The 288,358-nt window shown below is 42.6% G+C and overlaps 9 protein-coding genes across 13 annotated transcripts; 6 read left to right on the top strand and 3 right to left on the bottom strand.

Annotated features, from left to right (window-relative positions):
* Nucleotides 1–2,720: 2,720 nt before the first annotated feature.
* Nucleotides 2,721–5,480, bottom strand: LOC306713649 (fish-egg lectin-like). Its single transcript, XM_079183420.1, has 4 exons — nt 5,331–5,480; nt 4,967–5,200; nt 4,393–4,741; nt 2,721–3,395 (listed from the first exon to the last, which is right to left on the bottom strand). The coding sequence occupies exons 1-4, from the start codon at nt 5,383–5,385 to the stop codon at nt 3,254–3,256; spliced, it is 780 nt and encodes a 259-aa protein (XP_079039546.1). The 5' UTR covers nt 5,386–5,480; the 3' UTR covers nt 2,721–3,253.
* A 20,487-nt stretch (nt 5,481–25,967) lies between these two features.
* On the bottom strand, nt 25,968–28,707 carry LOC306714160 (fish-egg lectin-like). Its single transcript, XM_079184115.1, has 4 exons — nt 28,556–28,707; nt 28,192–28,425; nt 27,621–27,966; nt 25,968–26,640 (listed from the first exon to the last, which is right to left on the bottom strand). The coding sequence occupies exons 1-4, from the start codon at nt 28,608–28,610 to the stop codon at nt 26,499–26,501; spliced, it is 777 nt and encodes a 258-aa protein (XP_079040241.1). The 5' UTR covers nt 28,611–28,707; the 3' UTR covers nt 25,968–26,498.
* A 33,616-nt stretch (nt 28,708–62,323) lies between these two features.
* On the top strand, nt 62,324–63,944 carry LOC306713828 (serine/threonine-protein kinase pim-1-like; the record flags this gene model as incomplete). Its single annotated transcript, XM_079183669.1, has 6 exons — nt 62,324–62,356; nt 62,460–62,504; nt 62,626–62,835; nt 63,263–63,443; nt 63,553–63,726; nt 63,844–63,944. Coding segments are annotated over 6 exons (744 nt in total), but the record flags the coding sequence as incomplete, so codon positions are not given.
* A 9,535-nt stretch (nt 63,945–73,479) lies between these two features.
* Nucleotides 73,480–83,040, top strand: e2f7 (E2F transcription factor 7). Of its 2 annotated transcripts, none has more exons than XM_079183388.1 (13): nt 73,480–73,586; nt 74,160–74,255; nt 74,735–75,043; nt 75,439–75,598; nt 75,787–76,026; nt 76,677–76,832; nt 76,928–77,071; nt 77,393–77,575; nt 77,686–77,770; nt 78,432–78,747; nt 79,356–79,476; nt 80,058–80,440; nt 81,407–83,040. In XM_079183388.1, the coding sequence occupies exons 2-13, from the start codon at nt 74,169–74,171 to the stop codon at nt 81,563–81,565; spliced, it is 2,343 nt and encodes a 780-aa protein (XP_079039514.1). In that variant the 5' UTR covers nt 73,480–73,586; nt 74,160–74,168; the 3' UTR covers nt 81,566–83,040. The 2 variants fall into 2 exon arrangements, with proteins under 2 accessions (XP_079039514.1, XP_079039513.1); XM_079183387.1 differs by having other exon boundaries at nt 79,356–79,524.
* A 4,128-nt stretch (nt 83,041–87,168) lies between these two features.
* csrp2 (cysteine and glycine-rich protein 2) lies at nt 87,169–98,735 on the top strand. Its single transcript, XM_079184092.1, has 6 exons — nt 87,169–87,297; nt 89,156–89,278; nt 90,874–91,042; nt 92,198–92,327; nt 93,835–93,928; nt 95,853–98,735. Exons 2-6 carry the CDS (start codon nt 89,167–89,169, stop codon nt 95,927–95,929), a joined length of 582 nt encoding a protein of 193 aa, XP_079040218.1. The 5' UTR covers nt 87,169–87,297; nt 89,156–89,166; the 3' UTR covers nt 95,930–98,735.
* A 79-nt stretch (nt 98,736–98,814) lies between these two features.
* zdhhc17 (zDHHC palmitoyltransferase 17) lies at nt 98,815–122,937 on the bottom strand (the record flags this gene model as incomplete). Its single annotated transcript, XM_079184032.1, has 17 exons — nt 122,863–122,937; nt 114,734–114,837; nt 113,424–113,546; nt 112,522–112,599; nt 111,245–111,389; nt 110,911–110,975; nt 109,885–110,047; nt 109,643–109,768; nt 108,125–108,267; nt 106,963–107,063; nt 102,309–102,433; nt 101,358–101,420; nt 101,163–101,256; nt 99,762–99,845; nt 99,519–99,676; nt 99,314–99,408; nt 98,815–98,953 (listed from the first exon to the last, which is right to left on the bottom strand). The coding sequence occupies exons 1-17, from the start codon at nt 122,923–122,925 to the stop codon at nt 98,815–98,817; spliced, it is 1,869 nt and encodes a 622-aa protein (XP_079040158.1). The 5' UTR covers nt 122,926–122,937.
* Nucleotides 122,938–124,954: 2,017 nt separating this feature from the next.
* On the top strand, nt 124,955–202,181 carry osbpl8 (oxysterol binding protein-like 8). 2 transcript variants are annotated; one of them, XM_079183898.1, is made up of 24 exons: nt 124,955–125,251; nt 141,585–141,682; nt 163,381–163,417; nt 164,578–164,748; nt 182,981–183,054; nt 184,018–184,098; nt 184,478–184,579; nt 184,760–184,963; nt 187,262–187,346; nt 188,623–188,788; nt 188,927–189,152; nt 189,329–189,513; nt 190,001–190,082; nt 190,930–191,028; nt 191,270–191,366; nt 191,491–191,589; nt 191,748–191,845; nt 193,083–193,172; nt 193,387–193,523; nt 193,715–193,900; nt 194,715–194,802; nt 196,862–196,964; nt 198,126–198,231; nt 198,319–202,181. In XM_079183898.1, exons 2-24 carry the CDS (start codon nt 141,638–141,640, stop codon nt 198,446–198,448), a joined length of 2,691 nt encoding a protein of 896 aa, XP_079040024.1. In that variant the 5' UTR covers nt 124,955–125,251; nt 141,585–141,637; the 3' UTR covers nt 198,449–202,181. The 2 variants fall into 2 exon arrangements, with proteins under 2 accessions (XP_079040024.1, XP_079040023.1); XM_079183897.1 differs by having other exon boundaries at nt 194,715–194,868.
* Nucleotides 202,182–231,390: 29,209 nt separating this feature from the next.
* nap1l1 (nucleosome assembly protein 1-like 1) lies at nt 231,391–251,039 on the top strand. 3 transcript variants are annotated; one of them, XM_079183449.1, is made up of 16 exons: nt 231,391–231,500; nt 235,162–235,200; nt 236,883–236,971; nt 238,904–239,006; nt 240,702–240,843; nt 242,032–242,124; nt 242,556–242,684; nt 243,560–243,631; nt 243,721–243,860; nt 244,500–244,645; nt 244,749–244,768; nt 245,064–245,186; nt 245,582–245,614; nt 245,732–245,782; nt 247,677–247,713; nt 249,206–251,039. In XM_079183449.1, exons 2-15 carry the CDS (start codon nt 235,184–235,186, stop codon nt 247,680–247,682), a joined length of 1,164 nt encoding a protein of 387 aa, XP_079039575.1. In that variant the 5' UTR covers nt 231,391–231,500; nt 235,162–235,183; the 3' UTR covers nt 247,683–247,713; nt 249,206–251,039. The 3 variants fall into 3 exon arrangements, with proteins under 3 accessions (XP_079039575.1, XP_079039574.1, XP_079039573.1); XM_079183448.1 differs by lacking the exon at nt 247,677–247,713 and having other exon boundaries at nt 242,032–242,112; XM_079183447.1 differs by lacking the exon at nt 247,677–247,713.
* A 1,271-nt stretch (nt 251,040–252,310) lies between these two features.
* Nucleotides 252,311–253,045, top strand: phlda1 (pleckstrin homology-like domain, family A, member 1). The gene has a single exon (XM_079184043.1). It carries the CDS (start codon nt 252,359–252,361, stop codon nt 252,818–252,820), a length of 462 nt encoding a protein of 153 aa, XP_079040169.1. The 5' UTR covers nt 252,311–252,358; the 3' UTR covers nt 252,821–253,045.
* Nucleotides 253,046–288,358: the final 35,313 nt, after the last annotated feature.

Genomic DNA, 288,358 nt, shown 5'->3' with positions numbered 1-288,358 from the left:
GAAAACAATGAGACTGGTTGGACAGCACTGGCAAGATGTTTACTAAGTGACTCACGTCACTTGTTTATTTATCTCGCTCTCACAATTGTTTCTTGATCAACCATGAAATATTACCCGCATGGGCTTTGATTCCAATGATACACAGTGGAACAAAGACAATTCCGTGTTACATTTCACCAGCACTGTCGCATCCAATCATGGGATTTGAGCTGAAAAAGAGTAGAACAGGAGTCCCGTTGAAGGGATATTGAATATGTCCTGCATGGCTACGTACACGCTAACATGCTAGAAGACTGAGGCTAAAGCTGCATACCTGGCAAAATGGTCAGTGCTCTTGTGGTGAAGCCTGACCGGAGTAGCTTCTGAAGTGGTAGGAGGCAGACACGAGAGACTTTGTTCCGATAACAAAAGGTGTTTTATTTACAAAAAGTGCCCTGCTACACGTGTAACCAAACATATAGCAAACAAAAGGTTAACTTAGCATAATTGAATAAATTCAACTCATCATAAAGTAACATGCACACAGCTACACACTGATATTCTCTTCTCCCCCTGTTCAGTCAAAGTCATCTCCTTTTATATAGAGCCTCATATCAGCAGGATCTAATTCCTACCATGAGTGCAGGTGACACCGATTACTGACTCGAATGGTTAACAGACAAAAGCTATACCTTACAGCACCCCTTTAGGTAGCCAACAACTTTATATCGTTTACAATTTGCTATACCCTCACAACAATGTAAAACAGATTACAACTAACCTACACAGCTACCTATACATACTCTACTCCCCCCCCATACTTGGTCTGACCCAATAACTTCACAGAAGACATCATCCAGTGTATAAATAGAGGTAATGGTTGGGTGCCTCCCCCTTTTGCCTCTGGAACACATGGTGAGTATGATAAACAAACAATTGACAAGCATGGTTAGAGTTCTAGATGAATGTAATATGGGGAGAAATGGTGCGTTCTCACCCACTTTGTCACAGCTCTCAACATGTGATGATCCATGTAGAGGACATTTAGTGCTTTACAAACAGCACTGCTCACCCTCGCATCTGGCTTAAAAGTAAAGTATGTTTTTCACTGTTGAATAGATGCCTGTAATTAGGTCTGTGGTTAACACAAGCTTAAGAGATTTTAACGTTGTTTTCTACGACATAAAATATGTCAAGAAATACCCCTCTTGTGAATTTTGAAGCTTTTAAGTGTCTTAAAAAAGGTAGTTGCTAACAAGTGGCTAAATTGGACTACAAAATGCCATCACGCCAACTAGTTTGCCTTTAAAGCCTCATTGTATTTACTGACGTTTTGTGAGTAGGGCAGTGATTCTCAACTGGTGGGTCGTGGACCCGTTTTCAGTGGGTCGCGGGCCTTGGCCTGAAAAAATAAATTCAAAAAATTATTTTTATTTTGAAGGAGACTTTTTATGCAGCGGAGTGCCGTCTATTCACACTCCTTAACAATGTTTGTCGTTAATGCCTTGTAATGCTAATATCAGCAGAGGATAAACTGAAAACTGAAGACATGTGTGTCACATATGACCATGTGATATTTCAGTTTTTCTATTTTAATACATTTGCAAAAATGTCTACATTTCTGTTTTTTTCTGTCAAGATTGGGTGCTGAGTGTACATTAATGAGAAATAAAATGAACTTTTTTGATTTTAGCAAATGGCTGCAATGAAACAAAGCGTGAAAAATGTAAAGGGGTCTGAATACTTTCCGTACCCACTGTATCTCCATTTGACCATCTTGTACTTAAGGTTACAGTTACATTAGCTCTCATCCATTATAAAGCCTTCACTAATAATACAACCAGTAGATCCTCCTCATGTGTTAATGTTGCTGTCACAGAGAAGACAGTTGTGACGTCACCTTTTTCTTTTATTAATTTAAATTGAAATAAGACATCCATGTAAATGATTTCTGTGAATTTGTGTATATTCTGCTGTGTAAATTGTGTTACTGCAAGTTAACAAACACGTTTGCTGACATTTGTTTTGCTGCTGTTAATGTTAACTGTCTTGATTGATTTCCTCTGCCTTAGGATTTATATATATATATATATATATATATATATATATATATATATATATATATATATATATATATATATGTATATATATATATATATCTCTATATATGTATATATATATATATATATATATATATATATATCTCTATATGTATATATATATATATATATATGTATATATCTCTATATCCTTTCCAGTATATATACTGGAAAGGTTTTAGTTTAATGTATTTATATATATTATAAATATATATATATACACACACAAATGTGTATATATATATACTACAAATATATATATAATCCTGTTGAAAAAAAGCAGGGATTTTAGGCGAAGGGAGCAGCAAGAGGGGCGGGGGCGGGAACAGCTGTTGATGCAAACAGGAAGTCCTGTGTGGCTTAGGCCGTCTCATTTCGTAGACCGCACGGTCTAGCCTACGCGGTCCTCAAAGGACGCGGCCCACGTAGACCGCGAAGGCTGGGTCCTCCGAAGGATGCAGCCCCTGAATTGAGACACAGCTAATGGTTCAACTATCAAACATAAAAAAAACTCAAACATGCAAGGTTTTCAGCAGTCTAACAGTTCTTTACAGTTGCATGTTTAGGATTACTTTACTTTGTCGTTTGATCACACATTCACACCAGCATCAACATTTTGTATGCAGAATGAAAAGAGTCAGATGAAATTGCTTCACTTATCATTTATTAAAAAGAAAACAGTAGAAAATATGGCAACTTGCAAGTGGAGGTTATACATGCCTGACATTCTTAAAAGGTGCATTAGGTTACTCTTACACTGTTCGTTTGTTATTCTCATTTGCTATTTATATTTCACATTCCAATAAGTTTGAATCAAAAGAATGAATTTTCCCTAATGTAATTGTTATCTTTATTTTTTTCATAAAACACAATGTTACAGTCTGATTAATGAGTTTTGTGCATTAATACTGAATCATGGAAGAAAGGGTCACATTGCTTCTAAGAATCAATTATTTCTTGAAGCCTTAATTTTAACTGTTGCCAAAATAAGTAGTAGCCTAATAACACGGAGATGCCTTGAGAAAAAAATAAAATGCTGCTCATTCATTTGTGTGTACTATACTGAGTAATCTGAAGAAAGGATAGAACGTTATAGGGATGAAATTCAATTTAAGGAGATTCCTGTCCCTAGATTGGAGATTGGTGCACACGGGGAGTCTGCCTTACACGTAGCACTAGTGTGTGCATTGCATGGCAAAACCAGACTGGCTAACAACCCAAAGTTTGCCGAGGTCGTAGCTCAGGTGGCGCATTCGCAGGCACACTGGGATGTTGACCCAGGATCTGCCTTGTGGGTAACGGCTGGAAATGAGAGATCTGTTGAGAAAAAAAAAAAAAGATTCTTCATTTCGTTTCCATCAGCAGACACGAGACAATTCACGTTTGGCTCAGATTTCATGTCTATGCTCATAAATAAACACTGACTAAGTGCTGTAATTAGAAGCCATACTTTTACAATCACGCCTTTTCATAATGTCAAACTTACAGACAGCAATTACACCACAATCATTTTAACATCATGTTAGTGCGCATGCATGTGTAGTGGGGCACGCTCCTCAGAAAGTGGAGGGTTGTGATCGCAGCCCTCAGGATAGGCTCCTCCCCCAATTAGTGCCAGCATTTAAAAGGCACCTGTGGTCCTGGCCTCACTCCCCTTTTGTCCCCTCTTGTTGCTGTGGTTCACCTGCTGCTGTTTTGCTGCGCCTCCATTTTGCTTGTTTTGCTGCCTAAATTTTTTTTTCTTCTGTTTTGCATGTTTTGGCTGTTTTTCCTTTGTTCTGCATGTTTTAATAGTTTTTCATTCATTCCTATAATAAATATGTTCATTTTCTACGATACACGTGTCTGTCCATATATCAGTTATGAATCTGTGTGCCCTTAATACGGTTTTCACCATATATTAGGGTCCTTAAGTTTATATTTCCTGGGGTGTAAGTCCCCAGGTGGCGTTGTTGGTTCTCTTTAATCCCCCCCCCCCCCCCCCCCCCCCCAAGGCCTCGTTATACTCTGGCGTTGTCAGCAGGGTTACTGTGAAGGCAGAGACGTGTAGTTATATTTTTCTTTACATATCCCAGGTGGCGTTGTTGGTTCCCCCCCCCCAAGGCCTCGCTACATTCGCAAAATGTAAAGACATTTTTTTGGAGTATCAAAATTAATAATGATAATTATATTTTTTAAGTGTACTGCTGTTACTGTTCTTGCTATATATACCATAATGTTGTGTATAGCTTTAGGTTGTAACCCTGCTGTATCTACAAACATAGTCAAAATCATTCTCTCCATTGTTAATGCCAGACTGTGAGTACTTGCTTACCTTTCCACGACTTTGCCTGCTGTGGTCACTCCAAAAACCTTTCCGTCAGTCCCCGCTTCAATCATTAGCAGACTGATGCCCGACACTAATCTCCAGCCAGAGCATCCGCAGGTGGTTGGGGTCACTGCTGCGTAGTAGACCCGGTAGGACCTGTCGACTCCCCAGCATCCGTTGTGTGGGCTGCAGCTGATGTACCTCATCGACCTCGACAGGGAAGTCCAGCTCAGGGAGCTCGCCGGTCGACTGAAGGCCAAAGCTGACGCACTTCTCAGGCAGTAGGCGCTCCAGCCGGTATTAACTCCCACGACCTGATCGTCACCTCCTGCGTCCACCTGCTGCATAGACTGACCTGAAGACGAGTACATTTAGTCAGTTTGATGTGAGTACTGTAAATGTGGAAAGTGTCACTTGGGGACCGTTCTACATAGTAGGAGTGCTGTACTGCACGAGCGCTATATTATACAGTAAACTAAACAAAAGCAATGATGATGCCCAGATAAACCCATCCAGCCTGTTGTGTATTGGATGTAATAATAACAATGCTAATAATACTACTACTAATAATAGTACTTACCACGGGAATATTGAAAGTTGCCAGCTATGTATTTGTAGACCAAGCTATTGGAGGCAACTGCCCAGATTCCTGCAGGTCCCACTGAGACATGCTTGAGTCTGAGTGTGCTCAGTCTGTACCAAGACGATCCAGCCAGGAAATACGCATAATTCTGGTCTCTTGCAACCACTTTCCCATGCCCGGCGTCAATCTGTTGAACATTATACAGCCGCGGAGCCTCTGTGCAGCTCCAGGCTGTGGAGGCAAAATGATCATTGTAGTGAGTGGAAAATACATATCAGTTAAAATAAAAACAAATCTAATTTCACCTTTAACCGCTTCAAAGATTCATTTTGTTATGAAATGTAATCTGGCATTGACTTACCATCACTGATGGCCAGGTAACACAGCACCAGCAAGAAGGCTACGACACCTTTCATGTTGTCTCAGTGTTTGTGAGTCTCTAGTCAGTGTACCTCGGTGTGGAGCTGCCGTCCTACATCCCATCTGGTTTCTCTGGCTTTTATACGATCCTTGGGTCCAAACTATGTGGCTAATGACAGGCAAAGCTGGTTCTGCAAGCTGTTCGGGGAAGCTAGGAGGACATTTCTATTTCCTTCTATTATTGTCGCCTTTCATTTCAAATATGCACCAGGTTTGCCAGCTAGATGGTACAGCCTCCCACGTTGGACTGGCCAACATTAAAAAAACAAAAGGAAGGGTGGTGATCTCTGAGATGGAAAGCATAATTAATATGGGAGGATACGTTTGTTTTTTGTGTTGGTTAGAACATTAACTGGTGAGTGTGTTCCAAATCGTACAAAGTGAATAAACAAAATGAACTTAATGTATCAAAAGGTTCTGCAGAACAACGGCCCCTTTGACTGATATATTTGACTCAGATGTAGTCTTTTGAGCAGGAGCTAGTTTAACTACTTGATACAAGGTTAGGTAGTTTAGCATGAAAGTGGTCAAAGCTAATAACTCTATGAATATATTTGCATTTCAAATTTGAGTCTTTTCGGAACTCACCTGCAACTCGCATGGCTTCCATGTAGAGCTTTGACGAGGGACTGATAGCGTTACCTGACTGGTGTGCATGCGTTGGAGGCCAAAGGGATTAGTGTTGGTGCACAAGAAAAAAATAGTTCCTGAATGGAACTTGAGGAAAAGCTGGAATAAGACCTACAGTTAAGGCCCTATACTGGCCGTATACATGATAGCACATTGTGTTTAGAATAATAACTTTCAAAACACAATTCACGTGTTAACAACACCGTTACCTCATATTGTAGTTATATCAACATTGTTTATTCAGTTTCACCTATTGTCAAAGACTTTTTCCATGAAATTATGATTCCCCTAAGAAAATGTTTTCATATTGGTGAAGGGTTCAAATAAAGTCATGATGTGACTCAACGTCTAGTTTGACTATTTAAGAAAATGTTTGCCGGGTTGTTATTGCTTTTCACATTTGAAACAACAACAAAACAACCAAATATGTAGTGACCCATGCTCTCCTGGGTCCTGGGCCCCGATCTTTGCACGAGGATAACAGATTAATCCAGATGAGAACGTCGAGGATTTTGAGTTCATCTGAAACTGTTGTCAAGGAAACAAGTCCTGAAGCTTAAATTTGCGAGATTGCAGCCAGTTACCTGGATCATGACCAAGATGTTATACCCCATTCTAATTCTGCTGTCGTTTTGATCTCAACTACACACCTGTGAAGTTTCGTGCCTACATGTTGGACAGATGCCAAGCTATCACAGGGTCAGAATCTGTCAACAGACAGACAGATAGATAAACACATAGATACTTCTCGATCCTTGGGTCCAAACTATGTGGCTAATGACAGGCAAAGCTGGTTCTGCAAGCTGTTCGGGGAAGCTAGGAGGACATTTCTATTTCCTTCTATTATTGTTGCCTTTCATTTCAAATATGCACCAGGTTTGCCAGCTAGGTGGTACAGCCTCCCACGTTGGACTGGCCAACATTAAAAAAACAAAAGGAAGGGTGGTGATCTCTGAGATGGAAAGCATAGTTAAGATGGGAGGATACGTTTGTTTTTTGTGCTGGTTAGAACATTAACTGGTGAGTGTGTTCCAAATCGTACAAAGTGAATAAACAAAATGAACTTAATGTATCAAAAGGTTCTGCAGAACCTTTGACTGATATATTTGCCTCAGATGTAGTCTTTTGAGCAGGAGCTAGTTTGACTACTTGATACAAGGTTAGGTAGTTTAGTCCAGATGTTCCCAACCTACTATAGGAGTATGTTCCACTCCAAAGGGTCAGAATGAAAATATGGGGGTTTGTGAGATGATTGAGAGACAATTTATTTTCTACCAAAGAAATCTGAATTCACGCATATATTTATCTTTGGTCTATTTGGTTCTCAACTTGATTAAAAACACAAGAAATGAATAAGTCTACAGCCAGCAGCTGGTTAACTTAGTTTAGCATAAAGACTGGAAGCAGCTAGCCTGGCTCTGTCCAAAGGTTATTAAATCCACTGTCCAGTCTTGCTGTTTGTGTAAGGATTACAGATACTTGAACCCAAAAGCACAACTCGGAGACAAAAAATACAAGTTAGTTTTTTACTTGTGTTCAGGCAGGGTCAAAACCAGGAGGTCAGTCCAACAGGCAAACAAATCCAATAAGGGGCAGGCAAAAATCCAAGGTCGAAAACAGGCAGACAAGGTCGGAACAGGCAGAACAAGAACAATATAAAGATACGCTGGAGAACTTGGCACTAACACACAAGACAATCTGGCAGGGAACAAGTGCAAGTGAGGGGACCTAAATAGAGAGGGCTAATGAGGGAATGGGCTGCAGGTGAGATGGGTGTGGAGGACCAGGTGAGGGGAATCAGAGGTGAATGGTAGGATCTGAAATGACAGGAGAGTTAATTAAACAAGCAGACAGGATGAAAACAAACTAATATGAAGGGGAATTCGTGACAGTTTGCCCTTGTTTCCAGTCTTTGGGCTAAACTGAGCTAACCGTAGCTCTATCTACATACAGGATTTACCCTGCACACTTGTGAGTTGTGTCAGTCTTCTCATCTAATAATCAGCAAGAAACTGAATAAGTGTATTTTACAGAATTTCAAACTGCAGCTGTAGGAACATTCTCTTCAGGTACACGCGACACAAATTTCCTGCAAAACATCTTATTCCGTTTGTGTGGTGACAAACGCATGCAGACATACACAGAGCTGTAGGAAGAGGAAGTGTCACATTCGTTTGGAACATTGCCCGTCAAGTTTACTTGACATTTGGGTATTGAATACTGCGTTGATGTGGGGCTCCATTTTGCGCGCATGTTGCTGAGCTTGATTGCTAATATCACTAAACTGTGTGATAATGCAATTTTAATGAGGGAATTATGTTGTGTGCTTTCACTTGTCAGCAGAAAGCTATGTGCATCATAACGCACAACGGAAAGGAAACCAGACAAATACAGACGTTTACGTTGAGTAGACGATATTAACAATTGAGTTTCAGATAAGACTTTTCTATCTCCCCTCTTCCCTCTTGTTTCATTGGCTTGTTAAGCTTGGCAGGGATGTGTTGGACTGGGGTTGGCTGTTTAATCATGTGGGCTCCCACTGGCACACAGGAGAGACTAGGCACATTCTGAGTTCTTCTCTTCCTCCTCCTCCTCCTCCTCCTCCTCCACCACCCCTTTTGGCCCTTCCACAGCATGGAGCATCAAGATGTAAACACTGACACATACATCACACCATAGTGATGGCCTGACTGGACCCTGATAGCAGGCCTAACCTTTATCATTTAATAGTTTCACAACTTGAGTTGTGCTTTGTGGCACCTATGGAATATGGTCACCTGGAAACACAGTGCCAGTGCAAATGGTTTCGTATGAATGCTAAGGTGCTATCTGTAGTTGGGAAATCAGAGAGGGATACAGCAATGGAAGATATACTGTGTGTGTGTGTGTGTGTGTGTGTGTGTGTGTGTGTGTGTTTGTCTGGACAGGGAAAACAAAACAACCTGTTGACGCTACTGTAAAGCTAGTGTACTTGAATGTAATGACTTCATGTGAAGCACACGCAATTATAAAATTAGACATGTAAGGGAAAACATTTTGTTCAGCAAAGATACAGTAAACTCGTTAGCAAAAGAGTTGCAGGTTGTTATTACTTAAACAATGCAGTATCCGAGTCACGAAATAGGCAACCACAGTGGCCTCATTTTGTTGGATCATGAAGTTCCCATATGCCAGACACTGAGCTCTGGTTCAACAAGATATCTGTGAAGGGCGGTGCCCACGAACAATGATACACCCACACTGACATTTACAGACAATAAAGTAATAGTGTTTTAACTGACTCGTTATCTCCGTTTACACTAGCAGCTAAACTCCTTAACTGGCCAGCAAATTCACCAACGTGTAATGCTAATAAGTTCCAACCAGAAAAGTAGCGCTAATAGAGTGCTGCAATGTCTGATTGAACGAATACAACCTACAATTGCACCCCCGTCTAGACCAGTGATTCTCAACTGGTGGACCCATTTTCAGTGGGTCGCGGGCCTTTGCCTGAAAAGAAAATTCACACTCCTTAACAATGTTTGGCGTTAATGCCTTGTAATGCTAATATCAGGAGAGGATAAATTGAAAACTATACCTCTGTCAAATGACACTATAAGTAGACGAATTGAAGACATGTCTGATGATATCAAACAACAGACCACAGCTCGAATTAAGGCAAGTGGTCATTTTCCATTACAAACAAATCTTTTTACTCGTTTACGTAAAACATGTGTGGGACGGGGACTTACAGGAACAATTTCTCTGAAAAAGAGAGCTCCCTATACTACGACTGCAGAGGACATTTTCAGCTCTGGTTCAAACTGCACCGTGTTTTCATTAAATACATTTGAGAAGTTGAACATTTTCCTCAATTTGGGTCATTAAGGGGTGATGGTGGGTCCCACAGCCAGACCAGTTGAGAACCACTGATGTAGAGGACATTTAGTGCTTTACAAACAGCACTGCTCGCCCTCGCATCGGGCTTAAAAGTAAAGTACGTTTTTTACTGTTAGGTCTGTGGTTAAAACAAGCTTAAGAGATTTTAATGTTTTTTTCTACGACAAAATATGTCAAGAAATACCCCTTGAAACTGTCAAAGAGTCATGTGTAATTGAAATGTATTGAGTTTATATGGTACCGCATGTGGTTTCTCAAGGTATCTTAGTGCGTCATGTAATGTCGTAAAGTAACGGGCCACACCCAGAGTTGGCGTGGGACCGTGGCATTGTGGGTCGTTTGCTGGCACAGAAGCAGAGAGGAGTGAACGACCCCAGATTAAATTGATTCTGCACGTGGTCCAGGACGTGCACACGGTAAAGTGTTAATTTGAACATATATTGTGTGTATTGTTGTTGACCTGCCTTTACATTTACATGTGTTGCATTTTTTGAGATTGTAGTTTGTAGTTTATGTCATTATTAATGTGCTAATATGTGCTAGCAACGTGTGCTAGGAAGGAGAGAGAGAGAGAGAGAGGGAGAGAGAGAGAGAGAGAGAGAGAGAGAGAGAGAGAGAGAGAGAGAGAGAGAGAGAGAACGCGGCAAATAAAGTTCATCAAAGACATCAGTATAAAGCGTCGCCATTTTTGCTGGACCCGTGTAGCTACAGTGAAAACGTACCGTCAACGTGGCCGACGGTTAAGAGTGAGGATCAGCGCGTGTCCAGAGAGGTGGAAGCACGACCACTGGGGCAGCGTGTAACTGACAAGAGTGGAGAGGATGCTTGCCAACTAACGGGAGAAGACGGGAGTGTTGGCTCCTGATATCGGCGGGTTGAGAGTACCGCGACTTCATCAGCAGAGGGCAGCATTCGCCAGCGCAACCTACAGCTCTGCAAATATCCTGTCTACAGGCTTCAGCATGCAGTGGCTGTTTCATCTCATCGCGGTCTTCAGGATTCACTGCATCAGGTTTGACTGTGTTACACCACAACTTTATGGACATTTGTTAAGTTGAAAGAGAGAAGAAATTGTGGTTAAGTTATTGGTCTACTTATGACAGTGAGTTATCTATTATAGCCCAATTGTTGTTCTTGCTTTACTAGTGGCATTGTTATGAATGGTTTAATGTTCTGATCTGAAAGTTCAAATGCGCTTTGTAATGAGTATATTGAGTGGTTAATTGGAGAAAATTACTCAGACTTACAAAACATAAGCACTGAGGTTGCTCAAAATGACATGGCGGTAAAGGTTATGCATGTTAGCAGTTACTTAGTGTTACAGTGTTATATCTGAAATGTACGATGTCCGTGCACAGTGAAGAATCACAGGCTGGTCAACTCACTGAACAAATTGAGTCTTTGCAATTAGAACTGAATAACTTGAACGAACAATTAAAATCACAAACTGATGATGTTGAAAGGGGGAGGTTAGAGTTACTCATAGGTGATATTTATGCAAAAATAGAAATACACCGAGTAGCAATAATAGAGCCTACCTCTACCTCTGAGATTTGAACCCAGGAAATCCTCACGAGAGAGAAAGTTAACCTCCAAAATGTTGGAGCTGAAGCAACTAGAGGCTTCTCACAGAGAGAAATTCTTCAGGCAATACAAAGCTGGAAAGAAAATGTGAGAGCAACACATGCTCAACTTAAGGATGAGTGCTCCGACCAAGACTTGGCGTACATGATGGATGCTGCTGAAGGTCTGGAGACGCAAGTGAAAGACGCATACGAATTTATAAGATCTCAGTCTGTGCCTTCTACAGAAATTAGAAGAAAGATGGATTCTTGCACTGCAGTAACAAGAGATGTAATGGGGCTCATGAATGTACGCATGACCGAAGGGCTAGAGGAGTTTGATGCTAAAGCAGAAAATGCAAGACTTTATGTGCATGGTTCTTGACAATCAATATTGGAACAATAATCTCCAAATCCACTTTTCGTAGTTGCCCCTCCAACTCTTCATCGGAACGGCAAAGCATCACAGCGAAAATAGCAGAATGTGCTGCACAGTTGGCTGCAAAGAAAGCTGAAATACAGATGGAAGAGACAATTGCTACACAAAGGCAAGAACTTAAAAGACTGGAAAATCAGAGAGATCTTGAAGTAATAGCTACTAAGTTTAGGGTATATTAAGAAGCTGACTCGGGTGAAGCCTTGGATGAGAGAAGCGTAGCGTGTAGTGAGCTGGCCAATTGTCCTCCAGTTGCTTTTACAGAGATTAAAGGGGAACAAACATGTAAGAGCAATAACAATGAACATACAAACAGGACTAAAAACTAACTATCATTAGTACAAGCCCTATGTAAATAACCAAATTCATGTGTGGCAAGCAATCTGTTGTTTTTCGTTGCATGTTTTGCCTGTTTTTCTGAGTTTATGTCTTTATTGTTTTTAAAACGAAATGCTTTTATTTTGAAAGCAGCTCTGAGAGTAATAGACGGAAGTGGTTTTGTGTGCGCAAGGAGAGAGAGTAACGGACAGAGAGTAACGGACGGAGAGAAAGACGGTGGGACAGAGAGTAACGGACGGAGAGAAAGACGGTTGGAAATGGATACTAACAGTACGGGATGAGTACCCCCCCGAAGAGGCACAAGCTCTTACGTTGTTTGTTGTTTGTTGTTTGTTGTTTGTTTGATTAATCAATAAATTACACAATCATCAGTTAAGTGTCGAACCATCATTCGGAGGGATACGCTAAAGTAAGAGCTTACCCTTCATCTGCTACACCTCGCTACTTGTGGAAAAGTAAGAGCTTCACCTTCATCTGCTACACCTCGCTACTTGTGGAAAAGTAAGAGCTTCACCTTCATCTGCTACACCTCGCTACTTGTGGAAAAGTAAGAGCTTCAGTAAGAGCTTCACCTTCATCTGCTACACCTCGCTACTTGTGGAACAAAGACGGAACGGCCACAGAGCAGCGAGTTGCAGCACCTAGCTTGATGGTCAACAGTAGCGGTAAAGTAAGAGCTTCACCTTCATCTGCTATGCTAAAGTAAGAGCTTCACCTTCATCTGCTACGCTAAAGTAAGAGCTTAACCTTCATCTGCTACGCTATAGTAAGAGCTTCACCTTCATCTGCTACACCTCGCTACTTGTGGAAAAAAGACGGAACGGCCACAGAGCAGCGAGTTGCAGTACCTAGCTTGATGGTCAACAGTAGCGGTAAGGAAAAATACATTCAAAATGGATTCCATAAAGGATCAGATATATAAGCTACAAACGGAAATCCAAGAAATTAGAGGCTTACTACATCTGGAGGATTATGAAGTAATTTCGAAGCAGGAATTAAAGGAGGAAATTGAATGTAAGGAAAAACAGCTAGCTGAGCTTCAACTTGAAATGGATGATGCTACATTACCACGTCGATCAGAACGTCATATTGTACAAACGGAGAAAATGCTTGCCTACCAACAGGATGAACTGAGTAAAAAAGAAAAAAGACTCCTAAACTTGTATGATCAATGGAAAATTAAAATCAGAACATCCAAAGAAAATTTAAAGAAAGACATATCAGACACCGAATTGTCTACAATAGCAGACAACATTGAAGAAGGAATGGATGATGTCATGAGAGCGTACAGTGAAATAAGAGAGCGTGCCACACCATCCACTGACTTGAGACGCAAGATTGATGCATGTGAGGCTGTGACTAAAGACGTCATGAAGATAGTCAATGAACGCTTATCAGCAGTCGATGGCGATTATGATGCAGTATGTGAAAGGCATCGTCTCCGTCAGTTATATGCCCATGACTATGCGTACTCAGTATATGGCACAGCTTCTCAGTCAAGTGGCAGTCACCACTCTGAGTCAACGATCATAACTGCAAAAAGGGCTGAGGCAGCCGCAGAGCTCGCTGCAAAGGAGGCTCAGTATAAAATACTGCAAGAAGAAAGAAAGCAAAAGGAAAAAATAAGGATAATGGAGGAAAACCATAGGAAGGAATTAGAAAAACAGACATCTGAATTAGAGCGTCTACAAGTAGAAAGAGATATGGAAGTTGCTCGTGCTAGACTGGAGATCTACGACAGAGAAATCAGACAAGAAACTGATAGACAGTCCATTCAGCAGAACAACAGACCCCCCATCATTCCTTTCAACCCTGCTATATACCATCAAAATCCTCACGTTGTGACACCAGCGCCCACTAATGACATGTCCTGTCTAGCCCAAGCAATCCAAGACAGCATAGCCATAAACAGACTCCCAGTGCCAACGCCCACAGTGTTTAGTGGAGACCCAATCCAGTACATTGAATGGCGAGCGTCGTTCATGTCACTTGTTGACCGAAAGGGTATTTCTTCAGCTGATAAACTGTATTACCTAAAGAAATACGTCAGTGGCCCTGCTCATAAATGTCTCGAAGGCACATTTTATCGCAATGATGATGAGGCATATAGGGATGCATGGAATAAGCTCAACCATCGCTACGGACAGCCTTTTGTCGTCCAAAGAGCTTTCAGGGACAAGCTATCAAAATGGCCAAAAATTCAGCCCAAGGATGCTGAAGGGTTAAGAACATTCTCGGACTTCCTAAGTGCTTGTCTGCAAGCCATGGCCCACGTGAAGGGTTTAGAAATATTAAGTGACTGCGAAGAAAACGTAAAGCTAATACAAAAGGTTCCTGACTGGTTAGCATCAAGTTGGAATCGTCGGGTTACAATAGCCCTAATGGAAGGAAAAGAGTTTCCCACCTTTGAGGATTTCACTAACTTTGTGTCTTTAGAAGCAGAGATAGCATGCAACCCAGTCACTTCCATATATGCTCTTCACTCAGCCAACTCATCTCATGACAAAGGATACATAAAGGAAACAAAGGGAAACAAACCCAATGTTTTCAGCACTCAAACTGCCATGAACAGTGACAAGTCAACATTAAACAATGTAAAACCAAGGTCCCCCTGTTTGTGGTGCAACGATGACAAGCATCAACTTCCCAAGTGCCCTGACTTCAAAGAAAAGTCCCTTGAGGATCGACGAGCATACGTGAAGGATAACAAGCTGTGTTATGGATGTGTAAAACCAGGTCACGGTGCCAAGGAATGTCGTCACCGCCATTCTTGTGATATATGTAAGGGAAGGCACCCTACTTGTCTCCACGATGAGAACTACAGAAGATGTGATGGTAGAGAAAGGTCTGTACCCCTTGCCAACACAGCTCCAAACACTGTAAACGAAACCATTGCAGCCACAGCACTCAGTGTCACTGGAGGTAGTCAGTCAGGCAGCACTTCCATGATCGTTCCTGTATGGGTGTCCTCTGCTGAAAACCCAGCCAAAGAACAGCTTGTCTACGCATTACTAGACACTCAAAGTGACAGCACCTTCATCAACAAGGAGATAAGCAAGGAACTACAAGCAGACGCATACCCTGTGAAACTGAAACTTACCACTATGCTTGGAGAAAACATGATTGTGAAAAGTGAAAGGGTATCGGGACTACGTGTGAGAGGTTACAATTCAGGTGTTCACATCAACCTTCCTCCTTCTTACACCAAGGACTGCATTCCTGTGAATCGTGATCATATTCCCACTCACGAAACTGCAAAACAATGGCCTCACTTAACAGCGATCGCAGATAAGATGCCACCTCTTCTCAGCTGTGATGTAGGACTCTTGATTGGGTATAACTGTCCCAGAACACTAACACCCAGACAAGTAGTAGCAGGAAAAGACAACGAGCCCTATGCCATCCTTACGGACTTAGGATGGAGCATTGTAGGCTGCTCAACACAGTGCCTCGATGAAACAGAATCAAGGCTGTGTCACAGAGTCACTGTAAAGGAACTCCCAATAGTCACGCCAATGGATGTGATAAGCGCCCTGGAATCAGATTTTAAGGACACCAAAGGAGATGACAAGACTGTCTCACAAGAGGATATCATTTTCCTAAACAAACTCAAAGAAGGCATAAGGAAAAATGATCGGGGACATTACGAGATGCCTCTGCCCTTTAAGCAGCGGCCACACTTACCTGATAACAAAAAACTCGCTGAAATCAGACTTAGTCATTTACGACGGAGGTTCCACAGGGACGAGAAATATAAGAAGGACTACACAGACGGTATCCTCAAGGTGGGAGGAAGACTCCGCCACTCATCACTCGCCGACTCATTCAAGCATCCAATTGTCATCCCCAAGGAGCACCATGTGACAAAGCTGATAATAGCTCACAACCATAAAAGGACAAAGCATCAGGGAAAAGGTTTCACCATTAACGAAATCAGATCCAATGGCTTTTGGATTCCTGGAATGAGCCGAGCAGTTCTGGAGTCGGTGGAAACGTGAATATCTTCACAACATCATCGCAAGGCAGCGCTGGCATACACCGAGGAGAAATCTATGTGTCGGTGATATAGTGATGGACATTGATGAACTGTTGCCCAGAGGTGAATGGAGACTTGCAAGGGTCTTAGAGACTGTTAGTGGTAAGGATGGACTTGTAAGGAGAGTGAAAATCTCAGTGGGAGATAAGAGACTGAACAAGAAGGGTGAGCACCTTAGAAATCTCTCCATAATGGAGCGCTCAGTGCAGAAGTTAGTTCTGATGTTAGAGGCTTCTTAAGCTCAAGACTACAAAGGGACATTGTCGCTCCTAATGTGAAATTATTCATAGTTCATATGATGTAATATGAAACATTCATAATTTGGTGGGAGTGTAAATAACCAAATTCATGTGTGGCAAGCAATCTGTTGTTTTTCGTTGCATGTTTTGCCTGTTTTTCTGAGTTTATGTCTTTATTGTTTTTAAAACGAAATGCTTTTATTTTGAAAGCAGCTCTGAGAGTAATAGACGGAAGTGGTTTTGTGTGCGCAAGGAGAGAGAGTAACGGACAGAGAGTAACGGACGGAGAGAAAGACGGTTGGAGAGAGAGTAACGGACAGAGAGTAACGGACGGAGAGAAAGACGGTGGGACAGAGAGTAACGGACGGAGAGAAAGACGGTGGGACAGAGAGTAACGGACGGAGAGAAAGACGGTTGGAAATGGATACTAACGGTACGGGATGAGTACCCCCCCGAAGAGGCACAAGCTCTTACGTTGTTTGTTGTTTGTTGTTTGTTTGATTAATCAATAAATTACACAATCATCAGTTAAGTGTCGAACCATCATTCGGAGGGATACGCTACACCCTACATGACACAATGGTTCTTAACAGACTTCCTGCACCTGAGCCTTCAGTCTTTTCAGGGGACCCACTTAAGTTCTTAGAGTGGAGCATGAGTTTTAAGACATTAATAGAACAGCGATGCAAAAATCCAGCAGACAGGTTTTTCTATCTGCAGAAGTACATCAGTGGTAAGGCACGATCTGTATTGGATGGAAGCTTTTATCGAAAGGACGATGAGGCCTACGACCAGGCATGGGATACACTAAATGCCCGTTATGGCTACCCTTTTGTCATCCAGCATGCATTTAGACAGAAACTGAACAACTGGCCAAAGATTGGCTCAAGAGAGTCAGTTAAACTGAGACAATTCAGTGATTTTTTGACAGCCTGCAGCAATGCCATGCCACACATCAAAGGGCTCCAGGTGTTAAATGATTCTGAAATCTGAAAATGCTGCAAAAACTCCCTGACTGGGTGACCTCTCGCTGGAAGTCACGTCACAAAGCAGTTGAAGCAAACAGAGGAATATCCTCATTTCAATGAGTTTGCTAAGTTTGTTGCCAAAGATGCAGAAATTGCATGCAATCCTGTAACTTCCTTTCAAGCCTTGAAGACTACTGAAGAAAAACGCCCAAAGGCTAATGTGTTCATCACAAGTGTAAAAGCACCTGATAAGACTGTGATGAGAACCTACAATGCTGTGGAGAACAGCTCAAATGAGTCAAGCAGATTTAAGAGAGTAAACTCCTCATCTTCAAATCCTGTCACATGCCTGTGCTGTGGAGAGAGCCATTCCATCCACAAAAAAACGACCTCTGCTTTGGCTGTCTTAGGAGATGGCACAATTCAAGAGATTGCAAAAACGAAGCAATTTGTGATACATGTAAGAAGTATCATCCGACACCACTTCATGAGAACGTCCATCTGCGGCTGCAGTCCCATCTCCTTCTCATGCCACGCAAGCAGATGAAAACATGTCTTCTCTGTCTTGCTGTGTAGACAAAGGCGATGGTGGGAGGACATCCATGATACTGCCTGTATGGATTTCTTCAACAACCACACCTGAAACAGAGACCTTAGTGTATGCCTTGCTGGATACACAGAGTAGCAACACCTTTGTAGACCAAGAGATAGGTAGAGGGATGGGGGCAAGTTTAGAGCCAGTCAAGTTAAAGCTCACCACTATGATGGGAAGAGATTCCATTGTACAGAGTGATAGAGTTAGCGGTCTTAGAATTAGGGGGTTTTCCTCACAAAGCTTGATCAACTTGCCACCTATCTACACCAGACTTCATTCCACTTGAACGTTCTCACATTCCTACTCCTGAAACTGCAAAAGGGTGGAAACATCTGAACAGATTAGCACAGGAAATACCAGAGCTAATGGACTGTGAGGTTTGTCTCCTAATCGGCTATGACTGCCCTAGAGCGTTGGTGCCTCAACAAGTCATCACAGGAGGTGATGAAGAGCCATATGCTGTCAGAACTGACCTGGGCTGGAGCATTGTTGGCAGCTCCTCACTGGTGGCAACGTCAACAGAAGTGACAGGTTTGTGTCATCGTGTATCAGTTCAGGAACTTCCACTATTGACACCAGCCAGTGTCATCAGAGCCCTAGAAACAGACTTCGATGAAACTACTCCTGGGGAAGAGAGCATATCACAGGATGATATACAGTTTCTACAACTACTGAATGAACGAACGCATCAGAACACCGATGGACATCTGGAAATGCCACTCCCCTTTAAGACACGCCCACAACTGCCAGAAAATAAGCGACTGGCTCTGGTGCAGTTGAAGCACCTCAAAAGGAAATTTGACAAAAACCCCAAGTTCAAGGGTGACTACGTAAGTTCATGGAGGGCGTCTTCAAGGATGGCGATGCAGAGAGAGCTGAATGCCAACCAAAAGCAGGAAATGTTTGGTACATTCCTCACCAAGGGGTTTATCACCCAAGAAAGCCAGAAGATTAGGGTTGTGTTTGACTGCTCTGCCAAATATGATGGTACATCTCTGAATGATCACTTACTGACTGGACCTGACCTCACAAATGGGCTGACAGGAGTGCTGTGCAGATTTCGCAAACACCCAGTGGTGGGCCGTCAGGGTCTTCAAGGTCTTCTCTGCTGGCCTAAACAGAATCACAAAGGTTTTTTTACAATTTAAGAATTTTACTTATAATTTATAAAAATATTTTTCCCATTATCTTATTTTCTCATTGCACAGCTACTGTCTTCCTCAGTTGCTCTGCTTCCAGTGCAGCTTGTTTTAAGTAGAGCTTTTATCCAATCAGATTTCACCTCTGTGTCTCTATAAGAAGAGAGGCCCGAGGCCTGCAGACTCACAAGTGAATCCCTTTGCAGTTTAAGTAAATGGGGACGATATTGTTGATTGTCATAGTGTTCAACCAATCAGATCTTTAGTTTGACATGTTGGGCGTATTCGTTGACGTGCCAGAGCCTGCTAGCTGGCCTAGCCATACGTGATTGATCAGTGGGCTAGCATGACAAGTTGGGCGGTGACAATCCCAATATCTGGTGCCTCTGTCGAGCGGACATTTTCAGCCCTCAAACGCATTAAAACGTATTCAGGAAATACAACTGGGGAGGCTCGACTGTCTTCACTGGCGTCCATGAATCGAGAAGGACTTCTTACTGGAACTAAAACGCACGGATCTACTGAACAACCGTGAGATTAAACTCTTTGTTAACAAAGAAAGGAGGATGGACTTTGTCTTTAAGTGAACAACAGCTTTGGTAAGTTAACTGCAGTGGCTTTAACTGCCATAAATATTATTTATGTCATTATTTAATATGCTTGTTTATATTATTATTTGTACAACTTGTTTTTATGAATATGGATTTTCGTTTGGTTTTATATGTGATAGGAACTATTGTTACGTCCTATGTTGCGCTGGGGACACATTTAGCCGGTGCACAGCAACAAGAAGACGCGCGAAGCTGCAGCGGTCTATATACTCCGCGCAAAGTGTTAAAGTTAAAGTGTTAAAGTCACGTTTACGTTTTTAAGTGAACTACTTTGAAGATTCATGTGTTTTCAAGTGGACTCATGTTGCCTCTCGGTGTTGACAGACGAATAAATCCGTCAGTAACAAGAACTATGGAGGACTATTTCCTGGAGGGAGTGATAGGAAAGTTACTACTCTGTTAATTTGTCTATTGTGTCGTTTTCATGATATGGGTAATATTGTTCCCTCTGATATGAATAATATTTGAATGGCCCGTGCTCTTGAGTGTGTGGCGGAATGCGTGTTTTAGCTGACTTGATTTTGACTATATGCATTGTTCGTTAATGCCGCCGCATCCCGTCATGCGGGTATTCATGTATCATAGTGTATTTGTAGGTGTTGAGCTTCATTTGTACGAGTGCCCAGGTATAATGCACGGCCCGCCGCTGCAAACACCCAATTGCTGTCATCTGTGACGTTGAGAAAATGTTTCATAGGTTTCATGTGAACCAAGAGGACAGAGATTACTTACGCTTTCTGTGGTGGGAAGATGGTGACTCAAATTTAGAGCCAAAAGAATACCGCATGAAAGTCCATCTCTTTGGAGCAGCATCCTCCCCTGGCTGTGCAAGTTATGGGATGAAGTATCTTGCAAGCAAAAATGAAAAGGAGTGTCCTGCACTCAGCCAACTTCATCAGGAAGAATTTCTTCATTGATGATGGCCTCATCAGCATCCAATCTGTGGACACAGCCATCAATCTAGTCAAAGAAGCACAAAAGGTGTGTGCAAAAGGGAGATTACACCTCCACAAGGTAATCTCGAACAGCAGAGAAGTCTTGGAGTCAATTCCTGACTGCGAGCAAGCTAGCAAAATTCAGGATGTAGATCTCAGTCATGATGAACTCCCAGTTCAGACTGTGTTAGGAGTAAGGTGGCGTGTCAACACTGACACACTCTCCTGTAAAGTTTCCCTGGAGGAGAAACCAGCAACACGGCAGGGACTTCTCTCAACTGTGGCCTATGTGTTTGATCCACTGGGCTTATTGGCTCCCTTCCTCTTACAGGGAAAGAGAGTATTGCAGGAAACGTGCCAAAAGGGGATTGGGTCAGACAAATCACTGCCCAAAGAGCAGAAGCCACAATGGGAGAACTGGCTGAACGATCTAGAGAATCTGCAAAAACTCCAGATTCCAAGGTGCTTTGTTCCTCAAGACTTAGGAGAGGTTCAGAGAATTGAACTGCATCACTTTTCGGACGCAAGTAGCTCTTGGTACGGCCAATGCTCATATATCAGAGTTGTGGGTGAAGACAAAGTGCATTGCACCTTAGTCATGGGTAAAGCTAGGGTTGCACCCACAAAGGTCGTAACCATACCACGACTGGAGTTAACAGCTGCAGTGGTTTCTTCAGCAGTCAGCTGCATGCTAAAGGAGGAGCTGGAGCTCAAAATTGACCAAGAATACTTTCAGACAGATTCCCAGGTAGTCTTAGGCTACATCAACAACGAAGCCCGAAGGTTTCATGTTTTCGTTGCAAACAAAGTTCAAAGAATCAGGGAAATAACTGATCGTGCACAGTGGCACTATATCAACACTGATCAAAATCCAGCAGATCACGCTTCCAGAGGCCTCAAAGTCGAAGAGTTGATGAGTTCAAATTGGCTTACTGGACCGGAATTCCTGTGGAAAAGGGACCTTGTCATACCAAAGTCAACTCCAGAGCTTCTGGTAGGTGATCCTGAAGTCAAGACAACACAAGTACTACAGACACAGGTAGTAAAAGAGGACAGGTTTTTTTGAGAGATTTAAGAGGATCTCCAAATGGCATACAGCACTGAGTGTTGTTGCTCAGATCCAGCAACTCACAAAGAGAGTCAAACCAACGGAATCCATAAACGTTTAAAGAATGCTTCTTTATCCTTTGACGTGAAACATCCAGCAATCTTACCCAGAGATAGTGTCATCACACAGCTGATCCTAGATCACTGCCACAGGAAAACTCAACATCAAGGCACAGGACAAACACTCAATGAATTGAGAGCAAATGGTTATTGTGTTGTTGATGGCAGCAAAGTCGTAGCGAACTACATCAAGCAATGTGTGATATGCAGGAGAGCTCGCAGGCTAACAGAGGATGGCAGATCTACCTGCGGACCGTGTTGATCCCTCGCCACCATTCTCCTACTGTGGGATGGATTGCTTTGGACCATTCTACACTAAGCAAGGTCGTAAAGAGTGCAAGAGATATGGTCTCATATTTACCTGCCTGTCCTCGAGGGCAATCCACATCAAAATGTTGGAAGATCTAACAACTGACGCTTTCATAAATGCATTGAGATGTTTTATAGCAATCCGGGGAACTGCAAGACAAATAAGATTAGATCAAGGGACACATTTTTTTGGGGCGAAAAGTGAGCTGACAAAGGCCTTGAAGGACATGAATAAGGAAAAAGTGACTGCTTACCTGGCCGCAAAACAATGTGACTTCACTATGAACGTGCCCGATGCCAGTCACATGGGAGGTGTTTGGGAACGACAGATCAGGACAGTTCGGAGTGTCCTAAACTGGGTTCTGTCACAAAGCGCTGGACGATTAGATGATGCTTCTTTGAGAACATTCCTTTATGAGGCAATGTCAATCATAAACAGCCGCCCACTCACTACTAATAACCTAAATGATCCCAAAACTCTGGAGCCACTTGCCCAAAATCATATACTTACCATGAAAGCTTCTGTTCCGCTGCCTCCACCAGGACAGTTTGTGGCTGAAGATTTGTATGCCAAGAAAAGATAGCACAGAGTACAATATCTGACAAAGCAATTCTGGAGTAGGTGGAGGAAGGAATACCTGACAAACATCAGTTTCAGACAACGCTGGCACTCTTCAAAAAGAAATTTGAAGATTGGAGATATCGTCATTGTCAAACAGGAAGGGATTTCGCGCAATGAGTGGAGACTTACCACTTGAGACTTGAAGAGTACTGGATACTTGCAAGGATGAAGATGGTCTCGTGAGAAAAGTCACTCTACAGATAGGAAATAGAAAGCTAGGGAAAGAAGGTTCACGACTCATTCTTGAACGTCCTATTCAACATAAATTAGTCGTGCTTGTGGAAAACAACTCAAATGTATCTCAGTGGGACTAATATTTATTTGCCTACCTGTGTGGAAAGGTCAAAGTATCAGGTTGACATGAAAGTGTTTTACAGTTATCAAACATTTGGTTCTGAAAATTACTGGTTTTATTTGAATATTTGCATATAAGGGTCATCATAAATCACAGTAAATTGGTCATTTTCAAAGAGTCATGTGTAATTTAAATGTATTGAGTTTATATGGTACCGTATGTGGTGCCTCAAGGTATCGTAGTTCGTTATGTAATGTCGTAAAGTAACGGGCCACACCCATTACATTACAGTCTTTTAGCAGACTCTTTTATCCAAAAAACACATCGACATGCGACCAGTGGAGGCGGGGATTGAACCACCAACCCTCTGATTGAAGGACGGCCCTGCTATCCACTTAGCCACAATCACCGTGGTCTCAAAAAAGGTAGTTGCTTATTAGACTACAAAATGCCATCACGCAAACTAGTTCGCCTTTAAAGCCTCATTGTGTTTACTCACGCTTATGTGACCAGGGTGCTTGTTTGTAGCCTAAACAGTGACTTGCGGTGAGGTTCGTGGCTGGTGAGGCACTGACTCTTTCAGTCAGATTTACAAATACATGAACCCAATAGAGTAGCTTAATTAAATCCCCATTCAATTGGCATTCAATTTCATATTTTATATCAGCATTCTTTACACACACAGAGGTAAGGTACATATTTGATTCCACCGGGACCGTCAGTGTGTGCGCCGCGATCCGGCTGCACGTAGTATTTTATTTTGAAGAATTACCGGATGCTCTATCCCTTTTCGGTGTATGACTTCCTGTCTGGGTCGATCTGCTCTGTGCAGCTTGACACGACTTCAGCGCGGGTCCGTCAAAAATTGACTCTCGGCACTTTTCTTTAGCGGAGCAAAATATAAGAAGAATAAGAGAAGTGTAGAAGAATAGCAACGGCAGAACTCTGAAGCCAAATCCAGGCCAATAGTTTTGGGCGCACCACCGGCCCGTCTCGCCCGCACCTGGTGGGGCGTGAGTTTGTGCGATAGGACCGAAAGATGGTGAACAATGCCAGGGCAGGGCGAAGCCAGAGGAAACTCTGGTGGAAGCTCATAGCGGTCCTGATGTGCAAATCGGTCGTCCGACCTGTATATAGGGGAATAATCTAACCAATCAAAATTATATTGAACCGCAAAAAAACGTTTCATTCACTTATTTTTATTTTGAATACGTTGCTGTATTTTTTAATGTTCAAGACCACAACTTGAACATTCAGGTTAAACATTTTTTTTTAAATGATCAAAACTATTGGCCTGGATTTGGCTCTATACAGAACAAGCATAAACCCGACCCGTGGGCTCTCTCTTCATTGAGGCAGAGGTACTGTTTGTCTCCCCTCTGTGCTTTTTCACTGCGGTTTTATGTCAGATCAGCAAGACTAAATAGATTCTACACATACCTGAAATACATTACCTATTCTACAGAAAGAAACGACATACAATAAAAGTGTCTACAAATATTACAGTGGTGACAAACAATGAGAAAGCAAAAGGCACGCGATCAACCCAGTTAGTGAGGGATTGTGCAATCTGAGATGAGTCACAGCTCGTCACTGCCTCACCTCTCGTGTCTCCTGTTTGAACAGGACATGCGCAAATTCAGCGATTTTGATTATAGAAATCTTGAAATGATTGGAATCGTACAGAAATTACATTCATAGCACCAATCAGTAGAGAAATATAAATAATTAATTTTATTATTTGTTTTTTACTTTACTGCCTCCCCTGACCGCACATCCCTGAGCCTATAGTTAGCTTTTTACTTCTGACGACTTCTGTCACAGAGAAGACAGTTGTGATGTCACCTTTTTCTTTTATTAATTTAAATTGAAATAAGACATCCATGTAAATGATTTCTGTATGAATTTGTGTATATTCTGCTGTGTAAATTGTGTTACTGCAAGTTAATAAACACGTTTGCTGACATTTGTTTTGTTGCTGTTAATGTTAACTGTCTTGATTGATTTCCTCTGCCTTAGGATTGCTATATATATATATATATATGTGTGAATGAAAAAAAGTTATTGATAAATACATTTAATTACAAGAACTATAACTGGTTGAAAATGAATTATTTAACATAGTAACTGATTTAATTAACTGATTAATTTAGAAAAACAATATTATGAAAAAGATCTATGAATTAATTATTGAATATATGATAAAAAACTGATTAAACACACTAAACTAAAACCTTTCCAGTATATATACTGGAAAGGTTTTAGTTTAATGTATTTATATATATATATATATATATATATATACACTATAAATGTATGTATATATATATATATATATATATATATATATATATATATATATATATATATATATATATACTATAAATATATATACACACACTATAAATGTATATATATACTATAAATATATATATAATCCTGTTGAGTAGGGATTTTAGGTGATGGGAGCAGCAAGAAGGGGAGGGGGGCGGGAACAGCTGTTGATGCAAACAGGAAGTCCTGTGTGGCTTAGGCCGTCTCATTTCGTAGACCGCACGGTCTAGCCTACGTGGTCCTCAAAGGACGCGGCCCACGTAGACCGCGAAGGCTGGGTCCTCCGAAGGATGCAGCCCCTGAATTGAGACACAGCTAATGGTTCAACTATCAAACATAAAAAAAACTCAAACATGCAAGGTTTTCAGCAGTCTAACAGTTCTTTACAGTTGCATGTTTAGGATTACTTTACTTTGTCGTTTGATCACACATTCACACCAGCATCAACATTTTGTATGCAGAATGAAAAGAATCAGATGAAATTGCTTCACTTATCATTTATTAAAAAGAAAACAGTAGAAAATATGGCAACTTGCAAGTGGAGGTTATACATGCCTGACATTCTTAAAAGGTGCATTAGGTTACTCTTACACTGTTCGTTTGTTATTCTCATTTGCTATTTATATTTCACATTCCAATAAGTTTGAATCAAAAGAATGAATTTTCCCTAATGTAATTATTGTTATCTTTATTTTTTTCATAAAACACAATGTTACAGTCTGATTAATGAGTTTTGTGCATTAATACTGAATCATGGAAGAAAGGGTCACATTGCTTCTAAGAATCAATTATTTCTTGAAGCCTTAATTTTAACTGTTGCTAAAATAAGTAGTAGCCTAATAACACGGAGATGCCTTGAGAAAAAAATAAAATGCTGCTCATTCATTTGTGTGTACTGTACTGAGTAATCTGAAGAAAGGATAGAACGTTATAGGGATGAAATTCAATTTAAGGAGATTCCTGTCCCTAGATTGGAGATTGGTGCACACGGGGAGTCTGCCTTACACGTAGCACTAGTGTGTGCATTGCATGGCAAAACCAGACTGGCTAACAACCCAAAGTTTGCCGAGGTCGTAGCTCACGTGGCGCATTCGCAGGCACACTGGGATGTTGACCCAGGATCTGCCATATGGGTAACGGCTGGAAATGTAAGATCTGTTGAGAAAAAAAAAAAAAGATTCTTCATTTCGTTTCGATCAGCAGACACGTGACAATTCACGTTTGGCTCAGATTTCGTGTCTATACTCATAAATAAACACTGACTAAGTGCTGTAATTAGAAGCCATATTTTTACAATCATGCCTTTTCATAATGTCAAACTTACATACAGCAATTACACCACAATTATTTTAACATCATGTTAGTGCGCATGCATGTGTAGTGGGGCACGCTCCTCAGAAAGTGGAGGGTTGTGATGCAGCCCTCAGGATAGGCTCCTCCCCCAATTAGTGCCAGCATTTAAAAGGCACCTGTGGTCCTGGCCTCACTCCCCTTTTGTCCCCTCTTGTTGCTGTGGTTCACCTGCTGCTGTTTTGCTGCGCCTCCATTTTGCTTGTTTTGCTGCCTACATTTTTTTTTCTTCTGTTTTGCATGTTTTGGCTGTTTTTCCTTTGTTCTGCATGTTTTAATAGTTTTTCATTCATTCCTATAATAAATATGTTCATTTTCTACTATAACACGTCTCTGTCCAAATATCAGTTATGAATCTGTGTGCCCTTAATACGGTTTTCACCATATATTAGGGTCCTTAAGTTTATATTTCCTGGGGTGTAAGTCCCCAGGTGGCGTTGTTGGTTCTCTTTAACCCCCCCCTAAGGCCTCGTTATACTCTGGCGTTGTCAGCAGGGTTACTGTGAAGGCAGAGACGTGTAGTTATATTTTCCTTTACATATCCCAGGTGGCGTTGTTGGTTCCCCCCCCCAAGGCCTCGCTACATTCGCAAAATGTAAAGACATTTTTTTGGAGTATCAAAATTAATAATGATAATTATATTTTTTAAGTGTACTGCTGTTACTGTTCTTGCTATATATACCATAATGTTGTGTATAGCTTTAGGTTGTAACCCTGCTGTATCTACAAACATAGTCAAAATCATTCTCTCCATTGTTAATGCCAGACTGTGAGTACTTGCTTACCTTTCCACGACCTTGCCTGCTGTGGTCACTCCAAAAACCTTTCCGTCAGTCCCCGCTTCAATCATTCGCAGACTGATGCCTGACACATATCTCCAGCCAGAGCTTCTGCAGGTGGTTGGGGTCACTGCTGCGTAGTAGACCCGGTAGGACCTGTCGACTCCCCAGCATCCGTTGTGTGGGCTGCAGCTGATGTACCTCATCGACCTCGACAGGGAATTCCAGCTCAGGGAGCTCGGTCGACTGAAGGCCAAAGCTGACGCACTTCTCAGGCAGTAGGCGTTCAAGCCGGTATTAACTCCCACGACCTGATCGTCACCTCCTGCGTCCACCTGCTGCATAGACAGACCTGAAGAAGAGTACATTTAGTCAGTTTGATGTGAGTACTGTAAATGTGGAAAATGTCACTTGGGGACCGTTCTACATAGTAGAAGTGCTGTACTGCACTAGCGCTATATTATACAGTAAACTAAACAAAAGTAATAATGATGCCCAGCTAAACCCATCCAGCCTGTTGTGTAGTGGATGTAATAATAACAATGCTAATAATACTACTACTGATAATACTAGTTACCACGGGAATGTTGAAAGATGCCAGCTATGTATTTGTAGACCAAGCTATTGGAGGCAACTGCCCAGATTCCTGCAGGTCCCGCTGAGACATGCTTGAGTCTGAGTGTGCTCAGTCTGTACCAAGACGATCCAGCCAGGAAATACGCATAATAGTGGTCTCTTGCAACCACTTTCCCATGCCCGGCGTCAATCTGTTGAACATTATTCAGCCGCGGAGCCTCTGTGCAGGTCCAGGCTGTGGAGGCAAAATGATCATTGTAGTGAGTGGAAAATACATATCAGTTAAAATAAAAACAAATCTAATTTCACCTTTAATCGCTTCAAAGATTCATTTTGTTATGAAATGTAATCTGACGGTGACTTACCATCACTGATGGCCAGGTAACACAGCACCAGCAAGAAGGCTACGACACCTTTCATGTTGTCTCAGTGTTTGTGAGTCTCTAGTCAGTGTACCTCGGTGTGGAGCTGCCGTCCTACATCCCATCTGGTTTCTCTGGCTTTTATACTTCTCGATCCTTGGGTCCAAACTATGTGGCTAATTACAGGAAAGTGAAAAGCTGGTTCTGCAAGCTGTTCGGGGAAGCTAGGAGGACATTTCTATTTCCTTCTATTATTGTCTTTCATTGCCTTTCATTTCAAATATGCACCAGGTTTGCCAGCTAGGTGGTACAGCCTCCCACGTTGGACTGGCCAACATTAAAAAAACAAAAAGAAGGGTGGTGATCTCTGAGATGGAAAGCATAATTAATATGGGAGGATACGTTTGTTTTTTGTGTTGGTTAGAACATTAACTGGTGAGTGTGTTCCAAATCGTACAAAGTGGAAAAACAAAATGAACTTAATGTATCAAAAGGTTCTGCAGAACAACGGCCCCTTTGACTGATATATCTGACTCAGATGTAGTCTTTTGAGCAGGAGCTAGTTTGATTACTTGATACAAGGTTAGGTAGTTTATTATGAAAGTGGTCAAAGCTAATAACTCTATGAATATATTTGCATTTCAAATTTGAGAGTATTTTCGGAACTCACCTGCAACTCGCATGGCTTCCATGTAGAGCTTTGACGAGGGACTGATAGCGTTACCTGACTGGTGTGCATGCGTTGGAGGCCAAAGGGATTAGTGTTGGTGCACAAGAAAAAAATAGTTCCTGAATGGAACTTGAGGAAAAGCTGGAATAAGACCTACAGTTAAGGCCCTATACTGGCCGTATACATGATAGCACATTGTGTTTAGAATAATAACACTTTCAAAACACAATTCACGTGTTAACAACACCGTTACAACCTCATATTGTAGTTATACCAACATTGTTTATTCAGTTTCACCTATTGTCAAAGACTTTTTCCATGAAATCACGATTCCCCTAAGAAAATGTTTTCATATTGGTGAAGGGTTCAAATAAAGTCATGATGTGACTCAACGTCTAGTTTGACTATTTAAGAAAATGTTTGCCGGGTTGTTATTGCTTTTCACATTTGAAACAACAACAAAACAACCAAATATGTAGTGACCCAAGCTCTCCTGGGTCCTGGGCCCCGATCTTTGCACGAGGATAACAGATTAATCCAGATGAGAACGTCGAGGATTTTGAGTTCATCTGAAACTGTTGTCAAGGAAACAAGTCCTGAAGCTTAAATTTGCGAGATTGCAGCCAGTTACCTGGATCATGACCAAGATGTTATACCCCATTCTAATTCTGCTGTCATTTTGATCTCAACTACACACTTGTGAAGTTTCGTGCCTACATGTTGGACAGATGCCAAGCTATCACGGGGTCAGAATCTGTCAACAGACAGACAGATAGATAAACACATAGATACTTCTCGATCCTTGGGTCCAAACTATGTGGCTAATGACAGGCAAAGCTGGTTCTGCAAGCTGTTCGGGGAAGCTAGGAGGACATTTCTATTTCCTTCTATTATTGTTGCCTTTCATTTCAAATATGCACCAGGTTTGCCAGCCTAGATGGTACAGCCTCCCACGTTGGACTGGCCAACATTAAAAAAACAAAAGGAAGGGTGGTGATCTCTGAGATGGAAAGCATAGTTAAGATGGGAGGATACGTTTGTTTTTTGTGCTGGTTAGAACATTAACTGGTGAGTGTGTTCCAAATCGTACAAAGTGAATAAACAAAATGTACTTAATGTATCAAAAGGTTCTGCAGAACAACGGCCCCTTTGACTGATATATTTGACTCAGATTTAGTCTTTTGAGCAGGAGCTAGTTTGACTACTTGTACAAGGTTAGGTAGTCCAGATGTTCCCAACCTACTATAGGAGTATGTTCCACTCCAAAGGGTCAGCATGAAAATATGGGGGTTTGTGAGATGATTGAGAGACAATTTATTTTCTACAAAAGAAATCCGAATTCGCACATATATTTATCTTTTATTTTTAGCCTATTTGGGCCTCAACCTGATTAAAAACAGTAAAAACACACAAGAAATGAATAAGTCTACAGCCAGCAGCTGGTTAACTTAGTTTAGCATAAAGACTGGAAGCAGCTAGCCTGGCTCTGTCCAAAGGTTATTAAATCCACTGTCCAGTCTTGCTGTTTGCCCTTGTTTCCAGTCTTTGGGCTAAACTGAGCTAACCGTAGCTCTATCTACTTACAGGATTTACCCTGCACACTTGTGAGTTGTGTCAGTCTTCTCATCTAATTATCAGCAAGAAACTGAATTCGTTTTGAACATTGCCCGTCAAGTTTACTTGACATTTGGGTATTGAATACTGCGTTGATGTGGGGCTCCATTTTGCGCGCATGTTGCTGAGCTTGATTGCTAATATCACTAAACTGTGTGATAATGCAATTTTAATGAGGGAATTATGTTGTGTGCTTTCACTTGTCAGCAGAAAGCTATGTGCATCATAACGCACAACGGAAAGGAAACCAGACAAATGCAGACGTTTACGTTGAGTAGACGATATTAACAATTGAGTTTCAGATAAGACTTTTCTATCTCCCCTCTTCCCTCTTGTTTCATTGGCTTGTTAAGCTTGGCAGGGATGTGTTGGACTGGGGTTGGCTGTTTAATCATGTGGGCTCCCACTGGCACACAGGAGAGACTAGGCATTCTGAGTTCTTCTCTTCCTCCTCCTCCTCCTCCTCCACCACCCCTTTTGGCCCTTCCACAGCATGGAGCATCAAGATGTAAACACTGACACATACATCACACCATAGTGTCTTGGGAAAACAAGATGTGGTAGTAGATTCACAGCAGATCCAGATCACTTTTAAAACAGTTTAATGGTGAATTTTGTATGTATGTGCACGTGCGTATAACTTCTCTTTTTTCTGTTTGGCTGTAGGCTACTATAATTTAGAGAATGTCAAGTTTTCTTAGAGCACTTAAATGCAAGAAGCAAACTGGAATAATCGTTAAATCTTGCTTTCCCTGATAGCAGGCCTAACCTTTATCATTTAATAGTTTCCAAACTGCTTCTGTGAGCCTTCAGCTTATCCCTTCTTCCTCTCTGAGATAAATCACATCATCACCTTGAGTTGTGCTTTGTGGCACCTATGGAATATGGTCACCTGGAAACACAGTGCCAGTGCAAATGGTTTCGTATGAATGCTAAGGTGCTATCTGTAGTTGGGAAATCAGAGAGGGATACAGCAATGGAAGATATACTATGTGTGTGTGTGTGTGTGTGTTTGTCTGGACAGGGAAAACAAAACAACCTGTCGACGCTACTGTAAAGCTAGTGTACTTGAATGTAATGACTTCATGTGAAGCACACGCAATTATAAAATTAGACATGTAAGGGAAAACATTTTGTTCAGCAAAGATACAGTAAACTCGTTAGCAAAAGAGTTGCAGGTTGTTATTACTTAACAATGCAGTATCTGAGTCACGAAATAGGCAACCACAGTGGCCTCATTTTGTTGGATCATGAAGTTCCCATATGCCAGACACTGAGCTCTGGTTCAACAAGATATCTGTGAAGGGCGGTGCCCACGAACAATGATACACCCACACTGACATTTACAGACAATAAAGTAATAGTGTTTTAACTGACTCGTTATCTCCGTTTACACTAGCAGCTAAACTCCTTAACTGGCCAGCAAATTCGCCGACGTGTAATGCTAATAAGTTCCAACCAGAAAAGTAGCGCTAATAGAGTGCTGCAATGTCTGATTGAACGAATACAACCTACAATTGCACCCCCGTCTAGACCACATGTATCAAACACTTTTTACTCGCCGTCTCACGCAACAGTTTATGAGCTCATTTTAATCGTTGCCGCTGTCTGCACTGGCTTCCTGCAGCTAAACTGCAGTTCACTGGGTAACGTTTCACGTTGACTGATTAACGTTCCCTCTGAACAGAAGCCGTCAGTCCTGCTTCGAGTTTAGTTCCATTAGCTGTTAGCTTCGTCAGCCAAACACACCGTAGAACTTCCACCAACATGATGATCTTTTTAAGCAGGAAAGCCTAACAAGCGACAGGGGTCGCACATTTGCCTTGGCTAGAAATCCTATATGCAACATATCTGTATTTATTTATTGTAACCCTTTACAATGTTTTTTTGCATTGTCCCTGATAAATTAACTCATAAATATATCAAAATAAGACAACATCCTTTATTATAGTTGGCACTTTGTTCAGTTTGTCTGCATGCTGGATGTATAAGACTTCCCCCCTGTAAGCCTCGTTTTGTTGAAAAACCAATAGCAAGTTTAAGATCAGGAGAAGTAAACATATTTTAAAGTACAAGTAAGAATAATGGTGTTAAAACCTTAGTAGTCAAATAGGCATACTTGGAAATAGTATATTCTGAATTACTTTCATCAAAATAGCTTCAAGCTGATATATCTTTTACAGGTATGCAATATAATTCTGATGCATGCCAAGGAGTCAGTCTCCTGTTGCATGGAGAGTTGTTCCCACAACGCAATGTGAAGTGCCCTGATACAGCACTTTTATCATCAGCCAGCATGGGCTATTTGAGTGTGAGGACAGCGTTTTGAGGGAATGCAAAATCTGAACGTGAAATCAATGAGTCATACTCTTGAATTGAAAGACCACGCTCTTGAATAAAGATACAAAAAAGGCTCCATAACTTTTCATTGAGAACAATCCACAGAGCACTTTCACAGAAGCTGTCAGTCTTATCATGAGCCTCATCACCACACCCATGGCAACAGCTGAATCCAAGAGGTGCTTCTCTACTTTGAAGGCCTTCATGAGAAACGTCATGACTAGGGATGGGGAAAGAAATGGTTATCATGGTTAACATTAAACTGTGTAATTAATCTGTGGTTCACATGCGTGCTAAACCGCGAGGGATCAACAGTGGTCTGTTAACACTACCCTGAAACCAGCAATATTGAAAAAACAATATCCACCTTAGACCCACTATAGAGTTAAGTTTGCGGTTTGGGAAAGATCTCCTTCATGGTTGAGGTCACATGTTTTGTGCACACAAGCTTTTTGCAGCACACAAACTTTTTGCAGCAACCTTATTTATGCGTCTCACAACAAGCCACTGAGAGGTTGTGTTGGGAAAACATAATCGGAGGTTGATCGTAGTCATATAGGCTCCATACTCAAATAGAATTGGTTGAACATACATTTTACTTTTACTTGTAGGAGTATTTTTACACTGTGGTATTGGAGGTTTTACTTAATTAAAAGTTCTGAGTACTTCTTCCAGCACTGATAAGAATATTCTGTAATCAGCAAACATTTATAATCTATGACATCACACTTGAATGTGTAGCCTTAATGTCTATTAAATTAATCTTTCTCTCCCTCCCCCCTTTTTCATGAGCGGGACTTTTTCATTGTATAACAACTACTGAATATTCATTAACCCACTGCTATTACATTTAATGTGCAAAAGCATTTTCAGAAAAACCAAACTACATATTTTCACTTTTCAAAGACATGCCAATGTCATCCGAATCATTCAGTATCCATCACACTTGTGTTCCACACATGGTTTAGATGAAATGGGTCACTAGACATGAGCCAAGTTTGACTCGTATGCCATCTAACACACCATTTCCCTGTTCACCAATTAGATGCTGAATATTAATGAGTACAATCTGTTCAGGCATTTAGGGAGTGGTTCGCTTAAACCACAAACAATTCTGTTGAAAACACGAGGTTAAACAGGTGAGAAGTCAAGGTTGTTGGTCTTATCTTAGTAAAAGAAAACCCAAACTTATTTAGTATCGTTTTAGACAATGAAAACTGTTGACATTTTAACTTTTGGTGATAAGATTATATTTATAATATCAGTCTAATTCGGCCAAGTCATTGGCCAAATATACCGAAACAACGACCCTGTTGAGTATGGCTCCAATTTGAAATTGTATTGCATACATTTGAGATGACAAATTCAAAGCAGCGAAAGACACTCATTTTGTCAGCTATTCTTTTATGTGTTAAACATCCTTTTTCATCAAATTCAGTCAACCTCAACTTTGATTTTAATTTTAGTTTACTTAATTTAGTAATGCCCTCCCGTCAGTGTATGATGACGGGCGCACCAAAGAACGGCAGCAGACACCTTGAATACAGTTTAACCCGTTGGACCCATTTTGTTTTATTGAGGGTGCCTGTTCTCTACGTTACACTCTTATCTTGCTGTTCTTCTTCTGAGCAACTTTGGTAATGTCCAAACTAAACAATACCAAAATAACCATGCGGTCACATTCACCAACGGGTTAGCTTGTTAGGCTAATGCTAATAACGGCCCTATCAACAGTTTTCTACCAAACAACGACTTACAATCTATTACTAGCCTTAGCTAACAAGCGTAACAGTTTACCTAAACAATGTGTGCCTTTAAAATCGAAATCTCACCTTGAATACAGTTTAAACGAATGTTTTATTGAGGGTGCCTGTTCTCTGCGTTACACTCTTCTCTTGCTGTTCTTCTGAGAAACTTTACAAAGAAGCGTGAATAACATGCACAGAGATGGCGACACCCGCTGGCCGTTTTAACTATAACACACATTACAATATAAAATTAGTTAGTCAAAAATCCATTTAACTCACAGAAGGCCTGAACTTATTAGTATAGTTTTAGTCAATACAAACGGTTGACTTACTGTAAGGAGTGGTTTGCTCATAACATAAAACAATTCTTCATTCTTGTGTCTTTTTTCCTCATCTTCCTTCTGTACATCACAATCACACAACACCCCCCCTCCGCCAAGTCCCATACTAATCTGAAAATCTAGAGCGTCATTTCATCACAACCTCTCATCCCACCTGCTTCTTGTTGGTGCTCAGCTTCACGATCCATACATTACGAGGAGATACGATAAGAAGCTTTACTAAGTCTGACTCCTCTGTCCCCTTCACACATACGTACATCCAACAACATTCCTGCTCCCCTTTTGTTATCATGGAAAGGTCATGTTATGTTCTGACTAAATGCCTTGAGTGACACCTGCAAAGGTAAAAACAATAGTGTGATGACAGCAGTTATTCTTAACGCACATTTTCTCAGACATAAAAAGCACATTTTCAGTGCTTGTGCATATGCATACATTTTGTGGGCTGCCTATCAGAAAACATGATTCCAATCAGATCTGTCTCCCCTTCCTTTTGTCACATGCAGGCTCGTTAGAATACACCACCCTCCATCTGAGTATCTCCACTCACGGCTTGAGAACTACCTCTGCAAAGGTGCACCGCATTTTTCTCGCATGCCATCAGAGCAGACTGTTTTTTATCTGGAGGGAGGAGGCCTAAAGAGACAGGTGCTGCAACGGCGCGATTCAGACTCAGTGTTGAGTCTGAAGCGGTTTGGATGAGCGGTTGTCGAAAAAACAGCAACAAGCTAAACAGCCAAGCATTCGGCCTGTTCTGGACAGGCATGTTTTGAGTTGGTATACAACAGGTACAACCACAGACGTACTGTAAATGTGGTCATAGCCATTATCCTACCATGCATGTCTGAACTCTGATTGCAGCGTCACTAAGCTGGATGTTATTTGCACCTTAAAGGATAGGTTCACTACTTTTCAAGTCAATAGTTAGATGCCCAATTGCACATTAAAAAACATTTTGTTTGCTCCAATCCTTCCTTCTGTTCATACTGGCCATTAAACGATCCCCTTCTAATGCATTTACTATGTAAAAGACAGTTTGTTTGTTGTCAAATTCTGGACAGCAGTGTGGCTGAACAAATGCTTATCTTGTCAAAATTGACATCAAGTCATATCAGCATTACGGAGGCGTCATATCCATACAAATAACAGCCAATCAAACAGGTGGGACGGCCTGCAGCGTAAATGACGGAAAGACAGAGGTATTCACTCTGACTGAAAAAAAGAATCTCAGATACAGACAAAAATACGACAGCAGTTAGCTCATCTGTGAAGGCCGGTCCTCAGACCACAAGGTTGGCGTTTCGATCCCCGTCTCCTACTGTCCTTGAGCAAGACACTTAACCCCAAGCTGCTCCCCGGGTGCTACAGCAGCCCACTGCTCCATAATACTTAGTTATTCCGGAACTTTTATTGAAATGTAATACTAAATTGATGGAGTAGCCCTTTAAATCCCTAGATAACCAATACTACAGTAAAGTAGCGCGATAACGGATCCCACAGTAAACCCAATAAGCCCTAAGATGACTCATTTAGCTCCATCAGAGAGCTGTTTATTCAGCTTTAACCATGTTACAGGAGAAGTGTGTATGGAAGTGGTCCCTTTATTTTTACTGTGCACATTTGTAAGCCACTTTATGTTCCTGCAAAATGTTTGGCTTCACGCCTTCATGTTGCTTATCTGAGAGGATAGTCTTTGGTGCCTCACAGGCAGCTGATGTTCATTTGACTAAACCTCCACTAAATATTGAAAGTTCATTTTATTTGTAGAACACTTCATTGAAATAAAACATAGTCTTTTGATGATTTGGTGGGAAGCTGCTTCAACACCATCTGTGGTTAAATCTCTGCTTTCATTTGCATCATAACACACAGGATTAGGGTTTAGCCATGTTTAATGAAATCTTTGTATGATAGCTGCAAAACTGATGTAGAGTCAGCACTGAGTTTGCCTGGTGGCTGTCACGCGTAGAGCCGCGCCAACATGAAAGAGAGCCACTCAACTGCACCAGTTATTAACTCCTATTTTCAATTCTCAACATCAAAAGTCAGCTCGGCATTTTTCAATTAACCTCAGCAGAATCTGTCACAGTAACTGCAGTGCTCATGTACATACTTCTACTGTAGCAACAATATGAGATGAAAGCATTACTCTTTTTGCCAGAGGTGAAGGATTCTACAGTATTTCTACTGTGTGGTGCACAGAAAATATCAGTGATATAATATCAGTGAGTAACGTCCGCTTCTGCCGAGTGAAGCCAATGTCTTAAAACTTGTATTCTCTCTCCTGACCAGTGTTGCGTTTTCTCTCTTCAACAATATACTATTGGTTATTTTCCCTCAGTGTCTCAGGCTTCCGGGGAGGCTAGGCCAGTTTTAGCAAACCCTTTGCCCCTATTTCATCACCAGAGGTACTCTCCCACAATGCAGAGAGAAAAGAGGAAACTCTCGTTCTAAGTTCCTTGCAATACGATGGTAAAGCTAGTGTCTTTATTTCCACAATCAAGTTAGTACAAGTTTACATGCTAAAGCGTATATTTCCTTTTATAGGAAAACTCTGTGTGAAGGGTTTCCACATAAAGTGGGCTAAAGTTTATATGTTTTAAAGGTGTTCTACAATTTCATTCTATTTCCTTTTATAGGAAAGCTATAACATAATTCTATTTCCACATTCAAGTTGGTACTAGTCTATATGCTTCTCTACGATGTAACACTATTTCCACATTGAAGTTGGCTCTATAGTATAACACTATTTCAACACAGCCAACCAGTTTGTATGGAATTCACCTGAGCAACTGGTTTGTGTGATCAGCTTTGTTTGTGTTGACACCGTGAGGTTTCCACACAACTGTCAGAGACACTGATTTAAGTTGGATAGTTCCCGTGTGAAGGGACTTTCTAATGCTTCTACAATATAATTCTATTTCCTCATAGCCAACCAGTTTGTATGGAATTCACCCGAGCAACTGGTTGGTGTGAAAGGAATCTAGCTGATGTGTTTCTCAAGGGGGAGTACCTGAAAGTTATAATGCAGCAAGCGCTCTGCCTTGGCCAGGGAAGTAAAACTAAACTAAAAAATAAAACTACTCGAGCAAAACCAGACCACAACAGCTGCTGGTATTTGGGATTCAGCATGGAGACCCTGTTAAGTAAATGTGTTGAGGAATGGGACCCCGAAGTGATGATCTACATCCCTACACTGTGAGGTGTAATTCACTGAGCTCAGCCTCCTGCAGGCCTCTCTCTCTCTCTCTCTCTCTCTCTCTCTCTCTCTCTCTCTCTCTCTCTCTCTCTCTCTCTCTCTCTCTCTCTCTCTCGCTCTCTCTCTCTCTCCATTACCCATACATCACACATGTGAATCCTAACAAGCAGCTGGCTGGCCGGCTCCACGCCAATTTGCACCAAATTGTTTTCCTCTTGTATTGTTGATGGAATCAAATCACATCGCGCTGCGGATGAGAATATTAGGCGGCATCATTTCTACTCAAACTGAGGGGGGCATTTGATAGAGAACGCCTCTCAGATATAAACAGGTTTATTTTCCATCCATACTATTCATCTGTAATGATTCATATTGTGTAATGTATCATCTTTCAGTAATGCAGCTTCTGGCCTCATTTTCATTTTCACAAAGAAAAATGGATTTCCAAATGCCTAGGTGGTAAGAACTGCAACAACAGGGGCCTTAACGGATTTGTATTATGGAAAAGTTTGTATACTGTGCGAATCCACGTGTCACAGGTCCTTACAGTATTAGTGGCTCAAGGGCGCCCTCTCTCAGTAGGTAAATGCCATTGCTCATTGCCATGACAGACAAGTCAGAGGAAGGATGTTGACATCTGTGAAACCTCTGCATGAACAAAGCATATTTGAAGCCAAGATACATGTAGCAGCTTCTTCCTAGCAGTTTCTTTTTGCTAAGTTAGGCTAATCCCCTCTACTACATCAACTTTACTGTACCGTCTGCACACAGCCTCTTCACAGCCAGTTCTACATCGGGACTTGGATTTGGTGAACTAATTCGGTACTGGGAGACAGATTTGATCAAATGCTATCAAACGCTTACCGTAGTTGTAAAGTTAAGAATCAAAGCGTTAGCTCTAGCCTATGTTGGTTGTGAATGGAAATCTAAATTTGAAAAGGGAGTGAGGCACAATGACATTTCATGAAAAAAATTAAAAAGTGAAGCATGAATGTTTAAAAAAATGTACTTAAAACTGAAAAAAAACATGCAGTTGTAGAGACGTGTAAAGTCAACTTTATGGAACATGGACGTTTCACAATTTGGATATAATCTGTTCCAACTGACGTTTCACGTCCCTGTATATAGAGCCTTACAGTTATAACATTTATATGCATTGTGTCTCTGTACAATGTAATATAGAATTACTATGGATTCTTTGGTGAGATACAATATGCCCTGATAAATCAATGCTGCAGTAATCCTTCCACCCATCTACTATTAAAAGTGCTTAGGACATTTATGAGAGCAGGCTGTGAGGGACACCAAACACATTACAGAGAGCCTCATAAACACACACCTCAGACAGTGTTTTACCCAAAGTAATGTTGTAACATTACCAGTAAAACCTCAAGATTAAAAAAAAAAGAAAAATAACTTGGGGATTACAAAAGGAGCAGAGTGAGATGAAGATGGCGGTGCTTAGTGCAAGTCCAGGAGTACAGTACTGCCTACTGCAGTTAAAATAAAGTTGATGTCACTATCAGGGGATGCAGACATTAAAAAACCCATCTTGCATATCACAGCAGTGATGTAGCCTGGTGGAGGGTAAAAGCCTCTTTGGCTAACTTTCAAACAGCCTCACTTCTTTGATAAAAAACTGTAATCAAGCCACAATTGATGCTGGTATAAATGAAATCTGCATCATGGTGAAGCTGGGACCAGTGCTTTGAAGTCTATCGGCATGCAGTGAAGGCGTTCAGCTCGCAACTAACTTTTTCCTCAAAATGAAATAAGGGACTTTTATTAGATGGTTCTTGCAGCTTCAAGTAAAGCGTGTTAAATAGATAATATCGAAGACAATCTGAATGAGCATTTGGATGGTACCACAGCCAGTTGGGATTGTCAGGATGAACCGTTTATTCCATAACCGTGTTTATATAAGTAACGGCTTCATAACCGTAAGAATTGAAGAAGCTACGATATCTATGGTGTCCTCATTCCTGCCTTGTTGCTCTGTGAAAACGACTCTTGTGAAACACATTGTCTGTGTGCGCGGGGAAATCTTAGGTAGTTGGTAGTCTAGTGCTGTCTGAAATCATCAGGAGGAGAGCGAGTAACGTTGATAGAAACAGCTGTTAGAACATACGGAGCAGAACCATACAGCCCTGGTACGGAGAATCCATTTACTTCCATTATGGTGTGTTCAATATCCATTTAGTAATAGTTAGTATTGGATGAAAGTAAATTATAGTTCTCATGATGTATTTAAATGCATTCTTCTAAAATCTGTTTTGGTGAGAAACTTGAATAAATATTGTTGTTTGAAAGAGCAACATAAAAAGATATTAGAGAGGGAATTATGACCTGTTTAACTTCTTAACACTAGCTCTAAGCAGCCTATAATACATCATTATAACTGCTAACTGCTGGCCAGCCTGCTCCCAGCCAGACATCTATCTCCAAGGCTTTTACCGTCATCTGCATCAGCTAACCCGTACACCAATCTGATTGAGTGCACACACTGAATAGACACCCCTCCAATTCAGAGGGCACAGATTGACTTCCCATATGTCTCTGTTTCTAGTCCCACCATTGACTCAAATTAAACCCACAGTGCTAATTGTTAAGCTCATTAAGCTTGATCTCAACCATCCCTTCTAATCTGTGATATCCGCTCATTCTACAGACAAAAATGTCCTGATTAATTAGGTCACTGGTTTTCTGAAGGCCAGTTCTCTATGGGGCCTTTTCAGTGGGTGCTGATTTGTTGTGGGCTTTCCAAAATTAGTGAGTTAGCAGTGTGGAACAGGTAAATGTTCTCAACGCGGAGTATTTGGGAAAAAAATGATGTGGGAACCCAACCTGTCAAATGATAAACAGGATAACCTGATCAACCTTGCATTGGTCTTCTTTTGGTTGGCAATGAAACTTATACCATAGCTGAGGAACAATCCCCTTTTCCTTTTCGGTTAATATAAGCCCCAAATTTGGTTTAGCTTGGTTGCTGGTGAAGCTGCAAACTTAGTCCTGAACTCCCTAACATTTTAGCTAACGCTAGGCTAACTTAGTTTGTTACAACTATCTAAAGACACGTCTTTGGTAGAGGTAGGCAGAGGTATGATCTCGCATGTTTTTCTCTACATGGTGACAGTCGAATAAAAGTAAAGATGTTTTTGTTCACAGGTTGCATCAGTGAAGGATTTTAAAACATATCTTGCCGTTGAACCCTTAATTAATAACCATCATGAGCGATAGGTAGAGATGGGCGATTAATCAATTTGATCAATTCATTCATAATACGGGTTTAGGACGATGTTTAAAAATGAAAATGGATTTTCACTTTAACCTGTGTAATAATAATGTGGAACGGCCGTTGCTTCCAGTTTATTCCAGCATCACAAACAGAGGCACGCAGAAAAGTGGGAGAAGTGTGTGGAGACAGCGGCAGCCCTAAAACACTTGCTAAAAAGCAGGCAACGTTGGCAGAATCATTTCCCTCATAGTATCCATTATGAGCAGAATGCGAGTGCAAATGAACCGCCAGAGCTGGAAGACTCGTGGTTCCACGTCAGCTACAACAGCAACCGAGAGAGTTGTGTATGAAACCAGGATGGTGTGTCGGCTGAGACAATCCAACATGCTAACGCGCATTTGCCGTATTTTAGCCAAGAAACACCTCTCTATTGCAAGTGCCCCATCAGAGGGGATCTGTAGAGAGTGTGTGTGTGTGTGTGTGTGTGTGTGTGTGTGTAGGCTAAGTGTGTTTTCAAGAAGCATCTTTATATTTTAAAGACTGGAGTTTGGTGAAAGTTAGGTTTCCACTTTATTAATCCCAATCAGGAAATAATCTTTGTTTCCTTTATTTAATAATTTGTATTGTTAAAATAAAAACAAAACTATTTGAATAATACTTTGTCTTTTGTATGCCTAGTTTGTTTTTAAGAAAAAAACAAGATTAACATCTTAACTCAAGTGTGGTGTGAAAACAATCTGAATGTCCTTGTTCGGCCATATCACCCAGCCTGAGCGCAGGAATCGCTTTCCCTGAAACCACACATTTCTCTCCATCACTTTATCATTTAACGTTATTAGATGGCAAATTCTGAACCAGCTGGCATGATTGAAAATATAAAGATGGAGTACTAGTCTGACTGTCTCCCCTTAACCACACCTTAAATAAACTAATCTGACATGAGAAGAATCTCCAACAAATTAAAATGATCCACATCACAGTGTTTCATGGTTTATGAAGTATGACTGTATTTTTCTTTGCCCGTAAAAGATGATAATTAGGTGATACATTTATCACAGTGAGCCAAAGGGGCGCATTTAATTGTATTGGTGCTGCTGCTGCTGCCTGGGAAATGTCACTAGAACCAGCCAAAGACTGCAGTTAAGACTTTTATGTAAAAATGACTTGTTCACAAAAAATGAAAATAGTTCTTTGATTCTTATGTCATATTGTGCATTCTCATCAATAAAGTATATATAAAAAATTAAAAAATTAAAAAATGACTTATTCAGACATGAGGTGTTAAGATGCCATCACAGTGATGAGCTTTTAAAAGTGCAATATTTGGAAAAGACTAACAAGGCGTTTGCCAAACATTTGCCACTGCTCCCAGTTAATCTTCCAAAAGTGCATGTTATGGACCCTGAAACAATGGTATCCATAAATCTTTTTATTTTTTATAATGCTCTCTTCGTAATATAAAAATCTATCTTCCCAACAAACGCAAAGCACAAATGGGCAGAACTGCCATCAGGCTGACAGGGGCCATATTTACACATTTAACATGTTAATAAGAAAACAACAATATAAATGACGACCGTATCCGTCATAGCTGAGCCGTTACACCATCTGCAAACCATAAAAGCTTCACAGAAAGGCACTGAAGGTCAGGGTAATGGACTGAATCAAATCCACGATACATAAAATAAATAACTAAAAACCAACAGGAAAAAAACGAGGCACTCGCACTGTTTGGGTGTCGCTATCATTTGAAACACTGCCAGTGGAGAAGAGGGGATGAAGTTTACGACATTTAGATGTTAAATAGTGAATTGAGTTGTGGCTCAATCTGTTCCTTGTGTTGCTAACAGCGTAAAACTATTATTATGTAATATTAATGAGTAAATTGTTTTACGTTATCACTTTTCAGAACACATTTATCACAATACACAAGCAACTAGGAAACAAGAGGAAAATAAAATAAAATGCTACCCAATGATAGTTGCTCAGAATAGAACAAGAGAAGATCATCTACTTTGTTGAATACTCATTCTTAAGTAGGCTACAGCTATTTCCAGCCCAAAAGATGCAACATATGGATTCCTATTTTAAAAAGGAGAATACATTTCATCAACAGCTACTTTTATCCAGGGTTGTCAATTCTTGTAGATGAGGTCTATTTAATTTAAACTGCATACTTCTTACTTTATACTTCTATTTCAGAGGAAAGCATTGCAGTAGCCTCGCACATTTACCCGACAGAGAAATGTCACTGGTTACGTTGCAGATTCAGATGTGACTCACAAAATACAACAATGAGGAAGTACAATCTTACTCACGGAGGGAAAAAACACACTCAAGTAACGAAACATCGGTGAAATGAACGACTCCTGAGAAGCGAGGAAGACTTTGGTTGTAACGTTTTGATCCAGCATCCATGACACATTAACAGGCTTTGTCCAGCATCCAGCGGCTAAAGGAAGTGCAGTGAATGCAAGTTGCTGAACAGAGCGCTGTTTTTGGTTGTTTATTCAAAGTCCATTAATATTCAACGTGTCCTGTGTTCGAATTGCACCAAAAACAAGTATATTATTAAAGTGGCAAGTGTACACTGGCCACTTTAATAATATACTTGTTTTAACGTACTGTTATTTGTTTGTTGACCATATTTTATGGCAATTTTTTCTATTTTTAAATGATGTCATACTATTGCACTGTGTTTACTGTTATGCACCATTCACCTAGTCAAATTCCTTGTATGTGTAACGTACTTGGCAATAGTTTGGATTCTGACTCGACACTGCTCTCCCTTGGGTTCCCAACAATACATTCGCCAAGTGTGAAGTAGATTGAATTAACGGTTCTTTATATATGCGTTGGACACACTCACATACCGACTGACAGAAAACCCTTGATGTGTAGTTCGATCAAATCATTTCAGAATAAACAGTTACTTTATGTTTGAACAGGACACAAACCCATGGACACATGCAGCCTGTGACAAGCTTCAGTTCGAGGGTTCACAAGACAAAAGGTAAGGGGTCCCTTGTGTTTACGTTGGTTAAAAGTATATTGTGTCACTTACTGATTTATTCCCCATCCACTCTCCCCACTCCCTGTTCCTATAACTGAGCGCTGTGTTTTTTTCCTCCCGTCTCTTTACCATGACCCTGAGTAGCAAGAAGCAGCACAACATTCTGTTTATTGGCTAACAGCCTCCCTTTTTACAGACTGTTGAGCAGGTGAGGCATCAGGTGTAAACTCATAAATCCTCTAAGGTGTTGCCTGCTTTTTAATTAGATCACAAGTTACTAGAAAGTGTACTGTGGGTAGTTTCAGTGCAGAAGTATGAGTTTCCCAAACATCCCCGTATGCTGAGCCTCTGTTTCCTCTTCCCTCCACAAAGCTAGGTGTTAGATCCAACCTCTTTGACAGCTCAGCCTAAGACTGATGGTCGAAGGTCGCCGGCACCTCCAGCACCGACAAGCCCCACAGGATGCCACAGTCCAGGGGGACGGATGCTGATGGAGGAGCCCACGTGGCTTCCCAGAGCCTCTGGGACCAGCATATACCTGTATACGCACTAGAATCTCTTCATCCATGAGCCGTGAGACCGATGACTGCACCCGCCCTCTGATGAGCGAGGCCATCCATCACAGAAGCAGAAGTCAAACTGTACTCTGTTCACTACTGTGTGGTCCGCAATGCTACGGCTTACGAGTCAAAATATATACATAACAAAAAAATGCGATAAAGAAAGTATGCCCTTACAGTGGTTACTCCATATGTATTTGAAACTTTAAAGTATAAGTAAATTATTTTCACGTTGGAAGGCTCGTTCAAGGCAGATCTTCTATAAAAGTAAGGTCACACAGGAATATAAGAACATAACAATAACTTAACGCACTATTAAAGCAGCAGAGGGAACAGTCGATGCACACACTGTTGCTGGCTGTCTCCCAGTCCCCTGCAGCGAGTCAGAAAATATGCAAATGAGGGGAAATCTCTCATGTAATTAACAGAAATAATGGGTGTCAATGTTGAAACTCAGGAACACACTGCCTAAGACCTATTGTAACATTAACGTTCAGGCCATAATAAAATTAAAGATCAAAGATCACAGAACATAGATCATAGATCAAACACAATAGAACAAAGATCATGGAATATAGATCAGATCAAAGATCATGGAATAGAACATAGAAAATAGATAACATATCATAGAACATAGTTCATATTTCCTGTCTAACTCTTTTCTGTTGTTTCCTCCCCGCTGTCTTTTGCTTGAATGGAGAGAGGGACTCTAACTGGTACATGACAGCCATAGTAGCCTGTTGCCTACATATATATATATATATATATATATATATATATATATATATATATATATATATTCATAAGACCCTCACGACAGCCTCCAGCCGTTTATCTGTTCTGAGCAGCACAGATCACATCTGCCTTCTGCATTTAAATGCTCAGAGGAACTTAACATTTCATCTGAACATTTAAATGCAGGAGACAATTTTGAATAATCCCCGTTAGGCTCCCACATCTATCCCCTGGCAGTACCTATTATCAGTTAATAGACTGTTCCCAAACTGCTTCTTTAAGCCTTTAGCTTATCTCCTCTGTCATTGAGATAAATCACAGAGTTCTGCTTTGGAGCACTTGTGGAATACAAACCTAAAAACACATCCTACTGTAAATGTGAGGTCATATGCAGCAGTGTAATAATGTCGTGCGAGTTCTGCTGGTGCCTCTGATAGTCTGCATAGGCTCGGCCACAAGACGTTTCTTGCCAAGCCAGTGATGAACAGGGTTTAAAGAGTAACGGGACATTTAAACTTGTTCATGCTTAAAAAGCAGACAAAATCAACCAAATGGCAGATTTGGAGTCAACATAAGACCTCATAACACCTCCTTAATGCATGAACCCAGAGGCAACACTTCAGAGGATTTCTGGAACCTCTGATCACACCTTCTCAGTGAATAAAAGAGTCCAAGCCCCGATACATCTTGAATTTGCAATTGATGTAAAACCTGACGAATAAAAACAATCTGTATGTGTGAATGCACTCAAAGATCCTCCTGTAGATTTAGATGGTAGAGGTACTGCATTTCCTCTCAGCGATTCCGTCTCTCTCCTTGCTGCCCTCTCCTCTGATTTCATCCTCAAGTTCTTTTTCCTCATCTTCTCTCTGAAACACCACCAACCTCCCCACCAACACACACACACACACACACACACACACACACGGCAGCTGTCTGTTTTTGTCCATTTAATTTGGAGCATCATTTCATCTCCACCTCTCATCTCACCAGAGTTCTTCATGTCTGTGCTTGACTTCACGATCAATACAGCCAGAGGAGATGTGATAAGCTTTACTCCTCCACCACTACACACACACACACACACACACTTTGCCACCAAGAAAAAGAAAAGCCCAAAATGCCTCTATTAATGTTGAAAAGGAAACCATCAGAGTTATGCTGTCTTCTTGAAATGTAGCTCTACAGTAACAGATTCATAGTATCCCATCTATGTGGATTCCTTTTTGCAGATGGGACACAACAGTAGAAAAAAAAAAAGACAAATAATGAACTTCATCTGCATTGACGAGGCACCCCAGTTCAGTCAAAACTGTCAAGTGACAAGAGGGACAGAGCTTTTTCTTTTCATTGGGTATGTGTTATATCTAACAGATACCAGCAGTCAACTCAACAGGCCTATCAGCCGACATTCACTGTGGAAACAAAGCAAAGAGGCCGAGGAAACTTTTAAATTAAGACATAAGTAAGCCGAGACGACAACAGAGTAAAAGACAAAGTGTTTCTCTTTTTCTGGGCCTGTATTTATCAAACTTCACACTTTGATTACATTACACTAAATTATTTGATTACACTTAGAATCAGAATCAGCTTTATTGGCCTTGTATGCGTGCGCATACATGGAATTTCACTCAGGTTACACATTCCTCTCATCGTACATACACACATAGAATATACTATAAACAAGAGAAATATAAAAACAAGGATATTAAAGACAGCAAAGTAGAACAGAGAAACTAAGCATAAACATTTACATTTAAGTACTATCTACAATATAAATTAGCAGTCCTTTGCTGAAAATTAATAGTACACCTATTGCAAAGAAATTACATTATTTACATTTTTTTAAGCAACTGAATGTTGAAATTTAACCGCCACTGTTTTGAATTCCCCATGAGGTACTAACAGGTGCAACTTCAAAAACTAAATTTAAAGTAATATTTTTAAAAGGTTCAAATTCTGTTCAAGTCAGGTTAAAAAAGACTTTTAAAAATTAAAACCTGAACATCCAGGTTACCAAAGATCATCAGCTAAGTCTGAAAGAACTGATTGGTGAGATTTCACTACATCAGCGGAGGTTGTTCCTCCTCTGTTTTGTTTTTTTATAGAGGCAAGAATAAGTTCAAAATATTAAAAAGAGCAATTGGTTGAACTCATTACAAATTTCCAGTGTCATTTGTAAAATATTTTCCTCTCTTCTTCGGAAAAAAAATCCATAATTGAAATTCTGATTAAAATCCTTGAACAGCGACACCTGCAGGACAATAAAGTGTCAGTGGGAGGCAGAGGAGGACTGGACCTCTTGTGTCAATTTAATGTGACCCATTTTTTCCAAGCTCATCTGTGATTGGCCAAAACACATTGCAAGGGAAGACGTCCTCGCTTAGGGTCTTTACCAATCAACAACCAGAATACAATGTTGACATTGCGTTGGTCCGATGGTTATTTCTAAATGTCGTCTTCAGTGCACTGTATGTACATGACAAACTGGAAGGGAAGCGATAGCACGTTAGGAAATAAATTATAGCTTGCAGTTTGTGAACTACATAGTTTTATTTTACTTGTACTATGTAGTCTGTTCCCACTGGGAAAGTGACAAATGAATTTGAATCAGAACGGTCGGTGGATTGTATAAAACATGGACGGAGTCTCCTTGAAGTCACCCCATAGGTTTCTGAGGGTGGCTCCGGCCGTGGCCATCTTGGCAGTGACAAACTCCTGGCTAATGCAAAAATGGGCAAAGAGATGAATCATTGGTGGAGCTGAGGCGACTCGGGTAAGGCAGCAGAGGAACTTTATCTGTGTCAATTTGAACTGTGTATTAAACCTTTAAGTGCAAGGCACAAACCCTCCCTCTGAACAGAGCGTATATAAAAGGAATCACCTTTACCAAATCACAAACTGCTGATGTTGCTGCTGTCTCTGCTGAGTATTGCATGTGACAAGACCTCCACTAAATATCAAAAATCCACTTCATTTAAATCAAACCTCTAAATGCTAAGGGAGAAGCTTCTAATCCATTTAATCAACCAGAGAATCGTTTGATGATTTGGTGAGAGGTTCCGTGTCTCCAGCTGCTTTAACATTGGCGGTGGTTAAATGCCTGCTTCAATTTGCATCAATATGACACTGGAGCTATAGGATTAAAGTTCCGCCGTGTTTAATGAAATCTGCCTCAGATCTCATGTTTGATGAACTGCAAACCTGATGTAGAGTGAGCACAGAACAGGCCTGCCTCTCTGTCATAGAGCCGTGTCAACATGAAAGAGGGAGCCACTCACTGCACCAGTTATCAACGCCTATTTTCTATTCCCATGCATCAGAAGTCAGGACAGCATGTCTCATTCATCTTCAGAGGAATATCTGTCATATTAGCTGCAGTGCCCATGTACTAGGGGTAGAGCTGAATTCCAATATGGTTTTATATATATATGCATTTTAACGACTACTTATTGCATACAAATATTTTAAAAGTATGTGTTCAGGAAGGACAGGGGATCCTCGATAAAAAGGGGAATCATTTATTTTCACAATAATTCTTTCCATATAATGTATGACTATTTTGTTCAGGGCTTTCATACGCTTTCTGTAATAAAACATCTTAAATCAAAAAAATATAAAATGGGGGTCCATGGTCTAATTTCAATTTTAATTTTAGTCAGTTTAGGGGTGTTGGCATGAAAAAGGTGTGGGATCCACACCCTAGCCGCTAGCGTTGGCCTGTTGCCCTGTTGCCCTGTAACTTAGCCTGTATTGACGGCAGTGTAGTCGTAGGATATTTGCATAGTCATGTTGGGCTACTCTCCTTTTTGCAGACAGCATGATTTCAGGCACAAGTGCTGTCTGTCACCATCTGCAATGCACAATCACTTGCAGTTCAAGCATCCTACCCTGGTGCAAAGAGTTTGTAGGCCTTGATCAGACTGTTCTTTTGGCATATCCAAATTGTATCCAGATTGATTTTAGAAAGTCTGGACAGCAAAATAGAATTATTTTGGATGTGGTTTGAAAACAGATGCAATAACAAATAATTTTGCTGCCTCAAAAAATACGGACACAAATACTGGTTTGCACATCCCTACCATGTGCATACATGTACTTCTACTGTAGCACCAACATTAGATGAAACCATTCAAATTCTTTGCCAGAGGTGAAGGATTCCGAATGAATATTTCTGCTTTGTGGTGCACAGACACGATCACTTAGTCGTACCGAATCAGCCTCTAACTGAGGCAATTCTAATTTACACTCCAGGCATTTAGCATGTGCTGTTTCTAAAGCATGAAGACGTACTAAAACATTTAATATAGCAGTTACATTAACAGTTTGAAGCAGGTCAAAGGTCATCGTAGCCTGACAAATGCTTAAGTGGCTGATTCCAGATTGATCACAGTGAGAAAACCAAAGGTAAAGAGGAAGGAAGGACACGTTGGGCTTTGGAGGTTGTTTATGAAATCCCCTCACACCATAACTACCCTGGAGATATACCCAAAGACTGTACTTCAACAACTGCCAGCTTCCATCTCCACATGATCAGAATATAAATTCACTCCAGGCTAACACACACTCCTCATGCTATATGTTTTTAATATACAGCAGATCAAAAGACATTCAGTGAGTGAAACCATAGCTCACCTCACACCCCGACCATAGACTGTTTGACTTCCTCACTTCCGGCAGGCGTTATAAGAGTCTTCGTTCTGGGACCAGCAGGCTCACAAACACCTTCATCCCCTCAGCTCAGCTGTCACTTTACGAAGGGTACATCCCAAGTCTCATAGGCCCAATCCCAATGTCCCAAAGCTTCAAACCCTGAACCCTCAAGGACTTACTGACGTCACCTGGTAAGTGATCGAGTGTGAGAGACTGTGAGGGCTTCAAATGGTATGAATAGGAATGGGACAGCACTTTGCTCCAACATATCATGTTACCATGAAAACGAAAAAAAAAAGTATATTATGTCTCATACTGTGTTTATTGTTATGCACCATTCACCTAGTCAAATCACTTGTATGTGACGTACTGGTCAATAAACAGTTCGGATTCTGAAAATGTATAATTGTGGGGTTGTATTTTATACTTTGTACTCCCTGATACCTGGTCTTCCAGGCTCTTTCCTCACAAGATGAGAGGTAATTTCACATAATCTATTTACTCATTTTTGTCAAAACGGCTTCAATGACAAAAACAAATATTTGATGAATAAATCCATCTTTAACCCTTAATGTTTCTGTGTAAATTTAATAAGTCAGGCTGAACATATGGGAGCCGTCCTCTTTGTTTACCTTTTTTTTACCTCTCCATGGGTCCACGGTTACCCCGTGTTTAACGTCACATTGCAATGATTTGTGGGTAATTCCCTGAGGCTAAGTGCTGACTTACGGAAAGGGTTCATAAAGGGCTCAAAATGTCTGTGAGAGAGCCCTCAAACACTCGATGATTTGACAGTGGGACAGCCCTAAACCCTCACGGACTTCGCGGGAGTGCGCCTCAAAGTCCGTAAGGGTGGAGATTGGTATTGGGCCTTAATTGTCATTTCCTCGCTCCTCCCTTGAACCGGAAGTTGTTCTACTCCGCCATATTGACGGCCGTCCCAAAGCTCTTATTTCTGATCTGAGGAGTGATCAGAAATAAACAATAAATTGCATGTTTATAACTGGGGGAGGAGACTGTGTTCCAGTCTAGCAAGTCCTTGGGTCCTGCTGGGTCAGGGGTCGGCAACCTTTATCCAAAGAGCCATTTTGCCCTATTTTCCACCAAATAAAATTTGTCTGGAGCTATTTGATTATACGGCTTATAAAGCTGTATATATAGTTATATTATTTATACAAAAACTATAGTTTGTTGTATTTATGAAAATATAGAACAAGACAATTGTTATAACAATATCAAATTCTTATGAAGAGGAGAAAAAAACTTGCTCAGTTTGCTGCAGCAGTTGAGAAATTGCTCTTTATAATAATTAAACTCTCTATTTTCCTCCGTGACTTTTCTTTTTTTGGATTTATCCATTGATAGTTTACCGAGGGCGGGTGTCTGCAAATCATGATGAGCCACCTGCAGGGAAAGGCGCTTGACGGGTGTAATAGGATGTATAGCACATTTTAGTTGACAAAATATTAAAACATTTTTATTTAAGGTCTTTACTAGCAGCTGTTGTCCAGTTAAAGTCCGCATTTCTGCGGAGGAAGCAGCTGTTATTGGAGCGATTAGCGAGCAGCGTGTCCAGCGGCGTTATCAGACCTACGGAGCGGCCGTCTGAAGTCACGTTAGCGGCTTTGAGCAACCAATCTACTTCCTGTTCACACCGGCACCCACCCGCATGCCCAGTGTACGTGAATAGTCACGTGATATTCGATTTCAGGCGTTTAAGTCTGGACGGAGATCATTTAGAAAACGATGCTGAAACGCCGTGTGGACGGAGATCGTTTAAAAGGAAAACGTATTAGTGTGGATGTAGACTCAGGGAGCCACAACAGAGGGACTGAAGAGCCGCATGCGGCCCCGGAGCCGCAGGTTGCCGACCCCTGTCCTGGGTCATGAACAGTTCTGCGAACAGCTCAGTCATTTTTTTTTTCTCTGGTGGAGGTGATGTTGAGCGCTGCAAGTCTACTGTCTGAGTCTCTGCAGAGGTTGCTGCCTCTGTGGTGCCTGAGGCATGGCCCTCAATAAATATAAACAATAATATATTTGTTACATTATTTGATTACAAACATCTCACACTAATACAATAAAATGACACGGATATGCAAGTTTGTTCAGGAGCAAAAAAAAAAAAACAGAACCTGTTTATTAACTACAATGTATTGACTATTTTAAATGACTATATAGCATGAAACTTGTCGTGCTTTGACAAGCTTTGACACATGCATTTGGGGACAAATACTGAGGTCATAGAACCAGCAGATCTAAATTTTTCTAATGTGTGCAGTCTTTGTATAGCCTACACTGAATCAGTCAAATGTCATTTAGCAAGGAAGCTGCAATCCTGTTGATTAGCACTACTTTATAATGGATGACAAAAGAATCTGAAATGATGTTTGAAGATGGCAAGGAGCTGATTGGCTCGCCTGAAATCCATGTTATCATGATGCCAACGGGCAGCTCACCTGGGCCTTTCTTCCTGAACACAGCCTTAGTCAGCTGCATGTTTTTAACTGACTGTGTTCCAGTCTAGCAAGTTTTTAAACAAATAGATTATTATATTGTATTGTGCCTTTTAGCTGATCAATTGAATGGGCCATTTTCTGGTTTATTCTTCCTGGTGAGGGATTTTTGCGGGTGAAGTACGCAGGAATGAAGAAGCATGAGGGGACAGCTCTTTAAGTTGTTTTTTCTTTTTGATGATCGTGTTCTTTTTGGGGAACCTGCTGATATTCTACATCAAGTAAGAATGTAATTGCCTTTTACAACCACCTATAGAACACAACACACGCATACGGACTTTCTCCGTAGACACATTTGTGGTTGTACTGTGACTGCAATATGAGAACTTTTTTTTGTTCTCTTAACGTTCGGTAGAGCCCATGGGGGTGAACTTCCTTGGCTCCAGGTCATTTTAATCTGTAAAGCAGGCGAAACCGCTTCAGTCCACACCAACCACTTCTTGAGAAGCGCCGCCTGACTCCGGCCTAGAGGCAAGAGAAATCCTGTGAATGACGAGGCGATCTTACTGGCAGCCAAACTACAATGAGAGAAAAGACGCCAAGAAGAGACTGAGCGCTACTTCAACAACTGCACATTTAATGTTGATATCCAGATAGATGTTAATCATCCCAATCCTTAAGCATGCTTCCCACTGCATCTGTATGCTTTTAGTATAATCATAATAAGTAGTTTTACACCTTTGTATTAGTACTTTAGCTTAAGGGAAGGGAGTTAAGACTTTGTTAGATATCCCCTTCACAGTGAAAGACTGTTTCAGTTAAGTTTAATCTCGACAAAACACGTCTGCAATACAAATGAACAGAAAACAAAAGCGAAACCAGACCACACAGCAGCAGCTGGTATTTGGGATTCAGTGCAGGGACTCTGTTGAGTAAATGTGATTTGACTCCTGCAGGGTCCTGACTCTCTCTCCATTACCCATCACAGGCGTGAACCCTAACGAGCAGCCGGCTGGCCGGCTCCACGCCGATTTGCACCAAATTGTTTTCCTCTGATATTGTTTGATATTGTGCTGCTTGCCAGGTGAAATAGAATAACATCAAACTGCGAATGAGAATATGAAGCGGTATCATTCCCGCTCAAATCGAGGTCTGCGATGATTCATCTTGTGTAATGAGTCACCTTTTACGGAAAAGAATTGATTTGAAAATGCATCTAGCGCCAAGCTGGTAATAACCCTAACATCTTTGCCCTCTACTATTTTGTACCGCATGTTTGTTTATGTGAATATACAAGCTTTTGGGATGCAACACCCCTGAATATGAATAAGATTGCTATGCATGGAGGCTATGGACTAGACTCTGCCAAAATCAGTACCATACATCTCTAAAAAAAAAAACCAACAGTTGTGAAGGTATTGGGTAAATGTAAACTTTATTACAGTCACAGCCGGGATGGAAGTACTGTAATGGCTTTATGGAATTTATATTTCAACACAGAGAGCAATTTTTATGGCAGACAAATCATCTCAATCCTTCTTTTATTCATTCACAGTTATTATCTATTCCATAGTTAGTAAATGATTGACTTGGTTGGGTACCTGTTTGCTGGGTACACCCACAGCATCAGCAGTAGCGTAAAGTCCCTATGTTTATCTGCTGAAATGATCCATTGGTGAAATTGCGTAGGCTCCTTGTTCATGGTTGAAATAACACAATATTGACTGTAAACAGATGAAATTACCCTGGGCCCTATTCCTCATACGTGGTTCAACTAAGTCGATCAAATGTCCTATTATCCAGCTTAAATTAACTCGATGATTGACATCGGGCTATCTCGGTTCCTCAAAGGCTGATCCGCTCTCAAACAGTCTCGTTAATTCGAACCAGATGTCAGACAACAGGATCGTTGCGCGTGCCCGTCCTACTTCAAAAGGGGGAAGCATCGATCACCGAAACCATGATTTTCTAACAGTACAACGGCAAATAAACTCAAAGAAAGAGCCTCTTTTTTCTCGGCTGACGAGCAGGAGATGATCATGAACGCATATGAGGAATTCAAGACCATAATCATGGCGAAATCTAACGCTGCGAGGGCTAGACGAGAAGCATGGCAAAATATCGCAGACGTCGTTAAATGCGCAAGTATATTGGGAAAATGTATCGGTTAATTTTAAGTGCCTCATCACCCCAATCAATCAGATGATATTTCTTTAAATGTGCCTGCTGGCAGTAGGCTTAATGGAATGCATCATCCAATGAGATCTATAGCGAAAATAATTATATCAACTCTTTCAGAATAAGTAGATAAAAACAAGCCCAAAGAGTGATACGAATTAATAGATACTTCCCAGTGAGCATTTTTCCGTTTAAAAGACATTCTACGTCTACGCCCACCATTGAAAAGACGTTCAGAATTGGTTCAAAAGTGAAAGTTTTTTCGCTGACTATTCATAGACGGTAATTGAACGTACTACAATTTTTCGTCCTCTACATTGTGCTAATAGTATATCCTCATTTTAGAGGCGTACTAAGAAACCACATCCACATTTATCAGTTGAAAGCCAGTATTGCAAATCCCGTTGAAATCTGGTCTAAACCTGAACGTTTAAACAACGACTATAAATAGTCGGCGAATAAACTTTCACTTTTGAACCAGTTTTAACATGATTTCACCTCGAAATGCTCTCAGATCAATATGTAGCAACTAAATACTTAAACATAGTAACACATCAGTTTACTTACAGGACAAAAGACCAAGTGAGACAGGCAACCGTTCATTTGTATTTATTAACTTCTTGCACCTGAGAGCCCCCTATAAATACACACAATATAATGCACAATATAAATAACGTTCTTTATATATACACAACCATCATCTCCTTTTCCTGATTTAAATGTCGTTGTCAAAGCCGCACAGGAGCCGGTTTCAGAAGGTCTGCCATATTTTCAACTTGGACATCTGTAAATAAAACAAGTATTAGAAAAACATATTGACTTTTAGACCAGTTGTGAGATTGCTTTGTTTTACTCACGTCCTCCTCATCTAAACTGTGTACAGTCCCACTCGCTGTCCGCCGTGTATTTTACATGTAAAATGTTCTAAATAATAATTGTATAACGCTGGGCTACGGCGACAGTCCACAAAGTCTTCAACGTTTACTAACACATGTTGCTAACGCTAACGCTACTCGCTAACATGCTAACGCTAGCTAGCAGTCTCGCCCGCATGGTCAGCCTAACTTATTTTTGGTATTGTAATGATATTTAGGTTTACAATATATATATATCCTTGTCGGCAGAATCGATAGTGCTCGTACAGGAAGTCATCATGATGTGATAACGGATCTTGGCGATCTCGAAGAACTCTCTCCCTATAAAACGCTAATCTGACTAATATCGCTTCCTCATCGATGGATCTCTGAGGAAGGGAGCTGACACTTGTTTCCGGGGGAGTGGCAGTTTATCCAGCGGATCTAGCTCAAGCCTGCTCTGGAGCAGGTTCAGGCTTATGGATGTGTTGCTATGGTGATTTTTCCAAACTTGCTTCGAGGAACCGAAAAGCCTCACTTATGTAATCTCATCCTGGAAATTATCCGGCTAACTCAGTTAGCCACATACGAGGAATAGGGCGCTGGTTGCATGACAACATGCCATCCCTGTTTGAGCATCACTCATGGCCACAGAGGACAGAGCTGGTGGCTGTTTTCCTTTAATCCATCTCTCCACATCGGCTACATCATTTTCCATTTCATTCTGCAGAGTACCGACTCTGCACGGCTCATCATTTCACCCCCCTTGAATCAATATTAATCTCCATGTTTGGATAAAGGTTGTTTGTTTACCAATCCCATCAACAGGCCTAATCCATAGATTTACATTTGGGGTCAAGTTGTCAATTTCCATTCAGTTTCCATTAGTTCAATTGTCGTTAGGGGGTTTTGCAGGTGATGTAAGGGACTAAATGTAAGTTACTGGGTTGGCCGGAAATAGGTGAGGGTTATATTGTTTTTCTGTTGTTTTGATTTAATGGATTTGCTGAAGGGAGGGTAGTCTAAAATTTGGGGTAAGGCAGATTAGAGTGCTTTAACTGTTTTTCATTCCAGGCGTGTATTGTATTACATTCTGCCTTTGTGAGACTGATTGTAAAAAAGTAAATATGATCAAATAGATTAAAAAATATATGGCATCCATTGACACTATTTGCCTTTCATGTGTTTGAACAGTCGCTCCAGTGTAAAAGGCTTTTTCTTTTCAAAATTAGCCAGAAGGTACTAGGATTCATATGCTATTGTAGAACACAATAGACATTATAATCTTTATGGTTATTAGTTAGGGCCCGAGCACTGACCTAGTCAGAGCGGAGGACCTATTGTTTTTCGAATGTTTATTATTAGTAGGGCCCGAGCACCGACAACGTCGGGTCCGCGAGGTCCCTATTCCTCGAAAACATGAATGTGCTCTGTAAATATCATGGCAATCGGCCCATTACAACTTTTCCCCCTGTGTACAAACGACATTTTGGTTCAATATGAAAGGCCATAAGAAACTGGCTGCTAGTTTTCAAGACAGTGTCATGGACTCAAGCATTGCTAAAAAGGAAAATGACCAACTGACCAACCAGCTAACACGACCATCCTCAGACCCCACTAGGGGAACAAACGTTTATTTTAAATGCACTCTGTTGCTGAGTTCATGTGAAAGAAAAAACATGAATACAACTTCAGTCAGGAACACTCTCGTTATAGATTTTAACCATTTATTGCAACAAATGGAATACAGTTAAACTTGGCGATAATGGCTCCGCTCTTTGAATGCTCCCCGGATTAGCCAGCAGCTACTGAGCTAAGACCAGGAGCACCGAGCAATAACCCCCCTGGATTTACAGGACAGGGGTACATTTTTTTTTAAAAATACATTTCAAACATTTGCCAGAAGATGAACTAACAAAGAGGTGGAGGCTGGGGTGGAGGAGGCGAAGCTTCGCCAGCAGTGTGGTCTGTAGCAGCGTAGATGTAGAATGAATCAGTGAGAAGGAAGCCATATTTAAATAAACCTCCGTGAAGTGAGAGTGGGCTGTGATTGGTGCGTGGCCGATCGGAAGCTATGATTCAATCGGCTGGCTGTCAGCTGGTTACAGCTGGGGCGTATAACTTCCGTGTCCTGCATGAACTTACGCTAGCTTCATTTAATGAAAACTTTCCATTTGGTGTTCGTTTCAAATGTTTCCTTTTGGCACACAGAAATGATGCATTTCATGTTTCTTTGTTGTTTTGGGCAAACAGTAAGGCCAGCTAGTTGGCAATTGTTACAGACAAGAGCTCACTCTGGACAAAAATGTGGATTTTTTTTTTTTTTCTTTTAAATGCATTGCCAATGCTTATCCATTTTCGCTTGCTAGCTGTGATGTTCCCTGCCTTTTGCTGGCACAGTGCAGCATTATAATTGTTTTGGCATATTACTGATATTACTGTTATCTAATGATCAGTGGAACAATGTTATAACATTGGCAGGAAAGTGTATTTCTTCACATGCAAAAACCACAGATGTCAACCGCTTGGCGTTGCTAGATAAAAATGAGGTGATCACCTAAAGTCAGTAGGATAGACAGGACCAAAGTTCAATCCATCCAACAGTTGTTGAGATATTTCAGTCTGGACCAAAATGGTGGCTTGACAGACTGAACAACATTGCCAACCAGAAAGCAAAGAATAGTTTTGCATTTATTCCTTAAAATGTTTGACTTTAGATCAATATGAATGGTTCATAAAAACAACCTGCGGGCATTTCAATAGGTAAAGTCATCCAGTTGACTGAGAGGGAGTCAATATCAAGCATTGTACGCTTGTGTATTTTATGCATTGTATGCATCGTTTCAGTGGATAAGAATATACACACAATTCAATTAAAAGCACTAAACACTCATTTGCATATTCCAGAACTTTGACTGTGATGGTACAGACATGACCTCATCATAGAACAACTCATGTTCCACATTCTATTCACCACAGATTAAGAACACACACATTGGCAAATTCTTTCAGTTAGATTCAAGCATTGGTTCGACACACTGGTTGCTCTGAAGTTATCGTATATATATATATATATATATATCTCTCTACATATAATTAGTTCACAACTATATCAGAATGTCTTCAAAAAGTTCAGCTCGCGGAAACGATGACACGACTAGGGGGGTTAAAAGAAAGACCTGTCTGGATAGTTTAACCCCCATCAAAAGGAAAAGGCTTTCAGAAAGTGACGACCCAACCACCTCCAAGGAATGCTTCAATGCGAGAGGAGTGAAGAGGAAAGCCACAGAAGGTGGAGAGGGAACACCAACGAAGAAGAAGGAGAAAGAGGGAAGACTTGACCTCAACCTGTTTGGCAAGGAATCGGCATCCTCCTCAAAGCACTCTGAGAAAGGTAAGCTGATCATGTGAATCTGCTGTTGGGAGTGTATCCAATCATCAGTTTACTAAACACGGGGTTCAGACAGTGGTGGAAGATGTACTCAGATCTCTTACAGAAATGTACATCAACTGGGGTTTCGGTATATTGATCTAAATAGACTTCAGTTCACTTCAATTACAAAGAAAACAAATTATCCCTTCCCTCTAATGGTATCTATTTATGCAGATAGTTTGGATAATTTCTCCCAGGTTTCCTCAGGTTTTAAAAGATCTGTGTCAGAGTTTTGATTTCACCGAGGTGTTAAAGAGGAATTTCATTTTTGGTGTTCACAGCATCAACAATTGACATTTTAAAATTCAAAAGCAACATCATCTTTCCTAAAACGTACCCTGGATGGATAATCTATCGAACGCACGATAGTTTCATTTGGACTATTTATTTGGTAGAAGGTTGGTCCAATAGATACTGATTACAGTGAGGCTAGTAGATTATCCAGAGTAACAAGCAGCCTGTTTTTGGAAATAGATGTTGTTAAATGTTTCAATGCTGTGAGCACCAGAAACTAAATTGGATTCACCTTAATTGTATTGGGCTAGAGACCGATATGTCAAAAACTGGACGGATAAAACTACCTGCTTGGATAGATTACACTAGAGGACAGTGAGATATTTTATTTTTATCGAGGTTTTGGCTGGCAAACTATTTTTGAATCTGTCCACTTTATCATTTAGTATGGAGGATGTCTATTGTCCACACTCTAAATTATTTCACCATAAATTAACGGTAACTTACTGGCTTACGGTAGGTGATAGTAGGATAACTAGGTTTTACCGTGATTTTACGGTGCCAGAATGTTACCGTTTATTTACAAAGGGTGATACAACCCGCTACTTTTGCATTTAATTCCCAACAAATACATAATTGTTGCAGTTCATTACTTGTTCTCAAATAATAAAGGGACATTTGTATTACATCACAAAACTCACAATGTACTGCATGTTTAGAAGAAAATTAATAAACCAATAAAATCGTTAATGACCAGCTTAACTGAACTCATTCACATCAACAGTGTAACATTGAATTAAAGTAGTATCAAGAACAGTGTAATACAACTGCTTCACAGTCTAGCTTGATAACAAGCCTTATACACATTTATAGTTAATTTGAACTGCATGAACTCACATGAATGAAAACAATAAAGAGAGAGAACACCTTGAAAGAGGACTTGACTGCAGAGTCTGGCTGGTATCCTCAATCTCTGATGACGAATGACTGTAAAACAAACAAAATAAAAACTTTAGAAACACAATGTTCTGAACTTCTGGAAAGCTCTATGACATCCAGGATAAACACACTTAAAAGAATATTTGGGTGTGTAACTGTGGGTTCGCATGTGCCTCACATGTGTTAACATATCAGTGTAAGTCTTTACAAAAAGCTAACACAACAATACCATGCAGTTGATGTTCCTCTGGGTGTTTTTCTCCTCTGTAGAAAGCTGCGATACATCTGTGGAGGATGTGAGAGTCGGTAAGAGGAAGGCCGCCGCCGATGATGAAGGACCAAAGACCAAAAAGAAGAGGACAGACCTGACGAAGACCAGTCAGTCTGTAGATGCCTTAGAGGTTAGTATAGTGATGTTACTATTGCCTTGCTTTTGCTGCTTTATCTGTCAAAGCACTTTGTAAACTCTTTTTTTAATGGTCCTATATAAATAACGTTATTATCATTATTAAATGTAAGGTTTGACCTCATCTTAGTGTACAATTAGGATCTATATTAAGTATAATATAGGAAAGTTTCATATTAGAGCTTAGGTAGCACATATTTGGTGTTACAACTGTATTAAGACATAATATGTGTTGTTCTGTTCAGCTGAATTTCAGGCCAAATACAAACAGAAGGATCAGCTTGGTAAAGGAGGATTTGGAACTGTGTTTGGTGGCTATTGTTGAGGCTGAAACTGGTGGAGGAAGCGCAAGGCCGCTGCTGTGTTTACTTCTTTCTGCGCAGGCGCATCATAAAGTAACTCGATCCGGTCCAAATTCAAAACAGTATTTAATTAAACAATGACGACTGTAAACTGATGATGACAATTATAATCTATAATACACTATCGATAGTATGCATCTCGAGAGCAGAGACCACGTGCAACTCCCCTCACAGGCCCGACCAAGTCGGATCCTGCAAAGCGAACTACCATGGCCCGGCGCACGTCCTCGCAAACAGTCCTTTTATGTCCTTTGATGGTCGTAAAGTGTCCGGAATCTGTCGTAAAACACAAAGGCCGTCTTCTGGGGTCAGTGATTGGCTTCCAATCGCTCTGACGCCTCCTTCATCGATTCACTGCTCATCTCAATGGCTGGCCTCCTTGTGACATCACCTCTGACATCACCTCTGACCTGGGACCGCATGGTCTTACCCAGGAGTGCTCTCTGTTTTATGGCCGTCTGCTTCCCTTCAGTTGTCTCCGGTTCTCCTCCTCCTTCCTTGGCCATTTGTCCAGCACCTCTGTGTCCCCTTTGATGTCTCTTCCTCATGGCTCAGAACCCCCATAACTATGTGACTGTACTTTGGTTCAACACTTCCAATGATTATGTTAAAAGACTCCTACAAGTAAACTTATTGCAAACATATTATATCTTCTATAAGTAAACATCCTGTAAACCTATATTACATTCCATAAGTAAATATATTGTGACTCTTAACATAATTTACATTCTCATCATTGTGACAATTTCATTCACCACTAGGGGTGCTATAAATTCTACTAAATAATGCTTTTAATTCTTAAATTCTCCACACTATCGCAAAGCAGATAATCTACCTGTAAGTGTTACACACACACACAATCTTGTGCACACACACACACACACACACACACACGATATGGTCAGGGAGTGCTAACACAAGTCTTTTTTGTATCTCGTAGGTTGCCATCAAACACATTCCCAAGGAGAACATTCTCTACGATGTGGTGAGTGAGCAACACCTGCTGCTGTTAAAATCTTCTGTATTCAACACTGCACTCTGTTTCTGAATGTATTATGGATGAATCATGGTTCTGTCTCATCCTCCACTCTGTTGTGATGTTTCAGGATGGAACTGGGAAGCAGCTGCCCGTGGAGGTTGCCATCATGTTGAAACTGGCAAGTAGATCAGTGGGGATGTCAGCACCTGTGTCTCTATTAGACTGGTACGATCTGAACCAGGAGCTGATCCTGGTAATGGAGAGACCGATCCCCGCCGAGGACCTACAAATGTACATCTACACCAACAGAGGCTCCTTACCAGAGCAGGAGGCCAAGGTAAGCTGCTGGAGGATCCTTGTGTGTCTTTAACTTTTTATAGGAACTTGGAGACTACCTAAAGGATTTCTTTTGCAATTTAAGGTTTATTTTCCTAGTTTTTAGGTCATTGTTTCTGTTGATCATGGTAACATTGTATTCACCAAAGTAATTGTTCTGATGGATCAAGAAACAGTAGTGAAGGCAGTCAAACAGATGGTAGACAAAGCTCCAGGTCAACTAAACTTATTTGGAGGAGAAAAATAAACAGATGTGGTTTTTACGCAATCTACTGAAAACGTCTTGTGCATTTCAGTTTCTATGGCTTAAAGAAGGTTCTGGAAACGTTGTGTTTTGTAGTTGTAGTCAGCTCAGAGTCACAGCCATGAAAACATGTCAAACCATCCTCCTCTGTGATCCCTCATTTCTCTCTCTTTTTGTCTGTCAGATCATACTGAAACAGCTGGTAGATGCAGCAATTGATCTTGAGGAGGAAAACATTTTCCACCGGGACATTAAGTGTGAAAACATCTTGATTGAGACCAGGTCGGACGTCCCGCGAGTTCGCCTCATTGACTTTGGTCTGAGCTGCTTCGTCAAGAAAAGAGCCTCTTATCGCATCTTCCGCGGTAAGATGTCTGGCTTTACTCCTGCTCTTCACTAACTTACCCTTCTGTGACTTTTACAATTAGACACAGCTCCTCATCCTCATCACCTTATTATGTCTGTATCTTCTAGGTACCCGTGCTTACGTCCCCCCAGAGTGGTGTGATCGTCGTAGGTACAGAGCCGGACCCACCACAGTGTGGCAGATTGGAGTGGTCCTCTTTCATACACTCCACTGTGATAAAGATTTTAACACCAACATGTTCTTGAGAAACCTTGTGGGAATCAGCGAGACGCTGTCCGATGGTAAGAAAAACATACTCACGAACATGTCAGCAGAAACATATCTGTTGATTTCAGTTGACATTCTGATGGATCACTGTAGCCATTGCCCTCACCTTTCTTCTCCTTCTTTCTCTCCAGATTGCCAGAATTTCTTGCAAAGATGTTTGACCATCGACCCCATGCAGCGTCCTACCCTGGAGCAGCTCAGCATTCACCCATGGCTCACAGAAAACTACTAACACGACACATTTGTCCTCCAAATTCTAATGCTGCTCTGCCTCTTTGACAGGAAGGAGAACGTGAGGAACTCCTTCACCGTCATTCTGCAGGACAACGTTATGCTAAAAAAGAACAGCCTGTTAGTAATTGGAATTATTATATTAATATTATCTAATGTCATGCATAAGTGTCATTCAAATACTAATGCTGCTCTGCCTCTTTGACAGGAAGGAGAACGTGAGGAACTCCTGCTTTTGCAGATCTTGTAGCACACCCAGCCGTCCGAGGAGAGGAGATCTCTCTCTGAATTGCCTTTCCCGAGGTTTCTTCTCATTTTCCTGCAATCAGGATTTGGGGGAGTTTTTCCTCGTTTTCTTAGAGAGCTCGGGCTGGGCCAAATTATTCAGTATATAATGTGATATTTAACACTGAACAATGAAAATAAATTTGAGTTTTAAATGAACTTTCAAGCTCTTTCCTCCATTATAGTGAAAGACATATGGTATACGAATAAATAATATTGACAGCAATGATCTTGAAAAAATAAATTATAAGTGAATCAGGATTTGTAGATAAAGGACACATAGAGTGTTGTTTACTTTTCATTGAACATTTTAGGCCTGATTAAAAGTGTTTCAGCTGTGCGGTCAAATAAAGGCAAAAAAGCCTAAAAAAAGATCTTTCAAAGCAAAGGTACAAGGAGCTTTACACAATAATCATGACTAAAACATGATTACATTTTAAAATAAGTTCAGGGAATTAAAAGAACTACAAAAAAAACAAAATAAAAAATGAGAACTCAACAAAGTGATTTAAAATACGCAGCAAACCTCAGATCTTCAAGCAGGGAGCTCCAGAACTGAGGCCCTGACAGCTGAGACCCTGGACTGTGGTCTCGATCCAGGATTTAGGAGCAGCCAGAGAGTCCTGCCTCTGAGGCAACAGTGTGTTCGTATGTAGGGGAGCAGCAATTCCCACTACATGTTTTAAACATCATCAGAAAAATACAAAAATCAATCAACCCTAAAACTGACCAGCAACCAATCAATAGAGGCAAGATATGAGTAATATGATCTTGTCTCTTTGAATTTGTAAAAAAAAACAAAAAAACACAGAGCAACTGCATTTTGTATCAGGAGGCGTGAAATTGTTGAGTGTCTTGAAGTTCACCTTTTATGCAAAAGGGACTTTTTAAATATGTGTCCCCAGTGTGTCACACTTTATCCTCTAGGACCAGGTGCTCTGCATCAGTCAATCAGCCACGCCTGCAGGGCCGTCACCCCCCCCCCCCCACTTAAAGTCCACCAAACTTGACATGCTTGATGACTGTCATGACTTTAGGACTTCTGCATTTCAATATTAACTCATACTCATAGCGCCACCTATTGGCAACCACCGACGTAAGCAAGATTTTATAATTACAGCAGCCCAAACACTGATTTTATTAAAAGGGTTTGTGGGCACACCATGAGAAAAAGACTTCTTTGATCTAAATATGTGCAAACTAAGATGCTTGGAGACCAAAATTTAACAGTAGGTTTTCCAAACCATGTCAGTGGGCATTAGTATAAATGATCTGTCCAGAGCTTCTACATGAGAATCAGGTTAAATGTCACAATGAATGCTTCACACTACAATCTAAAGTTACAGAAGAGCTTAAAATGAAAACAGTGTTAAATTAAAGTGTTCAAGTAAAAGCAAATGATACTACTGTTTTATTAACTTTCATGTAAGTCCAAATACAATCAGGACACTGCAGGGAGTTGAACCCCATCCCAGTAAACTGACAGTCTGTTATGTTACAAACACTGAAGCGCATTTACACAGATTCATTTTCTCTATGATCTTAACAGGCTTACATTTATGATTGTATCGGAGGTACACTCAAAACATTTGAGGCTTAAGACCTGTCAACACGATCTTGTTACGCTGCTGGCCGACACAGGAAATATCATATAACTCGTGCACGCAGTGTATGATGGTCACAGAAATGCATGGCCGCATCAACCAGAGTCCTGCCTGTACCCTCGATGTGCGTGAACGTGCGAGGGCCCGACCAATGCTGCTCGCAGCTTTAATTATTATTGATATTTTATTAGAGTGAGATATTGCAGGGAGTTTATTGCGGTATCTCTTCGGGTCAAAAGAGCTTCATAACGTTAAGGGCCTTGCTATATTTTCAAAACGATATGAGATTCCCCTTCACAATTAATTTAGAGGTGGACTACAATGGCTTCTGACTCATCAGTTTTCTGTCTTTGGTCTGCGGGGGGAGCAGGCAGGAGCTCCGAAACTAGCTAGCTAACTAGCCAGCTCTGGAGATGGACAAGCTAGCTAACCAACAAGCCAGCCGTCCTCTCCGGAGCTCCCGTCTGCTCTCCTCCCGGCAAAGTAGTCTGCCAGTGGCGTATCGGCTAATATGTTCCCACTATGCACCCAACTTTCTGATGACCGTACATTTTGAGAGAAACTCATATTTCTTTCGCCATTATTCAAAAGAAACAGATAAAAGGTCTTGTGTTTACTGGTCTATGAAAATGTCAATGTACTTGGGAGGTTTCAATTCAACGCATTTCAGTTTAACACTGTGTCCCAAAGAGATTTACTTTAATATTTCAAACAGATCCATCCATCCATCCATTTTCCTCCGCTTATCCGGGGTCGGGTCGTGGTGGCAGCAGGCCAAGCAGGCTGACCCAGACTTCCCTCTCGCCCGCAACATTTTCCAGCTCATACTGGGGGATCCCGAGGCGTTCCCAGGCCAGCTGGGAGATATAATCCCTCCAGCGTGTTCTGGGTCTTCCCCGGGGTCTCCTCCCAGTTGGACGTTCCCTCCTGATGTCCGAGCTCCTTACCCTATCTCCAAGGTAGGAAACTCATTTCGGCCGCTTGTACCCGCGACCTTGTCCTTTCGGTCACGACCCAGAGTTCGTGACCATAGGTGAGGGTAGGAATGTAGACTGACCAGTAAATTGAGAGCTTTGCCTTCCGGCTCAGCTCTCTCTTCACCAAGACGGTCCGGTGCAGCGCCTGCTTTACTGCTGCAGCCGCACCGATCCGCCTGTCGATCTCCCGCTCCATCTTACCCTCACTCGTGACCCCGAGATACTCAAACTCCTTCGCTTGAGGTAGGCACTCCGTCCCCACCTGGAGGGAGCAATCCACCGGTTTCCGGCAGAGCACCATGGCCTCGGATTTGGAGCTGCTAACTCTCATCCCCGCCGCTTCACACTCGGCTGCAAACCGCCCCAGTGAATGCTGGAGGTCACGATCCGAGGAGGCCAACAGGACCACATCATCTGCAAACAGCAGAGAGGTGATCCTGAGACCCCCGAACCTGACGTTCTCCACCCCCCGGCTGCGCCTAGAAATCCTATCCATTAAAGTCACGAACAGGACCGATGACAAAGGGCAGCCCTGGCGGAGGCCAACACCCACCGGGAACGTGTCTGACTTATTGCCGAGAATGCGGACACAGCTCCTACTGCAGTCGTACAGAGACCGGATCGCCCGTTGTAACGGGTCCAGCACCCCATACTCCCGCAGCACCCCCCACAAGAACCCCCGAGGGACCCGGTCGAAAGCCTTCTCCATTTCAAACAGATTGATTTTAAAATTCCATGAAGGCACAAAAAACAAAATACAATTTTCTGCGGATAATATGCTGCAGATACCCCCTGTGCTTTGTGCATTCATTGCATCTGTCACTGCCAAAGTTTACGACCTACTTTATCTTCCATCAAAGCTTCTGTAAAAAGGATACCGATGAATGTCCCATTGATTAATACGTCAGATACCTGATGACTGAATGAGTTACACCGAGACGGATGGAGGGAAGGAGGAAGACGAGAAGGGAGCAGGACGAGGCCTGCTCCCTGTCTCATGCAAATTATCACAACAGAAAAACATTTCACGGTGATTTTCACCGGAAATATCAATCTTTGTCGAATCTGAATAAGAAGGCATCAAAACACCATCAGCCTTCTAAGTGATATTGATATTCTGTTTGCATGCCTTATTAGAGAATGCTTTGGAGAGGAGGAAACAGGAGGTGGAGGGGGCAGGAGAGTCCTGCTGTTAAATGTGCTGTTAATCAAGAGGAGACTTGGGAGGGGGGTCATCAAAGATTCACTTACTTTTATTGACTCACTTCCCCATTGGATGAATGGATGAGCTACCTCAAAGAGTATAGAAGGAAAGAGATTAAACTGTGGGGCTTTTTTTACAACCGGTAGTGCTGCCGCCATTTAGGACTGACAACGCCAATGAGCCAGTGACATTTTTTGCAAGTCTAAAGTCTTTGAGGATCAAATTCAAGTCACGTCTCAATTCTTAGAGGGACAAGTCAAGTCTAAAGTCTTTGAGGGACAATTCCAAGTCAAGTCTCAAATCTCTTATGGTTGTCGTGAGTGTTACGTTTTACTGACTGATTATATGGTAGTCTCCTCAGTCCAAAATGTCAGAGGCGAAGCTCTGCTGCTGCGCACTGATGTTGCAAAAATACGACCAATTAGCTTTCACTTTTTACTGATTTACAGTAGGTTCTACAGCTACTTTCAGAAAGGTACATTATAATGACCTTTGACCTTAAAAAAAAACCAAATGCAGTTGCAGCTGTTCACCTTTGTGGGGCGGTGTTTTGTTGCATTATAACTTCCATGCCTTGTTACCCAAACAATTATTATTAAAGAAATTAAGCTTAGTGTTGCACATTTAAAGTGAGCTGCTATGAATGCACTTAAAGCCAATGTAAGTAAGGGATGAATATAAGCAGCATTTTACTGGAGAGGAAAAGGTGCTCTAATAATTTAATATCAATTCCGCACTGCACATATACTATCAAAAGTAGATAACTTAAAGCTCTGAAAAATGCTTTTTTCAAGACAAATTCACAAACTCTTGACCAAAGTGTGTTTAGCATCCATGGTTACGCTAGCTGAGCTACGAGCATAACACCCAATGTGATGCTGTTCATCCTCAAAACTGCAGTCTAAGTTTTTGTGATGTGAATTACTGTTGCTTAAACTAATAATTTCCTTATGGATAACATTGTAGATTATTGTCTTGATGAATCGCGTGTTATAAAAAGGATGGATAAAAAAGGCCCAACAGAGCTCAAGCTGATATAATCAAGTTGGTTGTTTGGTTCAAACAACACTAAAACCCAAAGATATTCAAGTTTACCGTCACAGAAGATGAAGAAAACCAGTGTTTTTGCTTTAAGAAATAGCATCGCTTATACGATTTATCAGTTTTCATTTCTGTTCTTGTTTAGGTTGATGTGTTGAATCTGTCAGACCCCTTGACAGATTGGTATCTGAGGACGCACAATGCCTTCAACGGCCCAATCAGAGTCGAGTGTTGTGTTGTGACATGGTTTAAATGTTAGAGACCTGTGAAAGCAGGAGGAGGGGAGTCGCTGCTGGCTGTTGGGGCCCAAACAGCTTCAGCTGACGCCCTGGTAACTTGAAAAAGGACAAGTCACGACCTGCCTGGCTGACAGCTGAGAGCTGAAATATAACTGACTGATAAGTCCATCAACAAAGATTATTCTGCAACAGTTCTGCTGATCAACTTAACCCTTAAGTATTTATTTTAAGCAAGAGTGGAAGAAAGTCATTGGTTTGAGCTTTTCTAAAGTGAATATTTGCTGGTTTTGAGCCTTCTATGATAGTAAACTGAATAGCTTTGGGTTTTCAATCGGTGTCCTCTGACCAGTGTCACTGCTTGTCTCAAGCTGCTGCTGAAGAAATGAAAGTCTATGTCTGCCCTCCCGAAAAAAATCCTCATTCTAACTATACACGCAGTTGTATTTATAGATCATATTCAACACAGCGTACTGATCAAATTAAAGAAGTGATAATGAAGTGCGGATGAGTTTCTGCATGTCTCTGTGATGTAGGTGTTTTATTTCCATAAATTATCATTGATCTCTTGATAAAGACGCAAAGGAGGTTGAAGAAGTCACTGCCAAGATTTAATGAAACTGTTCTGTGTTCTCACTTTATGTTCCCGACCGTACTGATCCACTATATGCTGCTCTCATATGTGTTAACAAATACATCGTTTTAGCCATGCTAGCAAGACTTCTATAGAGACGGCTATGCCAGTCTGTTGATCTGTTAAGGAGAAAAAAATAATAGATTTTTATATTGATAGGATGTGTGATTTCATTAGATTGCTTACAGCTCCTTTCCAAAAAAAAAATATATATATATTCCCTCGTCTCTTTTCTCAGTTTTTATTTCCTCCTTTTCCTGTCACTTGTCTCTTGGAAATGTATTTTACATTTACTAAATGTGATCAATAGGACATTTAGTATTGCACCAACGTATCTTCCCTTTCAATTGGAATTGATTTATTTCTTTGAAAGACTGCTGGACTTTTAGCCGATAAGGCCGACATTAATCACCTTCGATGAAACATTCTGCTTTGTTAATCACTAGTCAGAACAGTCCTCTGCTGCTATATTACTCTAATATATGTTTGATTTCAGATTAACACTGTACAAAACAACGGTTTAAAATGTGTTTTTCTGCATCAATCAATTTTTTTTAAATAGAATGTATGAATGTATGAAATATTCACATAAATGGATGTTGTAAAGAGTTGGTGGTCAAATGTTTTCCATTCTTTTAAAAACTGTTTTACCCCCGCTCAGGTTCTACTCATCCACCCCGCTTACGATCTCTATACAAAAGGCAACAGGACACAATTTTGGTATCGGAAGCATTCTTTTTTCATTTGTAATTCGAGTATATCGACCAATCACATATGACAAGGCGTCGGTAAAATGTAGACAAACAGTCAATGTGGGGAGCAAAAGAGGTGGAGCCCATTGGCCAAATCGCCTACTGCTCAGCAGACACTTGTTCTATTTCTACGAAGACCCTCGTAAAAGTTGTGGCACCATCTGGAACGGAGAAGGGCACCATACGTTGGGGGAGAGTTGATGATGATGGAGGGGACTCCAACCTGCTGTAGCTCCCAGGGACACCAGTGAGACAAGTGAGGGAACACCTCAGAGTCACTATGTCCATTTCTACAACAATATTTGTTTAGACGCATCGATGTGTGATGGAGTTGAGCAGGGAAATAAAAAAAGGTCTCATAGCAGCATTTACCATCCGTTGCACACAGTGTAAAAGTCAACCAAGCGTCAACCTAACCTGGCAACGTATATTTATGGGACTTTAAAAAGAAATTGAATGCATACAAATTTGTGAAATGAGTCATTTCAACAAGAATGTGTGACAGGAAAGTGCAACTGTGATAGAGGGCAGTCCACACCTGGGAAGCCAACTTCAGATTGTGTCTGAAGCCTTTACTAAATGCCAATGTCAGGTGTAAGACATTTCAGATGTTGTGAAATGACGGCACTGAGCTCAGTGTGAATACGAACAATTTTCCGGGGGAGCAGTTTGAGAAAAGGTCAGTGTGCAATACAGAGCAGAGAGACAGGCAAGAAAAGGCTACAGCAACTGTGTTGGAGTCATACAAGTTCAGAGGAGAGTGAAAAGGGCAGGGAAAGAGAGACAAGTGGAGAGGGTATAAGGCAGCAAGAGCCTTGGTGATTTAACATTTCCCAGAATGCCTTGCATAGACAAACCCCAGAGAATATGCCAATTAGCACAGAAACAAGTAAAGAAGGGACAACTTATATTATCAGGTAGAAATCTAGATCTTGGCTCCAAAATCAGCTCATTACAAAATAGTTAATACATCACACGATACCTCTATGAAAGCATCATGCTTTTTATCCGTTATTTCTCAAGTCTAAACAAAACATTTCCATCAAACCCTAGAGTTTGTGCTCAATTGAAAATGTTTGCTCTTGTTTATTTCCCAATGGATAGCAACATTGACACTATATGTTGTCAATGTCAACCTCTGGAACCATCACTTTTGTGCAGCACCCTCACAGTGTTGACTCCTTTGAACCACTGACAGACATATTTTACTTTGGATTTAATACCGAGCATTCTTACGTCAGGAATATACTGTCAGAAAGTATTCTCTATCAACATATATGCATAACAAATATTGTTCTGTTTTTGCATTGCTGACTGTAAAGCATATTCTAAATGACTTGTGTACAAAATGGCAAAGAATCCTTCACAAAAATGCTGTAAGAGATTAGGGCTTGAAATAAACTTCAATCTAGTGACCTCCTTCAGAGGTTGACAACTACAGTAGTTGATGAATTGTGAACAGAGAATTCTTACAGGTGCTGATGATATGTTGAATCATAAAGTAACATAACTTAACTTGTAGTGAGAAGGAATCCACTTTAACATTATTGTAGATCAAGTATAGTCATAGTTTGGAACAGTTATCTATTCCTCTAAATTGTATCACAGATTTATTGTACTTGTGTTGTTTCCCTCCTTCTCCACTGGCTCAGATTTGAATAGCATTTGGCGGCAGATTTTGTGTATTGTGGGCTATTATGTAAGAATTTTGGGGCTGTTCCTCAGACAGCCTCTTTGCATGCAGGGCGGGACCCTGTCTGCTGAAAAAGAAAAGAAAAGTGAGCACTCCCCCTCCACAACTTTTCGCGCTGTGGCCCAGGTGATATTAGCGCCAGTCGTGTCGTCCCCCGCCTCCCTCCCCGGCCTCCCATCTGTCCGTTTCAACTACAGAGCTAATTACAGCCAAACAAAAGCCTGAGGGATTAATTTAAAAGGTACTAATAGTGGGTTTCTAGGTGCGGGGTTTAACAAGCCTAGCTGGCGCTGGTGTCCCTGTGGGAAACGAGGAGGGGAGATGCAAAAACTCCCAGCTGAAAGTCAAAGACCGTCTATGAAGGCGACGAGTCACTTGTTTCAGAAGATAAATCGGTCTTTAAAGAAACAAACTCGGTCGTCATTAGCGGTATATCATCATATCTATGTTATATGGTGTCAACAAATAATTGTACACTTTGTTTTTCACGTTTTTTAGAATAAATTTGTTTGCATTCGTCCAAAAGTGGGCAGGATTAACAGTCATTAAATAAGGTTGTTACTGAAATGACTGAAGTTATGTTCAAATGCTACCTGTTAAATATTATTACATTTTCTTTCACGCCTCCCTGTGTCTCCCTTGCTTGCTAATCCTTGCTGAAACCAATAGCACTGGAAATCATTTTACGCCCATTCATTTTGTACTGGAAAGGTGCTAGGTCAAACATTTTTAATAAAAACGATTTCTGGTGCTACACTGGAAAAAGTTACAGAGTGAGACCTCTCCTTTTTTTAAAGTCCCCTCAGGCTTGGACAGAGCGCGCCGGTTGCCCCGCCAACACAACCCTGGAGGTGTGGCCGTTGTCCACGCCCCTTGCTCCAAGTTGCGGCGCGTACCGAGCACAATAACGCTGACTGGCTGGAGATGAATGACGCGTCCATTCATCTAGGCACTGATTGGCTGGAGTGAGCCAGATGCCGGAGAGCGCCAGAAAACAAGCTTGAGCGGGGGATGCTGGAGTCTCTACGGGGCAGTGCTGAGTTTCCTCGAATCGGACAGGAATAGAGGACTGGAGGTACAGTCGGAGGACAGGCCCGCTTATTTTAAAGAGGGAAATTAGCTGCTATGTTAGTCTGACGAAAGTACGCAGTGACAAGTCGATAAAACCGGACACAGACCTCCATTGGAACATTTCATTCATTCAGCAGCAGTGAAAGGTGAGAAATTAATTTCCTTCTTCCTATAACACTGCGTAATGGTATACTGGTCAGCTGAGCTAGTAACGCTAGCCAAGTAGCTCATTAAAGCTGAATTAGCATTTATGACCAACGTTATAAACATGTCACAGTAATGTAACAGTAAGCATCCCCTTTAACGGGCTCTGCCTCACCTAAATGTATGGACTAACACGAGTGAATTAGCCTTTTACCAAGTTGAGAATGTTGAGGCTATCTTACGTTACAACTTCGAAGTAACATCATTTATGAATGTCATGTAAAAACACATTCAGCTCTCAATTTGCTACATATGCGGCAATGCAGTAGGTGTACGTGACGTTAGCAATAAACCACTGTTGAGGAAGGAACTTGATAGTCAACTTACAGCCGCTAGCTTGCTACGGGCTAATTAGCTGATGTCCTTTGCGCCAAATTCAGCTGACCACTCGTCTGAGTTTTTAGTAAGTTACTACCTGAACCTCACCTAGCTTCACCGTTCACCCCGCTGATACACTAGTCGGGTAATCTATATCCGATTTCTTACATCCATCTTCACTTTTATTTGGACTGCAGTTTTCCCAGATGGAAGTTGAATGTCTCGCACTGAAAGACCTCACAAGTCCCAGGAAAGGTTTCACGGAGGAGGATGGGGGCCACGGTGAACAGAAGGTAAGGTGGCCTCCTGCTTGGTCTTAGGTGTGGTCTGAGCAGGGAAACGGGTTTGATGTGATGCAACTTAGGGAGGACTGCGGAATCAGGCTAATCACAGACCCATGTTCAGAGTAATGTGGTGGCATCTGGATCAGTGAGATGAGGTTGGAAAAAAAAGAAGGGCTGGGTGGCTTTTGCATTTTAACAGAGAAAGTGGGAATGTAGTTTGTAGATTAGAGGGGGGACACAAATGCCAAAGAAGCCAGTGGATTTTATTGAAAGTACATCATTCTTTATTTTAATAAGGCACCCAAATTCATCAGCATGTCTCAGGTCTCTCTGTCTTAATGTCAACGTCTGATAAAACCCCTGGATGGAGATTTGTGTTGACAGTAGCAGGTGAAAGATTTCAATTCATTAAATCACCCAGTGTAAGCAAATGTTGGAACCCATAACCAAACATTTGTAACAACAACACACCATTGTCTCCGCCACAGGAAAACATCTGCGCGGAGAGAAGGTGGTCCACGCCACTGAAATCTGCAGAGTCCCCCATCCCTGTCTTGCTGATGGGCAGAAAGGGGGCCACCCCCGACCTGGGCCACGTCACCCCCATCAAACACACAGCCCTGGCCGAGCCCTGGACGCCCACGGCCAATCTCAAGATGCTGATCAGTGCGGCGAGCCCAGACATCCGGGACAGAGAGATGAAAAAGGTGCTGTTTAGACCCATCGAGAACGAGAAGGACAAGCCGGCAAGTCCGGATACTTTGGCGGAGGATACGGAGGTGGAAGACTCTTGTCAGGTATTTGACCCGCTAAAGAGGCTAAGAACCATGTTATTGAACATCATGTGGTTTCAAAAGATTTCTAAATTAGTCAATACAGCATTTAATACATTCTGTTTAGTTCTTGAAGATAGGGAGTTTTCAAAAGCTCAAATACATTTACTCAGTTATGCCGAATAGATAAAGTCATATTGTATGTGAAGTGGCAGCTGCAGCCTAAATCGCTGAGCTTTTGTGATGCGATTATTTCTTTAAATCCGACGTGTGGAGGTTTTTCCAGCCTTATCAGGATTTAATTCTGGACTGCGATATGTCACACTCTAACCCCGGAGGCTGGCAGTCCCCTTAGCCGGTGTAAAATTAGTGTCCGAATGACAAATCTTTCTCATTCATCTCTTTATGCGTCTGTCCAGTTTGAAGCTGTGGATGAAGAAGATGACGCCGACAAGAAGCCGAGCAGGAAGCAGAAGAGCCTGGGTCTGCTGTGCCAGAAGTTCCTGGCCCTCTACCCTGACTACCCACCGCCGCACAGCCCCATCTGGATCTCTCTGGATGAGGTGGCGACCAGTCTCGGTAAGTAATGGAGGCAGAGTTTGTGGACCAGCCATTGTATTTTTCATACAAAACAGCTGCATTTGGAACCGTGCAATGCGTTCATTTAATATAAACCCTCAACATTCGGTGAGTTTTTATTCAAACGTGAGCGTATTGTTTCCAAGAACAAGTGGGCAATTTCTCTTCTCTCGCCATTAAATGATCAGGAGTGGAGCGGCGGCGTATCTACGACATCGTCAACGTGCTGGAGTCCCTCATGATCGTGGGTCGGAACGCCAAGAACAGCTACACCTGGTACGGTCGCCTGCGGCTGGAGGCCACGCTGGAGGAGCTGCAGCGGAAGGGTCGGCAGCAGGGCTACCACCTCCAGATGGACCTGGCCACTGAGAGCAGGGGGGCCGGACCGGGGCGCGAGGACGACGGGGCGGACGGAGACACCGGCAACGGTAATGAACCAAGACTTTTTTTCAAACTTTTAATTGTCATGGGATTCTGCAAAAAACATTTCCAGCCTTTTCCGCCAGCTAATTCCCTCATTTTCTTCAACTAGCACCTTTGCACCTTTACCATTGGCTGCTTTGATGGCTGTTAAAGTTCTACGTACAGGAAAAGACCATCAGTTTAATGCCGCACATTTACGATTTTAAGTGTCGATTTCATCTTAGGTGCAGCTTCCTCTGAATTAAGACTACAGCTAAACCATCATTGTGTGTGTGTGTGTGTGTGTGTGTGTGTGTTGACTCGACAGGGTGGCTGGATAATAATAGCGCTTACAAATAGTGAGTTAACAAAAGGTACATGGTGTCTGTTCAGTGGTTAGTGCGCTGGTGATGTTGTGGCTCGATGAATGTGACCTCAGGCGATATAATAATAATACACAGCTGTCAGCACGTCTGTGCTGCAGATCAACACACACCCACAACTGAAATGGTGTTATTAAGGCATTAGCTGCACATTTACGCATCTCATGATCGTTATTCCTTGCTGCGACAGTGACAACATTTTCACCGATGATTAATAAAAGTCATGTTATATAAAGTAGAGACCTGTGACTGCAGCGGTCTGACACACTTGCCCGTTTCCTTGTTATTTGTAGCTGCTGGCAACAGGAAAGACAAATCTCTGCGCATCATGAGCCAGAAGTTCGTCATGCTCTTCCTGGTGTCCAAGACTCAGACGGTTACTCTGGACGCAGCAGCAAAGATCCTCATCGAGGAGAGTCAGGACTCGTCCAGTCACAGCAAGTACAAAAGTAAGAGAGAACAAAAACATATGTCTTGGAATACAAATCACGTCTCTTCTGTTTAAAAAAAAAATCTAAACTCACCATCATGCCTGTGTGTTCAGCTAAGGTGCGGCGGCTGTACGACATCGCAAATGTGCTGACCAGCCTGGGCCTCATAAAGAAAGTCCACGTCCGTGAGGAGAGAGGCAGGAAGCCGGCCTTCAAGTGGCTCGGCCCCGTTGACTTCAAAAGCTCTGCAAGTGCTGGTAAGAATAAAAGTCTCCCAAGTTAAGCTGAAATCTTTACTAACTCTCCACTCGAACAATTCTATAACAAACATGAACGTAAGTGTTTCAAAGAAGAAAGAATCTCCGTTATATCCTCTGTGGCAACAGCGCCGCCATGTTGCGGTATTCTGATCTGTTATGTAACGAGGTCGGTTGATGTAGCTGATACAGCTACAAAAAGTAGAGCCGGTGAGGGATGGAGACTTAAGAACCACAGCACAGAGGGGGAAAAAAGGGTGGTCACTGTTGTTATTGCCTCTGTCGTGCTAACTCAATCTCGATCCATCTCCCCATCATCAGCTGTAGGAAACACTGTGAACGTGGCAGCCGTCACTCTGCCTGAGGCCACGCAGCCGATGTCGGGCCTGGACCTCAGAAGAGCCAAGATGGCGCGCCACGCCTCCTTCAACATCACATCCACTTCAGTGGCCGTACAGCGGCTGGTCAACTCTGCACCCAGCAGTCCACGGCGAGACCTTATGGGTAAGAGACACTCATTTGTATGCCCTTTTTTTTTTTTAAGTCAATGGTTTACTACAGTCGAAAGTTTCATATTCTCATCTGATGAATTGTTTTCTTCCCTCACACCGCAGGTCTGCCAACCCAGCCTGTGGATTATTCCAAAAAGACAATAAGCAACAGCGCGGTGTGTCGACTGCAGTTCGGAAATGGCCCAGAGTGAGTTAATGCCAGCACACGCAGATACCCAACCCGCTCTGTAAACTCCCTTACATGCTCTCGGTTTAGATTTATCTGCAGCCTACCAACACAGATTTACTGCCAAACAGTTTACTGCCCACAGTCACTCTTTGCTAGCCTTTGCCGGGACAGTGTGTATCAGATTTACTGTAGAGAATCCACATCAGCTGCCTGGAACAAGGACAAATGTTGGAAGGTAAAGGCAATATTATAAACGTCTCATCTCAAAATGAAGTCCCCACTCACTGAAGGAGACTATTTCACACTCATTGCCAGCGTTTGCATTGGCTGATGCGTTTGTAGCTCCGGGCTACATGTAACATGTGGATAGATTTTGTCTCCTGTGAATATGTGCTTTGGCTCCGTAGATAGAGTACACAGTAGTTCATGTGGTTTCTATGGTTGGCCTGCTCGTGGCCCAACCACAGCTGCCTCGACACTGTGGCTGCTAAGTGTTCTTTGGAGGGAGAGAAATAGTAGGACATAGAAGTGTGTGTGTTGAAAAAAAAAAGGAATATTCTTGGCGTAAAAACGAGAGCCATTACTGGCCCAAAGCCTGAGGGGCCGACTCAAGCTCAAGCTGACAATTAAAGCTTGAGTTCTAATCATTTCCTGCTTCTGTCTTTGTTTTTCTCTGCAGTAACCGTCCTGCCAGCAGCAGCAGCCCGCTGGCTCCGTCCTCCACCCGTCCCGCCCCGCGCGCACCACCCGTCCACCCGGAGCACCTCTTCGCCACTTCCTCCTCCCCCCACTGCTTGGCCTACCTGCCCAGCCTGTCCCAGCCGTCGGTGGTCATGCTGTACCGGGCGCCGGACAAGCCCGACTGGGCGCCTGATGGTCCGAGGTCGCCCGGGGCGGAGTCTGAGGAAGGGAGGAAGAGGAGGAGGGAAGAGGGGGAAGAGGATTGGACGGTGGCGAAAAAGAAAGGGACGTCCGGGTCAGACGGATGTGACGAGGTGAGGCGCTTTTAACCTGAAAATGATGAAATCGTCTCGTTTGAGCTTGACTGGGAACAGCATAATTACTCTTGGTTCAGTGCAGTGCTGTGATGTTTCTTCATTTCTGTGCAGTTTTGCGGCTAGTAATTCTGGATAGCAGACCGTTAAATTAAAAATATGAAATACTACACGCTCACTGATGGAGATAAGTCATTCCTGGTGTAATTAAATATGTATCTTAGCAATGTATAGGATATTATGATTGGAAAACCCTCGCCATTAATCAGGTTACACAATCTTAGTAATTGGTAAAAGTCCCAGAAAAGGTTAAGAGTGGACTGAAAGCGCTGCACTTTTGCATCAGGAAAATGACTTGGCAGAAGGTAATTCTAATGTTGTTAGAAGGGGAGAGTGTTAATCACTGCAGTGATTTTTATATGCCGGGTCATAAATTGTTACACTTTATCACATAAAATAGTCCTTTAAGATGGATTGTAGACTTCTTCTAGCTTGAGGAATCGTGCCATGCGTCTCGGCCACACGGACACAGCTCTAGATGGATGGTCCCAGGACTTTACATCAGCTGATCCAGGTCGATTTATCCACACCGTTTGTTCTCCTCCCAGGTGAGAGATGAACCTTGCAGGGAAGCAGCAGAGGGCTCGCCGACGGCTCACCCCAGGACTTCCCCCAGTCGCCCAGCAGGCCTCGTCAGAGAGCATCGGCTCCATGAGAGTCCAGGCAGCAGTGAGTCCGCCCAACCATCGCACTACCTCTATGTACCCAACAATGCAGGTAATACACACGACAAAACTCAGGTCACGCAGGGAAGTGTGTTTTCGTGCAACCTCATATAGAAGTACACTATACTAGTAATCCATACTTTATGTAGAAACTAGGCTGCAAAAATGGGCAAATGTGTATGTGAATGACATCGGCTGACGGGAAGTAAACATGACACAAGCTATAGAGAGAGCGTTTCAGAAGCACGTTTGGGAACAGATACAGCTTTTTTTTGTAGTGGTTTGGCTACAAAAGATGTAAAACTAATCAATAATTGCATTAAAGTTGTGAAGAAATTTGTCTACAAAGGGATGGTTTAGTACAGAGGTAAAGATAAAATACAGATTCAAGTAAATAGTCACTTAAACGCATGTCGATGAAAACAAAGTAATCACCATATAGGAGTCAAAGAATGACGAGACAGACGGTTGGCTTGATATCCGTCTCCATGTAGGTCAGGGGACTACTTCCTAAAACCTTTTTAAATCACCAACAGCGTAGTCCATCAAATTTAAAATTCTCTTCTCCTGATCTGTCTTTTCCAGGTCTGAACAGCCTCAACTTCCTCCTCTCTGCCGGCCAGCCACCAGCCGGTCTAGCACTTCCCCACGGCGGCGTTCCCACCCTGGCGCTGCCCTACGTCCTAGTGCCCTCTGCCGCCCTCTCCCACTACCCCCTGGTGGCCGGCGGCCTGCAGCAGCAGGGCCCCGAGGCCTGTAACAAACTGAGCTTCAGCCTGCCCGCCGTGATGTCGCCCGCCCACTTTATGGTGGGGGCGACGCCGTATGGCCTGGCGGCGGAGATCGGCGGGTCTCCGGCTCCATCGCCGTCCACTCCGGAACAGAGCGGTCTGTACGGCTCAGCAGCAGGAGCTCCACATTCCCCCTCGGGACTGCATCAGACTGTCATCCACACACCAGAACCACTGGTAAGAACTATTGAAGCCCCCCTTCCCCCACGCACACACACACACACACACAGATCTCTGCTCTAAAAACACATTAACTCCCAACATCATTTACCTCTATAATGATCCATGACCTTTCTGGTACCGGGCGCTTGCAAAATACCACAACACAGCTTGACACCAGAGCAAGTGCGCCAACTTGTTTTGTGGAGGGTCTCCCCTCATTTACTCATTCAGACGCTCTCATTTAGCGCTTTCAAGTTGATTAATCTCCAAGTTGTTCAATGGGGATTAATGTTCTTGTCCGAGCTCTTCTCAAACAGCGGGTTTAAGACGACCCGCCGAGGCGCTGGATGGCTCATTAGTGCAACGTTAGAAACTATGCGAGGAGTCAATAGCCGTGTAGTAATGAGGCATAAATCAGGGGAGTACTCCCCCCCTTTCATTTTTAATATGGGTGGTTTTACTACCGAAAACAAAATCACTGGAACCATTGGTTAATATTTGCTGCTTTTTATTGTAGTCTGTGATGGCACATTGAATCGCTCTTTGTTGGTCCTCCAAATAAGCTGACTCTGGCTTTGGCTATTTGACTATTAATAATATTAATAATAATAATAATAATATAATATTATCAATAATTACCTTTGTAATACTTGCTCATGGACAAACACATTTAACATGAAAAATTGACCTTTTGTAAGTTACTAGTGCCTTTTACAAACTAGTTTGAAAAGCTTTTGACTAATCAAAGTTTGGAGATTTGCTGTCGTCAGATATTGAACCTTGAACAAAAAAAAACAGAAACTAAATTCACACCATCTTAATGTCATTCCCAGTTGGTCCATCATTTGTTTAACTCTAGCACTCATCATCTATAAATAGCATCTCAACAGTGGCAGTTTATTGTTATCTGAGAGGCAGCTCCATAGAAACGTATCCCTACAGTGCATGGAAATAATGCAGGACTCTTCTCTACCTTCACAGACTCCGAAGGAAACCGCTCCGTCTGCCTCGAGGGCTTTCTTCCAGACCCCCGGCACACTGGGAAGTGTAGTCAGCGCTGCGCCGGCTGCCCGAAAAAGAGGCTCGGCACAGAGGAGACTGGACGTCGGCCACCCGCCAACCAACCAGTTGGACATGTGAGGAGATGGAGGAGTTGACTAACTTGCTGTTTTAACACTCAGGTGTTGGTCCTGAAAGTGAAAAAAAAAGAAATGGTTTTAAAACCACTGGTGCTTTGTTATAAACTGCATGAATAGGAACTTAAGCAAAACACTGTCAGCGGAGAACTCAAATGAAATCTTTCCGAAGATACAAAACAATTCGATATCTGACGTTTTGCTAATGACTCAGTTTTTAACCAAACTCTTCCGTTATTGGTCCTCATGTCAACAGTCCGAATGTGCCTGATCACACCAGATTTCAGAGTGAATGAGTGAAGCAGTATTGCCAGTGTCACAGTGCCCTCCTGTGGTGGGAGTCGGCCACTGCTGTATTTTATATTTCAGCCTTAATTGCCCCTCCCAGACGTGATCAGGCTACCTAATTCCCCCGTACCTTGTGTATCAATTGCTATTTATATTTTAGCTAATATATGTTGATCACAGGGACTGTAATGGGACATTAACTGTGTTTTTAGCACTAAGCATCTGACAGAATGTCTGTCTAATTTTGAAGTGATTGTTGTTAAGTCGGCCCCTTCAGTTTTTGTTTCATTATCACGGTATAATAGAAATTATATTAGCTGCGGATCACCAGTGTTTTTTACATGGACAGTAGCAGACAATCCCCTCTTGGCTCATTTCAGACATTACTGTGAGGAGAGAAATCACTAAAGCCTTAAATGTTTAATAATCTCCAGGAACACTTCTTGTCCAAGCGGGTGCATTCATTCACCCATCAGGAAGACACATTTTACTGGTGCTGTGTATGTTTTCAGAGTATCTGCAACCGTAGTGCTTAAATGTTAAACACCAAACCCTTCAGCCGCCGTTACTGACGACTGAGGGACAATGTGACGATGCTCTCAGGTACTTGAATACGTGGGACTTTATCAGAGTACTGTAAAGATGTTCTTTTTATCCTTAATTTATCCAGGGAAAGCAGCCTGAGCTTTGTGTCGTTCGTACAGTCCCGACACATTAGGGAGACCTCCCAGTATGACCACAACCTGCTGTTGGCTGCTGATGTCGGGGGGGGAGTGCCTTACTTAAAAGGCACCTTGGCTGAGATACAGATACAGATTCTGAAGTTGTGCAGGGGATTCGTATCAACAGCCCTCTCGCTTGCCTCCAGACGACCCAGCCAAAAATATCGGTGCTTTGTACGGGAATCAGATTCAGGAGAGCTGAGCGGTGTCACACCAAAGGGTGCGCAGATAATCCGCTCTGACCAGCCGACGTGGACTCATTAATGTACAATCGTATGTGTATTTCTGTATATTCTATTCATATTGTCTTTTATGCAGAATGTTATATGCTGCTTTCCTGTGTTTGAAAATAATGATTATTGCACTGCTAGTTTTGGTAGCTGTGTCTGCTGATCCAACGTTTTACAACACCTGGAGCTGTTCCTTCACTGTAGCTCTCTGTAGTTAAGAGCTAAACTGGCTCTGTATGACTTCCACAAACTTTCATTAAAAATGTATGACTCCGACAAGCTTTGTCATGTGTGGGAGTTTGTGACTGTATTTTCAGAATTTTATTTTCTTCAATTATCCTATTCCGTTTTATTCTACAATGGGAGAAAACAAATCCCCTAAAGTGGCAAGCCAAATGGTGACAGATTTACAAATTTACAGATGCCCCCAATAACTCTGAGTCCAAGTTATAATGGCCCGGCAGATGGAGGCTAGCCATGCTAAGGCGGTCAGATGACACTCTTCATCTGTGACACAATTCCCGTCGCTGCATTGTTGTACGCAATAAACACCCAAATGGAGCCGATGGTCTGTGTGAAGCCACTGTTATAATCTGCATTATTATAAGAAATGATTCGCTCCTCAAATGTCAGTGCGAAAAAGCAGAAAGGTGGTTACATTTCAAATGGACCGTGCAGTAAAACCGAGTCGGTTCGCTGAGGTTAAGTTATTTATAATAAACAAAGGTTCCGTTGGTGAGAAACACATTCAACACATCAATTGTGATGTGTGGGTCAGACCGGGCTGATTGAGTCAAACTTAGAAACACACACACCATCTGTGCGAGGACATAAACATCTAATCTAAGCTTTCATATCAGCACTTAAAGTGAGCTGAGGGAGCTGCCAATAGATGTGTTTGGCCCCTGCCAGGCATTTATGACACTAAACCTCAGCAGATGGGACAATTAACTTTATATAGACGGATGGTTTAGCCAAGTATCTGCTGTGGCCAGAAACAGGACAATGAAGACACACTTTACACTTTCAAATATACACTAGTAGCTAGTGGTATTCTTACCACCATGATACTATTGTTTCTACTACGACAACAAGTTAAACTATGATTCATACTACTACAATATTTACTGTTGTTACTACTGCATAATGCTAACTTACAACCTTTCACTCCTGCTGCCTGTTCTACTAGTGCTACAACTACTACCACAAACGAAGGCTAGTTCAACAAACGTTACTGCTAGTACACCACTGACTATCGCTAATAATACTTCTACTACCACTACTACGCCACTTACTACAGCTAGTTCTACCACTACTACCCCAGTAACTACTGCTAGTTCTACTATTACCACTACTACACCATGAACTACTGCAAGTTTGACTCCTACTAGTAGACCACTAACTACTGCTAGTTCTACTATGAAGTCACTAACTATTGCTAGTTATACCACTATGTTACTAATTACTGCTAGTTCTATGAATATAGTAAACCACTAACTGTTGCTTGATCTACAATTACCACCACTAAGCCAACTATTGCGAGTTCAACTTCTACTAATACACCATTAAGTATTGCTAGTTATTCTACGGTTACTTCGACACCATTACTAGTTCTACTACTGCGGTTACCATTGAAACAGCTGCTACAACTGCCACTGTTGTTTTAGTCAATTGACATTTGTAAATTAATATATGTTATTGGTGACAACAACCAACATGTAAAATTAATGACAACCATATATTATAAGGGATTATATAATTGAGGATTGGCTAAAATGAAATGAAAACATATCCTCAAATATAAAGCCTGACACTACCTTCTTAATTATTCAGAGAATGTATTTATTATAATCCATTACAGTCTGTGCAAGACCTAATCTAACTAATCTATTTTTAAATCATAAGAAAATTGATGAATAGCTTTTATTCTTAGGTTTACAGATCGCAGTAAAAGTGAAATATTTGTACTTGTATCATGCACTTGAGTCAAAACTTTACTTTTAGCAATTTGTTAAATATGTTCCCAGGTCCTGTTTGCCTGGATATACCTGGATCCTGTTATTGTAAAACGTTTGTCTAGTTGGTCCATTGACCACATTCCTGAAGTCCTACGGGAACATTCAGGTCCTAAATCCCATCTTTGCCCCAGTCTCTATCTTTATTGTGGAGTCGTGAACACTGACCGTAGCTCAAGCTTGAGAGGCCTGTTCTTTTCTTTAAAGTATATTCATGGCTCTGCTGAGACTTCCTCCAGTTTTCCCTGCATATCCTTGGAGAACTCCTGGGCTGATTTCTTACTGTTCAGAGAGTTCTCCTTTTGCTCATAACTTCTCTCACAGTGATTCTGTGCGATCTCTGGCTTTGTAACCCTTCTAAACCACTATACTACATACTCTTTTATTCATTGCAAATTCCTTTGGTTAGAGGCATACTTAGACTGTCGGAAGGTGGTGACTGTGGTGACTGCTTCACTGTGGGGTAATGGTTCAACACTAGCGAGGTTCACATTCAGCAGGGCTGGCTGCTCAATCAGCTGCATGTAATTAACAATCACATTAGGTTAATGTGCCGACCGAGAAAACCGTTTTCACATGAGTGATGTGGGTCTCGCAGAACTTTATTGCTTAAATAAATGAGATAGAAAAATTCCCATTGTCAATATATCCAATTGTGAAAATGCTTTTCACAGCCCTGCGGTGTCTAGTAGCTGCACATATGGCTTCATTTAATGGCCGACAATTACCATCTCATGTGTATTTTCCAGCTATTGTCTATAGTCACAACAAATGTCCTCGTCATCATCCATTTTACACAGAATAATGCAACAGTGGATTAGCACAGAGCTGATTGAGTATTCCTCGATCAAGCGCTCTATTGTTCTGGTCATTTCCAAACTAACAGCATCACGGCAGAAAGATGAAGCTGAGGTTTGTTGGGCGACAGCGCAGGGTGCTGTCTGTTCTCCCTCCGCAAACCACTCACTGCAGATGTTATTCTAACAGCAGGAGACTTGGATCAGCTACACATGTTGGTTTAACTGAGGATCAGATTTACTGCGTCTCTGTTTACATTAAAGTCTTTAATTAAGCACAAGCCATAGCCCTGCCCTCCTTAAAAGGAGTTACTTTTATGATTTAACCTTTTAATTAAAGTGAATCTGCTCCCATGTAGCTCCACTGTGATGGGACTTCGTGATGCCATGACAAAGGTCATGAGACTAAAGGTCATAACCAGGAGAGTTGATGCTTTCTCCCACATTGCATGGCGCCGTAACAGCGTCGACTTAAAGCTTTAAAAAGTAAAACATGGCTTCTTTCTTTCACCTGTAGTGAACATGTACTTTTTTGTTTTTAACTATCAAAGGGTTTTTTTAATCTCTAATTGTACTCAGTCATCTGGGTCCAATTTAGCATAAAAAGCAGGAGAGAATTACAAAAGCCCAAAGGAATGGTGTTGTGCCTACATTTACTGTTTTCATTTACATATTTGAGAATTGCAGAGAGAGAATAGTTATTACGAGGAGCAGTGCTGCATTGTTCAGAGTTGTGTCAATGCAACAGCATAGTCTGTTTGATATAGTTACAATGTCAAACCTAACCAATCTGTTGGGCTTTTCTTTGTGCTGCAAGCATTTCCCCTGCTTGCACGGGAAACAAATCAATACTCCATCATTTACACTGTGTGTCCAGCAGGGAGCAGGATAACGGCAAAGCGTGGACAGACTTATGCAGCTTTTAAGCATTTACAGTATTTCCTATATGCATAGATACACAATGCAGCCCGACAAAAGAAAAGTGTAGACACCGTCTACTGTCTCCACCTCACTTCCTGTAATCCTTATTGGAGCTTTTGAGTTTTAAGGACATGTCCTTTTTACAGTAGGCCAAGAGTAACACACCATATCTTCATCATAGTTTTCTTATACTTCTTCAATCCCCCCACACAGTGTAGATGGGAGAATAGTTCTACACTCCTCACATGTTCTGCCCATATGGATCCTTGGGGGGGGGATCATATCAAATGTGGCTTGTCTGTGTTTAATGGTCTGTCAAATAGAACTGTCTTTATAACCCCTTTATGGCTGCCATTGTAAAAGAAGAAGTACTTTTTTTGGCGGGGCATATTTAAATGGAACTTAGTGCATCTTTTTCTCTGATTTGAGAGTCTCGCTATACAGAAAAATGCTTCCATGTAAGCTGTCCATGAGCCTATTACATACGCATCATTATTTGGTCCTCCGTTTACCATGAGACAGAATTTATGACGGCACCTGAAGGCAGCAGTGTTGAGTTCACGCCCCTTGAAGCCCCTCCTTGCGCTGAAACACTAAATATGTGGAATATGTGCCATCGCAGCGTCAGTGTGGTGGAGTCTGCTGCAGTCTGAGAATCCGGAGGGTCGTCTGGATACACAGGGAGCACGTCCAGCTGGAACCTAACTTCACACCTACCTACACCATACCTACACCATACCTGCTTTTTAAAAGTCTTCTTAAGGTAACTTTGATTTTTTTTTGTTTTTTTTGTAATTTTTTAATTAAAACGTTTTTTCTGAACCTCAATGCTGTGGATTTCCGACCGGTTTACTGACAAACGTGTGCTTTTATTGAATGTTACTGAATATATTAAATGTGTTGGTTGAAGAGCAAATAAAGTTAGTATACTTGTTATACGTTGTATAACAAACTTTAGGACAACTTTTGCGCAATTACCATGGCCGCAGGTTCCACGTGAATCTCTTTAGTTATGCATTGCACAATTGTAACGTCAATACTTTGGATACATTGTTGCTTTTGCCATTTAAAGCCGACAGAAATGAAGGTGAAAGGGGCAGAAGATAGCTAGCAATACAATACAAACACCGAAAGACAAATTATCCGGCTAACAAGCCAAACAATACCCGCGAAACTATTTGGGTGACATTAGCACAAAAACATGCTAGCCTAAATTAATATGTAGTGTTTTAAATACTGTATAATACTGTAATACTGTATGTTAATAATAACATGCTAACGCTGCTGAGTTTTTTCGTTTTGTATATTACGTCGAAGCAAATTGTAATTTACTTTAGCTAATAACGTACCTAATACAGTGTTATGAGAACAACATCTCACTGTACCCACCGCAATGTTGTACAGCGAGCATTGCTAAACCATTAAAGACATTCAAATTCGACAGAGACACTTGGTCCAGCTGCTGCTATTGGTTCAGTATGTTTTCAAGGGTCAGAGGTCACAAGGTATATTGACTATAGTATTCTGAAGAGTGCTAGGAGAAAACAAAAAATAGAGTTCAATTAAAAATCAGATGCAATTTCATGTAATGGCAGTAATGTCTTCCAGAGTTTCCAAAGAGTTTCGGTGAATCACCCTTTTGTGAAGAATTCAACAATAATACAATTTAATTAGTCTTGGTTGAGTGGAACATGTAAGTGAGCAGAAATGATCTCAGAGCTGTTTAGGATTCTTTTCTGGGAACAAATACTGAATGAAATGTGCCGTGTTTAAAATCACTGGATATCAGCACAGATGTTGGTCTTTGGCTACTTAAGTCTAAAAGTAGCATTCATGAATCAAAGGCACATACATGAATCCTTAATTGTAGACTAGATATTACCACTGAACCCTGTGAGGCTTTCAATTGACTGCGGTTTCTGTGATGGTACACATCAGCCGACTTGTTGGTGTGTGTGCCTTCTCATCACACCCAACCCCCTGAGGGTAATGTCAGTGTTCTTTTGATCCCCCCCCCCCCGTCATGCTCGGGCCTGTTCTCGGGCCGACCACATTAATGGTTTCTGCTGCTTTGTGCTTTCTCTTCAAATTAATCAAAAAAATAACAGAGCTTTTTCATTTCAGTCTTCCCGAATATGATAACGCAGCAGGCTTGCTTTTGCGGTGACGAAATGTTAAATCTGTCTCGCCCCCTTTTGACACAATTTTTAAAGGGGAGTGAGTCTGTAATTCCAGACAGATGTGCTTGTGAGTCAAGCAGTGAACGTGCACTTTGAGCTCTGGGCTTTGGGCTCTGTGAGGTAACAACAGTGGCTACTTTACGCTGCTGTTTGTGTTTGTATCCTGCAGTCACGGCACACAACAAAGGCCTGAAGGCATGGCGCCCTGAAACATTCCTTTGGGTATTAGTCTGCCCTGTTGTTCAGGCCGACCTCTTTTTGCATTGTTGTTTTATTTTTTTTCAGGATGGCAGCGGTGGCCTGGAGCAGCGGATTCAGTTCAACCATGTGCAACATTAGAAATCCCCCCCCCCCCCCTTAGAGCTTATTGGTGGGACGGTCAAAGTAACCCTGTCCCAGACGCTTCAGCCTCTCACATCATCTCCCCCTCTCCCTTCTCAGAAACGCTGACGATGCCGAACTGGGGAGGAGGCAACAAGTGCGCGGCGTGCCGCGGGGCGGTTTACCACGCCGAGGAGGTGCAGTGTGACGGGAAGAGTTTCCACAAATGCTGTTTTCTCTGCAGTAAGTACGGCTGGAACACCTCAACGCGTGTGGACTGAGATCACATTTAAACAGCGTAGCAGTGTTTGTGCATGTTTTAAGTGGAGTTTGAAGTCATGAGCATTTACCAGGGATGGGTGGTCCAAAAGAGGCTATGGAGGGGCATCATGGGAAGTGTAGGATAGTGCGCTTGCTACAGACTAAACGTCAGGACACCTGAGCCTCCGCTGCTGCTTTGATTTTTAATATTCTTTTTTTTGTTGTTTCTTGTGAGTCCCACGACTTAATATAGTTCCCTTTTAATATGTTCTTGCCACGTAGTAAAGCATGAGTGAAAGATCATTTTGTAATGTTGAGAACTTATGACTCTAAAGCATCTCACCCCCCCAAAAAATAAAAGAAAAACGGAGAGAAGCGTTGTGAAAAGGATCATGGAAGCTCATGGTTGCTGATTTCACGCTGTATTCTCATCAGCTTGTTGGACGGGTGGGCCTCTTGTCCTAGAAGATAGAGACCAGAATTATACAAACTCTTTCATTCAGCTGCCATCAAGAAAAGAGCAAAGCAATATGAGCCACAAAAAGATGAGTTTATTTTCTTCCATACAACGGCAGCTTTGTCTGACATTCCTACTGAGGAGATTACGGGCGAGGGTACTTTGTGTCCTTGCCTCTCCTTTGCCCTTTTCACCAGTTTCTCAGTTTTGACATTCTGTGACATTCACCACTTTTCCTTTCTGTGTGTGAAAGGCATCTATATACTGACAGAAGTGTCACATAGTTTGTGCACTTACTGAAACTTTGTCTCCATTTTGATTTGCTCATACTCTCTGCCGGCGGTTACGCGTGAAGATGGATGACCCGACTGTAGCGGAGGGAAACTTGAAATACTCAGAGAACCCCTCACAGTATATGAAGATGTAGGAGCGATTGGATTGGACAAACAGAAATCTTCAAACAATCTCCCAAAGCTTTCATTGTGAAAGATCAGAGAGACGCAAGTGGAGACATTTTTTCCCATCCAGTTGTGTGAAATATTAAACCGGTATCAGGCGGTCACACAATACAGGCCAGTGTATGAAGAATCCCACTAATCCTAGCACCAGCCAGTGTGCAGTCTTAAGCCTCTGTAATGCTTTTGTTTTTCCAAACAATGCATTCTTTACTTTGCACAAACCTGCTAAATAAACAAATCGCCCCAACTGCTACTGTTTAGATCTAATGAATCCTGCGCTGACATCAGAAAAACTAGTTATGATGAAAATCTAGATCAAGCAGTGCAGAGCGACGGGCATTTAGCTAATGGGGGGGAATGCACTAACAAGGCAGAGCTCAGATAACAACACACACACACACACAGAGGGAGAGTGACTTCATGCTCTGCTCAGGTACACATTACTCCACTGTATCTTTACATAGCAAATAGTCTTTTGATGCTAAATGAACTGCCACTAAAACGTCGTTCAGTATTTCAAATGTTTCACATCACAAAGGTTTCCCAGCGAGCACACTTGTATATTTAGCTTGTCCTAGTGTAAAGGTCATGTCGGCGACATCCCGATCACAGGAAGACGCTGTGTTCCACTTGCGTAACTCCTTCTCTCTGTGCGTCCTCAGTGGTCTGCAGGAAGGGCTTGGACAGCACCACGCTGGCCATTCACGACCAGGAGATCTACTGCAAGTCGTGCTACGGGAAGAAGTACGGCCCCAAAGGCTACGGCTACGGTCAGGGGGCGGGGACGCTCAACATGGACCGGGGGGAGCGGCTGGGAATCAAACACGAAGAGTGAGCTGGGCTGCCGATGGGGATGGTCGAGATGATTATTTCAGCCAACACGGAACCAAAGTTATCTGCTCTAGTGTGCTGTGTTATCAACATTGTCATGCAATCCATCATCCCTGTACGCTGCTACTCAGGGTTGTGTTCCTGTTTGTTACTTGCTATACTTGGTCAGAGCTGTGTTGTTGTTGTTGTTGTTGTTTTGTATCTTGAAATGTCTGCATAGAGTGGTTGCTGTGCGGTTGACTGTGGGGTCAGTAATGATGTTTACCAGTCGTGGCTGCCGACTCTGTGACCGTGTTATTGCCCCAAACAGCGTGCATTCATTGTGCTGAACTTGTAATGGTTCTTAAAGACATACTTCACATATAATTCATATAAGCTAATGTCAAATACAGACACTAGTATAGCAGCAGAACTGAATGTATTCATTTGAGGGATTTTGCTGTAGATCCGAGAAGAGTTATCATCTAAGAGTCTAATACATCGTCTATTAGGTCAAGTTCATTGCTTTCCAAACGGCTCCACTTTCTAGGAGCTCGTACGGCATTATGACAAAGTGAGTGTTCGACTGAGTGTCCTCATTATACACACGATGCGACGGCACCACAAACAAACAGGCCCACAACACCCACCCGCCTGAACGTTTACGCCTGCGTCAGGTGACGACCGTTGTGAAAGAGTTTGATTATGTAACCAGCAGATCCCGCTCTCCCTCCTCTCTGTCCTCTGCCACAAAGGGCTTCATTCAGGGGCCGCTGGGGCTGGCAGTCACCCTTCGATAAGCAGCGCTCCGGGGGCCCAGTGGGCCCTGCTCACTTTCCCACCACTGGCTGAGGACAGTAGAGAGAGACAGTGGAGGAGGAGGGTCGGCCAGGTTTATTCATGGTGTCTTTGCATATGTCAATGTTTTGGGTCATACTTAGTTCACTATTAGTAAATGAGTCAATGTTTTCTCAAGAAAATACGTTTTGGTACAGAAAAATCTGATATCAGCCACTTAAGAAAAATATTTTTTTTATGACATAAATTACTTTTCAAAGGATCAACTTCAGCTTGTAGTTGACAAAAAGATATTTTTAGAGACTAGATCATTGAGATTTCGGATGATGATGATTTTTAGATTCATGACATTTTGGGTTCTTCATATGCCCCCCCCAGGACACAGGCTCACAGACCGACCACCAACCCCAACCCGTCCAAGTTTGCCCAGAAGTTTGGCGGTTCGGACAAATGTGCCCGGTGTGGAGACTCGGTCTATGCAGCGGAGAAGATCATGGGGGCAGGCAAGGTGAGAGCTTTGTCCTCTGAGGTTGACATTTTGTCCTTTTGAGTGAAATATCTCAACATCTCAACATCTGTCGAATGGATTGCCATGATAGTTGGCACATATATTCATGCGTTCCTCAAGATGAGTTGTAATCACTTTGATGATCCTCTGACTCTTCATCTAGAGCCACCAGCGGGTCAACATCTTTGTCCAGTGCTTTGGTTCAGGTTAGACCTGGACCTCGTACGGGTGTGATCACAATAGGAATAGAGTCTTACAGGAGTATTCACACTTTTTTCAAAACTCCCGGTTAACCATCTAGATTGGACCAGGTTTACCGTGTCCTTTTGATCATGTTAGAATGCTGACTTCAGCATTTAGCTCAAGTCACCAGTGGGCCTCGTTACAGCCGTGCCGAGCTGATGGCCTGCCTACAGACTGCTAGTCCGAGCCAGAGAGTTGTGTTTGCAGACTAAGAAACACACTCTAGACACAATACAGTATGTACTGTCAGGCGTCCGCCAAGTTATTATCCAAGTCGATTATTAAGCTGTCACTAGTGACTCTTGGCCGAGTGCGCACAAGTAGGCAGCGAGTGGGAATCTGATCTTCCATCCCAGAATTGAAGGTTGTGCTCCTGCAACTCTACTCAATGAGTTTGACTTATTCACGCTGCAGTGTGAACCTAACAGGGTTATAATCACTTGTGTGTGTGTGTGTGTGTGTGTGTGTGTGTGTGTGTGTGTGTGTGTGTAGTCCACTTCACCATGATGCCTCATGAAGTTTGATCATAAGCAGAAATCAAACCTCGCCAGCGGTGTTGGTTCCTTGAACTCCACAGGACGGAAATCCACATCTCAAACCACTGGAGTACAACTCCGTTGTAACAGTGCTGAACCACATGCAGGAGGTTTGGTGTGGTCTCCTCTAATGAGAGAACACAAAATCCTCTTTTTCTGATTGAAGCCGTTCCATGGCGTTGGGATGGGAGCTTCGGGCTCTCTGGACAGCGGGGCTCTGGCACAGTTGCAGCAGATGAAGTCACGAGGCTCGCACTCCTGAGATGTTTGGACAGGATGTTTTGGTTCTGAGGAAGAAAAGTCAAATGAGTCTCGGACTCGTTGTCCACAGAAGAACAAAGATTTGTGTTCTAAGGGGCTCTGTTTTTCCCTCCAAAAATGGGAGCGGAGTGTTTCCTGTCGCCGATCGCATGTGGAGTCACACAAGCTGTTTCATGGCAGATGATGTCATCAGGTTCATGTGTTTCCTAATGGGAGGAAATTTACGAGGCTCCACTCATTGGCTCAAAGCCCAACCTGTCATTTTCTGTGTTCGCGGCTCTGATGGGACTTGATGAAGGAAACGATGACGTGTGCCGCGAGAAACTTCTGCTATTATCAGCTCTTAAATAACTTATTTCATCTTTGACCATTTAAAGGTAGATTTAACATGAAAGCATGAAGACAGACTTGAACAGCAATACAAATGTACAATCAGTACAACTAAACGTGTCCCTTTCTCCTCATAGCCGTGGCACAAGAACTGCTTCCGCTGCGCAAAATGTGGCAAGAGCCTGGAGTCGACCACGCAGACCGAGAAAGACGGAGAGATCTACTGCAAAGGTGAGACCGAAACATCTGGGCTGAAGCATGTGGGACATTTCACTCACAGCATTACAACAGATTGTTTCTGATGGATTACTGTCATCACAAAGCTCTCACAGAGAGCCAGGAGTAACACAAGGTGAAATAACATTTGCGCTCGCCAACACGTTTTGGCAGAGCAGGAGAAGAATAAATCCACCGCGCAACACATTTTCTCACTAAAACATCATGAATGAGTCGTGAAAAGCCTGCTCATTGTGCCTTTTAAAGAACTTTATGCTTGGTTTTTGCCACCAAAACTATTGATGACCTCATCAGCCTCAACTGTGCTTTGTGTTTGCCGCTAATTAGCAAATGTGATCATGCTAACATGCTAAACCTGGATGGTGAACATGGCAGACACATACAGTCTATGGGTAGACACTACATCTGTTAACACAGTTGTTGTTAGCATGCTAATGTTAGCATGTAGCTCACATAGAGCCTCAGTAGCCATATTATAGGTAAATAAGAGCAATAACAAACGAGAACATCTCACACCTGCTCATAAGATGAATTAGGGATTCACACATGTGCAGAGATCAGCTCTTGCAGCTGAGCTCCTCACTGCACTGTCAGCTGATGTGTATGAGTATCAGCAAAATGATCAGACCTGGACCAACAAATCACACAAACCCTCGTATTCACGGTCATACCACATGAGTTATTCCACACTTGGTGAGTCGGTTTTCCGAGACAGAGATACGTGCAGTGTGACCTCTGGGAGTTCTCCCTCCTCATCAGCACAACGAGATGCAGCGGTTTGGTTAAACAGAAGACATAAAAAACAAATGAATGTTTTGCTGAGTGTCATAATGAAACCTTGTACTGATGAGGAGGAATGTTGCATCTCTGCTCTAAACACCAAACAGGCCAGACTCTGCTGCTGTGATCAGTCTGTGGTTCAGGGACTTCCTGTCTGTCTGAGCAGCAGCTGGATATTGTTACTGTAATCAGGAACATTTTGAAGACTCATGTGGACAGCAGGACGGAGATGTTCTCTCTTTAACGTTTTCAGAGAGTATTAAAAAAACAAGTCAGAAATTCTGCACCTCATTGTTCCGACCACAACCTGAGTGGTGCGCTTGTTCTAAAAGTCGCATGATGATGTGAGGTAAACAGCTCTGAGTGTTCGAGCTGGGAAACTGCACTGTGAACACACACACACACACACACACAACAGGAAAATGAGGGAGATGTCTTAATTAGACGCAGTAAAACTTAATGTTCTTCTTACCTGGAGAACTCTTTGTCCATCAAGGTGTGATTTATTAGATGTATAAGAACACCAGCTGTGGCTCATCTCAATACACTAGAACTCAGTGGTGATTGGTTGTCAGCAGCAATAATTAGTCCTAATGATGGAAAATATGTGTAGCTCAGTAATAGTTCAGCTCCCTGATATGGGGGGAAGAAATCTATTGATCTTGACCACTGCTCTAGAGGATCTGGCACGGCATGGACCCTCTGGACGTAGGAAGCTCCCGTGCAATGCATTCTGGTACATGAAGGCACTGCCGGCTCGGCGAGCAGTCGATATATAGTACTGAGGAATATTTATTGCTTCGGTCATCTCCGTTTACCATCAACACTGATTGGACATCCACATAAAAAAGTGGTGCATTTCCCCTTTAACTTTAGGCCAGAAGATGTTTTGTCATATTTGATATCTACTGTGTATATAGCTTTGTTTTTTTTATTCCCATGAGGGACGGGCCACAGGTTTGGTATGACATGGAAATGAAAAGTAACCTCCATAATTGAGGGTTCTTGCCTCTTTGTGAAAGCTTGACTGAGCAACATGAAATCAACTACACAGTTTTTAAATGCCTGTTTTATGTCGTGTGAGGATGCAGTCACCTGCAGCTTGTTGACATTTATTATTTCCTCTCTCCCTCCACAGCGTGTTACGCCAAGAACTTCGGGCCCAAAGGCTTTGGTTACGGCCAAGGAGCCGGCGCTCTGGTTCACGCTCAGTGATCACACGCCTGCTCTACATTCTTCTATCCAACATGAACGCCCCCACCCCCCCCTGTTGTTTCCTCACTTGATAGAAATAAAGAAAAACATTAACAAACCGAAACCCACTTGTTCACATTTGACTGTATTTTATTATTAAAGCCATTAAAACTGAACCATGCCCATATGTTTACATCTGAAGCGGAGTTACAGTGATGTCTGAAGGTGGGCAGAGAGGCACTGGAGATGATTATGTGCTTTCACTTTTTTTTTCTTTTTTTGTATTTATTTTATTATCCCACATGGCGAGGGGAGACAGAACAGAGACTTTCAGGCTGCTGGAAGAACTAGTGAGGACTGATACGGCTTTGAATTCAAGTCCTGGATGAGCTCTGCCCTAGAAAAACACTAAATCACAAGCCCTCCTTCTTTACCTCCTGTCACTTAAAAGGCAATATTAGAACACAAGTGGTTAGTTACTGGTTACTGATATATCAAGTCACCACCTTTGACCTTTTAAAGCACGCAAACGCGTGCGGCTGTGTGTTGTCTTTGCAGGGCAGAGATTACATCAGTGGTTGGTTAGCAAGATGAGGGGGAGGGGCGTGAAACATGGGCCGATGACATAACCGTCCCCTTCTGATGATGAAGATGCAAACACGAGGCCCAAAAGTTCCCGAGGCCTTAATGTAATAGAACCTCCCCTCTACACTTTAAACTATTGCATGATCACATTTCAGCTTTTAGAAAAGAAAAAAAAGTTGGCGTCTGCCTTAGTTCTCGTGTCTTTGCTTTACAATTTGTACATCCAGTGGTATAACAAGCCCAGCGATATATGACAGAAATTATAAAACAAACCAAAAAAAATAAAAAAAATCAACCTTTAGGATGACAACAGAGTCCACAAGCATGGAACATTCAAATATATTACACACTTGCACAGGAGGGTCGGACTGCAAATCTGGCAACCTGAAAAAAAACTTCCACTAAACACACTGGATTTGAGAGAAATAAAACTAATTAAAAAAAACAAAACAAGTACAGACAAATGAAATGCAGAAAAGTACTTGCAAATACTTAACATTCACTATATACAGACACGTGGCTTGCCGGGCTGTCAGCATGGTGATGACTACGGGGTCGGGTCGATGGGGGACGTGAGAGCCCAGCTGTCCCAAGCATCGTACATGCAGTGGATAGTCCTCGGCAGGGTAACGTCAGGGTATTTAGGGGTTAAAATGCCTGTAGACAGCAGTGTCGGACATCACTAGAAGCTATGGTCATACACTTGGAGTATAGTCACTTGATCTTCTTCTTTCCGTTTGGTTGGAAGAAATCCACCCCCCCCCCAAACTCAGAAAAAACAAAAAAAAACAAATCCAGGAGCACCTTCAACTAACACTGACAAAAAGAAAATAGTTACAGAGAAAAGATATTGTTTATGTACAGGTGCACATTCTTTACACTTCAGTCCATCCTGCTGCTGACTGCGGGGGGGGGGGGGGCAGACAGGAAGTGATGGGAGTTGGCCATGTCCATGCCCCTCCTCTTCCTCTCTGTAAACAATGGTAGCGTCGCTGATGGGTCCATGTGTTCCGTAACAGCCACAAAAAAACAAAACTCTCCAAAACTACAACTAAATGATCAGTGCAATGTCGTAGGCAGACAAAAGACAAACAAAACAAATAAGACCTTACAGCTTTTTTTGAGAGAAACACACATGGAATGAACCTTCCTTGTAAACTCGTCCGTCCTTCCGCCGCGTTCCCCTTCCTTTTCTTCTACTGCTGCTAATAAATACACTCGCGTTATAGAGGTTTACTGTGACGTCCCATGTCGAACCGCTACAGGTACTTGTTTAACCATTTGTTCTCATAAAAAACGACTTCAGCTAAAATGATGTGAAATGTAAAAATGGTGTCGCTAGCACATAATGACTTTATCTATAAATAGTTTTAAAATAAATATACCTGTATCACATTGTCTGTAGGATATTTTCTGTCGCCTCTACGGTGGTCGCCGCTGGAGGAGTCACGCACTTCGTCCCGTGTGAACGCAGCACGACGACTGCGGTGCAAAAAATAATAATATAGAAACCGCTCGGATATCTCCTCAAATTCGTCTAACAGCTTTTGCCTCGCAAGGTGAGAAGTTGGGACTCCTGCAGCGGCTCCACCTCTTACCCAACTCTGATGAGTTCAACTGTGTTGGCAAATCCTCATCAGCTCGACTCATCATGGTGCAAAATAAAGACCTTTAAAAAAAGACATTCCTTATCTCTATCATACTTAGAAACAAATTCATTATTTAAAAAACAAAACAAATTTGTTTTCCTTCAGCCTCCCTGGCCAGCACAGTTCACCTTCACAGGAACGACAGACTTCCTGAACCAATCAAAGACAAACAAAATACGTACAGGGCATATCAACAGGGACACCATAAATAGGGTTTTAAAGTGGGAGGGGCAAATAGAGATGCTGTCTCTGATACAAACAGAAATGCTTTTATTTTGTAACTCCTCTGGTCCGTCGGCCTCTCTCCTCTCCGTTTGTGCCCGGCAGCAACGCACCGTCCAAAAGGGCTGAGGAGAGGAGACGAGGTGGAGGGGTGGGACGGCTGATGCTGTAGAATAGTAGTAGTAGTAATAGTAGTAAAGGTAGTGGTGAGGGAGGAGAGGGGAGTGGTGGTGTTGCCCCGTAACAGCATGCTAGTCCTGGCTGATTATTTTTTTCCAAGTCTTTTGATCGGTGTGGGAGAGATGGTCCAAAAAAAGCAAGCGCTCTTGAGAACAGCATCGCTCCGATATGAATGCTGGCGTGTGAGGGGGGGGGGGCGGGTGAGGGTAATCCTTCTAAGCGACACTGGACCTCCCCCCCCCCCTCACACCTTCCCCTTTTCTTCCTCCTCTACACCAGCTGGTAGCCCGAGCCTGACGTCTGGTCGTACTCTATTGTGTACTGCGTGGTCCAGTCCACCGCCACGGGCCGGATCAGACCGCAGCAGCGGATCTCAAAGAAATCGATCAGGTTTCTGATGCAGCCGTGGCTGCAGAGAGAGAGAGAGAGATAACCATGTTATTATCATTTAATAACTAAAGAGTACTATCACATCATTTCTAAGAACTGCTGGTGGCGTCATTTAAAGACTACTCCACCAGTTTAGCATTACACTCTTGTCAAAACCGGGTGCCTACATTACCCACAGTGCAACTGGACCGCCGACAGTTCAGTCGTAGGTTCCTCTGACTCAAGTGACATCACTTGTTGATATTAATCAGTCCTCACACAGCTCCCTCTAGTGAGAACATATCTTTTCCCCCTGATTTGGGCAAACTAAGCCGTCAATGCTTTTTACTGAAACTCAATTCAGCTCTCTCTAGTAAACAAACAAGAGAAGATCACTCACTTGAAGGGGCTTTCGATGGACGTGGCGGTGACTTTAAAGTGCTTGTATCTCCGAGCGTTCATCCTCTCGTTGGTGGTGATTCCCAGAGCTGCGATCTAAGAGCGGTAGAAGGCAAAGAGGTCAGCCAACATTCCACAGAGTAACAGACTCAACTATCGAAACGTGCGCATTACAGGCTCAATTGTAAATCCTAGTTGTCCCAGACCTGGTAGAGCTGACACATGATGAGCACCGCCACCCACATTAAGTGGAAGACGCTGTTGAGGAACATCCAGAACATCCAGGGAGAGCAGGAGGCGATCTGGGTCAGGTAGAGCCAGAAACCATCCTTGGCGTAGCTGGTGGCACAGTGGATCCTCCAGTCTGAGGGAGGAGAGACCGAAAGGAGGGAGTCAGCAGAGAAACAGAGCGAAAACGAGGGAAAAGGGAGCGGGGGCTTCCTACTCACAGCAAATGCAGCCGTATATCATCCAGCAGATCATGCAGAGCAGGAAGAACAGGTAACCCATGAAGTAGCGGTGATTGCCACTTCCTGTTGAGGAGAAAAAAAAAAACATGTCACGCCCCATTCTCATCACCATAGCGCGTTGCTTCGGTCGTCTCTGCCGACTGAATGGAGGTCAAGTGAAAGGAAAGTCCAGAAGTGACACAAGTTTACACACACATGCACCCTCCACAGACTGTGGAAGCTACGGCCGCAGTGAGGGGAATATTTCTATCAGAATTCATATTTGATGTGCAGTAAGGCTGCACTTACAGGCAGTGGTGCTTTGAGCTAAATGCTAACGTTTTCATCCATCTCAGTTTAGCAATGTCCTTAGTTTTGCATGGATTATATTTGAGAAATGAAAACTTAAATTAAAAGGGAACATGATCATCTGTACCACGTGGTGTGGCACGCGTGTGTGCAGAGAGTTTTTAGGGAATGTGTAAGTGTTGGAATTCTATTATGATAGGTAATGAATACAAAATATTAACAAAAATTTAATTAACAGGAATTAGTTTCCCCCCCCCACCCGCACTCTGTGAAGACCCGCCCTACTCTGCCTTTGATTGGCTAGTACTCGGTGCCTACTTTGATGGATTTGTCAAGTTTACTGCTGATACAGCAGATTGACGGAAGGGTTAATCATTTTAACTCCAGGTGAATGTTTTCATAAGGATGGCAGCCTTATTTTAAAGGGCTCTAATACATAATTACGAGAGAAAACATATATTTTTTTAATAATGTTGGTATGTAGATGGAATAAGATAACAGACGATACAAAAGGAAACCAGAACTGCAGGAGCTTCCAGGCCCCTGATCCCAGCAGTCATTCAGCGGGTCTTATTGTTCCCAGTGTCTTCCTGACCACCTGGTTTGACAGCGGAAGAGCAAAGCCCCGTGCACTCCTTCCTTCCCCAACTGTCTCGGGTCAGACGCCACCTCACACAATCCTGGACACACACTCTGGCTTCCCTTTTCACCTTCATTTTGCCCTCTTCATTTCCTGCATCTCGTATAGCCTTCTCCACTGTGTTGTGTAGACTGATGAACAAGTAAATGAAAACTAACCTAAACAAGTCGACACTTCATGATGCACTCTGTTAAAGGATTTGAAAAGCAATAACCAAATCCTTTTTTTAAACTAAATCTGCTGGAATTTGGAACAGTGCTCATTAAAAAGGGATCCAAGCTTACGTCCAGCATTTCCCTCAACAACAAATTGAGAGCAGGAGCATGTTTGTTAGAGTGGAATATGGAGCTGATAAAACACCACAATAAAAAGCTCTCATCAGGGGAAGGAAAATGGCGAGTGTTTGAGAGTGAGCGTGACATCGTCGTGAACCTGCGGCGGCGTTGACGTACCGACACAGTTCCCCACCCAGGGACAGTGGTGGTCGAACTTGGCGATGCAGCGGTTGCACACGGCGCAGTGTTTGGACCTGATGGGCTTCCGTATCTGTAAGGACGCAGATGTAAAGGAGCAAAAAAAGGTTGTATTGTTATTTGTGTTTTGCTCTGCATGGATCGTCTTGTAACAGAGAGGAGTCAGATTGTTACCAAGCAGGTGCTGCAGAATATGCTCAGGTCCAGGCTGCCCGTCTCTGCCAGCTCCACAATTGTCTGGAGGAAGGAAAAGAGAAACAAAAGCAGGATTTTTGATTTGTTTTAAAGCAGACAGAGAGAGGCGTGGCGGAAAAATGAACTACCAACAAAAAAATGAATCTTGGAGAGTTCGAATCCACACCGCAACAGAAGACCTACTGACAGCCTACACGCTGAGGCTGAGGCTTCCAGCTGAGCCGTCCCACTGAACTAAAGCTACAATGGGATTTACAGTTTCATACAGTCATTAGTTTGGTTTCTGTTTTGAAGGCAAAAATACTTAACATCTGGGGTTTGGATTTAATCTGCAAAAATATGATTGTTTTCAGACATTACGTCACTGTGCAAATAAACTAAAGCTGTAGAAATCAGAGGAAAACAAGAGGTGGAACGGCTCCTCTGCAGTGAACGGAAAGCTTTGAAGCATTTGATGCAGAGGCGAGTCCTGCGCTGTGCTGAACAATGCAGGGTAAATATAGCCCTTCATCAATCACAGGGGCCCGGTGGGAAGAAGAGGCCTCTGTTGTCCCCCATTAGAGTGCAATAATGAGGGACGGAGACACCAAGAGGCCAGAGGAATCAGCAGCGATCACGTGGTGTTCGTGTTAAAACAAATGATCGGACGCCTGTATTCACTGCACATACGTTAAAGGGACAGTGTGTAGGATCAGCCCTCTGCTCAATTCCCCCTTTCCCAACCTGCTGTAACGTTAGCCGCCTAGTGCTAACAGATCCCCCCCCGAAGTGCTACACACTGGCTCTTTAACACTTTGTGTAGTAAGATACGACAAAAATAACAAAATCAAAACCATTCAAAGGAGAAACAAATGGCTGAAACACAAGAAATCACTGAGTAGGGTTTCAAACATTGCTCTCAAATGGTGTTCCTGCTGCTGGTGTCTTTACCTTTTTCTTCTGCTCCTCGGACGCTTTGATGATTCCCGGGTCGGACTTCCAGGACTTGCCAAAGTTGTAGAACAGAGCGATGGTGTTTAACAGGAAGGGCACGTGGACGGTGGCAAAGGGGAGATGTGCAGCGAAGGTTAAGGAAGACAAACAAACAGCTTCTTCTGCACCAGTTTTAACAACTGCTGTTTTTTTTTTTTGCCACAATCAAATCCTATTTATTCTTGCCTGAGAATTCTCCTGTTTTTAAGCCAATATGTCAACAAAACTGTGTCCTGTATTCTGTTCCTGCTCTCACAGAGGAAACTACCAGCACTAGCAGACTGTTTGTGTGACGCTGTTATGCAGTGAATGTACACATGTACATGGGTCGATACCTGTTCCCAAAGAGCACGTTCTACGGTCCTCTGTGTAACCAAGTGAAGCCTGTAACTGATTACGAGCAGAGTCACTCATGCAGGTGGGCATGACTCAGCTAAAATCCCACAGGAAAACCAGCCAAGTGACACAGAGAGGCCCAGACTTGCTAATGTGTGGCTGAAAATGGGAAAGTGGGAAGAGTATGACACAATTTTGAAAAAACAAAAAATGATAGAATCATTGAGAAACAGTTTCACATGTGTCTTTTGCATCTTGCAAATGTCCCCCCCCCCCCCATACTCTTTCAACAAAAGATTAGAGAATGGAAGCTGGCAGACCACTACGCTCCCACTTGATGTGTTGGGATCATATTCTAGGCTTCAAATGAAACACCTGCACTGTTGCTATTACAAGTTTATGCATGCCAAACGTATATATGGGGGCTCATTAAATCCACAGTGTGAGAAACCATTTGTCTACCAAGTGCATAAGTCAGAGGGATTCATCCATGAATGTATAAAGAGAACTGGATAGAGTGTTGGAGGCAGCACCCCTGTTCATTCCTATGAAAGTTTGACTTCTGAGTATAAAATGACCTGATCTTCAGCATTAAGGGACCCATAGAGCAAGCTCACTAGTGTTTCCTTTAACCCGGCCTCCCAGCCCTCCGTCTGCTGAGTAACAGAAATCTCTTTCCCGATGCAAGTCAATGGGAAAAGGTCTTCTTAGACCCAAAAGCATCACATGACGGACCAGGAAATTGTAATTCCACCGTTTGGCCACCATGTAAAGTTTGCTTTGCCACGCAGCTAGGCTTGCTAAAAAAGTAGGCCTGTCTCAGCTGTTTGCTGGACATCTAAACCTGAATAACCGCCATCAAATACTACTTCCATTATTATCTACAGCCAAACTCATCATCCTTTAAATCCTACATTCGGGTTTGCCTGTAAATTGAAGTTTCTCTTCTTCTACTGAATTGTAGGGGCATAATGAGTTATTTAAGTTCAAACCAAACTGAACGCTTGGATCTGGACCATCAAAGCAAACTGGATGCGAACACCAACCTCGAAAAGGCCAAAGTCCTCTGAAGCACGAGGGACCCACACCATGAGCATCTCAATAACATGCCCCTACAGCAACCTTCCTTTCACCCCTCTGGCACAGTGATGACCTCCCTGAGGAGCACTTACTCAGCACTGACAGAGTGAGAGGCCTCTACAAGTCCCTAAAGACCACATGAAGCCATTGATCTTCAGAAGTATCTCCACAAAGAACTGGGTGTTGACTTAATGAGTCAAACCCTCTCAGAGCTCGCCACTGGTCTGCTCACTCAGGGACCGGTGGAGCTGCAGAGCGATCAATGCAACTCCTCAGACAAATGGGTTTGAAGGCTTCCTCAGGGAGAGCCGGTGGTCACCTCCCGTTAGCACCCAGTTCTCTTTTGAAAGGCCGAGTGGTGAGGTGGTTCTACCCAACAGCAAGAGGGTCACAGACAGATCCATCAGTTTGCTGCTGAAGGCTTACAATGACGTGCAGACATACTATAGTGACATTAATGCTACATCAGTCCAGTACAAAACTCCAGGGCCACCTGCTGGAAATGCATTCAAGAGTCTATTGGGGAAAAACACAGCATTTTGCTCAACGGGAGAAAAGGTCACCGAGAACAGTAAAAAGTAAAACGTCCCCACTCACATCCGACCAGATAATCGTCAGGCCAGGACGCTTCAAACCAGATGTTGAAGTCCTTCAGCCCACAGCTCAAGGTTTATATTCTCATCCTTAAATCAAAGATCAATGAACCAAGAGCTCGTTGGAACGGCTTCAAAAAACCACTTCCCTCACCGCTTTCAGACGTCAGAACTTAAGTACAAATTATAAAATGAATTTCCAGAAAATGCAAATTAACATGCGTTTCCATCCGCTACTTATGCTTTGTTTAATATGAGAAGTCGGGTGGATCGAGATTAACAGCTGGTGGTCAGGTACCATAAAAACCATTGCAGAGGACGAGCAAATAGCGTAATTAAAAGAACCCCAGTCAAACCTCAAACAAGTGAAAAACAATGCAGAAAACATGATTATTTAAGAGGAGTTAGTCCCCTCACCTCTCCACACAGATCTGATGTTTTCGTCTGCTGCTATTTCTGCTTCAGTGGACGATCAAATCACAAGCACACACGTTGCGATTCATTCGCTACATCCCTTTTCATTGCACTTTTGTCGCAATTTGTTTTTAATCAATGCACAAAACTTTTCCACCTCAGCCAAGGGGATTTTACTTTGTATTGCGATATTCCGACTTTGTCATTTCCTGCGTTTCCACTAATTCATGCCAACGTCAGGCAGAGATAGAGCTGTGTTGAGGTGAGAAAGTCAGATCTGAACTCTCTCGAGCCATCTTTATTCATTTTCAACACAACTACTATCTGTCACTTTTCATGTGCACAAACAAGTGCAACACGATTAATGCCTTCCAGGAAAGAGTGTCCAAAATTGTGCGCCATTATGGCAACGGTCTTGATCATATGTGAGCTTTGAATATATCATTAACTTCTAGTTAAGGGGAGACACTATAGGTGAATAGGGTAAAAAAAAAAAGTAAATTGGCATGAAGCTTCCCCAGTTGATTACTTACATTAAGACTATTTGTTTGTATTACAAATTCTATGACAGGAGAAACAAATAGACAAAGTAGTAAACACCTAAATGTGTATTTTGGATGCGTTTCATTTCCACTAGTCTGAAAGAAGACATGTTATGGAAGCGAAATAGCCAAAAACCTCAAACTTCACCAGTCCATGAAAAACGATATTTCACCTTAAAACAAGCACCAAACCATCCAGTCCCACCGTGCTCCTGGATTTACATATCACTCAATTTGCATAAATACATGTGATTATAAAAATATAACTCATTTGTATGCACGGAGGCATCAAGAACAAGAACCAACTGTCCAACAGAGAGAGAGAGAGAGAGAGAGAGAGAGAGAGAGAGAGAGAGAGAGAGAGAGAGAGAGCGAGACAACACTTGACAACGCTGCAGGAGAAAAACGAACCTCCCTGAGCTGTCAGGAACATGACTCTCAACTAAAAAGACACCATTACTGGAAAGAGATATATGGCAGATACGGCACACAAGCTTAATGACTACCTTGATAGCTGGAGGGCAAACGAGAACAACTCTTTTTTTCACTCTTTTTCTCCAGACAAGAAAGAACCTGCCTGCCGTCAAAGGGGCAACTTTTGACCCGTGTACGAACAAACAGACTGCAGGTTGAAACGTAACCTAACCGCTGCTCTTTGAGGCTGAGTGCACGCGCGTGTAAACCTCGCTTAAGGGGCAGGTCTGGAGCAGGTCTGCCATTGTAGTAGATTCCCTCCATCAATTCTATGTCGAGTAGACGCGTAATACACTAACCAAAAACATGCTCAGAACAAATCTCCAGCAGCATTTCACAAGAACCGAAAAGAGAACAGTTTGCTTTTCCAATGAGCTCAGGTCAAAGTCATCTTACCCTCTTCCCATTAGCGGAGCAGTGAGGCATAAAATCAAACGTCTTCCACAAACGAGAACTCCCCTCTCACCTCCGGCAATTAGTAGCTTCCGAACAGAAAGGCAATTTTTCCATTCCATTAAAATAAAATAAAAACCTGAGAGTAGCCGCTAACACAGCAACAGGCACATTTGTTAGCTCCATCACAATGAGACCGTTTGAGCCTGCAGTTGTTTCACAGAGTTTCCACCCTTACAACTCTTTCTGCAGTAGTCCAAGTAACTTAATCTCACTGATGTTCTGTCAGGCCAACACAAGCACTTTTCTCCTCTGCAACCAAAATGCATCACAGGCAGAAAAACATTTTTTACAAGTCTATATGTTATTGAGATCCTCCCTGCTTGGAGAACACATGTTTGCCAATTTTACAAACTGCCCTAAAAGATTCATAAAAGCTCTTGGTTTTTGCTGAATGACTTGTGCAATTGCTAATAAGCCAAAGATAAATAGCCCATTTTAACCAGCATGTCACACAAGCACAAGGCTTTAAATTGACTACCAAATTCTGTGTGACCATAAAAACGTTCAGTCTCATATTGCACAGAACAAAGCTCCATGGGAAGTCATCACAATTTAGTTTTTAAGCTAATCGGCGGCTGACTGTAGTGTTTCTGTGTGTCCCGTACGGATCATTCTTCTCATCTACCTCACAGCAAAATAAAGGAATTTCCCCAAAATGTCAAACTGTCGCTCTAAGAAAAACAAAGACTGATGCCGTCTTGAGACGGAAAAGGATATCGTTCCAGAACCAGTAGAACCAGGTGGCGTACATCCAGAACTTGGTGGCCAGATAGATTCCCAGAGGGAGAGCGCTGTGCATGGAGTGGTCAAAGAAAGCCCTGCAAGGAGAGAGGAGACAGGAGGAGGGTCATAGTGATCAGCAGTGTTTCTTAAAATGGTCATCTGTTCAGTTCTGAATTTTAGTCTCGTTAGAACTTATTTCTGTAGATAAAAAGTCAGATCATAAGAAGCCGGAATTGTCCTTAATGGGCATCATTCCCACTGCAGGCACTGCTCAGCTCATAACGTATGTGTTCAATATATCAAGGCCCTCTTCCTGCAAATGTGAAGCTGCTCAATGTAGCACATGTGGTCAAATGCAAACCTGGGTGCAGCAAAAATAAACCACAGTGGACTCACAGTCACCATTGTTTTTTCACCAAGTAGGTATTCCAAGAATGTCAGTAAAAAGAAGCTAACACACTGCGTAATGTGTGTTATTTTAGTTAATCCTGTGAGAATCTGCCATGACTGCAATTCGACGAGAAAATGTCCATAAATGACCTAACACAGAGGTCGTGTGATAATATCAGTCCAGTGTGTGATTTGGGCTCATTTTTTCTGCCTCTTTCCCGGAATTATGGAGGCTGCGTAGGCAATCATTAATATTAAAGGTTTTGACAGCAGTTTGGGTGCAAATTCGGGACCTTCATGTCTACATGCTTTGATTGAGGCTTTAGAATGAAGCTTGGAACATCTGTTGTCATATTTTATGATTTTATCACCCTGAAAATGGGAACAATATGATTTTGTGTTGTTGTTATATACATGTAATGTATGGTACAGTAAGATTGCTGACGCAGGTGCGTGCAGGACCTGTCTTTTGACCGCAGCAAAAATATTTTTGAAGCAGAACATTTTGTGAACTTTGGAAATGATTACATCTATCTTTAAAAAATAACACTGAGGTAGTTTCAGAGACAAGGACATAGTGCGAGAGAAAAGGGAAGTAAAGGTGGAAGCCTATAGACTAACACACAATTTCTGACAGTTAATAATAAGCAAAAATAACCAAGTGTTAAGCAGAGCCTTGACGTCAGTAAATTCGAGTTAAATACAGACTTGGCGACATTATCGTAGACAGTGTGCTATCTGTGTCTTTCATGTAATTGAGACGTACTTGGAGAGGCACTGCACGGTGACCCAGACGCCGGCGTACATGAGGCCCTTGATCAGCCAGGAGTCGATGTCCAGGTCAGCGATGAAACCAACCAGCCAGATGACCAGGAAGGGTGTCGCCAGCATCACCTTCTGCCTGAACTCCTGCAGGAGGAGGAGAGGAAGGAGACGATAGAAGAACAAACAGGAGGGTAGGAGGTATAGGAGGAGAGATGTAGTAGAGGTGGTGAAAACGAAGGCATAGAAAGATGGTGGAATGGTGGAAAAACAAGGTGAAAGACAAAGCATTTGGTGGAGACAGAGAAAATGAAGATTGATAAGAAACAGGGAAGTTGGGCAAGAGATGAGACGAGACAAAAAATTGAAAAAACAGATGAGATTTTTACAAGCAGGAAGGAGTCCCATTGAGCTTCATAAAAGTACAGATATTTCCTATAATTCACATCAGCCAGGGCAATGAATCATGACCGTACACATCTCTCTACTGGCTGATCAGAAACATTGTACACATTTACAATAGTTTCTATTTGAGGCGAGAGTGCAAACAGCACTTTGCTTTGAATATTGGAAGAGTCATCAGAGAAATCACAGCAAAATAGTAATTATTCAAAGTTTTTCATGGTTAAATAGCAAGCAAATAAAGTGTTTATACAAATCAAGTATTACATCTTTTCATAGCTATTTGTATTGAATCACATTAGTCTCTCTCAGCCGTGGAGATATAAAGAACGGTAAACAGCAAACCAAATAAGTTAGATGGATTCTACTAATCTAGACAGGCCTGTAAAGCTCTACTCACTACAGCACTGGGCCTGACACCAGGGATCTGGACTAAAGGTGAGGCAAACCTCAGATGGGCAGCAATTCTAGTCATGTTTTTATATGCTAACTTACTCATTCTAAAAGTTACCTTCATGAACTAATAACATCCCAGCAGACAAGTGGAAAGACAACAAGAGTTAAAAACAGTTTAAAGTAGCAACAACAACAAGGTTATGCATGCACGATCTGTAATATTTCTGAAAACTAAATCAACATAGAAACATTCTGAGTGTTCAAATTTCAAAGCTTGTGTAGGAGAGGTTATTTATCAGCATGCATGTCAAGTCACCCACTGTGGTGACTGGACGCTATAAACATTGTCCCCGTATTTTCCGGTAGTTGTAATATCAGACAGAACCCGTCATTTAAGAGTCGCCTCCTCCCCGTCAGACTGTCTGATCGGAGGCCAGCTTTGGACTAAAAGCTAATCACAACCCCAGACGTGCTGTGCTGCTGCTGCAGCAGTGCAACGGTTCAGTGTCGACAGACTGGTCTGAGCATGTCTGTCTGAACTGAGACAGAGACACAAAGGTGTGCGTGTCTTTACAGCAGAAATCAGATGGTTCGTGTGACCCGGCTGAAAAGGATTCTGTCTATTGGTTCAAATTGCTTGATGTTTCTTCTACTCCATGCCTGCCCGTCCCGTCTCTTTTGACATATAATGTGCATGTGTGTGTTTGTGTGTCTGAATGTGTACCTTGTCCATCTTCAGTCTTTTCAGGTAGGACGGGCTGTCGTAGCCTTTGGCTTGCCGTGCTTCCTGTAAGTGATTGATCATCCAAACGTTCTTCCTTTGCTTGGCGAGATCTAGCGGTGTTTCGCCCTAAAAACAAACAAACATAAGAAAGGTCTGTACAAATCTACCATTCCAAAAAGCTCTGGATAAATCAAAATAATACGGCAGTACAGGCACACAAAGACAGTGGATCAAGGCGTTACCTTGATGTTCTGTGCGTCGACATTAGCGTTGGCATCCAGCAGCAGGCTGATGACGGTGGTGTTGCCGGCCAGCACGGCCCAGTGCAGCGCCGTGTTCTTGTGATATTTGTCGCCCAGGTTGACAGAGACGTTGAAAGTCAGTAGCAGCCGGGTGGGATCCACGCTGTTACACAAGGGGGGGAAATCCATTCAAACAAGCCGGCTCGTCACAAGGACGAAGATGGACAAAGATAACGGGAAGGTGATCACAAAAATAGGACAGTTGGAAAAGTTAAGGATTTGAATCTGGCTCATATCCAACACTTTATAACCAAACTCCATCGGTTTAAAGGGGACAGTGTGTAGGATTTGGTGGTATGCAGCGGTGTGGTTGCAGATTGCAAACAACTGAGCACCGCTCTGCTCAGCCTCCTTTTTCATCCTAACCATAATGACACCAATAACACTACTACTACTGCCGCTGTTTCACAAGCATGTCGGAGAACTACGGTGGCCTTCAGGTAACGTAAAACCCCAAAGATATTCAGTCTATCAAGTATGACAAAAAAAGCATCACACATTTAAGAAGCTGGAACCAGATTATTTTTGTTGCCATTTTAGCTTGAAACAGCAGCACATTAACTACTAGAAAGCCATCCATTGAAAAGGATCCATTGAAATTAGTTTGCATCAGATTTAATTTCTTACAACATCATTTACAGAAGCTCTTAATAATTACCTCATTCGTTTTCATGCAAACATTTTTTGCAGCTAATAGGTCAATAAGTACATTTTTAAATGAAGGCCAGACAAAAAAGGCTGATCAGGGAATATTCAGATGAGGCTGACTTGTTTCTGTGTTTGGAGTCTGTCTGATGAATGTTGACTCATGTATGCATCAGCAAGTTGTGCGTGTGGCTGCAGTCAGCAGAAACATGCTCGAGCTTTCACGTGGTACAGTGGTAACTGTCGGTGTTTAAGAGGGTTGAGCTTGAAATTAATCACAGAGATGTAGCAGCAACACGCACAAATTACACACGTACGCACCTGTGTGTCCTGTAAGCCGCCCACATCAGAGGAGTCATGCCGTTCTGATCCATCATGTCCACATCCTGAAACAGAGGAAAGATGCAATCAAAAAACTGAAGGAGTGAGAGGTGGAAAAGAGAAGCAATAGGGCTCCCCCTACTGGAGAGGACTGGTGCCAATTTATTTCAAAACAGACTTTTGCTATCACAGCAACATCTATCTCTGTCTTTAAGAACAACCTGGTGGACTGCAGTAAACTTCCTAAAGGTGCCCCGTCACACAAGCACCTTTGCTGTTGTGAAAAGCACCATTTTCTGCATGACGAATGAGCCGCAGTGTTAACGTTTCCTACCTGTCCTTTGGCGATGAGGTAGGCCACGATGGAGGTGTGGCCGAACTGTGCGGCCAGATGCCCGCAGCTGCAGCCCTCGCCATCGATCAAAGACGGGTCGGCGCCGTACTTCATGAGCTGCACCACCATGGATAGATGGCCTTGTCTGGGAGGAGATGAGCGCGAAGCAAAAGGACACTTCTTATTCCGACAACTCGCTACTCAAAAAATAACATCTTTTAAAATGAACAGTAGTGTGCTAATAGCCGGTGACACGCAGGAACAAATGACTCCTGTCTTTCTCCTGAGGTTTGGGGTGAAGAAGGCCAAAGCCATTTTCACGCGATTACACATTTAGATGCTGAGCGAGTGACCAGGCTTAAACTCAACAGTCCAGAGATCCGGGTCTCATTTACTCCGGCTGCTGTTAAACTGCCTTATTTGCACGAGAAATGATGTAGCCTCATATGCTGCCGCGACATCGTTTGTCTCTGCGGTGTAGCGGGTGATTTGTTACATGCTTTTATTGCATATAGAGTTTTCAAAATGTATTTTTATTACTAACCTTGTCTGCAAGGTAAACCTCCCCCTGCAGGACAATAATGACTGGTAACAATGTAGAATAAATGCAAAGTCATAGATTTATTTCAAGTGAGAACTGTGTTCTAGGACTTTCACTTATTTGCTGCGTGTAAACGTGAGCAGACTAAACACCCGGTGCTTCCAGCATGTGTCTAAACGGCTGTGGTCACACAGACGAGAGGAGGCTGGGGGGCTTTTAAAGGTCACCGGCGGGTGGAGACCGGGTGGTGGAGGAAGATACACGGCTCCCGAGTGTGTGTCGTCGATGGTGTGGATCCCCGTGTGTCAAATCTATCAATAATTCAGGACGAGGAGTGCTTCATGCCCCCCCACTGTCTGCTTGGGAGAGATGTTGGCGAGCCCTGTCCCTTCTCAGCCGTTACATTATGACTGAGTGAGCATCACAAAAAGGAATAAGACCCTCAGTCGAGCTGAGTCAGAAATGTGTGCTTGTAAGAGGGATTTAGAACGAGACACAGAGGAAGTTGGCGAAACTGTCTTCTCTGAAAAGTAAAATAAATAATAACTTTAAAATGTTCTGGCGACCACAATCGGTTGCTTTCCGTTATAACGATTAGTGACATGAACTTGAAGGAACGAAAGGAAACCTTGTATTAAGGCATGAATTACATTTCAAATAATAATAAATAAGGGCTCCGTGGATTCCACATGTTCACCAAATGGCAGATGTGTTATCTGCAGTGAGTGTGTGTCACCTGGTGGCCCAGTGCAGCGGTGTGGAGTTGAGGTCTCCTCCCAGCTGGTCCACTATGCCTCCCTTTGATATGTAGTACCTGCAAACACAAACACAATCGTCAGGTGGAACTTCATACCGCATTAATTCACCCGGGAATCTCATTTAGGTAATCTAATCTAGGTGTGGGCTGCATAACTGGTTTAAAAACCACAACGGATACGATTGTTGGCTTATCTTCTGACAAAATACTCGGAAACTAATCTGCAACTAATTTGGCAATCGATTAATCATTTCACTAATCTTTCAAGGAAAAAATGCCAAACATACTCTTGTTCTAGCTCCTCAGATGTATCTGTTTTATGTACATCGAATATATCTTTATATCATATTTCAAGACGTCATTTTGAGGTCTAAGAAAGTGTGATGAGTATTTCTAAGCTTTTTTCTTCCATTTTTACTATTTTGTAGACAATTAGCTGATAAGTTGAGAAAATACGGCTCTGATTGGTTGTTTTTCTCTGTGGAGTCTTGATAATACTGTTAGTAGCACTAAAAGGAGGCAGAGGCGGCAGATTTCTTCACAAATGATCTTTCTCATGTACTACTGTCAGGATATTGTAACAGAGCAAATGTGACAAAAAGTGAAGTTGCCTACTGAATTAGAGTACATGTTGGGAGTTCCACACTATCCTGCTGTCTTGATGAAAGGCAGGAGAAAAGCAGCTCCCACGTGTAACTTATATTTAGGGTATGCTGGCTGAGCACACTTCTTTTTCCTGTCATTTTTTGCTTCATATTTCAAACTCACTGAACCGCATATCTCCAGCCAGTCCTGGGATTTGGACTCAACAACCATCCGAGTCTCTAACCTCTCTGGTACTGTGCCACGACCAACTCTGTGCAAAACGTGACTGGACTCACTTGACTAAATCTATCCTGTTGTTGATGGCGGCCCAGTGAAGGAGTGTTACGTTTTCTTTGTCTGGCTGCCGAACATCGAAGCCCGCCTCCACCAGCTCCCTGCAGCGCTCGAAGATGCCGTACCTGAGGAAGAGGAGCGCAGAGGGATTAAAGTCTTCAGAGGAACAGAGGGTTAAACACAGAAAACCTAACCAGACTGACAACACAGGCTGTCTTTAAGCAGATAATCCTGACCTCAAATCAAAACAACATAAATCTGTTGTTGTCTAATGTAGTATCACACACACACACACAACGCTTCTGCTGTCTTATCGGGAAATATTTCCACATTTGTCCTTCTCTCATTATTCTGAGCTTGTGAATGTCTTCTTTAGCATATGCTGAATCAGACAACCACAGTCGAAAACACGGCGCCGTTAGATCCGGATTTAAAATATGTAGTGTCATGATAACACAGAAGCTTATAAATTAACAAGTAAACATGCTGCCCTCCAGTAATGATGTCACTTTTTTCAGAAAGTCAAGAGCTGGAAAAGCAGGTTATAAAAACAAACAAAAAAACACCTGAATTACACCATTTATTATAGCTAGAAGTTATAAAGGAAAAGCAGATATGATCTGATTTTCAATATTCCAATGGTCCTCGAACACATCATGTGGGACAAACACGTCAAGAAAAGCAACCACATCGAAGCTTAAAATTGTGTTTTAAAAAAAATATCTAAATCACTACATGTCTTAGTTAAAAATGTGCCTCACAATAAACCGTTTGAACTCGACAGATCCTGTAAAAAACATTAAATTCTGCGATTCACAGCGCAACTGGAAAGCCACGATCAACTTGGCTGAGACCAACAGTCACGTGATAAAAACTGAACTGCAGACCTTTTACATAAAGCAGAGAGGAGAGGACATGAGTAAGTAGATGTTGTACAATTGTAAATAGTCCAGCATGTATAGCATGTGGACCCACATTTTTTATCAAATATTGGTAATACTCAAATGTTGGATATATAGCTTCCATTGTTTTCCAATTTTTGTAAAAATAAATTAGCAAAGAAATTCATTGGGGGTACATTGTTCATTTGAAGAGGTCATCACAGTTCCAAGCTACAGTTTGGATTTGGAATAAAAAGTTACATCCTCTGAGACTAGCCAGTGGAAGTTATGACGAAACCAAACAAATCCATTCAGCATTTTCTGAGGTTGCATCAAAGTCTGACCACATGACCGAAAGAGCGCAAAGCTTATCTTGATGTCGTCGTGAGAGAACGATGCGGATATTTTACATATACATAAGCTCCACTCACTGTGTGGCTTTGACAATGTCCCAGGTGCTGTAGTCGTCCACATGGTTTTTACGGCTGACGGTCTCACTGTAGCCGTGGTTGAAATGACTCTGGGGTTTGATTTCCTGAAAAGGAGGACAAGAGATAGAAACACAGAGATGAAGATAAGTTGTTACGGTTGTGCTGCTTTATTAGATCATGAGCGTGATGTTGGAACACACAAGAATGCTCTGGCAGGTGGGATGTGGTTGCAGGTGTGAATGATATACTTCATTTATGGTTCATTCTGTGTCATATCAGATAAAGGTTTTTGTTGTTTTTTGTTTGAACCCTATGTGTTATTTGAGAACAGAAAATATATTTCGGCTGAATTTAAACATTTTTTTTTGGGAATGTCATGTTCAGCATTTGTAGCCTACATCGTGATTGTACAGCTGAGTGAAAAGTGACAGCGACGAGCGCAGTGTTTCCCCCAAAGTTGAATATTTTTCAACTCTCTGCAATCAGAAAAAAACAAACACCTATGGTGCAGCGCTCAGCGCACAATAGACGCACAGCGCCTCGCTCCCATTGCAAAGGTTTTAAGAAATAAAATAAGTGAACGTAGCGGTTGTGGCGGTTGCTTGCCATCCCATGTGGTTGGCTCGTCAATAGTGCAGGTTTTTTAAGCATTGCTGTGACAAGGGTTTGATAGGATATGAAGTACAATGCAATCCCTTTAATCCTAAAAACATTAAATACTAAAAATGTTAACCTGTTCAGTTGTCATGAACGGGAATATTAGCTATAGAGACCCAAACTGTTTTTGTACCAGGCTGTTTTAACATGTGGATATTTGATCAACTGTCAGTTTTCAGCACCAGAGATAGCCGCTTGGTGTGCGTGGCTTGTCAACACGGGTATAATTCTATTATTAATTGCAGAATTGCACTGTTGCGATTGCTTGAATTGAGCCATCGTTAATGTTATTAGTTCCACCTGTATTCTTCTGCTATGACCTATGACAAGTCAACATGTCTGTGAAAAATGTCTATGAATCGGATTTATCTGGAAACAAAGAAACAAGAGTGCTCTGATGCGCCCAGGGCCATCAAAAATGTAGTCAGCAAGAATTATTCAGAGAGCAAAATAACATTATTGTACAAGATGGACAGGCTTGACTGAGCTACTAGATTGAGCCCCTGGTGATGGCCCCGCTCAAGACGACACTTCCGCATTCATTCCAATAAATGACTGCGGTATTAAGAGGGAAATAAAGGCTGCGGGACAAAAACAAAGACGGGCTTGTCGGGTCCTGTTGCTGCTGAAGATCTAATCTGTCGCACAGATGTGGCGACTGTGCAACTCACATTCAATTAGCCTCCATAGCAACGCCACGGACAACCGTAATTAGCCTCAATCACCCGGAAACAAGGGCTGCGTGAGGTAAACACAGAGCTCCCACACGGCACTTTGCCATTCGGAATACATTCACACAAGGAAATACAGTTTCCTCATGGCTTTAAATAAACCACCTAACCAACATTTTATGTCATCTCTGGATATACACACAGTGATGTGATGTGATAATGTCAGACCTCTAAACCACCTCCAAATAACAACTCTACATTTGCCCCAACAAGTCAAATAAATAGAACCGGTCATATTTCTCCATCCTCTTCACATTCTCTGGTGCTGTTACCCAACGTTGCATTTACTTGAACAGCAAAATGAGTTTTAATTCCGAGATCCAAAGTATTAAAAATCATCAGCTGTAAGGAGGAGAAAAGCATCAATGTTGCTGTGCTACTACAGGGGAGACAAACAGAGGCTAAGACGCGGGATTTTACTTCGGAGAGTAAATAAGACCGAGGAGGGTGTGAAGGCGGGGATATGAAGGTGACCACCGCATATTTTTAATTCCCGTTTTTGTTTAAGTCGCCAAAGCTGCCAGCAGGCGTTCCTACTTCTCACAGCCAAGTTTTGGTTATTTGCAAATCCATGCGATCTGTTTCAACTACACCATGTGCTATTCAGACTAGATTGGCTGCCAGAGAAAAGTGAGAGTAACTCAAGTATGTGCTGAGCCTTTTTCCTACGGCGGATTGACAAACAGGAGAAACGTGTTCTTCATCTGGATATTCAATTGAGAGGAAACGGTTTCCCATGTCTTTCCAGGGACAGGACAACGACGTCCTGCCTCTAAACCCTCAGACAGCAGCTGTTCAATCACTTTCTCCATCTCAACCTTCCATGGAGATAACCTTTGACTTCAGCCACAGCAGCCCCGCGCTCTGTTCATTTCCTTACTGCAATCTAAAAAGCTGATGATGGCATTTGTAACACTATTGATGTGTATTTCTCCAGACTAGGGATTGTAATAGTAATTCTGTACGTAGTATATATATTTCTACATACTTAGTATATATTTCTACTCAGTATATTGTATTCATGCATAAGTAATTTTGCTCTGAACTTTGTTGAACTTCACCATGTCTCTGTTGTGCAAAAGAAGAATTCTCCCTTGCCTGTTCACAAAGATAATGTTCCACCACCAAGGCCTTTAGGCCGCTTGTTTTGGTTGCTGGCTGTGGCCGGTGGCTGGTCTGAAACCAAAATATCTAACATTGGCTCCCACCGTTACTCATTCTGTATAAAGAAAGTACGTTCACTTTTTTTCTTGGTTCTTCCTCCCTGAGACTGTACGCATTCTGTTGTGATGATTTAACCTTCTCTGCGCAGAGAATAAATACTTAAAAGACAACCTGGTTTTCGGTATTATTTATTTCAGCAGTAAAAGACTCGCGCAAAGCGGGTATAGGAATATTTTCCACCACAGGATGCACCAATCTGTCTTTTTTTAGTCCTGATACCATTAGCGATAACTGGGCGATGGGTATCAGCCGATACCGGGTAGCGATCTGATATCAGTGTGGTCATTAGTTATCAGGAACTGGCTAATCCAGCACGTGATCTGGAGCACACAGCAGGAAACAGGAGCTTCTTAGCAGCCTGGAGATGTTGTTCATCACTACATGTAGGCTGTTGAAGCGATGTGGATGTATGTATGTATGTATGTATATATACACACAAGTTTAATCTACTTTATCATGCCATGACTCCACGTTATTACTTAACTGTCCATATATTCATATCTGACTAAATTAAAACAGAAATTTGTAGATCCCAGTTCTCATCCGTGAATGAATGACCATTTATATTTACTGTGTACATTATGGGAATATTCCTCCTGCAGAAAATCACCAGGCAAGACCACCTGGAAGAGAAACATGGAAACAAGCTAGAGGAGAACAATGCCTTGACCCAACACAACATTTCTCTGGAACGAGCTCAGGAGCTGACGGACAATCTCAGAGGAGGAAAAAAGGACGGGGGACGAATATGCAACATTCAAAGCCGAAGAACCAGCCAAGATGGACCACAATTACAACCGCCAATGCAGAAGCCAAGATTTGAAAGAATACGAAAATGTACAACCTTGGTTCAACAAATATTATGACATCAAAGCTCAGATGTCAGTATGTCCACAGTAAGATCGCACAACAAAACTCTATACACAAAGAGTGTAACAAAATCAAATCTGCAGACGACACTGTGTTCTCTGCTAAAATATTGAGGGGTTTAACAACGAGCTCCGGGATTTTTAAACTGTGAGGGGCAAACACAAAGCTGTCATTTTACTGTCAAGTTTCTGAGAAAATTAAAGGGAAAGTTAGCTAGAATAATGTGACAACATTCACAATTTCCTCATATTTGAACTGTTAAAAAATACTGATTATTTAAAATGGCGTCAGATTAATACAGTGGCAATGAGCGGTTTTGTCCTCTGGATTATACACCTGCCTCCCGATGATGCATAAAACAAAGAGCCAGACAGCAGTGATGATATCCTCAAAATATGTTCCATTTCACACCAACCATTGATTTTAGGTTGGAGCCTCATCTGCTTGGTGAGGCAGTAGGCTTGGCTCTCATCAATGGAGCTGGTCAGTGGGACATATGGCAACCACTCCGGGGGGGGGGGGGGGGGGGGGGGGGGGGGGGGGGGGGGGTCACATGTCTCGAGCCAAAAATATTGCAAAGTGCCATTTTGACAAAATGCATGTTTATTGGTTTACAGTAGGATCATCAGTAAAGTACGGGTGACCATTTCGTTTGGAATCCACTTTAAAATCACAAACACATACAAAAAGATAAAAAATTGTTATTGTGTTCTTCTTCTTGCTGGCTGTGGCCATAGCTCAACATCAGATTTGATCTGAAATGAGAGCCATTACGGGAAACTAATTAAATACTCAAGGCACAGTTTACGTCCACGGATCGGGATGAAGCAGAGGGGGAAACTATTTTTTACGAGGGCATTAATGTGAACGCTCTATGGAAACAGAATGCATGTTTTCCAGTTTGTAAAGTATCAAATCAAGTGCCTGAGCATGTACTCTCTTTTATGTGCCTTTTATGCAAGAACACTCATTTGCATTTTCAAATGAGATCAGGAACCGAGGACATTTGTCCGTTACGTTCCTCGATAGAGGAAATGTTTGCATTTGACATGCTGAACCCGTTCAAAGAAAAAAAAAAAACTTCTGATGCTCTAAATTCAGGTGCGTCATGCATTCAGCCTAACTCTGCTCTCACTACAATCTACCCGGTGACCCAGATTCCCAGCAGCACCCTGCTGAAAAAAGGAGCAACTTTAAGCAGAGCATGCATAGGCAAATAAAACTCAATCTATGACGAAGTTACCACTGTCAGACGTGTTCTTTCAATATGACAGGTGAATGTGCAGCCAGTGCCACAAGGTTTTAAAGACACTGGAGGTTGCGGCAACTTTGGGTCAGGGACACTGGAAGTCAGTCAGAGTTGGCTGTGCTGAGATGAAGTCAGTCTAAATACTAAATGCTGCGTGACATTAGTGCTGGGCGGTATGACAAAAAATGTCATGTTACATGTATTTTGTAAGATTCTGGCGGTTTCACTGTATTTTTTCCCCCTGTGTTAACGCATTAATTAATTAACGACAAAAACTAACACAAGAACCAGCCGGCCAACCGGCCAGCGAGCGGTGGACAGCGGTTTGTGTGGCGTGTCTTCCGTCACTTCCTGTTTCCTTCACCTACATTCCCCTGAATCCTAAGTCCCTCCATGTATAGCTTCTTATCACCCTCTATGTACATTTATAACAAATACCACACATATTACACGGTAATCAGCGTTGCATATGCGTCTGACCAAAATACCCCAAAAAGCATCCGAGGACTGTAATCGCATACACTCTTCGTATTCCAACACATGTTTTCAGCTGTGGTGATGGAGTAAATTGCTAGTGTTGCCACCAGAGGCAATAACAGGGGCTCGACAAACTTTACAATATATCGCCTTTTGATCTACGTCGGATTTTTTAAAACCAAAAAACCTCCAAACAGCAGACACAGCTCCTCTCTTGGGCACACATTGTATTGGTGCATCTCCGGTCTGTCTTTGTTCCTCCTGCATCACTATTTTCTGTTCTTTAATGTAGCGACGGAGCTTCTTCTAGCTGTTAACAGACTGTTGTGCTGTACCGAGCATACAGTTCGGCGGGGTAATTTTATAAATGTACAATTATTAGTGTTACAAATTGTTTATGTGTCACAAACGGTTGTGTCGTGGTGTTTTGCCCTGTTAAAGAGCGTTAGTTGTGGGTTATTAATTGTTGTGTTATAAAGTTATAACCATGACTAGGGCTCCCTCTCAATACACTTAAGACAACTAGCTCCAACCGTAGCGCGCTTAGCGGCGAACAATATATTTTACTGCCTGTTGAAGAGCGACAGCGGTTGTTTCGGCTATGCACCGGTATGACGGCATATGAAAAAGGTATATCATACGAGAAATGAAAACCTGTATACCGCCCAGCACTAGACATTCAGGTTTATTGCTTCAATTTGAATAGCCAGCCGGGTTTTTAGAGGGCGTCGGTGCCATGCAGCCATTGGGGTGTGGGGAGAGGGGGTTTTGGGGATCCTCCCCCAAGAAAATTTGAAGCCCCTGATTTTAGAAAAGCTAAATTGAACACCAACATATACACAACATGTATAACTGCGAGGAGAGGAAGAAGGAGTGAGGCAGCGTATGGATGACCCATAACCATGTTACTATAGTTTATAATAACGTAGGAGAGTGAAGATGCAACCATATCATACAGGAGACCAGCAAGGATATTATTCAAATAATACATACATTTTCAATTGCAGTTAAACAAAAGGCCTAAAGAAAGAAGAAAGGGGTGTTGCAGCACCCTCTGCACCAACACTTTCCACGCTGATGCTTTAGACAAGGCCTAAGCACAGTTATGGTCTTGTATATAAAGTTTAAACAAAATCACATTTACTGTTTCTCTGATCTACAATTTGAGTTGATTGAAAATTGAGTATTTAGTTTTAGTTTAGTAAGATAAAGAAATGTAGAATAACCTTACAAACTACTGTCTTCCACAGTCTGATTCTCCTTCCTTTGTGCAAACCAAACTTGATATAAACACCAAATTAACATACAGTATGGGCCTTCACAAAAGCAGCCCTCGTGGACCACATTTTCCCACTGTGGGGTCACGTATGAACTGAGAACCAATACCACAGTGGAGGCAAATCTATTTGTGGCAATTTGACTGCTTAAGATGTAGCATCATTACCACTTAAGTTCCATACATAATTACATAATGTGTGAGTGGGACTTTTACATTCAGTTATTTGATTAAACTGTTTGGACTACCAGCCAAAATAGCTATATGAACTTATTCGTCAGCACTTTCAGGACACACTGGACATTAGAGATATGAATCATTTGAACTGTGCACTGCCAGGATTAACAGATACTGACCAAGCCTCAAGGTAAAGTAACCCACTTAACCTGCTGGCTGCAAACCAAAAAGCACAACCAGACTGCTGAGAGAAAAGCACGCCAACTATCATTGAGGCAAACTGATGTATGCAACATGAGCTCTTCCTGATTTCTAGTTCACCTGCAAGGCGCAGATAATAACAAATGATAACCAGTCTGCATTCCATTATGCAAAACCTAGCTCTATCCAGAACCACGGAATGTATTGATGCATACCTGCTCTGTAGCAAAGTACAGCACTACATGCACGTGATGTAGAATAAATAAGTGGTGAAGCCATTGGATCGTGATGAACAGAATGGTCACAACAGCCTATGTGGCTCCATCATCATTTAAGTCACATGGAACTTAAATGATGTGTAGTAAAAACTAATAAGGATAGGTAACTTAGGCTCAATTAGGTTTACAACTTCCTGTTAGCTAGGTGTCATTAGCTAACAATGTTGAAACGAGTCGTTTTCAGCTGCAATGTGATTTCTTTCTTGAGTCGTTGTTATAAAGAAAATGACTTCGACATTATCCTTTATTGTTCATTGAAACTCATTTGTTTATCATGAATCGTATTCCTAGCATAACGATGCGCAACAGTATTGTGATAGAAACGACGAATGCTAGCTAACGTTACATGACAACATGGCAGATATCGTTAGGTTACTGTAAATCCCTGTAACGTTGGGTTAGCTAGCTGACAGTGACTACAATATCCCATACTAAGACACGATTATCGTTAACAAGAAAACGTGTGATTTAATTTTTCAATCGCGGCTGTATATTTCAAGTTATTATGATTGCCGTCTGGACACCACAAGTTTATGTTTCCATGTACACTTGACCCCAATTTACATCACCGCAGCTCTACCAGAGCTACCACTACCAGCTCTGCTAACGTACAAAGCTAACGTCGTACGACTGCAAGGATTAAGCATTAACGTTACTTTTTTCCATTACAAACTTAAGCACACAGTTTACAATCTCGTTTACTGACTGCACGGCGTCGCTGCCACATAAAGCACCACCTAGCATAACGTTGAAATTAACAGGAACATCTGCCCAGCATTTCCTTGCAATGCAGCAGGAGGAGGGGGCTAGCGTTAGCACCGTTAGCATCGTTAGCTTCCTGCCACCCCCCACCGTTGGTCCTGCAGGGGGCATCGGAGTTTCTGAAAAAAGCACGGCAAAAACCCACAGCCACCCATACACCGACCGGCGTAATGCGTTTTGTGTATGTTTATGTGTCCGTGCGAAAGAGTTAAGTCCAAATACTTTACCTCGGGATGGAGAATAGGGACGCAGCCAGCTTCTTTCTCATATTCCTCCATAGCGTCGGCCATCTTGGTGGTGATGTTCGCAGAGCATTGTGGGAAACAAGAGGCTGTGTGTAGGGGGGAAACAAACAGAGGTGGAGAGAGGAGGAGCAGAGAGGAGGCGGAGAGGGGAGCAGTCAAAAACACACAGATGAAGGACAGGCCTACCCCACAGAAGGTCACATAATCATAGCATAGCCAGTGACCCAGGGCTACTAATATAAATCATTGCTTTATATTTGTTCTATTATATTCAGTTACATGCTTTATTATTGCATACTACCTCTAAGGTTTTATGTAAGAATGGTCTGCTGTAGCCTATGTCGCTTGTCACTGTAAGCTCATGGTGGAAAGGCAAGAGAATGTGAAAAAGATGTACTCAGGGTACATGATGAACACTGGGTATGTGGATGTGTGTAGAGAAGGCAAGACGAGTGGTCGAAAGGTGCAGTTTCCCCCCTAAATTAGTTGGTTAATCTGCAGAAAGCGGAGTCCACCAGACTGGCTCTACAGAAAACAGTGACAGTGTGATTAAGATGTATTGTGTGTATGGTATATCATCAATCTTAATTTAATTTTGCCTTATGATCATTGCATACCCATGCTGATGTTATTCGTGAGCAGAAATCACAAGTTCAAATAGTATATATTTGTATTATTTTTAGTTTAACTACAAATAAAAAATAATGTAATGACCAGTAAATATATACAAGTGTTTTTCTCATTGTCTGATAAGAATACAGAATAGAATAAATAAAATAAAAATGGTTCTCCAGTGTTTATAGTCACGAGAGAACCTCCGTAATGACAGACATGGGTGACATCTGACGTTTCATTTAAAGGCCAGAAGCAGCCAATGGAGAGCATGGACCACATTGCAGTTAATGATTTGTGCTGAATCTAGATGTTCTTCATGACCCATCACACTGTACTAAACCTATACCTCCATCAGCCACTGGAGGTCACTCGTTATCCAAGCATGCGGCTCCTTGACTGAAAACAACCTAGCAGTAATCCTGTGTACAGTTTATAAACCTACAGGTTCTTTTAATTGTTTCATTTCATTATTACCATAGGAACTTTAAAATATGTCAAATACGTCTATGATAGGATACCTGTTATAGCAAGTTCACAACAATGAATCCCAGAAGCATGCTGTTATATATGTATAATGTATATATTATTTATATGATGTTATACAACCCCACATACACAAATATAATTTCAGCAAAAATATATTTCATTAAACTTAATTCCTAAATTGCTGCATTTAATGTATGAATTGCATACATGAACTAACCCAGAGAAGAGGGCCATAATGGCATCATCGAATACATAACTAAATGGTTACTATCAAGAATCTGAGGTGTTCAGTTGGACTGCGTTTGGAGCGAAAGTGGACTGGACTGGACTGATCACATGTTTGCGATGCCCTGTCCAGCCAGGCACATCAGATGATCACCGAGCAGAAACAAGGAAGGAAGTCTGCAGTTGTTGCATCAAGTTATAGATCAGAGACAGGATATTGAATGTTCAGCTTTCAAAATAAAAGCAGGATTACCACATTTAATTCTACCATCAGTGATTTTATACATACAGTATATATAGCACAGACATAAATCAGAATGTGCTTTACAGGAAGAATACTAACAATTTAATAATATGTGTTACACTTAACCACAGTGAAGTCAGTACAAGCAGATGAAATAACTATGTAAACTAAAGCGACAGCACTAATAATAAAATAATACATAATAAAAAAACATGTTTAAATAAATCAAAAATATGAAAATTGTATTCACAGAAACCTTACAATAAAAGAACAAAGAAGAAGCCCACATTATTTAAAAAAAAATATGCATGGAAAGGGAATGTCATGCCCCATTTCCTGAGAGTTTTCCTAAGAGTTTCAAGATTTGTTTTTGTTTGTGTTGTGCAAATTTAGTCTCGTTGTGCGTGGCTTTTAGTTTGAAATTTGTAACCGGAAATATTGTGCATTCCACTTGCCTTGACCGGTGACCAGTCAAACCACGACAGAATCGTGCGGGCGGGCTAGTGTTTTTCAAGTTGGCTGAGTATCAGTAGGCGATAGACAGTAGAAGGCATACCAATAACAATGAAGATAGATTGTAACTGCTCAAGCTTTAATATTGGACCCACGTACCACCGCTGGGCAGAGGAGGACGCGAGCCATCACAAGCAGTGAACACCTGGTAATAAACATTAACACGTCGTTAGCTAACAGCTAGCAGTCAGACATACGTCCCGGAGGAGTGCCTTCACATTTACAGCCAGCGTTTTTCTTCCGTGAGCCAGTCAGACAACCTACCGGGAGACCCCCAGCGAAGCAAAGGTAACGTCAAGTGCCACGCAAACCCAATGACAACAACATAACACGAATGCTGCCTTCCACCGCCTGCTAATGCTGGCTAAACGCAGCTAACGTTAGCTCAATTTCCAATTCGCTCTGAGAGTCTGTGGCGAGTTCACAGACGTGACTCTGCAGTCGAGCAGTGCGTACTGTTATGTAATAAACCGGGCTAGCGACAGATAATTAGGAAGTCGAGCAGCTTCTCCATCCACGTAAGCTTCCCGTACGCCTTTTGCTTAACCCGGGGGGAACATTTTTTGGGACTAATCTTCATCTAGTTAAAAGTGTGTAACGCTAGCAGTTAACAGCGGTGCAGTTAGTACGCGATGTGCTACTGTATGCAGCAAAGTGGGGAATGGCTAGGGATGCTTGATTAGATTTTCCTGCAGCCACACTGTATCTGTGAGATTCATGGCGAAATGCGGTGACTTAGCAACCCCGCTGGCTGTGGTGTGATTCTAGAACAGCCTGCGGCGCTGAAGATGTTGCTGGCTGCTTGTCCTACCTGACCTCCCCTGCTGTCTACAAATTACCCCCCCCCCCCGCATCACCCTCAAACATATGATCCTGCTGCAGTGTTGCATGTCTGCAGCCTCCTCAGCCCCGGTGCTCTGTTACCACTTTCCCCTGACAGAAGCCAGCAGCAGAAACAGGAGACTGGCCTGTTCCTAATTGTGTCAGACAACGGATGCATCCGGCAGATCCTGGTCTGTTTTCAGATATCTGATATCAGATAACCTGTTATGTTAGTTATCCACTCCTGCTTGTATTTTTAATTTTTTTTGTAAAAGTCTCAACACAAACTTTTACAAGTGGTTGCCAGCATCCATTCTCTCCCTTTTAAAATGTTGGTTTTCTGGGCTTTTGCTCTGATTCCCGCCACAGATCCTTTGGCCCGTCATCAATGAAGTGTTGAATTGTGGGTCCCTCAAGAGATGACCTCCAGTGTATCTTGGCACTCTTAGCTGAATCCCCTCTCATATATAGTTAAAGAGACTGGGCTCCATGTTTGCCCTCCCAGTTTTCCTGCATGTTAAAAAGTTGTTGCCACTGATGGCAACCATTTATGTGGATCCTAAATTAGGTTTAATAGTGAGTAGCTAATTATTTATTTGAAGGCCTCACATATCAGTTTTCATGTATTTGCAATATAATAGTCCTGATAATAGGAATTGATTGACATGTAATTGACGTCAGGTCATTTGAGTCAATGAGGAAAGCACCAGTCAGTTGATTCTGTGAACCTGTGCCAACTCACATACTGTATTTCCATGTTTTCCATCCGCTGCTTATTTGCATGTCAATGAAGGGTCATCCCAGACTTTCCATGCCAAACTTTTGCTGAGGGGAGGATCGCAGTCACAACAGCGGCCGACTCATTTGACATCCAAATGGATTTTTCCTCTCTGCCCTTCTCCGACCTCAGCCTTTTGCCTGCTCACTGCTCTGGCAGACACACGCAGATCCACATTTGAATGCAGAATCTAATTTTGGGAGTACAAGTATAAATACTCGCAAGCAAAGGAAAACAGAAATAGATCATTTTTTTTGTTTGGGTTGTTTGCTCATGATGTAGGGAAAACACTGAACTGGAAAAGCAAACAGTATGCGACAGCAAATATGTTATTCTGGACTCAAGACCAGATTATAATGCAGCAGTGGCAATTTTTTGCAATTTCTATTTATTGTTACCCATTATGAAGCCTTTATGGAGAACTATGGCCAAGGAAAATGGGGCTTCAGTGGGACATTTACTGTGAGATGCACAGTTATGTTAGTGATGCTGATTCATTATGCCAAGTGCTGGGCCAGAGGACTAACTTGTCGCGAGGAGAGGTGCTGTTTCTTTGGATACCAGCCATTTAACAAGGCCTGGTATATTCCTGCTTTATATCAAGTATTCTTTCCTATGACACGTTAATGAGGTGCATGCATACAATTGGACACATCAGGGTTTAGTTGTGGGACATTATACTGTACATGTACCTCTACAGCTGGTTTCCAGAACTGAAAGGCGGAGCAGCCTTGTGTCCACAGTAGCTTTTATTTGCGTTTTATGTGTTTGCACATGAGAAATCTGATAATGTTGGTAATATTGGCAGGACAAAATGTGGTGAGTGCTAATCTGAGTTGATACCAGTGTAGGGTATAATCTATAAGCGTCGGGAAGTCTGCGTTTATTGTCGTTAATCACAGTATCAGTCTTCAAATGGCTTCACAGCAACCGCGTTATGAAACGATATAACCACCCCCTTAATTTCAGTCCCTTACTGAGCGAATATTCACCTGTCGGGCAAGGCACAGCGACAGCCTCGTCCCTTCCTGCCTCCGGACAGTCGCACTATTAGGAGCCATAACAAACGACCGCGTCACTCTTGAAGTTATTGAAATGCCAAGGCCAATGCATCAGCGAGGTGTAATCTGCCCAGCTGGGACACTCGGGCCACTGGCTGTGGTTTGGCTGATTGGATGCATTTGCTCTGACAAATGCCAGATGGGCTCGAAGTCAGATAAGACGCCTCACACTTCCCGTCGGTGAGGATTTGCCCAACAAGCGAGACAGGTTAGGCCTCGGCCCGCTTTACTTAAGCGTTCAACAGATTTTATTACCATCCAAAGCGGCCAGTTCATTGTCTCCGTTTTAATTATTCTGAGAAGCTGAACTACCCTCGGCTCCCGTACATCAAACAAAACTGAACAAACATGGCTTTAATATGCACCTGTCTCCAGTGATGAAAGGTTTCCAGTGTCGGCCTAGCATCAGGTCCACTGCTGAGCAGAGTTTATTTGATGAAGCAGCGTGGGAGCGTCAAGCCCCTTTTTTTGTGTCAAACTCCATTAACTTCAGTGTCCACCCTCATCGTCCCCCAGAGCATAGCTCCGGAAAAAGAGGAACCTTATTACTGCCCACCTGAACTCCAGCTTCCTTCTGCATCACAGAGAGATCTGCTGGTTTCAAGGCTGTACACCTAATGTGTGAAACTCAAGCAGAAGCAGCTTTAGATGCCGTGTTGGCCCGTGCTACAGATATAAAGTATGGGTATGTCTCGCTGACTCAAACCCTTAACAAACTGAGAATGACATCATGTCAAATGTCTGTCTAGATATTCAAGGACAACATCTTTGATCTACTGAAGCCATTTCCTCCAAAGCTGACGTGTGATCGTGGATCAGTTGTCGTTTCGACGCCTGTGACCATCCAGATTAGCGGTTCCCTGATCCAGTGTAAAACATGAACATGACTTCCTTAAAATGGCCTGACTCATCTTTCACTCACAGGATCTCAACCTACAGATCAGCAGAAAAAACAATGGACATTTTTTATCAGGGATCAACATCTATAAAGCATTAATGCCAATCTCCTATCGCATATATTTTACTTAATATCGGCGAATACCGATCGGCAGTAAAACTGTATTTCACGCTATGATGGTTAATCACAATTTACCCTCATGTGTGCCGAATCGTGTGTGTTCGGTGTGCAAGTCAGGTTAGGGTGAGGTTTGCCTGACCGAGGACATTCGTATCAAAATGTAGTACATTGAGAATCTTTTAGATAACACGACAACACCGGCACAACTCTCTCACCGACTCTCACTCACGTTTCCACCGCTGTCTCCCGGCAACAAGTCACGCGACACAATAACAAACAGAAAGCTAAAGAAAAAGCTTTTGTTTCTCTGTAGGGTTCTTTCTATAATGTTGTCTCTCTCACACTTACACACACTAATAACAATTGTTGTCCCCATCAGTCCCTTGGACACAAAAACATTTGAAAATACAGGCTGAAAAAGCCCAAAGTCACCCTTTAGGTGTGAAAGATCGTGACAAGTTAAACAAAGCATCCCTCCCAAACAGTGTGTTCCTTTGCTCTTTGGTTTAATCATTATGAGTCTTCTTTGTTTCCCACAAATGGTAAAATGAATCAGTCTCTGAGGAATCTTGCTTTGCTGCATAACTGTCATTAAAGCCACTTCCACAATTCACCCCTTAAAAAAACCAACCCCATTGTTTCTGAGCTCAGGAGTTGACTCATGCAATCCTGGCTTGGACCGTAGGTGTTGCCTCTGACCACACCTAGCTTTGTACTGAGGGCTGCACCACGGAAGATCTTCAAGAGGAGACGGTAAAACCAACTCCCTGGGTAAAATATTTGCCTGATGCTGAATGAATTAAACCCACTGTTCCAGCGACAATATATTGTTGTCTTCCTTGAACACAATGGAAACACAGGCCCGAGAGTATGCCTTTACTTTTGCTGTATTACTCTATTCGTGTGCTTTTTTCTTCTTTTTTTTAGTTATAGTGGCTTTAAATATTTTCCTGCAGGAACAAAGGCAATATACGTGTACTAAACAAAAGGAAGGATATCTCTGAGGGATGTTTGATCAGAAGGTATTTCAGTGACTGAGCAGTTGCTGCTTCCCAGTGCTGTAATGTTTTAGTTCCACTCCCACTGTTCCCCGTGTGTTGTCTTTGTCTCTCTATTTTAAAACAAGGGTGCAGCAATTATGCATGCTAGACAAGCCTGAGAGCCCAGCATGTTTTATGTTTTTCACAGGGTAACGATTGGCAACAGCAAAAGTTATGATCACAAAGCCCTTTTCCTCAACTACTTTATCAGCTTTCTTTCTTTTAACTCTGGGAGGAATCTAAGGAACAAGGTGGCCGAGGCTGCTCTTTTAGCTGCGTTTTCTATCCCCATGTAAAAGCAATTTCATGATATTTTCAAATACAGAGACAAACACTCGCACGTCTAAAAATCTACAGTGTCAAACCCAGAGCCTTGGCTCTTTTTCTGTAGCAGAGTCAATGTGTCAATTATCTTAACTTTCATATTGACACTAATAGTCATAAATACTATTTAATGTTTAATGATTCACTCCAAGATCTTATAAAGTTGTATGCAATTAGTCTATAAATGACTGAATTGGGTGGGCAATATGGCCTAAATCTACTTTCACGGTAAATGCCATTTCATATCACGGTGATGTTATGTATCACGACACAGTAATTGTTTTTTAAATTATTCTACCCTACTTCAATACTGTTGGATTTGCTCATCTTTTAATTAAAAAAAGCAGACTAAAACCTGTCAAAAGTTGTGTTCAGTTGTCAGGTCATGTAACTAGAGTTCGTCCTCATCTTGATGATCTGTTCTGTATTTACATCTTCTCTCTCCTCCTCCTCGTCTGCACAAATCTGGTTAGCCTGCCAGACATCACAAGATCACGCAATATCTCGCGAAATAACGCGAGAATAGCCACCGTAGTGTGAACAATATTGCCGTATCTCTACCGGTGGACACATTTCCACAGCTGCATGGTGTGTACACCGTCACATCCACAACCCTCGTTTGCAGTACGACTTTTCATCATGATCGTATCTAGTCTATGGAGGCATATCACTGTCAAAATCCGAGAGCGCAAATGAGATCCATGCGAGCGCGAAAATCAAACAAAACAAAATTCGCTCGCGAAGCTTAAACCTGCTCGGTCTATCCAAAGATGAGGATTGTAACCAATTAGATGTAGAGATACAATCAAGACTGGGTCCGCCCACTTACTGTCAAAAATAAAAACTTTTAAGCTTCGCGAGCGACTTTTGCTCGCGGAGTGCTCGGGCTTTGTTGTTGAGCTGAAGGAGTTCCGAGTGTTGTACATGCTCTGCTTCCTCGTGTCCTAATTCACTCACTCAGACTCCGGAGTCCTGTGCGCAGCTGCAGCTCTCGGAGGGATGCAAAGTGCATTGCTTTTCAATGATACAGATGTTTTTGTTTTGCCGAGCTCATGCTCAGAGAGTGTGTAAGCGCCCACGCCGACTTATGGTCAACAAAAACCTCACCAGCTTTTCAGCTTCCGACGGCGACGTATTCCAGCCGCACTTCTCCAAAAATCCCCAAAGGTCTAGCTGTATTAATCCCCTCAGACTAAGCCGCGGTCGGAGGGGAAAGGGACAGCGGCGGTGACGCAAACTCACACGTATACTCGAGTCGCATTATTCACACAGAATCTGCACTCGGTGGGTGTCACATCTCTCACGTAACGTCTTTGGGCCCAGATGATTTGGGCTGATCGTGACAGACCAGAGGGGAGGCAGGATAGAGTGACTGGGTGGCATTTAGCTCTTTTAAAGTAAATGTCTCTCCTATATATATTCCCAGAGTTACAAGCAGTCCTAATGCAAGGGTCAGTGTGATAATATTACTGCTTTGCCTGAAGTGCTGGCATAGAGGTGTCTTCATAAGTTTGACTCTTATCTAATTCTTGTGTTCTTATCAACATTTAAGCATTGTCTGAACATTCCTTTTATCGCCGCCTGTATCACTCTTATCACAACTAGATACAGTATCTTTGTCGGCCCATCTCTCCTCCTTCTATTCAGGTTGCATAGACTCTACTGAGTCTCTGGGCAGGAATTTGGCTGATAATTGAGCTTTTTCTTGGGGAAGAAAATGCAAATACATTTTTTAACTTTGAGGTATTGTTGGAGAATTGAGCCTTTGGCTGTGCCCTGTCATTCATCTCACTTATAAATCCAGCAGGACTTAGTGTGTGCCACACTCACCGCAGAACATTGTAGTCCACATTGTAGCAATCCACAGACAGAAGAGACAGACACAGTAGCTGTTATATGCTCTGCAAACCGCTGTTTTTACGTGCCCCCCCCTGCTGATTTTAGAGAATTCATTTCATTCCCACATTGTCCCGTCACTGCGACGATTCGACTGTGAGATTGGCAGTCGACTAATAAGGGTCACCCCTAGTAGTCATATAAAAAAAAATGTCTCTTAAAATCCAATATAAGCAGTCTATATTTATATTATTGATACTAGATTAGCTTTGTTAGCACACCACTGTGTAATTCACTTTAATACGATGCATCTCCCTCCTGAGCGATAATGTGAGAGGGCGAGATCGAATGTTTATTTTGTTCTCTGTTGAGATTATATTTAGGAAATGTCTCTGTACATTTCTGAAAGGGCATTTGACAGATTTCCCCGACGAGATGTTTAATGTCATGTTTAAGGAATGTTACCGTGCACGGAAATATAGTAGAAAGTGTGTAGAGTCTTTTCCCAGGATTACTAGCGCACCAACTTTAGCTCAGCCTCTTCTCCCCTCAGGAACACAGCTGGGTGCTTTTGTCTGCAGCATGTTTCCCCTGCAGCTGGACCAAAACACACACCACACATGTAATAACACAGGAACACACACATCATGCACGTTGACGCACACACACAGACACACTCCAATCACACAGACAAGCAGACTGCTCATGGTCTTGATCTTAAAATATGAAATATGAAAATGCCCAGCTGTGCTTCCTCATGTTCCTCAATTATTCCGCAGAATTGTTCCGGGTCAGAGCCTGATAACCAAGACGTTTGAAGACATCACAGTGGGCTCTGATGACGTTATGACGTTGGACATTTATCATTATTGTACAAATATTCCAGACTGATTGAAAGAAAACCGTTAAATGAATAATTGATGGGTGTAGCCCTGTTCCACATAAATCATCCCCACACCCAACTTCGTACTCGACCTTCATTTTGACCTCAACCTACACATCTGTAAAGTTTGACAGATGTGACAAAATCTGTGCACAGACATACAGAAATAGAAACACCTGGCAAACTTGTGTCTTTATGGCACATTTTGCCATGATGACACACACACTGAAAACGATACCAGCGCCGCGGCTAGCAAATATAATACTATTATATATTTTCTTTTAATTGTCCTAGCGACAGATCATAAAACTCTGTGTAGCCCTGCAATAAAACAGTCAACTTCTCCTTCATGTTGACTATAGACGGTTATTAACAGAAGAGTCACTGGTCACATGACACGTGTGTTGCTGCACAGCCCTCGTGCCCTGAATAATAGGCATTTTGGAACGCTAGTGCCGCCGCTCTAGGTTGTATCAAAGTTGTTGCTTGGTGGCAGGTCACAGGCTGGTCTCCCTGTGTCAGGTGTTCTAGGTTTCCCTCAGGAACGTGGTTAGCAGAGCAGTCATTCAATTCATTTTATTTCACATATGGAGTCAGAAAAGCCCTACAAACAGATCTCTTGTGCCACACAAACAACTGTAACAGGTGATATACTGGGTCACATTTAAGCTAGTCCCCATGGAGGATTAAACACATGATATTCTTCTTTAGAGGAATGATATCAATATGTCACTTATTCGGGTGTTTTTATGCTGTGTGTGTGTGTGTGTGTGTTTGAGGACTCTGTTGGGGTTGCACGACTACAATACATTGAGGTCACATCCAGTTGGGAATGCCTTATAAAAATCTGTCATTGCACACACACACAGAGGGAGCTCTGACTGCTGCCGACACCGGTAGCCCTGCAGCGATAGCCTACATTTCAGAGGAGGAGGAAGAAAAAATATGGTGATGTCACCTCTATGTCTCTCTCTCTCTCTCTCACTCTCTCTCTCTCTCTCTCCCCTCTCGTCCTCTCTCTCGTCCTCTCTCTCTCTCGTCTTCTCTCAGAGGCTGTGTTGTGAATGTAATGGTGCTTTCTGCTCCCCGAGCTGCATGAGGTAGGTCCTTTTATTCACCTCCCCTGCGCTCTCTTGCACACGTGCATGCCGCGTCGGTCCGTTTTGCCGCCGCTCTCCCGAGTTTGTGTGCTAGAATGTACCTGCGCCTGATCTGGATGAACGTAGTCTGCTTATGTTCTCGTGTGTGGAAATAGTTTCACTCTGGAGGCTCCTGGCTGTTTTCATGCTGTGTGTCTGTGTGTTGGAAGGCTGCGTTGGGGCGACAGATGCTAATACGTTGAGGTCACATCGCGCCACAGCCCGATGGGTTGTCCTGAATGTGCTGACTTCTCAGCTTCACATCTTCTCTCTCTCTTTTTCTGTTATGCAAGAGACATCACGCACACATACAGACGTATGATTCCACTCGGGCTGTGTGCGTCACACACATCTCTCCCCGTGCAGCTCTCTTGCTCCGTTCTCTCCCGATGTTTTCCTCTCCGTCTCCGTGGCAGGGATCGTTTCGTTATGAGCCAATAGTGAGTCAAAAAGCCGAGCAGCCGCAGCGTTTCTCCCATAAGGGGGGTCGCAGCGCTCCGAGGTCACCGCCGTCTCCTTGACTTCGCAGGGGTTCACACCTTTTCCCGGCGCTCATCAGCATTCCCATCCACACTCCGTTCTGATGGATCAGATAAATGTGTGTTCGTGAGCGCCGAGTCACCTTGTTGCATTCCGAAAGCCTTTTAATTTTGCAAGGTGACACACTTGATGCTGCTGCTCCCACATTACAGGGTAATATAGAGGGGGTCTAATGGAAGGAAAAGAGACGCTCTATCATGTGGGAGGTTTTGCTGTCAGAGATGATATTGAAGCACCACGGGAGCACTGTTTTGATAATACCACTCATTATATAACTCTGAATCAGGTTTATTTAAATGGTATCAGTCTGTAGTTGAGCAGGGCTCCATTTGGCTATGCTGGTTGTGCCGCATGTCATCCAGTGGCAAGGACGTGGAAACCAGCTTTGATGAGCTGCATGTAGCACACGACGTTCTAAATGTCTCCTACTGTCAACAAATCCCATGAAAAGACAGAATCAACGAGTGGATCCTTCTAACAAGCATTGTTTGTGCACCCGGAGCCTGACAGGTCTTATTTCTCTGTGCCATATAGAGCTCTACTGTTGCCCAACAAATATTAAAAGCACGTCAATGAGCCACTCGCATGTTCCTTTATCACTGTAGAGCAGACACTCGCTGTAGTTTATTTAGACTCAATAACGAGCACACCGTCCGACTGCTGGAAATACTCACCAGAATGTGTATTAGGGGGGCTGAATGATAGTCACCAAGAAATACCCTTTTAAACTCAGCTGTTTAATACAATGGTTTAGTATTTTCTTTTAATTAAAGTATATATTTGTGAACTTTTTTCTTCAGGAAGAACCTATAGGATTGGGTCTGACAGGAAAACGTGGAGGACGTTCAGAGAGACGGACTAACGTTTGGTCTTTTTGTGACTACAGAATAACAGTAGCCGTATCCTTTAACTGCTGCCTGTTTAAATGTTTGCAGCTGTAATTTAGTTTGGCCTTTGAACAGTTGCAACTGTTGGTGAAGGCAGTACTTTTCCCGCAGCTCGACCGATATATCGTCCTGTATTAGCCTAGCCTGGAGAGTAGGGAAGTTACCCAAAGACGAGCCAACGCAAAGTGAGTCAGCCTGCTTTATTCAAGACCGTTTTAATATCATTTCTGCTTTATTAGATCGGTACACCGTGTGCACTCTCTCCTGCCATATCTTCAGGACGCTCCCAGAAGCTCTAATGGGGAGAGGACAGAAATGATGTAAAGTTATCTTGTATTCATGAAAACAGGATCTGTTCAAGGATGAGATTTAATCCGTGCTACAGGAATGGCTGCCAGATGATTTTTTAATTGTGCAATGCTGTAAGTCTCATGAATGAATCATCTGTAAGTGTCCTGACTCTGCTCTTTACATTGAAAGTAATCCTACTCTCTGTGTTTGAGTCTCTGTACAGTATCAGATTTCTGTAGATTTCCTTGCCAGGGTGGGGGGTGGAAAGTGATTGTTATTCTGGTGAACCGGTGTTGGGTTCTCTGCGGTCCAATCCTCTGCCTCTACTTACATGGTTGATTAATAGTCCTCGCTCCCTGACCTACATGGCTTAATTCTGTTCAAAGATGTCTCCCCCCTGAGCACGACACCAAACTGGGACAGGCAGAAGATTACGTCAGACCCCGAGACTTGAATGTCTTCCCTCCCCATGTCCTGTTGTTCTCATTTCCATCGAGAGCATAGTTGGTCCATCAGCCTGCATCCTGACAAGCTGGCATTTCTAGTATCGCCTCATGTTTGATATGCCTCTGCACAGGAAATTACATCTAGCCTGCTTGGGCTATCTGTCTGTATTTTTGTGAGTCAGTGGTCTTAATGGTATGTCTGTCTGTTTTCCATGTAATAATTAGCTCAAAGTCTTCACATTGAGCGTTCAGACTGAAAGCAGCTGTGTTGGTGAGAACATGTTGCGTCAGGTAACATTATACCTGTTGAACTTCGGCATGCTAGCATCGTCACTGCGCGTGTGTTAGCATGCTGACATTGGCATTAAGGCCAAAGCAAAGCTATGCCTAACGATAGCCTCACAGAGCCGCTAGCACGACTGCAGACTCTTGTTTTCAGCCATTCATTCATGTCTGTGTGCTTAGTCCTGCCCTTCATACCCGTAGTCACGCTCCAGCTCCAGCTCTGTTCAGTCATCCTCATAAGACTTCATCAAACTGTGCCTGTGGCTACAGTATCTGGCGTCTTTGGAGTCAGCACAGGTGTCAAAGAAGCAATTTATTAGCAAACAATAGTGATACTTAATGGTGGTTTGTTGTACACGGGTTCGCACACTTATGATATATGATGATATTTGTTATTATTTATGGAAATAATTGCATTTTGTTTCTTTAGAGATGTACATTTCAAGTGTAATATAATTTCTATTTTGGCTGTGGAGAAAAGAGGTGAAAAACTTTGAAATGACATTTCTTTTCCAAATATTCTTAATTGCTGAGATCAAGCATGGCTGTTACTGCTAACTCTGAATGAATCACATCACACCAACATTATGGGGCAGGCTACTGCTCCCAAAACACATGTAGGTCTATATTTAGTTTTCATTCTTATTTGGAGCCAATAAACATCCGTTGTCTTTTCTTTCTTAAGATATTGGAATAGCATTGACATTGGCAATATTAAAAACTGGTAGAATCATGTTTATTTTTATTTTTTTAATACTGTCCTATAATTCCAGCAATGCAAACCCCCCACGAAAAAATACCTTGGCATATATTTCTGGTCATGTCGCCCTCCCCTAGTTGAAGGAGAGATTGAATCCTCAGACAGAAACACACTGTGCTTTGGTGTTTTCATTTTTATTACCGAAGTGGGGAAAAAAGATATCAAGGACCAACATGGGACATCGTCAGAAAGTCATGCTTTGCTTTTTATCATCGAGCATGGTGGCGCCCCGTCAGTCTCACTTAACCACGGGGTAATCATTCCTCAGCCTCCACAGATCTGCCTCTCGAGAGCGGACTGCATCATCACCACAATCGGCTTAGGGCCCTGAAATGATTGCTGTCCTCTCTTGCCCTTGAGTTGAGCCCTAATCTACCGGAAAAACAATCAAAGTAAAAACTGCGGCACATTCAAAACAATAGCAACAAGCAGTCCAAACAAATCTTTCCTGGTTCTCATTATTTTCAAACCGAGCATTATGTAATCATCGTAATGCATTTTGTCGTTGAAACAAACTTGTATGCATCATATTTTTGGGATATTTGGCAGACAACAGCAAATTATGCTCTACAAGGCTCCTATTGAACTCCTATTCAAAACTGCGGAAATACAGAAAAAAGGTTTATATTATATACTAAGCCAGCATCATCATCCAGAGGGACATGACATAGATACACTTTGAGGGAGTTCAGTTGTACTTGCCGGAGATGCTGTGACGTCATTCTGAACTTTTTGGATTAGTTTTTTGTGGTATTGTCTCATAAATCCACCACTCGGCCGTCGTCCCATTCGTCTCTCAAAATATGCAGCACAAAGAATGGTTTCTTTTATCAAGACTGAAAAGATGCGTTGGCCTTTTTTTTTTTTGTTGCCAGTGATGCGTATTCACACACCTTTGCATTTACTCGCACTACAAGCGCACGTTATCCCAAAAGCTTCCCTGCCATCTTTTGGCTCTGTGGAGGAACCCCTCAGCCAGTGTTTCCGGCTTTGTTTTCAGAGCCACTGCCAAACCACAAGTTTAGGATTCCCTGTGCGTTTGCCCTCTATTTTTGGCAATGATTCATAGCTCTTAGCTGACAGACCGCTGTGGTACGGCTGAAACAGATTGGTATGGGCCAGCTTGTGCAAAGGGGGCCGGGTGTCACTAAAGTGTGGGAGAACGATAGAACAATAGAGCCGTAGCAGAGTGGATGTCTGTCACTGGATAGTCCATTGTTTAGTGAAGTGGAGTCTCCAACATGCCCATAATCAGTTTGCTATGAAAATAGACAAAAAAGCTTAAATAGGCCCAAATAATTTGACTATAAAAGAGTAAGATTAAGAGTCGCTGTATACTTAGGCACAGCTTAGCTAAATGCTAACATCATGCTACCATACAGATGTTATGCATGTATATTGTTCACCATTAAACTCTTTGTTTAGGATTGTTACTATGTAAACATTTGATAATTAGCACCAAACGCAAAGTGCAGCCGAGGCTCATGGGGAATACCATTAGTTGTGCATTTGATTTGATCTTAAACTGAAAATATTGGACGCATTTTTCTTTTCTTTTTTTTAATCAAGCACGAACATCTGTACTAAAATGTAATGGCAATCCATCCAAAAGCTGTCGAGACTTTTTTTTTGGGATCCATGCCATGTCCCCATGAGGGAAGCTGCTTATTTAGGGCAACTTCAGAGCTAATATGTATTTAGTCATCCTAAATATAAACTGGAGCAGAGGGTGAAGCATATGTTGCACATGGAGTGTCAACTAAATACGAAAAACGTAAGTCAGTGGCCCAGAGCTAACTCTAGACCCGGTGATGAGAAAAAACACTAAACGTATCCCAGAGGGACATCAGTTGTCATCGCTACAACTTCAGAGACTGTATATAATAGCAGCAAAAGATGAAGGAATAAAACAAAATAAATAGTCTTCCTCCCTTACACCGCTAGTCACGGGCCTGGATTTCTGTGTTGTTTCCCCGCCTCAGCTGTGCGGCCCCAGCTCCAGGCCGAGTCCTGGACTGATTGGTAAAGCTGGTTTTGAGAAAGAGTGGAAAGCATCTGTCTCAGCGTGACGGGGTCCTTGAGACTCGAGGCCAGATGAAGTGTGTGTGCCGGCCGGAGCCAAGAGGCTGTTTGAGCGCTGGAGCATTACATTGGTAGAATGACTGGCGGGGGGGGGGGGGGGGGGGGGGTCTGGGTCTGGTGACCTTCTCCTTGTCCGAATGTCCTCGTCTGATATTAGGCACTACTTGTCTCTCAAGAGTCTCCTGGAGCCGCTTGCTTCCTTCTAGTACCTTCTTGGCACCTTTCAAACGAAACTCTGGAAAAGCTGCCGAGCTTTTTCCTAAATGCTGCTCGGACTGACAATTTGGGGTCAGTTGGTCTATTGGTCGGTCGATATGCTCTTGTACGACCAAATTCTCCTTGGTTTGCTTCTTAATCTGATCACTTCGGGGGGGCGGGAGGGGCATGTGTGCGTTATTAAAGCATACATTTTGCACTATTTGAGTTCTCAATTTCTAATTGAGCCAATTCAATACTGTCTGCTGCTGTCGACAACATATTACAAAGAGAGGGCATCTGCAGTGTTGAGCCTCAACTCACAGTAGTCTGTCTTTCTCAGGTGGCCTCTCGTGGCCACGTAGTCCGACAAGGTGTCATCTCAGTTGGATCCACAGAGTTCATACCATTAATATATCCACACAAAACCGCAATCAGCACAAGTGTCTGCCTCTCATCATTTTAAAAGCATTTTCAGAAGGACCACGTGTTGGCAGGCAGCTGCTCCACCCAGAATAATCTCCCCGGAAGCATAGAGTGTAATTAACAGATGGCCCCACTTGTTCATGAACTCATGTTGAGGATTTGGTGTAGTGTTGGCATTAGTGGCGTTACAGTGACGGACAGTTGGGTCAGGCCTGTGTTTTTATTGTGTGCTTGTGCAGCGACTGCATGGAGAGCAAAAATATTTTGACCATTCAAGGGCTAATTAACAAACCTTTACATCAAAATAAGACCTAAAATCAGATTCTTCTTCACCTTTATTCAGTCTGTTTTTGTTTTGCCCATCTGCTCTACAGTGTGTTACTCTGCTGCTCTGGACTGTAGCCGCAGCTATCAGGCTTCCAACACTTCCCCAAAAGTGAAGCCACAACATCTGGATCGTTGCCTTCCGTTTGATTTCATATGTGGCAGAATGTTCTGAGAGGAGCACGCATCTTAAACGTAAATGACGCAGTGGGAAGCCAAAATCTTGATCCCGATTCATATTTGGTTACTTGTGCAGCCCTAGCTACAACTAATGATTACTCTAATTAAAGTTAAGGTGCGTTCACACCAAACGTTTGGTGGAATGGCATCATTCATGCCGCGTTACTCGCGCTGGACCATTTTTGGTCATTCGCGCGAATCGCGCCATTCCAGCAAGACGTGCAGGAGAGGGTGAGTGGCTTATCGCTGGAAATGATTGGACATTTTTTTACTTAAATCAATTATCAAAATAGTTCCCAATTAATTTTCTGTCAATCGAAAAATCAATCAATTAATTCACCTCTACTATTGCTAAAAATCAGCAGATGAGGCCATCAAAGTATCATAAATTCTAATAATAATTGGGGCAAAGCGTTGCAGTGAAGTGGCTGTTTGATATGGAATAGATTTAATCCCTGAAGGTTCTTAGTAGTAGTAGTATGATAGTATAAATATTTCTGTGTGTATTCCCTTGTGTCTTATACACATGCCTCAATGCTTATGTGGTTTGTCACACTGGTTTATTAGTAAAGCAACTTTATTTTTCACACAGTGTTTTTTTATTACATCAGAGCAAGACTTGTCCTGTAACATGCCACCCTAAATATACCAAGAACAGTAAGTAATTCAAATTCCTGCGAGTAAAGTAACTTCCGGCTTGTACCCTCACTGATGTAGCCTGGAGTAACTTCCCAGCAGGTCAGTGGAGCAGCCAGCAGAAACCTTCCTTGGATAGATGAAGGTTAAAAACCGTGTCACGCTCCAAGACTTCAAGAGGGAAAACAAGCTGAGGCCAGACAGAAAAATATAAACTGAAAGAATGGATTTTTTTCAGGAAAAGGAGCAGACATCGCTGGCTTATGCTCCACCCTCTCCTGCTCGCACTAGAAACAGGCTGTTTATTAAAGGCCTGGAGCTACACCACTTTTGTTTGGGTGGAGACAAAAGGCAGCGGGGAATGGTGAGCAGGTTTCTGCTGCATTCGTATATAATAACGGAAATGAGGGAAATCTTTTGTCATGCTTGTGTGTTGGAAAACAGCCGGCGCTGTCTGTTCGTTCTCAAATGGGATAGATAAGTAGGCATGATGGCGAGCTAGCCGTCCCACGCGAGGTTAAAGGATATTTTAAAAAAAACCTAGTGCTATTCCAGGGCAGAAAATAAACGTAGAGGACCAAATGATGAACATATTGAAGTGAAAGAAATGAAACCTATGTTGCACTGTCGTCCTGCTGTGGTAACACTCTGCTTCTCCCTCCTAACAGACATGCAGTCGTCAGAGCAGCGCTGACAGGCCCGACTCTGGTTCAACACAACCATGGAGTCCTCCTCAGAGTCCCAGCAGGAGCCTGAGAAAACCTTGGTGAGTCAACACACTCGCATATGCAGCTCGTCCCACAAGAAGAAGATAGCCAACAACCTGCTCATCCAAAAACAGGAACTATCAAACAATCGGGAATACATAAAAAAAATCATTCTGGTGCTTTGAAATGGTAATAGGTCCTTGTAACCGCTACACTCTTTGAACCTTGATTAACTTAGGTGCTAGCTTGCCATGGGCTTGTCCGGCTCGCTGTGGCAGACAATGCACTTTGCTGCCAGTGATTAAACTTGTCTGAGGATGTGCGTATATATGTGTGTCAATAGATAGAAGAGACAGCTACGTTCACTTTAGCTGCAAACTCACACCCTGTTTCACAGTCCGACTGCACAATATGTCTTTAAAATGTGACCGTTGTCCTTTTTATTGGTGCCTTTTGTGTTCAGTCCAATGTTTGTCCAACACAAGAATGTTGAATATTATTTATTTTCAATGTTTAATTCAACAAGCAATAAGTTGTATTTTAGCAGAATACTGAAAGCAGTAGAAAGACATAACTGAGTACACTTAAATATTAGTTATTAATTGCAAGTTACAACATTACGTTATCGCATATTTTCCTCATATTGTGTAGCCCTACTTTATAGTAACGTAAAAGAATGAAAGAGCACTGAAAATCAAAAGGGCACAGTCATCCACATGTTCTTTGTTCTGCACAACAATGTTAAGTTGCTGCTACTTCCTGTTTGGTGTTGCAGGTCGATAGTGCCATATAGAGGAAACCACAGCTTTAAAATGAAAAAGATCTGCACTGTCACAATTTTGACTTTATAAAGTGAAGTTTCATTATTTGAAGTTTATTTTTTTATGTTTTTTGTAGATCGTTTGGTTTTAGGATTTTACAAAAATAGAAACAAACGAAGCTAGGAAACACTTTAGTCTTTGGCTAGATTCATCTCATTGACCTTAAAAGAGAGGAAACACACTGTTGGGAATGAAAAGGAGTTATCAGCATATATAAAAACTAAATTATTGACATCAATAGAATTATTAATGTCAGTAAAATTATTAACGATTATTAATAATAACGGGGCACCAACCTGCGAACAGGGACCAATAACCAAACTATAAACTAAGTCACTCAGGGTCAGGGTTACGCTGGGAGGGGCAGGACCAACACCACACAGACCGGTAGGTCCTTCCACTCTCCCCACATGTGTCAGCCTCCCCTTCACCCAGAGCAAATACTTAACCCCGGGCCGACATTTTTTTCTTCCACGAATATTCCATATCATAGCAACCAGATGCAACCCAAGCTCTCGGCTGAAAGCGCTCCCAGCTAGCGTTTTCACAAGTGTCAGCTGGGAAGAACTGCTTTGGTGGACACATTTTTGTATAATAAATATGACAAATGAGATATTTTGTGGATGTTTAAATATATGTATAGCTTCTGTGTTTTCATATGATCACTTGGTAAACCATTATTAATGATTGTGAGGAATCATTAACCATAATCAGTGAACTTCTACAGTCTCTTAATACTGGTAGCCCATTAAATTGATTATTTTATTTAAAAGTAAACCAAGAAAATGTATATTGTATATTATAGATTATATTACAACTAGTCCTCCATATTACTCTTTACCCTTCAGGTAGTTCTCGCTCTCATAAAAGGTTGGGGGCCCCTGTTCTAAATGAACCTTCAGGAAGCATGCACCCATTCACTCACCCATTCCACTCCTCTCAGCTCTCAGGAGTGTGATTCTGCCCTTTCATTTCACCTTCATCAAAAATCCCCAGTAGCCATTTTTGCAGCGAGCAGGAGGGCAATTATAATTGCAGATAACGAGGGTGATAACGGTTCCGGCCATCTCTCCCACGGGCCTCCGCAGACAGTGACACACAATGGGAGCCGAGCTAAAAGCCCTTTCCTACTTCTTTGAGTCTTTGCTGAGAGTGGGAGTGAGTTTTAATAACACTTCATGTCTGCTAGTAGTGCGAGCTTATTCCTCCCCCCCGCCTCCTCCAGAGCCTATTTCAGTGGCCGCATAATCAAACTGCTGATGCATGAATTGATTTGAAAGCCACGTCGTTGTATCTACAGTGTCTTTTGAATGCTTTCTTTTTGATTGAATTTGACAAATGTGTACCTCTCTCCGGGCCATTGCGTTATCACTTGATCACACCTTTTGGGCACCCGCAGTGCCGGGACGGTGTGAGACTCGGGCTATGGGACGTAATGTGTAGTTGTCCGGTCCTGCTGTTTGCTAAAAAAAGGGCCCGTTGGTAGAGATGATTGCTCCCAACGCGGGATGAAAGGCTCTGGGAAGCACGCCAGGTGTCTGGTGCTCTGACATCCTCACAGTCAGGAGACGCTTCAGGAAAGGTTTATGGCAGCCAGCATTCAGTCTGCTGTCATTTGCATTGTACATACTGTAATGAAACAGCTGGTGACCTGCTGTTCCGAATAGACTGCAGTGAAAAGGCACATAGACAGACATTATGCACTCCAACAATGGGTTTGGGGTAGCTTAGAGGTAAGGACACAGGATCTGTGACAAGGGGATCACTGACTGAGAGGATTTGAGCGGCTGAATGAGAAAAAAAAACGTTCATCCTCGGTGGCTGTTGAGTTGCCCCTTTGGCCAGGCTCACCCCCCCCATTTGTTCCAGAGGTGCTTTACAGTTGCCAACAGTACAAGACTAGAAGCTCCGAGATAAGCTCAAGTCTCTCTCAAATGTTTTAAATTAATGTAGTCATTGCAATCCCTCAGGAGCAACATGGGTACCATTCCCATCTTGACGCCACAAACCAGTTGGCATCAAACATAATGAGACTCATAATACGTCCAGAAGGTTCATGATTGAGCCTTCGTATGTCAGAGTTTGAGTTCTTTATGAATAAAAACGTAAAGAATTGCCCAAGTGTGCATCTCTTCTTGTTTACGGCACATAAAGGCCTATATATCAACAGTCTGGAGGCCAGGATTACTTTCGTAATAAAAATCGACAAATGGTGTGTCCCCTAAATAGACTCCTTCCATGCGTGTCAGGAAGCCCTCCACTTCTCAATAAATCATCAGCATGAAAATCTAAACCGATATGAATGATGAGGCTAACCTCTGGTTTCTACCTGGCACCATGTTCCAACTGCAACTTGTGTCCCGTGTTTAAGAAGCACAGCGCTTCGCCTGCCCGATTGTGTTGACTTGATTTGGTAGTAGGCTGAGGAGTTTCTTTGTTTTGGTCTGTTTTAATCGTGTTGATGTTATTTCCTGCTTCGTTGTTCTCTAGCCTACAGACGAAGTTTAATGTCATCAAAAGTCGGTTCTAAACCGTTGGTCCGGACGGAAAGATCTCAACAGCTACTGGATGGATTGCCATGAAATTCTGGACAGATATTCATAGTCCACAGACAATTTATGCTCATGACTTTGGTGATCCAATGACTTTTTATCAAGCTCCTCCAGCAGGTCAAAAGCCTTACAGTAAAACATCTCAACATTTGCGTGATCAGGTGGCACAACATTTGGTAAAGAAATGCGTGGTTCCAATGACTTTTAACTTTTCCTCTAGCGCCACCCTGAGGTTGACATTTGTGGTAAGGAAGTTAAATGTCTACTATTGGATGGATAGTTATAACTGAATTTGCAGTTGCATCCACTTTTGTTCAACTTGCCATATCTAGAGTCACCCCCTTGGAAGTGTTCATGTTTTGTTTTTTCACACAGTGAATCAAAGTAGGTTTAATGTCTTTTTTTTCACCAAGCAACAGAAAAAATACTTTTTGTTCGATACCGCTGCTTCAATTAGTGCTGACCGATCAAGAGAACAGACATGGACTGAATGCCTGTAGAAACTGCCTTGTGGCTGCATTGCATTGAGAAAAGCTGATATCTGTTCCTCTGCTACCAATGATTTGATTTAGAAGCTTTTGCCCCGGTACCAACAAATTACAAATCTTTATTTAAACAGCAATGTCACAGAAATGCAAGACCCAATGCCAATAGTGCACATTTTGATACCACTGGATTGATTTAAGCTGGATTTTGCTGTTAAAAAGCGTCTTAACTGGCAGAGACAGGGTCTTGTTTCTTAGACACACAGAGCCACAGCCTGTGACAGCAATAAGCTACGGGGGGGGCTCAAAGAAGCCAGAGGTGAAAATTGGCTTCAGGCTGCTCTTAGGGAGTGAGAAGCCGAGGCTGCATCAGCTTCTGCTCATCAGTAGTGGGACCCGGGGTGCTGTTGACAGAACCGAGCTGACAGCACGGGCTGATGAGACACATTCTCACTACTAAAGTAAACAGGAAGAGCAAGCTTATTCTCCACGGCTTAAGCTTGGCCTCAGATGCGGAACGAGTGCAAATGAAAAGTCTGGAAGTATACAGGAACTGTAAAAAAGACTTGATAAAGTGAACATTAGACGATGTGGGGGAGGTTGCCGATTTTTTTTTTTTTCTTCCAGGATTTAACCAAGTGCTGTGAGAACCTTGAGTAGAGTGTCTTCTGCCGAGATTTGCTCAGTCCTTTCCCTGACAGAACATGTCGAGGTGGTGGGGGGGCTATTGATTTGAAGGCAGCCATCAAGGCAGTATGGATTTATGAGCACAGAGAATGAAAAAGGCAGTGGGCATGTATCATCACATAGATCTTATTATTGGAAGAAACTGTGTGTGTGTGTGTGTGTGTGTGTGTGTGTGTGTGTGTGTGTGTGTGTGTGTGTGTGTGTGTGTGTGTGTGTGTGTGTGTGTGTGTGTGTGTGTGTGTGTGTGTGTCCTTAAAGTATTGCTTTTTAAAATAGGATCCTTTAGGAATTGTTTAAATCACACTAAGCTCTGTTTTTCCTCTGGTGTGAATTGATCAGTGCGCACATGAACACACACGTGCACACGTCTCTTGGAGTTCGGCTCGAGGAGGGTGATATATTGTGTGTCAGCTGACTGGCTACAATTATGATGAAGTATGTCTTCTGCTGGCTTCAATGCTGAGAAGAGGCAATCGTGTCTGACATGGTGTATTATATGTGTCCTCTTTTACAAGTCTATCCTGTAGCTATTATGTGCAGGTACTTTATAGTCCGATATAGAGTAGTGCCCACTGTGTACAGAATGTCATATGGGGGATGATGTACTTTTTTCTGTTATGTTTTCCTCCCAAGGGTGGAGGAGAAATGCAGCAGTGCATGAATGAGATATTATACCGTGGAATATTCCAGACATAAAATGTATTCTGAATGCGTCTTTGCGATATGGCAAAACATAAACAAATGTTCCTAGCGGTTAATGTTGATGTATATTGAAATATGAAAGCTTAAATTCCCAAGAAGTAAGGTCGAAATCTGAATTGTTTGAGCTGCAACAATAAATTAGAATAATAGATAAATCAAGTGTACGAAATCAAACAACCCGTTGATTGTATATTTGTATCTGATAGCCTTGCTTCTTGTTTATGGGATGTTAGCATAAGCAGTCTGTGTGCTTTATTGGATCGTGATGCTTTTTGTTTTGTTTGGTGTTTTGGGGGCGGCTGTGGCTCAGGGGGTAGAGCGGTTGGTCCTCTTAATCACAAGGTCGTCGGTTCGATACGCGGCTCCTACTGTCTGAATGTCGAAGTATCCTTGGGTGAGAAACTGAAGCCCAAGTTTAAGGCAATAAACGGGTTGTTTGGGGCGATGCGGGAACAAATCACAATCACAATATGTATGACCAAATACCTCAATATTGAGGTGCATTGGTTATTTTTGATAAATCTCATTGTGTGGGTAAAGGCAAATAATAGAACAGCTAGAACAGTCTGGTAAGTTTAGATAATTACATCACTTTACTGTAATACAGCCTTTAAAACCAGAAAAGAAACATTAAAAATGACTATATCCAAAATCTAAGTCTCATATTACAACATTGATATAACATCGATGTATATTGCAGAGACTACCCAAGTTGCTCCTAATGATTAGGATGGGTTAAATGCAGAAGTTGAAATGTCACTATGTTGTGCTGTGTACAGTTGTATGGGATGATAAACAATAAAGTTTAAGTTTCCCTGGCACAGGGTTTTAGCACAGTGTTTTATGTCGAACTTTAAGTAGTCTAGCAGCATCTTAACGGGGCTTGAACTAGCCCAGGTAAGGCTACGTGAGACGAACATCTTGTTCAGTCTCCATGTACTTGATGTGGGTGTGAGACTCCTCAGCATTCTAAAGTAGGGGACGTTTTGAGCCACTAAATAAATGCCCTTTTAATTTTAGAAGATTGTGCATCTTTCAAAATAACTGAATTGCAGCTATTCTCAAGAAAATGAATAATGCGGCACCAAATCACTGATTTTCTTTTTTTTTTGCTCCTGCCACACTCACTACCATAAATGGTTGCTTTGTTATTTCTTCCTCTTTGAAGAAACGCTGTCAAAGTCACAGACTGAATCGCACTCAGCAGGAGTTTCCTGCCAGCAGCTGAGCTCTTTAGTCTAATTAAAATGGCCAGTGTTAAATTGCAAATGAGCTTTACATTTCTGAATGTGCTGCAGTTTTTGTATTTGATTTTTACTATTTTCAGTCGTCTTGAAGGAAGTTTTAGTGACTTGCTTTGCCACCGTGGAGCACTGCAAGGAACAGTCCTTTTTTTGTCAAGATGCAAATGATAGATTTCATCTAACCCCATGATGTGAATCATGTTCATACTCTCAGCAGACTAGATGTAGATTACTCCGTTACAACTGTTGCTTTGTAGGCCTGATAAGAAACAAATTGCCAGTTTCCACTATGTGAAATAAGCTTTTCAGTACTCGAAACAACAGCTAATGCATCTTCAAAATAGAACTGAGTCTTCCAATATTGACGAAATGTAGGTGTTAATTTTCAGCCCCACACTCATAAAGCTTGTTTCACTCACATCCAAACAGTCAACACAAAGACTCCATATTCGGAACCAGGGTGGCAAAACTTCATTGCTTTTTTTCTAACTGTTTCAAAGGCAGCGCATACCAGAGCCACGCCTTACTTTTCACAATAAAAGCCCTAGAATATTTCACGTTTCCATGCCATTTATTCGCCCCACCCCTGATGTGTAAAGGCCTTCAGAAGACTGATACCACTGTCATACCTGTCTTTAGGCACCGTCACCAGCCCACCCTTGAAAGAATGCAACAGACACATTTACGTATCTACTAGCAAACAGAAAATGTGCCAAAGCAGACTGTGGCTTTGAAGTGACTTGCCAGGATTATAAGTAAACAAAACGTGATTTGTTATGTTTTCACACTATCTTAAGTTTTTTACAGTACATTTTACTGCCACCAACTGAGTTATCAAGTTTGAAATCATATTTCAAGCAATCTGGAGACAAATTTGGTGAGAACAGCAGGCTGCAGTCATGTTGTACCATTCTTTAGAGCCAATAAACTACCCGTCCCCTTTGTTCTTATTGCAGAGTACTGACAAAAATGTTCTGTTGTGCAAAGTAAACACAGCAGACAGATTCACCTTGCCCGAGGACACTACATGTGTTTGTTGATGACACGGAAGCCATTCGGCTGAATCTGGTTCTGCAGATTATTCACTCCTATGGAAGGCCGGACTGTGTTGCTGCCTCTACAAAAACCATCCTTTTGGTTAATGAGTCTACAGTAATGACAAACTCTCCGGCGTACGTTCAATTCCACGTGGCTTTAAACGGCCCCCGCTCTGCGGTGTGTGGCAAACATTTAAGCAGGTTAATGGAAATGGTAGCACAGGAGTGCATTAAAGCTTGCGTTATTAGGCCCGTAATAAGGTCACAGGGCGGCTGCATCGTGCATGCGTCGTCCTTTGGGGGGGGGGGGATCGGGCCGCTGAGATTGGGCCCGGGAGATTGGGCCGCTGACTTCGGTTTATTGGCGCAGAAGGGCCTCTGTAAACAAGAGCATGAGGAAGAGCCGTGTGAGTGTTTCCGACCTGCACCAATAGCGGCTTCAACTAGATCCTCATTGTGGCTTTCAGTCGAGCCCTTTATAAACGGGCGACAGACCACTTCCTCGTTTTGTGGCTGCGTGGTGTTTCGCTGGTTCGTGTGTCAGATGATGTTTGCCGGAAAAACATGTGTCAAAGAGTTGCATTGTACGTCGAAAATGCCTGATGGGAGGTTTCTAAGAGAGAGGAGTAGATGAAGGAATCAGTTTTATGGACGGGGTGATAGCAAGAGGGAAGATCATGATTCCAGACTAAAAGCTGAGGAAGAGTAAACAAATGCAAAGGATGTAACACATTTACAAAGTAGGACGATTACTCGTCGGAGGAGAAGAAGAAGAAAAAGAGGAAAGGGCACTCATCAGAGAGAGAGGCTGGAACTGTCTCGCTTGCTCGTTGCTCTCTGGCTTGTCTCCTCCCTTCAGTGTTTGGTGTGTGTGTCAGTGTGTGTGGGATAGACGGGGCTGAGCTCAGTGGCTTGTCGTACCAGGTTTAGTCTGACTGAGAAGCTGTGGCGGCGACGAGCTCACGACACACGGTACGCATTTCCTCTCTTTCTTTCGAGCGAGCCTCAACACCATCTAAAGTCAAAGCGGGAAACACGAGCGGGTGGATTGGACCGCGCGTGAGGCCGAGTAGAAGTTCATCATACTGCGTGCAGTCGCATTTGAAGAATTTGTTCCAGTGCAGATGTAGACAGATTAAAAAAAAAAACTGTCAGTCAGCCTTAGAAAATAATTTGTTATGTGTTGCCATAAAAAGAATATGAGCTTTTTAAACTCCTGGCTTGTCTTTGTGATAAAGTTTCACTCTTTGACACAGAGTCTGCTGAGTTGCTTCTGCTCGCCGTTCTCTCGATATATTGTCACCGAGCAAAGCCATGCCACACTCTGCTCAAGGGCTTCGTGGATAGCTAACACAGATCATGCTGCTCCCATTAGCGTGGCGGAGAGAGTCGCTCAGCACAATATTTTCCTGCTTAAGAGTCCTGTCTTTCAGATGAATCCTTGACTGTGTTTGTACTGGGAGGCCTGCTGTAGGCTGATAGCCAAACCAGGGCTCTAATCAAGGCTAATGACCGCGTGGGGAGGTCGGTATCTGGTTGCTTGCAACAGAGGATGGAGGAAAATCCAGTGCATTATAGAAACACGAGCGCTACTTAAGGCAACCCTCTCTAGAAGTCCCATTAAGAACCCAGTGAGGCTTTCGAGTACAGTGTTTTGATTTTCCATGTGGTATGAATTAACAGCAAAAGAAATGCCAACCAGGATTCTTAATTGCTATCTAAATGTGTCACCATGTGTGTGGCTTGTTGGAATGAGGGCAAATTAACCAATTATCTATTGCTGGGATGCAGTTACACAACAACAGATTTCCAGGAATGGTGTTTTTTTTTTTTTTCTGCCGACAAAAGAGGCTCTGCGGGAAGCACAGGAGTGCAGGCAGCTGGGCCGGAGTGTAATCAGATTGATGGTACCGGCCGAGGCCTGTGTTCATTTACTCTCAACAGCTGCCGGAGTCCGGAATTTTAACTCGATGCAACTTCCTACAACAGGACAGGGAATCGTTTTAGAAACAAGCAATCCAAAGATATTACACAGTGAGCTTAAGTGACCGTTTTCAATTCAGACCACCAAAACACTTTAATGTAAACATATACATTACATGTAGTAATCAGATTGAATTGCCATTTTGCTTGTTCAGTCAGATTTTAGATTCATGCTGGTGGAGCAATTATTGAAATCCTTTACTTAAGTAAAAGTAGCAAAAGGATTTGAAGGATTTCAAATACTCCATTACAAGTAAATGTCCTGCATTCAAAAGCTTACTCAAGTTAAGTAATTAAGTAGGCAGTAAAGGTGGTATGATATTGGATTTTTATTTGTGAAGCAATATTGATAATATGCAGCATGTGTTGCTGGAACTGGTTGAGACGAAGCCATGCCTGTTGCCATGTTTATGTCGTTGGCACAGGAAGATGACGTCTTCAACCTTCATCCTGCGTGCAAAGCTCTGATTGGCTTGTTTTATTCCACCAACCAAACAGCCTTCAGTGAAGACAACAGCTAATGTATCATTGAACACATTATAGATTTATGGGCATTGATTCGTAGACTAAATGAATCGTTCATTCTGTATTGTAAAGACTTTGATCATAAGATCTTTTAAGTGCTGATTGTCCAACCCCAATTTTTAAAGTGTCGTTTCTCCATCACATCCATTGTAGATCTTCTATATTGCTGCCATTCTTCCTCTTGAGAACATTTACCCTGTCACCTCCATGCCGTCCCTAAACCCCCCCCGCAGTGATGAAACTGAGACTCTATGTGAGGCCCATGGACCTACCCAGCTACCCCCCACCTCAGTCTACTTTGAAGGCTGATGTGCTGAAATGCTGTCTGCAGCCTGTGAGGTCCAATGTCGAGTCCTTCCTCATGAAAGATAAAACCATGTACAAGACAATTATCACAAATTGTCCAAACAACTGTAGACCCTACAACCAACAGGCATCTTTTTTTTATCTACTTGCTTCCCAGTTGCCTCTGAGGCAACTTCATTTGGTTTTATGTTGCAATGGAGAGAGAGGATGACAAACAGAAAGCCAGTGGGATTGCTCCGGTTTGCTCCAGTGTCAGAAATATGCCCTTCTGCTGACAATTATCTCTTCATGGATTTCCTCTCTGTCCTCCTTCACCCATATCTGGAGCAGAAGTTAAATGCTCTACATTTAATTGTAGTTCAGCAAATTTAAAAAAGGTAAAGTTATTCTCTTTATTCTTCAATGCTAATAACAAAAGAATACTTAAAATATGTGACCATTCATGAAGCCAAGTAAGCAAATGATGGGATCTAGTGAAAAGTAAGTATTGAAAGAGTGCCAAAAAGAAAGAAAAGCACGGTGAAGGCACCTTAACTCTTGGTTGCAGTCCACACCAGTGCCACTTAGTTGTTCATTGATACTGTCCATTTGGAGGACGCGTTGCACACGTTCCACACATAGCTGTGTTCGGGACATTTCTGGACGTCAACCTCTATAAAAACTTAGTGACCAGATGCCACAAGAGCAGAAAAAACTTAAATATGGCATTACGAAACATCAAGCGGACAAAGTTAATTCCAAAACGGCAGTGACTCTGGGGTCGGCGAGCCAGGGAGGAGGGGCCAACTTTGAATGTTGTATTTACAAACCGCAACTGACAAATCCTACTCGTACTACATTATAGACTGGCCCATATTTTAATTATTTCATTCTAGACCAGAGGATTACAAACTGTGAGAAACGCCTTCCCAATGAGGCGTGGAATAGATGAAGGAGGGAGGCGCGGAGGAAGAGGAGTGAGGCAGAGATAATTGCCTGAGGTGAATTGCTGCAATTTGAGTCAAAAACCAGAGTCATAACGCATTCACATCATAACACACAGACACGATACACTTATTTTTAGATGGTGACCTCCTGAGGATGTCTACATCTCTCATGTCCATACATCTGCCATCATAAAACAAAGAAACTCATTATATCTGCAGAACTGTCCTGAGAAGCATCACATTTGAGCATTTTCTCCAGTATCAAGTATTCCTGTGACAGTTGTCCGTATCAGTGGGTACGCTGCAAACTGGAGCTGCTAATCGCTAACAATCTGGGCTCAAATTGTCGCCCATAGCTAGCTCTCTATCTCCATGGTATTATTATACTTCCTGTTTACATCCGTAAGCGTGATTATTCCCCAACCATTCTTTGTAAGACAAAGAATAACAATAGGTTTGACATTAAATCAATATTTCCTTGATATAAATGAGGCTCAGCAAGTATTTTCTTGATTGTCTCAGACTTACTGTGAGTTTTTGTCTATGTGCTTGTATGATGCGTGCATACATATACGGATGAAGAGGTGCGTGTGTTTGCGCATGCACTCGTGTATCCATTGTCATTTATCTTTGCACTGCAGTGAGGTCCCCAGAGCACTGAGATGCAAAGCATCTTAATGCAGACAACCGTGACAATTAACTTTTTCTTGTATGCAATTTGAGCTCGCTAAGTCCTTATCTGCTCCCAATCTTTGCTTATTCTCTGTCCATGCAGTCGACACAGACATTTGAATACATGCGGCACTGAAGGCTGCTCAATCTGATAGATTGTAAATCCTACCTTTCAGCCTTCTGTTCAATTGAATGGATAGCCTTACTTTGGACAGTATCTTGGCCACACTCTCTGGTACCACGTGATTTAGTTATTTTATCGATGGTGCGAGTTGCAGTTCCAGTCCTGCTGTAAATCAGCCCACATATGGGTGTCTCCCAAGGTCCATACCCCCCGCCCCCCCGCCTAGGCCATGGACTGACAGATGTGTCATTGTTCTTTGATTGATAAAGCCTCTCTCACACTACCGCATGCTGGCCCACACTCAGCTAGCGCTGCAGAGTACGTCATGTTTGGGAGTTGGTGGAATGCACTGTCATGGCAGTTTGTCAAGGCACAAATGACACAAAGTTTTGCTTCGCACAGATGAAATGGCGTTTTGTTATGTTGCTTCTTTTTTCCTCATGGATATATTTTTTTATGCATTCTGTGACTTTCGCTCATCTGTGACAACCCAGAAGCTATTTGTTGCAAATTACAGAGTAAGATTTTAAAGTACAATTGAGTGACGACAAACACACAGTTTGTCGTCACTCAATTTAATTTCAGGTCTACGAACAATCATGTGTCATTGCTGTGGTCAGAAGAACTTGAACGATTTGTCACTAATCAGGATCATTGCTTTTTCCATAGAAATGTGACTTTGGCTTTCAAGTGGCTGTTAACTGAACTCGGGTCAGTTTAATTCTAACATGTGCTGGAGGTTACTCTCGAGCATTCCCCGAGCCCTACAGAGGAGTCTGAGTGTTTCCCCTGTAACCAGCTGGAGCTCCTTCCTGCCTTGTTTTGATGTCAGGTGTTTACAGGTGTTAGTCTTCATGCAGGAAATGAAGGCGGACATTCTCTCGTGATTCTGATAATGATTCTACCTCCTTAGAGAACTAGTCCCAGGCCTGTCACGATAAATCATTTTGGTGGCCCTTATATTGTCCCAGAAATAATTGTAGACAATATTACATTTTAAGACCATTTTATGCCACTGACTTAATGGCATCGTAATGCAAGTACACCCTTTTAAAAAAATGTTTCAGTATTGTTGATCGCCACAGAATAAAAGTCTATTAGGACATCAGTAGAGGACAGCTTGTATCAGGTTGCTTAATTAGGGCAGAAACAGAAAATGAAACAAGATAGCAGATACCATCATGTGCTGAGGCTTGCCTGGAAACCACAAAATGAGTACGGTACTTTCCTGTTACTTTCATTCACTCTCAGGGTGCAACCCCAGTAGCTACACAACAGCAAGTCACCATTTAACGTTAACATGCGACTTCATCAACTCAATTTTAGTGTCTTTCATAGCAGAGGAAATATCAGACGAACATTTGCGACGTGCCCTGAAACACGATTTCAAAAGAATGCTAATGTTGCTCCGTTTCTCCATGTTGCTAACTGTTTGCTAACACTTTAGGGGTCCGGAGATAGTAGGGAGCCAAACTGTGTTCATTGTATTTTTGCTGGCAGTTAATGCAGCTTTAAGTTAACCTCCTGTCTCCAAGAGCCCCCTTAGGAGGGGGCTGGGAGGGGGCGGGGGGGCGACAGAATACACACATGTAGTACAAATCACTTCTGAGAACGAATGAAATTATATTTTATGATATATCAAAAACCTACGTAACAAAGAAATTCTGATAAAATGGACCATGTAAGCTATTTTACTCACTCAAAAACATATATATACACAGCTATGTTCTCTGTTACCGATCCCAATCAAAAACTACGGCACTTTCATAGACACACCGCATATCAGAGAGCATGAGGACTCCACACTGAATCCAACCATATCTTCCAAATTCCTCTGCTTCAAACCATTAACAAGTTGCGCTCCATAAGCCACAGATCAACACACCGCCAAAGAGCAAAAAATTGTAAACACTTCGCACCGTGAGATGGTTTTCTGGAAGAAAATCGCCAAAAATCCAAAATTAATCCTTTCAGCCATGTGCTGCCGGTCTCTCTCCTTCGTTGTGTGAAAAATCTGAGTCTCTATGAGCTTGTATGAAGGTTAGGTTGTCTTTTTCATTTTGGCCAATGGGTTTGACCCTTGGGGGCGCGCCATGGCTTAAAATTCCGTCAATCAACTCAAAGAACGTATCATTACACTCCTTGGACTCTTCCGCATTCAACGCTGTGTCGTAGGCGAACATCCACCAATCAGAAGGCTGTGTAAGGTTCAATTGTAGTCTGTAAAACTGGAACTGAGACGAGGATGAGCCCTGTTTTACAGGTTCATATAGGGCCCAGGCTCTCAAAATGATGCCAAACTGCTGTATTAGATAGATTGAACACTATTAGTGATAAAAGAAGTGAAATGTATAGCATATAAAATTACAATAAAACGGCTGAAAGTGCTGCTTCCAAAATCAGAATTGACGTCGAATGACCTGTACAAAACCATCGATATTTCTGGCCTGCTTCACTTTATCAAAGCCACATATTTTTTTTAAAAGGACTGCTGACATGTTGTGCTATGATTTGGGAGAGTTTAGGCCTTCGTCTGCATCATATCAAATCAATAGCATCGATTTAAAATGCTTTTTTCTTCAGGCGAACCTGAACATTTTCAATTTGAGCTGTGTGCTATCTTCATTCAGCATTAACCAGTAACATATACACTGATATGTACACATATTAACAAATCTCACAAGTGTTAGTGTTATTATTCCATTGAAATTATTCAAATAGACCTTTTAGTTAGAAAGATAAGCCCCTTTGAGTATGGGTATGACATTTTCGAGCAGAGGCCTATAAATAGGGCTAGGGTTCAATTAAAGCTGCACAAACCAACAATTGTATGTAAAAAAATAAATAAAAGATACTGCTTGAAAGTTATATTTATTATAACTCAGCGTTTTTTGTGTTAAATCCTCACTTCTTGCTGACAGTGTGCCAAGTTCTGCCCTTTGTGGCTGTTAAGGATACAGCCATGTGGAAGACGCTTCCATACAGGGAACCAGCGCTAACTCAATGTTCTGTGCATGGAAATGATGTGAATCATATAGACTATGGCCTTCGCTGTCACCACATCTAAAGGGCCTGTATTTGCCCCGTCTGTATTTGCAGCGACCATTCAGTATGACGAGTATACAGCAGTGTAACCAAACTAATAGAATAAAGACATTAGTAACCATCGCTGGATCTCTCAGAATACTAAGTGTTAGCGACACAAATGACTCAGCTGCTCCTACCGTAGAAAGACGTTGCTCTCTTTCTCTTTGAGCGTCTTTTTTTATATATATATTTAAATCTTTATTGCCTTAAATGCAAAAGACAGTCCATTCAGTATTAGACCAGCATTTATGTTTTGCCTTTATATCAACATGTTTTGATTCAAAGCTGAATAAATGGCAAAAGGTGCCCTTCAGATATCGAAAAACAAACAACAACAAAAAACTGTTATCTCTGTTTTCCCTGCTACTAAAAAGAAACTGGGTCATAAATCTGCTGCGAGTGATGTTTAAACATTATGTAATATGTCATGGCATTTTATCCAGCGTAAGCACTCTTCAGCCTTCCAGGGGCAGAGAGAGCGTGCTGCGTTAAAGGCAGTGTTTGGAGGAGATGAGGGTATTTTCTGTTACACAGTATATACAATATATAGGGTCATTTTTGTGCTAATTACTTTATGTAGTTTGGCTGTGGGTTGATTAACTCTGTGATGAATTTTGAATTACTATGCTGAACTTGTGTTGGTGGGAAGCAATGTAGAGTGTGGGAATGGATAAGGAAATATATCAATCGTTTTAACTTTCAAAGGGTAGTTTATGGACAAGGGTATATTTAACAAGCTACTCTTAGTTATTTAAGTCCTAGAAACAGTGGTTGATTAGCATGTCTGCTCTAGATGCTAAAGTTGACGTGCTTGCTAGCTTGTTTTGCCTGCAAAGGTTTAAGGTTTGTGATTCAACTCTGGCCAGGAGCAATGGTTTCAAATATGTGTCGGGCTTTGTTGAGAGAGTTGGGTGAGCCGGGGGTCAGAACACCGGATAAATAGAGGCTATTGGCAGCTCACAGTGGGCGATTAGCCTCCTTAAAGTCTCCACTTAACATTACTCGTAAAGGTGCTAAAGTATGGTGTGACAACCCGAAGAGTCACTGGGAGTTAATAATCCCAGCAAACTTGTAAATCAGACTTCCACAGAAAGGAACATATTGGTGAGTGGCGATCATCTCTGAAAGTGTCCTGAAAAAGGATTCGTAGAAAAGAGTAGGAACCCTGGACAAGCTCACAGAGTGACTCACCAGCACCAGCACCAGTGGCTTTGTCACCAATGCTTCGCAAGGTGCCAAACAGAAGAAAAGCGGGAACAAAATGGCTATAAAATATGCTGAGAAAAGCTATTGGAAACATTTGTACTGGTAAAATAATATTAATAATAAAAAAAGGAATACCTCTCTAGTGGCCCACAAAATCAGCTTCTCTCAAAATAAGAAGAAAAAAGAAATGTTTCGCACCATTACTTCCTGCTCCCTCCCTGCCTCAGACAAGACTTGAGATATTTCAGTATTAGTTCAGAGCATCTCCTCTGCTGTCCTTGTATGTCGTGTCACTGACACAGCAGGCTGTCGGCTTTGGTCTGAAAGCCAGATAAAAGACAGAAAAATTCTGCCTTTACAAAATTCTCAGACAGTGAAATGTCACCGTGTATTAAAATACAGCTTTTTTCTGTTTTCCCCCTCGACAACCAAACCACCTTTAGGTGACGTTGTCATTGTTCTGTTTTTATTTTACCTCTTGTTAATCCAGGTGAGGTTGTCTGACATGCATGCAGCGATACACACTTAAAACATTCGACAAAACATTTGCTCAAACAAATTCTGAATATCAATAGTGTGAAACTTGCCTGTTCTGAGGTAGAGAGGCGATGCAATGATTGCACAACTCGTATGTGAATACACCTGCACCCAAGGTCGAATTATGTTTCGTCCTTCGCAGCAGAACGGCAGACTACTTTGGTAACTAAATGTGCGAGTCGTCACCGTGACGTCTATTTGCTTTGAGTCATATCATCTGACTTTGCCTTTATCTAACACAGCAGGCTGCTCACCATCCAGTAGTGCAGCAGTACCTGCCACGTCCAGCCTTGTTTTCTGTGTTTTTAGTCTCACAATGCACCATATCTGCTAACATCCTGGTGCCATGGATTGCTTTATTCCTCCGGTTTGTCTAAGACCTGATGTTTGGTTTACGCTTAAATGAAAAACTGGGTCATCAAAGTCCATCTGCTGTCTCACAAAAAGACAGGGTAGACGTATGGGACCGTTTATGGAAAGTCATCTGGATTTTGTTAAAACGTACATTATGATTGTCAGCTGTCATCTTTCCGTGTCTGTAATCCGACCTTCGGTGTGAGTGTGCTTTTTTTTTTAGCAGTCAGACACTTTTGGAAGAGCCTTTTAAAGTGAATGTAGTAAAAATTTATTTTTTCTTGCATGTTCACCATACAATTCCAGAAAATAAAGAAATAATAAATGTATTTATTGATGAATTAGTCTCCCAGGTCAGCTCCTGATTAAAAGTTTTGAAACATTAAAGGTGGTAAACTAAAAATTCAGGATACTTCTAGCACCTTCACGTGGCTCTCAACATGGCGACGGCTAGTATTTTAGTAGTAGTACTTTATGTGGTAGAACAAAAAGTTTAAATCTCTTAAGCTTGTGTCATTCAAAGTGATTATTTCAGGCATCTAACCTAAAACCCATTAAAAAAAATAGACATTAAGGGGTCAGGAAGTGCCAAAATGTAATTAATTTCTGGGTTTAAGGATTCATTCCTGCAGCACTCTATATCTTTACAGAGACCATTTGTTTTTCCTGCTATGTTAATGCTCTGAATTTCACGTAGAAACCTTTTAATGGATGAGCAATTTTTCTTCAACTCAAACTTTTTAAATGCCCTACCTCACAGTTTGGAATGCCCTAAAAGTATATTTAATAGGTTATCCTATTGTGGCACATGAAAGAAGATGTTCCCATACAAAACACTATTGAAATTGATAAGCAACATCCCTGGACTGTTCAAAAACTGGAACTGGACTTAACCCACTGAAGGGCCCACTATGCAGTGTCGAATATCCCGCCTTCCCAAGGCACCTGACACCAGTTTAATCGATCTGGCTCTTGCCTTCAATCCAATAACTAAAGATGGCCCGTATCGGTTCTCTGTGATTAAATATAAGGCCTGAACTGTGCCCCTTCAACCAAAATACAAGCAGCTTGGCAGAAAGACATAGACCACTTCCTCTCTAACGACAGCTTAGATTCTTTCTGGAGAGATGCATTTTAACACTTTCTCAGACTCTAAACTGTGCAATTGAACCAGATTCCCCCAACCAGTCTTATTTGGAATTTCTGATGCGATTGCACATTTGAAGACAACTAAACCTAATGCACTGGCTCCTTTTTGCTAGATGTGCAGTATTATTGAGATGGAAGGAAGCTGTCCCACCCACACATTCTCAATCGCTCGAGGCACATCATATCTTGCCCGTAGCTTGAGAAAATTGGCTACGCTGCACATGAATATGATAAGAGGTTTGGGGGTCCTTTCAGAGCCCCTATGTGGTGTGAGCATGTATTGTCACTGACCTCTTACACTTCGCACAACGATTCGATTTTATTATGGGAGTGGAAGTTCGATGTTTTTTTACAATGCCTCTTCTTTGACTTTGCTGTACGTATAATAGATTTTACAAAGTATCAAATGAGCTATTTTTCCCGGACGTGTCTACGTATTGAATGAGTCACATTTGAACTAGAAAGAACCCTTTTGATTGGCCTGTCATGCAATTAGATGCACCCCTGTAGTCGAGTCACCCACCAGCCTCCGCTGCTTGATTGTCAATGTATAGTCAAGAAAGCTTTTCAGATGCTAATACAGGCCTGCCACATGTAGGGATCCAACTGTGTCTCTCATTACACTGTAGCAGTAAAACTCCTCTGAGGCTGCTTTGTCACAGTTGATTTTTATTAGTGACACTTTGAGATTATTCATAGCAGCTCACTTTGTCTCTCCCGTCAGTCTCCACCCGGCCCCCACACACTCATCTGCATAATGAATCAGCACTAATCATCAGGTGAGGCTTTCATAAAGAGTATGAAGTCTGTCAGTTGAGGAAGTTGGCAACAATTGCCATGAGTCTATCTTTTGTTTAACCAAAGAGAAAATGCGATGGTCAAATGATCACACTGGTTGGGAAAAGCAGAAGATTGTTGATATGAATCCGTGAACTATCCAGGATTCCTCCCAGGCCTTCAAGTCGCAAACCCCACTGACATCCGTGCCCTCATGACCGTAGGTCAGTGGATTGCAACCCAGAGGGAGTGGCCAAATTTCCAACCGTGAGGAAAACGAGCTGAGCCAAGATTAAATTAGAAAAAAACCACTCCGTTGATGGCTCTCCCACAAAGCCTTGTTAATCGACCTCTGACGCTCAGTGAGAGTTACCTAATCTGTTCGCCTTATTGTTGTAAGCAGCTCTTAGTATTGTCTATCCTCTCAGACAGTGGCTCTAAGGTTCGTAACCAATCAGGACTTAGCATTTTGCTTTCCCTTCCTGATTAACTGAGCAATATCCAATCAGTGGCATTGTTCGGTCTCTCTCCTTGCTGGCCTGCCTGTGGTTGGGTTTCGTCTGACTGTGGATTAGGGCGATCCAGCGTCGTTTCAGGTATGACTCTGACGTCAGTTTTCCACGCCATCCGCTGCAGCCGCACGGATCATGTGCTAATTGAGCTCTTGTTAAATGGGCAGTTCCACAAAAGCCACTTGTCCACCTGAAGAGATAAGGAATATTCTGCAGGTCTGAGAGATGATTGTGAGTGTAGTAACTGCTGCTGATGCGTTGTATGATCATGGTGAGTAAACGTGATCAGAGCCCATTTTTGGCTAGCTGCTGTGTGGAGGTTTTTGGCTAGCTGCTGTGTGGAGGTTTTTGGCTAGCTGCTGTGTGGAGGTTTTTGGCTAGCTGCTGTGTGGAGGTTTTTGGCTAGCTGCTGTGTGGAGGTTTTTGGCTAGCTGCTGTGTGGAGGTTTTTGGCTAGCTGCTGTGTGGAGGTGTTTGGCTAGCTGCTGTGTGGAGGTGTTTGGCTAGCTGCTGTGTGGAGGTTTTTGACTAGCTGCTGTGTGGAGGTTTTTGGCTAGCTGCTGTGTGGAGGTGTTTGGCTAGCTGCTGTGTGGAGGTGTTTGGGGCCAGAGCTCAACATCTGGCCAATGAAAGCTCCTTTTGCTGCGCTGTGGGTTGGACTTAATAAAAATGTTGGTTGCAATGTGCTTACATCTTTAGATGAAAGAGATAAGAACTGTAAATGTAAATGTATCCTTTTAATACCTACAGTATAATAATGAACTCCTGGTAATGGACTCCCAATGTCCACAGAATGTATACTGTAAATATCAAAGCAGGAAACACATGAATTCTGACATGGAATCCTAGACTGTATAAAAGAAATGGATGTAGTGACCGTGATGTCACCAATTAGTTTGTGGTTTTAAAGGTTCAACAATTTGGCCGTCGCAAAGATATTTAAAGCCAAAGACAAACCAAAATGTTAGAATTAACTTTCATGAACTGATCAAAAACACGGAAACTCCCAGACGTGGTAACAACCTGTCAATCACACGATAGCCACGCCCTAAATCATGCCCTGATTTATGGTGTATTTTACTCATGTTAAATAATATCAAATAGACTGACATTCATGGTTCCCAGATGATGTATCCTAATGACTTTGGTGACTTTTCCTCTTGCTTCACCATGAAGTTGACATTTGTGGGTTTAAGTTAAACATCTCAAGAACTATTCAATGGATTGTAACGAAATGTTGTACACAAATTCAGACGCTTTTCAGGAAGTGCTGTCATGTGGTCGAATTGTAAAACTGTCAAATGATTTGGTTTATGACCCAAACCTGCATAACTAATGACATTCCCATCAGCCTCACCTGCACTGTGTTAAGTTATCAATTATTCTAATTAGCAAATGTTAGCATGCTAACAAGTTAAACACGGTAAACATTATAGCTGCTCCTATAAACACTGTTACTACTATAGTCCAGGGCTCAACATTAACTCCTCAAAGTGTTTGCCAGTTGATATTTCAGTGTTGTTTTATTGTTGTTGTCGGTGAATGCAGCAGTAATTATCAGGTCAGATGAAGTAAAAGCATTTGCTCTTGTGAGCTAGTATAAATGTGTGTGTATGTATATGTGCCAATCTGCTTGTATTGCCCACTCCCCTATCATTATCTCCGCCATTGCCCTGATCTGTTGCCTGTTTTGTGTCAAGTTGTGTCGTCAGTTAATAATTTTGGTTGAACTAATGTCTGCTTTTTCTTTTGTTTTTGTCTCTTGTCTCCTCTTTTTTTATTTTTTTTTCATCCTGTGTGGCTGCGGCGTCTCCTGCTGCTCCCGTTGCTGATGCCACCCACAACCACGCAATCCTGCCACTGCAAACATCTGGTCAACAACACATGGTGGATGCCCCCCCCCCCCCATTCTTCCCTTCCCCTCCTTTAATCTTTATCCTTTATCTTCAATCCCTTTCTCTCTCTGTCCCTTGCTCTCTCTCTGTGTTCCCTGATCATCACCTCTTTTCTTTCTTTCTTTTTCATCCCTCTTGTGCTTTTCTTTCTCGGTCTCCACTCTTTCCCCCTCCTAGCACCATGCAGAGTTGAGAGAGCACCATGCCACCTCCGGTAAGCCAGTGACCTTTCAGAGGAAGGACTAAGGGCAGGGCACACAGTCAGGGGAAGGGTCAGCGCGGGTATTTAGGGGTAGATAAAACATGACGTTTTTTAATGAAGGCAAAGAGCTAATATAAACGCACCCATTTGATGCAATCTCCTCTGACAAATGCTCGTTTAAATGTTTATTTTTGCCTGTTTTTTGTGTAATTAAACTGTACTCAGGCTCCTAACAGATTTCTTGATTGCTCTGCCAGCGCTTAAGTTTATCCAACCTCATTAATAAACTATTAACTGCAGATTGTCATGTCGTAGCATTTGCATGCAGTCTCTTTGACATTAACTTAGCTCTGGGCTTTCTTTGTACATGCAGATTTGTCAAGTTGTATAAGCCACCTATTTCTTTTTATTCCACATTCTTACCATTTGGTTTCTCACCGCTGTTGTGGAGGTTCAAAACCTTTAACCAACCATGATCATGTGAGCAGTGTATTCTGGGAAAGCGTGTTGCCATGGACAGTGATTTGTTCAGTGTATTCATGGGAATACACTTGATGAGGACTTTGTCCACTATAATAATCATTAACTTGTAGGAAGACTGTGGAGTAGCTCAGCTAATTTGAACAAATATGTATAAATGATTTAAATATATCCACAGTTTCTGTCATTCCAATAGGCAGTTATGGGAAAGCCAAGAAGTTCCATGTCAAAAACATTCCCATATCTGCTTTGTATAAGCAGGTATCTTCTAACAGCACTCCATGCTGTTAGAAGATACCGTGTATCAAAATCATGCAGCATCTCTCGTTAAGCAGGGATGGATCTCGCGTTTTAATTTCTACATTTATTTTTGTCTTCTGCCAACCACAATGGGCTCCAGAGGAACAGCTAGCCTGCTCGCTTCATTAGCACCAGCTAAACAAGGTGGAGCGATAAGGGACAAGCACTCGTATCGAGCCGATCAGAGCTCGTGAAATCGAAAGTTACACACGATATTAAAAATGTGTTATGAAACAGAGGGCCGCGCCTAGCAGATGCTTCACGGGAGGGCTGTCTGTGGATGTTCTCTGATGTGAAGTAAGAAGGCAACATGTCTGATCTCTCCTCTCATGTCCCTCCCTTTTCATCTCTCGCCTCCCATCCTTTCCGTCCCCCGGCCGCCTCGTCTGCAGCTGCCGTGGTGTGCGGTGATGACACCGTCCTTCTGACACCAGGCAGAATGAGCCAGCGTCAGGGTAAGGACCGTGACAAGGAGAGGGAGAAGGAGGCGGGCCTCCAAACGCCCAACAGGGAGAACGTCGCCAGCCCCTCCAGCCTCAGCCCGGGGGTCAGTTACAGCCACGGTAAGATGCGCCATTCGCCGCAAGCAGGCAATTTCCCGGCTTAAACTTGTCTCATAGGTCAGCTTCTGTTTGTGCAGTATTACACTGAGCTCCATGGATTATTTTTGGATGAAAATATGCTCACAGCTTAACACCTTTTCCTTTTTATGACGTCATATAATACATAAATGACCTCGTCAACTCTTTTAAGCTTTTTATGACCTGCACTCACACCACATTCTAATTCAGGAAGATAAAAATAGCTTATTTAAAAGAAAGAAAAACAAAGTATTATGACAAGAACAGCTACTGTAAATTCAGAAATACAAGTGGCCAGTGTCTTTACTTACTTCAAATACATAAACTATCTCTTATTTATTAATACAGTTGGACCTGGTTTTCTAATTTCCCTGTTTTGTGAGCATATTGTACCATATTTCAGTAAGAAGTCTTAGTATCACCTCATGTGCTCTGATAAGCCTAATTAATTTGCTGTTCACTGTGCAAACTCAGTACTTCTTCCATGTTCACCTGTCATCGTGGTAAATTGAGCACAATATTAATTTCCACACCAATGTTTTACATAACTACAATAACTCAGTTGTACCGTACTCGACACTCTGACGCTCTTAGTTTTGCTTTGTAACAGAAATACTTTTCTAACCCACAAAATAATATCTGTGGTCTCTACTTTGCCTTTCTTACCCCGTTGAATAAATCCTGCACTTCCTCAATGCAGGTCATTCAGAGGTTTTGTTGCTTTAAAACCTTTCCCAGACACTCCTGCTGGAGAAGCTATGACTCAGGCTCTCTTGATGAGTCCGTCTACTGATGCACTGCCACAAACCTGCAGGGTGATCAGGTTTATATCCTCTCTTCTTTGTTTACACCTCGTGAGTCTGTGTGTCATCGTGGCAAAATGTCTTCCTGGAGACTCCAACTGTAGCGGGAACGACCACATCGGAGGTATTGAGTACGTTGCAGGTGTTTGTGTGTCTGTCTGTCCGTGGCAGGGCTCCATGATGAGCTCCTCACCGAAGATTTTAGGCAGACACTTCACCAACACATTCATATTTTTTTCCAATCTTAACAGTATGACTGACAAATGCCCTGGTAATACCAGGGGTCGGCAACCCGCGGCTCCGGAGCCACATGCGGCTCTTCGGCCCCTCTGTTGCTGCTCCCTGAGTCCTCCGTCCACACGGCGTTTAAGCATCGTTTTCGAGATGACCTCCGTCCAGACTTAAACGCCTGAAAACAAATATCACGTGACTATTCACGTACACTGGGCATGCAGTGGGTGCCGGTGTTACGTCCCTACTGGTTTTCAAACCTGCTGGTTTCCTTCCGTGCGTGTGTTGTGTTCGCGTAACAGCAGCAGCTGTTTTCTGTCTCTGTTGCCAGATTCGTCACACATTCACAAACATATTGCTGGAGATCTAAAAGCCACATCTCATATATATTGCGGGGATTACGATTGTATAAGTGTAGCACTACATCACAGCCACGTATAAAGAAATACATTGAAGAAAATATATTTATGGAAAGATCGCAATCAACCTGGATTCGAACTCTGTTGTTGACAGCGAATGTTTTACATGCAGTAGATCACATAGCATCACTATAGCGGCTGTGTATGACCTATAAGCCTAAACTCCAGACCAGGTCAGACCCCTCACCATCGGACTCTTGTCGTTGCACTATAGAGCCGTTGGAAAAACACCGGCTCACTGCGGTCTGATGAGAGTCACACTACAGGGCCTCCGTCTAGAAATAAGCTCATCACGGGTAGATCCGGCCAGGGTCTTACATCACCCCTCGTCTCACTGTTTGGACTTTGTTCTTGTGTCACGGCGCCCTCTTGTGGATTCTCTGCTGTGGTTAGTGAACTGCAAGATTTTGATGGACATTTTCTTTGTATCTGTTTTGTTAAAAGGTTAATTTAGTCAGGTATTTTTTTGGTTATGACAGCGCTGCAAAAATGGGAAATAAAAAAAAAATATATTCTCCAGTGATGGTCAGGGCAAGATGCCTCAAGACTCTTCTTTTTTTTCTCTCAACTGAGTAGATTTGAATAACAGTGTTTGGCTTGTTGTTGTCTGGTAGTTTTGAGCCAGATAAGAGGGCATCTCACCAGTTCCATATTCTGCCAGCATCCCAGATCACATGTGAAAGCTGTGTGGGCTTGTCTTCACTGCTAGATTTGATGAACAAAGGGATTGCTGCTGAGTTACACTTCCACAATTTCAAATCTCAAACTCAAACCTTTCACATTTAGTTGTTAAACTTGTAGGGTCACAGCTCAGAGAGAGAGAGAGAGAGAGAGAGAGAGAGAGAGAGAGAGAGAGAGAGAGAGAGAGAGAGAGAGAGAGAGAGAGAGAGAGAGAGAGAGAGAGAGAGAGAGAGAGAGAGAGAGAGAGAGAGAGAGAGAGAGGTCGTATGCGCTCTCAGCAATCTGCTGTAGCTTCACTGCATGAATAATAATAATAATTTGAGGTAACTTTTAAGAGAGCTGTAAACCTAAGTCCAACCACAAGAGGGAGTGAGCATAACACAGGAATAAATACACATCCCTCTTTCTTGACCTCCACACAACATATAACACACATTATATCCATCACACGTGGGTATGTTAGATGTATGTGCACACAACAATATTAGTCATTTGCGATAGCTTCCATTAAAGCTTTTTAACTGATGCCAGCTTCTGTCATTTGTGTTTGTATATTTATCAAGAGGAAGACTTCCTGCACTTCACAACAAACATAGTAGTTGAAGTCCCCCTTTGTGCAGGTGTCCTGCATCTGTTCTGCACACAGGTTTGTCCAGTTGACTCATATGAGTACAATGAAAGAATAAAAACCTCTTTGGCCGCTAGTCTTATTCAGCAGATCTACAACCTTCTAAGCAGTACTGCATCCCTGAAGCACGAGTTGGCAAAACAGCTTTTTTTTTTTTTTTCATCCTCATCTCCCTGCAGCACAAATGTGTATCCATGGCAACGGATTTCACTTCTGCTAGCCGTAGGTCCTGCGTCAAAGTGATGACAGTGTATGCCTTCATTAGTTTTTTCTGGACCAATGTTTCAAAATACTGTCTTTCTTTTTCCTAAATGACTGATGTTTAACTGTCCATCTTTACTCTAAACTCACAGGGTGATGACTGTTATTTCTGATTTGAGAAGTAAGTCGTAGGAGCAACATGTGAAGGTGGATTATGACGATAGTTATAATATAATTCAGCTGCTTTTATTAGCTTGATGCTGCTCAGGAAACAACATGCATGATTTCTGGAGGATGGTTGTCACAGGTTCTGTTGGAACATAATCACATTTGATTGTTCCAGAGTCAGTGAAGTGCCTCCTCTGACTGGCCAGTGTGCTATATTTATACTCGAGTACGTCGCTCTCTAAAACCCTCTTGTTTACTTTACATGGGGTTTGGCCGGTAATCAAATTCTCCCTCTACCCTCTCCGAAGAAGGAGCTGGCGTCATCATGGTGAATCACAACGTTCTACCAATTGGGTTTCGTAACCAAATAAAACCTGGTTTCACATTTACAGATATTTTTAAATGAAATTACTGGCAACGGTCGGGGAATAATCAGATTAATATCTAGGTGTGTTTCAATGCACTAGATGGGGGTAAATAACCTGAAGGACTAGAGGGCTGGACACATAGTCAACAGTCTTGAGTCTTTGGCTGTGGTCGTCTCTGCTCCTTCCGGGTCATCTTTGGTCTCTTCGTTGCCTCTCTGATTACTGGTCCGTGAGTATTGGTCCTGCCTTGGCACCTTATTCTTTCCATTTTGTGATAATGGATTTAATAGTGCTCCGTTAGGTCATGTGACCGATCATGAGACACCTTGACTTCTGAAGGTAATTGCAGCACCGGATGTTTTTTTAGGGGCTTCATAGCAAAGTGGTTAAATACATAGTCACACACCATTTTCCCTTTTTTATATATTTATATACTGTATATATATTTAATTTTTTTTATTCACTTCACCAATTTTTGACTATTTTGTGTACATCCATTAAATACAATCCAATTGAAAAATTACGTAAAACACCAAGTGGTTTATGTGTTTGCAAGGCACTGTATGCCCAAGAAACGAAGGAACGAAGCAAATACAAGATCTAAAGTAATGCTTTTGTGGGATTCTTTGTGGAGGAACTCAGTTTTACAAACCTGGCGACCAATTAGTCGACAAAGTCATATGAGTGTTATTAGGCTACGAATTTCTTTGGTTGAGGACTGTATCGCCCGGTCCTAGTTCCAATATTTCGGCTAAGTCCAGTGTTATTGCCTGATGTGAACTCATCACAGATATATCGTACATAGAGATGTTGCATGTATTACATATATATTTACATATAAGATGTTGTACATGTCATGTCACCCGATTAGTAACAAGCGAGAAAAGCAAAGTGTGTTTTTTTTCAACCCTTCAAATGTCTCGCTCAGCACATATATTTGTCACAACTCTTTTAATTATTATCTTTTTCCCCAATCAAATATCATTGACCTAAAAAATATATTATTGGTCAGACTCTAATAGAAAGTTATTTATAGTAAGATGTTGATATTATTAGTTTATGATTCAGACTACTTTCATAATGGAGCTGGAGTGGCGAGTGTTTGACGTACTCTGGTGTCCGTGGTTTGGCTGCCAAGTGAGCCCTTCTTTTCCATTGTGACTCACCGAGAACCAGAAATAGACCCAGGAGGTTGTTTGACAAGGCTCCCTCAATCCGCTTTGGCGCTGCTCTCGCTTTGACCGCCTCTCGCTGACTGGCCGTCGTCTTCCCCGGTAAACAGGAGAGTCTACCTGTGCTGCAGAGGCCGCGGTGACTGGGGGGGGCGGGGAGCACCGTGTAGTGAAGATAATAAGATAGTGAGAGAACCGAGAAAGAGATTTAAATTACTAAGAATATATTTGAATGGAAGTTAGTTGATTGGTAACGTGAGGTGGGTGTGCGAGAGCAAAAGAGCAGGTGGGGGTCAGCATGGATTTAGGCTCAGCCTCAGGGATTATGCCCTGTCAGACGGGGTTAACCGCATCCGAGGGGGCCGGTCTTATCCACACTCTCAGCCACTGCCAATCCATTCCTTCTCCCGCTCACACGCTCATCCTATGAGCGGCTGAGCCCTGCGAGGCCTGAGCGCTAAGAGGCACAAAGGCTTGACAGCCGAGACGTGTTCTGCGAATAAGGAAGAGTCCGTGGAAGTACAGGAGGACAGGACGACGCGATGGAGAATATCCCGGCCTCGGGGCCTGAGCTCTGCCTGGACGGCCGAAGGCTTGCCTGCACTGACGCGACCTGGATCTAAAGCGGGAGGGGACCCTAGCATGATTTGGACGATTTGGATCCTGTCGACATTTGACCTTTGCAAACTTTTTCTTTACGTTTTAGCCTGAAGGAAAGCAAGGTACAGTGTGCAGTAGTGCCAACTGACAAGGGAGTGCTTGTTAGCGCTTGACGTCTGTGTTGTCCCAGTTCTACCTGCTCACGTGGAATCCCCCTCCCTGTGATGATTTCGGTATGTGTGAAATGTCTTATGTGAGGTGGCTCTCGTGAGGACAGAACAAAGATCACACCAAGGTGAAATGGCTTTTACTGACAAAATGTGGAGAGAAACTAGACCCTTGATCGTTGTATTCTTCAAAGTGTCTGGCTGTTTGTTACAGTGAGAGTAGGAGGAGAGGACTACAGCAGGAGATACCTGTAGGCTCGTGTTCAAAAAGCCTCTTTGTTGAGAAGCTAATCCCAGGCTTACAGGGTCCCCTTGTCGCATTTATGTAAGACTAGATTGTTTGTTTGCATGTGACTGCAGTGTGTGTATTACTGGTATCGAATGGATTGCAGCTCTTGAGTTACTGTGTCATAGTTTGTCTGCATTGCAGTCACGGTTTTTCATGGTTTCCCATTAACTCTTTTAAAAAATGTCTCGTGATTTGTGCATCCACTTGGACTCGAGGGTGAACTAATTTGATAGAATTTGTTGGCTCGATAATTCATATGCTAACTATGCTGATTTCAGCAGTGGAAGCGCACACTGTAAATAGTAGGTTGGTAGATGAAAATTTCACCTGTGAAAATTTGCGACCTCCGAACGCAGCAATAGGCACAGCAGTGCTTTGAGGGTACATCAGCATGCTAGCATACATTCAAGGATTATGCTAACATACTGATGTTCAGCATGTTTGCCATCTTAGTCTAGCTTGGCAGCGTGGTAAGATTTGCTAGTTAGCACTAAACAAATAGGACAGCTGAGGCTGATGGGAATGTCCATGGAGCCAAACCAATAGTTTTGATCATTTGAAAAAAAAAATTGAACCTCAAAGTTCAAGCTGTGGTCTTGAAATTTGAACCTCAAAGTTCAAGCTGTGGTCTTGAACTTTGAAAAATACAGCAATGTATTCAAAAAAAAAATAAGTGAATGAAAAGTTTCTTGGGGTTGAATATCAATTTGATTAAGTTTTGAATAAAATATTTAATTTAATTTGTCACTTTCATATATATTTTGACATTTGGGGTCTTTTTATCATTTTATATTTTCATTTTCAAATCGTTTTTTCACTTCAATTCAGACTTTTGTCCCTGATCTGGCGTGGGGGGCGTGGCATCAACTGAGAGGGGTGTGTCATCATGATTGACAGCATAACAAAGAAGGCCGAGTAACTTCCTCAACCACGTTGCCTTCAGGCATCATGGGCACTGCGAGAATTCTGATTCAACACTTTCTGTACACCATATACGCGTGAATGCAGTGGGGAGGAGCAGGTAGACGGGTCGCACCAGTAACTCCATCAGGCCAGTCACGCTAAAGAGCTGAAAAACAACACTCACATTTGGACGCTTAGTGGTTTTGCACGTCCCTGTGACGGGACTGCTTTTAAGACCAAGGTGGATGGAATTCGAAAATGTGTTTGTTAGAGTGCATGAAATGGTTTATTGGTGCCAGGAGTTCAGAAGAGCTGTATCCGTAGGACGGTACAAGTGGACTAAACGTTTGTTTACACTAGGATAAAGCCATGCTTGACTGTGGATTAGGTCTATATGTTCAGTCAGTGAATGTGGTGAGGTGTAGCATTTGCTTGACCAGAAATAACTTGAAATGAACCTCTGCAAGCAGGTTAATGAGGTCTGGGTTCTGAATTATACATACTGAACATCCTAATTACCTGTGTTAATTAAAGCACATTGGAGTCATGCAGGCGGAGCCGCACATTCATCAGTTGGCTCTGGGACAGTTGGCTCCGGAGAGGATCACACTGTTTACTTCTCCAAGCTTTCTTGGATGGAACATCCCCACGAACAGTTGGTAGCATGGTTCAGTGTCGTGCCAGCAGGATGCTATGCATCATTCAACATGCTGAAATGAAAGAGTGAAACAGTCCCAAGTTCGCTGAAAGGAAGATTAAGATGTCGGTAATATGAGGAAGGATCAACAGCAGATTGGGTTCTTAAAGATAAGGCCCAGTTCCAGCCAAGGCAATTCATTCCTGCAGAGATACAGTAACCGCTGGTGCCCTTGCAGAAATAATTATCTTTCACAGTCTTCATCACAGCAACTAGACAGCTTTTCCCGGTTTGAGATCTAAAACGGCACAACATGGCTACTTACAGCATGCAAAAGAGCTCAATTTCTCATCGACGTATGAAAAAAAGCTCCAAGTATAAAGCTTTCCACATTTTTTGCGCGAAAAATGCAGCTGGACTGGCACCACCGAGGTAACATTTCTCTGAGACTGTGTCCCAAGTGTGCCACAGATATCTGCCAACAAAAACAATCATGTCTGCTCGGTCACACACAAAGCATCTGCTCTCTGTACTATTTAACTGCAGAAGCACATGCTTCAATGCAGCACTCAGTCACCAGTGCTCACCACACAGAGCCTTCGTGTCTCCTCAGCTGTCCAAGCTGAATACGGTAAATAGGAAGTATGACGACGTAAGGAGAGTGTGATGATATTCCACTTGAATTAGAATTTTGATTGATTGGTTAACGTCTGCGGAATATAGTGGGGTCAACAAAGTACTGGTGTGATCTTCTGTCCTCAATAGAGCCAATGTTTTGTGATTCAATATGGTGTGTGTGTGCGCGCAGTCTGATGCATAGCAGTCACAGTTCACAAGCTGCATAAACCTGAGCGATGAAGAGAATAGTGTGATTAGGAGGAGGGCCAGTGTCCTAAAGGGACATTTCACGGCTATTAACGTGGCTGTTCATTAGCACCTCGTGGTTTGTAAGGCCGTTAACACAACAACCCCTTCAGAGCCTTTCATATTGATGTCTGTACCCTCTGTACAGACAGAGCCTTAAACCACAGTGCCTTCATGTACCAGTATGTATTTCACAGTGACTATGTTTGCCAGACTTTAAGCTTGGTCCATTTACAGACTACAAGTGGGATCAAATTACAAACAATAAGTAAATTAAAAAGGCCATTATATAATCTGTGGATTCAAATGTATGAAGAGTGTGACTTTCTTCTGCTATAAGTGGTTGAAAGCTGTGTTTGAGTCAACGAGATGAAGGATTCTGATTTGAGAAGCATAGTTCCAAGAACTATTCGTCAGTGGCCCCTCCGTTGTCACACAAACCAGCACCTCTTCCGAACTGGCAGCAAAAACAAACCTTCAATGGTGAAACTCTCTCCATGTGAATGACCGGATTTGGCGGGCAGCTGGATCCAAATATTTTTTTACAGCTCTGCTTTTTTACTCCCAGTGGATCTGCTGTCACCTCCCTTAGCCGACAGCACTGATGCTGCTGTTTGGGCCAGTCTGTCCGTCAGCCACACGAGCTGCTACCTTTCTGCGTCAGCCACTAGCTGGAAGGCAGCAGCACCGGGTAGCAGCTTGAGCTCATGCATCTGCTTGTTGCATCGACTCCTCACCAAACAAATCTGTTAAGACTCCCGACAAGCGACATGGTGATGTTTAGCCCATAAAAAAAAAAAAAGAACGACTTCTATCTGCCAAATCCTCCTGTATTTTGTTTGCCATCACCCACTGATGTCATAAGAGTGAATGGAGAGATTACATCTGACTACAGGTGTTTGTAGACCCCAGTGAATAATCCAATGAAATGAGTTGGGAAGCGGTGAAGCGTCCTTTTGATTCTTAAGTCCTTGAATGGAAAAAATAAAAAATGTAGCGAAAGATTGAGCAGCAGAGAGAGATGAGATGTGGAGCATAGGGGGCTTTTTTCAAGATGCATCTCTCCTACCCATCCAGAAGAGAGGGAGTAGGAGGGGCTCAGCTTATTTGTTATTAAGCACTTACAGGCTGCTGCTTTCGGAGACGCTCACAGAGCAGAGAGAGAGAGAGAGAGAGAGAGAGTGTGCGAGGGAGAAAGAGAGCAGTCTGCTGAAGGAAGCGTAGAGGAAAGCAGCATACTGCACTTGTTTTGTGTCTGAGCTACTCTGTGTGTGTGTGTGTGTGTTTTGGTTGGTTTATCCGCTTGGTTCATTAGCTGCGTGGGACGGATCGGACTGTTTCCCCGACCCCCCTCCACCTTCCACCCCCGGGTTTCCTCGGCGTTCCCCCGTCCCTCCCTCCCTTCCTCGCACACGCCGAGGGAGAGGGAGCTCCCGCCGGCCCCAAGATGATGAAGGAGGAGGGCCTGCTGAGTCGCCGCCGTTTCTCCACGTGTGGCGGTACAGCGTCGCTCCGACCCCCGCATCCGGACGGACGCAAACTCATCCGCAATGCCTCCTTCGGGGGCTATAACGAGCTGTCGCCCATCTCGCTGCCAGGTGGGTGTATGATAGCGTGGAGACGGTGTTTTGTTTGCTGGGAAAGGCCCATTAGTAGACCCTGTAGATTCACCTCGTTATTGACTAGTCCCTCTGTAGTAGTGGATGTAGATGTACTTGTTTGGACTGACGGGCTGTGACGAAGGCGTGTCAAATAGTTCTCCGCTGTGTGTGCTCTTCAGGTTTAGTGTTGTCTGTCAGAAGCTTGTATTAGACACTTGAGGGTATCTAATGCTATTCTGATCAATATACTGCAAGCTGGTTTTGACCGATTTGTGTCGGCTCAACCTTGGGTTTCAGAGAACGGATGCAGAATTGAGGTTGCGCTCACGTTTCTTCAACAGAAAGCACATTCTTCATGGCAGCAAAGAGAAAGGAACCTAGAAAAGTGTACAGTTAAATGCATTACTGCCATGAACACAGTCGAGGGGCAACTTTCTCCTACTGTACGAGTTCTGTTTTTACAAATACAATGCAACCGTTTCTTACTGCTAGACACAAATGGAAGTAACTGCAGAATATGAATTTAAAGTCAAATTTCAATTTGAAGTATAACAAAACTGCAGCTACTCTGCACAATCTAAAAGAGGATGAAATCGTTGTGGACATATTTGTGGAAACTGAGTCTAAGCTTCAAGCCTCCGGGTGGGAGTTTCTCATGGCAGCTGGTGACATCTGAGGGCCGGTGTCTCTAGGAGATGAGCCGTCTACTTCGTTATCGTATATTCTACAAACACAAGACCTCAACCATGATTCAAGACATCTGCTCCAACATTTAGCTGCTGTTGAGTTCGTTAGCCCAGTTTGTTCATATCGGCACTGATTCCCACTTTTCCTTCAGGTTATTTCAACACCTGCTGAGTCATCTGCAGCTGTAGTCACAGATAAGAAAGGAGGGGCTGTAGTCTGCATAAGCCGTTTCACTGCCATGGTTCCAGATATGGTGACAACAAATGACCGGATTGTCAAAACCTGCAGCAACCGGGTTGTTTTGTCACCTTAGCCTCCGTACAGACAAAAGCATGGAGTACTAAAACCACTGGGACACTAAGCAACAGCTCACAACACCGCCCCACAGCCTGTGAACAGCCTGTCTGGGGAAGTTGGAGTGATATTAACTAATTTTAGTATTCCCCCCCCCCCCCCCCTAATATTGCAGCAATCAAAATTAAGCATTGTTCCTCGGATCCAAAAACTTCAGCCAAAAAGGTACAAAAGTCAGAACAAACAGAGGATATGTGTACTGCCAACATACTGTGTCTGTCGCATCGAAAAGTACATCTACATTTCTTTGAAGACTGTTGCTTGGTCATAGCTGTGAGGTGCTTGATCTGACTCGTGGAGAACACAGATGACTACTTAGCGGCTGCTGCACTTCCAACAGGCCGGCGCAGACTGATGGATCAGGCCTCCGCTCAGCTGGCTTGTTTTTACTCCGGTTCCAACGATACCTCTATGAGAGTGCAGCGATAATCCTTTTCGTTTTTTTAGAAGCACACCAAATCCCCCAGAACCTCTAGGATTAAATGAATTCCGTGTTCATTTGTAAAATGGCCTCTTGTGATCTTCCCACCGTTTGTTCTGGAGTCAGACAGCTGGCAGCCCCCGGAGCTTTGAGAGGGTGGATGTTCTGTTCCACCCGACTGTTTTTTAACCTTTCATCAGTCCAGGAAAGGCTGACTGTGCACAAACACCGCCACACTTTGGTGCAGTAATTCAGACTCGCGCGAGCGACCTAGTACAACCTCAGTCAGATAAGTGCCTTGCCTAAGGCGTCTGAACAACAGCAGCAGCAGTTGTTGAGGGAGCGGAATTTGTTCGTCACCGTCTTTCTCTCCTCCGACCTTTCCGCGTCCGGGGATTCAAGCTGGTGACCTTTTGGCCACAAGCCCGCTTCTCTCTCTCTCCTCTAAACTAGCACCACGGCTCAGCAATACAAATAACATGAGCCGGGAGACATTGTCTGAGTCATGTTGTTTTCCTCACAGTCAGCTGCCGGCCTCGGCTCCATTCATCCTCATTTTGGACATCCTGCTAACAGGCGCCGGCTTTAAGAGGGACTGCAGGAGAGAGCTGGTGCATGCGGGTTGCCCTTACTCATTTTCGGTTCCGCAGTGGAGTCTTCCTGCTCTTGTGTTGCTTTTACACATTCAGTATCTGTACTCGTTGTGGTTGTTTCTCATAGAAAACTGCCTCGCGTGGATGGTTGATGCCTTTTTGGTTGTACGCTGGCAATTTGTGTGGCATCAAAAGCTCTTCTTTGTGGTTATGCTTGCCTATCACCTAATTATCTCGAGTCATTTAACTTCCAATTGTGATTTTACCGGGTGTCTTTTTCATAACTAGGGAAGATACAATGCCTTCAAACCATCTGCCGTCTGGTTGATAGTTATGATAGATTTCAGTTTCTGTCGAGTGCATTTGATGGAAACCAACCCTCTGACTCTCTTTTGGCTATTATAAAAGAGTATCAAAGTTCACTACTAGACTTCTATACAATTGGACTTCTTTTAGCAGCCAGAGGAGTCGCCCCCTGATGGACATTAGAGAGAATGCAAGTTTAAGTTAATTACGGATTGGCTTCACTTTTTAGAACCAGAGGTTGCCACCTGGGTTTGATATATTTGACAGTTCTTGCTCTTTTCCTGGTATCCTTTTCTTAGCAAAACATATCAGTTTGACTCTCCCAAGCCTTCTTTTAAAGATCAAAAGATGGGCCGTGGCCTACAGTCTTTATCAAGGCCAAGGAACAGGCCAGGCATCTGGTAGTGCACACAAACTCAGCCCCGGTGGACTATATTTAGAACACCAACCCAAAACAGCAGCCATGGTAATGCAACCTGCCTAATGCCCCAACTCTCATCCAGACACATCCTGTTTGAAATATCACCCCCCCTCCAAACCAAGAGATAATGTGCTTTCGTTTCCTCAAGCCTCCCGCGTGCAGACAGGATAAAGGTACAGCCCTTTTAATGTGTATTGGGCCGCTTCATCTCTGGTGGTGTAATGTTTGTTTGTGCAATACTCTGACAGGCTGCATAAGAAACAGGGTTGGAGCACAGGAACAAGGCCTGGAGATTCAAGTGAATAAGGGCTCGGGTTCAGCTGAGAAATTTTGATTCCCCCACAAACAAATACACTTAATCCCAAAGTAACTTTGTCGTTCACTTGTGCAATTACCTTCTCATATTGTGGACGCACCCTGTCGTGTAGAACGAGCACTCTCTGACGTGTTTACCGTTGCTTCCTCGGTAGCCTGGGACTAACGACGAGCAAAATTGATTTGGAGGTTGAAAACGGGCCTTTTTATAAAGCTAATAAGAGAGCGGAGAAAAAGCTGTACCCTTGTGGTCGATAATTAGATGCAATCATGGCTCGTCTTGAGGTCAGCATGACTTGGAACGTTCAGTAGAGTCTCTGACTGTGATGATAATGTGAGATAAGATTAGTGAGATAAGGTTTTTGATTACCGGCAGGAAGCGGTGCACTACAGTAGCAAAGAAGACAAATGTGCTTTAGGTCCAATAAGAGGTTTATATATTAAGGATATTAAAGTTCCCCCAATGGAGAGTGCACATTTATAACAGGAAGCCTGCGTTAGAATCAACAGGTGTGGAGTTTGAAAGACACATATGTTTAATATGATAGGGTCAATGAAAAGTGACTCTGAGTTGCATTATGGGACGCATTTTTGGAGACTTTTATGTCAGGATATCTCGGCCTCTTCCACTTTGATACTGACCACTCTTTTTACAATCAGTTTCTAACAAGACCCTCAACCTAATGGAAGTGCCATGCTGAGTCGCTAGAGCACCCATTTCCTCTACCCCTGCTGTAGAAAGGGACTGTATTATTGATGCCGAGCCGCACTGCAGAGGTTTGATATTTGAAACCGATTTCTTTCATTCTGGGTCCATTGAAAATTGTCTGGGGGAACCATTTAGCTTTAAACTTGCTTTTTTTAGTGCCTCATCCTCTTATCCTACATTCAGTCTGAGCAGCAAAATCATTGAATTGTGTACTTTGATTATACTAGACAGGTTTGTACTTGAACTATATTACATTACATAAAGGGATCCAGTTTGATTTATGCTACTAATTGGATTGTCATGTAAAATTGGAAATCTTTATGGCTGAAACATGATTGTTGACCATGATGGTCCAGATGGTATCTCTCTCTTTCCTTCTGATGGACCAGCCATCTTTCAGTTCTCATGATTTCTGAGCCAAAGAAGTGTAGCCACCGTTACCATGGCAAGTCCTCGGTAAAAACAACCCTCTGAAATTGATGTATTCAGAAGAGTAACTGGACTGACAGATTCTCCCTTCAGTCTATGTTCTCAGGTGACCTGTTGCTATGGCATCATTGAGAGATACGCATTGCTTTTGGTTTAAAGGAAGCTGTAAGCGTCGTGTTCTACATCGCTGCATTACTGCGGTCTATGAATCAGTCTAGTTTTTGCCTTCAGTGAACATGGTTCAATCTGTGATGTAGTAGAATCTAACATACCGGTTTGAGCTCTCCAAAAGGAGATCATGTGCTGGTTTTGCAGTGTCAGTGTTGTGTTGCGTCGGTGCTGAATGTCTAAAATGTCACAACTGCAGATGGCGGGTTCCAAAAGGGGCCGTTTTCAGGTGGAAGTGACATTGAGTCGTGATTATCTCAGTGTCGCGTTGTTGTTGCGATTATCTCGGCGGCGGTACAAACCGATACCTCCACGTGCATTCTTATTGCTATTAAGTCTGAGCAACATATTTCATCTTCATATGATTGAGAATCAAAAACGTATTGCCATTTTTGAGCCTCGATAGGAACGTTGATGTCCTGTAATGAAAATACAAGAAACATATTTAGAAAAGCTTTATCGAGTAATGACTTGCGTGATCACCTCTGTTTTTGTGTCTCTAGTCTAAGGCGTATTGATGCTTCGAGCGACTGTATTCATTTTGTGAGGCACAACATTAAAGTAGAACTAGAGTCATTGTAGCAGCACGCAGCTCTCTTCTCTCCCTCTATTCCCCCCCCCTCTCTCTCTCTCTCTCTCTCTCTCTCTCTCTCTCTCCTGTCTATGATCTTTCTCTGCAGTGGGACGTGAGCTTTCAGCTACACACTCCCTGACATTGGTTCACATGAGGAAAGGGTTCAGATTTAGCTGATCTACACACTGAATGTACTGAAATAAGACAAGAAACATGCGGACGCTACAGACTTAATTTAAACAGTTAAAACAGTTGTGACTACGGGCCATGGCAAGGCCCGGGTTGGGTTTCAAATTTACAGTGCACTGCACCTTTAATACCGGCTCAAACCACTAAAAAGCCTACAGATACTCTATAAGGGTACATGTGACAGTGAATGATTTACTGAGACCAAGGATTACCCCAAGATTACAACATTTATTACAACAATTAACACTTTAACAGGGTATTAAAATACAGGAAGTCCATAACATCTAATAGGTTAAAAACAATAAAAAGGTATAGATCTAATATACTTGGTGATACAGATTATAATAAAAGAGGGTAACTAAATGAACCAACTACCAAAACAAAACCAAGCAACACAAATCCATGAATACAACTAAATTTATAACTTAACAGCAATGGCAGTCAACATCTCTCCTGCCTGCTCACTGCACAACCCCCATCCGGAGAGCTCGACGGGGAGGTGAGGATCTCTATGGAGCTGGACCTAGAGTCAAATGAGACAAAGGGTGAAACCCACGGCAAATATGCCTCAACTGAAGAAGCTAAAGTTCACACCTACCGAAGCCTGAGGGCCAGAGAGAGGGAGAGCCGCAGCTCATGGTATGGCTTATATATGGTGGACCAAACTAATTGGAGGGTCTAAGGCCTACCCAGCCCTACAGTAGCCCAGGAGGAACATTTCATTACCGGCTACACTGAGTTTACCTTGATCCACTGAAATAATGTTCACTGAGTAAATGTGCATAGACTTGTTTAATCCTTTGCTCTTTAGTTATCCTAATGTTGTATCCTTCACTTTACATCTGGCTTTCCATTTTGTATTGTATTGAGTATTTTGTTGTGAGAGGGTTGAAATCGACTGGATAATTACTGGAAACGGTCTTATTCTTCTGCCACACTTTGTGAATTATGTTTCAAAGTGGGTGTATTTGCACTTTTTTTTTACACAACAACAGTTCTGTGGCAGAGCTCTGACCGCCTCACATAAATAATACTGCTATCTTAAGATTGTTAATTGTGGATAGGAGCGTCAGGTCAATGCTAAAAAAGGTTAAATGTCACATCAAAGGTCAGTCTTGAATGCCCAAGTTACTTAAATGACAAGCAGTTGGCAAACTACACTGAAGAATCATAGCATGCTCAAGCACTTTGTGAAATTCACACCAGTTAAATGCGCTCTATCTTAAATCTCCTGCTGGTTTCTACACACAGATTTCTTCCCTGCTCTGCCGTTGCAGGAAGAAAAGCTTTTGCAATATTTAGCAGAAGCCCTCGGTACAAAGCCCTTTTCTAAGCCTGACCATTGTCCTTCACATTTAGCATAATCCAAAAAAAATGAACAAAAAGGTTTTTGTGGGTTTATTAGGATTAAGATTACACATGAAAGATGCATTATACCCGCGCATAATTTTGGAAGCTCATGTTTTCTAGTATTGAGAGAACGGTTTAGTTGGAGAGTGTCCTTCCAAAGAGACGTGCCTAAAAAGACTAGTTGCACATTTCAACAAATGACTGTCTACGACGTGTTAGAGCAATGGCCAGAATTGTGTACACATTTCCTTTCTTATTCTCGACGTACTGATAGATGAATTTGTGGGGGAGATGCTTTGGAAGCTCCACTTTCTGCTTTATTATTTCATTTTTCATTACGTCACCTTGCCAAACTTGTTCAGCAAGTTACCTCAAGCTTTCTGTCTAACTCCTCATGCTGCTGTGAAATATGTCTGTTTGCATCAAGACGGTGTGCTTGTTGTGCCATGGTAACACATTTCAGTTGTTGGAGAAGTGGCATCTTAAAGTGCCTCTAATTGAAATGGGACATCTCGTAACATTATATTAGGGGTGGAGACGATGTGTCCTCTCGGGGCTCGCTGTAGCGGATAAAATGCCCTTGAGTTGGTTTCCAGCTGAAGTTGGCATGGAGATGCTCCTGTCAAGTGGGCACAGATGGTCTGGTGGGACATCTAATGTATGTAATGTGTACTGTGGAGCTCGGATGAAACCGGCTATATTAAAAGACTCCTACCTAAAAGAAAAAGCCTACTTGTTTGTCAGGGGTTGTTTGCTAGAAGAGGCAAGTTCATGAAAAAGTGAATTTGACAAAAACAGCCCTGCATAAAACTCCTCCATAATGCACTGAACAGCACATTGTTTTTATTAAAAGCATCCAAACTGAGTCAATTACATATTCACCATCCAATTTGTCTGCGGGACAACATTAGAGTATGCAGTAAGAATACATAAAAAAGATGCCTCGTTATATAACTACAGACACAAAGATGTTTTATTAAATCAAATGGCTTGTCAAATAAGATGTGACTGTTTTCCAAAAGACGAATACCTCATTTGGTAATACAGCTCTGCAGCGCTTCCTTCATTCTCACGGCTGAATACTGGCCCGTGGCCCGTGGCCTGTGGCTAGGAGACGGAAGCTATCAAATATTTAAAGGCTCTCTGTCACCTTGAGACCACCAGCGTCACCCGCTGCCAGGATCTCAGTGGGGAGTCTGTTGCCGAGGTTAGACTAATTGGTTAGAAACGGGCTCGTTTATAAAGGTCGGAACAAGGTGGAGCTCAAGGGTGGAGCTTTGTTGCGACGCACTATATCTACATCAACTACACTCGTACACATTAATTATCACCCAGCTTGGTGTTCGTAGAGAAATACGGCACAAATTCCCTTCAGCAACGTCACTGGAGCAGTCTGTAATTGAGTGTCCAAATGAAGTCTCCGTCGCTCTCCACCCCCACATTGTCCCCGCCAAACTACGGATTAAAACGGGGAATCTCCTTTCACCAGCCAAGTTATCTAACTTTAGCTCAGTTCAGATTAAGGACTTGCAGCAGCCTGTTGTCATCCGCATTCTGTGGCTTGCGACGAGTTGCTTTGAAGCACAGCCTGCTCTCGTGACCGCGGCGGACATTATGTAAAGAGATTGCATTTGTCTGCACAGACATTTGGACTAACATTAGATATCCAATGGGCAGATAATCTCACTAGTTGGCCTATAGTTTACATGAGCTTGTTTAGCTCTGTTGAGAGCGTTTTAAACTAAAATTCTGGCCAGACCTTACACGTTGCACCTTATTTAAAAGCTAAAAAGCATTATTTGTTCTTTCATTTAAATCTTTAAATAACTATAAATCAATTAGTCTTTTGTTCTTTTAAGTGTAAGAAATGAACATGAAACCTAGTTGATATAAATATCGCACATTTTTGTAACGTCATTAAAAACACAATCTTCAAGAGTCTTTACGCTTTGTTTTTTTGTTCCAGGTTTTGAAAGGGGGAAGGAGGATCTCTTGCCTCTGCCTTTGAAAGAGGACTCACATTCCATATCTAAGAGCAAGGTAAGGACAAATTACCCCACGGAGATGAAGTTCCATGACTGGTGGGTGGGAGCGACTGGGTGTTTGGTTTTGTTGTAACGAGACCAGAGAGTATGGAAATGACTGCACGTCTCCTCTACCAGTCTCGCCTCAGGCGTGAGATAGCCCACGTCCCGATGACTCACGTATCATGTACACTGTTACACATCAAACATTTATCAACTAGAATTCAAACTCAGCCCTCCTTTCAAGTGAGCTCAGTGTGGAGGAGGCCCGTCTAGTTTATCTGTCGAGGCCCACATCAAATATGTTTGTCAGTTAGAAACGTGGGAGTCACAGCCGAGACGGGAATCCTTTCAAAAATGTGCTCTGATTTTGTGAAGTATGATAGAGCAAGGCTTCCCTAAACAAAGACTGTTTTTTTCACTCCAATTAATCCTTAGATTCTGCTGTCAATAACATCCACCATCATAGCAAAGCTATGAAGAAGCAGAATTGAGCCTTGGCCATGTATCCATCAATCTTCACAGCAATAAATGCAGTCTCAGCAAATTAGAAACCTCACTGTGGGTTTCTCTGGAGAAGAAGGATTTGAAAGAGAATATTTTAGCTTCGGTGCTTGTTATGATGCACCTTCAATCTTTGTCCGGCCATGTCTGTGACCGCTTAATACTTTAAGTAGCCCTGCTTAAGGATTCCTATACACACACACACACACACACACACACACACACACACACACACACACACACACACACACAGTCTGTCTTTCCACTTTAAATCGCTCCAGTTGGCTTGTGAAAGGAGCTGGCAGAGACACACCTGCGCTGGCGTTTATAGGCTTCATTCTGCTAACTGAGCTAAGTTTGGGTTAGGTTTATTTAATATTTCAAGATAATTAAGTTGAGCAATAATAGAGGTGTCTTGATTAATCAGGTATCATTTCCTGCTAATAAACCCTTCTCCCCCCTCCCCTGTGTTCAGTCTGAAACAAAGCTGTACAATGGCTCAGACAAAGATGTGTCGGCATCCGGAGGAAAGCTCACCAAGAAGGAGTCCCTCAAGGTGAGTGAGCTAAATCAGCTTAGAGTAAGTTCTGTGTATCCCGGCACTAAGGCAGGCATAATGAGTCTTAAAATACACCTATAAGAGTCAATATGCATAAAATACTTCATTTAGATAGGTGTCATTTTCATATTATGCACCAACGTCACCACAATACACGATAGGCAGGAATTATTACATCCAAACGGGGTATAAAATGCACAGTTCACGCTGCAGTCAGAAGGTACCGGCTGTTATTTAACAAGAACGCCGAGGAGTGTCGTCCCAGTCCTGTTATTTGCTGGCACGTGTGATTCAGTGAGAATGCCAGTGTGGAATATTAATATTCACAGTTGTGTGGAATTGATGTTGTCAGCATTGTCCTCCTGTCTCCCTGTAGGTGCAGAAGAAAAACTACAGGGAAGAAAAGAAGAGGGCGACCAAGGAGCTGCTCAGCACCATCACTGACCCCTCTGTCATCGTCATGGCCGACTGGCTAAAGGTGGGAACGCCCTCCGCCCCACCGTCAATCTTTCCTGCTGCCGATGCCTATTTGTTGATTTTCCAATAGACTGTGGTTATAATATAATCATACGATTAAAGGCATTTCTTTATTGGTTAATTTGAATCCTCAAGCTCCTGATATAGGATAACACTTCTGACTTATCGGTGTTTGATCCAGATCCGTGGCACTCTGAAGAGCTGGACCAAGCTGTGGTGCGTGCTGAAACCGGGCGTCCTGCTCATCTATAAAACCCACAAAAACGGCCAGTGGGTGGGAACGGTGCTGCTCAATGCCTGCGAGCTGATCGAGAGGCCCTCCAAGAAGGACGGCTTCTGCTTCAAGCTCTTCCACCCGCTGGAGCAGTCCATCTGGGCCGTCAAGGTCAGTATTGAACTGCTTTAAGATGCAGGATTCTCAGCCAGGAGTGACTCTCAGGAACATAGGGAGGGCATTCCAGGCTGGGAACATTGGGAGAGCAGAAATTCTCTGGGAATTTTGGGATGTATAGGGGATTTTTACAAATAGCAAATATCCCAAGAACACCCCCCCCCAAAAAAAATGTCACAACTTATTGTTTATTGAATAAGTGCTCTGAAACTACCTTAAGAAGTTTAACAAGGTAGTCAGTGGAGCAAAGACTAGACGTGTCAGCCATTGAACAGAGTCAAAGGTACTTATGTGAATAAATGAAAGGCTTGTGAAGGATCAAATAGAATAGTAAATGCAAAAAGGAAGCAAGTGGTGAGTTACATTTGGCTCCCTGATAAAGTGCTCTCACCTTGCCTGGCAGCTGGATTCTCGAGATCACAAACACGGAAATCCATCTTGTCAGGCTTTAAGTGATATGTTTGTGTTTCGGTAATCCAGTGACCAGAGCAATCCGTGGCCTGTAAGGAGCTACTGGCAGAAATGGGAGGGGTTTAGGTGTGTGTGACGACATGGAGAGAGGCCGCTCTGCATTCTGAACAACTATGGCGGCTCTGGAAAAGGTTAGCGTAGATGCTGCAACAGCATCAGTTCAACAAAACTGGAGAGTATTTCTTCATTGAAAAAAAGAGCAAAAAAACAGCACTGAAGGCTTTTCTCCATGGAAAAGATCCCTTCACTCTCGATTGGCTTCTGTAATGATTGACAGATGGTTCAACCCATCACCTGCAAAGTATTTTTTGATAGCCTGCTCTTTTCTGATTTTCCAATGAAGTTTTCTCAGATGGTTCAGTGTAACAAACTATCTGGCCGGTGCGGTTCAAAATACCCTGCCTGAGTATCAATGCTAAGATTAAGGAGAATTTTCAAGGTTTAGTGTCATCCATACCTGTGTACTCTTCACTTTACAATGTCCGAAATCAAGGTGAACATGTGTGAGGTTGGCATTTAAAGGAATAGTTTGACATTTTGGGAAATAATTGCTCAGAGTTTGATGCGAAGTTTGAAACCATTTTCATGTCTGTACGGTAAAAATGGGGCTACTGTCAGGAGCCACTTAGCTTAGCACTGGTAACCACGGGGATAACAGCTCACCTGAGTTTGACCAAAGGTCACAAAGTCCACCTACCAGCACCTCCAAAGATCACTAGCTTTCCTTTCATCCGTACAACAGCCAAAGTGTAGAAAATGATCATTTACGGTCTTATGACGGTTCTCTGCCAGGCTGGCGCTGTCACTTCCTGGAGGAAATATTCTTCTACGTAACGTTTTGTCTTTGGATTTTGCTACATTTGGACAGAGCCAGGCTAGTTTTTTCCCCCCGTTTCCAGTCTTTATGCTAAGTTAAGCTAAGCGGCTGCTGGCTGTAGCTTCATATTTACCATACAAACATGAGAGTGGCATCAATCTTCTTACCTAACTTTCAGCAAATAAGTGTATTATTGTACTATTCCTTTAAATCTGACATATATCACCTAATTTATCTTTACACTGTAATGGAAAAAATGCCTCTGACTTATCGTCCTGTTATTAATATAATGAATGATAGATTGATCAGGGGAAAGCGAGAGGAGCAGAATACTGAACAGGGTTCATTATGCAGGATGGGTCTGAATGCAGCCTGCTTTTCTCTCCAGCCATGAAAAACAAAATGAACACAAACAGATGAGGGGGAAACAATCTTTCATTAAAAACAAAATCCTTTGTCGGCTGCAGTTAAAAAAAATAGATTGTTAAACAGGCGTGGATGTTAGCTGTATAATTAAGAGCTCATCTTTGCTTTAATTTCAGGACAGACACAGAAAATTATACATACAGCAATTTTCATATTTGGCGGCGCACATTTTCCATTTGTTCCTCAGTTCTCAGCTCCGCTCAGTCAGCACTCCAACTGTGATTTGGTATTCATCGCTGACCTCGCCCCGCCATTCTTTCCCCTTGTGTCTGTGCCGTGAGAAGGCTTGAATCACAATTGGCAATCTGTGTTTTTAGATTACAGCTCCCCGCGTCGCCCCCCCCCTTCACTTTAGAGATAAACCCCCTCTCATAGCTCATCATTATAACGACACACCGGGGAGTGCACACACGATCAATGACGACCTGAAAGACATGATACACAAACTCTGCAGGTGGAACGAGGACACCACGACTCAAACCGCCTCAAATGAGAAGAGACCGAGATCAAAAACAACACCTACCTGAACCTTAAACACTAAAGTCGATGTATTCTCTCCCTTTCTTTCTCGCTGCCAGGGTCCTAAAGGAGAAGCAGTCGGCTCCATCACTCAGCCATTACCCAGCAGCCACCTCATCTTCCGTGCTACCTCTGAGTCTGATGGTAAGAGACACTGCAGCCATTTCTCTGAGTCGTGTCAGTAGCAACTTCCATTGAAAGATAAACATAAATCCATTGACTTTTTATATCAGCTACGTAAAATCTATATATTGCTTCAAAACTACTTGTACGTGCAGTATTTGGCTGTGTGTGGAAATGAAAGAAACCCTAATCCTTGTTATTTTTAACCCAATTCATCATCTTAACATAAGCATTTCTTTCACACCTACGATATCTGTGGGAAAATATCAGGTATTCACATGGGCATCAGAAAGCCATACCAACACTCTCTACTGAGTGAGTAGGGACTTCTAGGTCGTTTGGATAGCCCAAAAACAAACCTGTGACTTTTCAGTCACTCTCTTTAAATGGTGCTGACTTTACTCGGCGGTGTAAAGTCAAAGGTAATTTCTTCTCATTTAGTTTTAAATCTCAAAGGAATAATTTGCCATTTTGGGAAATAGGTTATTGTCTTTTTTCGCAGATAGTTGGGAATGAAGATCAACACCCCTGCATTTGGGGAATCAATGAACGGGGGGTGGGGGGTGTAGAATGGCGCTAAATTACAATGGATATGATTAAGTGGATATAATCAGCAGAATGCTCATACTGTCTTTTATTCATTATTGTTATTTCAACTTGTATTTCACCCAATATGAATGGTATGGAGATGGAATTTTAGATTAGATAGGTCTACTAAAGGGGGCAAAACAGAATAGTTTGAGAACCACTGGTACAATTCACTACACAGACTTCACTACACAGTGAGTGAATGGGGAACTCTGTGCCTCTGTCCATGGTGCTGAAACATCCAATCTAGTCTCCGACTGTCTGGGTCTCCGTCCGTGGTGCTGGAATAGTCCTACAGTTTCCAAAAACACTTGCTGTTTTCTAACCTAATGCACAATATTTATCATAGTATACGTTTTATGCATTATATATAAATATAATACTATCAATAACTTACCCAAGCAAGTTTTCATCCAACAAGAATGCTTCTATTTCTGAATAAAAGTCATTCCTTTCTGTTTTTTATCGCAGTGACAATATAGTTTGCCTTCTGTAACTATGTAAATATTAAAATGATAAGAATATTAAAATGTTGCTTGTCTTGAACCAAACCTAAAATGGGATCGGAGGTGACTGCGGGTAGAAGAGACAAAATCATTTTTTTTAAAAACTGTTGACCCAATTCTTTTTGCTCCATATTAAGAGGAGGATGATGAACTAACAGCAAAGTCTGAAAATCTATGCGGATGTCTCTGAATCTCTTTCCCAGGTCGATGCTGGATGGACGCCTTAGAACTGGCCCTAAAGTGCTCCAGCCTGCTGAAGAGGACCATGATCCGTGAGGGGAAAGAGGACATGAGCACGGTAGCCACAGGAGGAGAACACTCAATCAATTTCTACAGCCTCCTCCGAGCCCACAACATCCACGGTTTTCAGTAAGTAGGAAATAAAACCAAAGCTACACTATTCCCCTTCGACTTTTATACTTATACTTTATACTTTTGCCAGCTCGTCTTCAAATGTATTATTATTTGTTGTAAACATCCTGCCACCCGATCCGCCCCTTCCTCCAGGTTCAACGACAGTGACCATTTGAAAGACCCTGACCTGTACTCGGACAAGTCTGACAGGGAGGGTGAACAGGACCACGAGGAGTCCGACCCAGAAGGCCTGGAAAAGAGTGAGGAGAGTGACAGCGACACGTCAGAGCGGCAGGACGACTCCTACATCGACCTGGACCCTAACGAGCATCTGCGGGAAACCCCATACCTGGAACAGTCCCATGAGGAACTTGGAGAGGTCGGGGGAACTTTTGATAAGACGCGTAGATCATGAGATTGCTGCATTGCACCACATTCTCACAGGATTTCTCAGGTTTCAGGATTAAGCTCGTGGAGACCCGTGCAAGCATTTTATGACGTGTGCAGTAGAATAATACATAACCTCTTTACCCTTGTTTGTGTCTCTTTCTCCAGGCTGGCGAGGCCGCCCAGACAGAGACGGTCTCAGAGGAAAATAAATCTCTGATCTGGACTCTGCTGAAGCAGGTGCGACCCGGCATGGATCTGTCCAAAGTGGTACTGCCCACCTTCATCCTGGAGCCAAGGTCCTTTCTGGACAAACTGTCTGACTACTACTACCACGCAGACTTCCTGTCAGAGTAAGACCGTCCCACTTTCTGCTTCTAAAGTCTTATTAAATTAATAAAAGTCTGTGCAGAAAAATCTCAAAAACATTCCTTTAATACATCCTTAACTAAGGTTCTTCTTTGCCTCTTGCAGTCCAACAAGGACTGAAGTGTTGTTAGATTATGCAACTCAAGCACTTTTTGTTAAATATCGAATTAAATACACATAAATCAGATGATTCTTTTTTTTTTTTGTGGTCCTTTTTCTTCTTCAACAATGAAATATTTTGAGATTTGCTCATATGTACCCAGTTGTATTTAACATGCGAATACATATCTTTGTGTATTTTGATTAATATACCAGTGATTCCTTGGTGTTTGTAATGTGCAATGTCAATAGTTGAAGTTGAGCGACTGATTACTCTGTAAAATGTGTCATATGGACACTTTCATTGAGTATGTCTTGCTGTCGGGGGGGCGGGGGGTCAGTCTAAATTCACACTCTTTGTTTAATTCTCAGGGCTGCAATCGAAGAGAACGCTTACAACCGGATGAAGAAGGTGGTCAAGTGGTACATCTCTGGATTTTATAAAAAGCCAAAGGTCAGGAGAATGAACCCGCTTCCTGTGAATGAGCTTCATAAAGTATTACATAAGCCCATTTCCACTTGTCAAATAAAAAAATAAGATCAAAACCTAGCCTTGTTATGAAACAAAAATGATCCTGTAAGTCATTATAATAAGTTGATATCAAAAAGACTTAGTAGGCTTACTATCGCACAATAATGAGAAACTTTCACAAAATATTGACTTACTTTTTTCAAATTACCACTTAGTATCTCAAATAATGACTGAATGAATGAATGATGTCAAAACAACGACTATGTCAAAATAATGACTTAGTATCTCATAATAGTGACTTAGTAGGTCTGGTGACTAGTAGTTCTCTTGAATACCGATGTTGAATACACTTATTGTAAGTCGCTTTGGATAAAAGCGTCTGCTAAATGACTGTAATGTAATGTAATGTAATGATAAGAAACTTTTTCAAAATAATGAAAGACTAGCTCACTAGGCTAAGAGGGGTTGTCTGGTAACCGGAGGGTTGACGGTTCGATCCTTGGCTTGGACGTGTTCTGAGTCGAAGTGTCCTGGAGCAAGACACTGTCCCCCTAGCGCCTGTCATGGGCAGCCTCCTGCTCCCTGATGCAGGGATGGGTCAAATGCAGAGACAAATTTCCCCCCTAACGGGATAAATATAGTATAATAAAGAAATGTTGAAAGATGAAGACGTCATTTTTGAGAAAGAACGTCGTTATAGTGATTTAGTGAATCTTTTTTTTCCTCATCTCATTGGTGGGAAAGGGCTTCCATAGAGTTTACATGCTTTCTACTGTGTATAGAATCTATTGTACTAAAGTTAGATGTAATGTTGGTTTTTGATCCACAGGGGTTGAAGAAGCCTTATAACCCCATTATTGGAGAGACGTACCGCTGCATGTGGCTCCACCAGAAGACCAACAGCAAGACCTTCTACATAGCAGAACAGGTGACAACGGCCCTACCACCGTAGAGTACTAACTACTAGCAATCTGATTGGTCTCGAGCTCATTCCAACTTTATCAGATAACTCACATCGTACAAGGCGATTGGACTACATTGACTATCTGTGACGAGATAAATCTATGGCCGATGGTTATTGTTTTAGCTGATTTTAAAATCAAATAAGTTATCTTGTATGTTTATATTATTAGCATTCAGTCCCACAACATCAGTGTGTTTATCCTCAGGTATCTCATCATCCTCCTGTGTCAGCTTTCTATGTCAGCAACAGGAAGGACGGATTCTGCCTCAGTGGCAGCATCCTCGCCAAGTCCAAGTTCTATGGTACACTCGCACAACTAAAACAACTAAAGGCACCTTAAATAATAGCAACATTTATTCCACTGCTTTGTTATGTCTCCGTTGTGTCCGCACATCTGTCAACTGACTGCTGTGCTTTACATTGCAGGAAACTCCCTGTCGGCCATATTGGACGGGGAGGCTCGGCTGACTTTTCTCAACAGAGGAGAGGACTATGTGATGAACATGCCTTATGCTCACTGTAAAGGTCAGTGCAACCTGACATGTCTCACTTCAGTAGGGCTTACTTTAATTTCGCTTTGCTCATTTGGAAAGCTGTAGATCTACCTAGAACACGTTGTTTGGCTCCACTTTGAGCTCCTCGGTGCTGACTCAAACGCCTGTTGGTGCTTTTTCATTTGGTAGGCATCCTGTACGGCACCATGACCCTGGAGCTGGGCGGTCAGATCACCATCGCGTGTGAGAAAACGGGCTACAGTGCTACGCTTGAGTTCAAACTAAAGGTATGGCCGTTGTTTAAAAGAAAGATCCTCATTTAAGAGTAGCAGATCATTTTAGTCCTTTGTGAATAGAGTAGGACATTTAGAGCTGTTTAGAGCTAATACATGTCTTAAAGGGATAGTTTGGATGTTTAGTGGGGTTGCATGAGGTACTTCTCCATAGTCAGTGTATTATCTACAGTAGATGGAGTTTGGAGTACCAGCATGGGGTACTGCTGTGGACATATTTTAGACACCTAAAATAATCAATATCAGTTTAAGTGTACTTTTTTAATGAAAACTAAAAATAACTGTGGAGAAGAACCTCATACAAGCACACTTCAAAACTACCAAACTGTCCCTTTGAGAGGGAACTCCTCAAAGCCTTTCTAGATGCAGGCGTGTTTTTAAATAATAAAATCAGTTTCTCATGTTACTTTTGTAAATGTCTTACCCCACCACACCATCGCCAACTCCGCCATGCCACTCCTTCTCCACCCGCTGAAAAATGCCCCCTCCTCCGTATCGCCATTCACACCAACAACTGCATTATGCGATCACTAGCGACAGGTACATGTCAGAGAAAGCTAACAGGGAATCCATACATTTCCTTCTCACATACAGATGATAGGTGGCTCTCGTTCCAGTTTAAACTTGAGTTCATGTAGATTAGTAGCATTAAATGCAGTGCACCGTTTGGAACCGTTCAGTTGATCTACATTCATTCGTCACTAAATTAGTGTTTTATTAGTTAGTTAACTTAATGTCTTTTGTTGTTAAATTGGGCATAAATTTAAAAAAAATGTAGTGTTAAAAGGTTTTTTTTAAAGCTCCAGTTAAAGCATGTTCTCCGTGACTTGTTTTCTTCTGCTCCATCAGTCACATTTCTTTTGTATTTGAATGGGAAAGCATCCTGTTTTAAATGACTACAGACACACACATGTAGATCAAATGACACATATTATATCATAGTCTTTTTTTTCTCCACTGTAACTGCAGCAAGTAAACTGGTCTGTGTGCATGTATCTCCCCCACTTTAAAACCCCATGTCCTCTTTCCTCTCCCATCCCTCACCTCCTACACCTTTGTTTTGTTTTTTCTCTTACTGTCATGTCTCCCTCCTTCTCCTGCTCCTCACTTTACTGTCTATTTGTCCGACCTATCCTTTCCTCCTCTTTATTTTTTTTCCCTATTCTTGCCTCACCCGTCTTGCCCTCCCCTCCCCTCCCTGCTGCTCCTTTCTCTCCTCTCTTTCTTCCAGCCATTCCTGGGCAGCAGTGACAGCGTCAATCAGGTCTCTGGAAAGATCAAGCTGGGGAAGGAGGTGTTGGCTACGCTAGAAGGACACTGGGTGAGACACATTTTGCACACATACTTTTCTGAAGACTTCTTGTTATATAATAAACCCTGATGTACATACAATATGCAACTTGCAGGGCTCAAGCATGCCTAGGACCTGAGTTACCATGCTGGCCCATTTTGTGATCTGCAGTCTTCGCTGTAGTTTGCATCTTGCGATATCTTTAAGCAAAGTAAAGGGAGCTGTTTTGACATTCCCTCAACAGGACAGTGAGATCTTCATCAACGACAAGAAGACGGGGACAGTGGACACCTTTTGGAACCCGACGACAGAGCTGAGGCAGAGTCGACTGACGCGCTGCACCGTCCCACCGGAGGAGCAGGGAGACTCTGAATCAGAAAGGTCGACTTTGACTGAGTTATTATCAAAGTATCAGCAGAACCTTAAACATGGCAGCGTATTGTTTTGTGTCATTGGCTTTCAGTTTAGTTTACGTGGCCAAATTCAGCTCTCACCCTTTTAGCATCTTGATATATTTGTAGGGTTGTCTTGTGCAGTTTTTTTTTACTACTACCTTTTTTATTACACCCCAGACTGTGGCAGCACGTGACGCGGGCCATCAACAACAAGGACCAGACCGAGGCCACCAATGAGAAGTTCATCCTGGAGGAGGTTCAGCGGAAGTCCGCCCGAGAACGGAAGGCCAAGTGTGAGGAGTGGTTCCCCGCCCTGTTCGAGCAGGACCCCGTCACCGGAGAGTGGCATTACAGATATGCAGAGTGAGTGGCTCCCTCTACCCCATGTGGGTTGAAATCAGGTTTGAGTAGAGTGACAGGAAATAACAAAGTGGCTCCTTCATATCTACGGCCTTTACCTCAGTACAACAGCATACTATTTATAAATGGAATTGTACGAGATGTACAGAGTGGGTCATGTTCTGGTATGAAAATAAAGTTGTGAGAGCGCTCTAGTGGACAAACTATGTAATGGAGACGATGTTTTTACCACAAATTACCACAAACATATATTTGGCATGAATGGACTGCAACTATTGTTTCATCCAGTTGGATGTAATTTGTGTGTCGAGGTAATATCGGACAGCATCATCAGTCTACCCAGTCATTGGTCAGGCTTCGCTTACAAGTATTAAACAAATAAACATTCAACAAAATGACAACAGCTTATTGCTGATGTTAAATGAAGACAGTGGGGATATTGATAAAAGGCATGTAGTGCATTTACTTTGATCAGAGTTACAGAAATACACTTGAGGACCTGAAAACCAAGTCTTTCTTTTCAATAGTCTCAGGACGTACTGTACTCTCATCTCACAATCAGTGCTGTAACAAGGCCATTTAGTTTCCCCCCATTTTCTCCTCCATCTTCCATATGGAGTTAACCAATAGGACACGGTGCCATCTAGTGTTGATTCCATATAACTGCAGAGGTGATCTGTCAGACTGCCCTTGATGATTATTGTAATTCCTTGTCTGTCATCTTTTCCCATGGCTCACCCACGTCTGTCTCACTGTCTTTTCTTCCCACTATGTCTCCTCACCTCGCCCTCCCGTGTCTCTCGCCCCCCCTCCTCAGCACGAGGCCATGGGACCCGCTCAACGACTTGATCCAGTTCGAGAAAGACGGCTGTATCCAGACCAAGGTCCGGCACCGCACCCCTATGGTACGTTCTGGCAGTCTTATTAGTCTGAGTAACCAGGGGCCGCGGAGGGACAATTGCAAGTGCCAGGTAGGTCGTGCCGATCGAAAACCGCCATTTAAAAAAAAAAAAAAAAAAAAAGCAGCTCGCCGCCTCAGCCACCCCCCACGCAGCACCCGGTGCACCGTCTTCATTGTCGCTTCTTCTCTTTGTGACGTCTTCACTGTGCCGCCATCGCCGTTGTCGCCTCTGCTTCTTTTTCTTTGTCCCCGTCTGTTCTTTTCCAACCACCCGGCACCTGCTGTTCTCTCTGTATGGGAGGGAAGGTTATGTCACAGTGCATGCTGAAGTAAGTGGATGAGCAGGTGTTCTCCTTCCTTTTCTCGCCTTGTCAAGAGGTCAAAGATAAGTCAAGTTTCTGAGGAATTAAAGCTGCAGTGAGTATAATAACCTCTACACAATAGGCACTTTTAAAGCACTTGGTAGAATGTTTGTACGGATGCTCAGTTCAATGTCATTTACCACACCTTGTAAAATATACATTGAAACCATCTTTATTGATTGCATTAATAGCTCCAAATCAAATTCCCAATGTGCAATGATAATTAACCAATGTGAGGGTTTTAAATGTTATTCTTCAAGTATGTTTTAAAGACCGTGACACCGTAAGATAACAGTATGTAGTGAGTATGTTTTTCTCCCATACAAAGTCTAAAAGAGAGAACATCCATCACATCGACAGACCAACTACCGCCATCAACGCCTGGTCGCTTCAGGGCGTTCGCCACGCGCTCCCCATCCTTCACCTGTCCTCGTCTTCATTTTGTCTGTTTTCGCTCAGCGAGTGTCGACTTCCACTGAGCTGCTGCTCGTTCGTGTCGTGTTGAGAAGCTGAAGGCTGCTGCGGTGCAGTCTGTGCAACTGCTGCCCGTGTGTTTTGGAGTCTGTGAAACAGTTTGTTCAGTGTAACCGCCTGCCAAGGGCCCGAGCTTTAGGCGCTTTTTCTCTTTGGTTTAGCTTTTGAAGTTCTACCTGCAGAAGCCATAAGAGGCAAGTGAGACAAAAAGGTTCAGGTGATCTGCACCACTACCCCATGTTCTAAATAAGATTGTAATTGATATATCTTTATAACACACCATGTATGTACCTTGTGTTAAGAGTGCGTGGAGAAATTAAAACTAACCTAGAAAAAATGCTTTTAGTCCAATTTAGAACATGAAGTACGAGCGGACTTTATCCTCTTGTGGCTGAAACGTGTTTTACAACAACACACTTTTATCCTCTCGAAAGATTATCTTTCTCTAGCTAAAACCTTTTTTTCTTTTTTAAACTGCTCTTAAATCATAAACACAGAAGAGAAACCACAATTTAGATCAGACTTAGAAAACAGATCACCCCAATTCTTTTCTTCTCACTAGCCTAATAGAGCTTCCAGTGGAATGATTGGGAACATATTTCTAGCTATAAATAAAAAAAAGAATAAAAATGTTTTAATATATTCTTTGCACACTTTTTTGTCAGGCAAAATCTGAAATGTTTTTGTGCTGCCAACTTTTACTCAACCTTAAAACCTGTTTTGCTTGATAAAGACTCCAGGCCTGAGAAACGTCATCACATTAAATAAAGCATTGAGAATACAAGCTTCATCCCGTTAAACTGAATTATTTGAATGAGCCAGCTCTTGGCAGGTCTGGTTCATTGTGTCACTGTTGAGTGTTTAATATGGATGCATGCCTTTGACACGTCAACACCGACTCGCATGTTAATGAATGTGTGTGTGGTTTATTGATAGGTAAACAAATCTGTTTCTATTGTATTCTTGAGTCTTTGTTCAGATGCTAAGATGTGTTTGTATGTGCTCTCATTTGGTTGTAGCGGTTATCTGTGTGGCCTGTTTGTTTGACCCATTTCTCTTTGTGTGTGTTTCCCTTGTGTGTTTCCGCATGTGTGTGTGTGTGTGTGTGTGTGTGTGTGTGTGTGTGTGTGTGTGTGTGTGTGTGTGTGTGTGTGTGTGTGTGTGTGTGTGTGTGTGTGTGTGTGTGTGTGTGTGTGTGTGTGTGTGTGTGTGTGTGTGTGTGTGTAGGTAACGGTGCCAAAGAGGAAACACAAGAGCGACAAGCCCAAGAGCACAGAGAGTGGCTGCTCTTCACCCGAACCCGACCGCCAAGACTCGTCCGGCAGCGAACGTGAGTCACGCTCATTTACACTCTTTCTCTCACACACACACACACAGAAGCTAATGTGAATCTAACTTAACCATACTTTTTAATGTTAAAAATCAACATTTGGTCATACTGCTCTACAGCATATGGTCTAAACATCACAGATACTGTACAATATTATTATTGCAGAAACAACGGCCAAAGAGGAAGGTAACACATGTCTAGGCCAAAACTGAGCTAGGTTTTCATGTTTTTGTATCGGTATAATTGCTGTTTAAATACTGGTCACATGTTATCTAGACAGCGATAAAGCTTTCACTTTCTAACCAATCTGCAGAAGGCCATATGACTGCTAGTAGTAGGCTGAGACTAAGTAAGTAAACAGCACATTCTGGTGGTGTTAGTTGTTTCTTGTGGAGGTGATGGTGTAGAACTTGCTTATATTTCATTTAGTCCAAGTGTAAATACTCAACATTAGAATCAACAATGTTAAAAAACACTCATACGGTATACTTCTTAAAAAAAAACTGCAATTCCCCCCCAAAAAAGATTACATTTACAAAGGTCCTGAATATTGTTTCTTTCTTACCGTTTACAGTAATATGAGTTTCTTGTATGTAGTTGCAGGCTGTCAGGACACATTATACATAAAGAAATGACGAGTGAGACCGGTGTGAAGGTGGATTGTGAACATAAATGAATGGTGTCACACTGCAGCTTCCTCAAGTCCAATTCATTGGCACATCCACAAGTTATGTCTCGAGCTGATGCTCTACTTCATGTGGAATTTTCCAGTTGCCGCCATCAAACCTTTTAGCAAACACCGTTGCTATTGCAAGCCACAGTAGCTCGAGAGCTCATTGACTTTAGCGTCAATGCAGCAGAAACTAATCCGTCCATCCATCAATGTTCTGCTGCTTATATGGGTCCAGGCTATATTGATTGATTATAATATTAGGAATTATTGTTATATACAGTTGGGAAAGACAAAAATGTGGTATAAATGTCAATTAATTAATGTACTTAATTAATAGTTGTGGGCCTTATTTTCCCTTCTAGGATGACCCTAAAATAAATGATTAAATTGCATTGTCTGTGTCGTCAAAAAGGTCTTTCAAAAGTCTTTCAATTGTATTTGGTGAACGGATTAAATGTAGAAGCCGTGATGAACACACTTTGTTACAGGACACAAAAGCAAGCATAACAGTCGGCTGAGGAAAAAAGGAGCAGACCTCAGTGAACTTCAAAGTGCCATTGAATCCATAAAGCAGACGCAGGAGGACATCAACAGGTGAGAAGGGCATCAGTCACACCGTCCCGTTGAGCGTGATGTGACGCCTGCCTGAGCATCTTACCCATAACCCCTGTGTGTTTGCAGGAACATTAGCGTGCTGCGGAGTCGTGCGGCCGGCCGGGCGGAGGGCACTTCTTTCCTCCAGCAGCGCGACTACATCATCATCGTTTTCCTCATCCTCCTTCAGGTCCTGATCAACTACGTCTTCAAGTAGCAGCCATACCCCAAGGAGAGAGAGAGAGAGAGAGAGAGTGATGCCTTCACACACACACATACACACACACACAATGAACATTAAGAGTCACGACATTGAGACGTGAACTTTGACCTCTCACAATAAGGGACTCCAACTCTCTCCTTCTGTCTTTATTAAATCCAACTACACACGTCCAGAAAAGTGGAGACTCCCACACAAAAATACTTTTTAATAAAACGTGTTGATTTTTAACCAGTCCATTCCAAAACTCTGGGGAGATCCGCAGATTTCAAAAGTGAAGAGGAGCGGCGATAGAAGTAGTTGGAGGTGAGATTCTGTCCTGATGAAGTCTCAACTGCCGCTCTGGAGCTTATTGATTTGCCTTGATGTAAGAGGCAAAGACAGCAGCCATTTCTTTTTTTAGCCGTTTGTTTTTTCCGATGGAGTGAAACTACTTCGTGATTCACATTTCACCTCAAACAACAGGGAACCGTTTTAACATGGAGACGAGTACCATAGCTCATTTAAAGAAAAGTATACCGTTTCATTTTAATGTTTGTGTTATGGCTTTGTTTCGTTGCTTGGTGTGTCCTTTGTGGAAAGGGGTCTGCTCGTAACAAAAAGCGGTGATAAGGGAGAGAAAAACAAAGTGGTCCAATCTATGTGACTTTTATTTTTTTATTATGAGATACTTTGATATGAGCCGGGGTTCTGGACTGGGAAGACAAGTGACACAAGTGACATTGTCAAAAGGTACAGAAGCTATACTTTCTGCTGTGTATTAAATCTTCACCTTTTGCATACTAAATCAATGTTGAAAGAAAGAAGTCCGCGTCATTGTAGGCTGTAGGTAGCATGTACAGACCGCGGAGCGCGGTTAGGACGTTAGCCCTATGTACAGTATTTTGTCTTAAGGCACAAATGCACTGGAAATGTCACATTTGTGTTACTAATATAGTTTTTGATCAGTTAAACCTTTGTGACAAATGGACATGAAAATACTTTTACATCTTTGCTCTGAGGAGGTCTGGATCATCAAAAGAGGGTCACAAATATGTTTTTTTGTGATTTTTCATGAGCTCCAGTGACCACTGCCCGAGTTTCAGATAAAGGGAGTACGCTTTAATCAAAGTCAGCAAGGCTTCTTTCACCTTGTGACAAGTTAAAGGAATATAACAGGTAATGCACTAGTTTGCTTTCTTGCTTTGAGTGAGATGAGAAGATTGATACCACTCTCATGTGTGTATGTTACAACCAGTAGCTGGTTAGCTGAGCTTAGCATAAAGACTGGAAACAGAACAAAAAGCTAGCTTGGCACTGTCCAGAGGTAACAACACATTTGATATCTTGTTGGTGTTATCTGTACAAAAATCAAAAGTATAAAGACAACACACATTGTTTTTACATTGAGTTATGTGCAATATAACCAAAACTCGTAGTTTTTGCACTTTGGATTTTATACAAATTAAATAAATAAGCTACAACATGTTAATTAGAGAGCTTGAGGAAATACTGGTGGGCTGATTTTGTTACTTCTAGACGGAGCCAGGCTCCTTTATGGTAAGCTAAGCAGCTGTTCTCTTTAGCTTCATATTTACAGTACAGGCGGAGTGCTATCAATCTTCTCATCTAACTTATGGCGAGAAAGTGAGTATTTGTATTTCCAATGAGTTCAAAATGAGTTTCAATTTCATGGTTGCGTTGTGCTTCCACAAAAACCTGAAATATGTAAAGACTAGCTGATGTAAAGATCGGTCTCTCAATATTAAAAACAGACTCCAGAACAAGCCATAGATTCGAAAACTCTAAACGTTCCCCTGAGCTGCTGACTGCAGCGCCTTTCATGGCGAAGTCAAATTCAGAGCATCGATCATCGCTTTCAGTGCTTTTGCGCCTCAGATGTTAACCAGGATAACTAGTATAGACACTTTAGTAACCTACTGGTGGGAGGAGGAGATAGACTTTTTCTAACTACTACTATCACCACAGTAAACCATTCCAAATGTACGCAAGTACCAGCCAAACTCGGTGTGTAGAATAGGAGTCGACCCCGTTCACTGTGTAAATACCCAACGGGGTGACTCTTTCCAAACACCAAGGTTCACCATACAGTAAGTCCCGCGCTCTGTGCACAAGCCAGTCTTTTCAACCTTGTGTGTCTTTCTGTCCACTGCTCTGTAGATACACATGGACTTTGGCAAAAAAAGAAAACGGATTAGTGGGGTACACAATTTGATTCTAATCGCAAATTTATTCAAAGGGCCTCAAGACGTTGCGTCATTCGTCACCTGGTCGCAAAATATAAGGGTTTTTGGGGGAAATTTTGTGAGTGAACACTGTGGTTCTAATCTGTTGCCTTCCTCTTTAGAAACAAGATTTTGCCAAGATTTTAAAAGCAAAAATGGCGGACATAATACCCTGAAAATGTACAGTCTTACGGGGACGATGACTTACGAGGACTAAACAAGTCAAGGCTGTGTTTAGCACTGCCCAACATTGGTTTTAACAATCATTCTTCAGTACCAACCGAGGATGAAGGCACCATATTAGAAGCCACACCTGACCTTTTTACCACTCGGTTTGTCAGGATTTTCCATCAAAGATGAAAGTAAAGGACTGCTAATTGAGGCAATTCAAAAAATATCCAAAACACTTGGGGACCGTATGTGAACATTGATTTTGTATATCTCTTCGCCTGTCATGATGTTAGCCTTGTCGACGTTTACATATCCGATTGCCTCCGCCGTCAGCAGACTGTTGAGCGATGAAAACTTTGTAACGCTAACACAGGTATAAAGAAAGACTGGGAGCCAACTGTACCCCCGTAAGTTACCCGGCTGGTCCGTGTGTATCTGTACGTGTATTTTTGTGTATCCTCATTGCCTAGAGTGCTCATTTTAAATGGAGAATCCAGATATTAGAATGTGGAGAAATAAGTATATACCAGTGCCTTCTAGAGTCGACCTGGGGAGGGGGTAGATAGGGGGTTTATTGGAGGTGGTAGGAGGTCGGTCGGGGTGTGTGGTGTGGAGCATGGAGCATACAAAGTGTCCAAGTCTCAAGGTGAACTAATGATGATGGCAATAATCTGGAATCACTGCATATGTTGGACTCTGACTTGAATTAGGACCATGGCGGCGGCTGTAGTCACTGTAGTGTTTTCGAGCAGACGTGCCGTACGAAGCCTTAGAAACGAGTCCGACTCCGGCTCCAGAGCGCACCACCCACCCAGCTCCTGCCTCCCCCCCCCCCCCCAACGAAGCACCGCCATCGTAAATCACCCGTAGGTTTTCCGGATGCTGATTCCTGCCACAGGAGAGAGGGGGGGAGGGAGGGAGAGAGACCACTCCTCTACGTTGCCCTCTCTCGCTCTCTCACATACCAAAATTCAGAGGGGAAATAAACATCTCTGCTGTCCGTTGATGTTGCTGTCTCTGTAAAATAATCCATTTTATTTATTCCTCTTTTGTATGTGGGTCTATGTCCATTGTTTTCTGCTTGTAGCATTAGGTCAATGCTGATTTTAAAATGATACGCAGTTGGTTTTATCCCACAACTCGTTACTTGACATCACACACAAGCGACTGTCCTAAACTTGTGCACACTGTCAACTACCCCTCAATACCCCCCCCCCCCCCCCCCCACACACACACACACACACACACACTTTTTCCGATCTGAGTATGTGAATATATTTACTGTATCTCCATGGCAACTATATAACTTCCTGTAAGTTTATGGTCACATGTAACATAACACAGAATAAAAACAAATGACATCCTGGGGTCGTCGGTCTGTTTCTGTGTAAAAACACATCACTGTCTATAGCAACTGTATTTTGTGTATTGTGCGTGCGTGCGTGCGTGCGTGCGGCCATCTTATTGTATAAACAATTTAATATATTTCCAGTTAAAATGGAACTGAATTTATTTTTAGCTTTCATTTAAATTCCGTGTGTATTTTATCAGCTGTGACAAAACCACATTTCACTCCGATCTGATAGACTCGTGTTTATAGATCAATAAACCTGGAACTGGAAAGGATGACATTTTGAATTTCAAAACTGAAATATAAGTTTTCATACTTTTATTAATTGTTTATTATTTTTCGTCAGAGGTCTACGTTTTGATTCAAAGGATCTAAAGGTTTTACTTGTGACATACAATGTACGCTGTGAAATGCAAGGTGGCATACTCGACTTGCGTGCACTGAATACTAGTAATTGGAATGACTAAAAGTTATAATTCAAGTTGTATCTTTGATCATTATTCTTTCTTAGATGTATAAATACAAATGAAGATGTGTATAGTTGCCTTATTAACAATGATTTAGCTCTAATAAGCTATTCAAATGTTTAAAGTTAACATTTATCATCTAAAATGTCAAGTGATGAAACCACCAAAAGTCAAAATGTTGAAGATTGTGTAAAGCAGCTCATCCACCGGTAGAGGGTGGTATAGTCTGCCTCCAGCTGTGAGCCCTCACCTCAGGTTCACCATCGCTTCTAATAATCTGACACGTTGTAGGTTTAGCCTACAGTACAGTTTTATTCAGTACCAGTTCATTTATCCATTATAGGCCAGAACAAAGGACAAGAAATATAGAGAATTACAAGAGATGACAAGAAAAGTGGAAACATGAAACTAAATTAGAGTTGAGTGATTTTCTTTACTAAAGATTCTGTACTTTTCTTGAAGATGACATTTTTTCCTGAGAAAAAACAATAACACCCAACCACTGTGCCTGAATTTCACCAAACTGCACCTAGGACGGTCTTCAAATGTCACATCTCAGTGAGCTTGAGCAGCCCTCGCCCACCCGGGCAGTTTGTTGGATCCACTGGCAGGGCGTCCCCAGTGTCATTTCCTCAGCCAAGGACGTCGCCGAAGGTGCACAGAGCAGAACAGTCCTTCCTGTCCATCTCGGATAACAACAAAACATCTGATATCAACCCCCCACTCTGTCCCTTCCCACTTTGCTCCTTTGCTTTCCATCAACAAAGGTGCTGCCATGGAGGGAAGAAGGGAGAGAAAGTAGAGAGAGGATGAAAGATCGGCAGGAGGGAAAGAAAGTGATTGGCAAGGAAGAAAAGGGGAAGAAAAGTAAAGGAAGGAATCAAGCAAGGTGGGAAGGGAAGGACCAGAGCACAACCTTGAATAGAAGGATGAAAGCAGCACAGCTGGCGTTTTCCATGTGTTCTGAGATGCAGAATGCAGCTTTATATGCGGATGAAGTTCCAGATTTGCTTGGGTCTACTTTCATCCAAGCCGTATTTTAATTACTGTTCAATTTGTTTGGTGGCCTTCCATACAAGGAGCTGAATGTATGTTGTCATCAGCATTCAAATAAGTCCTTTCTTCAGAGTTTCTACCACCGTCATTGAGACGTGGACTGAAGTACAGAGAGAGTCTCTCTGTGAACTTACAGTCAGTAAAGGAGGAGATCATAAAAAGAGACCAGACCCTCCTCATAATTAGGCCTCATCATATTGTATCATATTAGCAAATACCGGCAGACTGGCTTCTGTCTCTCTGTTTGCCTCTTCCTGGCTGAGCTCCTCAATCGTCAGTCGTCTCTCCCAGATCATATGCTCAATTCTAGCCTCTGTCTTTCCAAGACTCTCCATGGTCTCATGCTTCTTACACATCCTGCCTTCCAGGTTCTCCACAGGATCAATCAGCACACGCCTTTTAAGGTCTGCGATTCTCTGATGAGGCTCCAGGTGAGTCTCACAGTAGGAGACCAGACACACCAGGCAGGACTTCAGGGTCTTTGCTCCGGTTTCAGTGCAGACATCACAGAGAACTTTTCCTGGTACTTTCCTTTACACCTGACTGCCTGAACCGAGCAGCCGTCTCAGATATGAAAGTGTTGACGTGCAGATCTGGTCTTCTGTCTAAATGTTTATTGCACATTGGACGTTGATATCCCAGTGTTCTGTGACGCAGGTCTTGCAGAAGTTGTGTCCACGTGGTTTGGTGCATCTGTCTGGATGTGCGAACAGTGAAACTGATCATCAGAGAGGAAACTGCTTGCAGTTGCCATGCCTACACACTGAGAACAAGAGATGAAGACATAGCTGTACGTCGCAGACTATATTGTTTAGAAAGATGAAAGTTTAGTTTTCTAAAGGAACAGAAAAAGACTTCCTGACTCACTGTGTTCGCTCTCAAAGACTTTCAATGTCTCTTGAGCAAATGAATGAAATCCCTCCTCTCCTTCCTGTACTGCCTCACCGCTTACAAAAGTTTGGCTTACAACGTTTTGTGGCCTCCCACAAGTTTTGAGATTAATGTTGTGATGTAGGTACTTTCCGAGTCAGTATTTCACACGTTCACACAATATAGAGCTCAGTTTGACCCAACAACATCCCAGCAATATGTACTAAAACCCCAATGAAGTTGCAGGTTCAGAAGATGACAAGACACCAAAATGACAAAAAGAGCAACAAATCAGCATGACACAAGACAATGCAGAGCAACAGGAAGTAGCAAAACAGTGATGCAGCAACACAACAACCACATCCACTATTCAGTAGATGCAGACATGCAAAGCAACAGAACACAGATAAGCAACACTAAAATGTAAAACCGGTAGGTGGCGGTTGCTGTGCCATTTAACATCCTAAACATAAGGCAGGCATCAACGTATTTCATCAGGTTTTCCAATTAAGGATGCCATATTTGCCAAGGATATTGCAGTGCTGGTGTGTTAAAGTATGGCAAAATGCAGCGCACTGTGAGTACTCGTAACAGCCAAACAGCTGGTCGGGAATGCTGGACACTTCTCACCCTCGATGGTCGCCATCTTGGCTACGTAGTTGAAGGAGAGGCCGTGATTTTCAACCTTGTGTGAAGAAGGGGGCACGCACGAGCCAGTAAAAGTAAAATCACATTGATTTCTGTTCAGTTTTAATACATTTGTCAAGTGAGCAAACAAGCCAACCGATATGTTGGCAGGCGACAATCGCGGTTAAAATGTCGGCAGTAATGCTTCGCCCGGTTGCAGTTTGTCTGTAAGAACATGTACATGGTAGTACATGTATTTGTTTTGGAATAATGAATCGGTGGATACTGACAGCAAACTGTTTACCATGCAGTGCACTATTAAATAAGTCTGGTATCAGATGATGGTTATAACCCTTCCTCACCCCTCCTCCCCCTTCCACTTCCTTCAATCTCTCTCCTCCTCATCCAAAAGTAAAAATGTGTTCATCCTGATACTGAATGGGCGGGAGGGTCGCTGTTGCTAGGATACATCATCCTGATGGCTGGCTGGCTGGCGTTCCTTCAAGGCCAGAGACGAATGAGGGAGGAGGGAATGGGGAAGGACGAAGGGAGGGGTGGAGGGAGGATATATAGCATGGAGGGTAACGTGGGAGGAGGTAAAGGAGATGGAGGGGCGGCAAGGTAGAAAAAGAGAGGAAGATGTTGAGGATGAAAAAAAGAGGGGACCCGAAAGGGACAGGAGAGAGTGCAGAAGGAAGGGAGGAAACAAAACAGAAAGGAGGAAGAGATGGGAGAGGGAGGGGGGAAAGGAGGTGAGAAGGAAAGCGGGAGGAAGGAAAGAAGGCGTAAAGTAGTTAAGGAGAGAAGAAGGAAAGGAAGTAATTGTGTGCAAGGAAAAGGTAAAAAGGAGAAATGATGTGAGTGACAGATGAGGAAAAGGAGGAAGGACGGAGGAATACAAGAGAGAAAGGACATTGAGACGGAAAGAAGAAGAGCAAATAGGACACAGTGATAGTGGACGATAAGGGAAGCACCACATGTTTTCTTTCTCATTATGTAAGCTGCTTTGCGCTCTGTGTTGTCATCGTCCTTTTCCCTCAGACCCCGCCCCCCTTGGCATCGCCCTGGCAACGGGCCGTCAGACTAATGTTGCCGGGTGTGACTCCACAGTAATGCTTTGCATCGGTGGACGTTGAGCACCGTTTCATAGAAAAAGGGTCAACATGATTGCATGGTACATTTGCAGAAGCACACACTGCCTCTGATCAGTGTATACCAGTGGCGGGCCGTGCATTTTATACCTGGGCCTTTCTGTGCTGTCCTACTACAGTTGAATTACCTCCTAATAACCTCATTATGACACATCAATCCAGCAAACCTGCAGCGGATCCACGCATTCCACCACACAAGCGCACAAGCCATTCAAATACTATTCAAACAAACGACACGATAGACAAATGTCAAACAAATGACAAACAGTAGTAACGTTACTATGTAAAAAAACAAACGCAGTTTGTCACTTACCGAAACTTAAAGAGTTTAATCCCAGTACATCGTTTCAGTTCCATTAAGAAGTAATGGAACTGAAATTAGAAAAGAAATGTCTTTTCGATTCATGGATGCCATTGATGACAGTCGAGCCTCCCCAGTTGTATTTCGCCGGTCTGCTGCGGCAGGTTCGCAGCGGAGCCGGGAGCCCGCCTACGCCGGGGCGGCCGGCGCAGGCGCAAGTCGGGCCGCGGTTGTGGAGCTGTTTCCCTGCGAACGTGTTCGTTGAGTTGTAGATCCACTCGAGTCTCTCTCTGCTGGCAAGTTAAGTTTCAGTTCACAATAGTCACATGCTCACCCACTGACCAATCACAGCACACGCTGCACCTCACTGTAGCGCTGCACCTGAAAACTGAGCTGCCCGTTAATGCTGACGAAGTTGTAGGCCAGCTAGCAGCTCTGACATGACTAAGAATACGCCCAACATGTCAAACTAAAGATCTGATTGGTTGAAGATTATGACCATCAACAATATCGTCCCCATTCACTTAAACTGCAAAGGGATTCACTTGTGAGTCTGCAGGCCTGGGGCCTCTCTTCTACCTAGAGACACAGAGGTGAAATCTGATTGGATAAAAGCTCTACTTAAAACAAGCTGCACTGGAAGCAGAGCAAGTGAGGAACACAGTAGCTGTGCAATGAGAAAATAAGATAATGGGAAAAATATTTTTATAAATTATAATACACGTAGTGTATTTAAGAAAAATTATTAAATTATAAAATAGCTATAACTTTGTGATTCTGTTTAGGCCTGCAGAGAAGGCTTTGCAGGCCCTGACGGCCTACCACTGGTGTATACATATTAAGACACTTTTGTGTCATGTGAGGAAGCCGTGCATTTCTCCACCCACGGTCTTTATTCATTTATTGGAGAAGGCTCATTAATATTTACAGCAGCTATGTTGTAGTTGCTGTGAGAAGTGCATTAGTAGTTTGAGCTGAATAACCCCACAGTGAAAACCTAATAGGACTAATAGTTCTTAACAATCTGCTATCAATGATATTTTACACTCACATTCTGTGAAAAAGTACAAGGCTATTCAATGATGGAGTAGGCTAGTCACTTATAGACCTGGCATAAAATGTGTTTTTGTGTGGGTGGTTCTACAGAGCTTCTGTTTTTCCATGTGTAGTATGTATCAATAAGAATACTTTGCTACATGAGAAATGTCTGTAATTAGGCCAGCAGGAGGTTGACAGTAAGTGCGTTTTCATTCAACTGTTTCATTCAACATTTTCAATTTGCTTATAACCTGAGTGGAAATGCTGGATATAAAAAATCATAGAAGCAAAATGTGACTAATGGAAACAGACTTAGACGATAAATCGTGACGCACATGAAGCATGCCACTAATTTGTCACTCAAGCTTTATTCAAGGTATATTCACATTTTCCACATCAATTTTGTCCCCTTTGAGATTTGACTGCCGCTCTTTTAATGACATCTCGTTGCACGTTCTCCCTCTGCAATATTTTAATGGCACCTGACTGTTGCGCGCATCTGTACTCGATACTGCTAGCTCACCTAGCACCACTGAGCTAGCTAACGATACAGCTCAGCCGAGGACGGCGTCTTTAAAGTTAACATTTAAATACAGCTGTCACAAAGCACGAGTCTCGTCCATGAGTAGATGCAAGCTTCCTTCAGGTGTAGTTAGTTATGAAACTGCTCTCAACAAGTTCTGTGGATTATCCTGAGTAATCGGGTCATGATTTCTGGAAAAGAGACATTGCTGTTTTTTAAATGTATTTTATTTATTTGTTGCGCTTTTGAGCACCACACGTCGAGTGCCATCTAGTTTTGGGGATATCTCTAAAGCCAATACCTCCAATACTAAGCAACTCACACCAAAACAATCTATATTGATAAATAGCACTCGCCTACAGGTGAGAGGTCAAATACGTATAATTGATTTTGGGGTGAAGTGTCCCTTTAGGCTTTCTTAAAGAAACAGCTGTGTTTTGGGGACTGGTGAAGTGTGGTGGAAAGTATACTGTTCTCCCCATAGACATACAGTCTTTCATACGGTTTTCTCACACTTATCTCTGGGCACAGCGCAGGCTGGGGGTCAGCCATGCACTCAGCTGTATAATCATCAGCGGCCCCTACCAGCCGGGGCCGGTTACGAGCAGTGAGTGAGGAGTCCGCAGGCAGTCAGTAGCAGTATGAGTAATAAAAGGTGTTTGGAGGGGGTTTGAGTCGCCGCAACCACCAGAGGTCCTTGTGCATCTAGCCATAACTGGGCACTCAAAATATTTGTGCAGTTTGCTTCAGCAGAATGCAACATTAATTTGCGGACAGACACAGAGCCGCACTCTTACTCACTTGTAGCACGATGGTCAGAGCGGTGGCCATTTCTGTGCATCTTGTTGCCATGAAGTGCGAGTGTGCTGTAGCACCGCCATGCTAGTGGATTAAGAAAGAATAAACAGAAGTGTATTCAGCTCTGTGACTACTCGAGCCTTAGCAGCGGTGCAACACGTTTTACGGCCCCATTGACGTGTGCTGTCACCATAACAACTGACAGCCACCATCTAGTTCCCAACCAAAGGCTTAACTACGATACTTTTTAAAAGCCGTAGAAGAAGAGCGGGGGAGCTCCGTTATGGCCGACAGAGGGTGCGTTGCATCACCTGAAAAGCCCCTCTGCCCAATTTGGCAGCCGGTAGTCGCCGGTAGGCTTAAATGGGTTGAACAGACATAAAGTGGGGTAATCCGCAGTGCTTGGTGCGGCGGGGTTGCGCTGGATGCTGGCTCAGCACTGTGTTTACCCCCCCCCCCCTCCCCCCACACACACACAGTGGAATAGACATAGCATAAAAGAAGTGCTGCAGCGAGCCGCTCTCATTCACAGCCGGATTAGTGGAGCATTTAGTCGTCTTTTTATTATGATTTTCTTCTCTTTTTTTCTGGCTGCGCCTCGACAACACAGACATATGCACACTGCGGAGAGACCTATCCGTCTCCCGGGGCAGTGCTGTCCATATAACCGGCTCGCCCCCTGCCTCCTCCCCTCCTCTCCTCCCTCCTAACATCTGGGTCAGAGATAAGGAAAGTGTGACGTGTAATTTGGGCAACACAATCATCACTTTCTGAGGAGACTTCCTTTCAGTCTGGACAATTTCACAGGTGGTGTTTTCTCCTCCTTGAACGTTACATGACCATCAGACACAGTGTGAGCTTCAGATGTATTCATAGCTCAACAGCAAGACCCGATAACTGACCCTCCCTCGCTCCCTCGCTCTTCATTTGAATGCACGCCTTGGATGGGGATGTGTTTCATCCTCTCGTCCAGGTCGCCCGAGCTGCGGCTATTTTTGGAAAGGGTCATGCTTTGGGGAACCCCGATAAGTACAGCTGCCTGCCTCTCTCCGAACACCACACCCTGCTTTCGTGCACACCTTAAATACAGGTGTGCAGCCGCTCAGGAAGGATCCGCTTTAACCTGCAGTAGGCAGCCAGACTCCTGTGAAACGGTTCATATTTTCTCTGGAAAAGCCTGAGAAAATGGAGTGCTGACAGACAGCAGATAGATAGCATGGTTGGTACAAGCAGGCATGTCCTTCAGGGCAAACATATGCATCGGCGCTAAGTAGCGTCTGTTCACAAGCGCAGATGATGTTTATCATTCAGATGTGACATTATGAGCTGACATTCATATGGCTGCAAAATAGCCTGTGATGGAAAAATATCATGTAAATGCACCAGTGTTTCATTCACGTGCTAGTTTGTTGGGAAATCAAACACAGATGAAGATAAGTGTTTGACAAAGGGATGAGGATGGATTGTGCCGTTTCATCCAGTTTGGGCAAATGTATGTATGTGATTGTGACTGTTTTCTCACCACTAACTGACGAATAAAAACAATATTCAAATAATATTTACTATGTGGACTCACAACAATTTTTTTTTTGTATCCTTTATTTGATATTTAACATGCATCTTAATCAACCAACTAATCCACCATATTGCCTCACGGCTAAACAAGACTAACACTGGTGTCGAATAGACTTTTGTTTTTGTTTTAGAAGGTTCCTAACTGAGGGAAATGATCTGGAAGTATTAGCCATGATGAGAGCTGTTGGAGTGCTAAGGAAAGGTGCTTAAGTGCTTAAAGCGACAGTAGACTCATGTCAATAACATCCGCCAACACATAATTACGTAAACTATTAACTATGTAGTTTACTGACAGGGCTATCAGCTCTATAGTCAGCGGTTTGTGCGTGACCCAGGTGAACTCCTTCTGTCATCCTCCTCCTCCTGTCCAGAAACATTACAAATACAAGACAAATACTTTGCATTCATTGCCCCTCTCTGTTTCATTAACAGACTCCCGAGCCCTGTCTCAAGTTCCCCCCATTTAGTCTTGCATCACCATAAAAACAAAAAGCCGATCCAATGGTGGCGTAACGGGCGAGATCATCAACACAGCACGGTTTGCTCAGATACAGTTTCACCGCTGCAGCGTTTTTTATCAACAGAGGCCCCTCCGGGTCTGCACATCCACAGCCACTGCTTGTGTCTGCTTTGATGACCTTTGACCTCTGAGGGATGTTGGAGATGCAAAGAGACATTAAGATTATGTCAGGAGAGCTGCAACTTTCCATCTTAGTTGTGTACAGGTAAGTGGAAAAAAACTCCAATTCGGTCTGTACCAAAGTCGTGTGTTGACAGCCAGCCCAACGTCACCATCCCCAAAAGCAGTCAGTGTGTTTTGGAGCACTTTTTAGGTTAAACTGATGGAGCTCGTATGAACAGTAATTTCTGTTTGTCACAGTGTGTTGTGTTTAAAGTTTACCCATAATGCTGTACATGCACTGATTAAATTAGATTTAAAGGAGGAAATATAAGTCAGAGTAAAAAGTACTGAGTAGAATGTGTTTGTCTCTCTCTCTCTCTAGTAATCGTCTTTCTTCGCGCTGCCTGTTTCAGCCTGCTATAAATAGATGAACACTTTCACATCACCGGTGAAAACTGATTCCCTTTGTGTTTGAGTTGTCGACATCTTTTTCGTTTGTGATCATAATTTCTCAACAAATAATCTAAACCATGCCAGAAACGCTTTGACGACACTGTCTTTATTATTATTCAGCACTTGCTCGGCTTACAGGTGAACTGTCCTGTCACACAGCCACGGATTTAAAGACCGCTTACATGCTCGCTCCCATCAAACCCCCAGTTTGACCTTTCAAAACGAATGAACTCCTTGAATGCGAAGGTTTTTCCCACTGACTCCTAACAGCTCTATTTGCATGTGTTGTCACTGAGACTGATGGCTGAAACAACAGAGGAGGAGGAGCAGCAGTGGTTGGTGCTGGTGAAGATGTGTGTGTGTGTGTGTGTGTGTGGGGGGGGGGGGGGGCAGTCGATGACTCAGAGATTTTGAAGCGCTGCCTCCCCTGGTTGCCAGCCTGCCTGTCTGTGTGGCCGACAATCTGCTGACTCCTCAGCGCCTTATCCGACACCTCTGTGTGGTCGCGCTCCGTCCGGACCCAGACAAAAAGCTGTCTGGAGGTTTTGGCATTTGGGAGCTAACTCTATTGCTATGAATACAGGAATATATATTGCTTGCTTGTATATTATCCACAAAAATGGAAACGTAGAAACAAACAGTGAACGGTGTGGGGAATGTAACTCAAGAATTGTATTAAGTATTGCAATTAAACTGCACATTTTAAACTTTTGAACAGGTACTGCACTCATTTTACACATACTAACTCGTCCACGAGTAGTGACGCAACATATTCGTTGTGTTTGTTTTATTTTTTCAGCTCGGGAGGTTGCCACTTGGGTACAGTATGTGTAAAAGTACAATTTTGAGGTACTGGTACTTGAGTATTTCCATTTTGTTACTTCTCCTCTACTACATTTTGGAAACAAATATTGTACTTTTTACTCCACTACATCTATTCTCTGACATGAGTTTCTTCAGATTATTAATACGAAGTATAAATCAACTAATACATTTGGATTTATTAATATGTATTGAGCTACTTTACAGTATACTCTATACAGTAGCTGAAATTAGTTCCACCTTTACCAGCTGCAACACTTATTATAAGCCAGTAATATAATACATTATTCTGAAAAAGGACCTTCTGCATAATGAGTACTTTTACTTTTAGTACTTCAAGTATATTTTGATGCTGATGCTTTTGTACTTTAACTCAAGTAAAAGTACTTCTTCCCCCACTGGGAAATCTAAAAGTTGACGTCACAGACTCTAGGCCTGTTTTTTTTTATGTTTAGGCTACAGTTTTGTGTTGTTTTTTTTGTGTTATTCCCCAGGTTCGGGTGTCACTAACACACTCATGATATCATATCCACCTTTGTTTTTCTCACCAAGCTGACAATCTGTGAAAGCAGGACATGGAGTGACTCTCAGCTCTGTGCTGAGGATTTCATTCCACTCTGCTGTCTGTGCTACTCAACAACGAGCCACTGCCACTGGCTGGCTCTGATATCATCACTGTTTTAGATTCTGGACTGACGGGTGTGGATGTTAAAGTGGACTTCATAAAATCCAGTGACAGTTGAAAATCTGAGGCACGACGCTGCTGCAAAAAGAGGAAAGTGTTCAGTTAACTGTCCTTTGATTACGCTTTGTTTAACAGCTAAAAGTGTGTTGAAAGAATCCAATGTTTTGCTATCTGACTCACCGTCAGCTGATAACTTTTGCACAAATGATGAAAACAAGACTTGAACTGAGCAGCTGAGACATAAAGACCTTCTAAAACAGTCCGTAAATGAAAGCCAGAGTGACAACAACACTAATGACTCTGAACTCTCAAACAGATGAAATCCTTTTCACGTGCACTGATGGGTCTCTTGTCTATTTATAGAAGCAGACAACACTGATATAGACTTTTTACAGGGGCTAGCTCATGAGACAAAGGGCCTGTGGACACACACACTCGTCAGAAACTCGTCATCTCTTTCTGATTGTTTTGTGCCTCTATGTGGTAGTCTTGTCCCTCTATGTGGTCGTTTTGCATGCCTCTTTTTGGTCTTTATCGGCCTATTTGGGATCGTTTTGTGTCTGTTTGCGGTCATTTTGCGCCTCTTTTTGATGGTTTTCATGCCTCTTTCTGGTCATCTACGCCTCTGTTTGATCGTTTTGCATCTCTTTAAGATCGTTCTTTGCTTCTTTGTGGTCATTTTACGACCCTTTTTGAAAATGTGGCTCTTTGTGGTTGTTTTGCACCTCTTTGTGCTCATTTGGTGCCTCATCATGTTGTGCTACTTTTTGATTTTCTTTTTGCATCTCTTGTGGTTGTTTGTTTTTCTTATTAGTCGTTTGATTGATTTTCAAATAAGAAATGTCAACAGTCACTTCAAAAAGGCCAGGCCCCCTTAGCCTGTAACCGGCAGGCCCCTTCAGGAATCAATCTATGATGCTAACAAGCCAACTGAGTTTCATCTTCTGACTGTGGTAGGGGGGCACCAGAAGTGGCCAATCTGATTCCAGATTGCCGCTCTGCCTTTTTGCTAACGGACTACATTATTATAGTGATATCATAGTGATAGAATAAAAACAGAAGATTGCTTTGGTTGCTTTTATTAGACAGCGGTTGGTGGAGACGGTCAGGAAATATGGGTAGATAGACACCAAATCCATCCATGCGTCCCCACTAGAGGCTGGCTTGCAGGGGAAAAAGTACCAGAAGCTCCAGGAGGAAGAGATACAAAATAGCATTGTTTTGGAATAGCATGGACTATTTTTAAAGTACCGCTGACAACGTCTTGCTGCTAAAATATCAGTTATAAACTCATACTATATACTATACACTCACTGTATGCACAGTTTGTAATTTGAACACAAACTAAACTAAGATAGTGAACATGGTAATTACTCGCTACACATGGCAACATTGTCGTTGCCAACATGTAAGCATGCAACAATTTCCATTATTTTCATTTACTCCATCACTCTTGCTCAGGATCAAGAGCAAACTTTGGTCCTCAACTTTTATCAGTCTCACCGTTTGGCCACCAGTTGGTTTGTCTGACTCGTGCACTTTTTTCGGAGTGCAGTCACCGCACATGCTGCTAGCTGCCTGTGTTATGTAACGTCATTGTTTGAGTGTACTTCATTCAGTTTTACTGATAAACCATCCTGCAGCGTTTGCAGTGTTCGGACTCTGGATGTAGCGTGAGAGCGCTCTGAAGGCCCCCGGAGCCAGCCGGCCCACGTTGCCGCGGACAATGACCTCGCTCTGCCCAAAACCAGCCGATGAGGCGCTTTTCATTGAACCTGAGGATTAGGAGCCAGTTGTGCCTCGTCTCCTCAGAGGCCCAGCCCGCTCCCCCTGTGGACAACTGCTCACACACACACTGACATTCAATGTTGCAGTGTTGCAGTTCAATTCACTTCAAAGCACTCGTCCTGTGAAACGGTCAAAAGCTTGATATACGTTTTAACACGACTTTGAGTCCACGGCTATGCTAGCTGCTCTGTGAGGCTGTTGTTGTGTCACGTTCATTTCATATCATTCAAACCATAATTATCATTAATGTCAGTTTGCAAGTAATTCCAAACAGGACAATATTTCCCACTAGAACAACAAGGGTCAACAAACTGTGAGCAAAATGGCTACAAAGCATTAAAAAAAAAGTGACAAATAGAATCAATTTGGTTCATTTAAAAAGAGCTAAAAGTTTGCTAATTCAGTAGCTAATTCAGGCTAATAAAATGGTTTGACAACAGATATTTAGTCAAAAACTAAAGAATTGAACAAAGTGAAATTTGGACTTGATATGATGGTGCAAAATTCAGGGCATTGCCAAAAATGTTCGGACTCATCGTCCGGGGACAATGAATGTATCTGAACCGACAGACCAACATGTCATTAGCATTGCTAAAAAGTCACTACAATGTAGTCTGTAGATTGCTGTTTGATTCACTTTTATGTTGTTAATTTTTTATGGGACGATGACATGATCTATGAATTAGCCAGGGCCAGGTTAAAACAGCCCAGCTGCTGTCGTTATTGTGCAAGAGGTTATGAATGGATTCATGCCTGTGAAGCTGCTCGTAGATGCGCCTTGGCACTGCACTGTTCACGGCTATGGATGCAAGAGTGGCTCCGTAAATAGGCCATGGCACAGGAGCGGGCCAACGGCAGCAGCCAGGTCATGAATAATGCATGGTGGTAAATTCCCCAAAAAAGAAGACTTCAAGACTTCACTGAAACTCTGCTTTTGGGGAAAGTCTGGTTCAGATCCAGAGCTAAAACTGCTCGTTCCGTTCTTCAAAACACTTCTGTCTTGAAAGCAATTTCTGCAACATGCCTTCCCGCTTTTACATTATTCTTGGCTTTGTTTTCTCGCGCATCCATTCTTTATTTACACTGAGGGCTTCAGGGAGTGACAGTCGTCTGGCAGCTGACCCTTCAATTTTTTTTATCCTCTCTAAATATTTGACTTAACAGTTCTGTTATATCTCCATTACATTACAGTCATTACATTACAGTCATTTAGCAGATGCTTTTATCCAAAGCGACTTACAATAAGTGTATTCAACATAGGTATTCAAGAGAACTACTAGTCACCAGAAGTCACAAGTGCATCTCCTTTTTTAAACAAGCATCTAAGAGCATAAACCAGAGCAAACGTACAGTGAAGAAACACACTACTACGAATACAATAGGTGCAGCAAACTAATATGAGTACAATAAGTGCTGAGTGGAAGGCTCAGGGTAGCACTTCTTGAAGAGGTGAGTTTTCAGCCTGATGAAAGATGGGCAGCGACTCTGCTGTCCTAACGTCAGTGGGGAGTTCATTCCACCACTGTGGGGCCAGGACAGAAAACAGCCGTGACCGGGTAGATCGGCCGCAGGGACCTCTGAGCGACGGGGCAACCAATCGCCCTGATGCAGCAGAGCGAAGTGGTCGGGAGGGGGTGTAGGGCTTGACCATGGGCTGGAGATAGGAAGGAGCTGTTACTTTCACTGCCCTGTAGGCTAGCACCAGAGTCTTAAACTGGATGCGAGCTCTTACAGGGAGCCAGTGTAGAGAACGGAGAAGGGAAGTTGTGTGGGAGAACTTGGAGTGATTGAACACCAGACGAGCTGCAGCTTTCTGGGCAAACTCCAGAGGTCTGATGGCCGGGGCTCCGGCAAGTCTCCACAGTACTGATACATTTTGTGCATCACGTATAATTCAATTCATTTCCCCTGTCATTTTTAGTGATATATGTTTTCATTGTGTTCTGTTCTTGATGTCTTGTAAGCTGTGTTCACACTGTAGCTAGAAATATCCCAACTTTCACCCAGGAGTGACGCTGGCTAACAGACGAGCCTGTTATTCCACTGCCCAGCGAGTGTGGCGACACATTGTAGTGACAGCGGTGAATAGGATTACAGAGCAGCTTGACGGCAAAAACCAAAGCTCTGGAAGACAGTCTTTTTCATTTCACTGTTGAGCTATTTAAAGCTCTGTCAAACCTGCCTGCAGAGAGAGAGAGAGAAGAGTATTTTAATAATGATGGAAAGGCCACAGTTTTGTTGTGATGACTGAAACCTCTCTGTTTTTCTTCTCACATCGTCCTTCTTTCTCTGTCCCTCGTATGTAGTCAGTCTATATGTAGACTCTCTGTTTGGCTCCCTATCTGCTCCTTATACACTGCAGCTATATCCATTTCAGGGACTAAAACATGATCTGATGTTCACTTGTAAAATTGTCTGAAAACACAAACCAAGAGGATGTACAGTTTTTTTTGCAATTGCTAAAACACAGTTTATGAAACTAGGGCCCTCTTTGTCGAAACTCTACACAAACGAAAACAGTATTTTTGCATCACATCTCAACACACCCTCACCAAATATATAGTTCTGTCCACATGCCAGTGGCACACTGATGCTGAGTATAAAACACTGTTGTCTAGAGTATTTGGCATTTCCATTGTAGCATGCTGTAAATATAGACAAAGTTGTTGGTCTCCACCAATATAAAAGTATCTGTGTCTCTTTAGAAGCTATATGCTCCACTGTTTTCAGTAGTTAATTGCTAACTCTGTCTCTGCCGTTTAAGCTGAGCAGTGGTTTTTCAGCTGCCTGTTGCCGCAGGAGACAAGCTTGATGAGAGATGTAAGAGCGGAAACAGTAAAGTCTGTAAAACCAAAACAGTGAGCTGAAAGTTGCTAAAAATGCCACATAGAGCTACAGAGTCAGGTGATAATTTTAATTATGTGAGTTCATCACTACAAGTGACAGCTTTCACATTGTTAGAATAAACACATTAGCTTTTCTCCAGAGCTCTCTACAATCACTGTCTTCCTTATAGGGGACGGAGATTGCTTAGTTGACATGTTTGACTTCTGTAGAGCATGAAATGACCAACAATAGTTGATCCTGTTTATGTCAACAAGCCCTCAGTTATTTAACAATTAGATAATTGAAAACAAGAATGTAGAATACTCTTAAATGTTTTTTATTCACTGTACAAGTCCTTAATCCTCCCTGGTGATTCTTAAAACATTGTGTGATTGACTGGTTGAAACAAGTAGTTGCAAACTTAATTGAGTAAATGTTTTATTGACATTACATTTTATCATTTTTTTTTTCTTCCAATATCATTCTACTTATTGCTCTACGGACCAATGAGGTGTCAGGGTGTGGTGGAGGACTCAAAAGCAGACATGGCCAGAAGCAGAGAGAAACGGGTCTTTAATGAACCAAGACACAACAGGAATCTTACATAGAAACAGCAGGGAAACCAAGAAAGGGATGAGGGTGGAAATCCGGCAGTTGTGCTGATGAGGAGGGAGTGCTTGATTAATGATCAGAGGCAGGTGAAGGGAGTTAGGCTGATGATGAGGGACTGGCTGACAGGTAGAGTGAGGAGGGTGTGGAGCTACACAAAGACACAGAACACAGAAGGCAAAGCCTAGTCGAGACATAAGGACCCTTTTTCTGCAGAATGTTAAACCAGGACGTCACTGCCCTACCAAACTCCATCTCTTCGTCCTGGTCAATTTGTCAAAAAAGAGATTTCAAGTTGTTACATCTTTGAAATATAAAAAGTACATTAAAGCTGCGAGCAGCAATGAACGGGCCCTCGCACCCTCCCGCACGTCATTTTAATCATTTTGGATCCAAACCAATCGGTTTAGGTGCAGTTTTTATTTAGCAGGGTGGTGCAAAGTTCTTCTGTGGTAACCTGTTTTAAGTTAACTAAAGAAAAAAACCTTATCAGAAATTCAACATTGGTTTTCTAGGAGATGTGAGGTTGAATGCAGGTGCCTCATCATTCCGGAGCAAACATGAGGCATCAGAATAATATCCAGAAGATCACAGCTGGAAGCCTCACACAGATGGAGGGAGGAGAGGGTGGGGGTGTCACACAGCCGCTGTAACTCCCGGTTACCGTTACCCCCTCCTCTCTAACCTACACATCTCCATCAGCCTCCAGAACCGGATTCACTGCTTGTTACGCAACAGGGTTTTATGCCATGTGCTGCAGGCTAGTTAAGTATTTATCAAGCCTTTTGTGCAAGATGGGGACGGCAGGCGGCTGCCAGTTGCTTCTTCCTCTTTCTATCTCCCCCCCTGCCGAGCTCGATCTATTTTTCCTCCCCGTCAACTGTGTGTGTGCGTGTGCTCAAAGGGTACCCAGATGTCACGACCAATCCTTCCAATCAAACGTGTACGTGCAAGGCTTCCAACACGACGTTTCATGATGATGCTTGATTCTGATGCGGCGTCATAGCCTCCTGTTGTCCCCTGAGTGATGTGCGGCGCTACAAGAAGAGGCCGAGACAGAAAATCAAATGTGCAGTGATTGAACTCCTCCACTGCAGCGAGTCGCCGTCTCAAGTTTTACGGTGTCGGTTTGTGACAAACATCCCATCTGGCTGATCAAAGTTAAATTCCCATAATGCTCTGTGGTGGCAGACAGAGAACGCGGGGCCGGGATCTGGTCTCTCAGGAGCCCGGTGGATTACACCCATCACAGTCTTGTCACTCCATTTTTACAGAAGGGCAAAGCAGAGGGGGGGGGGAAAGGTCACACTCGTCATCTGGGCTCTTAAGCTTTGTTATTGTTGCTGCAGCACGGGCTGTTGTCAGGATGTGAATTGACAAATATTGTCTTGAAGGACAAATTCTGGAGATAGGTATTAGGTAAAAACCCTGATGATAGGGTTATAAACAGGCGGCAACCTCCAGTCCTGCCGAGTGAATTCGATACAGAGATATTGTGAAGTAGTAAAACTTGCATTCTCTCTATTGACCATCAGGGGGTGACTCCTCTGGTTGTAAAAATAACTGTATAGAAGTCTATGAGAAAATGACTTCTTATTCTTATTTGATTTATTACCTCAGTAAACTTTGTAAACATGAGTTTATGGTCTCATTCTCTAGTTCCAGGTCTTTTTCAATACAGCATGATGTTCATTTAGTAAATGATGGTCCATTTAGAGTAAAATAGACCATAAAGCAGAGTATGCTTTAGAGCAGGCTTACTCTGATTGACAGGTCGCTGCCACTACCATGGCCATATATACAATGTATCTACATCGCTCCTCCACATTCACATGTTGTTGTATAGGGTTATGTTCTTTTAAAAATGTTTTCCTGTTTATTTGTAAATTCTGTGTATGTACGTGGAGAGCAATGTAAAACCGGAATCAAATTCCTTGTATGCGTACTCGTACATGGCCAATAAAACTGATTCTGATTCTGATTCTGATTCCAAATATGGTAACTTCCATACATTGGTTGCCAAAAAAACAACTTGGCGCTGGTCGTAATCCAAGATGGCAACATCGAAATCACTGAATTCAAAGCTTCATAACAGCAGTCCACAAGCTAATGAGTGACGTCACGATGACTACATTCACTTCTTATATAGTCTATGGTTATAAATATAAACTGCAGCTAGCATGGCTAGCATGCTAGCATCCCTTATCCTCTGCTGCTTGCATTATTTCTTGCAGTTGTGAAGTAAGAACACTGGACATTGGAGAGCCTTGTGATTTCAGGTGAAAAGCAGAAAGAGGCCTCTAATGTGTCCCGCCCCCGCTCCACATAGACATGAATGGGAAGCGAATGGCATGTCCTGGTATCCCCTGGTTGGCTAATTATGCACACAAAATGAACTTGTAACATGCCAGATTGGACTTTGACCTTAGGCCTTCTGTAAAATGTAATTAATCTTCAAGGTCTCATGTCAAATCCTCTTCACAGGTGTTTTCACCTTCTTTACACAATCATATCTTCTCTCTGGGCACAGGACTGTGTGGGTGTGCACAACCTGTGCTTCAGTGTGTTCGGTGACGTCGTATAGAAAAGCACCTGTGCTCCTGTCCTGTGAACTTACATAGCTAACATGTTCCTCTATTTTTTTGTCAGACTAAATCTGTATCCTTGAGAACCGCCGCAGAACCCCCGCAAAGCAGCCGGCCCAGACTCTGTCTCCCCCTCCACCCTGAAGCATTGTGCTGATCAGCTGTGTTTACAGACATCTTCAACACCTCACTGGAGACATGCCACGTACCAGCCTGCTTCAAGGCCTCCACCATCATCCCCGTCCCCCAAAAACCAAGGATCACAAGACTTAACGACTACCGGCCCGTCGCCCTGACTTCTGTGGTTATGAAGTCTTTTGAGCGCCTAGTCCTGTCCCATCTAAAAACCCTTACCGGCCCTCTCCTGGACCCCCTGCAGTTCGCCTACAGAGCCAATAGGTCTGTAGACGACGCAGTCAACATGGCCCTTAATTTCATCCTCCAGCATCTGGAGTCCTCAACCTACGCCAGGATCCTGTTTATGGACTTCAGCTCTGCCTTTAACACCATCTGCTGCATGACAAGCTCTCCCAGCTTCACATGCCCGGCTCCACCTGCAAGTGGATAACAGAAGCACGTGAAGCTGGGAAAACACGTCTCAGCCTCCCGGACCCTCAGCCCCGGTTCCCCCAAGGTTGCGTTCTTTCCACTCTGCTCTTCTCCCTGTACACCAACAGCTGCACCTCCAGTCACCAGTCCGTCAAGCTCCTGAAGTTTGCGGATGACACCACCCTCATTGGACTCATCTCTGGTGGGGATGAGTCCGCCTACAGGTGGGAGATTGACCATCTGGTGACCTGGTGCGGTCTGAACAACTTAGAGCTCAACGCTCTGAAGACAGTGGAGATGGTTGTGGATTTCCGGAAGAATGCAGCCATACCTACACCTATCACCCTGTGTGACTCCCCGGCCGACGCTGTCTAGTTCTTCCGCTTCCTGGACTCCATCATAACCCAGGACCTCAAGTGGGAGCTTAACATCAGCTCCATCACCAAGAAGGTTCAGCAGAGGATGTACTTCCTGAGGCAGCTGTAGAAATTCAACCTGTCAAAGACAATGATGGTGCACTTCTACACAGCCATCGTTGAGTCCATCCTCTGCTCCTCCATCACGGTCTGGTACGCTGCAGCCACTGCCAAGGACAAGGGCAGGCTGCAGCGCATCATCCACTCTGCTGAGAGGGTGATTGGCTGCAATCTGCCGTCCCTCCAGGACTTGTTCACTTCAAGGACCCTGAAGCGAGCTACAAAGATTGTAGCCGACCCCTCTCACCCTGGACACAAACTGTTCAAGTAACTTCCATCTGGCAGGAGGCTGTGGTCCATCAGGACCAAGACCTCACGCCACATCAACAGTTTTTTCCCGTCTTCAGTTGGGCTCATCAACAAAGCCCGGGACCCCCACTGACTCTGTCATCCCCAGGACAATTTCCTACCGGTCACTACCGGTCCTATACCTGCAAATCCCCTCTAGGTTACTTATTTAAATACACTCTACACTTTTACATTACACTTACTGTACATCTCACTTGTTGATAGTCCTGTTATCTGTTCGTTTGTGCACCTTATTTTATATTTCACTTTATTTTATATTTTACTTCATTTTATATTTTACTTTATTTTATATTTTACTGGACATTTTATATTTTACTGGACATTTTTATATGTTTCTACTTTTTGCACTGTTGATTGTTGTTGATTGTTTAATGTTATGCACCACCCGTCATGTCAAATTCCTTGTATGTGCAACATACCTTGGCAATAAATGGTTCTGATTCTGATTCTGATTCTGAGAAAATTCATCATAGCTGGACTTGGCCTTGATTGGCTCTATTACTGCTGCTGCTACAGAATTACTCAATATGGCCACTTTGAGCATTTAAAGTGCATGCATTTTGAATTCGATGAGTTGCTGCTGATGGCCAGTGATAGTCAAGTGGTGTGAGGATGGTGTGAGGATTCGTACATGCAGAACATAATGAATATTAGTTCATCTTATCCCGAGCCATAATCTTTAAGATTTCCATAAAATCAAACACTCTTTTTAGGTGCTTTTCATTTTTCAGTAATAGCCACTCAGCGTTTTTACATTCTGTCGTTACTTCTATATGTTAATTGTCATTGTTAATGGTGGACTCAGCAATTCCCATGAAACAATGCATTTATGTAACCCAGCATTAATGTTTTTAATTTTTACCTCATCAATATCACCGTCACTGTTAACTGGTTTATTTTTGAGAGACTTCTTTATCAAAACTAAGCAGGTTTTTTTTGCCTTCACTGTAAACACTGTAAACAGACTCTTCTGTTGTGTTTCTGACAAAGCAGCAGCTTAACCGTAGCACTGTTTACTGTAGTATGAAACTGCTGTTGCTAGCTGCATCATAATATAGTAGCTACCGACACACACTGCCAGCAACGACCACGGCAACGGGCATCCCAAAACACAAAGGTTTAAATACATTGATCAAATGTATGATCGATGTTGAATAAATCCTGTTTATTTTTAACAAGAAAATAATGCATATTATTGCAGCTTTAATCAGATGATAGCTCAGTCTTGTCCAGAAGCTTTGAAGTGCTCCATGTTCATTGATCAAATAGTTTCTCCAGAAATGACACAGGATTTTCTCTTTGTTGGCTTTCACAGAGATTAGTTGTCTCTGTTTTTAAAGCATCGCTTACACTATCGGACTGCTGCTGAGCTAACATCAGCCCTGCAGCGAATATTGCTCTCCCTCCTGCTGTGTTCACTCAGCCATCTGAGGTTTACCGTCACTCTCGTAATAATCACATTTTGTTCTCGGTGGAGAGGAGAGAGACAGGGGAGAAAACTGGGGAGCATCTACCATGTAGGAAAGGGTTAAAGGAAGCTGGTAACTTTCATTAATATTTAAATTTGGCATCTCGGTCGGCCATCTCTCCTTACAGGGTCGGAGAAGATGTCGAGTCACATCTTTGCAGTTGATGACAGCCCTGTCATCAGTTCCATCCTGCGGAGCCACAGAGCAGAAAACACTGAAAGTGAGAGTTATGACCTCAGACTTTAGCCTCTGTTGGTGCAGAAGTGGGCGGCATGTAATCCTTGGCCATGACCTTTGACCTCAAAGCTCATGTTTTTTGGTTCATATTTCACATGAGAAATGATTCTGTCTTTATGTATTGTCTTTGCATTTTTTCCCCCACAGGTCTTTAAGTGGGCGGGGTTCGACTAGATGATGATGCCATGAACTTCTGTGCACCAATTAGAATAAAGAAGAACTTTTGGTTTATGACCAATTACATGACACTGATCTGAACTTTGTGTTTAGTGTTAGCAAATGTTGCTAATGATGCTAACATGCTAAATAAGGGTTGATGAACATGATGAACAATATACCACCTAAATATCAACATGTTAGCATTGTAATTGTGAGTTTGTAAGCATGTTGAAGTTAGCATGCTGCTGCACCCAAATAAAGCCTCTCAGAGCTGCTAGCATAGCTGTAGACTCCTTAATGCAGAGTTATTTTTGGTCTGAATCCCCGCTTGGTCTTGTTGGGTTTTAAACTCAAAATAAATACATTTTAACCTAGATTTGTATCCATTTAGTTATTACCTTCGCCAAGCAGGTAATATTTTCAGTCTGTTTGTCAGGAGGATTATTGAAAAACTACTGGCCGGATTTCCATGAAACTTAGTGGAAGGGTGTAGCAGGGGCCAAGGAAGAACTCACTACGTTTTGGACTGGATCCGAAGCACAGGGCGCATACTCGTATTATTCTTTCACTTAGTGAAACGGCCTCGGTGGAAGTCTGCGCCCTTCGAGTGCCCCTCTAGTTAATGTATGATGCCAGTGAGGAAAGCTTTGGTTTGGTTGGTAAATGGTGAAAGGACTTGCATTTACGGAGCGCCTTTGTTGTGTTCCGAGCGCTCATAGTGCTTTACACTACATTTGAAAACCAGATTTCATGGGCTCACTGTGAAGTGTGCTTCACAGAGAGGATGAAGAGGAATCAGAAGGCTGAATGTGTGAACAGATTGTGAGCAGATGGTAGATTAACGTGACAAGATTTTGCACTGCTAAATATTACAAATGAGAAACAACACACACACAAATACCCTTTATAAAGTACTTGAAACACAGCTATTGATCAGCTGGACTGTGAGTCATCAATTATGCTGAGTGTGACACAGTGCTTATCAACTGAGCAATAACATGAGTCTGTGCCTCCCACAGTGATCGCTCCGGAGACAAGTGTTGTGTCTACTCTTGAACGGAAAATTGGCGAGACGGAATTTTCGCCCCCTGGAGCCGAATGCCCTGCCTGGCCACTCGAGAGTCGCAACCAAGGTCCCCATTTGCATTTGATGGTCTCATTAAACGGCCCATTAGGGAACCTCGCTGTGCGGACGTGAGGCTCTGCGTGGCCATTTGCAGTTTGATGGCCACAGGATCCGTTCCTGCACCGTTCTGTCAGGTGCCCTTGAGTGGGGCGTGGCATTTCTCCTCCTAATGGAGGCTCGACAGTTAGTTTTTTGGGAACATTGTTTTGTCTGAGGTGCTATTATTGGGCTGCAGTTTTGACACAATGGCAGACTCTGGCTCTGATAATGATGCCATCCAACTCGCATACATCAATATTTGACTTTTCTGTGCTTCTGTGTGATCTACAGGGTTGTTTCTACAGCAATTCCGATTGACTTCTTCCTCGCTCTGGATTATTACTGTCATACAATTCTGATGCTTGCAGAGAAATCAGAGGCTGAGTGCTGTTCTACCTATCAATAGAGTTCCACAGAGAAGAGGAGAAGATACCGGGAGCTTTGCATTTTACTGTGCAATCAGATGCCTTCCATTCAGTGAGGAGATCTCATCCGATAACAAAAATGTCACCTCGTTCCTCTGGGTCACCGCTCTCCACTGGATTCAGGAGCTACTGATTCACCCACAGGGGCAAAGTTCACAGAGGAGGCAAAGTGTACAGCAACACACTTTTTTTTCCAAAACCAAATACTCTTTCTGTCAGCATTAAATCAACAAAAAACATTCAAAATGTCCGTTCCTGCTGGAACTAATTATACCCTGCTCACGTCACAATCTCTCGCACGCTGTCAACACCTTCATCTATATGTGTTGCTTGATTGTCTGCAGAGGCTTGCGGGCGCGTCTCCCCTCAGCCGTTCAGGCGTCCTTCTCCTGTTAATAATGCAGAGGGGTGGTGAAACTTTAATTTTCAACTTGAATGCATTTGCAGATCTGGTGTGCATTTTCCCTCCTCACTGTCACTGTCACTGTCCCCGCGTGCAAACAAAGCAAACTATTTATACACTTCAAACTTGATAGCTCTTGTGAACAATGTGATGGGGTGGATCCCAGAATGAGACGCCCAGAATGAGACAGTATGCTCAGGGAGGGCTGTGACATTTCAGATAACATTAAGAGGCCAGCTCAATTAATATGAGCAAGAGCGTGTTTACAAACCCGGTCCACTTTGCAGATTCAAATTTATTTCCCAATTACTTCAAAACAACCGCTCTCTTAATAAGCCTGACTTGGCCTTTTGTCTGCTAACTTACTGCTTTGCTTCCCATCATGGCTGCTAGCACACATACAGGTCGCTTTAAAGCTAAAATGCTGCTTGGTTACTAGACTCTGGGTTGATACATCAGTCTGTGGATCCATCTGCTAGCATTGCACTGAAGAGTTTGCTCATGACATTTATTGCATTGTACAGCAACATATTGTATATTTGTTGTCTGTCTTGTTATGCTAGGAGCTTGACTTTAGGGACTTTTGGCTGGTTGGTTGATCCACAACTTGAAATATCTCAAAGAAATGTTGTATGGATTCCCATGAAGACATGGTTCAGACATTCATGGTTTCCCTACCACGGGACTTTAGGGATCATCTAGCGCCCCCGCAGGTTAGAATTTCAATACGTCCAATAGTTTTAGACAAAATACTCTCTCTTCTTTGTGTTTAGCGTGTTAGCATGCCAAAATTTGCTAATTGCAAAGGCGCTGAACTGAATATCAGCATGTTAGCATCGTCAGTGTGAGCGTATTAGCTCGTTGACATTAGCGTACATGTAGCTCAGATCAGCCACTGTTTCCCCCATCTGTGACTGTCCACAAGACAATAGATTTTATTTTGGCCTTAGTGTCTACTTTTTTTTATTCTTATTTATCCATTTATATATTTTGGTCTTGTTTTTTTTCAATTTTGTTTGGGTTTTTACAAGTAGTTAACTACATATCTTTTTTGTCTCCCCTTTTTTTTGGGTCGTTGGGCTTCATGACTCTGCTTTGACTTGCTGATAGTCCTATTTGTTCTTAGGATGCATATGTTGCTGTTTTTTTAAGCTAGTTCAACTTTTATTTCACATCCCATTGCCCAATATTGTATGTTGCGTAGTATAAGACAATATAAATAAATAAATCACAATTTGGAATCCTTTAGATATCTGTCCTTTGGTTTTATGCCCGTTTGTCTGAAAGATTTCATCCATTTGTAGGTTTTTACAACATCCTGTCCTTGCTGAAATACAATCTCTGTAAGTAAAAATATAATAGTTTTGCTGCAGGTTTTCCAGAGTAATTCTCCATCACTGTGGTCAGGCAGGAAGGAATAATCAATATCTGTCCAAATGAGCTTTCCCAGTGCAACCACAGTCCTCTCCTGTTGTCCATTAACACCTGCACTAGTCTGGGTTAACTACCCTGCTCGCTGATAGTATCTTTTCAGCCTGAGGAGCAGGTTTCTCATTCACTTCTTCCCATCTGGGTGGATTCAAACAGAGGAATCGTTCTCTACAGCAGCGGCGGACAAGTTGGTGGCAGCGTTATGGCTCCAGACACAAACCTACGGTGACATTTTGAGGCTGCCGTGTCCTGGTTGAAGTGTGCACCTGGTTCTTATTCCCATGCAGCAGGGCTCCGAGCACCGAGGCTGCTTCTCTATTTTCTAAAACTGCCCTGTCTTCTGTTTGCTGCACTTAAGTGTAATTTAAACACTGTTCCTCACAGGATCCAGTCCGGCCTAGAGCTCATCAGATATCCTGCTGACAGCCCAGGCTGCCTCCAGTACTGCACACTCAGCGGCGAGGATTTTGTTCAGAGAAGGAGCTTCCTTTGTTATTTGAAACATTTAAGTCCGAAATGTGACGTCCACTCCCTGAAAAATGTCATCTGCTTTTATAAAATGAGTGCTGTTGTGACAAAGTGAACAGAGAGGTGCTGCATAAAGTTACTAATTTGCTTACAAAACATCCTTTTTTTAAACCTTATCTTCTATTTTTATTTGGTAATTTTCCACAATTGATATGTAGTGTGTTGGCACATACATGGCATATATGAGACTCATTAATGACAGTAAATGATGGAGGATTTGATCAAGTGTCAGGTCATGTTTTAGTCACAACTTGATGTCAGTGGCAATAAGTTAAAAGGAAATTACTGGATTCCTAAAATGTGAAGAAAAACAAAGCTTTTCCTTTTAGGAGGTAGAGATGTGAATAATTATGAATCCAAAGTATTAATGCATTGTGGATATGGGCTTGGAGCCAGGTGCATGACTACTACACACTCATAGTCAGAAAGCAAGAAAAAGTAACACTTGCTATTGTGAGATTACCTTTTTTTAAAATGGCAGTTTGTTTTCTGGTCACATCGGTGGCTTCTGTATTAATTGCTGCTCAAGGGCTGTTTGTGAAACAAAAATGAAAAACAGCCATGTCTTTCTTCACTGTGGTCACTTCTGTGTTTTCTGTTGACCCCCGAAAGAACACTCATAGATGCAAGACTATACAGCAAGAGTCGACAGCACGGCTGACCCATACTAGGAGCAGGGAAAGTGTTGTCCACGCTGGAATATCTTACTGGGAACCTTTTCCTGCCACCAACAAGGGCTACGGGGGTATAGTAGGGAAATTATAAAAAATAAACAGGACGTTTTAAGAGGTACTGGGAAGAACATAAACAAAACAATGTTTTAAGTACCAAACTGAGTCCTCATTTGTATGCCAGAGAATGTTCTTTTAATTAGATTGTGTCTTGTAGATCCCCAAATATACAGTTTGATTAGTTGGGTCACTGTGAACACTAACTGATATCTATATAGAGAACTGAGATTGTACTTGTTTTATTTAGGGCTCGTGTAGGTGGTCTTTTCAAAAGAAAAGGACAGAAAATTAATTGAGATGCAAACTTAAAAGTTGGATTTCTTTGTACCTCCTTCAGCCACTTCGTCTCCCAGTAGAGCTGCTCACTTAACACCAGTATCGCTCTAAAAACTCTAATGCAAAATATTAGCAGGGCTTCGAAAACCATCCCCGAACACCTCCAGTCATCCGTCCCACTGTCTATTGCTGTTCCATTGGCCTGCCATGACTCAGGGAAATATTCACTTATGAGTTTCTGACATGGAAGGCACACGTGGGAAGGTTTCCTCTTGTGGGAAAGCGTCGGATGACAGATCTGACCTTTGGGCTCGTGCCAGATATCGCCGGGGGAGGGTTGGTCTGGTGTTAGTAACACTCGGGCTGGTGACGCCTGACGGATGAATCACACTGCAATCCCCACAGTCTCTGGCTGGCTTTGCTCAGGGTCAAGAGATGTTGTATGAGTCCGTCTGTGTTTTGAGGTGCCTCGTCACTGAGAATAGAACGTTTTCTACATTTATTATACCCAAATTCTCCTAGAAATGTATTGAATTGTCTCTCGTCTAGTAAACACAAAGGACTGTTCTCTATAAGCAGGACCCCTGGTGATATGTTTAGAGCAGTTTATTCAACATTCTGTTCTTCAGTTTTGATCATTTTGACAGGTGAGAGAAGTGCAATTTGAAGTCAGATGGTAGCAAATCACACCTGTGACACACCTGAACTATGAGCCATTTTCACAGAAAAGATAATCTTCAACAACTACAAGAAATTGAGAGGTTTATGGGTGCATGCATGCTGGGAAACAAAATAAGGTCAGTCCGGATTGATGCTCTTATTTAAAAAATGTTGTGTTTCTTAACTGGCATTAACACTGGCACATTATTATGAAAATGCAGGCGTCTAGCATGCTCTGATATAATTATAGGACCACCCCCCCCCCCCCCCCCCCACACCTTTAATTTAATAAATAGATACCCAATAATTAGGCTGCTTGTGATCCTGGTAATTAAAAAAGAAATAATATTCATAGTTCTGATGTCATTTGGCTAACGAGCAAAATAAAGCACAACAAATTAAAGATGAGAGCGTGTAAGTGTAACTACACCCATGATAATCCCCAGGGAGGCCAACAGGTGGCACAGCATTAAGGCAGGTGCCAATTCAATAATGGCAGTATCTGTCATCAGTATGAGAGGTGTAGCAGCTTCCCTCATACTGGCAGGACAAAGCCTCCTCCTGGACAACACTTCAATGACACAGAATGCACAAAAACACCTTGGATGACTTCGTAGATTTTTCCTCTCATGGACTCTTTGGCAGGTCCACACTGTTCCTCATCATAGGCTGAATAAATGAAATCAAATAATTACATGATGCACCATAATGGCATCTAGAATGTTCAATGTGATGCAACTGTGCAGCTGTAAAAATGGATCTTGGATTTGAATATTTCATTTTATATAACTTTGTATAATCTGCTGCTGGAATCCATGAGATTTGACAGAAAGCAGAGGAAAATTTGTTTTTTTAATCAAATTGCTGCCAAGGTCAATAATTGTAACATCCAGTGAAGCACTATAATGAGTAGACACTGATGTTTCACTGTGGAGAAAAATGTCTAACTGGGAATGTAAATGGATATTTAAAGGGGACACTGGGAACATGATGGTTCAAGTAGTTAAAGGGGAAGGGGGTTGTTATTGCAATAATGTGTCACGATGATGATGATGGCTGAGGAAGATTAAAATAGTGATGATTTTGATGTTGATAAAGATCATGCTGCTATTGCTGATGAAAGTGACAATGAGGATGATAGCTAAACGACAATCAGGGTGACAGTGAGGATGATGAGGGTGGGCTTTTGTATTAGCTGGTGATGAGGGTGAAGATGACTGTGCTGCTGCCCGAGGAGGAGGTGGATTATGAAGATGATGGAGCTGCTGGTGCTGATGAGAATATTGCGATGATGGTGAGACGATCACGACCCTGAACAAGATGATGATTAAGAATGAAATGGTCCGGGAATTGACGATGAGGAAGGAAGAAAAGATAGTTATAATGATAAAAATGAATGAGGTGAGGAAGAGGAGTGTTCAGTGATGAGAGGAAGAGGATCACGGTGGTGCTGATGATGATCCACCAACCCCTGCTCCCCCGAATAGGGGCACCCTCCCCGCCGCCCCTCCCACGAGCAGCGTTGCCTCGGCGACTGCCGGTTTACGTGATGACGTCGGATGTATATGAGCGCAAGCGGCGGGATCTCTCTCCCTTTTACCGCCATCGGAGCGGAGTCTTTCTTCCCCGGGACCTCTTCACTGCGCAGCGCCGCTTCATCAGTCCAATCCTCCGGTCATAACGTGAAGGTAAGGGACAGGACTTGGAAACGGCTTCGTCGCCTACGCCCCGAGCTTGCGCGTCGTTGTAGAAGTTTAATTTAAATTCTGCTGCTTGAATTAACGGCGGCAGAGAGAAAACCGCTTCGCTTTGCTAAAGCTAGTCGAGGCAGACAGCGGCAGCAGCCATTGAGACTGGCTCCACCATGATGTGTGTTAACGCTGCACGCGATTAAGAAAATAATGAAACAACTATTATCGTGCGTGTCCGTGTCCCCTGGATTGGTATGACAATCATTGCATTGATATAAAGGACACGACGTCGCGCAAATGCCTTAATTGTCAACATTTTCCGGATTTTGTTGACACGTGTCTTGTATCTTGTATTTTTGGGACTTGACCTTATTTGTTGGAGAATGATTCTCCGGTCAGGGAGCAGTGGTTGGGAGTTTGGATATAAGGGATAACGGTTAGAGCGCTGGTTAAAATTGACAACCGGTAACGTTACGCAACGGAAGCTGGTTACAATAAGGTACCGGAGCGTTGTCACCGCTTCCTCCATACTGGCCCATATTTTTCTAGCTACGGCACAGTGTCTGTCGAAGCAGGTCCTCCCACTTGCTCAGCCCGAGTAGTGCGCATCGAGCTAGTAGCACATAAGCTAGCTTAAGTAGCCGGAACCCATCGAGGCAGCGCAGTGACAAGACCGGACAGGCCGGCTAAAGTTAGCCGGGTTACTAGCCTAGGGATTGGCTTGCTTGTTAGCGTTACCCTTGGTTTGTTCATGGGTTGACGTCGGACGGTAAACGTCTCTACAGTTTCGTCTGGCTCGCTCAGACCAAATGGAAGTTTTAAAATTCAGGCGTCTAATTGAGCTGCCGGACACCCACCCAGGGCTTTTTTGTCAGTCATTGATGGTTCGCTAGACTTGAGCATGCAACACGTGGTCGCTGGGGCAGGATTAGGAGACGAGGACTAGTCCCAGAAACTAAAAGGACGGTGTCTGCAGGACTGCTGTTATACGTGTGGTTAAAGTTGTTCATACAGATGAAGATGTGAGAAAACAGGGGTTTTCTCACATCTTTTTTTGACAGGGGTGAGATGTTTACAAGATCTATTTGTACATGCTTGGCAGTTGCATTCCAAACTAAACAGGATTTGTTAAAGCAGTAATAAATATTTCTTCTATGTCTCATTTCATGAGTCATCATTTTGACTGGCCAGATGTGAATATTATCCACTGATGATCTTTGTTCAAATTAGATAACATAATGGTGCATGGAGATACTTCACCATGCACAGGTGTTCTACATTAATATATAATATACATAATCTACATTAATTGAAAATGCAGAGCCTGGTGTCCCAGTACCTCGTTTACCTGCAACCATGTTTGACCACGAAAAGACAAAGTATTGACCACAATTTGAGACACGCTAATGCCACATTTTATGCAACTGTATATTGTATCATGTGTGCTGCAGCTAAAAGCTTTCTACAGTACATTCCCTTCAATCATTTGGCTTAATAGAGATTACAAGGTGGTGGTAGGTGTCATCTTATTTTAGATATTAGTGTGATATGGGGCACATGTGCTTTTGATCAATTGTACCATTGTTGACTAAACAGTGAGAGCTTTAAAGTGTATTTCCATATTAGGCAAATAACAGAATGCAGCTTTCTGTGGAGGAATGGGGACATGATTAAAGCCACAAATCGGAGTCAACACACAGCATGCTCTCTTCATCCGTTATCCCCTTCTGGAGAGAAGAAACTTTGATCTGCCACTTTGTACTGTGCTGAGCGAACTGTCACATCAGCGCAGTAGCTAATGCTTTATCAGCTGAATGTAGGCCAGCTAATGTATAGTGAGATGGTGACTATATGACGGCTTTTCAGAAAGGATGTTGATCCTCTTCTTGGTTTTGGGGTACATTGTTAGTTCTCTGTGAAAACGGTTGCATCGCAGCGGCTGACTTTTCCTGATCATGTGGGACTCAAGAGATTCTCGATCCTAAGTTCTGGGCCTAAGGACGCAGAGAGGTGCTGTTGTTAAAGTGCCACTATCTAATAAGGGCCCGTTTACCTCTGGGGTGACAGGCGAACGCAGTTAGCGGCTTGATAGGATGCCGAACCAGCAGGAAAATGGCAGTCAAAGACCAGGATTTATGCCCTTTGCGATAGTCTGGACCCTATTGAAATGACAGTAACATTTGGTGCAGGTGATTTTTTTTGGGGGGGGGACTGGTGGTTTTAAATGAATAAATAATCAAACTGATGTAGCCCTGCAATTACTGAATATTTTCATTATTGTTAATGAAATTAAGTGTTCTCCAAAATGTTAGGAGATCAAATTGTCCATAACAATTTGCCAGAGTCATAGGTGATGTCCATCCAATAGTATAAAGAAGGCAAAAGGTAATATCGGTTAGACATTTTGCTCAAAAATGACTAGAAAGTGTTGATAATCAACCTCGTTGTTTCCCCAAGGATTTTTTTTTTCCAGCACACGTTTTATTTTGCCGAATTATGTGGAATTGCGTCTAATAAAATGCACAAAGACTAACTCTTTCCATACTTTCCTCTCACCTGTACTACCTGTCATCCTGTCTAATAATGAATACTTCAAGTAAAATACTTGATTAAGCAACCTACAAGAATGAAATCAAATACTAAATAAACAAGTTCAAATATATTTGAATTTCTGTTGATGTTTAATGTACATATGGAGGAAACTGGTTAAGATTATCCGTAATGTTGGGTAACTGCTGAAGTAGCAACGCTACTAGCTGTTGCCACAATACAAACAAGTTTATATTAGCTAATAAAATCATAACAGAAAACATAGCCATGTAAAGACCCACAGCATCTGTGTCGGCCTAGCATGAATTGATAAACTGTGAATTTGATCCAATAATTGCTACAGAGGTTCATATTGTTTTATATAGCAGCTAATCATTCAGTTTCACTCATGTGAACTGAGTCAGCCTAGAGAAACTTAAACTCTTTGTACCAACAGATTTAAATAACACATTTTGTGCTGCTTATATTTGAAGAAATGTTTGTCACAGGTACAATATACCAACCACAGTGTTGAAACGATCTCAATGAGTATCCCGCTTTGCTTTTGGTCTTTCGTGGGATGCAGGCTGTCCGTTCAGTGTTGTTGACTCCTGCATAGGGTTCCTTTTATATGCATTTTTTATGCATTTCCTCTTAGTTGGCGGTGGAGCGCACGCAGTATTTTGCGGGAGTAGGATGACTTGCAATGCTCTTTTTCCATTTTATTTCTATTTGACCTGTTACAGTAAGGCTGGTGTATCCTGGTGCAGAAAGTGACCAGATCACCATGTATTTAAATGTAAAGTGTGACACACTGAGGTCTCTTTGCAAGTCCTGCCACAATAACTACCTTCAGGTTCAGTGTTTTAAACGGGTGTCAAACACATCAATACACACATCAATATCAGGAATAGACAAAGAAAATGTCTGGCTGTCTTTTAAACTGTTATTAATCAAGTGTTGCTAACTTTAACATCTCCCCTGTAACATCTTATTATTCACATCAGGACTTACTTGCAAATGCTGTTTGACCCAAATCTGGAGACAGTCATGTGTTAGTAAAAATGAATTAGTTTGTGTCCTCCTGTATTTCTAAACTAATAACCTTCTCTTCTCGCTCTCTCTCTAGCATCACTCAAAACTCAGCTAAGATGGCAGACATCGACAAGTAAGTGCATCGTCTACCAGTGCTATGCTAGTCTCCTCTGCTGGTCTGAGGCCTGTGGGGCCTGAAGTTAGCCACCGGGGTCCATGACAGTTTAAGGGAAAGCACCTCCTGCTGTGATATCACCGATTTGGGCGAGGTCAGATGTATAACAGGATCAAACCAATAAATCCCTCGTTTACAAAGACAAGGGCTGTTTGGGATGCCACACTGGGCCCAGATTGCTTCCTGCCGCACTAAACACACATATATAAAAGGCACCTCACAACATTGGAGTGAATGACCATAACATCCTCCCATTGGGTCTGATGCTCCAGTGGGTCAGACCCAATGGTAACAACACAGGGATGGATACCATCTCCTTCTCATGGACACACGCAACTCAATTTTGATTACTGCTGGTTTAAACAACTGATAATTGTATATAGTCTGGTAGGACTGGTTACGGGTACTGATACCTTTTTGTAAGGTCGACCTAAAGAACCCAGTGCTACAGTAACTAGTATCAAAACTCCTACAGTCAAACTGCAATCAATCCTTCTTGTGCCGAGGTGCAGACAAAAATGACTAGAGGCAAGTGTTCAGTAATTGAATGCGTCTTGTGATTGAGCCATTACTGCAGCAGCTACAACCCATACGGTCGAGATTGCCTGCACGCAGCTCAACATCAACCGTTTGCTGCTTAACAGCTAATGGTGCCAGCAGAGGTAACAATGGCAACAGTGCAATAGCTAACCGTTTTACCCTGGGCAGGAACCAGAGGGTGGGCGACATCGCTGTTCCTCCGAGGTGGGTCAGGGGGTTGATGAGTTAATTAGAGCGGCGGCTATTGGCGAGCTTGTGGAACGCTTCCATTCACATGAATGAAGCACTGTTAGTATCGGCTTTAATGGTACTGGTATTGGAGCTGGTGTAATTTTTTTGAAGTGATACCCAACCCTAAGACTGAACTATTCCTCCTCTTGATTACAAACCAATGTGCCTTTGAGCTAGGCATGTAAGTAGGGCTGCAGCTATTGTTTCTTATTCTGATCAAGTGCTCAACCAATCATTCTCGTGCATATTTGTTGACGTTTCATTTGTGAGTTTGAGTTTTCCCTGGATAATATAATATAAGACTAAACATGTTTCCAAGCTTCATTTTTTTTTTTGTAAGTTTTCACCAAGCAATTATATTTTCAGAATTAGGAGGGAGCTCAATATTTGGTTGGTTAAAGCAGCAGTTGCTGGCAACCTCACCTTTTTAAAGTGGAGATCAAATAAATGCCTTTAAATCTGATATTATGCACCTATTTAACAACATAAACATTAAAAACAAAATAATTTTATTTCCATATCAAAATCCAACCATCTTTTCTTCCTGTAAAAAAAATTAAGTGTGCTTGTGTAAGCTAGTACCAACTCATTTCAACCAATGATATGACATCTGTGCATCAAAGCAATCATCCTCTGTAGCTCCTTAATGTGCTACATTTTAAGCCTGCCCACAAACAATCAGATGCTTAGGTTTTGATTTATATCCCCCTAATAATTGTACACCGCTCAAAAATATTCCATTTCACTGGGACTCAAAAGGTGCCAGATGGCAGATGTTGATTCTGCACACTCAGACAGTGTGATGTGCCCGCATTTAGTTGACCTTCCCCTCAACCCCTCCCCCCCTCCTTCCTTCCTCCTCTGAGCAGCAAAGACCAGGCTGAGATGGACCCGGCAGATATGGAAGACGTGGAGGAAGTGGAAGAGGAGGAGACGGGAGAAGATGAAAACAGCAAAGGTAGGACTCTTTGAAAAAATGCAGCAGCACAGGTTTATGATGGTATAATAGTTACAGACGGTCTGTCTTCAAATACAAATGAACCTGTGCAGAGGAAAAGGCATAGTTCAGATGAAGAGATGTTCGAAAGCCTCATTCTAATTGTTATTCCAATAGCCGAGAACCAATTTGAACTTTGGGTCTTTGTCTGGTACTTAAACTGAGGAGAATCATAATGACATGATTTCAAATGGTGGTTCAGAGCTGGGAGGCACTAATCCGTTTTTATTTTGGGATCTCGATGCTGTTTATGCATCCTTTTGACGCCAGTAAATGATTCAGACGGTTTCTCATATCGGCCTACTCCCGGCTCATTGTGGATAGATATAGACGGCCGTTTGGCCTCGTCTATTTATAACACGTTTGAATAGTCTTTTAAAGACCACACTTTTAAAGGAGGCTCATTCTGGCTGCCTGCGACTGATCGGTCATAGCGAGCACGCTCTCAGAAAAGCTTTACACAAGGTGGGAGATTATAAACGCATGAGTAATACAGTTGCAGCAGGCCAACGATGACATGCAGCACAAACTCCCGTTAATAACCCCAAGGCTTACACATCAAGGCTGCAAACGGAAAATCACAGCTCCGCTCATAAGATACGTGCAAGTGCATTGTTTAGAAACAAAGGGTGAAACTACGCCTGCTGCCATCAGTGTGAATTATTCAGCAGCACACAACCCCATCCTCAAGTTTACTTAGCGTTGCAGATGGTGTCGCTCCTATTTTTTTTCTAAATAGTGACACGTTAATGCTCCAGCTGTAAATGTTAAATGTCAGGGTTGTTCCTTCAGCTACAAAGTGTATGTACCATGCAAACTAGACCTGAAACACACCACTAACATAAATTAAGGGATTAACTGCAGTGACTTTTAGACTCAAATTTGACGACATTAGACATGTTAAACAGTGGAGACACTAATGGCTTCTTTTTTTTTTTTGCTGAGCATCTGTGGTTATATGACCCCCCCCCCCCCCCCAAAAAAAATCCATTACCTTTTACAGAGAAAAGTTGTTGTGCATCTTCAGGAGTTGGTAAAAGGAAATGGACGTGAGGCAGACATTCAGATGTGACCACATGTTACTGGAGTGGTTTGAGAAGTTTCTATAGATTTTTTTGATATTTGTTTTATTTATTATTTCCCCTCACTGATTATGAAATATGTCGACGTTACAATTCATTCCAACAGAGCAGATTGATGCGTGTACAGTTGACATCCTTTTTGTTAAGACTCGTGTAATAAATTAGTGTCTAGACAGACTATGAGCGCAGTATCCTTTTTTAGGGGCCCACTTTTAAAAGTACAGATTTTGGTACCCAATCCTACTCGTATCATCTCATAATTTCATGCCCACCCCATAAATGTATCCACCAACAAAAAAGCAACAGCTTGTGTGGCGTGAATTCAGACGAGCATAGGTGTATTTATTGGGAGTCTTGGACAGCTGATCGGTGCTTGCTGGTAACACGTTCCAGACACCATGCTCAGAATGTGCCAACAGAGAAAAGTGACTTGCAATCTCTTTAATCTTCTCACCTGCCAGCAGCGATGAGGCTGAGCTCTGATGGGTGCAAGCAATGTGTCGGACACTCGGATTGTACCATCTGTCACCTGTCCACTTGTACAAAGGAAGAGCACTCTCTATTGCTGACTGCCTCCTAGTGTGGCTGTGCAACACTGGCAGTATGAACATCATATACATCAGGGTGGCTCAGGAAGGGTCACGTTATTATACCATCTCAAACAGGAATGTGCTTATTTGAGCATTAATGTAATCAAACCTCCGCTCCAGTTCAGCTCTCACCAAAACCTGAGCAAGAGAACCCTGTCCTGCTCCTGAGTCGGTGTAACGGCCTTCATATGTTTGACCGTGTCTGCGTTTTTATTCCACAGCTCGTCAACTGACTGTGCAGATGATGCAGAACCCACAGATCCTGGCTGCGCTGCAGGAGAGGCTGGACGGTCTGAACGGCTCGCCGTCAGGCTACATGGAGAGGTGAGATGGAATCTTTTTTTCGGGTGATGACTTCATCTTAGAACATGTTTATGTAGAATCTGCAGCATAGGTCAGTGTCTGTAAGGACACTAAAGCGTACAAACCTCGTGAAATGTTATCTATGGGTTATCTCTGTAACCCAGAGATAGCCCATAGACTGTGCTCTCTTCAAAGCCAACACAGGGGTTGCTGGTCTACGGCTGCAGAGATCGGTTCCTTTCTTTGTGTTAGTATGTGACTTTGCTGAGTCCGAACTAGCCAAAGTGTTATTGTGTGACGGACTGTATAGCTGTCTCACAGCAAGGAGAACAACCTTAAATATTCTAAATATAGCATACACTTAAACTGTTACTTATTTTTGCCTTCGTTTAAGGTGGCTAAAACATTTCTCTGGCGTCCCTGTCCACAACAGCACACCTGCTAGTCACGGAGCTGGTGCAGAGGTAGAAATCTGAGACGCTCCAGTGAATGTCTGTGGCTGTGCCACCCACTGCTCATGTTCTCAGCAAAACCATCAGCGAGCAGCTCTTTGATCAACATGTCAAGTATTTGGCAGTCACTAACAAATGCACCAGTTTACAACATCCCAGCACCTGGGACTAAACGCGCATTCCCATGCCAGCATAGTGCAGGCGTTTCAAAGCCGGGTTGGCGTTGATCAATGTTCAAGGCTCCAACCAGGTCTCAGACGAAACCATGATTGAGATTCAAAAAAGGGTTGAAAGAGAGCCGTGTGTAGTATTGATGATCAAGAGACATTTGCAATTTCAAGCACAGGCAACATAAAACATTTTAAAACGGTAGCTGAAGAAGATTAAAGGATAGTTATTATTAATAATTAAACTGTAGAACAAAATATTTCCCCAGGTACAGTAAAGATGCGTGCAGGTATTATGTTTCTGAGAGCAGGCCCACCTACATTCAAATCAGAGCTGATATGAACCATCTCATCCTGCCATAGTCCAGGGCCGACCATACTCTTTACCAGTTGTACTAATTCCTCTTGTCTATATAAAGGTTAATTTGAAGTGTTGGGCTACTATATATTTGTTTGGTGCAGTGCTTTATTTTACTTGATGTGGCAGCATACGCTCTGTCCCCATTGGGAACTATTGAAAAGAGTTTTAGAAAATGCCCCGACAATATTTACAATCTTGAGTGCTCACTTCATGATCCACACCAGGAACCTAAAGCATAAACTAATAAATCTGTAGAAGAGTTGGACATCCCTCCTTCACTCTGCTGATGAATGAAGCAAATCTCAATACGACCTGTTCTCGGCATAGTTTCACTTTGTTTACTGTGTACGTGGAAGGCCACCCTCACTTATTGGAGATGCTCTGGGAAGAGTGCGGCTCTGCTCCAAAGATCTCATTAACTTCTGAGGCAGCGTCCTCTCTACCATTCCCTGCTATTAACATTTTGTCCTGTGTTTATACATTTAGAAGCAACAGGAATGCATGATCACAAAATAAAATCTTCAGTTTTGTTGAGTTGGTGCAGCCCTTTCTACAATCTGAAACCTAAACTGGTACAATTTATAGTTTAGTCCCATTAGTTTGCTTTTTCTTCTTCAAAATTGACGAAGTGTAGTAATTGCAGTTAAAGCGCAGAGTGAACTAAATAACTAACTGATCTTTATGCCAGGATTCCTCCAGGTTTGTCTCTTGTACTCTCATATCTGTCTTCCCACAGCTTACCAAAGGTTGTTAAGAGACGTGTGAACGCCCTCAAGAACCTGCAGGTCAAATGTGCCCACATTGAGGCAAAGTTCTACGAAGAAGTCCATGAACTGGAGAGAAAGTATGCGGCCCTCTACCAGCCCCTCTTCGACAAAGTACGTATTCCATACTTTGTCACTTTCAGTGTTTTATTCCTGCGGCTGTATGTATTTTGTATGGCTGATGTAATTTTCCGTTGTGTGTTTCTAGACAGTTAAACTGTTTCCTCAAAGCATAAACTAAAAGAGTAGCACCACAAGTCAGCTTGATACTCATAATCCTAAAAGGTTCATGAATCTTTTAAAAGCAGTGTTCCATAAGTCGTCAAATGCATGGTGTGCTACATGGTTGTGACAGTCTCCCTCAGCATCTGTTACCTTGAGCGGGCTGCCATGTTTGTGCTGATCTGTACTGCTGTATATCCAGAAAAAAACACCCCTGCCCCCTTCCCACTGATCCATTTAAGAGCTCCTGATGTGAAGCGCTTTGGTCGTCACTGTAAAGCAGACGGCTGTAAACAGAAATGCTACTATAGTAGATAGAGCGTTTGAATATAAGGCCAAGACTCTAAAGTGTTTCATCACAGTTCGTTGCTGAACTGAATCAATCCTTGGCCTTTTTAAAACTTCCCTTATACATAAGTGTGTCAGCCCCTCTGGTGAAATGACATGAAAACTGATGTGATGGCTTCAAAGAGTTTATAGTTGAGATTTTATACATTGTACCAAATTGTAATAATGGCAACGGAATACTTTCTTGTTAACAAACCTTGTAAAATCTAAAGTGTCAACACTGGGACAAGTTGAATGAGTGCAAAACAATGTGACATTTTCCCAGAATGCATGGCCAGAGACTTCAAATGTATAAGACCTTGTGTCTGTAGTGTTATTGGAATTAAATGAATGGAAGCTTTGAACTATTCGGTACAGCCTCGTACTGTTTTTCAACGCATGACTCAGCAGTATTTCCTTATCAAGTGAGGTTGACCCTGCACAAGAGTGGACTTGCCGGTGTGGACCATTTGTAGATGTAACCTGCATGTTTCTCATGGCTAATGCAGCGGGAAGACGTTTTATTTTCATGTAAACAAAGCGAGGGTTAAAGCGACCTCATTCCCAAGAATAGCCTATGTTCTCTCTGGTCACTGAAACAGCTCACACTCAGTTTCATTGTCTATTTACTTGTTTTATGATTGTCTCTTTCATAAGACGAAGATGTAGAACTTGTATAAAAATGTACATCACTTGGGTGCAACAGGCACGAACCCCCGATTTAAATGGCTTTCTCCTCTTTGCTCTTTACAGCGAAGCGACATTGTGAAAGCAGCGTATGAGCCCACAGATGAGGAGTGTGAATGGAAGATAGATGAGGAGGAAGAGCTGACAGTAAGTAAGCAGGTACAGGTGACGTATACACCTGCATGCTCCCTGTCTGCCTGATCACTTAGGCCTTCTTTTCCTTTTCTCTTTTGTTTTATGCACGTAGCTCAAAGTCTCATCCAGAGCAGAGTACGGTCACTTCCCAAAATGGCATTCAGCTAATGAGGAAGAACGTGGGATTCAATCTATCACTATCGCTGATTTCAGATGTCTGTATTGCAAGGCAGACGTACAGTTGATGAAAATCAGTATAGTGATCTATTTTAACGGGGTTTTTTTTGGGGGGGGGGGGGGGGGGGGGGTCTTTTGCCCTGCATCTAATCCAGATGCTGAGTGCTGACTTTGTGGGTGTAGGTTGGTGAAAAAGCCTAGTTTCTGATTGCATGATACCTGAAAAAGAGACTGTTGAGCTTGTGTCATATTGAAAAGAAAATGTCTCCCTCAACCAGGACGAGATGAAGGAGAAGGCCAAGTTGGAGGAGGAGAAGAAGGACGAGGAGAAGGAGGACCCCAAAGGCATCCCGGAGTTCTGGTTAACGGTCTTCAAAAACGTGGACCTGCTCAGTGACATGCTGCAGGTAGGTTCATCCAGACAGCTGCTGGAGTGGCAGGGGAAATGGGTCAGAGGCTTTTTCAGAGGAAAAATCATGGTTTGCTTCCACCTGCTGGCCAAGTTGTGTAGGACAGCGTGGATCATGACACATGGTGTACACCCTTGGCCAAAGGTTTTGAGAATGACACAAATATTCATTTTTACAAAGTTTGCGGCATCAGTTTTTATGATGGCATTTTGCATATACTGTTACGAAGAGTGATCAGATGAATTGCTAGTAAGATTGCACCGAAATCAACCATTTATCGGATCATCAAGAACTTCAAGGAGAGAGCTTCAATTGTTGTGAAGATGGCTTCAGGGTGCCCAACAAGTCCAGCAAGCGCCAGGACCATCTCTTAGAGTTGATTTAGCTGCAGAATCGGGGCACCACCAGTGCAGAGCTTGATCAGGAATGGCAGCAGGCAGGTGTGAGTGCATCTGCACGCACATTGAGGCAAAGACTTTTGGAGGATGGCCTGGTGTCAAGAAGGGCAGCAAAGAAGCCACTTCTCTCCAGGAAAAACATCAGGGATTGGAGGGATTGGACTGCTGAGGACTGGGGTAAAGTCATTTTCTCTGATGAATCCCCTTTCCAATTGTTTGGGCCATCTGGAAAAATGCTTTTTTGATGAAGAAAAGATGAGCGCTACCATCAGTCCTGTGTCATGCCCACAGTAAAGCATCCTGAGAACATTCATGTGTGGGGTTGCTTGTCAGCCAAGGGAGTGGGCTCACTCACAATTTTGCCTGAGAACACGGCCATGAATAAAGAACGGTACCAAAACATCCTCAGAGAGCAACTTCTCGTCAACACTGCAAATATTGACTCTTTGCTACTGTGCTTCTCTGTCTCCTCAGGAACACGATGAACCCATCCTAAAACATTTACAAGACATTAAAGTGAAGTTCTCGGATCCAGGGCAGCCCATGGTGAGTGAGCGTGACTCGTGTTGAATGTCTGGAGGCGGCCGGTTACCGCCAACTCGTCTGTAATTGCCTTCTGGTTCGGCCCTCCCCAGAGCTTCACGTTAGAGTTCCAATTCGAGGCCAACGACTTCTTCACGAACACGCTGTTGACGAAAACCTACAAGATGAGGTCAGAGCCGGACGAGAACGACCCCTTCTCCTTCGACGGGCCAGAGATCATGTGCTGCACAGGGTGAGCAGCGCCGCATGTGGTTCTGTTTAGTCTTTGGGTTAACTTGATCACATGGGATGTTTTTGGGGCTTAACATTTTTCTATCATTTTAATGTTTATGGCATTCATTTTGGCAGTTTGGAAGTTCAACCTCAGCTCCTATAAGTCTGTAAAATGTGTAGCCAAAACTCAAACATTTCTAATATGTAATATCCAATATAATCAAACATTTTGCTCTCACAGAAATCATATATTCTGTTATATCAGACTTTCAATCTAGAGCCCTCGCTTCAAAGTTGTATTTTTTACTATTTTCAACCAGATTGAGTCATGTTTGCCGAATTAAGTAAACATGCTGTTTTCCTGGTGTCCACTAGGGGTACTGATGCTGTATGACGTGTTTGATGAAATGCGTCAAATTCGTTTTCTTTTTTTTGCTAAAAACATTCGCATTATGTAAATAAATAATCATTTAAACGGTAAAAACATGTCAAACGTCAACATGACCTGACCCGCTATCACATTTCCCTCAACAATTTCTATCTAGAAACTCACCAGCTAGAGAAAACTCCAGATATCATATATGGGTTGACATTTATAAATCTCTGACACTGACCTTGCGTTTTCCTGCTGCCTCCTCCTCCTCGTGTTTCACTACAGTTGCACGATCGAGTGGACGAAGGGCAAGAACGTCACGTTGAAAACAATCAAGAAGAAACAGAAGCACAAGGGCCGCGGCACAGTGAGGACGGTCACCAAGACAGTCCCCAACGACTCCTTCTTCAACTTCTTCACCCCGCCAGAGGGTAAGCAGAAATATTCACTTCCACATGGCCAGTTGATTCAGCATTATTAAAACCATCAGTTGGGTATCGGCATAACTGACGAACTATCTGCTTTTGTTTTCAGTTCCAGAAAACGCAGAGTTGGTAAGTCGTACTTCTTCTACGCTTTGAAATTCCTCATTGAATCTATTTGTTTAGCATTCGACAGCTTAAAGCAACAAATTACTTATTTATTAGAAGCTACATCTAGTATGCAAAGAACTTTCATTCTAATAATCTAGTTTTCTCAGGTATTTTAAATATTTACTTATTAACTTTACAAAGAAAAAAGCGTCCAGGAGACTTAACCGGTCCAGCCCTGAATGCATCTCATAGAAACCTCGACCATTACTGTTGTAAACGTGAATGAACTGTGATGAACTGTGCCGTCTGTCTTCAGGACGAAGACTCCGAGGCAGTCCTGGCTGCAGACTTTGAAATCGGCCACTTCATCCGCGAGCGTATCGTACCTCGGGCCGTGCTCTACTTCACAGGAGAGGCCATCGAGGACGACGATGACGACGTGAGTCTTCTTCGGCTTTAGGCCACATTGAAATGGACACGTCACCGTTCTAGGCGTTTCATTATGCTCTGCTTGACTACATTATGGCTTTGTCAGAGGAACGAGCTCTGATCTCTTTCCTGCTGGCACAAGTTGTAAGGAATGTTCCGGTAATGGTTGGGATGCGTTTGCATTCATAACGGTGGAGCAGTACTGACAGCTCCAACACGTCAACTGTTGAAGCCGTAGTTATTTATTATCAATTGTTTTAACAGGATTTATTGGCAGATGAATATTCTTTACTTGAAATATGTCTGATCCAATTAGATTTTCAAGGAAAAACATGGAGCTAGCTCGTTTCTTCGTCAAATGTTTTTTTTCTTTTTTTAGCTAATCCTCACATTTGTGTTTTACAGTACGATGAAGAGGGAGAGGAGGCGGACGATGAGGTAAGACTATTTGGGGCCACACTTCTCGTATGAAAATGCTTGGATATGGATGCGTGTTAATTATGGTCGCCTTGAGGAACCGCAGCAGCCTAACGTCGCTCTGTGCTGTGTGTTCAGGAGGGAGAGGAGGAGGCTGATGAAGAGAACGACCCCGACTACGATCCCAAGGTGAGATCACACTTCCCCTCCCTCTCTAAAGCGCTCTGGTGTCCTGACAGACACCTTACTCGGCTGTTCTCAACTTTGTTGGCTCAGGATGCTCTTTTCAAAAAAGTGAAGCAGCTCTTACTGTGAGCCATTGACTGCTGCTGTGATCTCGCAGAACCTTTGTAAATGTCCCAGTGAGACACGTTTAGCATTACCACCATCCAATGTCCTACGGGTGTCACTGAGCTGCAGGTGGAGAACGGCTGTCCTAAATTGCCTTGTCAGATTTCAATATTCAGAATACATACTGTCAAATGCATCTCATTTTACACCAGCTTTTGGTTTTGCTTCAGTTTTTATTTTGTTGTCGTTATGATTTGGCTTCTGGACGCACAAAAGAAGCACTCCCAATATGTATTTTTTCCTCTTAACCAGATGCTGTATCTCCGAATGACTTCTCACCAGTCAGTTAAAGGGCCAGTTCACCCCAAAATCAACAATACCGATTTTTTCCTCTCACCTGTAGTGCTATTTAGCAAAGATAGTTTGTGTTGGTGGCCTAGTGCGAAAGGTATCTGCTGTAAACGTCTTCTCTCAAATATGATGGATCTATAGGACACTCGGCATCTGGTGCTCAAAGCGCCAAAAAAGCATTTGAAAAGCTCAACAGCAATGTCTTTTTCCATAAATCCTGACCTGATTGCTCAATGTAACCCAGGGACTTTGTTCTGAGCAGTTTCATGTAGGAACTATTTTCTTTCCTCCGAACTACACCCACCAACCGTATCACCACGCAGAAGGAAGCACACATCTACTGATGGATGAGAGGCTCATGACAGCGTGAGGTGTAGACATTAACGCCATCCTCCTTGGCTCAGTGATGCTATCCGAGCTAGCAGTATAGACGCATGCCTCCTCCTGCGCGTGGATACGGTTGGCTGTTGTAGTTGGGGAGAAAGAAAAAAGTTCCTACATGAAACTGCCCACAAGGATTATCTTGAGTATCCGGGTCATGATTTCTGGAAAGAGACATTGCTGTTTAGTTTTCCAAATGTATTTGTTTGACACTTTGAGCACCACAAGCCCTCCCAAACTTAGCCACTCACACCAGAACTATCGAGAGTGATGAATGGCGTGATGAAAGTAAGAGGACAAATGTGTATTTTTGAGTTGGAGGGTGGACTGTCCCTTTTTTAAAGTCTGACTGCTGCATGTTACTAAAACCTGAACCTTATGCAACACACAGATCCACTTTGCCGTAAAGAAAAGGACACCAGTGAAATGTTACACACACGATATTCATTTTAATTATAGATATGAACGTTTCAGCCTTAGTCAAATGCATTATTTGTGTTGGAAATTTTGACACAATAAATACAAAATAAAGAAGTTTGTTTGAATGTAGTAAGTGCAGACCTGCAGAGGTTTACTGTAATTTGACTGGGACTGCTAAATAATGGGCTCTCTCCTGAAGACGGTTGTTTACTCACTGATTTCTTTCTGCTTCACTGCCTTCCTGAAGGAGGTAATGTCACCAAAAACTGAAGCTGTGCAAGCTCAAAAGTATTGCAGGAAGACAAATGGTGATCTCTCGATACATAATATAGTAAAAGTTTAGTTCTAGTACACCATGAGATGTGCACATACTGGTTTAGATCTTTTGTTACTTTATTAGTTTGAGTTCAGGATCTTTTTTTAAATTAATATTAACCAGACTAAAGCAGCTCTCGTATGTTTGACACGATGTAAACAAGCATGACCTCTGCTTCTTTGCCAAACAAAAACGTCTGACATTCTGTATTCTGCTAGTTCGGCTTTATGTTTTTATATATTTTTTTCCTATTCATTAATGTTGCTTCATCTCCAGTCACTTTGGCATCTTTTGTCAGCTACTCTTTAAATTTTTCCTCACTAGGTTTAAGTGGTGACAGTAGAAAAATAACCCTATCCTGGTAGGTACAGCTTGTGAATTGTCAGCTTACTACCATCACCCCCCCCCCCCCCCCCCCCCCCCCACAACCACCACTCTGTTTTGGCTTTTTGCTCTCCTTCTCCTCCTGTTCTTCCATCCCTCTCTCTGCACCCCCCCACACCCCACACATGAGCCCACCCCCTCCTGCCGCCGTGCTGCACTAACCCACCGGTGTGTTGTTGTTTTTTTTTTGCAGTTTAACCCATATTGAGTTCTGCATTTGCACCTGTATTTCTGTATGTTGAAGCTAATCCAGCCCCCCACACCACCTTTTCTTTTCTTTTATCTCCACCTTGTTGAACTCCATCCACAAACGCAGGCTAGTTTCAAGTTTTGTAAAGATGAGGATTGTTTTCTGCCTTAAATTCTGTGCTTTGTTTTATGGATGTCTGTTTTTAATACCCACTGGTCCATGGATTTTATCCTCCCTGTTCACATTAGATCTGTTTAGCGGTCTTTTTTTCTCTATAGATCTGCTTTTTAATGATGGGATAAAGGCCACGGAGGGCTGTTTGTGTTAAACAAAATGTTTTATCTGAAGGTGACATCATTGTCAGCCTTTTTAAGAAAAAACAAAGATGCTTGATACTAGGGATGTGTGTGATTAGTCGATTTAGCGTTGCTGCCCTCACTAATCTGATCCAGAAATGCTCGTCGGTTAACACGTTTTCCAGACCCTCCTCTTTCTGAAACGGAGAATCGTGCTTGCCCACTAAGATACCAACAGTGTAAGCGGCGCCAAACCAGGACTCTTAGACCTCAGTCCCCGCTGGCGTTTCATCAAACATTACGTCATGAGGTGCATTCCTAACCGGGCGACCGGAGCGGACACTGATTTGATTTCAGCGGCGACTAGAGTAAAACTTATTTATTGAAAAATGTGATTATAATTTCCTATTGCTTATAATATATTCAAATTTTCCAGACAATGTTTAACCTAACAGATTACATTTTGTCTTTTCGCAGTAATTTACTGTGAGTAAGTCGTTGGTCGTTAGGAACGGTCCCCATTCACAGCAGATTGAAACAAGACTCAAAGACAAGTCTTTCAACAGCACTGTATCATAGTCTACGATAGGAGCCAGACCATGATTTTACACCAAAATTCCCTCAGCACTAATTTTTGGCTAAATGTATCGCACTAAATAGCTGAAGTGACCGTCCACCGTTTAGCCAGCGTGGCATCAGGCCATGGAGAGCAACTGCAGTGTGCCATCACCTTCAGAAGGACGGCCTTCTCCTAGTATTAAATATCTCTCCTCGTTCATCTCAAGTGTCGTCTCCCCCCCCACCCCCACCGAGGTATTAGCTCTGTAGTCGGGGGATGAGGAACTTTCCAGATGTTTCTAGATGCGTGACTGTTTTAGGTCTTGAAATGGTGTGTGTGTGTGTGTGTGTGTGCGTGTGTGTGTGTGTGTGTGTAGTGTTTTTTTTAATCTAACAATCCCCCCCTTTCCTGTGATTGCTTACAGAAGGATGCAGTCCCCCCAGCTGAGTGCAAGCAGCAGTGAAGCCTGGCCTGGCTGCCTTTTCAGGAACAACTGCACTGTAACGGCTTCTCAAATTAAAAGTAAAAAAAAAAACTGATCTAAAAAAAAGAAATAGTTACTTACCGCCTTATAATGTTTTGTATTTTTCTTGGTAGAGAATTTGAAGAAGAAAAAAAAGTTTCAAGATTTTTGTTACGAAAACTCATGGTATAATACTGGGAGCTCAGCGTGGCTCGATATACATAGTATTTTACTAGACCTGTTTTTTTTTCCTTCTCTTCCTCTGTACAATAGATAGAATACAGGAAAAAAATATCTCCCTCGAAAAGCATGAACTTGTTTCTTCACTGCTAAAACTAGTTTGGGTTCTCGTGAAGTCTTTTGTTGTATTTGCTCTTAGACAACAGCTGTGGTTTAGACTGCATCGCGGCAACGTCAATTTATTAAACCCCCCCCTTCCCCCTACCAAAGTTCCAGGTTGGTCAGTTCCGGTTGTCCCAGGGGAATGTTTTTTTTTTCCATTCTTAGCGGGGCCGAAGCACTGTAGCATTTCCATCTCTAGTGACGGAGGATAGCTGGGTGTCTATTCCCATTTATCTAATCTCGCTGAGCATGGGATCCGGAGTCGCTGATTTCTAGGCCACTTCCTGTGCCACTCGTGCTCGTCTACTTTCCACTCTCCATACATTCCAGTAAGCAGACTGGCCGGCGCCGTCGGTGAACCTCTTTCCAAAGGGGAGTCCAAATCCCCCAAAATGGGAATGGACTAGTCTAAATAGAGCCAAAAATTAAGTTCATCCCGACCTCTTAGTACCATCGTAGGTCGCTCCCAGGGCATGGCGCAACCTGGTCGAGTCTCTTTTAACATTCCAGAGAATTCCTAAGACGAGGAAGAGGTTTGATGACCCAGCCCCAATAACCCAGTGCTTCAGGCTCCCCATAGGCTCGCAGTGGCGTGGCTGTCTTTTCTATAGCACTTTGTACTAGTGTGTGGTGTACCGGTGGCGTCCCATCATTGGTTAGCTGTCCAAGTACTTCTTGTAAGCAGCACTTTGTTTGACACCCGCCCCCTGCCTAAACGGCCCACTCTGTGGAGAGTCCAACTCATGCCGTCTGGTTTTTATATGCTTGGCCTTTCTTACCAGGGCAGGCACACTTGCCGTGTTTAGATCGGCTCCGTAGGAACCGGGTTGGGCAGATGTAGCACGAAGGGCAAAAAGGAAAGTCCAAATCAGGTTTTCAAGTGTCTGTAGACATGTCGGGTTCACCAAAACCCCCTTTTTTCCTCATCCGGTTATCACATTTACCTCACCAATTCGTGACCGGTCAGGTGACTCCCTCAGCCCAGCCCCTGAGGTCCTGGTTCATTTGAATCACTGTGAAAGAAAGAAGGGGGGGTGGTGGCGTGGCGTGATATGGCCATCCTATTGGCCAATGACCCACCACCCTACCCCAAACGCCTCGCTTTGTTACCCAGAAGGCCACAGGGAAGTGTGTCAGAGCAATACTTAATAGCCAGGTAGGGGGATCGAGAAGAAACTGTAGCGCCCCCCCACACTCCATTCTCAATGCCTTTTTTATTTGAGTTGTGAAAACAGCCAAGCGTCGCTGGTGTTGGGCAGCATCGTGTCCACTGGAGAGCCAGGGTACCTCTCATTCTGCAGGGAGTATTCAGATCATGTTCATTGGAAAAAGGGACGTGAAGGGGTTTCTGTAGGGTCCCTCTGAGCAGCTGTTGTCAAGGCAAAATGCTATGCTACAAAAATACTAATGTACTCAATAACCGTACGTGTATGTTCATGAATAAATTGGTTAAACATGAGTGATGTGGTCGACTCATTTTGTTACGTTCATTTGTGGTCTTTGGAATATAAATAAGAAAAAAGGCCAATCACACCTACTGATACAGACACCAAGAATTGTTTTTCTTGGTGTTACAATTGTAAACATTTGTTCTTTCAAAATATTCCGACAAATTGAACAAAGCCGATACAAGCTGCTCCTCAAACTATTGTATGCGCTACCTTGTGCCAGAAGAGGGCGCCATCGCTTTGGGAAGGTGCTTGCTGACCTCCATGGGGATTATGGTTTGTAATGAAATAAAAGAAAGCACATCACTGACATCAAGAGAGCCATTAGATGCACTTTATCCTAAACGGTGATACAACTTTATGTTTGACTGGCTTAAACACTTTGGTGTGAACACCATCTGAAATGTATCAGCTGGTTTTAAAGTTCTCACTAACAATAGTACAAACTAGGCTGTTCACATATGCAGGATGTGGTCAAAGTAGAACACTAGATACTGAATTGTGTAATCTGATACCAGTGGTAGAATTATTCAGATCCTTTAGAGTTTAGATTGTCCCCTTCCAGTGTTGTATTCAGTAAATAAGAATACTACAGATTAAGATATAAACATCATATTGTAGCATATGATGGTTAATTGGGATCATTTCCGCTACTATGTTTTGTATGTATATTTGTCTTCTATAACGATGTAGTGTCCTGCCTGCCAAGTAGCAACTACAGCTGTGCAGCATAAAGTACACAATTTCTTCTACATTTGTTTCCTACGTTTTTGCCAGGTGACCTCAAGGAATTATGTGTTTTTTCCCCCTCATGCCTTTGATCATTTTGGGACCCCTCAGATTTATTTTAAGAGCTTCCTCTGGGGTCTCGAACATCAGGTTGGGAACCACTAGGATGTACATTAAGTAGTATCCAATGGAAGAAACTCACGTGTAGTACCTCAACAATTATAGCCTACTCGTGTAAAGGTGAACGCCACATAAACCTTCTAAACTAACTACTTGCAGGTTTATCATCTGAATTGCTGTTTGTGTATTGGGCATGAGATTCCCCCTATAATATCTCAAATTACAAATCCTTATCGTTATTGGGCTGCTTTCAGAGTCGGGAGGCTGGGTGCCACTGAGGGGGGCGGTGCACCTCTCCAGCAGACCCCTCCCGCCCCTCACACACTGTGACCAGCAGCCAGACAGACAGACTCTCTCCCACGACAACCGAGCGCTGCTCATCTCATGCCTCCGCTTGCTTCGGGATAGCCGTTCATCTGTCCGTCCGTCCGCCACAGCACCCGGGGAGGTGGAAGCCTGAAGCGTCCGGGCGAAGATGCTGGAAAACGGGAGGAAGGTGTTCAAGGAGGGTCTGCTGGAGAAGCGGAGCGACGGGCTGCTGCAGCTCTGGAAGAAGAAGCACTGCGTCCTGACCGAGGACGGCGTGCTGCTGCTGCCACCGAAGCAGCACGACCAGCCGCAGCACCACCATCCGCACTACGGCGGCGGGGACGTGGGCAAAGTCAAGGAGCTGCACTTCGCCAACATGAAGACGGTGGACTGCGTGGAGCGCAAGGGCAAGTACGTCTACTTCACGGTGGTCATGGCGGAGGGCAAGGAGATCGACTTCAGGTGCCCGCAGGACGAGGGCTGGAACGCGGAGATCACCTTGCAGATGGTCCAGTACAAGAACCGGCAGGCGATCCTCGCCGTCAAGTCCACCCGACAGAAGCAGCAGCTGCTCGTAGTGCAGATGCCCGGCCAGAAGACTGTCCGCAACTCGCCAAACGTGGCGTGACCTGCGGCGAATCCCGCGGACATTGGTGCACCAATAACTGGCAGACAGAAAGCGAAATTGAGGGGAGGGAGGGCTTCCCATGTCCGGAGACCACCTGGGGATCCCCTTACAAATGACGGACCCGTGTTTGTTGTTTTTCCCGCTGGATTTATATGCGGAGAACGAGGACGTCTGTTTTCATCATAGGCTACACTCTTCCCTCACAGATCAAACCCTGAGCGAATAAGCTGGCAGAGGGGAACGAAATCGTCCAAAATGTGGATTTACTTTGGCGTAAAGAAAAGTTTGGGAGCCCCTGCTGTATGCCTGCCCCCATGTCCCACTCATGGAGGTGAAATGTGCTGGATATCCATTCCAATGCAGGTTTGATCTGTAATACAACAAGGTCTCCCCCTTATCCATAACATATGGCTTTACGCGCGGAGATAAATCGATTTGAAGTACGCACGATGCGTAACTGTTGACACCAACACTGGAAAGAGGAATATTTCTTTATACAAAGCTTTTAAAATTTGATTTACACGAGGGAATCAATATTTGAGCATATTGAAGTCCGCGGTTTTAAAGTTGAGCAATTGAAAACTCCAAATGATGCGTAAAGACGCGCTATCATTTGGCACAAATCAAAAGCGGTCAGGTAAATCCCCGACATTTTTAAGTTTATGCACATACGTACACTACCAAATTTACACTCTAACACAGTCGGCAATATGTGCCACCCCAGAAACATGTATGACGCTTACAGTCCATCTACACACCGCAGTAAGCTGCTTTGTGCCCATGCACGTGGCTCCTTGTGGCACATGGGGATTTCTTGACACACTGAGGTTTCATTCCGGCAAAACATTAATGGACCGAACACTCGGAAACAGTGTGGTCACATGTTATTATTCTGTCATTGTGATAAAATGGTGGAAACACTGGTGCTGCCAAGGCTTTGATTTGAAGGGAGACACTGTAAGTGTAACTGATTTTTACTTTGTCCAAAAGTTACTGTTCTCCACGTTCTCCTCTTATGTAAGAAAGAAAAGTATCCTCAGCTAAAACCTTCACATAAAGAAAGGGGGGAAACAAGTTGTTTTCATTTTGTCGGTATGAGCTTGATGCTGACCGTTGCAATGAAATGAGCAGCTTGAGGTCCTGTTTTATTGAGTCCATGTTTCCAGTGACTTTAGACTTGCCTCCTGCATCGTGCCCCATCAGTCTGCAGTCTGTCTAATTGATTGCATCCGCGGGTTAATTGGACTGGAGGATGAATATTGACGAGGTTATCTCTCTGCCGCTTCACCACACACCTCCACTCTCCAGGAGAACCCCTCTTCCATGCGGTGGTGTCCACATACCAGCGTCCCCTTTTCAATACAGTGACTTATTTCACAAAAGACTGATGGACAAAAAGCATGTGAGAACACAACTGTACTCTACTGTCGCGATGGGTTTATCCCTTATTTATTAGATGTATATATTTCTATTAAAAAAAATGTTATGTTTGTTGATGAATGTTCAGTGTGTTTGTTGCGGTTCCTAGTCCACATGTTACACACTAAGTCCATTGGGAATAAGCTTACATATAGTTATTTTAGGGTGGTTGCTGTAGGTTAGTCAGATCAACTCATCACTGGTAAAATGTGTTTTTGTTTTTCAACTGAACCAAAGAATCATTTCATTATGTTTTTCGCTCTTGTGCAGTAATACAGCTCAGAATATACGAAATACTACAGATATATGATGAGATAACTGCATGATTGCTTGATTTATTAATAGCCACAATACATGTTAGTATTTTCATTGTGTACATCCATCATTTTCCAGCATTCATAGATAACTAAGCTATATCTTGATTTCTTGTCTTAAATCTTAGTAAGATAGCCTACTAGATAATTACCCTGTTTGTTTTCAGTGGCTACAGAGAGAAGCTTAGTTTTTATAGTGAGTAAGTAACATGCACAGTTGGGTTTTTGTTGTATTGACTGCTCTAAAGGCAATTTCATTGGTTGCATTAAATCTTAGTGGGTGGGGACCAATAACCTCTGTTTTCTGGCTTTATACTGTGGTCTGAAAGCAAACGATGGAGGAAACCAATAGGCCCAGCCTACTACTTGTGATTGATAACCAACAAAGAGGAAAACTACCATGGCATTTTAAATGTGGACATTCAGAGATATTTCTTCTGTTTTTAAACTCCTTGGTCAAAAGCTAAGGTAGCTTGTTCGCTGTGTTGCTCCATCGAAATAGTAGTCAGAGTATAACTGCTTCACAAAAGAGACGTGGTTTGAAGACATGTAGGACAGGAGTCAATGATACAAATAAGTTTCTTGAATAATCTGCGTCAATGGCTTGCTTATTGTGAGTTACTTACGGTTCAAACAAGCTTGCTTACTGTAAGTTAGCTTCTGTGCTAACATAGACTGTATGGTGCTAGCTAGCTTGCTTTCTGTTAGTTAACAGAACTAACTAGCCTAACTAACTCCCACTGCTCTTCTTGGCCCTCCCCCACCCACTAACATGTACCACAGCCAATCAGAATATTTCTGTCTCCAGCAGCTCTGCCTCTCAGACAGTTCATCAAACTATCTCTAATCTGCAACTATCATGCTGGAAGTTATGAAACGCTTTTTTTTTTTGCAGGAGAAAATGAACAAGCTTAATAATGTGACTGTTGTGAAAGGGATGGCGGGGATATACGGGGCAACGTTGAATGGAACGTGACAGGCAACGGCTTCCACTGTTGTTTTTTTAAATGACGGTGGGATGTCGTACTGTCAGGAAACATTATTATCTCACTATGGCTCATGTCATTTCCTGTTTGCTGGAAAGTGTTTCCCACTGCTTCGCCACTCTTGCCAGTGTACCACAGCCAAACCAACACATGCCTTGGTGTTGTTGTCATCTCCCACACAGGGTAATAGCTGTGCCCTTTATCTAATGTGACTGGTGTGATGCTTCTCCGACATGCCTTCCTGTTGCCATCATTACACACACAGTTATAGCGGTGCCCTTTGTAGCCACTGTCCAATTTCCTATTTCAACGTGAGATCTATTTTCATACCTCGAAAAGACACATTCCATTAAAAGAAAACAAAATAAAAACAGTGTCTCGTGTGGTTTCTTTCTGTCTCCTGTGCAACAGCATAATGTGTGTCAGAGCCCTGCGGTTCAGCGGGATCATTGAAGCGACCTGTTTAAGTAGCTGCTGCCCTGTCGGTCTCCGGCCTTTCATGCTTTACAGCCGCTGAACCGCTCACCCCCTGCTTCCTGGTCTAAATGTAGAAGCCATGTGGAGAATTAGGTTTCACTGCCAGTTGTTGCCGCTCAGATGCACTGCCAGCGCGTAATGTCAAAAGCACACGTGGCCCTGGCTACTCTCCTGTCTTAACGCTGAGCTAATTCAATTAAACGCAGTGCACAGGATGGCAACCTGTCTGAAACATGGAGGGCTCGCTGCTGCCGGAGAGGAGCGTCGCTGTAAGGAAGCAGCATAGTCTCTCTAAATATTAAAGTCTGGACCCTAGAGTCACCTGCGATCCCGGTCTTTCAACACTGCATTTCAAAATGTAAAATAGTCACACTAGTGCAATCAGGATCCAGAATGGAAATGCTTGCCCTGGCAAGATAGAATAAGATACATTTAAAAAAAGCTCAGTAATTTCCTAAAACAGCTGGGCACTGTAGTAGGGCCTTTAATTGTTGCCTGATGTACTTTAGTCGACAAAATGTTTTCAGAATGGATACATAGTGTAGCACAAAAAGAAACAAAATCTCTCACATGTTAAATTAGTCTGAAACTGTAGCATCAAGCTGATCTTTGGGACTGATGGGAGAGCAAGCCATACTAGCTGGCTTCATAGCAGCCTTTATGGATGCGTGGCAGGCATTGACCCGCTTACCTCTTTTGGTAACTGTGGCCATTCTGGGCAACAGCATACAATAATGATGAAGTCACGTTGACGGACATGTCTGCCTCTCCAAGCCTGCGCGTCCTTCTCTTCTCTGGACACAAACACACAGTGGGTTGCATAAACTCAACACAGACTATTTGTCCCTTCCTCATGGCATCTTGCCAGTGATGGGCCTCTGTCACACAGCGTCTTCGATTTTTTCTTTTGTCCTAAAAAATGAATTCTTCAAACATTCCCCTCAGAACTGGACTCAAATCTGTTAGCACAGACCAAAAGCTAGCTCTTGCATGCAACAATGCTGATATGTTCCTGGATCTTTGGCTCTGCAGTGAGTCCGGTCCATAAACAGGCCATTTGTATGTATGCCACAGTGCTTCCTGGCAGATGGGGCATGGAAACTTGTCATGCCTTGTTGATTTTACAGCACTGCATTCACGTGTTTATAAATTCCAGGATATTCCCAGTAATCAATAACCTTCCCGGGATCCATTGTGTCTGATTAGGGCTGAATAACATTAGCAGCGCTGCAGTGCAAGAGGGCCTCGGAGGGTTATTGATCCATAAACTGAATATTACTAAAAGGTGTGAGTTTAGGGACCTGTTGGGATTACTGTGATATAAAGGGCAACAGTGACTCCCTTTGTCTGTCCAGAAGTATATATGGTTCTATGCAATTGTCCATTGTCTAACATTAAGATGGTGCTGAGCCATCTATCAGTTTGAATGCATTTCTGGTGTGTTACCGTCCACATGACAATCGATGGAAAAGATGTGACAGATGGAAGTCGGTGATGCAACACACCTGGAAGAGGCCATCAGAGCAGAGGTGTTGAGTTGTACCTGAACGGGTGAATTGATTTGTTGTTTTGCTGTAACAGTTTAGAACTATGCACCATTTTATCATAGACTGTATAAAATGGTCGAATGGTGACATTTATGTTTTAACTGTACATGGTCCCTTTTAAATAAATAAATAATAATGGAAAAAAATATTGACGTAATCTCCGGGATGTCGCCCATAGGTTTCTCAAGCGCCGCTGTGAAGCTCGAAATGGGCATCTCGGGCCGTCGCCATCTTGGCGGTGACAGCACAACCTAATTCCCGGCTAATGCCAGAGCAGTTTATTGAAAATGCTAACGCCAAACAAACCTTGAGACCGCCCCCACCTCAAAGTGATCATGCCCTTAATTATGCCGGATTTTAAGCCGTAGTATAATTTGAACAGGTGAGTTATTTAAAAATTCACCACCTGTACAGTTGTCATTAACAGGGATATTAGCTAAAGAGACCAAAAACGTTTTGTACCAGGCTGTACACTTGTTTATTTCTGCTCTTAAATTTGGCATTTTAACATGGGGGTCTATGGGGATTGAGTCGCTTTTGAAGTCAGCCTAAAGTAGCCATTTGAGGAACTACAGTTTTTGGCACTATCAAGTTTTTTCTAAGATTTCAGCCTCGGTGGTGGCCTCTTGGTTTTTATCCCATAAAATGAAACACTGAACTGTCTGCAACGAGAGAGGAACAAGAAGCCAGAAGAGGCCTACCACCACCAGCTTTGCAAGAAGACGTCACCGGGTCATGCAGTGTCCAGTCCAGTCCAGGTGAGTCAAACCCGTTCCAACCCAGGCTAAGAAAACAGAAGACACAAACAGGAATATTTTCACATTAGAATTGCAGAACACAGAACCAGGTTCTCAGCTCGATGTGAAAAGTATGCCATATTTGTAAAATTCAGTTATTGTCATGTTTTGGGGCGGTTTATAGTTCTTTCATGTAGTATTTCATGCTGAAAAGATTCAGGACTCATGGAAAATGAGTTAGCAAACAGATAGCTAGCATACACAGAGTAACATTAGGGTTGGTTTGGAGTCTTGCTTCAGGCCACCTGGCGTATATAAATAATTACTCTCCTTTTTCCTCTGTTTTGGTTTCTCCAGCGCTCCATTATAATCACCAACTAGTTGCTAACTTCTGTGTTTGTGCCAAACCCAACTGACATACAGTGAGCCTGACATTTGACCCACTTTGCCTGCTTGGTAATCTGAATGCGATCTTGATTGAAGACTTTGCATGACATAATAATCATAAACATTTGTATTTTAATGATGCATGATTGGTGTGTGATGTGGTGTGCTTTGGTATAATCCTCATTCATTAGACGCACACAGCACCATGCACCATATGATCCACTGAATAGACTCAATGTGCTGTAACAGTAGCATGCTACATACAATACCCATTGTGTTAGCATTGAAATTGTGTGACATTTCCGTTTTTTTCCTCCATTTTTATCAGATTTCAGACGAGCAATCTGCCGGTCAAAGATGCTCATCAGCACTGCTGGTGTATTTGCTTTTCATGTGCTCGACTGGTTGCCATGCCAACCCTTGCAGAAACCAGTTAGTCAATGGTCTGATTGGTTTTATTCTTATCTGTCCACCTTGTTTTAGAAAACTTTCCCTACGGCACTCAGGTTACTGAAACGGCTGTATAAAAGCCATAATCATCTTCAGGATGTTCATTACTCAGATTACAGTCACTCTCATTGAGCTGCACATCTCCATCATATCTGTGCTCACCGATCACTCAGAGATGCGGATGAGGCAGCCCCCTCGGATGGCTTCGTTATTTCCAACAAACGATACCAGGTACACAAAAGCAAGGCCCATTATTCTGGGACATCTGGCGTCAGCGAGACTCCACGGGGCCCCCGTCAGAAGAAGAAGCAGCTCATCAGCACAGAGGACGGAGAGCAGATTGTTCACACGCTCGCTGCTTTGTTTTCTCCCAACTGTGTAGGCGGGAGATAGATAGGTGTTGGATTGCTTTTACGGCGCTTCATTCAAGCTGTGTGTCAGAATGAAAGCCAACTTGTTTGTGCCTCTGTGTGGAGATCTGAAGTAGGGATACTTGTGAGTGTTCTTCATTATTCTGCACTGGAGGATTACGGCCGAACATAAAATGAAAAATCCCACACTTCAGATCTTCATTCCATTCATTCTCCATTCAGCATCATTAAACCATTATACTTTATGTTATTAGCCATTAGCAGGCTGTGCAGTGTGGGATGGGGATATAAAAATCCCGGAATACTTAGCCATCTGCTCAGTAGTACATAAATTGTGTTTAAACCTTCTATGGAAAGGACCCAACTGGTAAGAAAAAGCTGAAAATGATGAGCAAGCTGGCTTTTTCAGAATGTATTTCAGATTGTCATGTTGCCCGTGTCACTCCATGTGTATGTGTGTGGGTGCAGATTGGAGTTTCAGTTATGCAAACATGTCTCGGAGGCAAAGCTGCCCCGGCATAGAAGGGCATCAATCGCCATCTCTGTGACTCATAGAGACAGAGGCAAATTTTGCTCACATTCAAATGGACGCGTATTCGATGTGATCTCATGCTGGTCGAGTCACAGTTTTTCTGGTCAGGTAAACCGAGAGCTGTGAACAAGAGGAGAGATGGGAGGTTAGGCAAATGTTAATGACACCTGGTGCTTTTGGTGGTTGATGCTTATAGTCACATTGAAGCTCAGGGACCGGCCGCACAAAGAGCTCTTCGAGCAGTCGTTCCCAAAGACCGGGTCGCAGGGGGTTTTATTAGATTCTGCAAATACATTTGCAGAATTTCTTCTCTAGTTTTTTATGTAACATTTATATCTGCAGTACACTTTTGAGCCATATGAGGCAGCCTGGATGTTCGTGTTGTTCTGATAATTGTTGTCTACTTACAACATTGAATCTAATGTGAAGGCTGGAGTACATTCTGCTTGTTTTACTGATGAGAGAAACATGAAAATAATTGAAAATTTGCTCTTCTTACGATTTATAGATACAGTCTATTGAGATTGCAATGACCAAAACAGCTCAAACTTGAGTGAATACTGGATTTCTTTCTTGTGGCCACTGCAATGAATCCCAGTCTTGGGTCGTGACTGCTGGACATGTCAGTAAGCAACTGTGCTCAAACATCGTTACAAAGAGATCAATGTGATCACACAAAAATAAAGCAAGCCAGTTAACCTTCCACAACCAGAATGTAACATGATTCATCATGTGAGTAGAAATAAATTTGACATTTATTGTTTCCATATTTGTCCAAAAGTTCTTTTCAGCCATTCAACCTTGGCAGTTAGTCAACACGTCCTCCAAAAGAGCGTAGTCTTTGGATTCAACAACAAGGTGATATGTGTCCCTCAACAGCAGCCCTGGGCAGTGTTTGTACATACAACTCAAACTACAATTTTCTTTGTGTGTGTGTGTGTGTGTGTGCGTGCGTGCGTGTTGCTATAGAGTCCGGAGTGTTTGTGGACAGTCTGTAGATTTGGCTCTCCTACATTTTCCTGCCCCTTGACCATCTCTGTGCTAGCTGGCTTTAGTCCTAGACTACCTTCCTCTCTCTCCACACACACACACACACACACACACACACAAACACACAAACACACCGAAGCACCTGTTGCCAAACCAGCCTCTCTCAGCGATTAGAGCAGGAAGTTGGTGATAAGAGCAGAAGTGTCACCTTGGTCTCTGCTGCCACACACACAGAGCCGTGCAGTATGAGTTTATTACGATCCCCTCTTTGGGAGTTAAATTAATGAGTGTTACTTTGACAATGGCAAAACAGATGTTCCATACAATTGTGGGTTTACGACATTCTATTTTACATTTTTTAACTTTCTTGACGGACGCCCCTTCAAGAGATTTGAGTGTCTCCATCTCTCATGCCTTAAAAAGACGACAAGGGATATTTGTCAAATAATAGATTTACTTGTTTTTGTCCAAAAAGCATCATTACGTAGTTGCGGCTACTCCTCCCATGTGTGTTTACGTTTTTACATTTGTTTTTTAACCGTTTCCCCTGGTAAGACACACATATCTTCACACACAAACACACACAAACACACACACACACACAGTAAACATCCTCTCCCTTATCAGTATGAATATGCAGGTGGTGTAAGCTGCAGACTCCTGAACTCAAATACACACAGACAGATGCACTCAGTCTGTACAAACGCAAGCCCCCCCCCCCCCCCCCCCCCCCGCCTACAGACCCACACACAGGTGATATGCTGTCTGCCAGCGATAACAGCAGTCGGGGGCAGCTGAGCGGACACAACCTCCTCCTGGCTTCCTCAAGGTCGCCGATAGGCCGACGGCGGCAGGGACAGCTGTGTCTCAGCCAATCGCTGACCTCCCTCTGTTTGTTTGAAAAGCTCAGTTGGTCTTTTGCATGAGATAACACCTTTGTTACACTGGGATTATCTTCTCCCTGGAGCCAAACTGTCGTTAAAAACAATGCAAATGGAGACGGGCGAAACGCTTTGCAGGCAAATTCATCTGGAGTTAGGAGAGTTAGCCAAGACCGGTTTGGCAACTAACAATGGCTTTTTTGTTCATTTTTCCTGTCAACAGCTGTAGATTTTCTATCCCTGCAAAGCGATAGCTGAAAAAGAGCTAAGTCCATGTTAAGAGGGCTTCATGATTTCTCTAAATGAAGTCATTTTTAACATGCCATCATTTGCTCTGACCTTATTTCTTAATGAGGTTGAACAGCAAATCCCTGAGCTCCTCCTTCAGCCAGGTGACACAGGTTCCATCCCTTGTGTCAGTCAACATCCCAGCCGAGTGAACGGACACACTTCTGATTCAACCTCGTGTCACGTACAAACGTAATAAAACCAGGTCTTGAGGAGGTCCCGTCTTAGTAAAAATCCCTCTCTGTGCTGGAGATGCACTCAAATCGCAGTCGGCGGAAAGAATCTCATTCCAGCGCGAGGCCATTGTCATAGTTTCCTGAAATGACTCTGGGATTTGTCCCGGCATGGATTGAGAGTAATGGTCGGGTCTGAGGAGAAGACGCAGCGAGGGCTGAGACAGTGTTTACTTCAGTGTGAGAAATTCCCCTAATTGGAGACAGGAACTGTGCATGAGATGCGATCGTTCAGCCACAGCTGGATGCGAGGACTCCAGAATACCATTACGACAGTCTAGCGTAGAGTATGTGGTTATGTTTAGAATGCATACCGAGACAATTAAAACATGACAGTGAATACAATGTTCATGTTTACGCTCTCAATGTCTGTTTTTAATAGGGCACTTAGTTAGGTTAGTGTTACTTTTTTACTGTTACTGACACTGTAACTGTGTTACATCGATGATCAGCTTGATCTTAACGGCACCATTTTATTAAGTTCTGACATATATGAAGGAATCCCTCATTTGTAGTCGTCCCTCCAGGATCTCGCTGTGTTCCTTTGATAGCAGCCTCAAATTACTATGATTAAGAATGGCCCGAGAAAAAAAAACTGAGCTAAAATGTGTGAACCTTTTATGTGCTAAATTGTAAATTGTTTAAGTGTAAGTTACTGATTATCACAATAAGGATGGGTGATAAACTGCATACATAAAATCTAATTTTTATTTTCAAGCTGGGGAGCAATTCACAACTTTTATCTTTTTTTTTTTTTACGACCAAAAGATAATTGACATTTCATTTGTTCTTGTCTTCCTGTGTGAGACTGTTGAGAAATCTGATATAAGAAGCGCCCCGCTTGTCGCCGTTACAACCAATCAAGAACTAAAGGTTATGTCTTCAGGACGGACTGTCAGCCTGTTCACAGATCAGAAGCTTCCTCTGCTCCTGCTGTTCGTCTTTCTTGACATCAGCCTGACAACAGCACCTGGCAGGCAGGGACACACATCGCAACATAGTATCTGCACACTGTTCAGTCGACAGGGCGTCGCAAACCAAGAACTCAGATCAGTGTCCGGAGCATAGAAATAGAATAGGAGTAGAACGGACATTCCCATTCAAATCAATGTAGCAGGATGTTCAGAGCAACGTCCATGTTTATGTGTACCGCCCGGAGCTCCTCACAGGACGCTGATTGGTCCGGTCACTGGCTCGCCAGCCACAAACATATTACTTGAAGCCTGTCGTGATCCCGCGATTCTCACGTGATCTTGTGAGAATCCAGCTGCCGCGAAAGATAAAGCAAACCAGAGCCAGCTAGTCACACAGAGGACAACAGTCCTGCACATGTGCAGGACTGTTGTGCCATCCTGCAGTGTGTGCGTGTGCATGCGCACGTGTGTATGTGTGCACATAGTGTAATTATACACGTCACAGTTCACGGGACTGTCATGACTTTAAGACAGCTTAATTAGACAGCTATCACCTAGTCGTTACTCAATTTGTGCACATTGTAATAACTTAGTTTTCACAATGTAGATATTTTACGCATTGTGCAAGATCTATAATTTGAATTAATACAATCATAACATGTATGAGAAAGGATTCTGGGAGTCCTATCTCTTGCATGTACATATATTTTGTTACTTGTTGTGTCCTAAATTGATTCTCTAATAAATCTGACCTGAGTACTCAGGAGGCAAAGTTCTTTATACTAAAGGAATGTTTGTGTGTGTGAAGATTGCAGCTTGAAGGATGAAAGCGGTTCTGAACTGGTCAATCCTTACGAAGAAAACTGAGGTGATTGATAAAATTGGCAAACATTCCTCCAACACTTTTTTTTGTTTTTGTGTGGAAAAATAGTAACATGTCGCAATAATTGCAATAATTCCCCTCCTTCTAAGGAAACGCTGATGTCATTGATGTGACTACTGCGAGTCAGACATGCACAGAGCATGTGGCGCTGTGTCGGTGACAACAGTAGCTGACCTGACATTTGCCAAATCAGTATGAATGCGCAACCTTTTTGTCCTTGAAAGGCAACAACAGACCTGACATTTTCCACTCAATCCTCTCCGATTACAGTTCATCTTTTATCGCCTTTTCCCGACAGGAGGTTCCCCTCCGTGCTGCGTATCCTGGGGATGGATACAGACATTGTTCAGTCTCTTGGAATGTGAGTGGGCCACGGCACACGGTGAGTCAGCACCCGGGCAGATGTAACAGTAGTAAGGGCTGCGGCTTTTAACTGCGCACAGGTAGGCCTGTGATATGGGTGTGTTTGGGGTTTTGTGCGTGTGTATCGAAAATGAGACGCCTCCTTTTAATATTGCCGTGTGCCTGCTAAACAATATGGAGAGAAAATAACAGCCCCAGGACAGATTTTCCTTTTGTTCTCCACCTCCACCTTTGTTCTTTTTGAAAGAAATATGATGGCAATTATCACTGACATTTTCATATGATTGAAAATCGGTTGACACAGCAGAATAGTAGCCCTAGGTCATAGTATGATATTCTAACATTTAAAGGTGCTAGATTGGGAGCATTTCTATTGCCTCTTGTGAAGAATTACAGTATTAAGATGTATTAGCAGTAGAATTTATAGCACCCTATAGTGGTGAATAGAAGTGTCACAATAATAAAATGTAAAATATGTTAAAGAGTCACAATATATTTATTAAAGAATGAATTATATGTTTGTAATATGTTTACATGAAGGATATTATATGTTACAGTATATTGACACATTGAATGTATTGAAATCATGAACGCATAATCACTGGAGGATTTAAACACTGTGAAGAATAGCCTTCAGGCAAAGTTAGGGATTATTCAAGGCGAGGCTGTTCAGAGACAGGGGAGGAGAAGCTGAGACAACTGATGAGAAGCAGAGACTGCCGTAAGACAACAGGAGAGGACTTCTGGGAAAGACCATGCGGCCGCAGGACAGAGGTGACGTCAGAGGGAGCCCAGCCACAGAGATGACCAGCGGATCGATGAAGGAGGGGTCAGATCAATCGGAAGCCAATTACTGACCCCGGATGACGGCCTTTGTGTTTTGCGACAGGTTTCGGACGCTTTCCGACCATCAAAGAACATAAAAAGAATGTTTGAGAGAGCGTGCTGGAGTTCGGTAGTTCCGTTTTTCAGTACCCGGCCAGGTCGGACCTGTGAGTGGAGTTTGCACGTGGACTCAGTTCTCGAGAACATTACCATGTATGGTGTATTTCAGATTGCATTTGTAAAACATTAGGTTGCATTTGTTAGCATCAGTCAGGGCTGGCGTTATCGGCTGTAACTGCCATACAGCTAGCGCTCAGCGGTGCTAAGCGTGCAAATCGCGTTGTGTCGCGAGCAGCTCTCTTCCGCCAGGATATGAGATCCGGTGTAGCATTGTTGTTGTCCGGGTGGAAACAGTCGGGTTTAATAATTGAACTATTCTAACACTCTTCAGACTTTATATCGATATAATACACGATCACGTCAGTAGATGGCGGTTTGTTGCTGCTGTGGATCCATTAGAGCAGTAGTTCTCAAATGGGGGTACGCGTACCCCCGGGGGTACGTGAAGGCACTCCAGGGCGTACGTGAGATTTTTTTAAAATAGATTTAAAATTAGCATCCATTGAAAAATAGTTATTTAATAAATACCACGTGACTATTCACGTACACTGGGCATGCAGTGGGTGCCGGTCCTACTGGTTTTCAATCCTACTGGTTTCCTTCCGTGCATGTGTTGTGTTCGCGTAACAGCAGCAGCTGTTTTCTGCCTCTGTTGTCAGATTCGTCACAGATTCACAAACATATTGCTGGAGATCTAAAAGCCACATATCATATATATTGCGGGGATTACGATTGTATAAGTGAGCACTACATCACAGCCACGTATGAAGAAATACATTGAAGAAAATATATTTATGGAAAGATCACATCAACCTGGATTCCAACTCCGTCGAGCTAAATAGTAATATATTCAAAAACGGCCGCGGTACTCGATCCGCCACTTGCATCTTACGTGGCTGTAGTCTTTCCCTAACGGTGGCTCATCATGATCTGCAGACCCCCGCCCTCGGTAAACTATCAATGGATAAATCCAAAAACAGAAAAGTCACGGAGGAAAATAGAGTTTAATTCTGCGTGGACGTATTATTTTGCTTTCACTGCGAACGATGCTGGCTCACCTGTATGCTTGATATGTGGCGAGAAATTTGCAAACAACAAAAAATGTAATGTTGAAAGACACTTCCAGAACAAGCACACAACATTAGCTGAAAAGTATCACGCTGGAGATGAGCGAAAAACAGCGATTCCTCTGCTGCAGCAAACTCTCCTCTTTATAAGAGTTTGATATTGTTATAACACGTAAAATAGCAATATAATTCTTGTTCTATAATTTCATAAATACAACAAACTATAGTTTTTGTATATATAAAATAAAACTATATATAAAACCTTATAAACTGTGACATCAAATAGCTTTTGCGGCTCCAGACGAATTTTATTTGGTGGAAAATAGATGAAAATGGCTCTTTGGAGAGTAAAGGTTGCCGACTCCTGTCCTCAACAATGCAATCTTCAGTGTTGACAGTTTAATAAATCAGACACTGATGATCTTTTTTTCAACCAAAAATGCTTTGCGCTGGTTAGGGGGTACTTGGCTGAAAAAATATTTCACAGGGGGTACATCACTGAAAAAAGGTTGAGAACCACTGCATTAGAGAGAACGTAGCTACAGGCTCCGCTCATACGCAGCTCAGAATAAAACTAGCTCTGGCCTGAGCGTGACGCTAGCGTTGGTCCTCTCTCTGTATTAATCCACAGGTATGCTAAACTTGTTTCTGTCCGTGACTTGGGTTGTGATCGAATGTAAATGCAGTTAAATGTTTTGTAATCTTGTAACATGATTGGAGATGTGTGATAAATTTAGTTAGCTATATTTTGTAGCTAATTGTTCTGACGACTGTTGTAATGCTACCTAGCTAGTTCTGTCCGTGAACTTCAGTGTTACACCGTGGTTGTTAATTGTTAGTAGGACTGGATGTGGAATATATTTGAATTCATTTGAATTTTTTTCACACCATGTTAATGTAAATTGTGAAATGTTATGATCTGCAATGCAGCTCAGAATAAAACTAGCTCTGGCCTGAGCATGACGCTAACGTTGGTTCTCTCTCCGTATTAATCCAGTGAGATAAATTGGCTACACAGTGCTTCCTAGCCTGTGTAACCTTTGCTGCCGGTCCAGATTTCCCCTAGGTCTGGTGCCGCTAAAGCATGCAGTGCAAATTGGGAGATATGGGACAATTGTGATCCCAGGAGCAAACCAGGAGAGGGCAAAGATAAACATGAGTCTCCCAGAAAAAAAGGGAAGGTTGGCAAGTACGCTTCAGGAGCCGCCATTGTTTTGAACAAGCAGTCGCGCAGCATCATAGACACCTAAATCACGACTGTAGCTGCCAGTAGCTCCCAACAGGGCACTGATATATGACTGTGTTTCGGACACGAATGCATTATGTGTTTAGCATATCGTTAGATCATGAGAATGAAGCTGCCATTCAAGACATACGTGTATTGACATAGTGCATGTTAAAGTTTATAAATGAGAAGAGTGTTAGATGTCATCATTTTAGGGGGTAGTGATGCCATGAGTAGCAGTAGAAGATCTGGATGTGATGAGATGTGGAGGGGGGGCTTCTGACGAGCTCAGTGGAAGGAACACTCGGCGCTGGATGTGATGAGAACTGGAGGTGAATGGGGTGGAAGAGATCGCATGGACTTTGCATCCCGGTTTGTTAGAAGAATCTTTAAGGATTTTGGAAATACCTTGAGAATAGTGAGAAGTGTTGTTTAAGAACATTTTACCACGCTTTTCGAAGTGTGAGAGTTATTTATTTGACAAAAATAACAACTCACTAGCTCAGTGACTCAAATGTAGTGGCAATACATGTGAGGATCAAACTGTGTCAAGCCATTAGCATTTAGCCATTAGCTTTCTAGCTACAAGCTTTACCAAAAAGCCTTGCGTTTAGCCCCTACATCACCGATTCTCAAGTACCGCCAACGCTCAAACTTGCAGATACATGTTGCTGTGCCACTTTCTGGCCTTTTACTTTACTCTCAAGGGTCTGGGAGGCCTTCCCAGATACTAGCTAATAAAGTTTTTTACGAGTACACGATGGCATAACCTCCCAGATGTTCATGAGTCAGTATACCTCTGTATGGAAAATATCCTTTTACCCAAGAAATTACCCAGAACTTGTCAACAGTGCAGGCCTATTGTGTAAAGCTATCAGCTGAACTCAAGAAGAAAACGGATTAGTTTGTGTTGACTGTAAACAGTATAATCTGTCTCCACTGGTCCCTATTAGGGAGAAAAAAGTGTTGTTGTCAGTAGTAAGATGATTTCACTGAACACCCACATTGTGATTGTCAGGTGAACTCCAAGAGATCACTCAGCACCACAATGCTTTAACTTGTCTTTTAGGGATCAGTACTATCTCATTACAGTACAGATGTGATTAAGAGTCATGCAGTTCTTGTGTAAAACTTTATTTTGGAGGGTGGAGCTTCGTTGTAACACTCAACACCACCTCCTTTGTGATCATTTGGGAACAATGAAAGTCTTTCAACAGCAGAGACACACACACACACACGCAATGTTTGGTAAAGAGATTCAGCTCTTTATTGTTTGCTCTTACATCTGATATCTGGGATATAATGTTGGTGCTTTAGTTTTTTCAGCTTTTTAACATTCAAAAGCAGTTCATCTTTAAGTATTAGCTGTCTCTAGCTTCAGTTTTTGTGTGTGCTGGCGCTTGTTTTGTGCCTCAACATAATTGCCTGTTTGACCTGTCAGTGCTTCCTTTCTGATCATGAAGTTGCTATTGTTGAAGGGAAACTATAGTTAATCTGGGAATCTGGCGACACAAGCAATGAAAACTTGATCAGACACAAAAACTCTCACTGTGGGGGGTGAGTACAGAGTTATCATAGCTGGTATAAATTCAAGTCCAATCTCAGGACCCTATGAACTGAATTCATCCCAAATATCCCCACAGTCACAAACAGGTCCTTAAAGTTGCAATGTGTCACTGGACAGAATTTTAGTATAAAACATTCAAAAATGAGCTAAAATGATCAACAAAATATGAAAAGGTCACAGTGTTTGTGTTATGTCAAAGACGTCATGTGTTCACTGCAGCGTCCAGCCTGTCCTCAGTCCAACATGAGAGGACCAAGAAGTAGAGCTGCCCCGAGGACTTGTTGAAGGTACAGGGGCTTTGGATCAAATCCAAAGTTGCAGAAATTAGGAAACAACTTTGCGAAGAAGGAGGGCGGGTGGCTGCTCCGGGAGATGGACCTTCAGTTAGAGGTTAGCTGTAGCACTTCACATTCAGCCAGCACCAACCCCAGCGCTGGGATAACCTGCAACGGCAGCAACAGAAAGTTTACTGATCCGGCCGGGAGTCGGGGCGGTCCCCCCCCAGAGACCCGGTGCTGGGGTTGGCTCTGGCTGACTGTGAGCTGCTACAGCCCCCCTAAAGGTCCGTCTCCCAGAGCTGCTGCACGCTCATCTCCTAGTCACATTACTGATGACTGTAAATTTAGATCAGATGGACCCAGTGGTAGCGGTGAAAAGCTTTTAATGGTTTGGCGCAGGTGGTCAGATCCTACACATTGCACCTTTCTGAATGGTACCTGAGTGCCCTGATTGGATAGTAATTGATTTCTAGAGTCCTCTTCGAGGAAATTTGAATTTTGTCTTTGTGCTCAAATTTATGATAAAACTCAATAATGTTGCAAGAATATTTGCTCAGAGTAACGGACTCAAAAATGGTAATGAGCTAATTAAGACATTATGTCCAGGTAATAAACCTAAATATGGTGACCAAGTATGGGCCTTCATAATCGTCAGTTTGAATTATATGTATACAAAAATAAATGACATTAATATATTTGTGAAATATGTGATTGGAGCATGTGAATTATGCTCAAGTTCCTTTAGTTTGTATATTAAACTATGTGCTCATGAGAAATTGATGTTTATCCTTTCTCTCTTTACATCTCCCCTCCCTTTTACTTCCTTCCCTTCCCCATTTCCCTTGTTTCCTTTAACCTTGTACCTGCCTTCACTCTCCGTCCTCCGCAAAAGAATAAGCCCTCATTTTTTCATCCATCCACTCGTTACCTTTCATCGCCCTCTTCTCTTCGCTCACACTTGCATCCTCTTTTCTTGTCACATCTGTCATTTTGCCTGACTTTCCTTTCATTGTCCTTTCTTTCACTCACCCCTTTTCTCTCCCCCTTACACTTTCATTTTTTCTCTTTTATTGTTTTTTATTCTTACCTCTTTCCTCCTTTTCTTTTATCTCTCATTTCCCCTTTTCATCAAATTATTTTCTCCCTTCATCTCCCCACCCCTCCTTATGTATTTCCCCCACCTTGTCTTCCCACATTTAATTTTCCTCTTCATTCCATCCCTCTCTACTTCTCCCTTCATCCCTCTATTTATCTCCTTCCCGACCCTCTTATCCCTTCCATCAACCAAATAATTTTCCTCCCCTTACACTCTTTCTCTCCTCTCCTATTTTCCAATTTCCTCTTCTCTCCTTTCATTTCCTCTTGTCTTCTCCTTTCCTCCCCTCTCATCGTCTGCTGTCAGCTCTCCTCTGATTTCCATTTCACCTCCTTCCCTTACTCCCCTCCCCCCCTTACCCACCCCCTGCATCCTTGCGTGCAGCGTTGCGGCGAAGGACAATGATCTCATTCACGGCCGCCTTGGGAAAATGTTTGTGACACTCTAGAGCGCCGACGGGCACTCGTGCTGTGCCACCAGGCGGCCGGTGGACCCTCACAGACGGACAGACGGGGGTGGGGATGGGGGAGAGTCGGTGGATGATGTGTGGGAAGCAAAGAGCACGCTGTGAGTGAATGGTGGAAGAGAGGGATGGAGTGAAAAGGGACAGGGAGGCTTCTTTCAATGTCACCCTGTAATCCAACACACTTCATCACTTCCTCTTTCTGTCAGCCCAACCCTCCTCCCCTCCGCTGTTTCCCTTCCCTCTCCCTTTCGCTCTCTTACCCCCCTGCCTCTTAATATTCCGTCTCGCAGACAGGTACATGCATTTGTCTCCCAGGAACGATGCTGACACATTTATGAATGTTCAGGAGACTGCAGAGCGGGACGTGAGAGCGAGGAAGAGACTGAATTTAAATGTTGTGATTGGGACGGTGAGGGCTGCTGCCGCCGCAGACTGAGTTACAGCTGCATAGTTTGATTTAGCCTATGTTCCACGTAACTCTCCACGAAGCTAATCGGTTAGTTATAGCAATACATTGTGATGTAGGCAGAGACGGGCTGAACTGGAGTGTGTCATTAAGCCTTTAATTGCACTGAATGGTCGGATGGCGAGCTAAAGCTGTCCAGGGTGACAGTTAAAATGAACGCCACCTGTTATTGGCTGTGCCTACAAAACAGGGATGAATACGGTGGTTTACTTAAAGCTCCACTAATCTATATTTCTATATCAACAATGGGTGGTATGACTATGTACTATGTAAAAAGAGAATAATCGCCAGACTCTTATCTCCCCTCAGCTCTACAAAGCTTTTTATGATGGTGATAAACCCACCGTACACTACCTGTTCAGCAGCAAACAGCAGACTGAACTGTCAGACTGGAAAACATAGTGGAGCATTTAGTCCACTAGTCCTATAATACTGATTACTGAAACAAGAAACCTTGAGGAAAGATGTTTGTCTTTAAAGTATTTATTCTCTGGCCAGAGAAGGCTTCACCGTCATACAGACTGCAGTTCAGTCTGCATCGGATGAGCAAATAATCCAGTTTCTGAGATGCTTATAAGCATCTCAGCACACAGGGTGGAGGGAACATCAGGTATTTACATTACAACAATACAAAGCAGTTTCAAGCTCCCCATTGACCCCTCCAGTCATCCCCTTCCTCTTCTGAGCCGTGTCACCCAAAGACATCTCTCTTGATTACTCCTGGGAATCTTCACACTCTGCACCCCCATTGAGTCACTCCCTCTTATCAAAGTAAAGGCCTGAGATACCCCATATGGTCCTGTTACCACTCTCTTAGGTACACAATCATATATCACACATATAGTGTTGTTCGTGAGTACGGCACATAAACTAAATCACAGTAGAAATGTACTAGCACAGGGAAAGTTCTCTATCACAGACGCTAGATTTGTTGGCGTCGTCTTTTGAATGCTGTGGGAACAATGAACTGTGGGACTGCAGTCCCTAATAATCCTTCATAATGGATTGTGCTGACTGATCAAGGATAAAGGAGAAAAGACGCTCCTTTCCCAAGCATTTTGTGAATTCAAACATCACTTCTCACTGCTGACGCTCGGGACAACACTGTGCGAAACCTTCCCAATCAAAAACATATTTATATGCATGCAGGAATAAATCCACAATAAAATACCAATACATGCCCCATCAAACACTCATTTGTAGTCATCCCTCCAGAATCCTCCAACAAAAACACTTTTCATGCTGCTACACATGCAAAACAGGCTACAGCAGAACTGTGGTTCACTTTTCACTCCTTGAATAAAGTATCTTGCCTCCTCCTGATTCTGTTCATATCCTGTAATCTTTTGAAACAGTAAGGACTAAATGGTAATGGTATTTTTCTCCCAAAATATTAAACATTTGGGAAGCTGAGACAGACTCTGATGTAGTATGCAGCACAGTCAGCATGCACATACCGTATGTATAATTTATCATCTCCTCTGAAATCTTCTTTGCAAAACATCGGATCACTCTGAGGTCGGTCTTTAATCTCATCCTTAATATGAAACACTGATGTTTTGGCCCAATGTTTGCTGTCCATCAGTTACTTGTCTTGCTTTGATTAAATCGGCACGCTGTCTGTACTTTGGTCATTTTTGGGGACATTTCATTGACTTACATTCATTTCCTGTAGACTTGCCCTAACCCTAACCACTACTTGCTTTACCCTAACCTGAACCTAACCCCAACCAATCACTCCAAAATCAGCTTTTTCCCAAACAAGGACACGTCTTTTGTCCCCAATTGAGTGCTGCAGGGATGATTTATTTTTTGTAGGCCAAACCCAGAAGTTAGCGTCGCACTTGTTTCCTCTACAATAGCCAATAAGACTTTTTCCATTTCATTTTGGATTGTTGCAGTAAAGAAGCTCTGAGGCAAACAAATGTTTTTGATACTTTATACACTTTGTTCAGCAAGATAATCTTCACAAATAAACACCCCTTTTATGACAAACAACAACACCACAGTCGCATCAGCGCAAGTAGGCTACACACAAAGAGGCGGACTAGTCGGCATGACGACATTTTTCTAGTCTCTTTTAATAAACTGTCACTTTTTTACCAAACGCCTTTTTTTTAAAGATGCATATAAGCCTCAAAATTCATGAGAGGGTTATTTACTAACATATTTTACTTGGCAACTGGAAATGCAAAAACTAATTTCCTGGTGTTAGAACTCATTTCTGCAGCAGTCTATTAGACAAGCTGTCCACAATTAGCTGGTCTTTAGTCTGAAATGTGTCCCCAACGGTAGCCTAAGTTAGGAATACACACACACACATATATATATATATATAAATATATAGGAGCATGCACCCAATGTAAGCAAAAACATCAACTGAAATAATGAGGGTTTTAAAGATAGGGCTTCAAAATTTGCAGTGGTGTTACACATCTGTATTTTTTAAATTGCCCTGCTGGGGATGAAGAAAGATACTGAAATCAATAAATTACCCTAAACTAGACTAGAGCCTCTCGCATTATATAGAGATGAACCTCACCTATGATGGCTCACCTAATTGGTGCACTAGTACAACATGGCATGTTTTCTGCCAGTTTCAATTACTGCCTCAACTGTTTATTTCTGTGACGATGTAGGAGAGCAGCGTAAAATAAAGACACTCATTTTATAAAAAGAAAAATAATGGGACGACTGACAGTTACATCACAACTTCACACATTGGTTAATACAGCTCCACAGAGGCTAGTGGTTTGTGTACGCTCTGGGCACCGCTACACTATATATATATATATATATATATATATGGTACAGTTAGTGTTTGGTAAATTAGCTCTCGGGCCACTGCCGGCACTCATTACTGCAAACGTGTGATCAAGATTACCAGCCAGGGGTGAGCCATTCATTATTGATGATGAAATCTCTCTGAAGAATGCCCTAAATAGAGCGGTTGCATAACAAATGTGTAGCTTGTGAGCCGCTGATGAGACTTTCCTGTCATTACCGTCTTTTATGAATGAGAAGCAACTTCTAACACCTATCTCCAGCCTTCTGAACCTCGTAATCTTGTTTAAAAAACTAAATAAATGAACTGGGAATTATTAGTCTTTGTTAACTTGTTATTGAAATATTTTTTATATGATTTTAATAAGCTGCTCTCTGCTAATGCTAAATAAAATGAAATAATGTATTAAAACTAGATCATTCAATGTGAGCACATTTCAAATTATCTTCTGCCTTCATGCTTGCTGCACCAATACTAAATGTTCTTTCCATTCCTGTGAAGAAATGTTTATTTGAAAGAAAACATTGTTTTCCTTCCAGCTAGAACTAAACAAAGTGAATTCACTGACAGGTTGATACATAAGCCTGGATTTTACTGCATACCTCCCAAAAAAAATACCAGCTGCGGCGCAAGGATAAACGCATGAAAGTGGGACGACTGTGACGGCCGATGCTTTCATGGCTCAGCTTGAAATCTCTATACATGCTGTGAAAGCTGACAGAACAGGTTTACACTTGCGTGTATCGAATTGCTGCCCATGTTAGAGTAATAGTTTGGGAAATACACTGGTTTGCTTTCTGCCAGTGTTAGATGAGAAGTGGATTCATATCTGTCCGTTTACTACAAGGCTTACCTTAGCTCAGCACAGTACAAAGACTACGAGGAAACAGCTTGCCTGGCTCTGCCGGAAAGTAATGAAGTCTATTGACTAGCGCCTCTAAAGCTCAGTAATCAACACAAAGTCCGGCAAATAACCAGGAATAACATGGCAAGATATAATTGGTGAGCTTTACGCAGGCTTTGTTACCTTCCGACAGAGCCAGACTAACTGTTTCCATTCTTTATGCTAAGTTAAGCTAACAGGCTGTGGCTTCATATTCAACAGACAGAGCATAGACTGTATAAGAAGTGGCCATCTTGGAACCAACGAACAAAAGTTAGCATATTTGAAACATGGAGGAGTGACCTGCGACGCCGTATATGGCTCTGGTAGCAGCAGCGACCTGTCAATCACAGTAAGCCCGCCCTAAAGCATACTCTGCTTTATGGTCTATTTGACTCTAAATGGACCATTATTTACTAAATGAACATCATGCTGTATTGGAGAAGACTTTAAACTAGAGATTGGGACCATAAACTCATGTTTACTGAGGTAATAAATCATGTGAGAAGTAAAGTCATTTTCTCATAGACTTCTATACAATCTTTTTGCAACCAGAGGAGTCGCCCCCTGCTGGTCAGTAGAGAGAATGCAGGTTTTAAGACCCTTCCGCATTGGCTTCACTCGGCAGAACCAGAGGTTGTCGCCTGAGACAGAAGGCAGATAAGCATATATACTGTATCTGCAGGAATGAGTCCTGAAACCTGAAAATCAGTCAACATTTTTGCACATTCAGCTTCCCCATTTCGAAGTCAATGTTTTTTTTTGTATGGGTTTTGTTAGATGCCTGAAATAAGGTCTGTGGATTAGCACAAACTACAAAATAACTCCACCATGATCACATGAGTATGACTATACACAACGAGACCGTAAAGGTGGACTAGCTGACATTTAGTAATCCATACACTTGCAAACACCTTTTTTAAGACACGAGGGGTATTTACTGTCGTATTTTATATTGTAGAACAAAATGTTAAAATCTCTTAAACTTGTGTTGACGACAGATCTTATTTAATTAAGGCGTCTAACCCCAACTCTAATGTTAGAATGTATTGTCGATTTCATTCAACCAACAAAAATCATAAAAGTAGTGTTAATTTGTTAAGATTATCTTGCTGAACAAAACATACATGGGTCATAAACACCGGATTTATTTTCTGAAGTAAGCCCAAATCCAATGGAATAATCATTCATTTTTTTGTGGGAACCAGTGCTATGCTAGCTTCCAGAGTTGGCCTCCAAAAATACATGATCCCTGCAGTGCTCTATTTCCCAAAATGTCAAAGTAATGCACCACTGGATTTACCAGATTTATTAGTTCAAAGAATTATGGAAATCACTAACCTGAGACTCAATTCTAAAGCAGTTCAGGATGATCCTCTCACTTCAACTACTCATTTCCCCAGGGAGAAAACCCAGTGGTGTTGAGTAGTGTAAAAAGTCAAACTAATAAATGAATAAACCACACCAACGACTAATGCAGTAACAATGTCACTGCATGAAAACACAGCTGCAGCAAATATAATAAATTATGGATAAGATTTGTTTCCACAAGTTACTGAGCAGACATAGGAGAGTGTTGGTAATTGGTACCTCTGACATATCCATAATTCATTGTATTAGCTGCAGCAGTGTCCACCCTACTGTGACATGTAAAGAGTATTGGAAATGTAGAGAAACTGACGTGTAGAATAGTGTAGGGTCGTTGATTACAAGAGATGAATATGATGATTCATTATGGAAATCTTCTAGGGAACTATGGATATTGCTCGGGTAAAGAAATTGATCGAAGAAAAAGATTAAAAAAAAATAAAACTTAACAGCAACCCAAATCTATTGTAAGTCTACTCATCTGCTGCTTGACACCTACTAGTATCACAAAATATGGCAAACGTTTCAGGGTTTGGGATTATGCTTTTATTGGTTGTAAAAAACAAACAAACAGCCAGTCATGTTCTGCCAGGACAACAGGAGACCAAGTAGAGACAGCTAAGATGCTATTGGCATTCAAACAATACAACTATTAAAACCTAAAGGTTTAAATTGCTCACTCATTACTTCAAAACCGTTCTTGTAAGGATTACAGATACTTGAACCCAAAAGCACAACTCGGAGACAAAATACAAGTTTAGTTATTTTACTTCAGGCAGGGTCAAAACCAGGAGGTCAGTCAAACAGGCGAACAAATCCAATAAGGGGCAGGCAAAAATCCAAGGTCAAAAACAGGCAGACAAGGTCGAAAACAGGCAGATCAGGAACAATATAAAGATACGCTGGAGAACTTGGCACTAACACACAAGACAATCTGGCAGGGAACAAGTGCAAGTGAGGAGACCTAAATAGAGAGGGCTAATGAGGGAATGGGCTGCAGGTGAGATGGGTGTGGAGGACCAGGTGAGGGGAATCAGAGGTGAATGGTAGGATCTGAAATGACAGGAGAGTTAATAAAACAAGCAGACAGGATGAAAACAAACTAATATGAAGGGGAATTCGTGACATTTATGTTTAAGATGGACGACTTAAAGTAAGTAATGACTTGCAGTATACTTCAAGTTACTAGTACCTAATGTGAGCTAATGTTTGCTTGTTACGATATTTGCCATTTTTCTTTCATATTGTCTTTCGAAAAAATAGTAAAAGCCAATTGCTGCCTAATGAGGGACTCTTAGTAAAAAAGAGGGCAGGAGTTTTAATTTAATTAAAACTTCAGATTTTGAACTTTCTGTCCACCCACACAGGTGTTTCTCGTTACTCTGCCTGATTAGAACGCTTATCACACTAACAGTGGGCAGAGCCAGCTGATTATTATGTTTCATCTTGCTTTTTCCTCCACGGTAACCAAGTTAATTGCAGGGCATTATTATTATTTATTCATTTTTGTTCATCATTCCCGAGACAACATCCAATCCCATAACTGGCTGTAACCTCCTGACTTGATCGACAACAACTTTTATCACAGGCTTTTAAAATGAAATATTTTGGCAGCACTAGAATGGCCTTTTTTCCTGTTATATATCAGACTTAATTCTCTTTTTTTCCTCCAAAAAGCTTCCTCTTCCTTTTTGATGGGCCATAAACTATTGAGATGAAGTGAAGCTAAACATGCACATCTTTCACACCCACTTTGTTACATACTGACATCATCACCTAATATGCCTCCTCTTCACACTGAAGCATGAGTGTGCCTGGAGGTTTTAAAATGAACATGGTTCTGCACTTTGTGCACACTTCAGTTCCTGGATCTGTTACTGGCAGAGAGGCCTGTAGTCATGAGTGTTTTTTTTTTTTTTTTAATGTTGGAAGTAGCATGACTGAGTCTACTTTTCTCTCTTATTACTTCACACATCAAAGTGCTAAAACCACCAGAAACACTGTGATCGGACACCATCCCATAAACCTGACCTCAGAAACGTAAAATGTTTGCTTTGGTCTGTGGGAAAACAGAAACCATCCTCAAACCCATTTCTTTTCATTGCTGTGGTTTTGGCAGCTGTCTTGCCGTGGCCGACTACCGCTACCCCTCACTGTCCTCTTCCCAGACGATCCGCCCGCCTGTACTTTTCCATGGCCGACGGTTTCTATGGCAACAAAAGGGGAGGAAGACGAGGCTGGGGCTTGACAGAGCGATGTCTGGCAGACGGCTGGGATCCTCATGAGGTAGGAGAATACCCACAGGGAAGAGAGCAAGGAAACAGGGAGTGAGGTGAGGCCGGGGGACTTCAGCAGAAACAAAGACTTGGGCTTAGTCTTAGCACTGTGTAACTTTGTCAAGATGATGCAATAGCAGTTATGTCTTTTTCATTTTTTATTCAGTAGAGAATACATATGAAACCTCTGTGTGACATTTTGCACTATTACTGGGAAATATGCATAGATTCTCTACACAGTGCAGGTGCGTTCATTCTGTTTTCATGTGATTACATATCAAAGGGAGGCAGATAAATTGAAAACTACAGTCCATCAGGTAACAAGGTAATCAACTATTGATATGTAAAAAAGAGATACACATATATTTTTCTTCGTATTTATCTATTAAAATCCAATCATATTTTCTTTCAGTAAAACAAAATAAGATGTGTGCTTATGTAAGTTATTATTTCAACCAATAATATCATGACATCCATCGCTTTGAAACTTTTAGCAACAAGGGAGGTTTGTGTGGAACCACATTCCTCTGTAGCTCCATATTGCACTGGATTTTAAACCCGCCCATTTTTTTAGAAGTCCATTCAAATGCGAAGGATTGATGTAATTCTCGTTGAATTTGTGGTCTGATGAAAACGAGTTCCCACAATAGCTCATTTCAAAATAAGAAAATAGAGCTGGGGAACATCTTTTTTTTAGGTTCCCATTATGTGTCATATAGAGCTGGGGGAACCAGCCCGTTCCCTTCCCATGTTTCAAAACCGTTTTCATTTTGAACCAAGAAACAGTATTTCCCAAAGCCCAATCAAGTAGTTTTGTTGCCTGAACCTAAGTGGTCCTGTCCAAATGTCGGAGGAACATAGGACCCTGAGAATATAGGGATGACCCCGATTCGTATCTGCTGGGTGCTGCGGACGTGCGATTGGCTGAAGGGGGACAGGCTGATAATTGGGGATAACACCACCAGCATGGAAAGTGACATTATGCAAAACAAAGAAAAATGAAATTAACAAAATGTCATAAGATAAAAACTAAAACTACTGAAAACAAGCTATATCTCCGACATACTGCAGCTACTTGGCTACTTAAACTGTGATACTGTTTGTGGCATGAGGTATAGACCCCCCCCCCCCCCCCCCCCCCTCGGCCTCTTGACCTGTGTGAGGCCACATGAACAGGAAGTGAAGGCAACATGTGACAGCCACTGGTCAGCGTACAGCTGTCAGAGAGCAGAGCTGAACACTTTACAATTAGATCAGAGAGAGCCGACGCACACTCACGCTTGTGTAGGCACACACACACACACACACACACACACACACACACACACACACACACACACACACACACACACACACACACACACACACACACACACACACACACACACACACACACACACACACACACACACACACACACAGAGAAGAAAGGAAGCAGAAGGCCAGTTAGAGCCATTTCCTCTCCTGCTGAGTGGGCTAATTGGGAAGTAAAGTCGTTAATCTGCTCCGCAGCTCTGGTTGCACCCTCCATAAACAGTCGTGTGCGCGCGTGCGTGTGTGTGCGTGCGTGTGTGTGTAGGCTCAAACGTTTTGTATTTCTACTACAGCTGTCTCTGTCCATCAATACCAACCAGGCGTTTGTGTTGGCCTGGAGGCGCAGGAGCTCAGTGTTTGACAGGTAGAGAGGGGGGAGGAGCGGGGAGGAGCTGGGAGGACGAGGAGGGAGGGAGAAAAGGCAGCTCTGAGGAACCCATCTGCAGCCTGAACAGTCAGCGAGAATACAACCCTGGGGCGCTGGAACACAAGGCTGCAGCACTTCGCGAGCAGTCACGAATACAGCTTGATACATCACAGATAAGAGCGAACATCCCAGGGGCCGCTGCCTGCACTTAGTTCTGGCTGGAAGACGGCGGAGATCTGTTTTAAAGGCTCTCTTCAGGGATCCTATTGAAAGATCTATCATTTAGTTACTGTTATCTGTGCAGCTGTCAGCTGAGGCCTCGCTCCGATCGATATCTCCCCACAGAGTGCAGTCGAGCCGGCCGCTGTAATGGAGAAGCCGCTCTTTCGTCTTTCGCTTTTGTCGCACGTGATTGTGATCAGAATGAGAACGGTGCACATTGAGGGGCTGAAGAGCTGGAGATGGGAGGCTGGCCATGGACACATGTACCGATGGTACGACTAGTTTTCGGGACCTACCTGTTTCCTGTAGTCATGCAACGAAAAAGTCATCCTACTCTGAGTCTTGCCATTGGCCGCCGCGTATCTCGAGTAGCATTCTCCCGTGCTCCTACGGTTGTGATTGGTTTAAAGAAATGCATATAAGCCAGAGCTCTTTTCCTCCTTAAAGCAGAACGATGTGTAGTGCTGACTCAGCGTCTGACTATGCAAGACTTATCAACATCCTTGTGTGAGTACAGTTAAAAAAAAAAAACGATCCAGGTGTCCAGCTTCTGTATTTTTACAGTTGACGTTGCACATGTTAGGGGTTGGAATCGGTTTACAGTTCACTATTAAGGCTGGAGTATGCTTGTAATTTGTACAAAGTGTCATATGACAACATGTAAAGGCAAAAGTATCAAGTTCTTCACAGAGAGGGGCGAGATGTGACAAATAGTAGGCTACAAATGGCGTCAACAGCACCCTCCTTTTAGTCAGTCTCTCCTCAAGAGGCGTTCTTGGTGTTGCACACAGAAAGGGACAGAAGTGGTGGTGTTAGGAATGAAGAGAGAGCTTGAAAGTTGAAACCCGCCCAGTATAAAGTATAAATGTAACGTATAAAGTTGGTTTTCTTTATTTTTCCATTTTCTTCTTATATTCCAATGACAAGACCCAAACTAGCAATTAATAGTTTTTTCTAAAGGTGTGTTTAGAAGCAAATCTTTTGCCTTGTGTTACTCACGTGAATTTGCCGTAAACAGCCAATGTAGCAACCGAACAGATGTTAACTGTACACGAGCATCAGTGTGTGTCAGCCTGTGACTGATTTGACAAACTCAGTCTTCCAGTCATTTTCCCTTTAGTCTCACTCCTTCTCTCTTCTGGTCTCTCAACATTTAACACCAGATTCATAAAGCAGCAGGATCACAGCACATTTTGTGGATTTGCACCCACTCATGTGTTCTATAATATCTATATGAAATTCTAAAATGTCACATTGTTGTCTTTAATGTTCTTATATTTTTCTTGTTTATCTGTATATTCTATGTCTGTATGTTGAGAGCAATGAATCTGAGTGTGTTAATAAACCCTAATATATCTTCTTCCTCTGAGTAAAAACACACCAATGAGCCACAGTGTTGCACTCGGTCACATGTTCCTTCATTACCATGAACACACACACACTGTACTTTATTTAGACTCCTTACCGTTCTGCTGCTCAAAATACTCACTACAACTCCATGTATTGATCCGCTGCTGAAAATAGTCCCCAGAAAATGTAGTGTACTTTGAGTTTTAGGAAATGGCAGGACTTTAAAATAAAAGATATGGAAATACATTGTTTTTATTAAAGACTGTATAAATATATATATGTAACTTTTTATCCATTATCAACTAGGGACAGATTTGTCTTGTCAGCAGTGCACACTTTAGAGTCTCACTGATTTATATTCATGAACTGGAGATAAGACAACTGAGATTGTGATGACGAGTTTGACTGAAACTATAAGCATGTGGGTCTCATTTCATCTCAGTCTGTCTCAGACTCCATTAAAAACAGCAGTAGCATGTGTTTACAGTTACTGTCATAAAACATGTGGACGGCAGGCGGCCACACCCACCGCCAACACTGTACCACACATCACAGGATGCAGAGCACCGGGTGCCACACTGTCCACACGTGTGTGTGTGTGTGCTGTATGTGAGTGTGGAGCTTAACCTCATCAGTGCTCATATGGTGTCAAATATGTAAGTACAGTGTAAACTTAACCACTTAAAAAAGGTCAACCTTAATAGTATCAATTAGAAGAATGTAGGTATTTCAAGTGGATGTGAGTGTGAGTCTTTTGTTATCAGTGCTCCACATCACTGTTTTTTAATGAGACAAATTTCCCCAAAATGGAACCGACCGGCTGACAGATACGTGGAAACGCTGAGTGTGCTGCACAGTGAGGACGAAAGCTCCCTCTGTCTCACCCGAGCAGTCATGCGAAGCTCCTTTGATCACTCAGGAAGTATGGAGGCCTACAGTTACTTTATCACCCTCATTAATTTTCTTATCGGACATGCAGCAGCTATAAATCCGCCATTTGTCCCCGCAACAGAATTACAAGGAAGGCGATGACTTACGAGGATGTGGTGACTGCTGTACTTCGTGTGGCGTACTTCCACCCAAGTAAGAGACGGTTTTCTGATGGACTGCAGTGGACAGTGTGGCCTCAGTGAAGTGCGGGGATCTGGGGAAGCCAATTTTCCTGCTCGGGGTCAAAAGGGCAACTTGAGAGAGTGAGGAGGTGACGAGGACAGATGCTGGCGGAGGGTCACATTGTATTTGACCAGCTGCACTTACACACACTAAAGCTTTGTACCTGTGGTGCCAATACTGGGAAAGGCGATTATTTCTCATACAGGAAAATATATATTTTTTGCCATAACGTTCAGATTAGACCTGAGATCCTGTTGCTCCACCTGCCTCTCGTGCTGTCTTTGTCCTCTTAAGCCCAGTTTAGGCTTGCCGCATCGGCATGGCCAAGAGGATCCGCGGGGCGTAAATCTTGTCATCTGGTCATAAAGGTTTGCGAGGTGCATGACATGCTTTTCATCTCTAGCACCAATGTAGTGTATCCTCCATCCTCGGCCTTGTTTTTGTAAAAGCAGTCACACACACCATTTTCCTTTCTTTACTTTTTCTTGTGGTTCAGCCAAATACAACAAACAAAGGAGCTTTTTTTTGTTGCCATGAAGTCGCAAACTTGTTGGCAAGTGTGCATATGTGGAGAGATTCTAGTGTGTGTGTGTGTGTGTATATAGAAGCATGTCCTCGTGCGACGCCCCGTTTCCACACAGTTTTGTTTTGTGGCAGTTATTCCGTATAGTTTGTGGAATACATCGCCTAGTGTCTAGCGCTAGGAAATTCTTTACGCATGGAGAGAAAGAAGAGAGAAGTTAATTATTAAAAGATGTATGAACCACTGTTCATGCACTCTGTTACAGAGTTAGCTCGCATGTTAGCTAAATATGCTGCAAAACCTTTCAGTATAAATGGAGCCGTATACGTTTGTCAATCAGTTTATTAAATTAATTCACAGTGCATACGATCTGTCCCAAAAAGTCAACATACTCGAGGCAAATAAAAGGAAAAGGAAGAGTTTGGCAAACACATCGGAGATCACGGATGTTGACATAGGAATTAAATGGACTTTTGGTTGACTAGCATCCCATCAACGTCTGCCTTTAAAGTCTATCTACTCCATGTGTTCTCTCTCTCTATTTCTACCATCTGTCAATTTTGAAGAAGAAAGGCAAGAGCCATCATCATCCGCGGTGCAGCACGACTTTGATCCACAGACGCAGGAGTTCAGTGCAACAGCTGCTGCTCTCCGTTTAGACTCTAAAAGTCTGTCTCTTCTTTAAGACCAGTTTCCCAGGCTGGTTATTAGGCTCAGGGCAGGGGTTGACAACCTGCGGCTCCGGAGCCGCATGCGGCTCTTCAGCCCCTGTGTTGCGGCTCCCTGAGGCTATATCCACACTACTACTGGAGTGGAGTTTTAAAACGAAAACGATCTCCGTCCACACAGCGTTTCAGCATCGTTTTCGTGATGATCTCCGTCCAGACTAACACATCTGAAAACGAATATCACGTGACTATTCACCAGTGTTGGGCTGTCAAGGCTAGCAAGGCCTTCTCTGCTGGCCTAGACAGAATCACAAAGTTATAGCTATTTTATAATTTAATAATTTTTCATAAATACACTATGTATTATTTTTTTTTTCTCATTGCACAGCTACTGTCTTCCTCAGTTGCTCTGCTTCCAGTGCAGCTTGTTTTAAGTAGAGCTTTTATCGCTTTTTGTTTTTCATCTTGTAGGACGTTGCCCGATATTTGCTCGAAGAGTCCGTTTGTCCAGTTTAAAAGGAGCAAAGTTTTCTGAGTTAATGGAACAATTGGAATGGAACCAATAATAACATTTTTCTACTTACATTTGTTTTGGTAGCATTAATATTATTATTTTTTATTTATATATTGGAGAGATGGCAGACATCTCTACAGCCATTATCTCTAAAACTAGACAACTTTTGGGGTGAACTGTCCCTTTCATCTCAGTGCAAATGGCGACTGGAATCACAGGTGGACGGAGTTACACTATAGGCAGCCAGAACCGGACGCAAAGTGCCGATATTAAACAAGGTTTTAGTCATCAAAAATTGGAACAGTCAAATTTAAAACGGCCTCCATGCTTTTTTCCAGAAAATGCTAATACGCTCTTAATGCTAATATTTGCTACAGACGTTTTTGTTCTCATTCCAATTCGGCGGCTTTTTAAATCATTGGCAAAAAAAACTCAAATGATACAATTTGTCTAGCTTCTGTTTTACAATTGAACGTTCCTCAAAAGGCATGATGAGAGACTGGACGTTTCTAGAACAGTTTGTGCCGTGGGATGAGCCATGCTGTCTCTGGCTGGTATCATTCCCTCCAAAGTTGGAGCAGGAAAGAGGAAGCACAGAGGCACCAGCCGTGTGTGTGTGTGTGTGTGTGTGTGTGTGTGTGTGTGTGTGTGTGTGTGTGTGTGTGTGTGTGTGTGTGTGTGTGTGTGTGTGTGTGTGTGTGTGTGTGTGTGTGTGTGTGTGTGTGTGTGTGTGTGTGTGTGTGTGTGTGTGTGTGTGTGTGTGTGTGTGTGTGTGTGGAGTGCTTGAATTTTGAATGTGCACATTCAAATAAATTCCATCAATGCAAGATTGTATCCACATGTGTGTTGTCCAGAGCATTTATAATATACACGATTTAGATTTGACTAGTAGGTCCCCTCTTGCACTGTTAAGACTGACAGAAGCAACATCGTAATTAACATTTACTTAGCATCAGCGGCTAGCGCTCAGGGCTAAAAATGATCCATGGAGACCTTCACCCAAGCCCAAACACTTCCTCACTGACAAAGAATAGAGAAGAACCAGATGAAACTTAAAGAGGACCGAATGGACTGAAAATCATCCAGTGTTCACTTTAAGCTCATCAGAAAGGTTCCCTGCTGAAATGTTACCCTGGGAAAATATCAGAGATAATAATGTCCACAGGATGTGTTGGGTGTTCAGATTGAGAATTATGACTCCAAGTGTTATTCTGGACGCTTATTGCAGCAGTCAGGGTCTAAAGTTTCTTGATTGCCTCGTCTATCACTCCACGCCTCCCCATCAACTCTCTGCCCCTCAGTTTGAAAACCTCTGGACTAAATCAATGAAGTAAATTATGACGACATTTATTGAAGTTTATATAAGTACAGAGTGCTGAAAGTGGGGGAACAAAGGAGCCATGGATCCATATCTCCCTGTGCCTTCAAATCAAACAAAATAACACCTTTTGACAATCTTGTTCCCTCTCACTTTGTTAGTGAGGGAGTGTTTGGGCTTGGGCGAGGTCTCCACGGATCATTTTTAGCCCTAAGCGCTAGCCGCTTATGCTAAGGAAATGTTCCCTCTTGTCAGAAATCCAGGTTTTTTAAATACACATTTTATTCTGTTGAAGCCTGGGTATCAGGCAGAATCAACTTTTTCTGTCATTTCTTATCTATCTTATTTATTGTCCCTTTAGTTTGATAAATACTGAACCACAAATAATTGCCACAGGGGAAAAATTTCAAGTCCAAGTCCTCTCGCCCCAGTTTCATCTGTCATCTGACATATCAGACTGAGGCTGTTTGTTTGGTTCTGACACTATAGGACGCTCATCTATTTTCCCGTTTGCGTCCCATGATTCCTGACGTTGAGGTCTCAATTTCCCATCCGCCATATTCTGTGATGAATGATTCAGCAGGGCTTAGTCTATCTGAAGGTGACCTCGCAGCTTCTGCCCTTATCAGCGACGTCAACAGAGGGGATCGTTTTTCAGTCTCCAGGCTGGCAGCGAAAGAGATTTAGCAATTTTTTCTTCCAGTGCAGCTTTTGCACATGTTTCCCGTTGAAAGAGAATTTCAAGGTGTTTGATTGGGATACCTCAGCTTTTTTGCTCATGTCAAAATAAAGCGCGACAGGGTCGTGTGTTTACTGATGGGGCCAGTTTGCATTGCTCAATGATTGATGACTGCAGCTATGATCAAAGGCCCAGATCACATCTGCCCATTGGTCCAACAGCCCTTTATACCAAAACCCCAATAATACAAAAAATGTCCTTTGCCCAACAGCCTGTTATCGCTAAAACAAAAGGCCATTGTTCCGAAGGCCCGTTGCTCCATGAAGACACACTGGAGTTGTTGCCAGACTCTGTTAACATGTTGCCCAATTTAACTGATCTGGGTTCCCCGTTACACAGATGATTCTGCTCAATCATAACGTGACTCCTAAAGATGTTTAACTTAAATAGCGCCTCTGCAAACTAAGTTCAATAAACTAAAGTAAGATGCGTAACGTTATGTCATCCCGAAACAACGGGTCCGTACGTCCACTGCGCTGGGAAACAATTAACAGAAGAACTGAGTGAATTATGAAAAGTCTGTCTGATAAGTTATTTTACGACGATGTCACGGGGTGTGGTGGAGGACTCAAATGCAGACATCACCAGATGCAGTGTGAAACGGGTTTTAATAAGAAATCACGAACACGACAGGAATCTTACAGGAACACAGCAGGGAATCCAAGGACGAGACGAGAGACGAGGGGGGAAATCCGGCAGGTCGAGGCAGGGCAGGTAGACTGGGGAAACTGGGAACAGGACGAGCCAAACGGGCGGTTTGACATGGCAGTGATCTGGCAAAGTGTATGTGTGTGACTGGGGTCTAAATAGTGACAGGAGAGAAGGGGCAGAGCGGTGACAGACGAGGCAAATAAATTCTTCAACTGTTTCCGACTGTCGCAGGAAAACCGTTAACATTTTGTTAAAGTTAACGGAGCCGAGTAAAAGGTATGCATGATTTCTTACGACTCTGCAAACAGACACTAACACTAGGCCAATGGCATATAGTTCTGTTGAGACAAAACTTCTTCTGTAGTTGTAGTAACGAACCGCTATAACACTGTATAGTGAGCGTTCTGCGCCTGAGCAGTGGCCGCTGTTGGTATCGCATGACTTCTATTTAAAAAACAAAAGTGAACGTTGACTTTGTGGTGAAGCCTAACCGGAGTGGCTTGGAAAGTGGTAGGAGGCAGACACAAGATACTTTGTTCAGATAACAAAAGGTGTTTTATTCACG

The sequence above is a fragment of the Pholis gunnellus genome (assembly GCF_910591455.1).
Source record: "Pholis gunnellus genome assembly, chromosome: 22".
Taxonomy (NCBI): domain Eukaryota; kingdom Metazoa; phylum Chordata; class Actinopteri; order Perciformes; family Pholidae; genus Pholis; species Pholis gunnellus.
The sequence above is the reverse complement of the archived record's forward strand: the minus strand, read 5'-3'. Positions and strand labels throughout refer to the sequence as shown.

What these genes read in the sequence shown, in the direction of transcription:
- e2f7 (XM_079183387.1), top strand. Translation starts at nt 74,169, where the DNA reads ATGGAAGTTGAATGTCTCGCACTGAAAGACCTCACAAGTCCCAGGAAA. An exon ending in CAAAAGCTCTGCAAGTGCTG is followed by an intron (nt 77,072 to 77,392) that starts GTAAGAATAAAA and finishes CCCCATCATCAG; the next exon opens with CTGTAGGAAACACTGTGAAC. An exon ending in CAGTTCGGAAATGGCCCAGA is followed by an intron (nt 77,771 to 78,431) that starts GTGAGTTAATGC and finishes TTTTCTCTGCAG; the next exon opens with TAACCGTCCTGCCAGCAGCA.
- phlda1 (XM_079184043.1), top strand. Translation starts at nt 252,359, where the DNA reads ATGCTGGAAAACGGGAGGAAGGTGTTCAAGGAGGGTCTGCTGGAGAAG.
- csrp2 (XM_079184092.1), top strand. Translation starts at nt 89,167, where the DNA reads ATGCCGAACTGGGGAGGAGGCAACAAGTGCGCGGCGTGCCGCGGGGCG. An exon ending in CTGGGAATCAAACACGAAGA is followed by an intron (nt 91,043 to 92,197) that starts GTGAGCTGGGCT and finishes TGCCCCCCCCAG; the next exon opens with GACACAGGCTCACAGACCGA. An exon ending in AGATCATGGGGGCAGGCAAG is followed by an intron (nt 92,328 to 93,834) that starts GTGAGAGCTTTG and finishes TTCTCCTCATAG; the next exon opens with CCGTGGCACAAGAACTGCTT.
- LOC306714160 (XM_079184115.1), bottom strand. Translation starts at nt 28,610, where the DNA reads ATGAAAGGTGTCGTAGCCTTCTTGCTGGTGCTGTGTTACCTGGCCATC. An exon ending in TTACCTGGCCATCAGTGATG is followed by an intron (nt 28,426 to 28,555) that starts GTAAGTCACCGT and finishes TTGCCTCCACAG; the next exon opens with CCTGGACCTGCACAGAGGCT. An exon ending in CATCTTTCAACATTCCCGTG is followed by an intron (nt 27,967 to 28,191) that starts GTAACTAGTATT and finishes ACTCTTCTTCAG; the next exon opens with GTCTGTCTATGCAGCAGGTG.
- osbpl8 (XM_079183897.1), top strand. Translation starts at nt 141,638, where the DNA reads ATGGAGTCCTCCTCAGAGTCCCAGCAGGAGCCTGAGAAAACCTTG. An exon ending in CCAAGAAGGAGTCCCTCAAG is followed by an intron (nt 184,099 to 184,477) that starts GTGAGTGAGCTA and finishes GTCTCCCTGTAG; the next exon opens with GTGCAGAAGAAAAACTACAG. An exon ending in CACGCAGACTTCCTGTCAGA is followed by an intron (nt 189,514 to 190,000) that starts GTAAGACCGTCC and finishes TTTAATTCTCAG; the next exon opens with GGCTGCAATCGAAGAGAACG.
- LOC306713649 (XM_079183420.1), bottom strand. Translation starts at nt 5,385, where the DNA reads ATGAAAGGTGTCGTAGCCTTCTTGCTGGTGCTGTGTTACCTGGCCATC. An exon ending in TTACCTGGCCATCAGTGATG is followed by an intron (nt 5,201 to 5,330) that starts GTAAGTCAATGC and finishes TTGCCTCCACAG; the next exon opens with CCTGGAGCTGCACAGAGGCT. An exon ending in GCAGGCAAAGTCGTGGAAAG is followed by an intron (nt 3,396 to 4,392) that starts GTAAGCAAGTAC and finishes TTTTCTCAACAG; the next exon opens with ATCTCTCATTTCCAGCCGTT.
- nap1l1 (XM_079183447.1), top strand. An exon ending in AGCTGACAGTAAGTAAGCAG is followed by an intron (nt 242,125 to 242,555) that starts GTACAGGTGACG and finishes TCCCTCAACCAG; the next exon opens with GACGAGATGAAGGAGAAGGC. An exon ending in GAGAGGAGGCGGACGATGAG is followed by an intron (nt 245,615 to 245,731) that starts GTAAGACTATTT and finishes CTGTGTGTTCAG; the next exon opens with GAGGGAGAGGAGGAGGCTGA.